A 288,358-nucleotide genomic window follows, 5' to 3' on the forward strand; every position below is an offset into this window, starting at 1 on the left:
GCATGCCCATGTTGTTATGGTATTGTCACATGTCCCAGCCAGAGACGTTTTTGTTGTTGGTGCCGTTCACAGTCACTTGGGTTTGCTTGCAAGGGTCTGCCTTCTATACTTATTGCAGTTCCCCCCAAAAAAGCCCTGCCCAGTAGACTCCCCCCAAGAATGTTAAGTCGGCTTTCTAATTCGGCTGCATTGCCTTAAATGTGTAAGCAACACTCGTCCAAACTATGAGTGCACACTAAAAAGTGCATGAAGTTTGATTTCACACGCATTGCACTCGGGAGATAACATAATGCACAAGCCTGCACGTGTAGTTGTCACTTCAACAATGCGCTTGCCAAGCTGTTCGATGGCGAGTTTTAACAGTTGGTATTGAGCAGCCTGCTGAATTAAAGCAAGCGCTGAATTTTCACAAAATCAAATCTGACAGTGGACAAGAAGCAGGTGCACTGTATACGTGGTTGACCGCAGCAACAAGTTACAGATGCGGCCTGTCCCGGAAACATTATTTTAATTTCTGACAAATAAGTGTACACAGCGTCGTTATGGCTGTCTGTTATGCTCAAAACGCTAATCGCGTCCCGTGTTGGCTGAAAATGCAAGAAAAAGAACACAATGTTGCCTGCCTATGTTTGTGTGACGTGCCAAGACCAGACAGAGGTCTCCTCTCGGCAGGCAGAACTCACCATGGGATTAATTATTGGAAAGCCTGCTGCAGATTGACCCGCAAAATTCAGTGACACATTTATGTCACGAGGGCCATGTGTGGCTGAAATGTGCCAAACACAATACTTATCTTAACAATGGTACGATGCATCATGGCTGGGTCTAAAAAGTGTGGCTGTATAGGTGCCTACAGTATACACAGGTTTAAAAGTACGGCCATGCACTAAGTGATATGCTGATCGACGATTTGGTGAAATTCATTGCGTGGGTTCTTTAATTCACCGTGACTCTAATTTAGGCAATGAGGCATTGTCGGAAAGTCGACTTAGCATATTCAAGAGGGTGTCATAGCACAAGCCTCCCCACTAGAGGATTACAGAAAACCATGGGATGTCGAGAACAACTTCCATAAGCACGCTTCTACAGGCTGTGCTCTGATGTGGCCGTTCGCTCAGTGGCCAAGAACATTTTAATGACATTTGCTTCAAGGCGTAGATGCAGTTAGAAAATAGATGACAACTGTGGCCTCCAGTGCAGAAAACAACGAGGTCGGGCATTTTCGTGTGCCGCTGCCGCAGCAGAGGTTTAGGATATTTATTTGGACATGCGTGTTCAACATCATTTCCCCTTGCTTTCTGTACATAGAATCGGTGTTGTGCGCTCTGTAAAAAGGCAGATCCCAGTGTCGTGTGTCAATAAAACTGCTCGCCAGATTGGCCCTGCCTTACGTGTTGTTTTCCTTGTCAGCATGCCTCCGACTGTCCACCTCAGATTACCCTCCACATGACTGAATGGAATGAGTGAGATAGAGGAAAAGGTAAGGAGCTGAACTCACACAGGAATGGTTGTTAACAGCCACACGTCTTCCTACAGGCCACTTGTCTTCAAGAAGTGCAATTTTACAGGCACAAGAAGCCAACACACCACAGGTAGCGCGTACGGTGCATTTGTAATGCTTTTGCACCCCTCGACCTTCTGCCCGTCGAAAGCAATCCTCGACTCCTCCACAGCACAGCAGACCAGTAGGAGGGATGAGTGCGTGTTAAGCAGGATTCACACAATGTGAAAGATTGCCGATTAAGCCTGTGGACGAACATGACGAAGCTCAGTGCCGCCAAATCGCACCACATGCAAAAACGACGCAGATCGGCTGCTAACGGCACGATTCGTTGCAGCTCAGCCACCTCATAGTTTTCTGCAGATTGAATCGACAATCTGTCCCATCGTGTGAATCCAGCTTTAATGTGTCCAAGCGGTACAGATGAATATTCTGCAATACGAAAGCTGGTAGTGCAGCTTCCAAATTATTTTACTGCCTTCCACAGCGGCCTTGCACCTTTATTGCACATTTGGAGCAAGTGAAGCTAACAGCTAAAAGAGTGATTTTACTTCAAGGCAGCAAAGTACTCAGACTTGCTACACGTGCTTAAGAGGAAGCCTTGCCTCAGGAGCTCCTATATAAATACATGGAAACCGAGAAATTGTTTTGCTTAGCATCCATTGAACGAAATTTCATGAGGTTTGTGGCACTTAAAACTAAAAGCTATTGAATGTTGCAAGCAGATTATTTACGTCACGATTTAAGTACCAAGTTACTCAGCAATAATACTTGGCAATAAGTATACCGCGATTCTGTTAAATTCACATAATACATACATCTGAAGTGCACAAAATTGATGTATATTGTACACCGCCATGAAATATACCAGTGATTTCCAAGTAGGCCTTCTGGAAAGCCCGTCGTGGGCATTTTAAATACCTGCCAACTTGTAAAGTTTGTCCACTTTAGATGCTTTAACTGATGCAGTTTACAGCACTGCAATATTAGTTTTTGCCGTGGAGTTGGGAATCTGTAAGTGTGCTACAAAGAATTTTTTAAGCTTGCCAGCTTTTGACAATTTTTTATAACATGTTTGAAGTCCTACATCAAGATTCTGCTTCCTACAGTTGCACCACTGCATTACTGTCAAGCAAATTTCACTGTGCCAACACAAAATTTCGAACACTAAATTTCAAAACATACTTCATTGCGATGTTAGGTTTTTAGGTTCACCCTTTTATTGAGATATGGGCGATCGAGGCAAATTTTTGCCTTCATCATAAATGTCGCTACGATGTTCTGTACATACGAACTCGAAGTGCAATGCGATTGCACACCGTACGCTGTGGGCACAAGAGAACCCTCGCAACGGTGAGGCAACGAGGCAGGTGGAAACGTTAGGCAAGCCGAGATGGCCGGTGGCTCTATGTGCGCTGTACTCCTGCACGCTTAGTGTTGGAGCTCACGTGATCTCAAGTTTTAGAGACGTGGAAGCGAGAGGCAACACGAAGCGTTGGTTCCCACTGCCGGCGTTTTTCATCACATCAGCCTTGCGAGAGCTGGTAACAATTGCCTCATGCATGCAACACCAAGCTTATTCATTTAGTTAGTAAGCAAACTTACTTTGTGTTCGCGCTGTTCCTTCCAAATTCATGTATGCACCATCTAGCCCAAATGAATGTTCCGAGCCACGTTGCTTTGTGTAGTTGTTCAATACTTTGCTATCGCTACCAATGCTTCCCTTTCAGGCAAATCGGCAACATTTTAGAACGGTGGCTTAATTCCGTGACCCCAGAGCACACGCCCGAGACTGTTCCATGCTTAGAAACTAACTAAAAGGTAATTACATGTCGGACTTTTGTGTAACTGAGCATAAAAGTTGTTCTGATCAGTTATTTCACCTTTGCGTTTCAATTTATGCGGACGGTACATATGGTTACCTCCACCTAAGCAGCAAAGACAGAGACTAGAACACATACCAATTTTTGCTGCTTAGTTAACATCCTTTGGAAGATGGTAACATGCAACTTTACAGGTCCAGCTTCGCAGTAAGTAACAAAGAAAAAAAGAGAGAGACAAAGCGTAGCACTAGTTCTCGGCAGTCTAATTTTAGAGATCCTGCATGTGGCCAATATCAAACTGTGCATGGCAGCATAAACATCAGAGCAGTGCGAAGGAATTTCACAACATATCCAAGAACTTGCTATTTAGCCTGGTTCGCCACAATTCAGCAGTGTCTGCAAAGCTGCATCCAGCCCAAAAATACCGTTCTATGTTAGTTATAAGCATACATTCATTACATGGTGATATCGGCAATAAAATGTTACATCCAATGATTTATTTCAGTTTAAGAACCCCCAAAACCCCCAACTGCTCTGTACACCTTTGGCATGCTTTTGTACAGTTGAACTTCCTCATAACGAAATTGTATCCGACAGGAAAATGCCTTCGTGATACCTCATATTCATTACACGCATGTTTGCTACACACCAATAATACGGAGGAATAATTTATATTTACTGCCTTATGTGTGATGATTAGTTGTATTCGTGTTCATTACATTGAGGTTTGACTGTACTCCTTTCTTTTGTACAGCTGGCCAATAGCGGGCCCTAACAATTCGTCCATTTCTAAAATTCCCTATTGTGGGTTTGCGCTGAATGTTTTATTGATGAGTGGTAATCTTGAGTGATCACTTTTGGAGATGCATTCACTTTTCACAACAATTCATGTGGCCATACGCACCAAGTTCATCGAAGCATATGGCCATAATCCTAGCATTGCACGAAAATATTAAGCTTCGCACAGTGCAAGAAACGATGTTGGCCACGTATAACACCTACGCAACCAGTGCGTGTCGTGCACTGTAGAAGTCCCGCAAAAGCGATCGCTCAAGTATAGCATATAATAATGCACCACTGACCCCCTATCTCTCAGCTTCGCGCCAAGCCCCCCCCTCTAAGTAGAGAACATGGCAGTTTCTGTTTGCACTGTTCGCAAATACCAAGCACTTCCGAGTGAAAACGACACTTTTCACCAAAAGTATGCTTTAATAATAATAATAATAGTTACAGGAGGCCTACCATACACATAACCGACAGAACAATGCACTAAGCTGTCTTGCTTCCCCGTATAAAAAATGCGCCGTCATCACAAATGCTCGGCACTGGTACAGAAACAGGAGGTGAAAACAGCGACGTCAAAAAAACAAAAGGAAACGCGGACATAGCTTTCTTTTTTTTAATATGTACAAGAGGAGAGAGAGAATGAGACATCTTCTCTTAGTTAAGATGGCATCATCGCACCTTGCCACGTTTCCGGTTAGAAATGCCTAGAAAAAAATAATAAAAGACACTCTGGAGGATGATTAACTCGCGAGCAATGGCGATGACCTCGTGAGGAGCAAAAAAAAACCACAGAAGCCATGTAGCAAAACAGTGGTAATTCACGGCAGCAACACTTCCTCACGAAAGCCGTAGAAATCCGCAACATTCCCGAAGCTCTTCATTGTGATGTCCGCTTTAGGCTTCTTCCACGGAGACAAGCCACAACAACACCGACACAAAAAAAAACAAAAATAAAGCTCTTTCTCTGCAATAGATTACAAATAATGTATATAGTACCGTACAGACAACAATCACTCAGCCTCACACAAGTGCAATTAAAAAATGTGCCCGCCGTTTGTTTGTGCCAGTGCACAGAACTAGTCGAAGGAAGTGTTTGGCGATGCTGCAAAAGACAATGCTGAAAGAACACTGAAGCAGTAGTTGTTCCGGCTTGAGACAGCTTGTTCCGGTTGCTTGAGACGGCCGTCGCATGACCACCGGCACAGGTGCATCCATGAAAACTTGCTCACTAACTGCTTGCACCAACTTTTGGATGATGGAATGAAATTTTGAGAGGTTGATTTTTACATCTCGCTTGGTCCTCAAATATTCCACATTTGCACTAAGCAAATCACGTGGACCAGGCGCTGTTTACAAGCAAGAGAAATCTTAAAGCCAGCTGTAATCGTTTTACGTAGCTGTCATTACGTAGCATTGCCTACTAACATCTTTCTATGACCAGAGCTTAGTATGAAATCTTTTACTGGTGGCACCCCCGGTACAAAATACATCACAATGAGGATATTGTATATACATAATCATGTGCGCAATTTAGACAATGACCAAGCGTCTTTGGTAGCAACAATGACAATGCTTAACACACAGAGGTGCACCAACGACCAATGCACTTAAGCAATTTTTTCGTATGGATTCCATTTCGGCAAAACTTTCAGCACCCGGCTACATCTCGGTTTACCTCCGAGTCATGGTACTAAAAAATTTGCTTTTTCTCTGTGAACAGACGTAGAAGGAACACTTAGCAAGTGCCAAAGGAAAAGCTACTGCAATCATGTCAAGACTTGCAAGCAAGCGCTCTTTTTTGCACTATGTTCAGAGGCTACAGTGCGTACAGTATCACGAACAGTGCTGTGTTCAGAATCAATCAATACAAGCATGAACAAAGTTTGCAAAGATGCACCGGTGGGTGCGGCACTGCGGGGCTGGATAGATGAAACATGACGCACGCTCGACATCGAGTGCTTGTCGATGTTATAAACTCGGCACGATTTAGCGCTTTTTCAAGGTTAATTAGGTTACGGCTACGTCCTCCATTCACACAAAACTCCTTCCTGAGTCGCTTCCAAGTGGCTTCTACATAAAAACCTTACAATTTTTCTCAGAACGCTCACCTGAGATGTGAAAAAAACGTCTGGTCCTGTTTACAATACTTGCTCCATAAGAAACTAGGCAGGCAAACGAAACAAGGAGCAGGGAATGGACTAAAGGTCAAACTAGCAGAAGAGCAAGCAAGTTCGTGTGCATTTTCCGGGGCCAGCCATGACTCACTTCAATGCTGCTTAGTTAACATGCTTTACAGGTAACTTTACAGGTCCAGCTTCGCAGTAAGTAACAAAGAAAAAAAGAGAGAGAGACAAAGCGTAGCGCTAGTTCTCGGCACAATCCGCACAATTGCTGGATTTAAGCTCTAAAACAAGCTATTTATGCTTCAACACCGATCGTACAACAAAGCTAGGGTAGCAGTCTTCCCAGCGCGCGATGGCGAGGCAAGACGGAAATAGAAACAGAATATAAAGAAAATGAACATCAAGCAGAAAAGCTATTCAAGGAAACACTGCTTACACTTTATAACAAAGACAGAGCTTGCAGAGAAACTCCAGTCTAGGTCGCAGGCACCAACTTTTTAAATAAAGAAAGCAACGACTACTGCTCAAGAGTTACTTCAACATTCCACAGTCCCCTCTGCTTTCCACCTCCGTTTTGCTCAGTGTTAGCAAAGACAGCCATTTGGAGGGGGGGGATGGTGGGAGGGAGGATGGGATTATTCACAAGGCATCTGACCAGAACTGACAAAAGAAAGGAGGGGGAGGAATGGTTCAGAAAAATTTTTCCAGGCACTTGGTCTAGGGGGCTGCCTACTTTTGACGAGCACTAACTTGCCGTTGTAATCCCTGGCGCTCGGCTAAAAGGGCTCTGACAAACAGTGCTGGTGAGTGCCGCACGAAACTAAGCCACACTCGGTAAACACTGAACATGGTTAGTGGTCTGTTCAAAGTGCAGCGGTAGACACAGTGTCAGAAACCTCGTGCAAACGTGAAGTACAAAGACCAATCACTCGCGCCAGTGCCACTGCAGTTGCAGGCAGCTGGCCACCACAAACTGCACTCCCCGATCCAAGCATGAGAAACAACTCGCACCAAAAATTCAGAACAAGCCGCTCTCCTCCAAACATGTGGCAAGCAAGACTTGGAACATAAGTTTGTCTGCTGCTTGCCTGAAATTGCTGGATTAAGCTCTAAAACAAGCTAAAAGCTAAAACAAGCACTCAAAACTGCTTCTCCATGCACTTAGGCCTTCCTGCCTAGGCATCATCCTCGCACAACAAATGTGGCATGCGGAAGGCTTACGGAAAAAAAAAAGAAAAAATAGAGGGAAGTTGTCAACGGCCCAAACACACTCGCACCACCCCCATGACCACAAAATGCCCTTCAATGCGACACAAACTGGCAAAGAGTTTCTTCTTATTTTGCACAAGGCGACGAAGCGTGACCGGCACTTTCTTTGAAGCCCTCGAAATGCCAGCAGCTCGAACAACATTCAAGGAAAACCACGGCCTCGCCGTGCAACTTTGCACGGCCAACGCAGAAGCAAGCTGGGCCCGGCCCTCGCAGCTCGGCTCGGAGGCCTGGCAGCGACGCACGGAGAGGAGAAGATGGGACTCGGGTTGTTGACGACAACGGACAAGAGAGGCAGAGACACCTGACGCACAGTGCAGAGTGCAGATGGAGCGGGGAAGAGGCGGCGGCGGCGGCACGCACAACAAAGCGGCGCAGACACTGCAGCGAGAGAAGCTCCTCCAGCCCCCATCTGGCTTCTCACCGGGAACGGGAAAAGGTTTTCACTCTAGAGCAGAATGCACTTTGTCTTCTTCGGCCTCTTGACCTGCAAAAGGTAGGGTGCGAGGCACAATGTGTAAACGAGAGGCGAAAAATTCGCAATGCACGAAACCAGCGCAACATCAAGTGGGACACAAATCAGTCACGGTAGGCGCATGGTATAATAGACTGCTGAAGCGCCGAGCCTACAGGGAGGCAAAGAGAAGACATGGACACTACGAGACACAGGTGTGGTGTCTACGTTTCCTCTCTTCGTAACTGTGCTGGTAGCGCGCTTCACGAATCCAGCAACCAATAAGCCCATCAACAGCCAGAGGTGCGAAAGGTTACAAAGATTACACAGAGGTTACGAACTGTCTGTAATTTATCGGCATAGTCTTGACCCAGATTAGCCAAACGTCCAGACTTCTCCTTATTCTACTGAGCTATTAATAAACCAGATTTTCTTTTTATGATGCACACCAACTAGCTCAATTACACATTCTTCTTTTTTTTGTCTTCTGTTAAACTGTCATAAACATAAAGACAGCTCCGTTCTTTCTTTTGTGTGTGTGTGTACCTGTGGTTTGAGTTGTGTTGTAAGCTAAACATTGTAAACCCAACCTCTATTTGTATCGTTAACCATGCTAGACAAGCAGCTACTGTACCTTCCTTGATGTAAACAGTGACATGGTAGGATACAAAAATTTGCGCCACTTTGTTGCACGTAAACTGGTGCGGCTCCTGACACCGACAGCATCGGTTATCACCGGCTGGACCCCTATCTCAACTTCTTTTTTGCACACTTTTTTTTTTTTTTTGCAATCCCGCACCGCACCATCTACCAAGAGCGCATTGCAGACCGAATTTTTTACTCGCAATGCTAGACGCCATCTTCATAAAACCATAGCAGCCCAAGTTCGTAAACCTCACGAAAAATCCCGGAGTGTAGACAAGTGCACCGTAACGAAGCCCAAATACAGCTAGCTACGTAGCTAACTATGAGTTCTTCTCGTAGCTTGCTACGAGAAGAACTACGTAGAGAGCAGCACCCACCTGCAGGGCGGCCCTCGTTGCAGTCTCGAACACCTCGCGCACACCGTCCTTGGTCTTGGCAGAGCACTCCAGGTAGCCGTAGGCGTTGATCTTCTCCGCCATGGTGCGCCCTTCCTCTGGCGCCACAGGCTTCTGCTTCATCTTGGCAAGCTCCCGCAGCGTGTGCGGGTCGTTGCGTAGGTCCTGCGCAGAACAACGTATAACCGATTGAAACAGCTGCACCGGCTCCCGACAAACGTCAACGAATCGACCGGTCAAATTCAAACGGACACTAAAAATAAGAATTTGAGCTGTGCCAGTAAATTACACATCTGCGCTACCAAAAAAGTCACTCTTACCATGAAAAGGATCTATAAACAAGAAAAGGTGCAAAAACAAAAGACAGGTGGCAATGCTGCCTTAAAGTTCCCTGGAAAGCACTAGCGCTCCGTGACATCATTAAGTTTGAATGTGCCTCCTCAAGCCACATTAATTTTTTATTGTTAAATATATGCATTGTTGCATTCTAAAATACCAAATGACTGAACTAAGCTTCACGAACCTTTTTCTTAGGCACGACAACCCAAATTACAAGAGCAACTTCAATACTCCCAACGTCACGCCACCATACTGACACTGGGGTTTGGGCGCAAGATTTGAAAAATGGAAGCATCTTTGATCTTCATTTTCTGTTCCCATGATGAACCTATTACAGTGAAACTAATGAAACCTGAATTTTGAATGAATACCTTAATGTTTTTCTTTAGTGTCCCTATAATTTAGAGACATGTTCCACATGTCATTTCTTTGCGCTAAGTGAAGGCGCAAATCCTGTACACCATAGAAAAAAATACCGCCATGCGGCAGGAGCACTCCAAATAACTTACTTCATTTCGAACTGGGAGGCCTTTGACATTCTTGAACCAGCGTGGCAGTTTGCTCTTGCCGATAACGACCGCGCGTGTATGAGCCATTCACATTTTGCAGCTAGCAAAACTGAGACACGCACCTTGCTCGTTTTCCCAGTGTGTTGGATGATTCAAGCGGTTTTGCTCAACCAGCCAATCAGTGTGCACAGGGATGCATCCCCTGGTGGGATTCATATTCGATGACCGACAACCGCACTTCTCACTATCGTTGTGGTTTCGAGCATTGCTTACGTTTCTGCGGACAGATTCACCCAATAAAGAGTCATTTGCTTGGCGCAAATGTATGCACCCAGGTGGTCAATGCACTGTAGTAATGACACTTGCGCACCTACCGTGTGAATCCAAAGCTACTCTTCTAACGGGTTGCTCAAAGCTACAGAAAGGAACCTAAACTCGCAGTTCTGGCAATGCTCTATTCTTCGCCGGCACTGCAGCGTGACGGTACGTACCTTTTTGTTCCCCACAAGAATGATGGGCACATTGGGGCAGAAGTGGCGCACCTCTGGCGTCCACTTTTCTGGGATGTTCTCCAGGGAGTCCGGGGAGTCGATGCTAAAGCACATGAGGATGACGTCTGTGTCCGGGTACGACAGGGGCCGCAACCGGTCATAGTCCTCCTGCCCCGCTGTGTCCCATAAGGCCAGCTCAACCTGAATGAAAAAGGAGAGGGCCAATGATGTGAGCAGTTTTCAAGGAGAACTCCTACATTTTTTTTAAAGACTTCTCAAGGCAATGACAAGGCATTTTCAGTGACACTGGACCAATTGAAAACTAAGAAAATATGTAGTGGGCGTCGTGAAAGCCGGACCACAGGTGATCAAAGTGCTGGGGACCTACTCCAACAAGGAAGTTGGAAACATACATTGGTGATAAACCTGTGGCTTTGTTTAACAAAAAGAAAAGCTTCATGCATGTGGAAATGTAAAGGAAAGTAAGCCAACCTGATTCATCTCTTTTGCTGCATTGTTCCTCGCTGTCTGTGGTATCTTGTGCCTATGTACATACTGATGCCAACCAAGTTACATTAAAACCATTTGATAGTAGCACTCTGTTGCTTTCTGTCTTCATGCTCTGTCTACACTCAACATGTCTAATTGCGAAATAGTGGCTACCTTGTGTACTTCGATGGGTATGTGTGTGACTAGTCTGAGAATACCATACTTCTCTATATACAAGCCGGCAGAACTGCTTGTTAAGTTATGTATCATTGTGTGTGTATATGACATGTATGAAACATTCGTAACAGCAAACTTTTTTGCAAGAGAAATGCAACCTTGTTTATTACCTCACAGAAATAAGCATGCCAATTGGAGTGCTTATTCAATGATGCATTGCATTTGTTGACACAAGACGACCCTGAAGGCAGTGAGATAGAATGCGACCGCAACAAGTCTGAGTAATCCTGCTTACTTGGTAATCCAAGTAATCCCTAATCAGAGTAAATAACTAGGCTGAGTAATCCTACTCATTGGCTAACACCAGTATATAGGCTCGCAAAAGCAAAGCTCCGATGAACTCTACTCACGAATAGCTCCGACACATTCCATGCACAAGTAAGTGCACTGTCCTCAGCTTGTCTCGGGAGTGCAGCTTTCTAAATGGCACAATACGCATTCTTCATTCATGCCCTTTGCCTTCATATTTATGTGCAAACAGCGTATGAACCTGCTACAGGTCCAGAGCCTTCCATTCCCGAATGCCTATAGTATTTCTAGGCACGACTCAGCGCATGCAAACTTGAATGAGAGGGCAGGTGCCAGTAATTGCCCAACAGCAACCCTCAAAGCAATGCAAGACCACCCGGTCACAAAAGGCACACAATACCAAGCTGGCTATCTGAAATGTCCCATCTGTGGCTTACACCTCCCACAGCGGAAACAGAAGGCAGCAAGGCCAAAATAACAGCCCAACCACAATCTACACACACACACAGGATTTGCTATTACTCGAGAAATACAGTGCAGACTTCGTTACTACACTGCAAAAGTTGGTAGTGTCATGCCGCTGTCAAGAAGCAAAAGAGCGGCATAGTTTGTAGCAGGGACCAAATATGCAAGCACCAAACAACAAGGTGGGCATTGTGAATAACATACATTTGTCTACGAAAGATAGTTTGAACTGGCAAATGTTTGTTAACAGAGCGCAAGAGGTATGCACAAAAGTGATGGAATAGGATGGATGAATGAAGGGCCACCATAGTCGGTTACAACATAAGGACATGCTCCACCCACAAAATCACAAATGCATCTGCTATCCCCGCCTCCAAACCTCAAAACACGGTTCTCAAGAGACATATATATTCAAAGAAATTTGCCTCCATTGCCGCATACTATAAATGAGCGAATGTTACTGGCTGGCGCATCCATACAAATATATTAGTCATTGCATTCCTAGGCTGTCATTGACTGTGGTATGATAACTCCCAATGTTGCCTATAGACTATCAATATGCACATCGTATGTCACTTTAAGCAGGAACTAAATGACTAATGTTCTCCATCTCACAGGAAGTTGAAAGAGCAGAAGCACTCTCTCCCTCATCAAAAGAGTGAGCCAATAAAATTACTGGCCTAGCTAGATAAGCTAATGTTATCCACTCAACCACAAAGCATTTATACAGAGCATTGTCCCTTATCAAGAAAGCCAAAGTCTATTTTTGTTTCACTGCATTAGATTCTTCCAGCGCTGGTCAAATTGATGCTGCCGTTGAACTAGTTTTCAACAATGGTGCCTTCTAATGAGCAGACCAACAGTGACCAACCTAAACTACTAACAAGCACTTTGCAGTCCTTCACCACACACGGAATGCCATACATCCGTTTTATAAAGACGAGTCTCCGCTTTTAGAATGCGGGCGCGGAATAAGGAATATCCACGCACTGCGCGCATACCAACAAGTAGCGACACACGTACAACATAGATCTGACCGCTCTAAATTCTAAGGCGACAAATTAAAACTGCTGCAGCAGAGGTTGAAATCTGTAAGACACGCTCATGTACGAGTGCGAACTGAAATCCAACCGACGCATCAATTCCGGCGTCACCGCCTTGCTACAATTACAATGCGACAGGCACTTCAGCGGTTTCATAATAATTACGCTGGTACATCAAATGAGCGGTTCTGTGCTTGCAACAGCCCGCTACAGACTAACGTAAAACAAAACAAAAACAAAAAAAACAGAGACCAAACTTATAGGACATGTCACGTACCTGTTTTCCGTCGACCTCGATGTCGGCGACGTAGTTTTCGAAGACCGTGGGCACATAGACCTCGGGAAACTGATCCTTGCTGAAGACGATCAGAAGACAAGTCTTTCCGCAGGCGCCGTCTCCGACTATCACTAGTTTTTTTCTGATCGCCGCCATCTGTGGTCTTTCTGCGAAATAAAAAAGAAAGCAGAGAACGGGCACGGCCACGTTTTCGACGGCCTGCAAGTGGCGTAGGACGAGACAAGAGCGTGCAGCAGCAGTCACTCAACTTCCGACAACCAGGCGGAATTCGCCATGACTAACGTGCAACGGCACTTCTCGGGCGCCTCCTCGCATTTTTTTCATACTTTTTTTTCCTGCTCGTCAAAACTGTCCGCTTTTGCCGGATGCGAATGGAAATCGCCGAGAGAGGCCACAATCGGGCTTCGAAATGTATACGCCGGCAAAACGTAGCTATTTCGGGACAAAAATGTTCCCGCGAGCCGTCGCCGGCGCTCGGAAAATCAAGACGTTCCTTCGGCATACCTCGCTCCCGTTGACAAGGTCAGCAAAACGTGCCGCGATGAAGGGGCCAAGCACGTTATCTTACGTGAAACAAGTGCAGGCCGATCGGCTCGATCGGTTACCGCAACGCCGTGCAACTCGGACACACTATGTGAAACACAGGCAACTGCGGCGGGCGAGAACGCGAAGCGATGCGAAAATCGAGCAGAAAACGGGAAAAGGCCGAGAGCAGTGCATTTTGTTTACTTTCAGCTACGTCCGCGATTGAAAAAGTAGGCAAGAGCTGCCGCCAGCAGCCCGCCAACTGCGCGGCCGAGCACAAACTGAAGCAGAACTCCGAAGATTCGCTTTAAGAAACGGGCAACGAACGCTCGATCAAGAGAACCAAATGAAAGCCGGTACTCGGAGCGCTAGGCCTAAGCTCACAATCGGCCATGCAATGCACTAGTGGGGGGCTCAAAAAGATTCCAGCGGCGTTAGCGGAGATAGCGGCGTTATGCCAAGCATTCCCGGTGGATTGAAAAGCCGATGTAATTCTGCGGCATTGGCTTCGCAAGCGTGTCAGAGACGCTACTTACGTTACTGTAAAAAAAAATATAAAGTTGGAGTTTGACGGCTGTCGTCGCACACCAAGGAAAACGACCACACCTCGCTAGGTAGAGCGAGCGGCGGGGTACCTCTCGCGGAGGCGAGGAGGTAAACAGCGCTGGTGGAAAGGGAAAAGTGAGGGCATTCGCTTGGAATGTGGCGGGCGTTTTGATGTAATGGGCCAATCAACAAGTCAGGAGCGCGAGCGTATCTCCGGGATTAAAAGCAACAAAAATTCGCGGGCGCGTTAAGTTCGGAAGAAACAAAAGGCACCGAGATAAACTCTGCCGAATTGGTGGACTGGCTCGAGTTTCGAGCGTCGCTTGAGTCGTACCGAAGCATTCGAACTTTAGAAATGAGAAAGAAGACACGAAATTGCAGGCCGGTTCAGAAATATTGCCTGCACTCGAGGCAAATGAGGCAACGCGCCGTTCCCGCGAAGTGTGCGCGCATCGGCGCATGGAATGAAACGACAGCACTCTCAATGATGTCACTGTAAGACCTAGTAAATTGTCCTGACACAGAACAGTCAGTCGTAACGCTGATGCTGTCCTACCAAAACAGTGCCTTCGCCTAATTTCCAGCGTTTCCGCCGACTAAACATCCACGCACCAGGAGCCCCTGTTATAAAAAAAAAAGTTCAAGAGAAAATTTAAAAAAGAAAGAAACGTAAGCGGACTGCTCTCCAGTACAGCGCTTCTGCATAGGAAAGGAAGAACGCCAGGCTATACGTATTGCAATCAACCAACTCGATTTCTTTTCTTTTTTTTTTCTTTTTTGCCATCGTGTGTATTGTTCACGGCCAACGGGCAACGAAGCATTGCTATATGCATCTTCCCTTCAAAGCTTTCGGGGTGCACTGCGACGAATGAGCGCATCGAGTGAACGTGATTTGCGTTCCGCTTGCATACGCAAACCGCTCGAGTCCCGTAGCAAAGCAAACGTTTGGTTTTTCAAAAAAATAAAAAATAACAAACGCTTCGCGCCTTAGTGAAGCAAGGAGAAAAGAAAGAATAAGAACATTCTAATAAAGAGTTCTATAAAGGTTAATCAAGAAATCGGTCCTGGTGTTATGCGTTTTCTGTGGGCGTTCTAGTAGAAAGTGGGATATTGCCCGTTTTCTCGCATCTTCGCCGCTTCGTCGTGACGTACGTCACACACACAGCGCAGGCGAACACACTACAAGTAAGCCGCACGTGTACTTCCTTCTCGAAAGAACTTCTCGAAAATACTGTGCGAATTACTGTTGTGCAGCTGTGTCGAACCTCACACTGCACATAAATAAATTCTGAAATTCGGCATATCAATCAACGTTAAGCGTCATGCTTTTTTTTTTAAGTGAAGGTAAAAGGAAATAGTCAAGCTTTAATTATATGCACTTTGGATTGCAGCTGGGCCAATCAAAGCGTAAGCGCGAGGTTCGGCAAGCCCGGAAGCAAGCAATTAGGAACCATAGCGACGCTGCAATTAGCAACGCTGCCTTAAAATTCCCGCGCCAGCTCTCTGTGACGTCACGGATATTGACAGGGTTTTCATATGATGTGATCAATATACATATAAATTCAGGACTTAAATTCTAGGGGTGCGCAGGGGGCCCTACCGAGATTTGCCAGGGGGCGCAATGAGCTGCTTCTGCAAGGTGAATTTATAAATAGAAAACAAAAATTGTTGTATGTACTATTGATTGCGAGTTAACTGACTGAATGGCTCATTTAATTGTTGTTCTCCTTCCCCACGCGTACGACGAGCAGCTCATGTATGCACGAGTCCTCCCCCCCCCCCCCCCCCCCGAGCACAAAGAGACATTAAGCAGGGAATATAATCACAATTTGCTGATAAGGAATAAGTATCTATTGTATTGATTTCGAGAACAAAGGTTTTGTAGACTTCTGCATTTCTCGCGTGCAAATTATATGAGCCGTGCGCAGACATTCGCAAAATACCACGAAATCTGTGACGTTGTACAATGGCACCGTCAGTGTCATGCATTTAGGAGAGAAATACAGAAATGGAAAGTTCGGCCTCCACTTTTACCACAATGTCATTTTTTGCGGAACACTCCAAAAATAGTTCGCACTCTCTGGGGCTTGTCTTGCGTGTTTTTCCTTCTTGTAATACTGCACGCGCTCGGTACTCTCGGGTCACGAGCGGCATGCGCATAGCATTCCTGACAGGAAAGTAGCGCCCGCGGAGCTCTCGAGAGAGGAAACTTCGGGGGCGAAGCAAATGCCTCTAACGCCTCTGAAGAAATTCTCTCAAAATCTTTCTAAAGTTGAAAAGTGGGTGAGTTGGTACGGAGGTGTATACTTGCCAGTGGAAAGCACATTGTATCAAGTGACAACAACAACAAAAAAAGTTCGATAGCATGTTACACTCCTGCAACACGTGAAGGCAAAAGCCTGCTGCACACATGGTAATGCGCCGTCTCGCATCGCCGCGTTGCTGCTTTCGCAGTTCGGCTTCTTCGACTCGTTTTCGACGCTTTAGCTGTGGCTTCGCGCGCTCGTATAGCGGGGTCAGGCTCGCGCCAACGATGTCTCTCTTCGACTTCACGTTGCGTCATCTCAGCAGGGGATGGAAACGTATGCTGTTCTGTGTGTTGTATGGGTGATTTCAATCATTGTATGCGCTGTTCGCTTCGCTTTGCTGAACCTTACAGGGGTATGAGCCATTCCATTTTTTGCTTGCTTAAGGGGGTATGAGCCATTGCTTACGGCAGTATGAGCCAACCACGTGTGTGTGTGTGTGTGCGTGTGCGTGTGTGTGTGTGTGTGTGTGTGTGTGTGTGTGTGTGTGTGTGTGTGTGTGTGTGTGTGTGTGTGTGTGTGTGTGTGTGTGTGTGTGTGTGTGTGTGTGTCTTCCACGAATACTATCAAATACTTTTCTACTTTCTTTTAATGCTAAATAGAAAATCAAACCTAACGAAATCGATTAAACGAAAAAAAAAATACCATCGCTATCGACGGCGCATGCGCCGCGCTCGCGCGAGGGCTAGAGTATACAGTTAATTGCAGGAAGCTGTACGGAGTTTAGAAGGCCTCCAGAGACGCGGAGCCCACTTGTCTGCAGAAACGACGAAGCAAAGTGGACGCGCTTCGGCTTGGTGGAGGAATCAGGCCAACGTTCTGCCTTCCGCTGCCATGGCACGACCGTTGTGCGCACGCCACTATATGGGCACCGTGCATCCGCCAGGGGCCTCGACCATCGCTTCGCAAACAGCGCCACTCGTGGTGATCTTGCCGTCCGCGTCGAAAATGATCCTCGCTAGGGCCACGCCATAGGGCGGTATACCAATCCAATGTGAGGAGACCACGAGCAGTGCTTCGCTGTCCGTAATGACAGGTTTTTGTCACTGATATCTCTTTTTGTTTTTGTTTCCGAGATGGTAATATATAACAAAAGGCCAACGCTTCTACGAAGCAAGTGATGTCCTCGACGTGGAAGAGGTTGTGTCGACGCCTGATGGTGTACAGGTTTCAGACCACTGCATTTCTCAAGCACGGGTAAGCGCGCTAAGTCAGTGACGCTATCATAAGGGCATCCATGCAACCGTTCTCGGCGAAATTGTCTTCCTTTTAAACAGCCGTGTTTAAAAGGAACGCCTAGCATTCTTCGTTCCATCGCTCTTTACGCGGTCCTTGTTCTCGAGCTTCTTCGTCAGTCTCCAAGTCGCTGCCCCATTGTTAGCACCGGTAGAGTGCACTGATAGTACACCTTTTTTAATGATTTTGGTTAGCTTCCAGTCAGGATCTGATGATGTCTGCCGTATGAGCTCCAACCCATCCTTATTCTTCTGTAAATTTCCTTCTCATGATCACGGTCCCCTGTGAGTAACTGAACTAGGCAAACGTACCCCTTCAGAGACTCCAGAGACTAATCGGCGATCCTGAAGTCTTGTTCCCTTGCCAGGTTATTGATCATTATATCTTTGTTTTCTGCATACTAATCTTCAACCTCACTCTTACACTCTCTCTGTTAAGGTCTTCAATCATTTGTTGTAATTCGTCCCCAGTGTTGCTGAACAGGACAATAACATATGCAAACCGAAGGTTGCTGAGATATTCGCCGTTGATCCTTACTCCTAAGCCTTCCTAGTTTAAGAGCTTGAATACTTCTTCCAAGCATGCAGTGAATAGCATTGGAGAGATTGTGTCTCCTTGACTGACTCCTTTATTTATATGTATCTTTCTACTTGTGTAGAATTAAGGTAGCTGTGGAATCTCTGTATATATTTTCCAAGATATTTACGCACGTCTCCTGTACTCCTTGATTACGTAATGCCTCTATGACTGCTGGGATCTCTACTAAATCAAATGCCTTTTCGTAATCTATGAAAGCTCTTAAGAGAGGCTGCTTGCATACCTCTGCGGATTTCTCGATTACCTGATTGATGACATGGATGTGATCGATAGTAGCTAGAGTATTCCTTCCTGAAGCCAGCCTGTTCTCTTGGTTCACTGAATTCCAGTGGTGTCCTTATTCTATTGAAAAGTATCTTGGTGAATATTTTATATAATACTGGAAGTAAGCTAATGGGTCTATAATCGTTTAATTCTTTAACGTATCTTTTTTTGTAGATGAATATAATGTTGGCATTGTTTCAGTTCTCTAGGAACCTTGAAGTCGTGAGACAGTTCGTATAAAACGCCGCCAGCTTCTCAAGCACGATGTCTCCTCCATCTTTGATTAAATTGACTGTTATTACATCTTCTCCTCCCGCTTTGCCTCGTTTCATGTCTTGCAAGGTTCTTCTAACTTCATCGCTAGTTATAGAAGGAGCCTCTGTAACCTGTTTGTTACTACTTCGAATGGAAGTATCATGGCTGCTCTGGGTACTGTTCAGGTAAGTATAGAATTCTTCCACTGCTTTTACTACACCTTCGAAACTGCTGACGATAATACCGTGCTTATCTTTCAATGCATATACCTTGGCTTGTCCTATGCCAAGTTTTCCTCTCACTGATTTCATGCTACGTCCATCTTGTGCTGCTTCCTCAGTCTTTCTTACGTTATAATTGCGAATACATCCCTTACTTTCTTCTTGTTGATCAGTTTTGACAGTTCCGCGAACTATGTGATCTCTTGACTTGGACGCTTTCATTCTTTGTCGTTTCTTTATTAGGTGATTCGTTACTTGGGAGAGCTTACTCCCAAGTAAGCTTGGGAGAGCTTACTGGTTGCCTTGGTGCCTTACCTCTCACTTCAAGTGCTGCTTCTGAAGCCAGCCTAGTTACGGTTTCTTTAATTACCTCTATGTCACCTTCATCTCTCTGTTCTAAGGCTACATATTTGTTTGTAAGTAGCTGACTGAATTGGTCTGCTTTTACTCTTTCTGCGTCTAGGTTGGCCTTTTTTCTTCTTGACCAATTTTAGTCTTTCTCTCTTCAAATTGAGGTCAATCATAGATCTCACTAACCTATGATCACTGCATTTTACCCTACCTAACACTTCTACACCCTACACTATGCTGGGATCTGCAGAAAGTGTGAAATCTATTTCATTTCTTGTCTCAGCATTAGGGCTTTTCCAGGTCCACTTTCTGTTGCTACGCTTCCTGAAGAAAGTGTCCATTATTCGCGGCTTATTCCTTTCCGCGGATTCTACAAGCATTTCTTCTCTAGTGTTCCTCGAATCTACGCCGTAGTTGCAATTGCTTGTTCACCAGCCTGCTTTTTCCTCACTTTTGCGTTGAAGTCGCCCATTACTACAGTATATTATGTTTGCACTTTTCTCATCGCTAATTCATCATCTTCATAAAACTGATCTACTTCATCATCATCACTGATGTTGGAGCGTAGGCTTGCACTACCTTTAATCTATACCTATTATTAAGTTTTACTACGACTACTGCTACCCTATCATCAATGCTGTAGGATTCGTCAAAGTTGCCCGCTATGTCCTTACAGATTAGGAATCCTACTCGATCCGTACTGATTCTTATCTGTGAGTCCTCTATAGCAGAGGGCGTGGCCGTTAGTCAGCACTGTATAAGCCTCACCAGATTTTCTAACCTTACTAAGGCCAATGATATCCCAAACAATGCCAGATAGTTCCTCAAACAGTTCTGCTAAACTAGCTATCAAGCGACAGATGCATAGCTCACATTGCCTTTAATACCGCTCATACGAGCAGCTTGCGGACTTCTTGAAGGCCTCCGGAAAAAATATACGAGTTGAAAGCAGGATACAGCTCTTCATTGAATTTCTCGTTGCCGACTAAGGGAATTACTGCATATTTTTTAATTCTTTCTGAAATGCCACATTTTCTCGTTCTTGGTTCAAAAAAGAACATATCGTAAAGGGTTGCACGAATCAATGCCCATTCAGATAATGAAGGTAACTGTTTGAACAGCTATGCCACTTTTATTCAAATGTACCGCAGTAATAAACACGGTGACATTTGACGATTACCTGCGGTGGCGGCGTATATAGTGCTTATGGCATTACGCTACTGAGTCCGAGGGCGCGGGATCGAATCCCGCGCAGAAACTCCCGTGTACCGTGCATGGGGTGCACGTTAAGGTACTCCCAAAAATTAACCCGGAGGCTCCCACTAACGCGCGCCTCATGATCAAATCGTGGTTTTGGCACGTAAAACCAAAGAATTTAACTTCATTTTTAACACTTGACGATTTCATCGAAGAACTGGATGCTAAGAAATATCCCACTTTCAAGATATAAAGAACAACCGGACTTATTTTTGCCCCGCGAACCAGTTGTGGCCAAACTTTTAGTCAGCGCTTCGCGACTCCCACTGCTTCTTTGGGAAATCATAAAAACTTTGTTTCCACCGCATTGCCGTGTGTATACAGATGCACCCCACAATACAGCAGTTGTGACTTCGACTCGAACCAATGCCGAAACCTAAAAAAATTCACCGACTATTACGATACTCCCTAATGCGACATTTGAACGCAACTGTATACGTGTTTTCATTTCGCGATATATCGGCTGGAGCGGACAATCTGTCTCGCGCGGGACGTTGCAAACGGAGCGAAGAGTGGCGCAGCTGCCTCGATCGCTGAACCGGAGATCGCGAGAGGCAGCGCGTGGGTGACGCGTGGACGCGATTTACAGCAGCCGCCGCAGACAGAACTCCGCTCATGCAGCGCTTTGTTTCCATATATGTATATATCGGTGTCGTCAACGGTGAACATATGACGCGCGCTACTATGGCGCCATCTCGTAGCCATTGTCGCTGCCGAGCAAGCCTTGCGCGGCACTACGCTTTTCTTCTCACGCTTTCGCCGTACCCTCTTCCTCCGCTTTGCTCCTCGCGCTCTCTTCGTCCATCTGCCTCATCTCGTGCACCAACGAGATACATACGACGCCTGCAACGCGTAGACGTCGTGGTGGCCCTCCTAATCACGCCAGCGTAAAGTCCCTAGATGAAAAAGTTTCCTTGTTTTATCTAGGGACCTCACGCCAGCGCACAGTGCGCCAGCGTTGTGAGACGCCTGGCGCTGTTCCTTCTGGCGCTGTTCCTTCTGCCAAACGATTGTTGCCTAGCGTGTTGCGTGGCGCCAGCACGTAGAAACCGCGTATATAGTACACCATTCGAGGGGTCCAAGCGTAGCGCTAAACTTTATGTCGGTGCCATATATATATATATATATATATATATATATATATATTGATGATGCATTTATGATCAGTACGTCATTGTACCATCCTATTTATAGTGAAATATTTTGTATTCACTCCCCTGATTCCATTAGTTTTCTGTACGATCCCCACGGAAATTACACAAAATTTATATAGAGCAGACATATTTCGTAAGAGTTATACGGAAACCATATGGAATTATTTTAATCGTGGTTTAACAGCGTGAATAAAACAATGACACGAAGGCACAAATGCCACAGCGCTTGTCTGTGGTATTTATGTCTTCGTGTCATTGTTTTATTCACGCTGTTCAAGCTCAGTTCTGAATATGAACCAAATATAGCCCTCGTCAAGATGTTACTATTTGAATCGCGCACGGAACGTTTCAGTAGGATGCCTTACTTCCGCACGACGTCAGGAAACGTCTTTCACGACAACAGGGTCACGTGGTACGTGCCGCTGGGTAGGTGCTGCCTCTTCGCAACGACAAAAAAAAATATTTTTTTAAACTTTCTGCGGTGCTGGGCGCAATTTAACCCGCGTCATATTCATATTGAGACAATCTTGTCCGAATATATATTCAAACGCGTGGAATTCGCGGCGGCGCCACTAGATGGCGCAACATCCAGAGGGAAGCAGAGTGCGGCTGCAGCACACGCTTCATACTGTAATGCCCCGTTCACACTGAGACATTCGGCGTCTGGAGCGGCGCCCAGTTCGGCGGAACCCAGTTCGGCGGCGGCGAGATCCGCCGGAATAGCTTCTTCCGCGCCGATCGCTCCCGTACCGATTTTTGCGGCAGCTGCCGCCGGATTGCCTCGCCGCCGCGCGGCGCTGACCAATCGGGGAGCGCGAAACAGAACTTCCAAAGATGGCGGCCGAGTCACGCTCTTGCAGAGCTGGGCGAACCCACCAACGCCACTGCCGCCGTCTCTTCGGCGAATGCTTCTGCGCGTCATGCATCGCCAGAAAGGTGTTTGCCAACAGGCCGAGCAGTACTGCCTCTTCTTGCTCGGGGTTCATCATTGTCTTGGCGCAACGTAAACACACGAACTCGACGCGAGCGGAGACAACTGCGCAATTTCGAGCCGCGCGAACATCCGGGATATCCGGAGCTTGATTGGAGGTTAGCACTTTATGGGGCAGATGGCGCTGTATGTCTTTCCGGCGGCGCGGTCCGCAAGCAGTGTGAACTACGCGATTTTCGGCGGCAGGAGAATTCCATTCGCTGTAGACGCCGGATTCCTCAGTGTGAACGTACCATAACATGACGTATTTCGGCGGTGACAGTACGGTGTGTCTCCACAGTGCTTCAATGCTAACCGCATTAACGTTGACACCTGATATGGTTTCTGCAGTAATTCCTCTTTTTTTAAGCACCATGTCTGGATGGTAAAACCAGTATTTCCAGGTTCACGGAGAAAGTATAAACCATCTCCTCACGTTTGTGTACCGTAAGAACAGCGTTAATTGTTAGGATGTATAAACAAGTCATAGTGGGAAATTTATTGAACTGTGGTGGGGTTGTGACACGTTTGTGTTATGCACACTGCATTTTCATGTCGCCTCGCAATATTCGAAACACAGTTCGCGGTTTGTTTTCGTCGTTATAGTGAAGACACAATGGTATGAACCAAATCAGTCTTTGACCAAAGCAGCGCGCAGTGGTATATAGCTCAATGGTAGAGCATCGCACGCGTAATGTGGGTGATGCAAGTTCGACTCTCACCTGAGCGGGAAGTTGTGTTTTAGTGCACTTTCATATCTATCTTCCTTATTATTTCCACGCGCCAGTTTTAAAGAAAGACCGCTTATTACCCCTATTCTATCCTTTACTTTATTGTCTGTTGTCTTCACAGGGCCGTAACTAACAAAATCGGGTCTCTCGGTTCTTATAATCGCTTAGCTGTGCAGCGAATTTCACGCACTTCCAGCCTCGTCAAACGCTCTTTCGAAACGGCATAAGTCCGAGTGTGCAATTTTCGAAGTGTTATATGTGCACTATGTAAGGACGGTCGACTTTTGCTAATTCGACTTTTCGCTTATTTCGAACGCACTAGATGGTCCAGAAAGCATGCATTGCTAACGAAGCAACATGCTCATTTAGTTCGAATACGAAGCCGTGTCACTTCGGTTAATTCGACCCGAAGGGACGAAAACTTGCGCTGTGCCCCGGACCACGTCGCTTTTGAGGATTTTGTCGAAGCTGACGGCAGCGTTGAAGCTTGTGGGCCAGTGAACAACGACGACATTGTGAGCAACATGAGAGACCGGGATATACTACATGCAGTGACGAGAACGGCGCTCATAGGACGTTCCCGACAGAGCCCTGCATGCTGTTATGATTGGGGGTTCAATCCCATCGCTCGTAATCCGTTGTCAAGATTGGAGTCGGGCATGAATTAGAAGGTAGTTGGCCCATGCCGTCGTCCAACTTATCCACGCTGAGGACGTTGATGAAGGGAAGGACTGCTTCTCATCGAGAACGAGGAATAAGGGCTTATTTACAGTATTTATATCAGTCTAACATGACTGTTTGAGAAAGTACATCAGTCTAACATGACTGCTTGAGAGAGAGTGACCTGAGCAGCCGCAAAACAGCGGTTTTTAAACACTCGGTCCTCTCCCGGTACAAGGTGACGCGATCGTTCGTTCAGCCATTTTAAACAGGCCGCCTCTCTCGGGGACGGGTTACACGCACACACGCATACACACAAGTGCGATGGTCCGGAGCCGACGTCAGAGGGGCTTCGTAGAACTCGGAGCCGTACCGGGTAGCGCGTTGTCTTGCGTCTTGGTCGGTGCGTGGGAAGGAGCCTTCGTCGGCGTTCCCGCGTCAACTCCCCCACCCGTAGCAGATCAGGTCGGCGTTTGTCGTGTTGCGCACAAAGCCTGCTTCGTCGAACTCCTTCAGTCACAACGGCGACGAGGCTAGAGCGTACCGGTGGCGGTTTCAGCACAAAGCCTGCTTCGTCGAACGTATCCTAGCTGAAGCGACGGAGAGTGGAGGATGCGCGTGTTGTTCATGACACAAAGTCGACTTAGCCATGCCGTGGCTAGAGGTTGGCGGCGGAATTCCAAGATGAGGTTGCCACCACTTGCGTAAATGGCTGGCAAACTTGTACTGCAGCTGGCGGTTCTTAACAGCGCACGGAACCACCGAGTGCAGCTGATAGGTTGAGGCTGCAGGCTAACGCTACGAAACTTTTCTTTTTCTTTTCTTTTTAGACGTACCCTGAGGCAGCGTTCTTCGCCGCAGGCTGGTTGAGTCACGTTTCAAGAGCAAGAAGGAAAGACACACTCGACTACTTAAAGATTATTTGGACTCATTTGCCTTGGCGACGTTTGTTAATTCGGTCTTTCGGATAATTCGACCAAACATTCCGGTCTCCAAAGGGTCGAGTTAGCAGCAGTCGGCCGGCTAGCAGCTCCTAATTGGAACAAAGCACTGACGACTCTTCCGGCAGCCGTCAGCCTGACACTTGGGGAAGCAACTGTGAGACCATCGATGGCGGTTCGCGCCGAGATGAAGAGAAGGTGACAAGTGCTCACAAGAAGCAATCATGGCAGGTGACATGTGGCAATACAGTGACCCGAAAGCGCAAACTCACGACGCTGGTGGAGACCATCGCACATGCCTGTGTCACCCAAGGTTACAGGGACTTGCCTCGAGCGTTTCTGCCGAGTTGTTTCGCTTCATTCCTATGGTCGTCGTTTCCCTTCGCGCGCTGAATCACAATCGAAATTCCCATTGTGCAGGTCTTTGACGAGCAATTGAAGCCTATGTGCCAGCCGCACCCACTTCTAACGAACAGCTCCAGTATGCAGGCAGGGAAAACGAGAAAATTAAACGCGGAAATAAGATATCACAGTTTCGCAATGAGGGCAAAGCAATGAATGCGATGGCAACATGTTAGAATATTACACGAAGTGTAAGACGCGTATCTGTAGTGGCAGTGTGAATTGAAGTAAACGTACGTAAGCTAAGTAAAAACGAGCTGTTGTGCTATGGGTTCCTCTGTTTGAGTCCTGCCATCGGACAATTTCGTATACGTATATTGAATAGGGCCAACTTCTTTCTTAGCCACTTTACCACCACTTTTCCGTATCGGCTATGTTTCAAAACATTCTTCGTGGGCCGATCCCAGAGGTATTGCACAGCCGCGCCAGTGAAACTGCGTCGTTTTAAAGTTTGAGTTAAGTTACTGTTGCGCGCTATTAATATTAAAGTCTGAGAAGATTTGAGATGAAAGGCATGCGCTGTCGGTGTTCTGTTTCATGACATATTCGTTTGTGGGCTGCCGTCCTCAAAAATTCTGAGGAATAATTTTGTCAAGAATGTAAGACCTGATATGAACTGCAGTGATAAAGGGGTATGGCAATATAGCCTGCATATACCGCATCTCATTTACCATATGGCATGGCATATAGCACACATATATACCTAAATATATACGGAACCTCACGGCGACGAGCGGACGTCAAAAATTCCCTTGGAGTGTCAATATAATTGCTATCCCAATAATATGGATGTCGGGAACTTTGAACACCCACCATAACTTTAGAGTGAAAAAAATAACGTGAAAGGAGACCCCCCACGGTCGTCGATGGGGTGACAACAAACCAACGCGGGCGCCGAGACGGCACCGTTGACGCAGAAAATCTCGGAGGCCACGGGTATACACCGTAGAGCTTCCTACAAAAATGACTAGAGGACATTCTCGCGCTGCAATCGCGTACTGCCCCCCCCCCCCCCCCTGCCCTACAGGAATGATGGATATATCGTGCGTGAAGTTGTCTACTCTTCGTGCTTGTGGAATCAAATGTCGTGAAGCCATTTATTGCGCTTTATTTTTCCAAATGTCCAAGCTCTCGCAGTTTTATATCAAGGAAAAATATATAGTCTCCACGCACGTGCGGGGAGACTATATAGTAAAGGCATAATGAACTCGCAACTGCGAGTTTACTATGCAATGTGTTGAAAATAAATCAAGTTGTAAGGCCACGAAACCGTTTGATGCTTGGAGGACGAGGTTTATGCTAATTTATATGATGCACACTGCCCCATCATTCACGTGCTGGATGAACAGCCATGCTTGAAGCTCCCGCAGACAATGCGCTAAAGCTTTTTTTCTCTCTCTTTCTTTTTCAATTTTCATTTTCTCTGTGCACAGAATAGGCCACACAGAAATTTAGACCCGTTTCTGATGGCTATGGCAGATGGCCTAATAAAATATGCGCCTACGTGGAACAGGCAAGTGTGCAAATAGTACACAGATTAAGCACGAAACATAGGTTTAAACTTGTAGCAATAATTCATAGTTGTAATGAGAAACTAACATCATGTAACTGTTTTTTTTTTCTTTTGTGAGGAAACTATTACTCTAGCAGGTTTCAGGAAGCGCTAAATTGTAGGTTTTCGGTGCCTCTCCGTTTGCGTGCTTCTACCGCTCGTTCCTGAGGACGTATTCTCGGACGATCACTTTCGGCGATACTGCCGCTTTTGCGTGGCATAGCGCCCAATCAGCCAATCAACTCACCCGTTCTTTTTTTTTTTTTTTTCTGAACCAGCCGATAAATAAGGGCACACTGAAAGTGGATGTCGCCAGAAGCGACCGTCCGAGAATACGTCCTCCGATCGCCCTCTGCGCGACGCCGACCGAATGGGAGCTTCACTGTAGTGAACTTTCTAGAACACCATAGCTTCACGGAAGAGTCAGTAACGCACAGCGGGCGGAGTGACATCATCTATCACAGCCGCTGTCGTTATACTGTCTGGCTGAATTCCCCTGCACTGAACGGAACTAGTGGGACGGAGTGGAGTGTGGACCCCTCCACAACTGCAGGAAATGTACGCGACGCGTACGACTCGATGACGCACTAGCATCGCTCCTATATATATATATATATATATATATATATATATATATATATATATATATATATATATATATATATATATATATTGTTACGTTTCGCCTACAACGCGCGGTAATGCCGGCGCGGATGCAACGGACGCCGGGGCTTTGTTCAAAGCGGCGGACATTTTGGCCCGTCCGACGCCGCCGCGACGCCTACCCGCCAAGCGTGTCCAGGCGTGTTTCAGTGCCACGTGTCTTCGTGTGTGCGTGTGTGTGTGTGTGCCCTCGCTTGTCAAAGCGCGGCAGCCGGGGAGCGGAGTTCCCCGAATGAGGGGCCTGGAGGTCTCTCGGCTCAACCGCTCGCGCCGTCGTGGGCCCCTGCTGCGCCGTCCCGTGACCTTCATCCGGTGACCTTCCCTCCTTCCCTTTTGGACCGCGACGCCGAGAGTATAATGCCCCAACCACTGGCACGCGCTGGAAAGCTTCGGCGCGCGCCGAAGGGTCAAATGCGTCAAAGCGTCGGTCGGGAACTCGCTGAAGCGGAACGTCGCGCAGCGATTATGTCTACTGCCGATGCTAGAAGTTTGCCGGCGCGCGGCGAAGCTGCGCCGGCGTGCACCAATGGGAGGCTGCGACGCCTCGCAGGCGTCAACCAATCGGAGGCTGCCGAGGCCTCCGGCTGCTAAGCCTGTAATGGCCGACCGTGCGGAGACGCCGGCACCAACGATCGTCCGAGTGTTTTGGACGCACGACGCGCGCGACAGCGTTCCTGAAAGACAGTGTTGTAATAGTAAGCCGACAACGACACGACCGACCGACCGACTACCGTGGGTTGTGGCAGTGCGACGTGGATCCGAAGCGACTTCGAACGACGCCGACTAATCCAACCTGCCCACTGGGTTCCGCCGGGCTCGGTACGATCGTCTGCTAAAACAGCCAACCGAATCACGATTGCCGCAACGTCTGTGCTTGTTGTATGTGCATTGTGTTGTGCTCAAAACGAATGGAAACACGTTTACGAGCTCCGAAGTCTGGATAATCAACACTCGCCTATCGCCGATGTTGTTTACGTTACGCGTAGGCCTAGCGCGTCCATCGAGTTCGTAACTGGCGAGTGAACGAACTCACCTGAGAAATCTGTCGAAGGAAATGAATTTTCAGGTCCGTTTGGTGCTGCAGTGATTTAAAATATGGCACTCTTGACTTCGTGTGACCTGTGATGTGGTGAATGAACCGTGTGGAAGTTGGGTTGGTCAACCGCGGCGTGTTTCGTGTGGTGTCGGTTGACTCAAGTTTAACGGGCAAGTTCTGCGCTGTTTCCAGTGGTAAAGATAACTACCGAAAGCGAACTACACTAGTAGCCGAACTATTGGAAGTACTTACATAATCAGCCGTGCCGCCTGTTTCAAATGACACTGCGCTCTTTTATTCGGCATGTGAATCCAGTTTAGTACAAGTTCACTGTACTCATTCACTCACTTCTTTCAAGTGCGACCGTCTTTTGGGCTAGTTGGGGATAAATCGCTCGTGTAGCAATCAAGAACACTGACGCACTGAAGCATACGTGGCAACGCAGTCATATTTGAGTCAGTGTGTCGTTATAGTTGAGCACTGCAAAAAGAAATTATCTGTTTGCAACGTGTGCCCTGTGTGCAGTGCATAGCAGGACCTGCATCATGCAAGACCTATGCATGTAGCAGCGTATACCACGATTGCTTCGATGCCCGCTTCAGAAGCAGCAAGTACTGAGTCAATGAAACTGTAATTGAATTTTTATCTCACTTTTTGCTTATGGAAAGTGTAGATGGTGTGAGTGCATTGTGGGGAAAGCGAAAAGGTGTCATCAGTGTTTTGTGCAGTTAGTATGCTTAAACTGCTGGAATCCCTTCAGCCTCTACTAAAATGTTTCTTGCTGCAATACTATAAATTGTAGTCAGGACAAAGATGTACTCAAAACCAAGTTACTAATGCATCCGCCCAGAATGTGTTTGATTAACAAGTTAACGCTTCCGCAACAACAATATGCCGATGAACAGCATATGTGCTTACAATAAATACATTCCGTAAAGGCAAACGACTGGGCTTACAATATAAAACTTTGTAGTAGCACCGTAAAAAGTGCTGCCATGCGTATCAGCCACAACGAAACTACTGCACGTCCAATCTTCTTCCTTGGAGGCACTTCTATAAAGACTGTTCGGGCCCTTCTCATTCTGAGTGTAGCATTTAGCTGTTCTCTCAACTTTTCCACATATGTCACCAGCACTGTATGTAAGCACCGGCCCTTTCTTGGGTTTGTGTCCCGTGTCTCCCTTCCCTGATGACCTAAGGTTTTCCGAGCACTCTACACTTCTATCATTCTGTCACGACTTGAGTACTGCTCATAAGTATAGTTCCCGTACCAAACTCGCGACGCTAACAAACTTAAGCTTGTTCTGCGCCGGACAATACGCACCCTTTACTCCCGTCTTTTCGGTTGTCACAAGCTCATGCCAGCCTTCGAGGATTGCCTCAAACCCCTCAAGTAGCACACCCTGCAATACCAACGCAACATTGCACTAGTCTATACTGCAGGGGGTTTGACGTCTCTCTAAACAGCACTAATCTTTTTTCACTTCGTCTGAACAAGTGGTCAGCACAGCCTGAGCCCTCACCATGCCTGTATGGCCCGACACCACAACTCCATGATTATATCTGGCATGCAGAGCTTTCTCTCCACCCCCCTGGCGATTTGGATTCTCCTTCCTTGGAACCAGACTTCATTGGCACTCCTGTGTGTTGTGCACCTGTCGAGTGTGTGCGTGTGTGCTGTGCTGTGTTATTGAGCAAGTGTGTGTGCACGTGGAGGGGAAGGAAGTGTCTTCTGCATCCTGCAAATTCCTGCTTTAGATGGCTGGTTATCAGATTCTCTAACATACAGGCATCAGCCTTCTTTTTAGTCTAGTGTGCCAAGTTACCACTAAGATTATTATTATTATTATTATTATTGTTAGAATCATTACTTTGACCACATTGATTGTGTCGAAGCCAGCGTGACACATAATTCAAAATATTTCTGGAGCTTTGTGGGCTCTCTCTTCTAAAAGGAGTACCAAAGATGTACGGCTTCTTCATGAAAATAGTGGTGTTGTCTCGAACACTGCTGATGCCTTTGCAGAACATTTCTGTTTGCTATGTGGTGTGAAATATGCTTCAAGTAACCTTCCTTCTCAGTCTGGCGCAGTGTATGCTAACAGTCAATGAAAACCTCGTTTCCAAGTATATGAAGTGCCTTAAACTTTCTTGTGTTGTTGATGGTATTTCCTCCACAGAGCTTAACCCTTTGAGACGCTGTCTACACAATTGGGCACAGCAGGAGCGTGCATCAATAGCAAAAGCACTGATGAAAGTAATGGTATTTAAAATGTGTTTCATACATCTTGAAACACTTATTATTGGAACTGTGCTGCAATTTTGAATAATGTGCAGAATGTTTTAACAAAATGAGTGGGAAGGTAGACGGCTGGGTGTTGTTACTGTGTCAGTATGTAGTGGGTTCACTTCTTTCATTGTTTTTTACAATGTTGTGCACCAGGCATAATTGTCAAGTGGCTGGATAAGTGCTTTTCATGCTTTTCAAAACACGAAATAGTACATGTTCTCATATCTTGTGTTCCTGTAGTGAGTTTTCGCGTGGAGTCAAAATTTTGTAAACTTGACAAGACTCGCTAAACAATTGAAAATTCTTAATATTTGCTACAGCTGTACATTTTCTACGATTCTGAGGATGCAAGAGATGTAGTGAAAGCAACTTTTCAATCAACGGGATAAAGTGGTGTCTGAAAGGGTTAAGATGTATGGAAGCATACTTGTTCCTCGTTCTCACAAGCATCTTCAATAGTTCCCTAAAGTCTAGTACCTTTTCTAGCACTCGGAAGGTAGCATGAACATTGCCCATGCACAAATCAGGTGCTAGATGTGCAGTTACTAACTGCCGACCTATATCTATCCTCTTCAGTGCGTCAGGTGTTTGAATCAATATGGGATTCCTCGCTTTCTGTTAGTGCTAAGAGCATTTTAATAAATGAACAGCATGACTTTGTGTGCCGACATTTCAGACTTTCAGACTATTTCAGACTGTCAACAGTGTTCACTACTGCATCGACTTCCAAAAAGACATTTTTTCACTCTCGAACTGGTGCAGAAACAATAAGTACTCTTAAATGCTTCCAACACTATGGCATTAAGTTATATGCACAAAACGCACCATGTGAAATTTTGATACACCCTACGTGATGCTCCACTCCTTAAGGTCGATGAAATGAAAGATTTTGGTGTGTACTTCGACAAAATGCTAAGCTTCTCTTCACATAGATAATTACACAAGATGCCCTTCACGCTCTTGGAATTGCATGACGTATATTGCATGATTTCCACTCACCTGTTGTGTTTCTGAGATTCTGCTGTGTGCCTCCAACTACTAGAGTATGCCTCTGTAGGAGGGGGGTGCAGTGAGCAAATCTAATTCTGACCTCATTGAACCCATCCAGAATAAATTGATGTCTATCTTCAAGCACCACTTTTGCCATTCTGGCGACCACAGTTGAGCCTTTGTTCCTGCACCTTTTGTTCCTGTATAAGGTGGTCCATGACATTATACATTCCTTAAAGCTTCTTGATCATATGCATTTGTTTGTGCCGCAACAGTATACCAGGTAGCATTCCACATTCGTTGCCTGGGCTTGTTACAAGATTGTGCTAATAAGACTCGACCCCAAAACATACTTCAGAGTTCATTTCCTGTGTTTTGTGTATCTGTAAATAATCATGTAGGATTAACTCCCTTTTACTTTTCCGCGTTTCCTTTTTTCCCTATTTGTTTCTCTATCTTCAATTTTTTTGTCTACTGCATTCATGTTTTCTCTACATTTTGTCTCACGTAGTGCTCTTTAAGTGCACCAGTACAAAGGCTCTCTAGCTGTTCCTGGGCACTACAATAAAAATTTGAATGATTGACTATTATCGTAGTATAAAATTTTGCTTTTTAAGTATGTACTAGTATACTATTTTAGTGCAGTAGCTTTCGTGCAATTAAAAAAAGGGCATGAATTAAGAAGAGAGAGAGAAAATGATAAATGAAAGGTAACAGCCGCAGTTGCATAGAGGGATCGAGGGAATGCAATCGATGTTGAGTGAATTCAGGTGTGTGCCAGTTTTCCAATGTCAAAAGAGTGTGCTAGCTTGCCTAAGTGTGGGGCTGTGTCGGTCCGCGATAAAGGTACAGAAATAAGGATTGCTCCTTTGTGGGCTTTCCTAGCAGCTTCGTCAGTGAGGTCGTTGCCGGAGATACCGCAATGACCAGGCAGCCACTGAAACACGACGTCGTGTCCTTTCATGATCATGTGATGGTGCATTTCTCGTATCTCCGACACGAGTTGTTCACATGACCCGCGACGGAGAGATGACAGAAGACATTGTAAGGCCGCCTTTGAATCGCAGAATATTGCCCACCGATTAGCCGGTTGGTTATTAATATAATCAACGGCACCTCGGAGGACAACAAGCTCCGAACCGGTCGATGTTGTCAAGTGAGAAATCTTGTATTGGATGCTTAGTGATCGTGATGGTATAACCACTGCGCTGGTGGAGCTGGTCTGAGTGGAAGAACCATCCGTATATATGTGGACTCGATCAAAGTAGAAAGTGTGCAAACAATCCAGAGCTGCTTGCTTCAAGGCCAAGGTAGGCAGGACGGTCTTCTTTGTTATCCCTGGAACCGTAAGACGCACTTGAGGTTGTTTTAAACACCACAAAGCTGAGGTTGAACGTGCTGAGGGTGTGAAGCCCGATGGTAAGGAGGCACGATTGATGCTGACCTTGTTGAAGAAGGACGCCTGTGGTCGTCGTTCTGGCATGAATTAAGAAAGTGCAATAATATGCTATGTGCCTGATCATATGCATTGTGCTATTCATTTCTTCTGAGTTTTAATAATGGCTGGCTACTGTATGCAGTGTTGTGCAATAAAATAATATGCCACAGCAATTATTGCGTGCCTCGCAGAACAAATTGAATATATCTTTCTCAATCAAAACATCATAGCAGGCTGAAAACAATAAACTGCAATTTTTCTTTTTGTGGTGACGAAGTGTATAAATTGTGAAAATAACCTGTTTATATATTTCTTATACTATGGAAATGAGCTGCTCCCATACATTCGAATAAGTGCTTCAATAGTACGACTTCACAAAGGGCAACGAAAGACTCCTATTAAAACCCTCTAATTCTCAAGCTTGTATTATCTGAAGGTATGTCATTTGATTAATGTAAAGAAAGGCAAACTTGATATGTGGAAACCAGTTACAATAGAACATAGCCCTTACACTGTGAAAATGTTTTGTAGCAATACACTCAATGTGAAGGCCTCCAGATGCGGTGTTGATGCATCAAAACAACCTAGAATAATAGAGGTGCTCCATGGGCTAGATTTGGCAGAATCAAGAATTGGGGGGGGAGACAAGATACGAATTGCATACATTTTAGCTATTCTAGTTTTTTTTTTTTTTTTTTTTTTGAGTGCTACAGGTGTTTCAATTCTGTTTTGCTGATTTTCTCAGAACCCACTTGTTCACGTTTCTCTCATGCACCAACAAGCATAATTATATTGACACGGATGCTTTATCTGTATCCGGTTACCGTATTTCACCGGCTAAAAAATGTTAAACGTTATCGCTCGGTGCAGGATGCGCCTGAACGTATTGGAAGTTTCGCGAATGTTATCGATGGTTCTGTCTGTTGTCGACGAACCTTGCTAATCTGATTGCATACGCGACACGAATTGTGTTGTAGTTTCTGGAAGGCGCGCGGGCACCAGCGAATAGGCTGTAACTGTCGACGACTGACGTATGCAAACCGACGCGCTTGACCGGCAGATGAGATTTTCTACGATTGCCGACATTGCACGCCGCTATCGTTGCGATTGAGCCGGCACTATTTATTTACCGTGACTACTACGTGGCAATATTTCCAACACAGATTTTTTTTCAGTTATACATTGCACGCCTAATTCTTACATAGTTGGCTGTGCAATATATGGCATCGTCGTGCAGGTGTTTGCAAATTGCAAAGCGATCTTGCAGACAGACGACGCGCGAGCGCTGATGTCGATATTTTGTACACTATTGTTACTTCAAAAATAAAAACAAACTGTTGCGACAGGTGTATATTCATTATTCAAACGTGTTTTGTATATCTAAAAGCACATATAGATCACTAACTTATTGTTTCAAGCTTAGTTTACAGCAGGCTGTTTTAGGCCGGACTTTGACGGATGAAGACGGAATAGCCCAGCAACAGTGCGCCGCAGCCGAGGAGCGAGCTTCGGCGCGCGTCGGATCTTGTCTCCAGTGGTTGCGCGCCCTTTCCCTCCAGCCGAAGCGAAGCGGCGCGTTCGCTTGCCAGCGCGCGCCGAAGCTTTCGGCGCGTGCCAGTGGTTGGGGCTTAAGAGCAGCTGCCCCCAGACGCCAGGGGAGAGGCTCCGATTTGTACTGTTGAGTTACGTGCTCTCCCGTCTCTCCACTCCGGTCGACCTGACCGGCCGCTCTTTTGCTATGTTAGAATAAACAAGTTGTTCTGTTACCAGTCTTCTCATGCTTTGCCGGGACCTTCGGATGCTTCCAGTGCCCCAGGCCGCCAGGCCAACGCTACCCTTGGGGCTTGCGACCCATTGGCAATAACGGGCGTCAGCACCGAGACCCCAACAACTCGGGCCAGCGGTGCGATTCCAACAATATATATATATATATATATATATATATAGACTGCAGACACGACGAAGAGAGTGAAGGTAGGACTACACAATGGGCCGTCTCTTCTGAACGCCGCGTAGCATCGCGATTGGAGAGAGAGAGATCGAGTTGTCGCGGTGTCAGGGAATGACGCACATGCTAGATTTGTAATGTAGGAAGCAACTCCGGCCACTGCGACCACGCGCTACCTCGCGCATAACTGCACGCAGTAATGTATATAGGTCGCCTCTGTCGCGCTGCGCACCTCTAAATGATCGCATAAAAAGGAACAGTAAATCGGCCAATACAGGTAAAGTATTCTGTCAAAGCCCTATTTCCATTCGTTCGGTGGGAACAAGTTGACTATTGAGAAAACTGAGGTTAAACTAACTTCCTTATCTTGAATTTCGCGCCCGGGCTGACGATTAGTCAGCGCGTTAGTGTGCGTGTCCTTGAGCAGTTTGGTCGTTCTGGAGCTTGTAAGGTATTCGAACATGCTACATGGAGTGTCTGGTTCGTTTAGGATACAGTGTTGTCGCCTTGTTGCGATAAAGGAGTTCACTATATACTCCGTTTCAGACACCAGGTGCACTGCTGTGGAACTTCTTGCATTGGCTGCGTTCGCATTTGGGTATAGTTCGATGTTCTTTTGACCGCAGTTGTGCGCAACTGTTTTTCATAGGGGCTCAGTATTAAATGAAACAAGTTTTAATCCTTAACAAACACACTGGGGTGTACGGCTCCTAATGCGTTGTTTTAGATCATTTTATATTTGTTGTTGTTCTTTCGTCGCAGTTTTCTTTTTTTTTTTTTTTCATTTGCAGCCCGTCGCGGAGAGCCTCACGAGCATGCTCGCGATAGCGAACACCGTAGGCGCGCAGCGAAGCATGGAGGGAACGCGCGGAGTGATACATTTTCGTAACCGAACTTCTTGCGTAGCTTCCACGGCGTTCATGACGCAACGGCGAACTAGTGCAGGAACTTCAGGGTGGCGGCGCCACTTACCTCCCGTTCTTGAGTCTTTTTCTTTTTCTGGCCTTCCAAACCTCGTCGCACGGCAAAATGCGGAAGAATTATCGTTTTTGTGGAAGCGTAATGAACTCGCGCATAGAGTTTGGCTTTATGTTCATACTATAGTCCCCGTTTCTCGACGCTCTCACCAGTTGCCCCCTTGCCATTGTCTCACGTAAACGCACTGTCCGGGACTCAGCTTTGAATTTACGCGATTGATTAAATTCCGGGGTTTTAAGTGACGTATAACTATAGGTCCTGATTGTGAGGCACTCCGTAGTGTAAGGGACTCCAGATAAATTTTGACCACCTGGGGCTTCTTCACCGCGCGCCTGAATCGAAGTACACGGGCGTATTTTCTTTTTTTTTTTTTTTGCAGCGAAGCTGTTAAGGGCCAGTTCCTTCAGGATCGTGTCCGCGTGTCGACGCAAGAACTCGGAGCCTTCTCCTCCGACGTCCGCGTAGACGCCACCTGCGTTCGTGCTGCCGAGTACGCACTCTGATTGACGCGGCCCTATATATACTATAGAATAAAACGTCATTACGTGGGCCGGTCCCGAAGATAGTGCAATGCCGGGCCGACCCGCGGCGGAGGTGCAGTTCGCCATTAAGGGGCCCGCATACACAGCTTCGGTGGCCATCCTTCTTCACAGAGTGGAAGGGCACTGAGATCGCTTTTCTTTCTTTTTTTTCAATTTCGGCTTCATCGAAATGCGGTCGCTTCGGCAGGGATCAAGTCCGCGACCTCAAGCTCAGAAGCGCAACGCCATAACTGAGCTAAGCGCGGCGGTGCACATACCTGAATATATATATATATATATATATGAATAAGAGTGCGGTGTATGAACCATTGACTTTATTCCGAGAGGCCCGCAATGTATCAACAGCGCATGCGCCTTCGACCATGCAGAGGCACACCGTCTCAAAACGCTATATAGCTGTCGCGAGGGGCGAACGCGAGAACACACTCCCCTTACCACCGGTATACCATCGCACGGTGGTACTGCACGGTGATACCACCACTATACCGCCACCACTGGTGCAACCGGGTGCTCCATTATCGCACGGTGGTACGTGCCACCGATACCGATACCACTATGTAGGATCACCTGTGCTGGCTAAAAGCCAGTAAGCCGTGACTTTTGCTCCTCACGTTTCGTTTCAGCTACTCCGTGCTGAAGGCCAGTTAGGAGTATGTACGGCTGCGTCGGTGGAAAGCAACCGCTGACCCGCCGTGGTTGTTCAGTGGCTATGGTGTTGGGCTGGCGAGCACGAGGTCGCGGGATCGAATCCCGACCACGGCGGACGCATTCCGATGGAGGCGAAAACACCCGTGTATTTAGATTGAAGTGCGCGTTAAAGAACCCCAGGCGGTCGAAATTTCCGGAGTCCTCCACTACGGCATGCCTCATAATCAGAAAGTGGTTTTGACACGCTAAACCCCATAATTTTTTAACCGATCGCGTACGTTGTCCAGCAAAGCCTGCGTGGTAGCCCCGATACAGTGTACTAGAATACTGTCTAGTACTATGATTGTACTAGAATTGCTTCTAGTTCACTAGTAGCCCCGACTAGGATGTCGGTGAGAACGTGCAAGCGGCACCAGCGGTGAGTCGTCGTAAGAACCACCGACAGTATTTCGGAAGAGTGTGAGAAGTCGCCAGTACCCGGAATGACCGTTATATAGGCACTTTCATTTGCGTTGTCGCAGCAGTGTGTTCATGAGCCCAGAAAACTTCCAGGTTATGTTTTTTTTTTTTTTTACAGCCACGTTATCCCAAGGAAAATAAGTATTTTGTCTCATTGTTAACTAGAAGTATACGCGTTCTTGATGTGTTCAGATATAAGGAATGTTCACCCTACATCGAGGCCACGTATGCAACTATCTTTTGAACCTGGAAGTAAAATTCATTTGTCAGGCATTCTAACTATACGCAGCAAAACTGGCGCTTCCTGCAGGGTTCTATATACTTATAGGCCGTTGTAACTTGCGCTGTTAGAGAGCTTAACGTTCTTTTGCTTAACCAAATGGTCCTCATTAGGGCGCCTACGTGCAAGTTAGTCCTCATGGAATACGTGTGAGTAAACATTCGAAGCCCCTCTGTGACGTTTTCAGCTGAAGAGCATCAATCCAAGGGGTTGATTAAGATGTATGAGTTGTTCAGATTGGTGTACACCTGTCAAGGATCTCTTTTATTATAGTTTTTTCATGCGTAAGCATTTCTACACCTATACAACGAGGAAATCCGTCCATTTGTCATGTAAGACGAATCGCTATAAAGAAATCAATGCATAAAACAAAAATTGGCAGTGGCTTAGCTCGGCTATGCCAGGATATACGTAGATAAAGCTAAGGCATAGCATGGTTAGCCTTGGTTAATCTTGATTGCAAGTCGAGGTTAGTCTGGTTGTCTAGCTATGTTGCGGCGTTCAGCCAGTCGTTCGGCGCGCTGTTCGTCTGTCTCCTGGGCGATTCGTTTCCTCTTTATCTCGTTCCGATGTCGATTCCAGGCCTCCTCCTGCTTATCAGAATTGTCGCCGTCCATACTGCAGCCTCAACTGTGGTTGCAGCGCACGCGAGCTCTCCTTTTCAATTTTCCGACATGTTATCAGGCATGCGACGCAGCTGGCGAAGCGAGCGGAGGCGAGCGCAACGACGAGGAACACGGTGTGACGAGGAACGTGGTGTGACGTCATGTGCCTCCTCGGAGCACCGCCCCGACGAGATCGCAAGTTTGCGGCCAGTAAAGCTTTCGCTTTAAAACAAATCCTAGAGGAATAACGTTGGCGGCGGTGAGTTTCGAACGTACTATAGTATACCCGCGCTCAGAAGCCGAGTGCCTTACCCGCTGGGTTAAACAACCACGCTTGCAGAATGCGAACATATTTGAACCATGTGAATGTGTTGTACCGGTGGTACAAAACGAATGTCAAAGGAGAATAGTTCCTATGAAAGGTTTCTGCAAAGATTTAGTGATGGTGGAATAAAAGCCATCTTAGAACAACACGTAGCTGACTCATTGTAGACATAGGGAAAATTCCGATTTTGCGGAAGTTTAATGCAAAACATGCCACATCCCCGAGGCGTTTCGGTGGTTTCTCGGTGGTTGCGGAATGCGCCTTACGTTGGGGCGTTCCTTCGCCGATCGAAATGATACTGGTCTCTAAGAGCCCGTGCGCTTTACGTCAAATAGATAAGCAATGAATGAGTTGATAATGATGATAAGGAGTGATGAGGGTTTATATGGGCCTCATCACTGTTGATAATCGTTCGACGCGGATGAATAAGCTGCTAAAGAGCGATAAGGGCTTATAAATCAATTCTGATAAGAGTTATAAGTGTAACGATAAGGTTTGTTAGGGCCCATATCACGTCCGGTAAGGTTAATAAGGACATACAAGAGTTGATAAGAATCAGGCCAATTGCGATAAGGTTGATACCGACGGATAAGGGTTGATAAGGCTCGGATCGAATCCGATAAGGATGATGACAACCGATAAGCGTTGATAAAGGGTCAGATCTAGTCCGATAAGGTTTATAACGACCGATAAGAGGTTGGTAAGGGTTTATGATAGTCGGATAAAGTTTCATGACAACGATAGTTACACCGAGCAGTGTGGAGATGAGCAAGTGGCACAATGCTTACGCATGCTTATACAACTCCCAGATAAGTTTCCGCGTGTCTTTTTTTTTATCCATAATATGTAGGCTAAAAACTTCAAGTACAGTTAGTTCTCTAGGTCATCTCGCATTGAATAGTCGCCACAAGCTTAAGCTACACGAATGTTCGACAGCCTTTGCGGCTTTTGTCGAAGTATTTTGTTAATACGAGCGAAAATCGCCAAGATCAATAGTATTCAAGTTGGATATCACCCGCAACGGGTCTTTTGTATTTTATTGTCGCTAAACCACTCCCTTAAATAAAAATAAAGAAAGATTCGGATTCCACGCGCAACGGGGAGGCGTGGCTCAAAGATCTATTTTCATTAATATTAAAGCTAATTGGAGGGAATGTGTGCACAATATATAGCTTATGTTCACCTGTTTTCAAAAAAACCTGGTTATTTCTAGGGACCGTCTGGGAGTCGGAAAAGTAGGGTCTTTTGTGCAAGGTTCGGACTTCTTTCTTTCTTTCTTTCTTTATTAGAAAATAAAACATACAATCAAATATTTGTCAGCCATGTATTTGTCAGCCCAATCAAAAGCATCATTGCTTTTGATTGGGACTGGTACTTCGTACTAGGCCAAGGAGATAGTTATAAAATAGCCTATATATTCCTGCTTATGAACAAACAATCGCAAGCAAGCTCAAAAATTATTTTCTTATATAGCTTCTTTACTTGCCTCTAATGAATATTTTAGTGTATGCAGACAAAATACATGTAGAAATACCACTGGAATTGACTAAGCACGCGTAAGCACACCCACAAATTTAAGTTGGCCCACCCTTAGTATAATATTCACCATGCATTTTCTCAGAAGCCCTATGTATCTCTATGCATGGGTATTCTCTCTTATTTTATTTTTTGTTTAATTTGTTCCTTATCGCTTATAAAGCTGCCAATCATCTACATTTACACTATTATAACGATTAGGTGTCTTAAATGGTTTTGTGAATTGCGCATTTTTGTGCTGATAGAAGGCATTGCACATTTCGCGTGACGGGGCTGGGGTAGTCGCCAAAGAGTTCTTGAGCATTAATATATGCAGATTACCTTTTCGTGAGCCCACGAAAGGGCAAAAAAAAATTAGGTATCACGCCCGATCTACACATCTTCAAAAAGCGTGCAAGGACGCATCTACTTTGCGTACAGGAAAAATCAAAAGTGACTAATGCTTCACTATTAAATGAAGGGTGGTATGTATACATACACCCTTCGGAGTTGGTAGCCCTATACCGAATTCCTCGCAAAACCGAAGAAACCCGTTTTCAACTTTAAAACTAAGATACGAGAGTAATCTAATCGAGGGTTTGACGAAAACTCGTCTGGCAAGGGAAAAACAAGGTTGAAGAAAAAGAAATGTAAAAGTTTTATAAGGTTTCGGTGCCCAATACGGGTTTCGCGTTCACAATGAACGAGCTGTGCAGCAATCATAGTTACGTATGCGGGTCGAATGACGCAATACCTTCGTGTATAGCAGCAATCTAGAAAGGGGCCCCCCGCGTGTCCGGTTTGTCGTGTGCGCTGTGCCGATTGCACGCGAAATGATTCAAGAAGCAGGCGGCGCATAATAACGCAATCTCTTTTTCGATGACCGATACCGATTGCCAATCAGTGTTGTGAGCCGTGTCTTTTGTTTTTCAAGATACAACAGTGATTGTCGTTCCCCCTCTAGCGTCATTCAATGCGATTAGCTTGCTTAGTCTACTTCTATCTATCTATCTATCTATCTATCTATCTATCTATCTATCTATCTATCTATCTATCTATCTATCTATCTATCTATCTATCTTACTAACGTAATTATTTCCTAAGGATGTGAGACGCGTGATATTTCAAAGAGATGGTCTCCGATGTCTTTTCGGAACCTTCAGCTGCCTGTCCTTTATTCTTCTCTCTCCATCCCGACCGACCTTCAAGCTGCCACAAAGCGCATATGCTTCGCAGCACCCTTACTGTTTCAGTCCGTCATTCCTTTGAAATAACAATGGTGTCCGACAACTGCATTCATTTCGAGCGAAGGAGCGCGAACGTAACGCGCTCACCCGAGAGGCACTTTGCAGGGAGCACGAACACAATATGTCGCGAGATAGAAATAACGTGTACGTCTCACCTTCTGAGGGAGCCGAGATGCACTGCTTCAGCGTCTTCATATTCCTTCGCGGTGCTGGTGCCCAGCTTGTCGTCCTCCCTCGACCTCGACCTTTGGGTGACGTTTTACTTCAACACGACGAAAGGTTCGACACAGAACTACAGCCGCGCACTGTTACCATCCACCTTTCCCACAATCAGCGCGATACTGTTCAATACCAAGCCGCGGAAAGCGAAAATGTCAGACTACTGTTGCCTGCCGAACACTTGCGCCTATGACATCGTGTCTAAGGAAAGACAAAGGGGTACAGTTTCTTGACCTTCGACGTTGGCCGTCGCCTATGACGCGAGTGACTCGTTAAAGTCGAATCTGTTGCGAATGTGAAGACGCGCTAAAATGCGCCGACAAACTTCACCACGCCCTTCGAACTGCGACGCGTACTAAGCGAGAGATTCTCTCAGGGCGGTTTGACGAGCGGATGCGTAACCAAAGTTTGTAAACACGTTAGTCATTCCATACAGCGTCGGTTTACATAAGGGAAAAACGATGGCCACGCCAGTGAACAGCGCGTCGCAGACAACGTACGCGCACTTGTCTCGGCGTGTAGAGGTCTATTTCGCAACGAAGGTAACGAACTACAGGCGGTGAAACCGCACTGAAGGTGGCTCGGTTTCGGAGCTCAGTTCCACTGGCAATCCGGGTTTGCTTGACAGTGAACCGGAAGCCGAAGAATTAATCACTTCAGACACGGCGGCAAGCGATCACTCCGCAATACGCATACGCAGGCATGCTTCGAGTCAAGAGTAGGACGCCATGTATCCTGAGAAGACAGCTTTCAAAACACCTCCGGCGACCAGGATGTACAGAGACCTATAGGAACCAGGTATACATTTCGCTACTAGCATTACGTGTTCGTCTTTCGTCATTCGTTCAGCGACCGTCGAAGTCCAGCACGCATACGCGTCACAAATGAACGATCCGCGTCACAGCTGTCTTAATCGTGACTCGACAACCAACCACTACACACGCGCACACGCACGGACGTTCCGAACTTCCACAAAGTCACACACGTCTTCTGACTCGACTTCCTAATATTTCCATATTTTTCGGACCATAAAGACCGACAGTTTCACTGTATCCAAGAGATGGCAACGAATTGCACGTCGCAGGAAAGAACGTCCAGATGACCGCTGCAAGCAGACGGAAATGCGTCGAACCACAACTACACGACCGCAAATCACAATACGATTCACCAAGGTCTTCAAGACGATCACGCGCGTCCTGCGCCGACGAGCTCCAGACGGCGACCAGACGATAGCACGGGCGACGTCGTTGCGGGTGCAGAAGTCGTACAACCGTCTGTCTACACAAGCGCGCGTACAAACACACACACAGGCGCGACCGCGCGCTCGAAACGAACGAACGACGACGCACTTGCCGCTGGCTGACCTCTTCTAAACTCTGCCGCTAGCGACGGGGCGTCGCCGTCGTAGCACAGGCAGCGATTGCAGCGGCGTCGGCAGCAGGCCAGACCCAGCTAGCCTCAAACACTCGCCGGAGCTGCTTGAAATCGTCGCACGTACTACAAGGCCCGACCACCAGCGCGTACGCTGACGCCGCCGCGATGCTCCCTCGCCGCTTCTGCACGCGTAGTGGTGGCCGTCTCGGGCTGTGCGCACACCTATAGCACTTCCTCCAAGCTCCTCCACGCGTCCTCGCTCGCACGTAGCAAACAGCGGTAACAAGTGTGTGCGTGTGCGTGCATGTATATACTTCGGCAGGGGGTGGAGAGTTCTGACGGCGTGGAATAAGACGCCGTGGCAAATACCCCGTTATTCTTCTTTTTGTTTTTCCTTATTCCAGTCGACCGCTTAGCTGTAGCTGCTTCTGTGTATATTACAGTTATTATACGCAGTCTACTTCGGGATCTCCCGTGAACCGTGAGAGAGGAAGACACGTAATGCCTTCCCCCTCCTAATGTGTGCGTGTCTGTCGCGCCGTCCTTCGGGCGAGGTGGAAAGACAATGAAATCTTCTGCGCCGTAAACTCGTCCTAATACGGAACGACGAACAAAAAGACGTTTTTTTTTCTCTCTCTCTCACTCTCATCACGTGCGTGTATACAAACACGCGCCTATGTATCACACACATGCTCCAGAAGGAGCTGTATATATAGGACGCCGGGCCGAGCAGATGGCAAAGGTTTAGAGCCTGCAGCATATGCGCGCTCTGAGCGGTCTATTTTGTTCCTATAGTGACATCGAACGCAACAGCCTTTTAAACGCTGTTGCGGTCGTTGCGAGGTTCTTGTTCCACTCAAAATGCATTTCATGGGCGGTTCGCGGTTGCTTGCCGGCCGCTTATGGTTTCAGCGTGAAACATCGAAGGTCGCTTAGCATCACGTGACACGGTAGGGCGTCCGCAGGAAGGGCCTCCGTGTAATATAAAGCGGTGGAACAGATGGATAAAAGTGAGAACACCTTGCTAAGTGCGCGCGTCCTGTAACCACGCCAATCACTTAGAATACGTACACTGTTAAACATTTCCTGCGAAAAAGAAATACAAACTGAAAAAGTGTCTCAATTTGCGCGACACATTTTCTGCTCTCTTCCGTTTTCTGCTAGCTTGCTTTTCTGGGATTTCATCAAATAATATGTTTACAGTTTCTTCGTTATTTAACGGGAAAAAGACTGTTAGTTTATTCCCTTAAGGGAGTAACCTATACTCCCCTCATGACATCACTCTAAATGGTTTACACCCTTTGAGGTGTATATCTGACACACAACAATAATCGTCATCTGCCTTGCTTGCGTTTACTTTCTTGAAAACACCGCGCTCGCTACTTTCTTCTCGATAATGCTTGTCATGCTGATAACGCGCATGCTGTTCGTGACTTGAGGTACCGGGTTCGCGGCGTTAAAGAAATGCGGACAAGACAGATGATGTTTATCGTTGTGTGGCAAGATACAACTCAAAGGGTGTAAACTTTCCTTACACTCTTAAGCAAAATTACACCCTTTTGCCACATAACGATAATCGTCGTCTATCTTGTCCGCATTTCCTTTCTTTAACACTGCGATCCCGGTACTTCCAAGTCACGAACAGCATGCGCGTTATCAGCATGACAGAGCATTCTCGACAGGAAAGTAGCGAGCGCAGCGTTTTCAAGGAAGGAAACGCAAGCAAGACAGATGACGATTATTGTTGTGTGGCCAATAGGCACCCCAAAGGGTGTGAAAGAAGGGCGCCCCAAAGGGTGTAATATTGTTTAAGAGTGTAGTGCGCGACAACGGCCCAAATACGTGAAAGTAGTTTTGATATCCGTGACGTCACACTGCCGTACCTGCGCGGAGGTTCCGGCGCGAAATTCAAAATAGGGAACTTCGACCGTCATTTTTTTTTTCGTCTGCTAACAAATTTATCGTGAAATTAACGAAAATGAAGCTTTGAAAGAACAATTTATCAGTATGAACTGAGTAAGTACTTCTATTTAGTTGTCCCTTTATAAATAGAGATTCTTCCAAACCTGCAAGACAGCGACGGGCAAAGTGCAGACGAGCAAATTTGAAAGGTTCTGACATATCACCGGACATATTTCTTAAACGATTACTGACACAGCATCTTTTTTTTTTTCATTTTGTTAAACATTTTTGTCTCATCTCTATTAATTTGTTGACCCAGGTGCTGAAAAAAAAAACGCATGCAACATATGCCCTATATCCATAATTTTACTGGGATCTTGTATGAACACGCATATGTTTCAGTATGAACCCATGTGACATTTGGTGTGACGATACGGGGCGGTGCATACGAGTATTTTTCAATATGAATTAACTGCGCTACGGAGCCTCATTTATTCAAGAGTGCAACAAGTAATTATACGTTCTTTTTTTTTTTAACTACGATCTTATACTGCCAACGGAAAATAGGATGATATCCTGTTCCATGCCTGCAGCTAACTGAAAGATAAAACCTGTGGGCGAAACAGAAACAAATGCACTTTAAACGTGTATTGCACGTGTTGCAAGCGTTGAAATTAAGCGTCATGCAAAAACACTCGCTTTCCGACCCCAGCACCCACTACAGGTCCCGGCCCGCTCGCACGGAAAAATAAAACAACCAGAGCACGTACAGCTAGGACAAAATCGTTGGTCGGTTAACACGAGTCATAGCCGACGCACCGACTCATTTTCTTACTACCTCTTTCTTCACTTTTTTTTTCTTTTTAATTCCAGAAACGTTCCGTCACCGCTTGGCGCCGATGCAACAAACCGCCGCTACACCTCCGCGCTACGTGCCCGCCAACACCAACGGCTTTGGCCAACAACAGCTCGAAGAACACTCTGGCGACCGAGTCTGAAACGTGGGCCGCGGCGAAGGGTCTCCGCCGGCGCTTAACAAGCAACGTCTGCGAAGCAAGTAAAAAAATATATATATGAAAGCTCAATAAACGAGAAAGACTTTCAAAAACGAGAGAGAGAGCTCGATCTGCACACAGCGCGCGGTGTTCCTACACACCGCGTCTTGGCGGTGGGGCCGAGAGACAACAAAAGAATGCTTCACCGACCGGCGGGTCACGGTGCCGCAGTTATTCCGTTTTGTTTCGCGCGGGAAAGCGGGTCAGCAGCGGCAGGTGCGCGAGAGTGCACGAGGCGTTTGTTGTCTCAACTATCATGCGGGTGGGAAGAAAAAGAAAATTTTGACTTCCAAAAGGGAACCTGGCCGACTGCTGGCCACGCGGGCCCTTTGTGGGTCGCGAGCGGAATACAGCCAGGTCGCGTGGTCGGAGAGAGGTGAAAAGTGTGTGTGTTGGGAGCGGGGGGGGGGGGGGGGGGGTTGAGGTGGCAGATGTTTACAGGGTGTCATCGTTGGTGGTGGTGGTGCAAACTTATTTATTTGCAGTAAGATTGCTGCGGAGAGACTCTGAATGGTCGCAGGTTCTTGGCTTGCGATTGGGGGGGGGGGGGCTCAGTCCAGGGCTCCGCCTGCAGCTGCAGCAGAGTCAATCAGACTCGGCTGATCTTCCAGGTTCTCACTGGCCAGCAGCTCCGCTGTACGGTATTGCATGGGGGGTACGGCAGTTATGGCCTGACATGCCCACGTGATATGGTATAGGGTGGCTTTAGATGAGCACCACGGACAGCGGGGAGGGTACGCCGTAGGATGTATTTTATTGAGGACGTGCAAACTGGGATGCGTGCCAGTTTGTCGAGCACTTCGTGTCGCGCGCGCAATTAAATTTGCGCGAATACAAGCTGTGCGTGCGGACACGTCGAGCAAAGACGGTAGTGACGGAACAAACTGTATCGAACGCGAAACAGCCTACAATCGCAATCCATTCGAACGTAATCGCCTTCGGCTAAAATGATGATGATGATGATGACGACGACGACGATGACGACGACGATTTCTACTGGTATCCCTTTCAAACGCAGATGGGACAAACAGTCACGGAACCTGTGTTAACTCGTCAAGTTTTAGTACTCTGCCTATCTCTTTATGTTGTAAGGTTACCTATACATATGCATGTAACGATCCTAGCCTCATCTCTTCCCTGTTTCTTGCTCATCTCGATCGGCGGCTGGGGAACGCGCCAGAGGTGTCAGCCTTGGACCCCAGCGCTTCTGTAAGATCAACGTTCCATATACACTTCTGGCTGAGTGAGCATCTTGGCCTTCCGTTACAATAATTATGCTGAACCACTTCCGGAGCTATAGTGTTGGACTGAAAAGAAAATGTGAAGTTTAACGTCACGAAACATGCACATGCAGTGGGTTATGAATCGTGAGGGTCGCCGTATACAGTGGAAGGCTACGCTCTTAAAGAAAAAAAAAATTGATTGCACCCTTTGGGGCAATGATCTTGTCCCACAACGATAACCGTCATCTGTCTTACGCGCACTTCCTTTCTTTAACGCCGTGTGCACTTCCAGGTCACAAACGGCGCGTGTGCGTCGTCAGCGTGTGACAGCATTCTCGACAGGAAAGTAGCCAGCGCAGAGTTTTCCAGAAGGGAAACGCAAGCGAGGCAGATGACGACCATCGCATGCGGGATTCAAGACGAGCCCCAAAGGGTGCAAACGCTCTTTGACAGTGTACTGATTAATTCTGACCACCTGTGGTCAGAATTAATGCTGTGTGTATTCTATAGGGCTGCTGTGTGTATGCTATAGCCTGAGCAGTAAACGTCAAGCTAACGTCATCTAATATTTCGCCTGCTCCTCATCAGGCCAGCGTTGCGAGGCGCCTGGTAGCTGCCGTGGCGCTGTTCCTTAATTCTGACAAGCAGAAGTTCCCTTGCGCGCTGCGTCGCACCAGCAATTCGCACCCGCGCACAGAATATACGAGAAGCGCAACGCTAAACCTCGCTATCGCTGCCAATGCTTACTTGGGACACAAAACAGCCAATTTTTCGGACATTGCACCACCGCAGCATTCGGCACCGCGGTAATCCTCCATCGCGCAACCGCTGCTATTGTTACGTCATCAGCTGGCGCAACCCGGCGTCTGTGATGCGCAATTCTGAAACCACTGAGTGTGCCCTTTACTACAACACAACTCAATCTTATTTACACACTGTGTATGCATGTTTTTGTCAACGCGACTCCAAAGAGAAACATAATATAAGGCTCGGGAGCGGGCTAGTTGGTAATGCACGAGTAGAATTGGGCTAGATTAGGTTCGGCTAGATTGCTAAATAACACAATAGCAAAAGCACCGCTCCTACCGCGACAGATCGCGTAAGCCCTAAAAGACGCAAAACCGTCTCTGAAGTTTACGCACCAGCTGGATTGGATTTGGTCATGGATTTTGGCAGAGCCTACTTGGGTCTGGCTAATCGTATATTGGTAAGGGTCTAATTGCATTGACCATGAACTTTTCCACCGCCTAAGCGACCCCAAGGACTGTAAAAAAATAGGAGACGCATGCATCACGCGCAGGAGCAGGGAAAGCAGCGTTCGTCTCGGCTCCCGTTTTCCTCGACCTGGCGCCTGGCCAATGACTCCCAGTGCCTCGAAATTTTGACCAGACGTTCGTGAGTGCTGTCACCGTCTTTTCCAGTCATTTTTCGGTAGCTGCGACGACCCTTGTGAAGGATATAGCCCATGTTCGGGCTCGTCCCCGGCACCCTCCACGCTAAGCCTAGCTCCCCGGCATGAACGGAGGAGTGAAGTGAGACGCAGCTGGCGCCACCAGCGTGCGCACCTGGCGCGAGCTGCACACCAACATCGCCCGACATCAACAGCACTCGCCACCTACCATATCGGCAGCATCACCGACGCAACCACACAAGAAAGCAACGAAACCGTTGCCTGCCAACGACTGCAATGTCGTTCCTATAGGATCTGGGGCGGTCTCGAGTGCACCAAAATCCACTTCTGCGTCCTACGCCAGATCAAGGCGGCCGGCCTACCCATCAACGACCACACCACTCGTGACCAACTACCCGTCAACAACACCAGCAATACCAACCTGGTGAGCACACGCCGCGGTGGCTTAGAGGCTATGGTGCTGCGCTGCCAAGCACGAGGTCGCGGGATCAAATCCAGGGCGCGGCGATCGCATTTCGATGGGGGCGAAATGCAAGAACGTCGCACTTTCACCTTCAACGGGACTACCTACAAGGTGGCCTCCCACGTAGCTTACCACTCGGACACCTCTCGCGGCGTCATCCTCCTGCCTACCGACACACCCGAGCAAGCCATCCTCCCCACCTTCATCAGCTACAATCCCAACCTCACAATCAGATCCGCCAGGCGACTGGGCAATACCGAACCCGCCCTCACCTTCCAAGGGAACCGCGTCCCCTGCTATATCAACTGCGAGGGCTGTGCCCTTCGATGTGCCCCTTTCCGGCAGAAGATCGAGGCGTGCACTCGCTGCCGCAAATTCGACCATCGCTAGGACGTGTGCCCGTTCTCCACGGGCACACGCTGCCAGAACTGCGGAACCGTCTACCCCTCCGTGGACCACGACTGCAAATCGGTGAGCATCGTCCGTAACGATGCGCGCCCTTGGGGCTCCCAGCTATGCAAGCAGCGGTATAAGCCTCCACCGACATCCTCCAAGGCCAGGAGCCCATCAGCACTCTCATACCTCGGCCCAGCCCTGCCCAAGTCCGCACCAGGAGCAGCAGCAAGACCCCAGGGCTGCACACCACCCGCCAGGGCGAAGCCTGGCCCGCGCTCCTGCCACCACTGCGCTCAATCTCCGCGACATCCCCACCCCAGGTAAGCTGGGCAAGCTTAGCCTCCACTGTTGCGACGCCAGTTACTCGAACCTCGACCCGCGTTACTATTGGGTATCGTGGCGTTGTCGGCAGGCCTCCGGCAGACCATGGCGACCAGTCAGGAGTGAAACGACTTCTAATGCGAAACTATAGCACTGTTTACTCCCTGGTCGGTGAAGGATAAAGAGAATGAATGAATGAATTGACAAAGTACATCGCGGGGTCGCTTAAATAGGCCCACTGAAATCGTAGGCGGGATTTTGCCCACAACGTCACGAGACATGTACAGAGTCCTGTCGGTGCTTAGCGGCTGCTCCTTCTCTCCTGGACGACGTTGCACGTGCTTGCCTCCGCGGACGGCACCCCGTGGGTCCTGTTTGGTTCGCGGAAAGGGTCTCCCCTAGAGTCGGACAGTTCGCGGAAAGGGTTCTCCCCTTGGTCGCACACACACAAAGGGGCCCGAAATCACTGCGTGGCGCCCGCCAGACCGGCAACCACTCGAGACCATAGCAAATAAGGTATCCATCCTCCGTTTCGACTAGGCGTGGTCTTTTGAGCATCCTTTTTGCCCGGGGTGTTACACGCCAATCGTAACACCGCGCACTCCTCGCAATCTCAGCCTTCCAACCTAGAAACCTCTCCTCCTAGAGAACGCCACTTCCAGGGAGGAGAAGCTAAAACTGGCGCTTCAATCCACCCCCATCAATGCAACCTCTCACACCATCAATTCCTCCAGCTACCCCTACCTCCACCCAACCGCCCATGGAGGTTGGTATTCGATCTCTGCCACCTACGCCTCTCTCCCGCCAATAAACGCAAAACCCCCGATACATTGCGCACAGATGATTGCCTAGACGATACCCTCCGTAGACTTACCTATAAGAGTACCATTCTCGAAACTGAAGTCCACGAACTACAAGGCTTTATCACCTTCAAACAAAGCTGCATCGCGCAATTCGTCGCCCTTAATCACAAACTCGACCGCTTTCTCGAGTCCTTTAAGGCACAACTAGCCAATCACGCAAGCCACCCACTCTCCCAAGCGATGGCCAGTAGGCCTGCCCGCTCCGAACTCGTAGTCTGGCAATGGAATTTTAGGGAGTTTGGTCGTAAAAAAGCCAGTCTTCAGCAGTGCATTGCCAGGAAACCCACAAAACCGCGCGATCCCCTAGTTACAATGTCATGCAAGCCAAACCAACACCCAAACCTAATACTTCCGTACCCATACACCTAACCGCCACCCACTCTCAATTCGAGGACACCGACATAAGGCACGACTTTATCGAAATCTTTCCTCGCGAAATTTGCACTCCGGCGATTCACAGCAGCCGCCGCCCACAGATCCCCCAGACAACGCGCGCTACTATGGCGCCATCTCGTAGCCGTTGTCGCTGCACTACGCTTTTATTCTCACCCTTCCGCGATACCCTCGTCCTCCGCTTTCCTTTTTGCGTCTTTCATCCCCCGCGCACTCCGCGTTCATATTTCGCTGTGCTCGTTCGCTTGGTTACGCCAACGCTCGCCGCAGGAACGGACGCCTACTGGGCTCTAAAATTAGCTTGGCGGAAGATCGGACCAACGCCCATGGCCATTTAAGAAATTGACGGCCCGATGGGACGGGCTTGGTTTTTTGCAAATGGCCAGCCCCTTTGCCACCACCGGCAGGCGGTCGGCAGACGACACCGGGCCGGCGTCACGACGGCCGGTTAAATCCTCGTAGCCGCGTTCGGCCCACACACGGGCCGACGAGTTCACCACGACGGCAAGAGCGTAGATTGTCCGCGGCCAGCGTTCTTTTGCTGGTATCCATACTAAGGCTTTTCTTTTTTCTTCTTTTTGAGTCACATTTACCGGGTGCTTTTCTTATGGCAATTTTTTTCAAGGCGCCCTGTCGAAGATACCACCATATTACCCTTCGACTAGGCGATACTGGCGGACAATACATTCTGGATAAGACGCGAGGGCAAGTGTTTAATGGAAAAAATCACGCTTTTTTAATTAGTCGCTTTAGGGCACATGCTGTAACAGTGAAATTAAAGCCCGTCAACATGCAGGACCTATTCACTTGGAACCAATTTTGAGACATACGTAGCGAGTCAGCAAGATGAGTTGATGTTGCAATTACTTCCCTCAAGCATTGGATGTGTTCGTAATGCAGCAATAGCTACGACACCAAGGCAATGTTGCCGTACACTTTGACGTACATCTTGAAACTGGCACTATAGTTACAAAACTAGTTCCAACTGAATAGGTCCTGCATGTTAGCAGGCTCATTTCCGCCACTGCAATGTGCGCATGAAAGTTATTAAAAAGATAATCAGTACGATCTTGTCAATTAGCGATTTCTGCACTACTACTCATTTAGAAAGTATCATCTGCCTGTTAAGTGCAACCCATATGAAGAAGCAGCATGCTGGTATCTGCAACAGAAATAAAAGATAGCTTGACATTAAGAAGATCCTGTATAATTCGCTATTTAAATCATGCACACGTTTGTGTCTTAATAGCCCGCTATAGAATGCGAGCGCTTTGTAGACCAGTTGTCACTACAGTTGATTTTTAGTAGAGTTTTATTGAAACATTTAGATATAAGCACAACAGAAATTGGAAAATTTTGTTGTGAATTGCTGCGATAGCAGATTAGGTGAAACATAACCAATGACTGTCTTGTATAGGCATTTGAATATGTCCTTTCTTGAATTGCATAAGCCCATTCACCAGATAACTGTGCAGCCAGGTCGACTGCTTCTGCCGTGGTCCCGCTCTGGCATCTGAAATAAAGACATGTATTGTACATAAAAATATATGTATATATGTTAAAGAAATGGGACATGTATAACTATTGTATGGGTGCTAAATATTGAACCAGATGCTTTGTTCTCTCAAAGCCCTTTAAGCATTGTACATAAGCACAGGTTCTGATAAATCCGTGATCTCTCATTACTAACACTAAATACGCATCGCACTTACACACGTAGTAAGACGTCATCGAGCTTCAATATAACCGTTGCAAAAATGCGACGCGAGCGAGGTGAAATTCGCCTTTCTTCAAATTATATTATGTGCATATTCACGACAGCAGCGCATGCACATTGTGCACATGACACACGGCACACTATGGGTAGAGCATGCACACATCAGTACTCGATGCATATCACAATGCAACTACACTCTTAATTCCCTTGCCTGACAAGCTATGGCATGTTAACTGTTGCACATTAAGTGCAGCTACAAAGACCACAAGGCATCGAATTGCGCTATTAACATGTTGATTTCAACAGATAAGAAAGTGCAGGCGAGCTCTCGAAACACAGCCTGAGCGATACTTGCCCACATTCTCTCTCAAAATCAACTCTACACGATATGGGCTCGAATAGCGCAAACAAGGCGTACAACTTACGTGTAAATATGGAGATCCGTAAGAGGTGAAAATCCGCTGGCCGGAAATGTCCAACGCACGTTTAGAGCGGATTTCTCGCTAGCAAGAAGCACAGCGCCAAAGAAACTGTGCGAATTCTGTGCCGATCAAGCAGCCACTGAACGCTTTTTCCTGCCAAAAGGTCCCTTGGGCCCCCTTGCCTCCTTACCGCTCTTTTCTGTCACGCCCGAAGCTGTGCATAGAAGTTGAAGAGAAGAGAGAAACAGAAATCGCCATCTACAACGCCTACCTTTTGCCAATTCCTTCCCCGTGAATTCTGCACGGGCGGTTGAGCTGCTGCTCTCGCTATTCGTTCGTTCCCCGATCCCCACCCCCAACAGGTGCTGCACAGAAAGTGCTCACTCGTAGAGCTAATTGTAGAAATAAGCGCTTTTCAACGCGACAGCGTTAAGGGCCCCGTTTCACAGAAATTCTGGTACCGGCGTCGACGGAGTTATCCGTGAGCGAGAATTTCCTTATGTATTTAGGCACATGTGTATGCCACGCCTTGCTATAAGACATGTGGTATATGCGGGTAATACTGCCACACCATTTTATCACTAAAGTAGCCAAGGAACATGAGCATCAAGACATTTCCTGCATTAAAGGAACATCAAAGAGCAATAACACATTACAGTACTGGCATTCTAAAGCATCACCCATTAAAAAAAACCATACGCCTCACAACTCCGATAGCCAATAATCCAATGTGAGACACATACAAACCCATAAAAACACCTATTTTTCCAATGCGTCATGTTACTGAATATCGGAAGTTATGGGGAATGCGGGGTTCTTTCAGTAGGGTTATATCAATCCATTTGGCAAAAAAAAAAAAAAAGGTTGGTTATTACGAGAGGAAAACAGAGCCAATTGAATGCTATGAGAAGCCCCAGTGCTGGTACACACAAATGTAATGTCATGGATTTTGAAGTATTTTCTTATATTTAAGCTGCTTTGGCAATGTAAGTATTCTTGAAGCTCACTAGGCTGGCCGTTCAGCTTTTTCGAAATGCAATCTAGGCAGGTGTTCTTTACCAATAAAGAATTAACTAGACCAGAGTAGACGTAGAAATTTGTTAGAGAAACTTGGTTCGGGTATTTAAAGTTGGTGTCGCCACCCATCTCTCGTTATGACATTATTCCTCGACAACCAAGTCACCCCTTGCAGTAAGAGTGGCAAAAGTGTAGTTAAAAAATCGTTAATATTCTAAGCGTCCCATTAAACAATCAGGGTTCAGCAGAAGACCCAACTCAATATTCAAAGAAAAGTCAGACGCAGAGAAATTCAAGGAGGGGAAGCAAACCTAATTGTACACATGCACTGAAATACAGCGAAATATCCTTCTTAGCGGCAAGAAATTGCAGCTAAGCAACTGCTGTGTTGGACACACACTTCCAAGCTCTTCAGGTGGCTTTTCAAAGCTGACTTTTCCATTCTAATGATGTCAATTGCCTTCTGGTATGATGGTTAGTAGCATCCAACTTCAGCCAAAGATACTCATCGCGTTAAAAGCCCAAATGGCTTAAACTTGCATTCTGCCAGCCCTTTCTAGTATCTAAGCTTTGAAAATGAAGCCACAATGGCTGCGACTTGAACCCACTAGCAAAACAACAAAAGGGTGGCATGACTTGGTTACATGATCTGGCTTTGTCTAACTTCGTCATGGCAATGGTTATTTAAGCAAGCCTGTCGTTAGTGGCTGTGAACACACCACATTGCAATTGCTTAGTGAAAATGTATAGAATTGTTTAGCAATAGACAGTGTCCATGACACAGCCCCTGTGCGGAGTTCGTTAGTTTGAATGTTTAAAAAGTAGGCCGCAAACCTCATTTTCAAGGAATTCAAGGAGCCCATCTATTATGAAGGAGCTCTAAGGACCCTCGAATCTCTCTTTCTACATTTAATGGTATTTCAAGGAGGTGTACAAACCACGCAAACAATAAATGAACACAGCAGACTCCGTGTCAATTTTTAAAAAGAAAAAAAATTTATTTTGAGACTTTGTACAAGACCTTTGAAAAGGAAAATTAATAATAATGGTTTCCTAAGTGCACATTTCATGTATAGCTTCATACACCCTCCCAGGCCCCCCCCTCCCCCCAGAGAAAAAAAAAGTGGCAAAAAACCCAACCGCGCACAAGCACACACTGTTGTTGTAATCCAGAGAAGAGTTGGGCGCCTGTCGTCATCCGTGTCTCAACTGAACCACAAACACAAGGCGGAAAAAATAAAATAATAAGCACGTGCCGGGAGGGACACTCGTGGAAGAGGAGACAAGCAAGGCATCATCATCATCAACATCACCTTCCAGGCAAGGCGGGGTGCAGGGGCAGTCGCAGTGGCGATCGTAAGACACCATTTCAATCACTAGTAGCACAATCAACATCCCCACCATTCACTTAAGAAAATAACGAGAAGTGGGGGAGACAATTATTTACAAGGCCACGATTGTACGATAGTATTCACAGTTTCACGAAAACACCGGCAATTCGAGGCAAAGAAACAGAAAGAAGAGATAAGAAAAGAGGAGACAGGAGAGAGAGCAAGCGGGGTTTCAATCAGGGTAGAGAGAGATAGGGAGAAGAAAAAAAAAAATAAAAGAAAAAAAATTAAAGGAACCGGGACAAAATTCTTTATAATAGGACGAGCTCGAAATGGAGACACACTGATGACGACGGCCCTTCCCCACCTCTTGCACCAGTTTCACCCACAGTCTGGCCAAGCCCCCTCTAGAAGAGCGATGGATGATGAAAAAGGTGGCGGAAAAACACAATCGTGGCCCCCTAGGCAGCACCGCGCCGGTGCCATGTTTGGGCCCCGTCAGCAACAGTGTCCTTTTCTTCTTAGGTTCTTGTTTGTGTACTTAGTTCCTCTCCAAGTTGCTGTTTTAAGAAAAAAACACTTCCTCAAAGCGTTGCCGCCATCAGCCATTGCCACCTCCTCTTGCTATGACTCAGACATCCATTGCGTATTGCCTTGTCCATTCTCTCGCTGAAACAAAATGGGAAGAGAAAGACAAGGAGCAGCTGTGAGTGAAAGTCGCGGCAGTGATGACAGAGTATCCAACCAAAATCACTAGAGGGAAAAAGACCTTCAGGTGCCTGTATGAAAATGGTATACAGTCAAACCTGTATACATATAACAAACTCAATAGTGCTGCGAGACGCGGTCGTTGTATCAGTAGTTCCGACATATGTGGACTCTCCTTCAATATGCGCAAAAATTAACGATACTAGTTGGCATCAGCATTTATGATTCGACACCACTTTCATACGAAAATAGGAATTTCAGTACCTTTACTTTTGTTCCCAATACTTTCCTGCATCTAACTGCAAGTTTCTGTTAAACACGTCATCTAACGAATAAAATGCGGCAACGTAGCTCCTTCGAAAAAGCACCTGGCCAGTTCCAATCACCTGCCATTTCGAAACTACAACTGCATCTGCCGACATTATTTCTTTGAAAAATTCTGATATATTTTACTATCAGCGGCACACGAGTGGATTCTGCATACGAGAGTGAATTGTTCTAGTTGGTTGGAAGTTATGGCGTTATCATAATGGCAACAAATAGGTAATGCCACTATAGTGCCGCTTTCAAGCGAGAAGTTGTGCATGCCACAGAGGCATCGTGAAACGTTCAAGCCGGGTGGGACTTTGGCATCGACGAGAAAAATGTTTGTCGTTGGAGGGGGCAACGGGAGACACTTTTTGAGTGCGCTGCAACTAGGATGACAGCGATAAAGAAGATAACGACAAGGCTAGCAGCTAAGATGACGTAGGATGAGCTCGGCATGTTCATATTCAATAAATGCTGCTTCCAATTTATGAACGCTAAGCTCAATTTTTTGTTCAGCCTACATTCGAGATAAGTTTTCTTTCTTTTTTTTTCCCTTCTGGCTTCGGACTTTCGAGGGTCAGCTTAGAATTGGGGTTGACAAAGATTCGAGTAAATACGGTAAGCATATCACCCCTCAAACGTAATACCGGTCTTCTAAATCTTTCTGTGTGTCGCCGCATCGCCAGCCCCTATTTGCTTCAGAAGTTTTTCGATAGCTTCCTCAATCATGCACTCTACACATCCCAATGACGCGCATATCCCACTGCACTACCCATCCGGATCAAAGTGCACGCTCACATGCTCGCACTACCACTTTCACTGCCTCATTTTCTCTTCGTACAGCAGTATACAGGAATGGCCTTCCGGAACTGTGACATTGCAGCCATCATGTGTCCATCAACGTTTGCAGAAAATGTCCCATCATACTGTTTCACATGACTGTTCTTCGTAACTTTCGTTTGTTAGGCCACCCCTTACGTAATACACCCTAAATGGTCAATAGCATGGAAGGAGGATTGTTTATGGAGTTATAGAAATGTGTCAGATGGATCAAGCGGCTTTTACAATTAAGGCATGCAACAAGCATAGTGAGATCGGCGCACTTCAAAAGACCAAGCACAAAAAAGTCTGCGGACCAAGAGCCCATCAACAAGACCACGCCCTAGGATGCGCAATGTCTACAGGTCTCTTCTGATGAGCACTATCTCTCCTGCATAATTCAACCATGGAACATATGAAGGCTGCTCAAATTACAACCATGAAATCTGATCTTCTGATTGTGCAGAGTTGCAAAGAAGGTCCTCACTCAAAAGCAAACTATATGTTAGAAGCTGAGTGTATGTATACAAGACATCTTTTTTTAAAGTAACAGTGCGAACAACTGCTCTAAAAGATGTGTGAGCAGACATTCGAGGCTTCTTTCATTCGAGGCTTCCTTTTGATCTGACATGCTCATTTGAGCAAGCTCTGCGCCATGCTTGTACGAGGAATGCGGAACTGCGGCACTAATGGCCCAAACACACTACAGCAGCAGCACATTGGAACATATGCCAGAGAAAAATGCAAAATAAAGCATGAAAACTATGAGTAGAGAACTGATGGCATCATCTATACAATGACTGTGGCCGCTCCATTGACTTCCATGACAATGATGAAAACGGTGGCGGGCTTTAGGTTTTGATTTCAGATTTATTACCGAGGCAGCTTCGATGGATGCTGACGTTAATTCTTATGCTTCATCTGGCGCAGGCTTGGTGCAGTTTCCCGACAAAGTGACGTTTCGGAGCAGCATGACACATAGGAACACTCCTGGCACCATCTCGCACAACTGTCACAGTTCTTCCAACACTGCTAGCGTATCACAGTGTATAAACAACAATGTGAAGTGCACACTATTGGCCAACATAAGCATGATACGTCTGTGAGGCGTTAGTTTCGATGATGGCCCAACTACAGCCGTATCGACACGGGTAGTAATGCAGCGTACAGTTCCCACAGCAAGCATCAATGAGGGCTGCAGCTTAGAGATGCCAAATAAGTTTGTCATAACTTGTGGTTCAGAAATTTGGCTTTTGTTTTTGGCAGTCAGAGTTGGAACAGGGCAACCCATACACACAGGTGACTTACTGTATTCGCCCCATTCTAACATACTTCTGAACACATCCAGTTTTTAAGCTCAAAGTGAGAAAATACTAAGTAAGAAAATATGCACCAAAATCTAACATCCAGTCAATTTCGAAAGAAAAATGTTTGGCAGCATGTTACATTTCCGTAATGCGTGAAGGCGAAAGCATGCTGCACACTTGGTAATGCATTAAGTTATACAATCGGAGGGGTCAGACTACTCGCAAGACATAACAAGTCGCAGTGTGAAGTATATGTGCGGCGAGCCATTGTCTGCGAGCTTCAGCCTCCTCTCTACGTTGCTGTCTCGCATCGCCGCACTGCTGCTTTCGCACTTTTGCAGTTCAGCTTCTTCAGCTCGTTTTCAACCCTTAACTGCGGCTTCGTGCGCTCATAAAGCAGGGTAAAACTCGCGCAAACGACGTTTCTCTTCGACATTACGTTGCATCCTCTCCGCAGGGGAAGGCAGCACTCACGGTCGAATGCCTTGCTCCCGCCACTTCGTATGTCACACCTCATTTCCCACTTGGCGAGTATCCTCGGCCGTAGCGTACTTCTGAGGGGGGTTATGCAATGCTTTATCGAAACATATGCTGTTCTGTGTGTTGTATGGTTGATTTCAATGAATGTGTGCACTGTTTGCTTCACCTTGCTCAGCGTTTGTAGCCTCAGCCTTAAGGAGGTAAGCCATTGCTGACTACATTTCTTGTACCACTCGACTAGACGCCATTATTTCTAAGGTATGAGCCATTGCAACAAGTCACTTAAGTCTGTCGCCTTTACGATTTGCATACCTCAATTTTTACGATCCAACAAAGCTGAAACCTGCAGAATTTATCTTCTGAGAATGCAGACTTATTCACTCTGTCCACTGCCACAGCTCTTTCTCACTGTCTTTGGTGTACAACATGTCATCCTCCATGTAGTCCATTGTGTTCGGTATCTCATATTTCCTGAAGAACTCCGTAACAATCTTCTATGAGATGGCAGCCCACGCCTTGCCTAAGCACTTCACTAGCTTGTACTACAACATAGAAGTCTCCCATATGACAAAAACACATGAGACGGATCTGCTGCTGGCAGCTAAGCATGTGAAACAGCTCATATTTTAAATTAGCGCACTGTGTCATTGCTGGCAAACTGCGCATGGAAATTTTTCTGTTGCCACCTTGTGGTGACGATTGTGCTAAAGCTTGCTTTGAAAGTAGGCTGTTGCAAATGCCATGAATGTTGTTTTGGTTTTGTATCCGATTGTAATGCACAGGCAGATTTCAGCCACATTTCCTTGGAAAAAAGGTGTGCGTTAAAATTAGACTGTATGGTATGCAGTAGAACTCTGTTGATATATATTCAGGGAGACCAGAGAAAAAAATATATGATCCGGGAAAACGTAACATCTTATAATGCTTGTGGCAGCAGTCCTGATGACGCACAAAGCTACTTTCACACGAAACCTTATTTGAAGTTGAACAGGCACTAACAAACTATCAAAAATCTGCTCAGTAAATACTATTATTGCTGCCTGGCAGTTCAGTTGATCCTTAAACACTTTTTTTCACAATTGGTTATTTTAATATGGAGCAGTTTCTGGACGTAACTGGGAAAAGAAACATAACAAACGGGAAGCTAATACGCATGACCATAGCTTCCTATATACTTCTTGTGCCCGCACACTCACTCCGGGAGCGCCGTTCAACCTCCTTGCCTGACCTCCTCGCACGTCGCCCGCTTAGGGCGCTGCTACCTGAGAATAGTTCGCTAGCCGCCGTGCATAGGCGCAAAAAATTTAGTGCCCACGTTTCCATTAGAGTCAAATCGAGACAACTCTCATTTGCCTCGTTTGCTGACAGTTCGCTGGTTTGCTGAGAGATCACCACTTTTCTGCAGCAGTCCACGGGTGGGAAAAAACTTGTCTTCGTCTTCTGCCTTTGATGGACGTGGTGAGCTGTGGCACGGTATTGAAGGACTGTGGCTGTGGCAACACTGTCGGTGCCTCATTGAGGACGTCTAGCAGCTACGCAAACGAGAGCCTTGTGGCCGAAGAGAAGACATAGTGGTCACAAGTGAGTTATGCTACTTTAGGTGATTTGATGGGGCGCTTTGCGAGTTGACACCCAGTGGTGTGGCGTACTGTTGTGTACCTGGATGCACCTCGTACAGTAAGAGAAAGGTCTCGGGCATCTCATTTCATGAAATTGCGAGCGATGACGAACTTAGAGAGAAGTGGCACAAAGTTATATCTAGGGACAATTGGACTCCGAATTTCACCTCCTGCTGCTACTCCACAGTCTGCAGTCGTCACTTCATTGCGTTTGATTTTAAAGAAGGGTGCAAGATAAGAAAACTGAAGAAAGGAGTGGTTCCCAGTGTTTTCGACGAGTACCCAGCGTACTTGCAACCATGTAGCAAACCCAGTAGGAGTTGTGCAGCAATGAAAGAATGCAAGGGTGGTGCTTTGTTTTGTGCTTCTGTACGAAAACGCACAAATTTTGAGCAGACGTCAGAAGAATTGTGTTCCGACAATGCACTTTCACATAATGATGAAGAGCCAAGTGCGAAAGCAGGTGAATCGGAATCTCCTTCCGAAAGCAGCTCATATATGACTGCCACAACATGCAAAATTAATGGCATCGAGTAGTGCAAGCACAAGTGCCCTACCGAACCTCAGTCTCGGTCACTGAGCATCAGAAGTGGAAACACAGGGAACGTGATCTCAAAGTGCAGATACCGAGACTAAAAAAAGTTTGTGGATAAGAACAAAGAAAAACTCCAGAAGCTGAAGGAAGAGTAACGTCAGCGCATTTCTAGAAGTACCGTATTTACTCGCATAATGATCGCACTCGCGTAATGATCGCACCCCTAAATTTTGTCGTCAAAATTCGATTTCTTTTTATTTCCCGCGTAATGATCACACCCCGAACTTGCCGCAGCGATATGTCGCGTGCCAAGTCTAGCTAATAATGATCGCGCTTACCATCTGTCGAATGCTACGCGAACGACTCTTCAAGACAAGCCAAGCGGCCTGCACGCACCAAACATTCTTAAGTAGATGCCTCATTTCATTACTTTCATCACTTTCCGCACTTCCATGACAAAATGAGGTACAACCAAAATCGCCTTTATTATGGGTTGGCTTTATAATGGTTGATGTCAACAAAAACAATAAAGGCGCATTTCGATTCTTTTCATCTGCTTTTGCACTCGTGAGCACGCAACAAATCGCGCGCGGCAATGATAGTAGCCACGTTTACTCTGATACGTTAAAAGTGTACCCTATTCATACGCCGACGCTTGTAACACAGCTAAGATATTCGCCCACCCTTAGCGGAAACGTGCCGTATTAGGATAGTAGTGAAGACAGATGCCGCAGTTTCCGCAGCACGTCGGCCATGCATTTCTATGTCACTGGCAGTTAAGCGCGCCCACCTGTTTCTGTCTCCTCCAAGTGGACATGGCTACGTTACTGCCGCAAACTTGCCGATATTAACGATATTATTCATCACTGATACGGAAGAAACTGTTTCAATACACGTAATGTACTCACGAGAAGAAAAAAAAAATCGCGTTCGGCGCGTTCGGCTTGCTCCGCCGGCCGCCATTTTTGTTTTGGTGTCCTGCACCCGCAATCTCGCATCCCGCAGCAAACGCGAGGCGAAAAAAAAAAATTTTTTTTTCCGCGGGAAATTTAACCCGCGCAATGATCGCACCCCTGAATTTGCGTCAATTTTTCTGACAAAAAAAGTGCGATCATTATGCGAGTAAATACGGTATTCGAAAAGGCTGACAAGAACGACTTTGGTGCTTCAGTACTCTTAGAACAAGTGAAAAATTACCGCAAAGTGAAACCAACTTGGTCAGAACTGACTATACATCATGCTGTTGTAATGCCCAACATATCAACACGAGCGTACGAACATATGAGGAGCAAAGGAATATTACGTCTGCCAAAGTAAACTGCAGCGTTACCACGGATCTTCAGGTGGAGAAGTCAGCATTACTAACCTGCTAAAGGAAGGACTGTCCGCAGAAATAGCCAATTACAGTTTGCCACAAGCTCGCATGTGCTCTCTGATGGTTGACAAATTAAGGATAAAGCAGCGGCTGCTGCACCTGAAGCAAAAAGATACCTTTATCGGTGAAGTTCATTATGGAGACGTCCCTCCACCGAAAAGCACAAATGAGCCTGTGCTAGCAAATGTGCTGCTGTGCTTCATACTGAACGGACTTTCAGTTCGATCTAGAATTCCAGTGGCGTACTTCTTCACAAGGAACTGTACTAGAGCAGAACTTCCCACAGTTATGCGCCGCGTGCTAAAGGAAATTGAATCCGTCAGCTTTCTTGTGGTGCGCATCGTCACTGATAATCATAAGATTAATGTGGCAGCATTTCAAATGCTGTGTGGTGCAAACATTGTCCACTGTATACCGTCATCCTGAAAGCTCAGATCGCAAGTTATTCTTGGCTTTCGATCCATGTCATTTGATTAAAATTGTGATATCACAATTCTTGGGACGTGACCTTGGCGAAGATGGCATCATGACATCCGAGTATGTGAAGGAGCTATACAAGATGCAACAAGTCAGCCTCATTAAGCCTGTTTGATTTTTTACGAGGAAGCACGTCTTCCTGAGCAATATTGAGAAAATGAATGACAAGCGGTTCAGCTGCTCTCGCCTCCTGTCACGGCAGCGCTGAAGTTATTGGAAGAACAGGCAGGCCACACCTGCGATGCAAGTTTTGGGGCTGTCGGAGAAACGGCGGTCTTTATGGAAACCATGCACAGATGGTTTGCCCTGAGGGACACAAGTAATTGTTCACAGCAAGTCCACAAAAATAACCCAGACTTCAAGCAATTAGACAACGAAAATGATGAGCGTCTGCACTGGCTGGAGACCAAGTTTGTACAACATCCGGAAGATTTGAAGCGCCAGTCCACGGCGAAACATTTCCTGACTAAAGAAACGTATGAAGCCTTGCTTATCACCACTCGCTCAAATGAGGAATGCATCAGATACTTGCCGACAGAGATGCACTTTCGATTTGTTCCGACTAGAAAGCTCTCGTCCGACGCCATTGAATCTTTTTTTTGGGGGTGATTGAGGAGGTCAGCTGGAAGCAACGACCAGCAGACGTGCAAGCAACTTTGTGCGGAACAAGAACGTTTTTAAAGACAGGCATTGCATCAAAATCAAAAAGCAGCAATGTGATGGACACGAAAGACACCACATGCTCATCGCTACGCTGGCAAATGCACGTAAGCACTATGCCAGAACCATCCGAAGAATTTTCCAAAGAGGTGATAGCAGCGCTGGTCAACCACACCCCCCGGCACAATGAAACGCTTCGTTTGCCAGAATGTGCAGCACCAGCTATCGCTGGCAGATACCTGTTAAGAGCTGTTAATGAGCGGGTGTCTTGCAAAGAATGCCTCAGGTCTCAGTTTGTTTACAAAGCCAAAGCCCTCGGCAATATCAGATTCTCAGATTACACTTTAAGACAGAGGCGGTCTGTTGTATCCGTCAGACGAACTCGTAGTTTCGTAATACAGTAAAAGCTCGTTAATTCGAACCGCAAGGGGAAGCCGCTTCAGTTCAAATTAACGAAAGTTCGAACTAACAAAAGTGAAGGAGAGCAACAGTACACTGTGATTTGGAGGCAGTAGGGCATGTCAGAAATTTGGCGTGTGAGAAAGTGATGGCATGTGCTGCGGGCACACGCCATCTTCAAGTTGCAGCTCTGGGTCCGACTGTGCCACACCACCGATGTCCACCGAAACGAACGTTAGCCAAGGCTTAACACCATCATAAAGATTTGCGATGGCAGGTACATCCTAAGCTGAAAACAGACGTGCACTACCGATGAAGACTGCTGAGACAAAGACGCTGAACATGTGAAGGTGGTGAAGGCCCCGATTCGTCATTTCTTGATTGCAAGCGCAGCTGCGACGCACTTGATTCGCTGTGTTTTGGTACTTGCCACGCCATCTGCCGCGCAACATTAGCAGCTACACAAGATTTGCAAAGCCTCCGAGATTCGCGGCGGGCAAGAAGTCCCGAAGGTCACGTAGAACTGAGAGGAGGCAGCTGCCATTGCCTTCTCGCCGATCATGCGCCGGTTAGATCTTTCCCGATTTTGCCTTCTCTCACCGTTCTCTCCGTTCCAGAGGCGATGCAGGCTTGTGTGTAGGCAGTAGGCGCATTTCTATGGCCGTGTGCCAGGCGCCAAGCCGCCGGCACGGTGGTGCATAGTTCGAATTATCCGTGACGGAACCTTCTCGCGTTCGAATTAACGGACTTTTTTATGCATAAGACTTCTGTGGAGCTTGGCCGGACCAAATCGTACAGTTCTTATTATCCATAAATTCGAATGATTGAAGTTCAAATTAACAAGCTTTCACTGTATTCGTCAGACGAACTCTTTGCACAAGTATGTTGAAGTATTGCTTGCTAACGAAGAAATTTTAAGCAGCCGCTGAGGGAGACTGTCGTGAATGCTCCTCAGGTGCTGCGAGAGCATGAACTATTCAAGTTTTCAGTGTCTGAGCATCACTTGAAGCTGTTTGAGATCATGCTGATGAAGTTCTTCCGCCCTCTATTCACTAATTTTGCCCTGAAGATAACGGACAAGAACAACATCGCAAAAGTTTTTTTAGAGAAGCCCCTGTCATGAAAGCTCCACAAACTTTAAATCCAAATGATGGCAATAAAAGTGTTTCTTGTGCAGTTATTGAGCCGATGTTTTTTCCACACTGACATACAATACATATGTTATAATAAGCAGAAGGAAAATTAAGTTTCATAGCAGTACAGATGAGAGCTGTGGTTTTCCTTTTATCGTTTTTTTTTTCTTTTTCCTGAGGCAGAGGCAATTCGCAGTGGCCTGTAGGCATCTGTGTCGGCGTTAAATGCCGCAGATGTCTTAAAACGATATAATTGGCACCGACAAAAAAAATAATGTGATATATAGTTATGCTACAGCACACGCTGCGGTAGAGCATCCTGTATTTCTATTCTGGGGTAGCACCGCCAACTGGTGGTGAGCGAAAGAACTAGGCACGACGACCAGTTCCCTGCGCTGTCGGTGCTGATGGGCAGGCATGAAAGTATACAGGAGGCTATGGCACGACCCTATGGAAGCACAAGACCCAGGCAAGCATAACAGGAACATAAAAACAAGGTTCTACTGCATCTGGCCACATATAAGCACCACACCACATGACTGGGACAGTCAAGACAGGCTGCGGCCCCCAGCACGCAGGACAAACCTGTTCTGATGGCTTCTGCCTCATTGACCTTCCACTGCTCTGCCACGTCATTTGCCAAGGGGTCATCAGGGTTCGGGGCACTGAGCAGAGCTTGGATGGACAGCAGCACCGTGCGAATTTGCAGCGCTGGGCTCCACTTGTCTGAAATACAACAATGTGCACTTGTTGAGGATCTCGCCACCATTGTGAACCACAGTCACCAACAATAATTTGGTTAAGCTTAATTATTCAGACAGCTCCGTGGCACCGTCACTTGCCATATAAGGGCAAGCAAAATTTCAGCCACCTTACAGTGCATTGGGCCATAATTCAGACTCCGACTGCACGACCGTGTGCTGATTTGAGAACAGAGGTGAGTAGAAATATTTATTTTAGTTAAGATACATTGCTGGCATGGTTGCCGGCCACGCCGCTGACGCCACCCTGAAACTCGAACAAGTGAAGCCTAGTCAAACCAGTAGTCGCTGATGAAGATTCATTGCTTTCGTGTGCTTTCGTTAATCTGCAGCAACAGCACGACAATGGTCGAACTATGGGCCGCGATTTCGTAGCAATGCCTTCCACTCGGTTCAATGAAACTCTAGTATACACCGTAAATGGACAACCAATCCCACTGATGACGAAGATGGCCACTGACGAAGCATAAAAAGGAGTAGCATAAAAGGCATTGCTAGGAAATGGTGGCCACGAACTGCGTAGGCCAAAGGCCTTATACATATGTGCATGCAAGCAACATATTGAAAAACTTACGCCGTATTTTTGGACAAACACCTTCGAATATACTTTCATTTTCACACGACTAGCACCAAAGGAGTCCACGGGCAGCAGCATTTCCACACTGTGATAAGATAGTGTGCTTGGTACTGTGCCAAGAATTCTATCGCTCATAGGTGCCAATGCTTATTGCACTAGCCACGCGAAATTGAAAGTGTCTCTGAATGCAATGCTCCCAATCATTCAGACTTTTTTGCCAGGCCGAATTATCGGCCAGCGACTGTACAACAGAACTACCTTCTAGATGAAGTAGTTCCAAGAATCCAAGACGTGCACCAAGCACGGTGCGCAAGTGATATTTTGTCAGACAAAGTGACAATACAAGATATGCACCCGACTTCTGCCTGTGGGAAATACAGAGCAGCGAGGTGATCATCCAGAAGTGCACCTTTAAGCAGAAAAGTATGTTTGCTCACCCATTACGTCAGTACGATGCAAGCTTGACATACAGTACATTCTCCTCAAGAAAGCGCCCCAATTATAGTAACATGGACAAAATGGCAACAGTCCCCTAACTTTACTAAAAAAAAAGGGGGGGGGGTGGTCCGGTGTAAAACGCAACTCAGGCCATCATATGTACAAACAGCTGGCTGGCCCTCGTGTCTTCACTGTGGTCGAGAGAATAGTACTAACCTATTGTTCCCTTTTAAAGCAGGCTGTCCTGCGCTCCTCTGAGCTTCCAGTACAGTGCGCTGGAAGATTTGCATGCAAGGCATTCTGTGGCCACATTTAGAAAACAGACATATCCACACATGGGTGCAGCTAATGCCCTCTGGGCCCTTTGCACTTTCACATGCAAGACTGGTAGGTGCACTACAAGAAAGGCACCTATAGCTCTGCCCTTTCTTCTTTTTTTGTTTGGTTGTTTGTTTTTATATGTGTGTGTGTTGTGAGACACTATTCATTTGTCCTGAAACTGAAAATTCACAAATTACAGCGAATTATGGTGAGACAACAAGAATCAGTGTTGTCATATCCTCTGGACTATCCGTTTTGTGCAAACATGTTTTTGATCCCTAAGCTTAGGTTTTGGTGGATGGACAGTCAAGTACACTAGTGTACATATTTTCCAAACACAAAGTAGTGAAGAAACAAAATGAACCTCCAGGACCATAAAAATGGTGATCAAGCTTCAGACTATCTAACAGCATCTTAACAGATGTACAATGGCTCCGCAGCTCTGGCCATAGAGCTAATTTGGTCATTCTGCCAGTGGCAACAAAGCTAAAGCCAACAACACAAAACCGACTATGTAACACCACAAGAACTCAATGTAGAAGCCTCCTCGCATGTGACTGTAGGATGCATAGTGTAGTCAGATTCAAAAGCCTTGCAATCCTGCATCATTCCAACGTGCAGTCACAATAGTAGCTATAGTACATATAGTTGGCTATAGTACATCAGTGAACTCATTCTAAAGCAAAGCTTTCTTTGCCGGCCTCCACCACCCTGCCTGCACCTTTTATAGGCTGGTGGGTCAGTATATCACCAGATAGTCCGGCTTATGTATACAGCATGGACTTCTGACCAACAAAGTAGCGCCGGTCAGTGCCCTCTATTCTGCATAATAAAACAATTAATTATGGGGGGTTTTCGTGCCAAAACCACTTTCTGATTACGAGGCACACCGTAGTGGGGGACTTTGGTAATTTGGGCCACCTCGGGTTCTTTAAAGGGACCCTGAAACGATCTTGTTGATCTTGTACAAACTTAGCGTCGTTAGAGTAGGTCCTTTTGATCGTTAATTGACGCATCTAAGTGCTCCGCGTAAAGCGTGTAATTTATTATAAGGTTATAAAAATGTACATCGCTGCCGATCGCAGCACATTGCTCGGCGGAATTTTCAGCCGCCCCTACCCATATGACATAAATCACCCAATTGACATCAGTAGGGCGAGCTGTCTGATTGGCTGCCCGTGAAGAGTCATCAATAATCTCTCTACCTTTATGGTGAACAAATGATGTTCGTAATAGTTCGAACGTTTGTTAATTTGTTTCTATAAAAAGAAAGGAACAGAAAGAGAATGCGCTAGAGAGAGGGAGAGAGAAAAACTTTATTGATTCTATCAAGGGTTTTAGCGGTGAGCCGTCTTGCGCTTGCTGCCTGGCTCTTCAGCACGGGTGTGCCCCTATTCCAGGGCTCCACTGAGCCTGGCCACTTCGCACGCGTGCTGCACCATTGCCCTTTGGGCGGTGAGCTCACTGCTGGTGAGCAGGCCCTCCCATTGCTCCGCACTCGGGTTTTTATGTTTATGGAATGTGTAGTTATGCTTACATTCCCATGTTATGTGGTAAAGAGTTTGTATTTCTCCGCACCATGGGCAGGAGTTTCTGTATTGTGTCGGGTACATTTTACTTAGTATGTGTAGATTATAGAAAGTTCCGGTTTGTAGCCTTCTCCAGTCGGCTGCTTCCTGTTGTGTAAGTACTGTGTGTGGCGGAGGATATTTGATTCTCTGCCCTCTATGGTAGTTTAATATTTCCGCACACGTCGGCTCCACCGTTGTAGGGTTCTCGAGAGGCCCTATCTGTCCAGCTCGGTATGTGATCTCGCGAACTAGACTGTCTGCTCTCACGTTCCCTTCTATCCCGGTATGGGCCGGTATCCAGAAAATTTCGTGTTTCACTTTATTCCCGAGGGTTCCTGCTCCGAGGAGGATTCGCAGGGCCTCTTTACAGACTCTCCCCTGCATGTAATGCCTGCATGCAGCTTTGGAGTCTTGTTAATATGGTTAGTGATCTGTTACTTCGGTAGCCTTCGGTCGCTGCAAGCGCTATGGCGACCTCTTCCCCCTCCGCTACCGTGCAATTCCTTATGGTTGCGCAGCTGACTGTCTCTCCCATGTAGTCTACTACAGCCGTAGCTACACTGTGTGTTCTAGTGTGCTTGTCCCACGGGTATAGCCCTGCATCCGTGTACACCGTGTTTTCCTGTGTTGCCAGGTGGCCTTCCACGTAATCTGCCCTTGCCTGCCTTCTGGCTGCGTGTAGGTTCGCATCCATGTTGCGTGGAACTGGACTTATTCTGAGGGTTTGTCTGACGTTGTCTGGGATGTCTGCCTCTCGATCTATTGCCCCTTTCGTATCGTATCCTAGTCTCTTTAGGAGCATTCTTCCTGTAGCCGACTGCCAAAGTCTCGCTATTTGTGTGTTTAGTTGCGCTTCTGCCAGCTCGCTGAACGTGTTGTGTATTCCTAGCTGCAGTAGCTTGTCGTTTGAAGTATTCCTCGGTAGGTGTAGCGCCGTTTTGTACGCCTTCCTTAGTATTGTTTCTGCTTGTTCTCTTTCTAGCTTGTTCATCAAGTGGTAAGGTATGTGACTCTGCTGACCACTAAACTTTCAACCAACTTGATTGTGTCTGCCTCTTTCATGCATTTGAAACTCTCGTAATCATCCTGCTTACTTGATCTGTCGATTTTTGGAGTAAGCTAATTGTGTGACTGCATTTTCCGCTGCTTTGCAGCCACATTCCTAGAATTCTTATCATGTTCTTTTCTGCTATAAGCTGGCCCTCTAAGTTTATTTCGATTTCGGCCTTGGTGGGGTTCTTTCCAATTCTGAGTATTTCCGATTTCTCTGTGGAGCAAGCCAGGCCTCTTGCCTTAACATAGTTTTCTACGCGTTTTGCTGCCTCTTGCAGTTTCTCTTGCTTTTGTCCTAGCGTTCCTTGGTTGGCCCATATTGTGATATTGTCCACATACATTGCATGTCGTATGCCCTCGATTTCGCCTAGTTCCCTGGCCAGGCCAAGCATTGCAATGTTAAACAGTATGGGTGAAATGACTGAGCCCTGTGGTGTGCCTTTGCTTGGGGTGACAAAGGTTTCGCTTCTTATATCCCCTAGTCCTACTGTGGCCGTTCTTTTTGCTAGGAAGGCTCTCACGTAGTCATAAGTCCTCTTTCCAGAATTTATGTTTTGAAGCCCTTCCATTATTGCTGCGTGGCTGACATTATCGAAGGCTCCCTTGATGTCTAGTGTCATTATGATGTTTTCTCCTGTCTTGGGTGCTTTGCTTAGGACCTCTTCCTTAATCTGTAGGAGGACATCCTGTGTTGATAGCTTTGCTCGGAAGCCAAACATACTGTGCGGATACAGTGCCTTGCCTTCACAAGAACAATTTCTCACTACACTTAAGCACTTCCGGCACACAGCAAGCGTCAGCTGCTTGTGTTACAACATGCTCCATTTTGACTAGAGCTCCATGGTCAGAGTCGGCCTCAGTCTTTTCACGACCACTATGATTCAACTTTGTTGCATTGTGGATTGCAAACATAGCGACTGGCAATATGTCAAGCTGCGACATCATGTCCCTCTGCAAGGCAGCAGACGAGTGGACTGGCTGCAGCGCATCGGACTGCCGCTATCCGATCGGCGCCAGGATTTGTGCATTTGCCCCCGTCACTTTACACCGGAAGATTACTAACGCAATAGCGTTTCGCGAGTCCGGTATTAGGGTAAACGCAAGTACAAGGGGACAGAGCCTGGCCATGTCGCCTTGCGTGTGGTATCAGGGGATGAACAGAAGCGCAAATGTGAATGGTCTGCACGGTGCAGCCACCTGGCGACATAGAGTTCAACCACACACAGTAGCAGTAACGAAATGTATTCTTCTTTGCTGCTGGTGTACATTTTTCGCAGGAGTGTAATCGTTCACACATTGTTTTTGCAAATGTTTAAAATGTTTTACACTTGGTTAGAGCTCTTTGGCCAGTTAAGCTCTGTGCCAACGGGTGGCTGGACAGTGGGGACCGATCAGGCAGCTCACGTACGTCTACACTAAAGTTCCTTTATCAGCTTGAGTCAGTTGAATCCGAAACACTAAAAAAAAGCAAAACAACGCAAGTCTAATAGCTGGCAGAACATAGAAACAAATTTATTTACACATGCACGGTGATAAGGTTTGAAGAGCGCCACATAAACGGGCAATAACTGTTGACGCGTTTATCATGTTACAGTCGAACCCCGCTACAACGAACGCCACTTCAACGAAATATTTCCAATTCCCCGTCAGCTAGCCATAGAAGTCAATGCAAAAAAGTTCTCGCCCCAACGAACAATTTTTCGAGCTTGTTTTCGCTTCAACGAAATTTTCACTCGGTTGAGCTGGGCTTTAAAACTTGTTTTGTGATAAAATAAACATAACCCCAATCGTGTGCAATTTTTCGTACATCCACGCGCTTAAATTCACCGAAAATGTGCGCCCACTGCACTGTCGCCGATAAACTCATGGAGGGGCGCCATTGTTTGGTGGTGATGACGATGGGACTAGCCCCCTTGCGACAAGGCGCAGGCCCACTTTGCCAAACGGGAGCCACAGCCAATCCGTATCCATCCTAGGTCACACGATCGCTGGCGCAACGCAGCGACGCAGCTTTTCGTTTATGCTTGTGCGCGCGGTCAGCATGGCGACAAAGCGGAAGTTTCTTTCCTTGGAGCTGAAGGCGCGAATCATCAGCGAGGCTTTGAGCGGCAGAAAGAAAGGAGACTTTGCAGCAGAGTTCGGCATCTCCAACAGCACGCCATCGACAATTTTGAAGTCGAAGGACACGATCACCAGTGCTCCTTCTGCGAGGGCGTCCGCCAAACGGAAGAAGTTGACTCAAGCTGCACACGAGGATCTTGAAAAGGCGTTGTTTACATGGTTCCTCGACATGCGTGCCAAGAAAATGCCAATCAGCGGAAGCGTGCTGCAGCAAAATGCACTTAGCTATGCTTGCATGCTCGGCATCAACGATTTTAAGGCAAGCACAAGTTGGCTGACCCGCTTCAAGGTCCGACACAACATCGTTGCGAAAGTGTTGTGCGGCGAACAAGATGCATCGGCCCCGCCTCACGCACTGGATGTAATAGACGCTTTTGACGTCATTCATAATTTCATTGGCGCCCACGATGACGACGTCGCAATGCAGCTGCTGACTGAGTGCGAACATCACACCACGGCGATGATGACCAAAGGACGGAGGCAAACAAAGATGACCGACTTTTTTCGGAAATTAATGACATTTTTGAACGTGTAGGCAAATCTGACAGTGTTTCGGGTCAGATTTCGTCACAATGAAACGTAACATACTTTTTCCAGAAATAAATGATGTTTGTGATTGTTTGTGAGTGTGTAGTTAAATTTGACAGTGTTTTGGGGCAAATTTCGCCACAACGAAATTTTCACTTTAACAAAATTTTTCACGTGTCCCGTGAGTTTCGTTGTAGCGAGGTTCGACTGTAGTGCGGTCAAATTTTTCTTTTTTATTCAAAGTGCCTTCTCCTTTGCACAAGCCTCCGACAGCTTCTGTCCCTCTTGATGCGAGAAAATCTTTTGGCTTCATTTACTTTGCCAGGAGTAGTTACGTGCTAATCAGCATCTGCTTGGATGAATTAAATGAATTAATTTTCTTTTGCAACCTCTCTTCTTCTGCTTAAGTCCTTAGCTTACAGGAATATCATGTGCTACTTTCCTTGCATGTGACTGTGTTGAAGCCTACTTTCCCAGTCATGCAAGATATGGTTTGTGCAAACTCCTCAGTACTTTGACAGGTACTCTCTGACAGGGAATCACTCTTGGATCTCGCCCAAACATTTCTGAATATGATATTGCGTGGCGTACATTTGAGGGGACATCCACTGGCTTATTCTCGCATCATGCATCCATTTCCATTAAAGCCCCTCTCTATACATTTTTTTCAGAGTGACCGGCTCGGAATAGCTTTTACAAACGCGCACAGCAAGGGGTACTTCCCCGTCCAACCAATCAACCTCATCTGGAAAATGTTTGACCAGAAGTCATCCAGGTGTGCTGCACGCACAACTTCCACATTATTCGTCATAACGAGGCTCAATTAGCTCATCGAAAAGGACATTTGATGAGCTGGGATATGACTACACACATTTTTTGGGGGCTCAAGTTCCTCAGAGTACCTAGGACAGAGACACCTAAGATCCTTGACTACACTGTTATACTACAGCGAAAGTCTAGAGAGCAGGTACTGAGCAGCAGATACATGAAAGTTTGTTGCTCCAAGCCAGAATTTTCCCCTCGCACAAACGAACAAAACGACAGCTCGCTTTGCTTGTTTTTCTGACCCAGGCTAGACAAGCATAACAGATGCCAATTCGTTTGTAGCAGTTTTGGTGCAATGTAGCAGCAGTTCCACCATTGCCTGCAAGTTCTCCTTCTCTGTGGTTACACCTCACCCCTCTTACAATTCCACCTTCCACAAGCATCAAACATTTACTGCAACCTTGTGTGATACTGGCACGCCAACGTCTCAGTGGGCATTTGCCTAAATTGGTTTTTGCATTTTGCATAGACTGTGAATGGTGTAGCACATAAACAAACACAGTTGAACCCCATATAACGCACACTGATATAAAAAGTTATCTGACAGAACAAGGTAAATCTAAAATGTTTTCCGCTGATATCAGCGTGTGACAAACATATGCTTATAAGAAAAGCGGCTCTAAAGAAGGCATTTTTGCATCCAATGCAGCTTCGTTTTAACGAGGGTTAAGTGTACAGTGCACATTACAGTTGTGACCTATGTGGTGCATAAACAAACGCTACGTGGGATAATGTTGCATAGGATGAAAAATAAAGGTTGTATAAGATTGTTTGCATTGCAATTAGTTGCCAAGTGTTTATTTACTGTTTAATTACAAAGCTTTGCTTTACATAGATTCCATTTGTGGGTTTGCGTAATTTCTGTTCTGATGTGCTTGACAATACACCTGTAATGACCTTATGGTGACCTCATGGTTAATCTGTGTGAAGCCTTGTACCCCCTTAAGTATTGCACTCACAGCCATGGTTTTTTAACACTACCAGCTGCCAATCAACAGAAGGCATGAAAACGCAGCAGGTATTGTCTGTACCTCAATAGAAAGCACGAAACCACTATGCTAAATGAAGAAAGTTTTGCATTAATGTATCCTCCTGATCTGCTAACGAGCAAGCTCGTGTTTAGTGAAAGACGTCTTGCAAGGTGCAAAAGAACACTCTTGCACCAAATGAAAGCACTGGAGAAGCCAATGCTTTCTCTCAATTTAATAAATGCGAGTTCTTGACACCGATGCAGTCCACACAGATAACTGTGTGGACACACACAGTTATGAGTCCACACAGATCACACAAATGAGTCCACACAGATCAACACCTTCAAATTGAAATTCAATTTAGTAAAGGGGCTTTGCAACATGTGTATAAAGCTTCTGCATTTCCACTGTTTTACCCATGCAGAAATAATACTTAGCACCCCACAAGTAAGATGGGAAAAGTCAGAAGAGCTATTACGTGTACTTCAACCTACCAATCAAAATTGCATTTTCGAGTCTTTTTAACTAGATCATGCATACAAGAGACAATTGGTACAGAATAAGTTTAAGCAAGAAGCACACACAAGGAACGCCAACTACTGTTCACCTTAATCAAACCTTTTTTTTCTCATAGCACGACCCACAAAAGCAGGCGTCCATTGCAACGGTACTGTGCAAAGAGCTGTTTCGTATGTGGGGCATCCAGAGATGTGCGACGGCTAAGAAAGCAATTATTTGCAGGGGCAAACTCTATACAAAAGTGAGGTGTGACACCATGCTGCTTTAAGCTTTCTTCAGTAATTCCTGTGCTTGCAGAACATTTTCATAGATTGCTTCATTATGTGAGGCTTGCATGCACCCTTCACTAGGAGACTACCATAAGTGGCTTTGGCTGTTTTCCCACTATAGAATCGCTTACTTTGATTGCCATTTCCATCTGCTATTTCATTATCAAGATGTCATGGATCTTGTCATTAGGTATTTCAGTGCAACTGTTCACAGTTGTAATCAGCCGTGGGTGACCAGAGCAGTCCTAAACGACCAGCAAAAACTGACCGACCTAGTCAACCAAACTGCAACAGCAAATACTGTCCTGGACCAAGGCCTCTACCATCTAGGGATAACTAATTGAAGACTAAATAAAATTTCCCACTATTACTACTGTGTCGAGAAGATTTGGACACCACTGTGAAACAACTTCCTCTGCATCCCCACAGGGTGCTGGGACTGACTGCATGGAGCGGACAAGGATGAGTCATCAAAATTCGAATCGAGCGGAGGTTTTCATCCACTTATATTTCAAAACTTCTCAGTTCAATATTGTTCATCCATGTGTTTGGATTTCTTGCATGTGTCTCGGGAAGTGCAGGGAACAATCTTGCACAAGCACAAGTGGCCCCTTCAGGTGCTCTTGAATCAACAGAGTACCAGTTTCACTCGGTAATCATTGGAATGACAAATGCTCAACTAGAGTAACAAGTCACCGAGGGCCGCAGAGTTATGTTCTATGTCATGAACTCCGTGCACTGTGACATCAGTTTACTGGTGCCGTGAGCCAATCAAAAATAAGAACCGCGGCACATCTTGGATAAGGAAGGGCTCATCCATTGTATGTTGGTAATCCCCTTACAAACTTTTCCAAACTACTTTTGGAGAGAGGGGGATTGGCAGTGACGATCAGAGCTGAGCAAAGATACTTTGCAATTGTATCATGATACGATACAAGATACTTGGGCAACAAGTATTTGAGATACAGATACAAGACAATGAATGTATCCGATCCAATACTTTCCATTTGTATATTAAGATACTTCGATACATTTGCAACTTTCTTATCATAGATCTATATAATGTAGCAGCAAATGCATATGCACAAGAATGTCTGCTTGGAGATTTCTTAACTCCGACCAACCTTGTTTCATTAGAATTAAATGTTTGTTAAAATCAAAAGCTTTGTCTTTCTTGCTCAAAGTATAATATTTTCATTCCGAAACAATTTATTGGGGTTGCTCTAGCTGCTTAACATGAAAGCTCTCTATATGCTGCACTGTCAGCGGTTTTTGCTGGTCACTTTTGTAATTGATAGGAGTCGCTGCTCGGCTTGCCAACCAGGTAGCGGGTTGCCATCCAATTACAATAACACCAATAGAGTGTTTTAGTTGAGCGTCTTTACGGTACGCTCCGCTCCGAGTGGCCCCGCTAAGCCACAGCGGAGCGGCGGGCGATTTTCACGTTTTAGTTGCACGTTTAGCGTAGCGGAGCGGACCTTTCGTAGTTGCAGCGCCCCCTGGCTAAATTCAGGGTAATGAAAGAAAATAAAAACACTTTATGATCACTCTTATACCGTAAAACGTATATATGTACATATATAACTTGTTTCTCCATGTCTATCTAGACGTGCGCTTGTAATGCGTTACCGGTCCATTTTATCCAATGGAAAATAAAGCGCCGTCTTGGGGAACGCCACGTGTTAGCCAGCGCACTTGCTTTCGGCATCCAATCCAATCCGTTCTGACGCCAACGCTAGCCAAAGTGCTGCGCGGCACGCTCCGCTCAGGCAGCTTCTAAGCGGACCTTGTTCCTCGCTCCGCTATCCCGCTTACGGCTAAGCGGACGGCGCATGCGCATTCGCGCTTCCGCTCCGCTTAACTGCTTAGCGGAGCGTAAACACGCTCAACTAAAACACTCTAATAAGAAGCTTCTGCACGATGGCAGAAATACCGCTGTGGAGTTTTACCTTGTCTGTAAATGTATTACTGTTTATGTATGTAACGTAGTCCAAAAAATTGCTTTTCGTGCTTGCAAGCAACAATCACATACTCAAAATAGCCGTCTTATGCGGGAGTCTCCTGGAAGCAGCACCATCCACACTTTGGTTCGCAACAGTCAAACTTACATCCACAAGATCCTTCAGATCACTGATGTGTGAAAGTCGCTAGACGCAAGGCAATCCCATTCTTGCATTTTTCAGACTTTGTAACAAAACACTACGCAAGAGAAACTTTGGTAACGACACTATAGTGGCATCAGAATTCGCGCGGATGATGTCACACGTATTGGCGTGCACAGCACAGTACGGTGGCTACATGCAAGTGCCATGGCACCGATGCAACTAAAGACTAAAAGTCAGCTGCGCGCAGACGTTCGCGTGCTCAGTTTTGTCGAGATGGTGCAAGCGCCACTATGTGACTCTGCTCCACCAATAGGGACGCGCAGACCTCATCGCCTGCCCTTGCTGCGAGGTTCTGGAGGAAAGATGAAAGAATGTCGCTGCCTTAAGTTTTATTCAGGTGGCTAGTGGCAGCAGTATGAGCTTGAGAAGCAGAGTTAAGGTAACGTTTACAGTTTCACAAGGTGATGTTGCGATAGCCAGCATCTTGTATCTTAAGATACACAATACATTCTTTCATGTATTGGAAATACAGATACTGATGCACGTCTTCCCAGACGTATCATGAAGAGATATAATATACCCAAAGAATATTTAAGATACATGTATCTTTGATGCTGCCCAGCACTGCAATCGATTCTTCTCCGCGTGTCTAAGTCCCGATATGCTGATGCAACTGGTACCTTTCGCTGGACTGCACGGGGTTGATGAGAGAGAGAGAGTTTGTGCCCACAGTCGTGTGTATTGTTTGATGTTTGGCACAGAACACCCAGAGAAGCAATGCTATAGTAACCTAAATGCAGCATGTCTGCTGGCATTGCATAGCACAGCTTGCCAAGACACACAATCAGAAGTTCTCAGCACTTTCCAGACACAAACTTAAACGCCTAAGGAAGCAGTTCCCACCTTTGAGGATGTCCAGGCATATGCGACCTAGCTTGTCTATGTTGGGGTGGTAGATCTTTGTCATGAAGCGTACTTTGGGGGCAAGCATTGGGTACTCTTCAGGAAGAAACAGCTCCAATTTAAACACTCCTCCTTCAAACGGTGACTGCAAGCAAACAGGAAATTCAAGTTAGCAGGGAACCAAAGTGGCAAGCACTGAAAGCAATAGACAAAACAGCCAGGGCCATAGAAAGCAAGAAAGCGCCATAAACTGAAACCATGCAACCTTTATAAATTTTTACATTATTCTTTCGATTCCTGTGGCTTGTGACTTGAAAGTCGCTACCTTGTACCCTTCACATACCCGCACAGAGGTCGTCTACACATTTCAGACCATAGATATAGACAATTCCAGTGAAAGTTCGTTTCATTTAAGCTAATGTCGTCAGTACCACAAATCACAGTTCTACAGTGAATGCTGCATGCAGCAATATTGTAGCAAATGTGATCCCATAGGTGAACTGATCAAAGCTCAGGCAATGGGACCTTTAAGTAATCTTTGTATTTCCTTTACCGCTCTAAGTGCAGTCGTCACTTGGAAATATCTAGAAAATTTGGTACACTTTTTGTAATTTCCAGTCGTAAAACAAAAGTGGTTAATGGAAGCCTACCTTCTAAGCAATGTGACTGTATTACAGGTGAACTGGAAAAGTGCACAAGCTTTGCCACATCAACAGTGAATGCTGCATGCAGCAATATTGTAGCAAATGTGATCCCATAGGTGAACTGATCAAAGCTCAGGCAATGGGACCTTTAAGTAATCTTTGTATTTCCTTTACCGCTCTAAGTGCAGTCGTCACTTGGAAATATCTAGAAAATTTGGTACACTTTTTGTAATTTCCAGTCGTAAAACAAAAGTGGTTAATGGAAGCCTACCTTCTAAGCAATGTGACTGTATTACAGGTGAACTGGAAAAGTGCACAAGCTTTGCCACATCAACATACATCGCACACAGCCAGTTCGTTTAAAACAGCACTAAGGCTCTACAAATTGTACATTGGCACCACTGCTAACAGCAGAAGCAGCTACCCAAGCCCACTTCTAGTCCTGCTACGTTACCACAGAAACACGGTAACCACTACGGTAACGTACCCACTCCCATAAAAAACATTGCCTTACCACACAACCAACCCTTTTTGCACAATGCATCACAGCACTGACGGGCTTTACTTGTAACCCTATGTTACATTTTTGGATACAGCAGTATGTAAAGTTGCCCACTCGGCGGCCTTTACAGGTCTAGAAACGGCAACAGTACAGTCGAAACCGAACATATAGAATCTGAAGGGGATCAGAAAATAGTTTAATATATAGGCAATTCGATATATGAAATTAATATGTAACGCAAGAATTTTCAAGGGATTTTATTGCTGCTCATTATACACAATAATTCATTATATGTGGGATTCGATATAGTCGATATAGTCAGGTTTGACTGTAGTAGTCAAGGGTCTGATGGAAAACCGTCCTTCCAGGTAAAGTCATAGTGCAGCAACTATATATCTTGTCACTGGAGGCCACAATGATGAATTTGACATTTTGGTGCCCATACAGGAACCTTGTTCACAAAGTGGGAAAGGAAAATGGTCACAGCTGAGACAGCTTGTGTCAAAATTTTGGCAAAATTTTCGGGAAGGCACAGGCAGGTCAATAGGTTGCATACTGCTTCAAACCAGGATCTCTCTGAGCACAGCATTCTGCCAATTCTTTAATATCCAGATTATGCAACGGCACATGGCTGTTGAAGCTAGCTGCCCACAGCAGACGAACGCACCGAACGCTCTAGAAAAAAAACAAAAAAATTAAGGAAAGTTCGTCCCATTACGAAACGCAACCAGCAGAAGGCCCAGAATAAGTTCGGTACAGTTTACGGGCTTCTGTTTACAACCCGACTATGGTCTGCTGTAAACAGTGGCATCGCCCACCTTTTTTCTTTATTTTGTTATTATTTTCGGTGAAGCCCAAGGGGGAACGCCCGACGCTCGGAGGTCAAGGTTTCGTAAAGATGACCGGCGCACTTACCCCTTCAGGACCGGCTACGACGACGTGAAAGTACCTCGCGTTCTGTTCATCTGGAATTGCACTAATACCCGGTACAGGTTCGGCCATGAGACGCTGCGTTTCCTGAAAACGAGGCAGCGAACGGAGGTTGGTAAGAGAGAGCAAACCACCACGGGATCGCGATCTCGACCACGAGCACCCAAAAACAAAACTGTCGCACCAGAAGTGCACACAAGACGCAATACGCCACGTTTAGGCAGGTTGACTTTGTCCATTCGAGGGGCCATGGAGACTGGCGCGATCACAATCGTGCTTTCGTGCATACCTGCCGGGGAACTTGCTCGAATCGCAAGTAATTGCACTCCGCCCATGACGGCTTAAACCCGACTTGCTTTCGGCTTTCCCAGCAACGGTCGTTGCGCATCTACCGGACGCCAAAACGGCGCTCGAAATCGTTTGGTACGGCTCTCGCTCGCACGGTTTTCCGGCACCGCTGTTCGCGAGCGGACGTTTAGCGGCCCGAGATCGCAAAAGCCGGCTATCCAAAGTAAGGCCTAATGTCAACGTCACTGGCAAGACTCCATGGCCCACAGGACCGGCATTGGCGAGGCAACGTTCAGTCCGCGTGCGGAGTGTCCTCGCTCGCCGATGGACCTGAGCCCATTTACCTTGATGATTCTCCTCGGTAATCCAGACATTGTGCAGAAATTACTACAATTATTTTATCCAAGGAGGGAACAAAGAAAGCACAGCGCCTAGCACTCTCATACGGCGAACATCACCGCTGCGCTGACGCCCATGAGCCGCAGCTCCGTACGTCGTCTTTTCTTTCCTTTTTTTATTTCTTCCTTATAAGTGCTGCTTTCTTGGTTTTCGTGGCATGAGCTATAAACTTCACGAAACGTAATAATAATAATTTATTATTGTACGTCATATCTAAACATCCCAAATCGAAACCGGAGGTAGGTTAAGTGGGCGGTTCCGCTCGTGTGTTTTGTCGCGCCGTGGCCACGGTGGAATGAATGCTCGCGTTCCAGCACTGGCGTTTTCGTTGTAGAGAAACTCAACGGTTGTAGCACCAATAGTGGTACGGCGGTTTCTGGATATGTCTATTGTGCGGAGACGAATGCATCGATGTGACGCTCAGAAGAAGAACGGAACAAAGCGCACTAAAGTTGCGAGAGTGACAGAATAATGTTATTTACTAAGCAACACAATAAGCAATAAAAATAAAAAGGAAACGGAACGTACTACTAGCTGCACACACAATCATCTTTTGTCTGCCTTGCATTTCTCTCGTGTTTTGTTAACAGTAAAACGCTTTCTTTCAGACTCATGAAATATGTTTAAAACACGTCTTCTGTACGTTAGATTAGTTGTTCAATTGTAATTTCGGAGCAGCATCTACTAGGTAAAACATCAATCAAATTTACCGTCAAATGATGTAAGCAAATCGAAACTTCTGCGTCACGGTAGAAGAAGCAAATTAAATCATGAGATTTCGGCAACGTTTTCACCTTTTATCGAATAGATGGCGCCACCAAACCAAACAGGGCGTTTGGCTTTGGCATGGCGCGGGAAAAAGTCGCGCGCGCGGTTTTCGTCACATTCCTCCATGCATTTGTCCGTTTTTCACTTCAGTCAAGCATTCTTTGGATCGACCCAGTAGAGCAACTTCAGTTATGCTTCCGAGCATTATTCACACTGCAAAGAGATCGGCGCAAGCCGACGAGAGCGCAATTGACGCGAATGCTCTGAACCGTAGACAAGCCTACGGAGAACGACGCGTTGCATGGGATTTCAATTCTTTTGAAGCTCTGAACGGCACTGACCCCGGAAACATGGATATACCTCATGTATCTGTCTTTATTCTGCATGCTTCTGCATACAGAATGTCGGACAACTGACTCGTGCACTATATGCCTCCTCTCACGTTGTCAACGGTTCACCAAGGACTTCGAGTTCCTGCGAATGGCGAAGAAGATCCACGGAATGTTCCCTTGGTGTAAACGTACTAACCTCGCAAAAATGTCGTAGCCAGATGAGGGGGTGTCATTAATGGTCACGTGCCCACACACCTCGTACCGTCCTCACCGCCCTCTCACCGTCCCCGGTCATGTGCTTAAAATTTTCTGGCTACGGCACTGGTCCTTGAGGCCAGTACTTAGTATTTACCGTATCAAGGGTCTTCAGGTACTTCCAAGCCGTCTGCAACACATTTTAGCTTGAAGTACCCCCAACAGTTACCGATGGAACTAAAGTTGTCAGTACGTTGGATCGGAAGATCTAAGGATTGGTATGGCTGAGGTAGTTCTTCATGCTGCTGAAGTCTCTCCAGTCATCCACGCCTCAGCATTTGTAACCGCATCCGGCAACCAGCATTTTGTCAGTGAGGTGTTCGTTTTCTACATTTTTCTTTCTTTCCGCCAAGAATTCGGTGGCGGCCTTCATCTCCCTCACTGTGAACGCCGTGTAAACTTCAATTGATTGAATAGCGGGCCGACTCGGATCGCTTTGTGCCTATAGTATTTTGAGAGATCTCCAACAAGCGTTGCGAGCAGACAGGGCTTTGTAAAACTGAAGTGTAGCCAGTGAGAGGATGTCTTAACTACCTGAACACTTTCGAAACAATTTTAAACCTTACAAGCGGGCTTTGCAAACCCCCTTCAAAATTGCGCACTCCCCACCCCCAGCCCGTCCTGACGCCGAAATAAAATCAGACCAACTGACGGAGCGCCGAGCGCGGAATGCTTCGTGGGAAAAAAATCCTTCTTTCGACATTTCCGCGGCTGCTGCTGTCGTGCTGGATACGTGGGTCAAACTGAAAGCAATGTCGTCATCGTGCCGTCGTCGCCGTACCTATTGTAGCCATGCGTCATTGTCATTCCAGCTCCGCGATTCCGTTCGTCACACCATTGTCGTCATACCATTGTCGTGATTGCGCCGCCGTCGTGCAGTCGTCTCGATCATTGGTGTCATGCCGTCGTCGTTACACAATTGGGTTGTCGTCATACACGTCGCGTCGACATTCCAACACGCTCATACCGTTGTCGCGATGCCGTTGTCATTTCATTGTAATAATTTCAGCGCCGTCATCCCATTGAAGCGTGAGACGGGGCTAGTTGATGATGCATGCGCGCAGCGCGACAGCAAGCAGAAGACGGAAAGGCACGACGCAGACGTCGGGCCTTTCCGTCTCCGTTGCGTCTTTCCGTCCTTTGTCTGCTGTCGCGCTGTGCAGATCATTGTCATCGTATCGTCGTGCTATCGTAGTCGTCTGTCAAGCTCCGCAATTGGCTTCGTCACACCGCCGTCGACCATCGGCTTCATTCTAGCAACTGCATCACGCTTGTCATGTCATCACATCGTCGTTGTCATGCTATTGTCATCTCCGCATGGCCGTCGTGCCGACCGGATCGTTCCGTTGCCTCCATTTTGCAGTAGTGATTGTAATGTCGCCATTCCACCGTCGTCGCTGCGTCGTAGAGTCACCTTCGAGCCGTCGTTGTCCTTCCTTCGTCGTCAAGGCTGGCACGTGCATGATCGAAAGCAACGAGTTTTTGTTGAGCGAGGCGTTTCCCTGAGAAATGTGTCCGTGGTCCCTACTTGCCCAAATGATCGCTCAGTATACGAACAGCTTTCTTCACAAACACAAATGAAAGGCTTGCTTAAGCCGATTCCCACAGGGCGTGGCATCCGCATTTTTTCTCTTCTCACGATGTTGTTAATTCAAGACTTTTTTCAACCAATGCTCTGTGGGCGTCGACAGAAATGATCTCGGTGCACCCGTGGCCCCGCCTTGAAAGCCCTGCAGAAGATGCAGCGTGTGGCGTGTACCTTTGTAGGTACGCGCACACGACAGTCGAAACAGGTGGCCCTCAGCGAGAGCCCGCATGAACACAACTCGGCAACAACCACAGTAACCTGTTTCAAATGTGACAGCGGCACATCATACTTCAAACGTCTATTTTGACTTTACACAGCTCCAAAACCAGTCGGAAACAAATACAAGAGACAGCACAGAACACTCACGGAAGACCGCATTGTGTGGTCACGGACAGAGAGACGCATATAATTCCCCCACCCTTTTACCCCCTGCCCTTTAGAACAGCAACAACAACGAAGCAGACCGCGAGCTACCCTTCTCTTCAATAAATACTTATTCAATTTCATCACTGCCCTCTGATCGCCCCTCGCTCCTTCCTCGTCGGGTCGGTATCGTACGCGAGAACTTGCGGTACAAACGGAAAGACATGCCGCGGCCGGTCCAGAAAGACTTCGCTCTTGCGGGACGAAATAATTACCGCCTGTCTGCTTGAAAGCCCGCGCTTCTAGGAATTATCGGCTGCCGGAAACGAGGCGACGCCCCATCTCCTTGCTTCTATGCCCTCCCCCCATCCACGGACTTCCCACACTACACTGTACCACCCGGCCCAGGCCAAGAAGTCAGCCTCTAGATAGCCTATACAGGGATGGTGTTTTTGTGAAGTGTAGGAGATACGGTCGGCACTCGGGATAGCATGTGCGTGTCCCGTGCGTTTCTCGGCACGCAGATGTGTAGAGAATTTGCCGTCACGGCTCGGCTGACGTATGAACGTCGACGTCGTTTTGTGATGCGGTCACTAGCGCTCACTCCCAGCTTGACTGTTAGAGGTGCGGACAGCTGTGTGTGTGTTGCATCGGCTGCTTTCTCTTTCGGTCATTACGGTTCTGCTCGATAAAAAACATTGAGACTTTCGCACTGTCGTCTCGATTGAAATGCTATATACTTGCGAGGAGTATAAGCCACTGAGTTAGCTAGGTTAGAAAGCAGAGTTAAATGTCGCTAACATCCAGATTACGCTTAATTTGTTACCGATATTGCATGGTTCAGGGGTTCGGTCAGTTACGAAGACGACAGCCAATTACCTAACTCCGTAACATGTACGTATCTTGCATGCATACTCGGTGTTTTGTGCGGCCGGATTCCAGGATCGGATCCTGGGATTCGTAAGATAAGTGAACGCTTGCTTAGTAGTTTTCTTGGTCGTATATAAGTGAACGCTTAGTCTTCGATTCGGGATTAGTTGCAGCCGCAATCAAGGAACAATGCGTGGTATCGCTCTTTCCTGGGAAACGTTTAGCACCGCTAAAACGTAAAACGTGTTCGCTTTCTCTCTCGAGCGGCATAACAGGACCCAATGGTTGCGAATACATTCTCCAGGCGTCGTGATGTGAAAATGATTGTGTCACTATTCTTATTCACTGCTTAATTGTCTTCTGCTTGGAACATACCTGTACACGTGCGCATTCATTGATCCCCCCCCCCCCCCCCCCCTGCTCAATTTCTCCTCGATGGTATTTTTGCTTCAAAGCGAAAGCGATGATGTTCGCGATTAACCGCTCTGTGTCATTTTTTTTTCTTTCATTATGGCGGCGGAAATTACTCTATTTACCACTGCATTTCAGGCTGCGGTCTCAAAGTACAATACACATCTCTTTTACTCCCAAAGTGTAATAAATTTTTCAGAAGAGCGGCGATGCGTTCATGCGCGTCACCCTCATGAAGCCATTCGGAGGGCAGAGCCCTCGTAGCTTCTCCGAGCGCTTTGAACCCCTGTGCGAGAATACGTATCTCCCGGTGCGCCCAGAAAACTGATAGCCAAACAAAGAACAAGCATGATTCAACGCGTCTGACCGTCAAGCTAGGACTTCGCTTTACTTTGCTAAGCCCAAAGTATGGAACAAGAAAGAAAGAAAAGAGATGCTTCTTCGTGGTTCGGAAGATTGAAAGCTAAAAACGAAGCGTGAATCAACGCGCCTGATCAAGGCGAGGGAACAGAGGGCCACGCCAGAGCAGAGCCAGCCGAATTCAAAAATGGGAAAGACCGTCCGCTCGCCCTCCTCCTCGAAAAAAGCCGCCTGCGCGCGGAGCGCTTCCATTGGCTGGTCGAGGGGCGCCGGCTCGCGCTGATTGGTCCCGTTGGCTCCCGGGCGCAGGGCCATCTTTTCGGAAACGGGCGAACTCGCAGTCGTGAACGTCGAGCGCACGTTGCTGCCTTGTAAGCGGTCCCCTGCTCGTTGCACGAGAACGTCGACGAAGGTTACAGGAGCGCAACTGCATCACCCATTGCAACCGGTGAGTAACGACTACGACTTCATTCCTGTGAATGTGTTTCAGTGATGAGAAAAGTTTTGCACCGTTAGCGACATTTGGAGTTGACGCTGGAGCCGGAGGAGAGGCGTCGTCTGCTTTCGCGCGCGCTCTCCGTCTGTTCCGGCGGCGCGGAGCAGACGAACAAGCCGAGCAGGGCGGGAAATGCGACGGAGGTAAACGCGACAACTGCGCTCGAAAGGCAAGACTCGCTTGTACGGACCATTTACAAGCATAAATGTCGAAAGTTTTGGCGAAAAATTCTTAGCGCCTATGTCTGTATTTGTAGATTAGTTGGTGAGCGGGCGCTTTGAACCTCTGACGAGGGCCACGTATTTCGCTACGCCCGTACCCCAAAGGCCAGAAGTGTTTCGCAAAATTTTTCGGCGTTAGCAGCAAACGGAAATGAATTATCTTCTTCGTTGTATTTAGTGGGTGACAAATCCACATAAACCGTACGCCGAGCTGTCGTTTAATGGGGAATGTTTCAGTGTCATTTCATCAACACGGTCCTCCAGGGGACAGAAGAGACGGAAGTTCTCTCTGCTGATTATTCACATGTTGGCGCGCTATCGGAAAACATCGTCCTAAACACGCCCTTCCCGGAAAAGCGAATTTGGTAAGGGCGGCTTGCAGAAGTAGAATTTCAGTGCCAAAGAAATCATAAACTGAACTACCTCCGTCAAAGTCTGCTTCTCTTGCAAACAGCTTCCGCTTAGTCTATTTTGAATTGGTTTCTTGGGATAATCTTTTGAGAAATAATTTCTAAAAATGTGCTAGAAAAAGGTTTGCCTGAATCGCACCAATAAGGCAATCTCGCTTCGAAGGATAGAAAAGTGTTTGGATGATTGTCAGTGCTCGTAGCTCTCACATTTTTATGCTGTGACGTGTAAAAAAGGCTCGGTGAAGATTATCTTGCGCTTAGCTTCCGTTCAGAACGACCTATGTGCATTTAGAGGTTGTAAGCACCTGCCACGCCCATCCATATAATTCGCTTTTTGTGACATCAAGTTATTGTGAACATCTTCCCACATCACTGTGGCAACTATGACACAAGGCGGGTGGTACCCGGCTAGTTGGGTGGACAGACAATTTCGTTTGTCTTATTTTTTGCGACATTGTTGCAACTTCGTTCGGCAATTAGCTTCGGCACAAATGTGAAAGCACGTCGTTCATTCGTCCCACAAGTTTGTCGAATTGAATGGCCGTTTTCGCACCGATTCCTGCTACCAGCATTTCCTTCTGACAAATTTAAACGAAATCTGGATGTGGCGATATTTTCCTACGAACCATCGATCACGTGATCTTAGTTGAACGCAGCATTGACTAGAGCAATGTGAAAGCGTCACGCTACTTGGAGTTCCAGAAGCGTAGGTGGAGTGCTAAACGCGTCGAAGGAGAGGTCACGGTCTGTGACCGGACAATAGAAGGCCTTCACGGTACCTAATTTTTTCCTGGTACCCGAATCGGCGACATTCTGGCACGTGTCGTTTTCGAGCTGCAGTGAGTTAGCTTGCAACTTTCACTGTCGCCACGTCAGGACAGCGTTCCAAAAGTTCATTGTAGCATTGCCGTGGATCCGAAAGAGGCAGTTCTCTTTCGCCGAACCGAGTCTTCGAAAAGGGGGAGTGGAGCCACTGGTCATTCTCGACGCGCGCGAAATTCGCTACGCCCACGAAAAGCGCAAACGCAGGGAGGAGACACAGGGCGCCATAGCCGGCGGGGTCCGCGGTTCTCTCCCCTACTGGGAACGTTCCGTTTTTTTTCTTTTTTTTTTTTATGTATACGTTATCGCGAACTCGCGTCGCGCACATCCACCTCGCTCCCTTTTGTCCTTCCTCCCGCTCGCCGGTCAGCATTGACCTTCACAAAGCGCGTGCCGATGTGAGCAACCGGCGAGGTAAAAACGCGAGGGGGACCGACCTTCACCGGCCCGATCTGTTGTGTCCGCCCGTCTGCTACGCTCGGAAATCGTCTGCTAAAGAACAGGTTGGCCGCGCGCTTGTCGGCTTGGTCCGAAGCGCTGAACGTGTATTCACGGAGCTGGGCCACAGACCCTTTTGGGAGGAAGGGTGGAAAGACCAGATGGGCCTGTCGTCGAGACCTCTGCAATGACACGCGGTTCTCAAGTGTTGTCAGTTTCCAGAACTCGGCTCCGGGACCGATACGAGGATGGGGGCATTCCCTATCGAAATGGATTGTGGGTGGTGCCGTATAGCTGGTTCTTTTTTACTATCATATTGCTACGTGAACGAAGGATTAAGAACGGGAGAGTATTTACAAAGTATATTTGCAAAGGATAACTACAGCGCTGGCCAGTACAGCCGACAGCTCAAGAGCCAGAGAGCGTTCGTCGTCTTCGTCGGGGCGCCCGCGTGCATCGTCCACAATAAACGCACAATATGCATGTATCAATATAAAGAGAATTAAATTATGTGGTTTTACGGGTTAGAATCACGATCTGATTATGAGGCACGCCGTAGTGGGGGAGGATTCCGGAAATTTGGGCCACCTGAGGTTCTTTAACGTGCATGTACCTAAAGCACACGCGTGTTTTCGCATTTCGTCCCCATCGAAAAGGCGGTCACTGTAGGCGGGTTTCGATCCCGCGACCTCGCGCCGTTTTTACTATCATATGCAAGGTCTGTTGTAGGCCCCTCTGTCGTTCGTAAATTCCTCCCGCAACTTTGCACCTCGAATATTTCAGCATTCGTTTACTAGCCTTTGCCACCCCAACTCTGCGTTTTACGCACCCTGGTCTGACTTCGTAATGTAGGGTATGACTGGGGTCACTTTATTGCCCTCTGAACTGCCGCAAAACTATTTCTCATTTCATTCTTGTCTGTTTTTACGTATGTCCGCAACTCCCTCCAACGTGCCTATCCGTGAAGGAACTAAACTAAATATTGGCATTTGCTGCTACATTTACTCGCCTAAGTAAGTTATTAGAACACCTTTAGGTGTCTCTCCCTCGACTAGCCAAGTACCGCGAAACTCTAAATTTGGCGCAGAGCCAACGGAATTGGCTGGGACGCCGCAGGCCAGATCAGACAACTGTGGTATATATTATATTGGGCGGCGGGAAGCAAAACATGTCGGCCATTTTGGCACATTCCACGAACTGTCGAATCTGCATAACTTGCAACACTTGTGCTCTCTCGTGGTAGCTGCGGCTCGCGGCTGTCCTCCGCATCGGCATTCGTTCGTCAACTTCTGGTTCTTGTCTCCCCTGATTGTTGAGGAGTAGTGCCAGGCGCCCTCGTCTTGATATACCGTTATCTCCGCCCTTGTGCATTTCTTTAATCTGTGGCCCTGACTGCTGGTGAGAGCATCGCATGTTTTTTGCTAGCGTGTCAACACGTAAGCAACAGAAGTTCTCAGCTTTAACAGACTGACAAGCGGATTGCTCTTTATTATTATTATTATTATTATTATTTAATTTATTTATTTAATAAGGCTACTGTCGTCACCTTGTACGCGACGTATTGCACAGAATGACTAATTAGCCCAGCAGCTGCTCTTATAAACTTTTGGTAAGTTTGCCAAGGAGCTGATGCAAATAATTTGATTGTCTTCCAATTGATTTGAAGTTTTCCAATGAGGAATAGGCTTGTATGTCCATCCTCTCCTACCTTCGGTAGCAACGTTTCCGGAAACATCGCGTAGGTCAACTCTGCCCAAATGTCTTTTCTTTCTTTCTTCCCATTTCTTTGTTTTGATTTTTCGAAACGTCGAAACGTTTTGGTTTTTTGAAACGTCGCTCGCCAAGAATAAAACAATACGTACTCCGCACTACTACTACCGCTGCTGCGTGAGCAGATGAAGGGGCTTTTCATACTCCTAACGTGAAACTCGGCCCTGCTGGTGAAAACGTGAATGTTAAGAAGCCATCTATACAGTGACGCTCATAGAGAGAGGGAAAGCGAAGAGAGGGCAGGGAGGTCAACCAGACGAGCGTCCGGTTTGCTACCCTACACTGGGGGTGAGGGAAAGGGGGAACAGAAAGAGGCAGAGAGTGAACTGCGTGTGTACAGCGAATAGTCGTGACACAGAACTCCCACAGCTGGTGAGGCGCGTTGAAGACGCCTGGGTGGCTGTGCGAATACAGAAGGCGGGTACGTGAGCCGTCGGGCTTAAACTCGAGACTAGTGAGCACTGGATTAAGAGCATCCAGCATTTGTGTTGGTCTTTGCGCCGACGGAGTATGCAGTCACGCTCAGAAAACTTATACGCGGTGATGGGGAGGACGTACAATATATAGCAGCAAGTCGTGCAAAAAAAAACGAAAGCAATGAAGAGAAAGGAAGTTGTTGTGCGGTACAAGGAATGGGACCCCCCCTAACGGTAGCCCGCGGTAAGCACGTAATGGGGCGGAAGGTATGCGGCGCCCATTTTTCGGCTACCGCCCGGCACTCGCGTATTAGCGGCAATTACCCACGACGCGGCCTCGAAATCGACGAGTCACGCAACGCCAGTGTGAACACGCTCCCCTGTCCGCGGTTACAAGCGGCCTTCGGGGAGCTCGGAAAAAAAGAAAAGCAACATGTCCGGATAGCGTCGTCTTTGGCTGCAATAATTACACCCGTCCCTCGTCTTTTGTTATGTAACACGGACAAACATGGTACCTTTATTGTGACATCATTTATATATCGCGCGAGTCGACTAGCTGCAGTATTTCGGCTGTTGTAATCTGCGCTATATCCGTCCTCTTCTCAATAAAGTTGTGTTCGCTTACATAATACACTTATTTGAGAGGGACGCTAACGACTTGTTTTGCTAAGCGAAGCTGTACTAGTAAGTTAAGCGTTTACAATAGCAACGCGGCTGCTCTTGCAGGTAAAGGTAGGCTTGGTAAACTATGTACCACATAACGCATGATATTTTGTGGAGTTGAAACAAAACCATTGCAGGCGTAAGGAAACGTTATTATAGTAGGGGGAGGCGCACTGTTACTGTAGATGATTCGCCGAGTATTGTCAGCGCTACGTAGACGCGTGCTTTTTGCACCTATCACGTCGTTCCTGGTGACCCGAAAAGTGAGGGAGCGCACCCGACTCCCCCCAAAGCCTTTTTTTTTCTCTCTTCTTTCTCGCCTCGGAGTGCATTCGTGCCCCCCTCCTCTCTCCACTGACAGCGCTGTTGTTTTTTTTGCGTTATAGGGTGTTATTTATTGAGCGATTTACAGCGTAAGTAACTGGAAGAGCATTAGCAAAACTGTCATAGAAGAGCAGAGAGAGAGTGTGTGTGTTCGCTCTATTTGAACCATTGCTTTATTTTATTTTAAAGCCATGCTGAACTTTTTGGTAAGATCTTTTTTGACGTTTCACCTGATGCGCAACCTGGAGGGGACCGTCTGTAAAATGTGCGGCCTGTCTCTTGCAACGCGCTGCTAAAAAAAAAAGAAAAGAAAAACATGCTCGAACGCGGTTGGCGATTGTGTGGGAGAAAATAAATGGACATGCGGCGGCATTCTTTGTGGGAGGGCCGACACGTTGAGCCTGGTATTTGGGAGGGCTTGTGTGTAAGGGAGACACGGCAGTTAGATGCAGAGGGAATGTGTCAGTTCTATAAAAAAAAAAGTAAGCGCCGCAGTAGTAGGACCCGCGTTAGCAGTAGTTGCACCTTTTCGATACAAACTGAAATAAGGGGAAGCCAGGACAGAAACTAACGGTCGTTTCTATGTAAACGTGGCCTTATCTATCTATCTATCTATCTATCTATCTATCTATCTATCTATCTATCTATCTATCTATCTATCTATCTATCTATCTATCTATCTACCATGTGCTTGCCACTGTCCTTTAATAAAACGAATACCTTTCTAGAATGGTTCGGCTTTTCGCTTATATTGACAACCATCCTGCACAATAATTTTTCGCTCTGCTACGCACACACAGACACTTTCGCAGCATTGAGAGTAGCAGAAGTTGATGGACATCTCAGTGCAAGACTTGAGACCGGTACTGTCGTCTGCGCCAACCGCCAAGGCGTGCGACCTTGTTGGTTTTTCGTCTGTTAGTTCGACGCGCACTTCTTGTGTCGTTTCCGGTTTTTTATCACTCGACGACATCAATGTATCCTGTCTTTCGCGTGAGAACGCCGGTTGCAGCCACTCGGCGGGCGGCTTTCTGGTTGCCTCTCGCGTATGTCTTTTTCGACAGACTCGACGTCGTTTCGAGAGAATGGCAATAGTGCGCTTCACCCTATAGTGCAAGAAACAGCCAGCGCCGCGCCTTCCGAGTAAACTGGCGGCTGCGGTTATTTGTCACGGCCATATCGACATCCATTTAGGTCTGTGCAGGATGTGACGTCCAGATGGAAGCGATAAACCGATGAAAAACGGCGCGCACAAAGTTTCAACATTCTCAGCACATTTATTTCCCTTCTCGGTCGAATAACATTTTCGCCCTAGCTTTCGTATACTAAAGAACGACACACCTGTTTTGACTGGTAATGATAAGGCCTTCTTTCTTTTTAGGACCTCATATTGCTTCATTTGGCGGATAAAAGGATAATTAATGAAAGAGAAAATGAAGACCGATAACCTCGCCCCCCCCCTTTCTTCTCCCCCCCCCTTTCTTCTCCCTTCAACTTTCGCGCAGGGGCTTTAGCGCTAGTACGTCAGTGTGACGTCATGGATTCCAAGACATTTGCATCGTTTCGGCGCTAATTAACATCTATAAACACGCTAGGAGGTGCCATCGGTTCCTATGAAGTGCATCGTAGCCGTTGTTCACGGATAAAAATTCCAGTGAACACCCGAGTAGACGCTGTCAAAATCCCTAACGTAACGGTGAGCCCTAGTGCGTGAACTTCACGGTGGCGTCGCCATCAGTCTATCGTTTTATTTTTGTTTTTAAGTGTTTTTTTCATACCTGCCAAGCCTCCTGCTACGATTAGAGTGGCAGTTTTGTAATAACGCGCGCATAATTTACTAATACAGCTTGATCTACACTCAAATTCAGTGCCCGCTTGATATTCATAATCGGTGTTCATTTAATGTGCGAAAAACCAGACGTGTCGCGGGTTCGACTCCCAGTGGTTCCATTTTTTAATCATACTTATTATTTCATGCCGGTATAAATACTGTACATGCGAACGATTATAACGAAACTAAAATAATGAAGGAAGACACGCCACTTGAGATTGCAACACCGTGATTCCGCAACAAAAGTTAGCCTGTAGGGCACTTAATTAAAGTGAATGAACGTAGCGTAATACGCACGGTGCCTTTCGACAACGAAGGCGTTTCGTGAACGTTAACTTCTGAATATCGCTTGCAATGTAATGTAGGGCGTTTATTTTGCCCTCTCTCACGCTTATCAGCAGTACGTCGGAGGTCAACGCCATCTGTCCTTCTTGCTGAACTTGGTAAGCTTGGCGCCTCAATGTTACTTCTTTAAGTGTGCAGTCTTCACATATTTCAAATTTGTCGGGCTCCGAAATTTAAATGCACATACGAAGTTAGTTAACCAGCACTAATTGAGTTTTCAGAAGTTTGGGTTTAGCAGCCTAGTGACTTTTTTTTCCTTCACAGACAACGAATTAACGAAGGGAGTGCATGGCGAGACCACACCGGTGTTTTACATGCGGAAAATGAGATCAAGATGTTTGCTAATGGCTAATTTTTTTTGCTTGCAACTTCACGCTTTTTAGATGTTACCATATAAAGTTGTACGTTATTAGTGGTAACAGTTCAAGAATTCTTTACTGTGTTGCACATTATTCAAGCGCTGAACAAACATTGAGCCAATTCTCCCATTGCGAACCAGGGCAATGACGGTGGTTGCGTATGATGGCATTGGTGGAGCGATGCGAGCTTTTTACCGATGCCTTAATAAATACAACATGTTGAGGTTGTATTGAACCCACATATGACGCATAATTGCGTAGAACGAATGGCTGTAGAATCCTCTTGAAATTTTTTTGTATATTTTTAGAATTTTACACATGTACGTTCTTGCTGCGCCATATTAATGACAGCAAAAAGGTTGTATACTGACCCTTTTCGCGAAGCAGTTCGCTCTAGAGAAACGAGATGGCGCTTCCGGCGGCGCGCCCCACGCTGCCTCAGCGAAGGCGCACGAATACGAAACCATGACCACTTCTACCCTGCTTATGTGCGATCTGGTGTCGATAAATGCAACTGGGTCTTGGCTAACGCACTGTGCTCCATTTACGCTGCGAAATACCAAGTGGTGAAGCAAGGACGTGTGCAGTAGTTGGCTACAAAAATTGTGACTGGCAAATTAAGGAATGGAATGAATCTGTGCGTTCAGGTTCACGGATGGCTGCCACATAAGGACTGCCTATGTTGCCTGCTCTTCGCGATGCTTCCCTCGTGGACAAAATAAATTCACTCATCCGCCAGCGTTGTAGCGCTGACCTCCGAGGAAGGGACTTCAACCCCGAACGCCTGCATGAGTGAGTATACCGCTCGTTTATACGGTGACAAAGCGAGTAGCGACACTTCTTCGCATATAGTAACTCTCTCGCACGTTATGTGCACTCATACGTGCGAACTTACGCCCATTCTATCGCCATCGTATCGGGAATAAGTGAACGGGCGCACACTTCAATAAACGCGCCGTAGCATGGGTGACGGCGACTACGCCGACAGCACACGAATCTTCGAAGCCGAATGTTTCGCAGCGGTCCACGCAGTAAGCGAGTCCCTAACGATAATACGTATTTGCTACAAACTATTGCAACGTACAGAACATCAACGTTACAATTATTGCGCCCGGCAAGAACAAATCTATCGCAACTCAGCACATGGGGGCACCCGCGAATGATCAGGTAGAAAAAAAAGACCATATAGTGACCGCCCGGGGAACCTTCCCGAGTCATAAACGTGACAAACCTCTGCTTTAGACGTATTTGCTAAATAAAGAACCAAGAGCTAAACACACTGATACTGGTTCAGTTTATATGCGGAAAGTTAGGATAGCTTGGAATACATTTTTAGCCCCGCTTTTATTGCAAGTACCGTATAGGCTACTCGTGCCGTTTGGACGAAGCGTAATGAGCTCAGGAAACGCTGACATGTCATTTGAAGCTGTAGCCAAAGCTTCGCGTGTCGTCCACCGAGTCACCGTCTACGATATCCACCGAAACACTGCAGGAGGTCTGTAGGGCCGGACCGGCGTCATGTACGGTACATCCATTGTAAACACGAAGGCAGCTGAGGCACGCAATGGACGCGTCACCACGTGATCAAACATGGTAGCGCCCACAGGATCGCCGTTAAAAGCGTTATAAAATTTTTATAGGTGCGCCAGCCAACTAGGTTCGCTTATTTACCTGACGTCAAATGTATTTGCGTGTTTAAAGCTATCTTCTCCGTGCAGATCTGTTTTTGTGTCGCTGGCTTTAGGTTCAAACTGGAACGTCCTGGCAAATTTCATGGATGATCCTGATGTCGGTGCCCAGCCAAAATTAATGTTGTAGTTTGAAACAACGAGCTTTTATTTTAAAAGTTAGCTTTGCAGTTAAATTAGCAGAGCAAAGCTGTGAGCGGACTCCAACTGACTCTGCTCTCTCTCATATCGGTGCAGGCCAGTTGTACTGCGCTATTGGGGGCGGAGCTTATCCAACTTGTGAACGGATCGATTCGTGATTCGCGGAAATCCTTCGCAGGTTTATGCCAATCTGAGTGACACATCGAAGAGAGCGAAAAAGTATAAGCGACTTCTCACACTCTTCGTATGTACGCGCGGTGTGTTTAATAGCTGTTTCTATACAGTAATGATTCATCGCCGATGCACGTTCTCAGAAACGCCCTGGACGTACGGAATGGCCTCCGAAATCAGGAGACGCGCGCTATCTTGAAGACAGCGCGCGCCGCCCGATCTCGGAGGCCATGTATGCGGCATTGAGTTTGAGGGCTTCCACGCAGGCTGCCTTGCTGGACAACGCTCTCAGCTTTCACCGTCGCGGCCGTGCAAACACGTATAGCTGGCCACCGACGTGGAGACGGTAAAATGCCAAGCGACAATCACAGATTACTGGCGAAATAATAATAATAAAACATAAATAACTAAAGAAACTTGCAAAGAGAGAGAAACAGAAAAAAGGGGAGGGGAATGCATGGAGGCTAAGCATAGAGGAAGATCTAATTTGTTACGATACACTGGGGAGAGAGGGGAGGTGGAGGTAAAATGATATAACGTAGAGAGAGAGAGAGAGAAAGGAAGCACAGATACAACACAATCACTGTCACTTACTGTCACCGCACAGCACAGTAAAAGAAACATGCGAGGAAGTTCTATATACCAATGAGGTATGCGCAAGGGAACCTTTATATTATGATAACGTTTTGTTGCTTTTTCAAAGCAAATTAGATTCTCCGACACACGTTGGTCTGCATTTACATTTATATGATATCGACCACATCCTCGCTTGCCGGTCTTACATAGCCAAAAGAACAGTTGCGCAACTCCCCTGGCATTCATTGCATACTTATCTTGGCCTGAGCAACAGCTAGCTTAGTAATGAATGGTTAGTTAAGGAGAAAAGTGTCAGTCACCCGTAGGTTATATGGCGTGGCTTTTCTAACCAATCCACCCAAGCACTGTTTGTCCGCTAACGCTATAGCTATAGTAAACTTTTTGAGAACCGAATTCCACGTGTAGATATCACAAGCGTCTTTTCAATTGCATTAGCGCAATTGCATTAGCGCTGTCTGTGGCTCGGTCTCAGTCTCGGTCTCTTCAATACCGTGCTACCCAGCTACTCAATACCAGCCAGCCCTGTTGTGCGCTCTTCTGTAGTTTACATGAACTCGGTGCGAGGAGAGAGAGAGAATAAACTTTATGCAAATAGCACACAAGCGTAGGATGCTCCTCCGCTCTGCAACATCGCAGCGATAGGAAAGTAGAGGAAGAGGAAGAAAGTGAGCACAGACACGCAATAACAGTCGATCACTATCACAGCTAGGCAAACGAAACGTGCGAAGAAGTTGTATATTCCAGCGAGGTATGCACAAGACAACTTTTACATTGTCATAACGCATTGCTCTTTTTTCAAAGCAAATTAGGTTCTCCGACACACGTTGTGCTGCATTTGCATACGATCGACTCGGCGCGAAAGGGTCGAGTCAGAAGTCGAGCTAACCCGAAATCGATCGCGTTTGCGTGTATCTCGCCGAGAGCGTTGTCCCGAGTCAAACCGCTCCTTGCAAAAACGGCTCGACCGAGCTCGCTTCGACGCTCGCTCGACCCGGCTTGCTAGCTTTCCACGAACACGAAGACCGGTTCTCATCCCGACAAGCCGACCCGTCGATCCGGCTTTTTTGGGTTGTTATAGCTTGCTATACTTATAAGGCGACTAGCTAGCGGTGAGACGGCACGGAGACGCCACGTTCGCGAGCGAAGAAGGCGCGCGCACTCCACTACTGTTACAAAGACGATTCATAATGCAGGAAACATTCCTTCTTTTTTGGCAGCGTTATGCATGCACGCAGTTCGGGAGCTGGGGGGGGGGGGGGGGGGGGGTGCAGGAGCGCCGTGTATGGCACGAGTAAACAGTCGCCGCAAATGTGGGGCAGTATACTTTACTCGAGCGCGCAACGGTCCATGCGGGTACCGCCCGACTCTACCTCTCCCCCCCCCCCCCCCTCACACTGCCGAGCTATGTATCCACAGGTGGTTGTATCATTCGTCGAGTCGGAACTCAACGGCAACACAAAAGACGCGCGCAGCCGCTCGCGAGGAGCCGGACACGCGGGATTATAGTCTTCCCGCATCCGCGTGCTCTCAGTAAAACGCACACACACAAGCTCTCTCTCCCTTTGTGTCTTTCTCCCTCTCTCACACACACCAACGCGTACGCTGCGTGCACCCGGTTCTTGGGCAAAGTTTCTGCACAAGTATACGCCACAGCGACCAAGAGCTCAGTGACTACGCGGCGCGAGCGAATGGCTCGTGTATTTGCGTGTGCGTGCGTGCGTGTGTGTGAGTGTGTAAACGCAAGAGGAGGGGTAAAGATGAGACGCGTTGTTTATCGCGTTCGGCATCGTGTGGGAACCGGGCGTTTCGACCGCACTGCCGCCGGCGCTCCTCTCGTACGACTTCCGTCCACCGCCATCTCTCTAGTCGTTCTGCAGTAGGGAAGGAAGGCGTAGGGAGAAAGATAAGAAGAGTGTGCTGACGCGGGCTACTTTTTCATTGGAAAACGGGCAGAAGGAATTAGCAATTAGCCCGCGCGTAACCGGGTACACACGGCGCCGGCGAGAGCCGACTTTTAGTCGCACGACTACGTTAAAAAAAAAGTAAAGAACGAGAACGGATAGGAAGGGGGAAGGGCGGAAGGATGCGGAAGGCAACAAACAGAGAGGACAGCATGTCTGCAGCAGGAAAGCTAGCAGATGTTCTACTCACCCTGGTAGGCGGCAGATGAAAAGAACGCGGGAGAAAAGTGTGTGGAGGACTTCGTATTTGTTCGAGGTGCAGGAAAAAAAAAAAAAAGATCGAATGAAAAGTTTCACGAGGGCCCAGTAGTAGGGAGCCTGACAGAACAAACATTGCGTAAACTTTCAGAGTGGATACTAGTCGTTCGTTCTGGCAAAAAGGACGTGCACATTCGACGTGGGCGAGACGCGCTGGCGGAAAATAAAGTAGTATTACACTGCGGAACGGCCGCTCTTTACGCCCTTTAGAACAATGTCCAACGAGTAATTTTGATGGAACAACTCATTGTCCATTATTTGAGTGTATTTTCTAATGCTCACACTCCTTGGGCCCAATCAAAGTATGTGCACTCACAGACAGTGTCCAGCACTCACACTTTGCACGCTTATCTACTTGGTATATTTTGCCTTGGAGCTTCTTGCAGAGCGTCCTGATGAATACAGCAGCAGCAGCAATAATAATAAATAATAATAATACTTAGGCTAACCGTTCACTAACCTACACCTACCTGGGCCGTCAGAGTCTGCGTGTAGTTGGGAAGTGTCGTGAATCGGTGTCTCAGTAACCAGGCAAATGTGAATACGAAGCTCAGAGTATAATGAGCTAACAAAGACAGGTTTACTTTACGACACGATCGAATGGTCGGCAGCAGGATGGCGAGAGAGGCAGAAAGGTTGACTCATAGGTCGTGCACGTATAGGGAGCTTCCCGTAATCGTTCTGTGAGGGGAGTGTCGTTTTGGCACAGGCGTAATATCACTGGCATAATACGTCCCTTCGGCGAACCCCCCCCCCCCCCCCCCCCCTCCGTTGACCCTGATGTCTGCTTACCCATCTCTCTCGCACTTAGACGAGGGTTCCTTGTCTAAAACCTAACCTTTGTGCACTCGGGTGTTGCGTCATCTGCGAGTACGACGCGGGCGGCGTCTTTCTCGCCCTGAATGGGTCACAAACAAATCGTCGAAATGTCAGCACAAGCGAACTATACTTTTTTTTTGTACCGATTACATATGCACTGTATCTTCTTTGACTTCATTGTATATAATTTGTAAATGGCGTCCTTCCTCCTACGCTACCCTCTCTCCCTGCCCTGAACCGGAAGACGCGAGCGTGTGATTGGCCCCGGGTCCAATCTTGAGCGTGCAAAGTCGTACGTCGTCGTGCGCGAAGTCATCGCACATGCCAGACCGCTTCTCTCGTTCGCATCGGTGGAAACCCACTCTGGGAGCCAGTTCGCATCGCCAGAACGCGTTACCTCTGGTTAGTTACACTTACAAACAGTCAGCACAAACCGGACTAACCGGCTTCTGCTCACCGGTCACGCTTCTTATACGTTACGTACGCCGTCGGTCCCGACGTTGACAAAAAGGCTCCGCGATCGCCGCCAGCAGAGGGCGTAGCGGCGTTTGCAATTAGCGTTAAACGGCCTCGATGCGCGGAGGTAACGCGCTCAATGTTTGTTTTCTTTAATCGCCGCGCTGACTACGCGCGTGGGAGCTCCTCGGACGCATCCTTTACGTTCGGGTATCTTCTGCCGGATACACACAACCCGCTCGCAGACCTGTGCGCTCCCGCTCCCGTATAAATTACGGCGTAATCCCGCAAGGCGGCGCTGAGAACGCTCCTGCGGCGAGGTGAGTAAAGGATGGACGCGATTCGCACACCTTGGCGTGGCTGCAATTAAGCGTGCAGAGAAGCGCCGGAGGGGGTTGGGGGGGGGGGGGGGCGTAAAGAAGAGACACGTCACCTGCTTCAGTGGGTTTCCTTCTGCGACTCTTGTTATGTAGTTTTCCCCCGGACGGAACTGGTAGCGTCCCCACCGCATCGAAGGCTATAGCTACTGAGTCCTCCGTCTGGATGGGGAAATGAACTGCACCGCTCGAATCCACCGCAATTCGTTGCCGTGCGTGTATCATTTCTTTCTTGTCTTTTCCACTCCGGGAATACTGTTGCTTCTTTATACTGAAGAATAGTGTTCTTTTGTGCTGTGAAACTGGTTTACCCCTGCACGACAGCCCTGAGGGCGCAGTCTTTCATTACGTCGTTGCGGAAGCTTCGCGGACCGGTGAGCCGGATGGCGAGATAACCGAGTGTGGATGGCCGCTCGAGCATGTGGCGGTGGTGCTAAGGGATAAAACGTAAATAAAGAAAAGTGTTGAAAAGGTAACAAGCAAATACGCAGCTCTGTATATGCTTTGAGAGCTTCCCGAACTCACGCTTCTCTCCGTTGTTACTACCAAGTGTCTTTTGTTATCGCTTTCGAATAGCAGGTATACGTATCCCCGCTTAACTGATTGTCAGGGCGATGAGGTAAGCAAAACGGGCGTGTCACAAGTAGTGCCGATGACGTGTTCATACCACTTGTGAGTTGTAGTAGTCTCGGGCACAATGTCTCACTTCTGATTAGGTTGTCAGCGCTGTCACTCGCTTCACCCCCACATCTTTCGTTTCTTCGCGTTCTTGGCGACGCTGGCTGTTGTGCTTCGTGCGAGCGAAGCGAAACTACAGCGGACGACGTCCGTTCCGCGAATACACAGTGGTTGATCGAACGCTGTGCTTCGGTGCATTGATCAGAGCATGACCGCACATCCTGGGCGCCAGCCGTATACCCACTACACTCCCACTTAGATCCACGCCTGTATAGAGCGCATAACCCAGGGATTGCCGACTAAACGGCAGTCATCAGACAGACGAGCCCGCAAACAGTGTCCCGACCTACGTTACGCAGCATCGGTTAAAAAAGACGCGACCCTTGTCCCCCTCCAATTTACGTTACAGCTACTCGCCACAACCACGAGCTGGGACTAGAAACACGGCGAGAAATGGCAGTGACGGGTGATCCGTCTCCATTATAGCGATAAAAAGAAGAAGAAGAAAAAAATGTTCCGAGAGAAGAAGCGATTTGAGATAAGCGTGTACCGCCTTTACTCGTATAGGATCCGTACATGTGTCTCGTTTTTTGGAGTCTTAGCGGGGTGTGGCTCTTACACAAACGGAAATACGCGCAATGTAACCGCGGGCGACGTCGCGAGTAATGTGCCGAATAATGCGAACGCTGGCTCGCGCACTACAAGAGCCTAAGGTTGTACGTTCGGCTTGTTGGTGCATCATATAACTGAAAGATAGCGCTGCGTCTGTGTGCGTTTCTGTGTCCCTTCGTCCTGTCTTAGACGTGCTACGCCAATGGAGTTTACTATACACGCGTTTATTCGAGATTCAGTGCGATTCATTAGGTTTCGCTTAATAATTCACGGTTACCGCTCTCGGTGTCGCTTACGTCGTCACAGGAGTTTTCTGCGTCGTCATTGCTGCTCTCCCTTAAGATATATATATGGTCGTCCTCCGTGTCGTCCATGCTGTTAGATAGTCCAGTAAATTAAGAAAAAAACATTCGTATGTCCAGTCCGGCCGTGGCTGTGATACGTACTGTATATGTTAGTTAGTTAGTTATTAATGGTTTTATGATGCACTAGCAAGCGAGGCTAGTATGCGCCAACCACAAGGTGATGTAGTACAGTTAAGATAGAAGCGCCTGTACCAACACAGATCACTACTTCACAGCTCATTAAAATACCCGTTGCCTTTAAAAGCTTTAAAAAAGAAAGACATTGTCAGGAGATGCAAGCGCGTTTTCCGACATCAGAGAGGAATGAAGTGGCGTTAGTGTTTTGTATAGTTCGTGAAAACGCTTCCGTCTTTTCTTCTACAAACGCCGGACGCGTTACTGAGGTGTGGTTCACGGCAAGAGGTTGCTGGCGTCGATTACAGGCTGGTTTTTCTTGCGGCACGTTTCAATACACTGTGGAATAAATAGGTATACATCCGGTGCCGGTCCTGTACTACGCGAGTAAATGCGGTAACTCGCAACCTGCCTGCGCACGATTGCCCGCATCGCGCTTTCGGCTCGACGGCTGCGCGCGGCCTGTCCTCGCGTGCTCGATGACCGAACGATGTCTGGCCTGCGGGTCTTTGGTCACGGCCCACCCCACCCTCTCCACCCCTCCTCCCGTCGGCGCCGCGGCGGCGGAGACGGGGTCTGTCGTTTCGCGCTCCATTGGCTGGAAGTCGCCCGACTACGCTTGTCCCTGCCTCGAACCGCGCAGCTTTCTCACATTAATATTTCCACGGCGGCTATTCGAGCAAACGTCATGTCCACTTGGCAGACCCACGGGAGTCCAGTAGAGGAGAGAGTCGAGCGGGCCATTAATGGCGAGATGGATGCGAGCAGGTCGTTTCGTCCCGTCTTTCTTTGTTCGCCGTGTTTTGTACAGCAGTCCCGAACGGTGTATGTACAAGATATATGTAGTAGATATGTACATAATATGTATATATCTACTACGGTGTTTGATCATGTGCCAAGATGATGTTGCCATGTAAGGTTTTCTGCGCCCCGTCAAGCTACTATCGTAGCTTTTAGCCCGAAATAACAATCCAGGTCTGTTTTTTTTTTTTTTTTACTAGAAAATAAAGATTGATTTGATTTGAATATTACTGTTGTTTCTATAAACCGTGAGGTCGATACACCACGACACACGGGCTGAAAATTGGCCACTGGGAGAAGAAAAGCGAACAGCGCTTGATATATAGAAACTTGCTAATGAAGCAAGAGGAATGCGTAATCGAACTGCAAGATGCGCAAATTCGTGCGTAATTTATTAGTCATTGCAGCATCACGGCAAAAACGGGTCCACTCAAAACACGGCGAGCGGGCTTGACAGCACTGAAGAGTAACGTAGGTATAGGATGGCGTCTTGCATATACGTTACAACGACGCCATTTTGTCCCTATCTGCTGCTTGGGACAGTTTTGCTTTTGTGAGGGGAGATGTGTGCCCGCACTAACGCGTTCTTGAAGCGACGCCCATTGCATACACTGTCACTTTCCTTCTTCCTTCGCGGTTATCTTTTCCCACCCGCTCATTCTGCCGACGTAAACTGAGATATATTTTAGGAATTAAGATTTTACCACTGGGTCGAATTGGATAATCTGAATCCTTCCACTACGATTCTCCCTACTGCAAAACTGCAAAGCCAGTTCAAATAGTGTTCAGGTAGTACGCCACTGAATGAATGGTTCGTCACTCGAATCAGTGGAACTTAGACAAAGCTGTTGTATTCCGGTACCGCGCCCCCGAAGCGGCACTCGGACTAAAGAAATTGGGTCCCACGGTAGCCGAATGAGTGCTATTTATTGGTCAGTGCCGGAAATATATGCAGATGAGGGTCCACGTTCAGCGCCATCTAATAACAAATGAGACATAATTACAACATAATCTATGCGTAATTTAAGGCATATAAACGAACCAAAGAGTAAATTTAAGGAAAGAACGATCATCATCATCATCTCCCAGCGATCTCCAATTACCCCTGTCCTGCGCCAACCGATTTCAACTAGCACTCGATAATTTCCATAGCGTCATGTTTTGCCATCCGTCCGGTGTATTCCGGTCCATTGACGTTCAAATCGAGTAACGCCGCCGTTGACCCACGCAGTGAAACGCACACAAAACAGCGACCTCCCTTCAAATCGGCATTCAGATTCGTGAAGTTCAGTAGGTCTGTCGTGAGCTTGGGGGGCGCGAGGGGGGGGGGAGGTTCTCCTGGCTTTTCAGCAGATAGTGAACAGTACAATGGCTCGGCTTCCAAGCGACCGCATGCCTCGTTCGTCGCCGGTCAGCCACATCACGGAATGCCCTTTCGGGGAAGGTGGACCAACTTCGCAAGGCTAGAGTCGCTGCATCATTGCCGAAAGAAGAAAAAAAAAAGTTGCAAACGCCCGCCCCGGCTTCGTAGGGGAGAGAGAGAGGCCGGATCCGTTCGAGCACCACGACGTTGAACCCAAGGCTGGCGACGCTGTGTCTCTCCGCCCGAATAAGAATACGACTAACGAAAGGAACAAGACGATATTCTTCTTCACGAGGAGGAAACGCCACCTCAAACCCCTCAAGCGGCTTTACAGGCTCTCCCTCGCCACCTCTCTCTCTTTTTCCATTGCTCTCGAAAACGAGGCGGCGAGTTCCCGAGAACGTGGAGCACATTAGCCGCCCATCGAGCGAGTCCCATTTTTTTTTCTCTCTTCTTTCTAGAGGCGGATCTGCTGCTCTGGCGTGCGCTTGATGACACGCCGGCAGCGCAGGAGTCTGCGAGGCGAAACGGGCATCCCCCGATGACTTCTCTCTCTCACTCTCTTTCTGTCTTTCCTCGCTTTAACTGCTGCGCCGTCAAGAGACTCTACGCTTCACCCCCAAGCTGTGCAGTGAAGAGTCGAGTCAAAAGTGTACGCGGGCCTGATACGCGGGGTTCTAGATGCGCGCACCCCCCCCTCACCCCCCCCCCCCCCCCCCACTCTTTCTCCGCCCACCATCTTATGGCCTCGTCTTTTAGAGAAAGTTACATAAGGTAGCTCGGGAGACAGCAGGACCACGTGACGTGGACGTCACCCGTCCTCTGTACTCGCTCTTGCGTCGGCGCTCTATGTTCTGGCTCGCAGTAGCTTGCAGCGCTATTATTCTGTATACGTAAAGCTGGCGTCGACCAACTTGAGGACTGCAAGATCTTGAGATCATGCGGCCCTCGAGTTGGCTAACGTCGGCCATCACTTCACTGCACGCTTTTAGTGACTCGAGAGGAAGGAGACGAGGAGAAAAGGGACGAGGGGCTCGTTGGGCGAGAGGAAAAGTCGAGAGAGCGAGAGTTTCGGAAGAGGTGGAGGGCGGTCTAATTAGGTGGCTCCGTCCAGCCAGCCAGGCAGCGACCGGAAGTTGACTTTTTGTAGCTTTTCCTGTAGTTTCCCTGCCGTCCTCTCCCGGTGCCTCTCCGTATCCGGCGAACGTTCTCTCTCTCTCGAAACGTCGACGACCGTCACTGCATGTATTTGCGTGCAAAGCTCGCCTGCGTCTTCGGGAGTACGCGTTCTCGCCCCGCCTCCCCCTCCTTCTATACAGAAGCTGCTCTTTAACCGAGGGTGCTCGTTGGTAGTTTCCCAGGGAATCTCGGTGTGCTACGTCGGGCGTCACAGCTGGCGTTTACGCGCCGTGTCGTCTTATAGGTTAAGCGCCGTCAGTTCATGAAGCCAGGACAGCTGCGGACGGCCCTTTAAACGGCGGGTTATAAATGCGAACGGTGAATGCGTGCGGAGTTATTCAGCGTCCGGGTCTAAATTAAGAGGTTCCGTGCAGTCGGGGGTGTCTGCGTGGAGTCAGCACGGCTTACGAGGAGTTGCGCAACTCTCTCCCAACTCGAATATACGGTTGGTGAAGTCGACTGTCTGCTTAAGCGGTATTCCGGAGATGTGCATTAGCTCCGGCACTCATTCTGAGTTGCGCTGATTCATGAAAACGTCGTGGAACGCCCGACTCGCTCCAACTGCCAGCATTACGATTCAGATACTTTGTTATCGTCTTTACGACCGAGCGAATGACGAAATTATAACGGGCGAAGACTTGGAACAAGTAGTGTGTCATGTTGCCACTGTTCGCGCTACAGCCATGTTACAGTTGATTGCAGTGGTTATTTTTACGGAGTCAGAGTGTCTGCGAGAAAATATGCAAGAAATTCGAAAGTGTGCGCATCTCCTACATAAGAAAAGAAAAAGAAATAAAGGAAGAGAAATAAACGTATGAAAGCCGTTGGATTTCTTGATTTGAACACAACAAATGACGAGAATAATTTTTTTTCTTATTATACGTCGCTATACGGCTTCGGATACGAGGTAGCTAGCCATGTTCAAGTGGGCTGGGGTAATCGAAGACATAACTGCTACTGCGCGTAAGTGCTATTTCCCTATACAAAATACTGATTAACGTAGTGAACTAATTTGACAAAGTGCCCGCTACGTAGCTTACGTACGTGGACATGAATGATCAGCTAACTAGCTGATTCAGTTTTCTGTTTTCCGTTTTATTCAGAAAATTTTGTCCTTTTAAAACTTTGCATACGTTCCTTTTAGAATTTCTTTTCTTTGTGTATACCTTGTCTTCTGTATTTATTTCATCTATGAAAACTTTCCCCCTCCCACGCAATGCCCTCGTGCCCTTAGGGTGCATGAATAAATACAGTCTCGAAGCCGGATAGCCTGATGCGCGAACGTAATTGGGGGTACGCAAAAGAATGTTATCGCACGCCGCTCCGTTCCTCGTGTTCCCGACTGCCCACGAGCCTTACGTCTACAATGTCAGCAACAGGTCGCCGTAACGTCCTCTGATCACATGACTCGTTTCCGCCGCTACACCCTGTACTTTCGTTCTCACGGTATATTTCAAACATCTGCAGTTTCTATTAATGAAGTCTCTTTATTTTACTGCGTAATCATCTGTCGGCGATGATCGGTGCAAGGCGCTTCCTACGCCCAGGCGTAGACAAGTTTCACACGTCGCGCGGCGTTGTGAGCCTGTTCACATCTCCTTAACACCGTCGCGCACTTACGTCATTTTCGAAGCACGGCGGCACACGCACCTTTGTGCGGTGCGAGAACATCAGATCCCGAAAGTCCCAGACGTTGACGACACCGCCCGCGACGTATCGAAAACCATGTCGTCGAGTCGCTGTCACGCTCGACAATGGGGGGCGATATAAAACACACAGAGACGCGTCGTTCGGAGCTGTGCGCCCGCGTGAGATGCCGCATGCGGGACGCGAACGGATTAAACGCGACACCTCGGGCGACGTCACAGTCATCCCGTCAGTCCCCTTATAGCGACAGTTCTAGAACCCCCCCTCCCCCCCCCCTCTCTCCGCTGTTTGCGTCTCGTACGCGTGTGGCCCCCCTTTTTCCTCCTCTCGGTTTTCCCACGGGCGGTTTGCGAGGAATCGAGACACCTGCTAGAACCATCAGTCGGCGGCTTTGCTTCGGGATGGAGACAAAAGGAGGCGCGGGACGAACGTCACGGCTGATTTTACAGCGTTTTTCTTTGTTTTCCCATGCATTGTCTATGGGAACGCCATCGTTTGGCGTCGCAGTGGTATTTCGTATCCGTCGCTCCGTGTCGAGCAGGTGACAGGTTTATTATCTCTCACTATACCCCTCCCCCCCTTATTTTTTGATGGGGCCAGGCAAACGGGAAGGGGGGGGGGGGGGCGTCGTCTTCACCGAGCATAGACTAGGTGTTGAGGCTATGTAAAATCGAATGTCGGGCTGCTTAGAGCTAATCGTCGCGCGTTCGTCAATCGCTGTTTGCAAACAGATGCTTTGAGAGACTACCGGTTGCAGTTTCTGCAAACTCTGGGAACAGTAAAGATTGGTGTTTGCGATCGCAGTTCCCAGCGTATGAAGCGACTACAGCTAGGGGCACAGCGCTTTTCCTTCCGTCTGTTTGTTTGTTCTTTCTGCATTATTATTGTTAGTAGTGGTAGCAGTAGTAGTAATTGTGGTTGTTGTTGTACCGTTCAGTTTCGACTAGTACCGCAACCAGCAACCCCGCATCTCGAGGTACGTCTCTCGCATGCTTTTGTAAGCACGGTTTATGCTAGCGCTGTTTATTAAAATGTCCGGGGCTCTTCTGGCACCGAGAGGCACCTCCGGCATTTCGTGAACCGTTGCTGCGGCGTCAGCACACATCACACTCGGACAAAAAACTTTGTTACACAATCAGTCAATTCTCTCACTCTGGATCCCGTAGTACGCTATGGGGCGCGCACGCATTTTCAGATGCAAGCATCGCGTTTTTCTTGAGTTTATCTGACATCTTCCGATTCTGACCTCAACCGCCGGCCTCCTCGGATTCGGCAAAAGCGTTGCGGAGAAGCGAATCCGTAGCGACTCTGACCCGCCGGCGCTTCTTCGGCGGGTTCAAGCCGGGCGCGAAAAGTGAAACGAGAGTCGCATAGGGGGGTCGTCCACCCCGCGAAAAAAGCCGAGTCAGCATCGGGAGTCTCGCTTGAGGAGTGGGAGGAGGAGGGGGGGGGAGACACCGCGCCTGGCCCGGCCTTATTTTGAGGGGCTTTTGAGGCTTTCTCCCTTCGCTTTCTGCCTGCAACACGGGCACGAGGGACCGACCGTGCACCACAAGTGGCAACCAGGACTATCTTTCTCCTCTCTCCGAGAGAGCGACGGGGGGGAGGGGAGGAGGGGGGGAGGCTGCAGTGGGACAGGCAACGGTCGTGAAATGGGGGAAGTGGGCGTACGGCTCGGAGGGTGGCGAAGATGCACGGCGGGGTCGCGGGACGTTGACGTGACAAGGTCAGGCGCGCATCCCCTCCCCCTCCGTGGGGTCACGGGGTGCGAGCGGCCCGGCGACACCACTCTACTCGTGCCCGCGCGGGAGACCGTTACTCCTCGAAATAGACGGCTCGGTTTGCAATGTTTCTCAAGTGGCTGTTTTCACGTGCGCGAAATCTGGCTCGGGACGCTTGAAGTGGCGGCTATCACGTGCAAGAAAGTTTGAAAAGGGCTGGAAGCGGGGGGAGGCGGGGGGGTGCCAAAGTATATGACAAAGAAACACAACGAAAGAAGCTTCGTCGCTTCTAACAACTCAACGTTGCTGCTGTCGACCTCTAAATAATCGTCCATTAACCAGGTATTGGGGCCTCAGATAATTAATTACCGCATTATTCACTGCCAAAGAATTTGTTTCGAACGCCACGAGCTGACAGCGATGCGGCGATCGTCGACGTAAGGACCGCTGGTGACCATTTGGCATTGCAAGCCGCTTTTATAGCTATCGATGCGTTTCTGAACAAAATAAGTGTGTTTCTTTTTTGTTTTTGTTTAAGAGCGGTTGCTTGCTTCGCATCTGGTCGCAATTATTCGATGAAATTCTTCCACTGCTATGTTGTTTAACCATTCCTTTCTTTTCTATTCTGTTTAGGATGGGCAAAATAAGCTGGGGGTTAAATTGGACCCATAGGGGCATATAGAGAAAATAGCAAGCTGCGCATTATCGTGTCTACTTTATTTTCATTTGTGAACGAATAGCGAAAACGTGCAAAAGATAGAGCGGTGAGTTATGTCACGAGATCACGCACGCGTCGAAAGAAGAACACGACTAAACAAATGATCAGACAACAGAGAATAAATTGCAGCATTAAGAAAAAATATACGATCGTATAGGCCGAAGCCAGGCCGAACCGCAGTCTCCTCTTCCCTCCACCTTCTCTCGTCTCTGCCTGTTCGTGAATATTTCTTCTTCCTTCCTCACAAAAAAATAGAAGAAAAAAAGGAAAGAAAAGGAAATTTTGTTATTGTTAGAAGAAAAAAAGAAGAGACAAATTCTGCTGGTTGCACCGTAACTGCCCAGCCGACCTCTGACACCTGAACATTGGCCAGCAGGCATGAACGGATGGGGAGGTGTAAGGGAGTAAATAGCGAACAGAATAGGGGAAACTCGGTCATTACGGGTTGAAACAACCAAAGCAATTACGTGTCTTGGTGTTGCTTGCATTGCTTGCGATACTGTACGCTGATGTAGGGAGCTTTGACTGACTGCCCCGAGTCACCCGCACTATAGGTGGCCTTTTTTTACTCGCAGTAAAACACGCATGAAACGACGTCAACTGCTCGGCAGGAGTCGGAGACCCCGCTATCGCTCTCTTGATTAGGACTTCAGGTAAAATACGCGAGAAACGTCGACACACAGATAAACAGCCCCAAAATAAACGTGCCCAAATTTCCGTCCTAACATCGGTTAGTTCGGCATCATCAACGGATACGCTCGCTCATACGTGTTATATAGCACTGCAGCAAGGGTGGTAGTTAGTGGAACGTGCCCGCCGCTTCGCGCTGCTCACGCGTCGTCTCGTCTTGTGTCACCTTGTTACCGACCTGTCCTCGGTCACAATGCCAAGCAGCGCCTCCGCAGCCACGACCTTCTACGTGTAGGCCCGTAACCGATTTCCTTCGCTCGCTTTCTCTCCGTCAGTGCTATAGAGAGCATCTTGCGTGTCGTTGGTCTGGATCAAGGCGCACACAACAACAACGCGCCGAGGTCTGTCCCCACAACAAACGCTACGCATCCTAAACGTCGGCGCTGCAGTACAATCGGGTTCGCTCCGGGCCCGCTCCGTCGCGGTCAGTGCGCCTGCATGACTGCGCCTCAGTAGAACGGACGCCCAGCGCGCGCTCATCGCCGCCGTCGCCGGCGCTTTCTAGGACGTGCTAATGCGCCGCGATCCGCTCCTCATTCACGCCGGCTTAAATCCGTTGAGCCGTCGTTGTTCTCTTCTCGGCTCCAGCGCCTCGCCGCCGTCGCTGCGGGCGCGCACAACACGCGGTCGTTCGCCAGACGCGCGCTAGCGGAGATCGGCGCGCCTGTGTGGGTCCGCTCGCTCCCGCGGGCGCGAACGGCCGTCTCGCTCTGTCGCCCACCGCCAGGCCTCGCTGCGTCGACGTTGCCCGTTTTTTTCTCGGCGACGAGCGCCTTTCTCTCGATGCCGAGGTCTCTGCTGTGTAGCGTGCCTTCGTTGTCTCGTCGAAGCGGAGCACACCGCGAATAGTCCCCGTCGAGGAGGCGGGCGTCTTGTCTCGGCGAATCCGTGTAGCAGCCCTTTACAAAGCACGGAGCTCGCCTCGTGTACCTTTGTGCAAGCGAGAGTGGTGTGAACGAACCTGGCACGAGAGCATGTACGGAGCACGACCGACACGAGCTCTTTGTATTTGCCTGCTTCTTGTAACGGCTCAAAAAACGCGTGTTGTGACGCCCCGGTGTTAAACGCGAGAAAACTACACGTGCAACCAGCATGCGCGTGTAGCACCTACTATGAATGTCCGGCAGCTCGTCGCCAAGATGCTGATTAACGCGTGGGTTTGTGAGAGTGCACCGAGAATTTGAGTTATACGCGCTATAGGTGCAGTGAAGGTGGGCGCGAGGTGGCCTGTATGTAGTTACCGCTGGTGCTAATCTTAGTGGTATAGTATATAAGAAGCGCTGAAGTGTGGACTGTAGTGGAGGTGTTTTCCTTGTCAAAAGCAGTTGAGTGAAGGTCAGTCGGTCTTCAGGCACATAAGAAATGTTTCATAATCGTAAAAAAAAAAACACACATCGCATGTCTCTCCAACGAGAACTATGGAAGGCTGTGTACTTGTACATTGAAAACAGGGCTGCCGCATATGTGGTGCAGCGCGTTTCTCCGATACATATACACCGACTACGACGCTACGCATGTTCATAGCTGCGGGTCCTCGTAGAGCTCCCGCTGGCTTGTCTCTGGAGGCTTTAGCGCGTGTTTAGCGTCATCGACGTCTTTCGCGGCGGCTGACCGCAGCGCAGCCAATAGGCTTCGAGCGTGCCGCATTTGCGCGAAACTCGTCGCCGCGCTATTATCCAAATACTGTACGCAGAGACACACGTCCCTGCAACAATCGCAGCGTGGCATCAGGGGGTTCCCTCGAGCACGTATAGTGTACATTGAGTAGTAAACGAGACTGATTGACAAAGAAGACAGTTGGAAGGATAACGATGTCACGTGACGGCGAAGAGGCATTTGTCCCACATTCTCGCCGACAGGGTGTCTCCGTGAACCGAACTGATGGGGCCTGTACGACGTGAGCCTTATCACAATCACAGGCGCTGTTGAGCTTCTTCTAAGCGTGGTGGACCCGGTTTCCGTGGCCAGCGAGTCTTCATCACTGCGCACGGTGTTACAGTGCGACACAGCATATACAGGTGATCCGATCATTCGGTGGTCTTTCCAGCCGCGGCGCAGTCTTGGCCGCACTACGCTCGCTTCTGCGCGATACGGGGCAACGGACCGCGCGTGCTTTGCGATATTTTTTGTATAATTAGTTGGGGAGACGACGAAGCGTCTGCAGCGTCTCCTTGACTGGAGATCAATCAAACACGGGGCAGCTACATACGATGGAAGGTGGGTTTCGGGAACGCGCCAGGATTTCGTACTGAGGAAAGCAGAGAGAGAGAGAGAGAGAGAAAGAGGGGTGTGTGTGTTCACTCCACGCCTCGCTAGGCTTTCGTTTCGGCAGCGCTGCGAACGATGCTGCTGTGTTGTGCTTCGACGGAGGCGAGGCAGGTTTTCTTTTTTTATATACATACAATCAAAGACTAGGAAGGAATGATAGCAATATATATGACAGAGGGAATTATATCGAGAAGCAGCGCGTACGGTTTTTTTTTTTTTTGTTTATTTTCGTATACGTGGCTACGATTGACGAGTGATCGTCGACCCGGTAACCCTGAAAGCCGGCGATGCAAGCAGCGATGCGCGCGGGCCTTTGCACGAGCAGATGACGAGAGAAGGCGGGGGGGAAAAGATTGGCCCGGTGCGTGAAAAAGCCAAGCAGATGATACCGTGGGAACGCACGTGAATAAGGAATGCAGTGGTGAGAGAGAGGGAGAGAGATGCGTGACACGTGCAGCCTAGTAACCCACTGTTGTTCGGCTCGTTTGAGTTTTCGCACGCATTACGCGGTGAACCAGACTCGGGGAGTCGGGAGAACGTTGACGTGAAGGGGAACGCGACGCCTTACGTAATGGTTATGGCATAGCGTTTGGTACTGATGGAAGCTGCTGCGAAATACCTGTCCCTTTCGCTCTTTTGCCTGAAATACCTCACACTGGGAGTGTATACGTAAGGTGTGATTGGGATAGGGTGAGGAGGAAATTGCAAAGACCCCAATTTCGCGTGGAAAGTTGTTCCGGCTTACAACTGCCCAAGAAAAAGAAAAAAAAGGAAAGAAAAGAGTTAATCTGATAGAACGAGTACTTTAATGGTGGCGCTACGAAAATGCGAGTTATGAGCTAGCTTTTTTTCATCTCCCTTGTTCTTTTCTTTATTTTTTATTTTCCATGCGTGTTTGCTACATTTCAAAAGGACACCCCTACTGTCTTCCTACGAGGCTTGCTAACTACGGAAAGGTGTGCGTGTTGTGATACGTCACGGGTTACGTGCTTAAGTCAGTGCGCCAATAAGTTATTGTTTGTCAAAAATCAGTCAGTTTTGTCGTTAAAATTTATAGGTGAGGAATGCGACACATGCAGCTTAGTGCCCGTATGTTTTCCTCCAGACCACTTTCTGAGTATTAATATACTCGGACCGCGACCACATGCATTCGTCACTGGCGCAGAAAGTTATTCGCGCACTGGTGCTGTTCTCGAAGCGCACTGGTCTGAGTGACTGCTTGTAGTTCTCCTGTGCTACCTCTCGCGTGCACACAGCTCTCTCTCTCTCTCTCTCTCTCTCTCTCTCTCTGTTTTTTTTCTTTTCCCCTTACTTGCAGTACAGTGTAGCAAACGGGACGATCGTCTGCTAAGCATCCTTGCCTTTCCTCTCCTAGCTTTCTCTCTCTCTTTCACTGCCCGCTCGTTCCATGTCTTGTCGCCTTTTCCCGAGAACACGGGACTTTGCATATCCACTCCGTCTTATTCTCACCTTCGCCGAATCCCTGCTTTACCTTTCACGCACAACCAGAGATTCCGCTGTTGATAAAGCTTCACGCTTGCTCTGAACGAAACCTGCATGATCTACCGATTCCGTGAGCAATGCATACATGCCTACTTCTTCAGCAACATACAAAAAAAATGCAAAAAAAAGGAGGAAAGAAAGCACCGAGAAGCAGCCAAGCATTCGCGGATCTGCCAGCCACGGTTACCCTTCCCCTCATCCGCCCCCTCCTCGTTTCAGTGTAACCACGGAGCAAGCACTTGGGGGAGCCATATTTGCTGGGCTAATCTCTGATGGGCCCCCTGTCCCTTTGCACCCCCAGAAAGGAGGAAATGTCTTCTCGCGCTTTCTTCTTCGTCGTGGTGTATCGCGCAAGTGGACTCCACATGGCGTTTGCAGTCCCGGATTGCTGCAAAGCATCGGCGAAAGGGCGAGCTTATGTGCACCGAGAGAAAGCGCTCCGCGGTCGGGTACCTCCTCTCTTCGTGTCGGAGGGGAGAGGGGAGTGTCGTCGTCCAAGCTCCCGACGCCGCGGCGCGTCCTTTGAGCGCCACTTCGGCGTGTCTGATAAGGCAACAATGTATCTTTTGATCGACCCACTTCCTCGGGCAAACGGCCCCAGCAGCCCGTCGTCTCCCGCCTTGCTCCGCCCTATCTTCTTCCGTCGCCTTCATCCCTCTACTATATGTATATATACATATATACGTTTTAAAGCCGTCAGAAAAGACGCTCTCCCCTCACTTGAGGGTGCATAAGTGACCTTGAAAACTGGATGAAAAGAAAGAATGTGGCTCCCCCTCTGCGATCTTTCTTTTTGTTTTGTTTGATTCTTCGTCGCACTGTCTTTATTTCTTTCGCTCTCTTCTCAGGAGGTCAACGTTGCAAGCTTGCGTCGTGTGCAGCCGTTTCCTCGCTCCTCTTGTTAATGCCCTCTCTTTTGTATTGTAGGCCAAATTCTTTTCTCCTTTTTTTGAGAGCATCTTCGCTTGTTGTGCGGAGGGATATGTTCCGCATTCCGCGGAGATTACGTCACGTGAGTGCGCGTCACGGTTTAACGGCAGATGGCGCTCTTCGAATAGGAAAAAAAAGGTTATAAAGAAAAAGAAAAGGGAAGAAAAAGACAGAAGGAACTACTGAAAGCAAGAGGTGATCGTCGTTGGCATGGTGTCCTAAAATAAGAAAGGTGACAAATTATCATGCAACGTGTAGAGTCACGTAACTTTAGTCAGGCCAGTTATCAAAGCACTCTGAAACGGCCTTGGAGAAGTTGATCCTTGCATAGAATAAAACAAACAAATATTTCGACGGAGGCAGTTTCTTAAAATGTTAGCCGAACACGTTGACGGGTATGTATCGAAAATAAAGAGTATTGTTGAGTTTTACCGGATAAAACTGAAAAAGAGAACAAAACCAGCCTATTAGTAGATCCTCAGTCTTTAGTATTGATAACTAGCTGCCTCAAACGCTAGGCTAATCTTGAGATTGCGTCTATCTCGAGTAATACACTTTAATGGACGTGTTTTACGCCTTGATGGCATTCTCTGCACGCCTGACTATAAGCCAGGTGTGTAGTTCGGCTTCCAAAGAAATTATGCGTATTGGGAGAGAAAGCTATTGTCAATGAGGCGGTTGGAATTTTCGGTTGCAAAAGTAAAGTTTTTTTTTTTTTAATCGTACATAAGGACATCTTGTAAGTTTAAAAAAAAAAGTTGACGGAAGTGCTTTTATGCGGTCACTTGTATAGCACGAAAGGCGGCTCCATGTGTTTAGAACTCATTTAGTCGCCCCGATCACGTGGTGCTACGGCGCTTATGGGGTTTCAAGAGTGCACAACCCTTCGGCACCAGTTCTGTCTTTAAGGTTTAATGCCCTTTAACTTTCCTCGTACGAGCACGCGAATGACATTTAACGCCGAGGGATTTAAGGCAGCACGCGGCCATTAACATTGGGCGCGTTCGCATAGTGCCCGAAGAGTAACGGGCGTCCCACCTCGATAAGAACGCGTGCGTCAACAAACTCCCCCCTGCCCGCGAGAGATTCACTTCACGGAAAAGACAACACGCCCGAAGCCGCCGTAGTAATTTGTAGTGCCATTCAACCCGCCTCTTCGGCTCGGCCATCTCCCCGACATTGAAGAAGGATCTGGCTCTGTGATGCGGGATGTGTCGAGACAATTCCAGTTTTGTTTGTTCCTTTCTTTTTCTTCTTCTGCCAGCCGACATGCTGGGCCGCCTGGCTGTCTGCTCGGGCCTCTGTTTCTGGCTTTGGCTCCGCCGCGCCGGCTTTCCGCTACCCCCCTCGTGTTTACATTCCGCGCGAGCTTCGCTTTTACGAGAAGCCGCGGGTTGCGACCCCCCCCCCCCCCCCTTCGAGCTTCGCGGTGCCTCTCTAGGGGGGCGCTCGAATAGGGGTGTGCCACATGTACTCGCCAGCGGAGTGTGACACCGATCCGAGCGGAGAGGAGCAATTAGGGACAGGACCTTGTTATGATTAGCCACCCTTACGGCTCTCGCTGTGTAACTCATCCCGGTCGGCTGTCCGGGGCTCTCTCTCTCTCTCTCTCTCTCTCTCTCTCTCTCTCTCTCTCTCTCTCTGCATACAGTGACTCTCGAATGCGCCCCGTTCGAGACACAACGCGCGGCCCGGACCGGGTTTGCCCTGGGCCCGGACGAACGTTTATCATCACCGTAGCGTTCTTTTCGTTGCGGAGGTCAACGCACATTAGCCTAGTTAGACAGCGGTGCGTTGTTACGTTAGCTCATGTGCGTTTGGTCCTAAGCAATTCGAGAGGTTCCCGCCAACTGCGCTGGGGGCTCTCGAGTCACGCTGGTACGCGTTCCGGTTTGCGCCGCGCACTACCTGGTTCGCCTCGGGAACTTGAAGGTGCGTGAAGTTTAAAGTTGTTTTTGTCTCGTGGAAACGACAGTCAATAGCCGCTAGCATCCTTCAGCGCTTTATAAGGCGCAGATGTGAAGAAAGAAAGACAGAAAGAACGATCAATGCCAGGTGGCTTCTCTCCATTGAATGGTTTCTTTCGCCGGGAAGAGGTTGATAGTTATTAGCCTAATCAGACTTCCTGAAACGTTTTATTTTCCCTTTTTTTTTTCGAGATTGAGGGTTTGCTTTTAGTTAAGTGACAACCTATTGCTCCGACTACATTTTTCTTTAGTTATTTTCCTTTCCTTCCCCATTTTTTCGTTTGTTTTGATTATTGCATACATTCCTTAGTCGCTGAAGTTTATTTCTGGTGATTGGGATAGCCAGCCCTTCGGTGGCCTATTTTCCCATTCGCTAATCGTTTAGTAACTAAATAACAACCTGCTCCTCTTTCTAGGCTTTCCTGCGCACTTCGGTTACGCAACCCACGGCTGTAACCGGGTTTGCCGTTAGCTTAGTCGTTCGTGCGTGCTTTCTTTCTTTATTTATTTTTAATCTCCTCGAGGAGTAAACATACACATTAGCCTAGTTACGTGGACTACCACATTGTTTGGATTATGCGCGTTGCTCGAGCACGTAGTATCCTCCAGTCAGCCGTGAAATTCCCGCCGCGGGCTCCGGCCTTGGCAACATTCCGTCTTGCGTACGCGTCTGATTTTTTTTTTTTTTTTTGGGGGGGGGGGGCGAACACCGTGGACGCGTTAGTATACGGGACCGCTCGCTCGAACGGGCCTCTGCGTTTGCGTTATTATCGACCGAGGCGTCTAACTGGGCGTAACATGTGTAGTTAAGATGGCTAACGTGTTGCTACGATTAGTCGGTTCCTTGCAGCGGTGGTGGAACGGGCTCGATGAGGGGATCGCATGATGCGTCGGTAAGCTTTTCGCTTGAACGTTGCCTATATTATCAGGACGGTGCTGTAGGAGCCGTCGTCTCGGCTAGTCGCTCTTCTTGGCGCCGGGATCGCCCACTGCGATTTCAGTGCTAGAAGTCACAAACGTGCGAGCTGCATCGAGGGCCCTCTCGCCTTACGTGAGAGCGCGTTAGCGTAGCTGTAGTCAAGTTACGCGCTAACCGCTGCTCTGGAAAGACTGAACACCTCTGCCACGTCTGTTATTTGCGATGCCGAAATGACGACGCTCCTCGAGAACGAGGTGCTCCGTATATGAAGCGAGGTTCGTCGTCTCTGGTATAGTTATATTTGCGTCCTCATTTCTGTTCCGAACGGTATCACGTTGTTTAAGGTAAGTCGATCATTTCGCTTGAGCGCAGTCGTGGCTCGAGGACGTGCCAGCTCGTTAATTATTTAAATTCGCGCGCGCGCACACATAAGTGTGTTCTCGCATATCCTCATACCTTGCGCGTTCTCCAGTGCGGCTGCATTGGCGGTTTTGCTTGTTTAAGAACTTGTTGCTATTTTAAACTTTGAAAAGTTTAAAGCAGACGATAGCTTTAAGAGGAGAGCCAAGGAGGTCCAAAGTCGCCCTAAGAGTAAGCACACTCTAACGTACGGAGCGCCAAATTATAAAGAAATCAAACTGTTCTCGAAAGCAAGATTCATACTGCTTGAAAAAGAAAAAGAAAACACAAGAAAAGAAAAGGGGGGGAAAAAAAGAAAATTGCGACAACGGATGTTCGAGTACTGTAAAGGTAGCTTCACCGTGGTAGTCGCGTGCGTGTGGGGAAGGCTAACGGTGAGCACAGCCTTCGGTGGACATGACGGAAAACTCGAGCCTGTCGACACACACGGCAAGGAGACGTGACGTAGAAATGAACCGGGATAATGTAGCGATTATATATTTCAATTTCATTCCTTCGCTCGCTTCGTCAGCGGTCAGAACGGCGCTGCGCCTGCGTTATCGCCAGGATCGACCGGTTGTGAGAGGTAGATGCTACGAAAGGAATAGAATCGGGCGAGAGGAATCGCTACATTATGCCGATCCGAGTCACGCAACCCGATGTCCTTCGCACAATCTATTCAAAACTATATGTACGAATCGCTGTTTGCAAGCCTGCAGCATCTTAGGTACGAGCCAATGGCTACTTGGAAAGGGGGAGTGTTCAGCGTCGTGATGTTTCTATAATAGAGGCTGCCGAATGCCGAAGAAAGCTAATGCGATAAGAACGTTATCGCGCTCAGAATGAGCTATACAACGCGAAAGCGTGGGAAAGCACTCGCGCGCTGTAGCTAATGTCGAGCACGATAGTACCTGAGCAGTCCGTTCAGCCTCTCTATGTGGAGACGAAACTATTCCGAGTGTAACTGACAGCTTTGATAACAGGCTGCTGCTGCTGCTGCTGTCAATAAAACAGGGTACCAATGCGACAACAGAATGGCATTCGTGCGACCGTTTCATGTCTCTCAGCTCTCTCGCGAACGCGGCAGAGGCGAGCGCGTTCGATAACGCGATGGGATAAGCTGCGCGCGGATAAGACAAGCGTGTGTTTGTTGCGCTGGCTTGCCAAACACGGCTCGCTTGCAACACGATTCCTTCGCCTCGCAGGAAACGGGTCTCTCAACAGAGAGAGAGATAAACACGAGGAATCCGCTGCAGGCGGTCGCGCTTGACGTGATACGGATGCCCCTCCCCCTTCGTGAATCATTTCCTCGAGACATTCCGGCCGAACATGCGGAGAACACCCTCCCACGTGTGCCCACAACGCCGAGTTCGCACACTCTTGTTTCGTTAGAACCGTGCAGTACATAGGCTGTGCAAGCTTGAACGCACGCAGTAGGCGTCGCGTTTCAATACGAGCGGCAACAACGGTCCCCGTGGTCGAAGGGCACCCAAGACTGCATGGCGGAGCGAATGTAGGGAAAAAAATTCGTTTAAAAAATACCAGTAACTAGGAACAGGGTTTAACTTTCCCGTCTTTAGTATATGCCGGCGTCGCCGGCCATGTGCGGTCTTGGTGGGGCCTCGTTTCCTCAGAAATTCGGAGGAACGGAGAAACGCCTACAGTATTGACAACGATTGGTTTATTGTAGTTTGTTGTCGGCGCATTACCTCTTGACGTACGAATCCCGATGGCAAAGTACAAGTAACTTCCAGAGGGAAGCTCCCGAACCCGCAGTCGTCAGTACCAAAGGCAATGCATCGCTAAGAATCGTGCAACCCAAGAGACGGGTGGAAAGAGAGGCTTCGCAATATTCAAAAGGCAGCATATGATGCCCGACGCGACATAGTCACATGTCAGAGAGACGGTCTTTGAAGATGACACTACGCACTTGCAAAGGGACTCGCGTGTTCAAAGGCACCCCATTTTCGGCCCGTAGCAAAGTACCGCCAGTGCGTTACGCGCCACGAATGCGTTGCTGTAAGTTCTGTATGGCCACGAGCCTAAACGAAACCTTGTAAATGATTGTTTGATTGTGTGTGTGTGTGTGTGTGTGTGTGTGTGTGTGTGTGTGTGTGTGTGTGTGTGTGTGTGTGTGTGTGTGTGTGTGTGTGTGTGTGTGTGTGTGTGTGTGTGTGTGTGTGTGACCGTATACATCCCGTTTGTGGGTTTACGTAATCACTGTGTATAGCATGATTATTACCCAGCACCTGGAGTAGCACGTCATTCAATCACCCAGGCTAACGTCTCCGTCATATCAACATAGGCATGTATCTCTCTCCACATTCACTCTTATCCTTGTCCGCTTGAAAACCAACCTAGCCGCTTATTCGTTGGTATGGTCTGCAAAAGCCTGTCGATTCGTGGGGTCATCGGAACATTATGACGCCAATCCCAGCTGTGCACTTTTTGATTGCACCGCACAGTTTCAGCTGAGCGGTCCTAAAGTGGGCGTCGCCGGAAAAAGCAAAAAGAAAACATCCGGGACTCCATTACTCCGAACTTTGGAGTTCTCGAGCGATGGCGCGACTGGGGCAGCGTGTGGTTCGCACGCGCGACAGCGACGTGAGGTCGAGCACACAGATGCCTCCTCGGAAAACGAGTGACAGATACGCGCGCCCGTCATGCTTTTTTTATTATCCGTCTCTTTAATGACCGCGCGCGGAATCCCCGGAATGCTCCGAGCGAAAACATTTTCGCGCGCCCCAGGCGCGCCGCCGTTCGGTGCCCGCTTTGCGTTCCCACGTGCTCCGTGTGCTCTCGGTGGGGGTGTGATTGCGCGCGAGCCTTGTCGCGCGCGGCTGGCATTTGTCACCGCCGGCGCCGTCTGTAGTTGTCGGTCATTCCGGGTTCGTCACGTGGCGGCGTGTGTGTGTTACAAGCGGCGGGAAAACTGCGCAGTTGCGATTCTTATTTGAGGCGTGCGAAGCAAAACCGAGGGGGAAAAACACTATCGCCGTGTTTAATTAAAGGGACAATAAAGAGAATAATAATATGAGCTACATTAGTAAGTTACCCTTAATCATCATCATCATCAGCCTATTTTTTGTCCACTGCAGGACGAAGGCCTCTCCCCGCGATCTCCAATTACCCCTGTCCTGCGCCAGCCGATTACAACTAGCACCCGCAAATTTCCCAATTTCGTCGCACCACCTAGTATTCTGTCGTCCTCTACTGCGCTTCCCTTCTCTCGGTACCCATTCTGTCACCCTAATGGTCCAACGGTTATCTAACCGGCGCATTACATGGCCTGCCCAGCGCCATGTCTTTCTCTTCGTGTTACTTCTACGCTTACCCTTCTACAATACCCCCCCCCCCCCCAAAAAAAAAAAACGGACGTTCTTGTGTGACTTGGCTGCATGGTTTTGTCCGAGCACGTGCCCACATTCGCAGTTATCCTCTCCCCTATTCTTTCTACTCCCCCTTCCTTTTCTCCCGGTGCAGGGTAGCGAACCAGATGCCTTCATGTTAACATCCCTGCATTCTTTCGTTATGTTCTCTCACTTGTTTAGCCGTACAGTGTCACGAGCATACCGACGGCTGTCTCTTATTAAAACATTGTCCCATGTAAAAAGTGGACGCACAGATAAACCAAATCAGCTGCCACCATCCGTCTGCGGACAGCGGCGCCAGCCCAGGTTTCGTGTGAACGCTTTAAGCTTGCGCGAGGTCATCCACACAAAGGTCGTCAAAGCAACAAACCCTTTCACAAAACAGCATTCTTGTTTGTTAAATTTCTATCCCGTTTGAAACTGTTTTTAAACAAACGCGTTTGTTATTTCATCGCATATCTGTTGTAAGCACTTCACTGAGGCCGCAGAGCCATCTGCTCCAACAAAGGGAGTCAATCAACCAAATAAATAACCGCATTTTTTTTTTTTTTTTCGCGAGCGGCAAGTTTTGTTTCGCCAAAGGTCGGCGACACCACTGGGTTTCGCGCGCGTTCCTCAGTTCACGACATTCTCCTCCGTACCGCGGTCGCATCCTATAATACCGTGAGAGAGAGAGAGAGAGAGAGAGAGAGAGAGAGCGCACGCGCTATTTTTTTCTCGCGCTCGGAAATCTAATCCGGCACGCGGACGTTTCTCCACCCTTTCGATTCGTGCTTGGGAGTCGTGCCCCAACTCGGGGTGTGGCCCCGCACAGCCGGGTCGCGTGGTGCTGATAGCAGGCTGCGGGGGCGGCGAACAGAATGTCCGCGCAACTCCCCCTACCCCCCCCCCCCCCCCTTCTACCTTTTCAAATTTTTTTTCCATGCCTCGAATCATGGCTCGTCCTCCCACCTTGCTTAAACGTTCAGAGAGCGAAGGGGGGGGGGGGGGGGTGTATACGGCGACGTCACTGGAATCGCGACTCGCCGTGTGATTTACGGTAACGCGCATGCGCTGTACGGTATGCTATCGCAAGCTTAGATCTCCCCGCGATTATAGGCAGGACGAACTCGAAAAGTGCTCGAGCCGGGTCTGATTGCACCCTTCTGAGAGATCGGAGTGAACAAAGAGTTCGCTTCAGCTCGGGGCGAGTGGTATAAGGAAGCGAAGTGCAAGATGTGGCGTTCTGTTTCTTTTCTTTGCGCGTGATCCTTCGAGCGCCTTTTTTACGTGGTGGTTTCAGTAATTTGCGGCACGTATTGTTTGCGCGAAGTGACTTGTAATGATTATTATTACGTACGTTCTCGTTCTGTAAGGGAAAAAAATCAATGAACGCTTACGGCGTCATTCTCTTAAGTTTTTCGCACCGACTTCAAACAGTGCTTCCTTCAGCCTAACACGATTTTCTCTGCTGCCAGATGCGGTGCGATTACTTCCGATCACTTATTTGGGCTTCCAGTAAGTCCGATTTTTCCGATTGGTTTCTTGTCGACTTGCACCGAATTCTCATTGTGGTACATCGTGGATAGCGTATCGATCCGGCCCCCATCCGTTTAGCAAACCTACATTTTTTTTTTTTTTTTTTGCCAGAGTTTTGGCGTAGCAAAAGGCAACTAGCACAGCAACGTGTTTCATCGAGATCTCTGAATTAACACGGGCTTTGAACCGCATTGACAGTGTTGCAACGAGGGAGGGGGGGGGGGGGGTGCGACTGACGGCCTCGGAGGCAGCGAAACTGCACTTTGCAAGAAATACTGGTATAACGGGGCCCTTCAAACTTCAACATGCTTATTTCTCTCTCTTTTCTTTACTTTTGCTTTCTTTTTTCGCGCTTCTCTCCTTTCGGGCAATTAGCACGCCTCCTCGCCGGCCCAGTATCTTCCCAAAGAGGAGCCGCCCCGGCTGGGGCCGAGGTCGTATCATTTTGTCAACAGGCAACACGCCGTTTCGCAGCTGGGGTGCGTGCGTACGTGCAAAAGAACAGTAAACGCTAACAAAAATGTAAAAAAGAAAGAAAAGAAAAGAAACGAGCTATAGAAAGCGGAAGCGAAGGGATAAGGCACCACTGGCGCTACAGCATCGGGGCCAGCTGCGCCCGACTCTCATCAGGCGTGTCCCTCCTCCTTCGTGCGCGAAGTCGCGGCGTCGTCCTTTTGCCCGTCCAGCAATTTCGTGGGCGGCGGCTTCCGCTGCTTGGGATTCCATTCCGGAGACCCCCCACCCACCCACTCCCGCGCGCGCGTGTTTTGCGACGCAGCTTTGCACCGCCAAACACAGCTGGAACCGACCGCAAGGGGGGGGTGTCCCCTCGCGGCAACAGCACAACAGCTGGCCTCGGTCGGGCACGTCGAGGCCCAGTGGTGGTGCTGCGGTTGTCCGCTCCCTCTGGCGACGTGTCACGTGCAATGCGGTCGCGGTTTGTTTGGGACACGGAGTCGCTGTATGCGGCGGCACTGGCAAAATAAAAAAAAAAAGAGAGAGAGAGAGAAAGCGTTAGTGTATTGGGAGAGGGTGTGTCACCTGCTAGCTCTGGGAAAGAGCATGCCGACCGCCCTGGTGGCTCACTGTGGTGTCGGCGTTCTGTTGCTCAGCGAGAGGTCGTGGGCACGATCCCCGGTCGTTAGAGGCCGCACTTGGATGAAGACGGAACGCGCAAATGCTTGTGTGCTTAGATATGGGCGCACGTTAAAGAAACGCCGGGTGTGGTCAAAAGGTGATCCACAGCCTTCCACTATGTCGGCTTTCACAGCCACGGTATTGCTGTGGGACGTTAAACCAATGAATGAATGAGTGGATGAATGAATGAATTCAACGATAATGCTGTACGTGCCGCGGTAAAGTTTCACTCACTTGCTGACTTGCAAGATATGTTTATTAATGAAATGGTGCGATCACTCCTTGAGCGACCGAAGTATGTGATACACTAGTGTGAAAGGGGCTGGTTTGTAGGCCAGCAGTCGATCATACTTGCTTTCACATACTACGAACACAAGTACGCATGCCTAGTATCGCGTGCATTCTCGCAGTGCGAAATCCAGAAAGAAAAAATAGGGTTTTCAAAATAATATATGGTGTTTTACGTGCCAAAACCACCTTCTGATTATGAGGCACGCCGTGGTGGAGGACTCCGGAAATTTAGACCACCCGGGGAACTTTACCGTGCACCTAAATCTAAGTACACGGGTGTTTTCGCCCCCATCGAAATGCGGCCGCCGTGGTCGGGATTCGATCCCGCGACCTCGTGCTCAGCAGCCCAACACCATAGCCACTGAGCAACCACGGCGGGAGGTTTTCAAAATAGTTGTAGATGATATACGACCATCCATTTCACATAGCCTGCCTGGTAATCAGATGGTGCTTTTTGCACGTATAACCCCAGACTTTGATCTATTTCATGCCGTTCCTCCAGATCACAAGAATTAGATTTTTTTTCTCTCTCTTTTACTTTCTTAAATGTTACGAATGTTTCGTGGGCAAGCCTCCGCGATAGTTCTAACGCAGGATATTGGAAACCTGGCTCAGCTTTATTGTTCGGACCATCTGCAGACACTGGTCAACGCAGTAGGAGGCCGGCAAAAGGGAAAATTAAAAAAAAAAAAGAGACAGGGCCTGCACAGACACACGTGTGCTTTCCGACTTCCGGGCAGGCGGGGCGGCTCCATTCTCGAGTAAACAAACACCGTGAAAAGAAATAAACAGTTTCATCCCTTCGGCGCAAAGGAATTCGTCATACGGTCGAGAAAAACATGGGCGGATGTAGAGCGGAGAGAGTCTGGCGGAACAGGAATAGGGAGGCCTGCTAACCACATCGGCCAGCTGTAATGAAAAGGGGAGGAGAAGGAGAGGAAAGGAGGACAACGTTCGGGAACGAACTTTAATTGTATGAAGTATCCCCAAGTTAAAAGTTGTCGAAGTTTGTTGTTTTCATGAATGAGCGTTATAGCTTTCTGATATCATTAAAATTTACTGGCTCATTTTATTGTTTCTTCGTTTCATCCTTTTGTTTCGTTCTTTCCAATTCGTTTCAATTTATCTTTATTTCATCGTTCGCCCTAACCATCCGGAGTAGCATGTAAGGCACTTAGCTAGGCCAAACATGCTATGGCCCTCATTAAAGCCTTTCTCTTTCTCTTTAAAGTTTGAGTTTCGTGATAGGAGACCGAACGCAGAAAGTCGTGGAAGTACTGACCGTCGAGCACTTAATTGGAAAAAGTTGCACAAAGTCGAGCCAACGACGTGTTATAGGGACGTTACATTGAATATTTCGGCTGTGAGACCACAACTGCGTTAATACCAATCCGACTAATGCAAGTAGCTGTGGTCGCCGACCGAGTGAAAAGTTCCATCTCGGAAGTGCCTCAACATGTCGTAGCAGTCCTGTGCTGAAGCCCCGTATTTGTGTACTTATCGAGTGTACAGGCAGACGGACGAACCGCTCGTAGCCAATAGACCGCGGTTCCGGAAGTTCGTAAGGCCTAATTTTAGGGCACGTGCAGCGAATTAAACGCCAGGCAAATGAACAGCTTTTTAACCTAGCCTGCAGACGTGCCGGCTGTTGTCCTACGCACATTGAGGTCTCGCAGATGTTGAACAAAACGGCAACACGGCTTCCGGGTGCGCGATCTAGCCATTTGACTGTCACTAGCAAGGGTGTTTAAAAACAAATACTTCTGAAGTGGAGACGGTCTGAAAGTGAAGCCGGACCACCGCCATCTTACCAGGGAAACTGAAAAAACGCTACCATATACAGCAAAGAATAAATAGGAAGTTCCGTGCCCTGACTTTCGGCGGCGGGTTTTGAGATGGCTCATTTTACCTTCTAGGTACTGCTCGACGTGTGTGTACTGGTTTTACGGTGAAACTTGATCGTATTGACAAATGGCGTGAGAGGTCATGATGATATCGCTGCTCGTCAAAAGTAGCATGTTAAACATCCTTGGTTACAATGAAGCGCGCTTTAGGACAGAACCGGAGCATGTCTCGCAACGTAACGGTAAACTCCTCCACCTTGAAACGTTTGCTTTTACATATATACAGGGTGTCGTAACAATCGTGCGCCAAGATCTAAAAATATGCATATGCCACGTAGCTGGACAGAACCAAGGTGACGTTGTTTGCCGTCGCTTGGAGATACTGATATTGTTCTTTTTTTAATTTCACCTAATTACATAATTAATCTTCACTAATTAATTAACTTCTCAAATATTACAATTAGGTGAAAAGTGTCAATGGGAAACTGAAACATGAAAAACTCCCGATACAGCTTTCTGTTGCTCAATACGTGCTACGTAAAAGTGTTTTTTTCCGACCGTGAAAGGAGCCCGCGAATACACGGTGAAAGGAGCCCGCGAATACACGCAATGTGCCTCGAGCGGCCAGTCGCGCGACGCCCTCTATATGTTGAAATAGAATGTGGCTGCCCGCAGAGTGAGACGAATGAACCCATGTTCCGAATACATTTTCAGGCGAAGAAGTTAAATCTTTTAACCACCCGAATATTTAAAAAATTAGATTATGGGGTTTTACGTGCCAAAACCACTTTCTGATTATGAGGCACGCCGTAGTGGAGGACTCCGGAAATTTCGACCACCTGGGGTTCTTTAACGTGCACCTAAATCTAAGTACACGGGTGTTTTCGCATTTCGCCCCCATCGAAATGCGGCCGTCGTGGCCGGGATTCGATCCCGCGACCTCGTGCTCAGCAGCCCAACACCATAGCCACTGAGCAAACACGGCGGGTCACCCGAATATTGGCCAATATACGCCTCAGGGGGTAGGTTTACGTGCCACAGCATTTAAGACCGCCATCATAGTCATGTAATTCTTAATGTTACCTAGAAGTCCACGACGTGAAAATAACGCCGACTGGAGGCATCGGTCCTTTTGTCACGTCAACTTGGTCTGGCACAGCCAATGAACGTGCTCTGACAGTGGTCGATAGGGAACCGGGACGAAGCATTATTCACGATCGTAAAGCGAACAACCGCACGAAGCCAATTAACGAAGTGAGAGTTTGCGCTGGCTAACACTTCCACGACTATGTTATACATATGCGCGCATATAAGCACCATATATACACAGTGGAGTGAGAGCAACCGCCCTAGCTCAGTCACAGGGGAGTACCGCACGCGTCATGCTCAGGTTGCGGGTTCGGTTCATACCGACGGCAAAGTCGCCTTTTTTCTCAGCTTTCATCTCATTTTTTCATTTTTTTTCCATATCAATATATGAAGCCTATGGAAAATTTTGTCCCCATGTACATTTCAATCACACAGTTGCATAAAGCGAGTGGTTAACTCCCCCTATGCGGTTTGCTAGGTTTGGCATAAGCAAATTTCGAGCCCCGACGGCCCTTCCCCTGTTCTTACACTCTCTCGTATAAAGCAGTCCTGGGCCGTTCTGTTTTTTTTCTTAATTGCTGCGGGACGGCTTTTGCGTCGGCGTATACCGTAGTGGTGTGTGTCTGTGTCGACACCCTCCCTCATTGTGTTTGTCGGCGTGATATCCACCCCTCCTCCCCCTTCGCCGGGGCTCTGGAGGCGAGCGGCCACCGCTGAGACTCGGGCGACCTTGGCGCCGCTTTGGCAGAGCACGCCGGAATGCGTATGCATAAACAGACACCGCACTGCTGCCCCGCGTACGCGCGTGTGCGGGGGCCAAACTTTATGACTTCCTTCTTTCAAGGACCCGATGTCCCGTCACGCAGTGCGTCACCCTCCCGCACTACTCTGATCCGTCGTTGTGCACGATTAGGTCTTGTTTAATAACGAAGCCGGCACGCGCCGTCTTTCGGGGTTGTATACACACGGAATGGGAAAAGTAAAACTGCGTTAATTTGCGGTGCTCGCATGTAGATTTGTCTTGTGGAATGGCGTATAATTTCAAGTTGGGCTACTGTGTGTTGGGATAGCCGGCTTCTGATGTTCGCCTATGTACCTTCTTAGTTTTCTCAGTTATCGCAAAACGACAAGAAAACAACGACAACAGCCAAGCTGGTGCATCAATTATACGTTGAGTTGAGCGCGAACCACATGATTACCTTGCAGACTAGGAATAAGAATTACACACTCCGATGAAGTTACGTGCAATGCAGGGAACATGCACGTTCTGTTACTAACGGGTTGTTGCGCTGACCGTGACTGTCGTGCCGGTAATATCAACAACACACAAAAAAAAAAAGAAGAGAAAGAAACGCGTCAACGATTTCACAACAGTCTCATTGCATGAATGTATACATTCTGTCGGATCGCGACCTCGGGATCCACTACGCCACGGTTTTGCAGATGATAAGAGGAGAGCCTTAATTAAACGCCTCATGTACGTTGAATGGAATACAAGAGAAGCACTATATTACTCTCGACTCGTAGATCGCTCTTTCAGAATCATCTCTGGAGTTCCTCCGGCGAAAAGAAAAAAAAAAAAACGTTTTATTAGCGTAAATGACGGAAGGAACAACTCGCTTGGAATTTCGCGCGCAATGCGCGGCGCCGATGACGTCATGACAGCGTCGCGGATTTAAGTGCAACTCCTCCTTTACTTTTTCACGGCGCCCCTTTCTTACGAAGCGGAAACCACAAGTACGAGTCAGCGTCAGCTCGCGTCTGACAACGCGGTACAGCCCGGTAATTTAGCAGGCGCCTTAAAACGCGCAGTGACATCGAGCTTTCTGTTGCAGTCGCTTGTGTCCTGTGGAAGAGGCCACGATAGCGCCTTCCTGGGGGAAAAAAAAAAAAAAAAAAAAAAAAAAAAAACGTCGCTAGTCGGACACCCCGGTACCATAGAGCTTCATTCATTTTGGTCTCGGGGACTGCTATCAGATAGGGTTGACAACTTCGCGGGCGAACGGCTACAGCAACAAGTTAAGATAGAGACACGCCATTGGCCCGCCATTGCATTCTTGAGGAAGTCGTATACGCGGAGCGAGAGGAGAGAGCAGCGACGGACAATGATGTTTGCGGGCGAACTGCTCCATCTGTTTGTGGTAGACGTGGAGATACGTAGGGTGTTCCAGCTAACGTTATAGCCAAGCTCAAAAAAACACGTGCAAGATACGATTACGGTATTCAGTCGTCAGACCTCTGGTGACTAAACACGTGCCGTAGGTCTTACTTTGTTATCTCTCACCGTGTTTTGTTTTTCTTTTTAGTTGGAACAGCTTGGCTAACGTTAGCTAGGCCACACGGTGTACTCTATCCTGCGCGACACGCGTATGGTGTTCCGCGCACCCTGCCGTATTTGCACCACATGTGTCCAACTTTGGACTGCGACGCTATGAATCACGGCGGTTATCACCCGCGGCCCCGTGATTGCAGTACACGGCCACACCTGAATTACACAAAACGACGGACAGTATAGAGCAGCAAGCCTTTCGCTGTCACATTTCCAATCTTACTAATGTCCAGGAAGCAATGCGCGCAACTTGCGCTTCTCGAGCATTTTTTTTTTTTTTTGTAGCTCTGGAAGCATCAACCTCGTTTTCACTTGTTTGTTGACTCACGTAGCAATCATTATGGGTCATTCCCATACAAATAGCAAAAAAGAAAGTCGTTATGCGCGAACATATATGCCTTGCTTGCTTGCTTTACTTCGTTTTCCATCGCTGAGTGCATGTTGGCTCTCGGCGGTGATCTCAGCCTCTGCGCTCGCACACAGCCGCCCATGTGGTGTATACGCACCATCCATTCGTAATCGCATATGGCTCGCGCTCGAATCCGGCCTCACCCCCCCTCCCCCCCTCCCCTGGGGGACGTATGCGTTGACCGCCGCCGCCGCCGCTGTCCTCACAGCACGCGACCAGCGCCAGACGTCGGAGGACGCGGACGGGTGCCGCATAGCACGCGGCGTGTCGCATGAAAGCGTGCCCATTAATCCTAATTGCCCTCGCCTCGAGTAATGGCGGGCCAATCAGCGGCGGCGCGCGCGCCTACGTGTTCGAAAGCGCGCGCTCTTCGCCGCTAATGAGAGGGCCCCGCGCGCCCGCGCTATAAAAGGTGGGGGGAGGAGGGGAGGGGTCGCAAGTGGGTGCACATGCGGAGTCCGTTGACTGTCGTCGCTTCGTGTTGACGAGACGAGCGATGTGCCGCGCTTACCGCATCGGCTCGTCTGATAGCGGCACCGCCAACCTTTCTGGCGAAGAAATGCTGCGATGATGATGATTATGATGATGCAGTTTATATATGCGCGGCGAAGGCCTCACAATATCAACTCCAGCTTTTATGGTTCTGATTCAGCCGGTCTATGAATCTTCTAATCTCTGCACGACGCCGAATTCTCTGCCGCGCTCGAATGCGATTGATTCCCTTCTCGTGGCACCCACCCTTTTGCTCTAGACACCATGATTTCCTTGTTCTGCCTATTGTATAGGAATCTGCACCTATTTTTCTCATATAAACACATCTTGCGTGGGAGTGGGAGATGAATTACTCCTCTGTCGATATGTTTTACCTCATAAATCCAAGACTGTCGCGATAATATTCCTTTACGAAGTTCTTCGGAACGAAGTTCGGAAGGAAGACCCCGAACGTTCGCCAGGGAGGTCAAGACAGCATGTGATGATGAGTCAGTACACGCCAACTGCCTTTCGTGATAACAGTAACCTTCCGGCGAAAAGATAAAATGGAAAGTAAGAGACTAAAGAGCTTACACACACTCCAGGGACTGTGCTCGTGCAAACGCGGTATATCTGGCGGCACGCCGGGCACTCGGCATGATCGCCCTCGGAGGCGCCGGATGTACGCCCGATGAGCACGAGTCGCAAGGCCGCTCCGTTGCCTCCCCCTCTCCCTCCCTCCCTCCCCCAACGCTCCCTCCAGTTCCTCGTCCTTAGCGAGCGCCACAAGACAGCGCGTCGTTCGGAGACGCCGAAATTGCGTCGACGCGTGTGCCGCTGCACTCCCCAGAATGTTACATACGACACGGACCATGAAACCAAAGGAAGTACGCCCAGCGAACCCTGCAATATGCTTTGAGCAACGAAGAGGCGCAGATTGGAGAGTTGTTTTTCGGAGAGCAAGTGTTCCGAGGATCCTGGTCAAATGAGTTAAGCCTGCTAACGATGGAGCCGCATGTGCTATAGTTAAGAGTAAATAGGCCGGAAAACCTTTCGTAAGAGTAGCTTTGACATTTTCCCGGTCACCTTCGCTGATAATATGCCTGACGTCACGGTTGACTGGGATCCGCTCTTACGAACGGTGCTAGCGTAAAACCTCTTTCAATGAACCGCGCTGTTAAATCGTGCAAACAAACGAACGAACAAAAAGAAAACAAGTAAACAGCAAGAAATTAATCACACAAACAGAAACGGGCTCTACGAAAAGCGACAAAGATTATGTGCAACAGCTTATCTGTGAGACGGATTGCCTACTCTGCCATGTCCTCCGACAGGTTCTTACTTCGCTACCTCTGATTATGTACTCATGTACTGCACGTGTGTATCATTTATCGTATCAAGGAAAATGAAACGAAATGATTGGACAAGGGCGAAGGGTAGTGTTTTGCGCGAGCAGAACCAGCTACTGTGTCGCTTCTCATGTACTGCCCCTGTTTGTTTGCAGTACCCTTTAATAGCGTGATACCAGTACAATTAGAGCAACAACTACTACTGCTGCTACTGCTACTATACCTTTACCGTCGCGGATGCTATTGCTACTAGATGAAAGCGTTCCGTGCAGTTTATGCGGACCGTATGCTTACCTCTGCCGCCTTTTATGCGCAGGTGATACTGTCACCAGGAACACGGTACAACCCGGAAATCGCCGAGGAAGTTCGCTGACCTCTAGATCCAGTGTCTTCGACAGTAGCCCCAACCTAACACGTCAATGGAGTCCAAAGACAAGAGCTCCCGGTCGGGCTCGCGGGCCAACCTGAACGAGTCGACGCTTCCGCTGCTCGAAGACGTGGGCGGCGGCGACGTCAAGGCGGCCGAGGAGGCCAAGGAGAAGATCGAGCTCGAGCTCAAGGGAGGAGACTCGGGCTCCAAGGGCGAGGACTCGAACGCGGCCACGGCCGAGCCCGGCTCGGACGCCGGCGGCAAGGAGACCGCCGAGTCGGACGCCGAGGGAGCGTCCTCCAAGAAGGACAAGAAGGGCAAGGACAAGAAGGCCAAGGAAAAGAAGGAGAAGAAGGAGAAGAAGGCGTCGCACAAGCGTTCGCCTTCGTGCGTCGAGACGCTCACCATCGGTCTCAACCTGCTGGACCGGGACGAGAAGCACGTCAACGACAGCGTGAACGTGAGTGTTTCGTCTGCTCTTTGTCACGGGACTGCTAGCTACGTCATGCCGCGTGACTTATGAAGTTATCCTTTTGTCTCGTTTCTTTTTCTAGTCTAATTCTAATCATCGTTGCGGAAGGCGAGCTTTCTTTTCTTTTTCTTCCTCAACCGTTGCAGGAAGTGGAAGGACAATCGATGTCATTCTAACGTTTGCTTTTTCTTCTTCTTCTTCTTTTCTGGCCGTGCGCAACTTGTCATGTAATGGTTTTGCGCACGGTTCCATATAACTCCCAGCCGGTTAGTATATGACTGAAAGTATCGCGAAGCATGCCGGTTACGAGCAACGTCGTTACGAAGCAGTGAGTTCAATTCGAAAGCCAATGGAGGGGGGGGGGGGGGGGGGGTTCACGGCCACAAAGAAAGCGGGGCATTTCTCTAATTGTCTCTCCAAGAGTTGTCCCCTTTGTTCATTTGCTCTACTTTGGTAATTAGTATGCTTCTGCTCGTCTAGTTGCAACTTCGCTTCCTATCCGCAGATTCGAGGCGTAATCCCTTATGCTGGTATTATTTCTGGACAATGCAGTCACGTTTTCTGAAATTTCGTATTTATCGAAAATTCTGAAGTTAGTGCTCGACAGAGCGCTATTCCCAGGAGAGTATATAGGTGGTTCAGAACTTGAGATAGAGCTCAGTGAGTTGGATTCTGGCGACGACGTTAGATGACTGTGACGGAATTTAACAAGCTGCGTATTCATCTGAGCCCATATGTTCACAAAAACGCTTTATTACGTCAGAATTTATAAGGCCAGGCGATGGTTAATCGTGGTGTTTGACATACCAGCGAAGGCGACCGGCGAATTACAAGCAGCTCCTCCCAGTGACAAACCTTGTAAACTTAGCCCCTGTTCCTTCTGGAGGAAACGCCTTCCTTTTTTCTTTCAGTTTTTTTCTTTCTTTCTTTCTGTCTTTTTTTTTTTTTTTTTTTTTTTTTACAGCGGACCTGTATGGGAGGGGGGGGGGGGTTGGCTAGGGTGCCACAGAATTTTCGTGTCCGCATAGCCATACAAATACTTTCATCATCAGTGGCTTGCACTCTTGTAAGCAAGCAAAAAATGCAATGGCTGATAGCCGTAAAGCAGAAGCCACAAGGCATTCAGCAAAGTCAAGCAAAGTCGAGTTTTTCTAATCACGCATACAACTTAAAGAACAGAGTGTCGAAAACTGTCTATCATCATCATTGGCTCATACCCCCGTAAATGCTCATAGCCCCGGAAAGTTCATGGCTACTCACTTTGCGTGGGTTGGTTGCGATGACAGTACCCCTGTGGCCGTTGTCGGTGATCTCAATGTGGATGTGCCGGCACCGAGAAGGGAGTGGTCTACTCGTTTCGTGTTGCAGAAGCATCGCTTGTGATGCCGCACCGATCCGGCCCAACCGACCTCGGCCCAGCGGCGTTACGTGCATCGATTTGACATTTATCAAAGAGTGTGTTTGCATTTGCGAGCATGCCGCTCTGTGTATGTCATAGCGAACACAAAGCCATTGCGGCCGTCGTTACTAAGTGACAATAGGTGAGCAATAGTGTTGAGAAATAGTGAGTGATGCAATAAAGTCTTTACAAGTTTTCTTACGACGATGTTTACAGCTCCGCTGGTCATCGACCTTCGCGGGGCGGAATGACCTTGAATTTTTTATTTGTGTTTTTTTCTTGCGTTCTTTTTTCTTCCTTTCCTTGCCCCGTGCATAAATATTTACAAGACCTTTGTGGCAAACATGACGTTAAACGCAAACAGCGATCACAGTGGACACGTCTCTCACGGCTATAGCCATATATATATATATGTTCAGTAGCCAGTGTTTATGTACGTCTGCTCCTCAGATGGTGCCTTTATATCGTTGCCCATCAACAAACCGGCTGCCTGTACACGTCTCAATTATTTCAGTGTTCGTGCACGAACGCGCACATTTCACGGGCTTGGCGACCTGCCCATAAACCAAGACGTATACACCTTTCTTTTTTTTTTTCATTCACTCGTTGGCAGGGTAAGCGGTTGCGCCGTGCTCTTGCGTGCTATGCACGCATGTTTATCACGTAATTTCGCTCCACTTCGTTCGCCGCCGCCCCGAGAGGCTTTTCGGCGATCCCGCGCGAACAAGGATTTGACCTGGATGCCTCGATCCTCTTCTCTTCTTTACGGCTTTGTTTACGTTCCAAAAAACTCACGGAGGGCCGGCGAGCAGCGCCTGTCCACTACATATTGGATTGCAAGCAAGGCCAAAAAGAAAAAAAAAAATGTCTCAAGAGACGGGCTTGTTTCTGCGGTGGGCCGCGCCTCCCAGTTCCCCTATATATAACACACACATGCAAGTGACTCGAAGATCACGCGAGAGCGCGTGTATATGTTGTTATATATGACGCCTGAGGCGACAGGCCTGCTGCTGCCTATGTCCAGATCAGACCAGGATGGCAGGGAGGGGGTGCGGGGTTGGGGGGGGGGAGGTGCTGGTGTGGCCACACCGCGTGCATAGTGCGTAGTGTCAGCGGAGGCAGGAGGAAAATAGCAGCCCTTTTCGCTCAAACCGGTCACGATTGGGTCGAGCGCCGTGGGCGGATGGAAATACGCAGGGACGACGCCAGCGCTCTGGAGAACGACGACGTGGGCCCGGTCGAGCGCGCTCAGGTTCATCCGCGGCCACTGACGTCGCTCGCCTCTGCGGCTACGGCTATGGGCGCGAACAGCCTCCGGAGTGAGGCAGCGCGTGGTCGTCAAAACCGCGCGGTGGATCGGCCATGCGTTGCGTTGAACGGACGGCCGCCGGGAGAGGGCGCGACGGACGTGAGACGCGTTGGGTTTTGTGGGGAAGCTCGAAGGCCCGACGTCCACGTCGGTGTTCCTCAATGGGAGGCTGGGGTTTGCAGGCGGCATAGATGTCCGCGTTACGGAGTTTCTGCGTCGTGGTTGCGCATGCGTTGTCAGTTCTCCCCTTATTTGCTTACTTACCTCCCCGCGATTCGGCGTGTCATGGTCGTTGTCGGCCGTCTCGCTGAGTTGTTGCTGTTTTGAGGACAGGATCGCTTCGGCGAGGTCTCGCGTGACTCTGCACCGGACGCGTCGGCGTACGTATGACCAACAGCGTTTCTGGCGATATATGCCAAGCACGCGACATTCGCACATACCAGGTACGCTTTCGGCCGTCTACTTCGACGAGTCCGCTGCCAATTCCCGCGGAATCTCGTGAAAGCGATAGAATCGCCGAAGCTCGTCGCTCGAGAATACCGCGCTCGAATAAAACTTACCCTTTTCTCGCCGAGGTAGGCAACCGGGACTGGTGACCGTTAGAGGGGGCCGCGTTCGTCGCCGAAACCCGCGGCGCGATCTGCATGCTTATCATTTTGTTTGTGTGTCATCTCGCGCTACAGTATCTACGAATACTACTCCCAACTCACCCACTTATCTGTCACTGTTACTACAGGTTGCGTTAAGACACCCACTGCACGCAACTGAAGTCCGGTCGAATTAACCAGCGTGACCGGCGGTTCTCGGTGGGGCAGCGCCGTTCCGCGGCCCCTTGTTCACCGCACACCGGGAATCCCTTTATTCTCGGCCGGTCGAGAGCGGTACGGTAATACGTTAAACAGCCCCAACCATGTCAGCCAACAAACATCACGGCCGGCAAACTCTCCGAGTAAAGCAGGCCTCTTTCTCCGAAGCTGGCGCCCGCAGTCCATCACCGCGCCGGCACGACTTCGTTACGCCTGCCTTCACAGGACATGGCCGAGCCCGTTGCGTGTGCGTCTCTCTCTCTCTCTCTCTCTCTCTCTCTCTCTCTCTCTCTCTCTCGCTCCTCAGCATCTCGTACCTCCTTGTTGCTCTATCGAAGCTCCTTGAGAGTCGCTCCTGCGTAAGATATTCGCCTCGTATCAGAAAAAAAAAAAAACGAAAACGAAATAAATAAAGAAGAAGAACGAGAAGCACATTGACACCCTCGCGCAATGCGGTTTGCATCGGCTCGGGTCTCTCCTCAGCTTGTACGCGTCGTATAAGGAGCAAGGCAGCACGCGACGCGCATATTGAATTCGCCGGCATCGTTGCGTTGGCGCGACCGCGAGGCGGCCGCTAGATAAGGAAAGGAATGGAGAAGAAATAAAAGGAGAGGAGTTATGGCGGGCGTAGATCTCGTATGCACGAAAACGTGTTCGGACGCAGGGACGTGTGAAACGGACTGCGGGAAGTACAAAAGGAAACGCCGGTAGGAGAGGGGACGCTCGTTGACCCCCCCCCCCCCCCCCCCCCGCCTCTATAGACTATATGCGCAGAGGCGTAGGCGGTCGTAGGAGGGACGGGGAAGAAGGGGGTCCTCGTGTGCTCTATCAATCTTTTCGGTGTCGGCGCGTGTGTTCCGCGGGAGCTTAGCGGCGCATGTAGCAGCCGCGACGTGTCGTGAAAGGTCGGGCTGTGTTGGGTTTGTCGCGATACACTGCTTGAAGGCACACGAGTCGGTGCATGGGACGTCCCAGTCGGGGAGGAAAAAAACGGCTTGAAGTTGACACCGGAAGGAAGGGGGATGCGAGATAACTCCGAGTTCGGACCGTGACGCGTCGAAGACGTGCTTCGGGTGCGACGGTCGGTGTGGCGGTGCCTTGGAAAGATGGGGGTTGGTTTGCTAGTCGGTGACATCACGGTGTTACCGCCAGCGGCACTGAACTTGTCATCGCAAGGAAGCAAGCGCCCCGGAGAACAACTGGCGTCCGATAGTTACGTTTGAATTATTATTATTAATATTATTGTTACAATTTTTTTTGACGAACTCCTCTGCTTCTCCTTGTCTTCTATCGCTTCATCGGCACTTTGGGTTTGACGCCTGGTAACGTACACGGTGTCCTAAAGCCGCCCGATGAAAGGATACTTTTCCACTGAATATGTTATTTTCTTATCACTTATCGCAACTGGCGTCCTGCCAGTCGATGATGAAGTTAAAGAGGAATGGAAAATGAAAAGCACCACTACGTAATGCGGCACCTGCTGAACATTCTCCGGGTGCTGAAGGACATCGTTCAGGCTTATAAAAACGAAAGCCGATTTCTAACTGTGTCGCACACGAGGCCGTCCAACACGTTCTGGACACAGTGGTATGCAGCAGTGCAAGAGGCCAAATCAGCTAAATGCAAGACGCAAACGGACAGTGCCCGTGCTTTTCCTATATAAAAACCCCTTCGGGTGCGCGCAACAGTTCATCGCCATCGTTCGGACTAACGGTACATATAGTCGTCTGTCCCCGATCGTCGATGTGGCTTGTCGCTGGTGTTCTGATCTTACATGTTTTCGTTGGCCACCAGGACGGCAGCAAACCTCCCTTGGCGTCTGCAGACGCCAACTGTGAACCCCTCCTCTTCTGCTCCTTCCATTGACGCCTTTGAACCGCGCACAACGGGGGTCTCTTTGTCGGGGAGCGCGGGGATGGTCTCCCGGCAGCTTCAAAGCATATTGTCGCTTTTCATTTTTTTTTTTTTTCACAGCATATGCACCACATATTCGTCTTTCTGGCTTTCTTTTGTTTGGTGGCGTACTTCTCTATATTTATTTTTGTTCCTTTTACTTATCGCGCTACACGGGTAACTTGTTGAGTCGGTCGGGCGCATTATTCGTCGCTGCTGTCCCGTCGGCGCCACCTTCGAGCCTGAACGGGGGCCACTTGGCTGTGCTTCGGTGGCTGTCACGCTCGGTCAACGGCGTCTCTCCACACTTCCGATTCGTCTTCGTGAAACGTTCCTTTGTCGTTACAGTTATTTAACTGTTCGCAGCTGTCACTTATAGTTCAACCCCGCCCCTCCTTTTCTTTCGTTGGGCCGAGTTGGACAGCTGTTTCGGTGCATGTGCTCCGGTGAGCGCCTTACAGTCACGGACAATTACGCGAACAAGTTAGGGCTAACTTGAACGCGTTCTTACTTCTTTCGCCAATCACTTCAGTTGGATTTCAGCGTGTACGTTTAGTGTGAGGCCTACACCGTCTCTGGTGACGAGGCGAGTTCTTACCTGACAAAGGCGTTCTACTTCGTCATTCCCTTGTTCGAATTTAATTTTTTCCATGAATGTACATATTCTCTGTTGCTATCGAGAGTAATATATATATATATATATATATATATATATATATATATATATATATCCACGTTTTTTTTTTTCTTTGGCGTCAGTTTATGGGAGGACGCTGAAGGAGAATGACAAGTACGACAGCAGTAATAGTATATTGCGCTTCCGCAGGAGCAAACCACCAATCAATGGAATAATCTCCGCACACTCGAAGCATCGTGAGCTTCATCATCATTTATGTCCAGTGCGGGACGGAGGCCTCACCCAGCGATCTTCAATTACGTCCAAGAGTGCGTCCTATGTGCCTGCAATGATCACAGCCTATCGAAAATGTTCGTCAAATACGTTAGCCTAAACAACGCTCTTATTATTTCTCGTGACTGAATGAACAATTTATATCTAATGACAAAACTGCTCAGATGGTCTGGGATGATACGCAAAGTTTACCTTATGCCATGCGAGCAAGATGAAAGTAACAGAGATCGCGATGGAAGTAACCACGACTTCGAAGTATACACTGACAGTCACGCAAACCGGACCGCTGTTTTATAGCCTTAAAGCTGCAGTTATAGCGTGAGAACCGGGATCTCCATGCTCTTCGAAACACCGCTTCTCACGTCTAAGCTAACAGGCTTGCCCGACCGACGACGTAATAAATCACCCGCGGTCCAAAAACGAATACATTTAGAAAAACTGGGCCAACAAAACGAGTCCGCTCCCTCCGGGCCTTGTTTCGTCTCCGAAAAATGTGCGCAAACTTTTTGCGCGTCAGAAGCAGACGACGGATGCACCGTCTGCAGCTCGCCAGGTCGTCATACAGTATAAAGCCGCGCACAGTTCTGTTTTCTTTCCTTTTCTTTTTTTCCCCCATCTGTTTGCGTACGCAAGATCGCCTGCTTCTTCTGCCTGTCAGCGACGCGTTTTATTTCTTGCTGGTCTCTGTCGTCTGGGAAAGTCGAGAACTCCGCCGTCTGGTTGTCGGTTGGTAACTTTGTGTACGTCTGCTCATGCTGATGCGCAGGACGTTTTATATTTCACGTCGACACGTCGGCACCGGGAGTTGTATGTATACGGATAGACAGTGACGTTTTGGCTATTGTTGCTTTCTTATTATTTTTTCTTCTGATGGCGCCTTGTGACACCGTGGTTCAGAAGCGTAGTGCGAAAGCCGTCGCCAGGCAGCAGGTCACATGACACCCGGCGCTTTCGCCGGTTCGCATTAGAACTGGGGCGCGTCGTGCACTCTGTGAAAGCGAAGAGTACTGCACCTTTCTGGTTAGCCTATGAGCTTTAGAGGCTTTCGTTGTCTAACCGAGAGTAGTCACGTGACGGCTGATCTCACCTACCGCTAGAAGACCGAAGGTAAAGTACAAATGCAACACATACATGATTGATCATGAAATGAGACAGTGAGATAAGGATCGCGCCCGCGTTTTCTCATTTAGCGGAGAGGAGTATCTCAGCAAAGACAGATAGAAACAATAAAACGAAACCATGAAAAAAAAAATGGAGTGAAAGTTGTCATGAAACCGGCGCATATGCAAATAATAATAATGAAAGCATCGGATACTGCCATCATTCCCACTTCCCTTTTCTCTCGCACACCGACTTGCAAGCACGCGTGCACACTCAAGCGCACTCAAGCACTCCGAAAATAAAATAAATAAATAAACGAAAGTAGACTGAGGAAACCGCGACGCGCTCTGTGGTTAAATCCGCGTATTTGCATCGCGTCATGTTGTATCCATGGCTTGACTTTCCCACGGTTTCACCGGGTGCTAGCTACACACACTCAAAAACCTACATTCAAACACCACAGTCGGCTTTGCCGCAGGTCTCGCGTGCAGTGCAGGGCATACACGCAATTTGTTGAATGTGAACCACCTGCACGTCAGATGCGAGAGTGAGGAGGAAACGGTCGCAGAAAAGGTGGGAGAAAAAGGGGGATTTGCGATTCGGCTTCTTTTGGACAAGTTGAATGAACCCTATATCAAGGACACGTACGTTAACACTTTTGCTAGGCAGGAACATGTTTGTTGGACTTTCTGCGGTCATATATTATTAGCATTTCTCGGCCTTACGATAAAAAAAAAAAAGAAGATATATTCGTTATGTGCACAGGCCTTTGCAAGCAGGATATGCGACGGTGTAGAACAGTACGATGACAGAATGGCGTGCAGGAACTGCCATCTCATCCGGATAGCGCGGGACGTGACCCCGTGATTGCTGGCATTCGCAAGAAACTGACGAAGCGTCACCTGTGTAACCATTGCAAACGCGTTGTTCGAGTAGACGAGTGCGTTGCTATGGTAACAGAAGGGTTGAGACTACTACCAAGAATGGAATGGTTCTATTCAAACACAGACGCGGGGGCGTCTGACTGGAGGTCCGCAAAAAAAAAAAAAGAAAGAAAGAAAAAGTGCGCCGCGACGCCGCCATGGCGCCGAACACCTGCACGCTCGGCTTGATCCTGGGTCGAGCCCAGCCTAAGCCGAAGCCCAAAGCCGGCAGCGCCGCTGCGGCTGTTCTGTGGAAATGCCGCCGTTGCGGCTGCGCAAACAGACGGGACGTCGACAGATGGACAAAGCGAATTCGCGGTTCAACGCCTCTCTACACGGGGACGTCCCCGCGGGCGCGCAGGCGAACGCAACGGACCGTTGTCGCGGACACGCCAGGTTTGTCTGGGACGCGCTGTGGTCCCCGCCGGCTGTCGTTCGTTGATTGCGCGCAGGGCGCGCCATAACCACCAAAACGTGACGCGCGCGTCACGCATCTTGAGAGTGAGCGCGTGCTAACGTGCACGTGCAGCGTCGAAGCGTCGGTAAGCGACGTCGCCCGAGCTGGGGACTGCTTATAGAGGACGGAGACCATCTCGGCTATTACGTTTCCGGATCTTGCGCACATGGGGTGCTGTCGACACTGTGGAAGGCGCAGAAAGCAACGATAGCGCGCATCCCAGTGATGGTTACTTGTCTCTGGATAACACGAACAGATCACAAAGGCTATGCTTTTGCGGGCCGCATTGCGCCAGAAAGTGATTGCGGAGCCGGAAGCACGTCGCAGCCGCCATGTTTTTAACACACCGGCTATTGTCAGTTCTTGGAGTTCTTGCGGAACGTGGTGGAATTTGACACTCTGACACACTCGAGAAAAGCACGCCTGGGTGTCTTAGACGTTTTAAGAGGCAACGATGCGGGATCGTCACAGCAGGCAGTGTGTTTTGCTGTATAGGAAGCAATTAGAAAGACGAAATCGAGATAATTATTGATAAGCTTTGCGCAGATCCGCCAAGCTTGCTCGCTTAATATGTTTGTTTCAGACTTAGCGATCGTCTATTGGCTTTGGTCATGCGGATGAAATGGGAAGGTTTCGGGGCTGCATTGATTATACGCATAGTGCGCGATCAAGATTGTTCATGTGTCCCTGCACACTGACCCTTACTACAGCACAGTCTTGGCTGGATTAACGGAAGAAAAAAAAAAATCGCACCTCATCGCACCAGAAAACTACAAAGGTAGTCCGCGCACGCTGCGTTCCCTCGAAAAAACGAACTTCGTTGTTGAGGAGGAATTTGTACTTATTCGGGGAGTCAAACCCGCGGGTCTAGGGCCTCGCGAGGATCAGCCAAGTAAGTTTGCCGAGAGGCTGTAAAAAACGCCACAGCGCAGTGTCCTACGCGGAGCGTATGCCTCCGCACTGGAGCTGTAAGTTTCAGTGTGGCTCAACACCAAAGTGCTGCACGTGACAATTAATCTTTGATTCATTCTTCATTCGCTGGGGAAAAAAAAGTTATGCGGTCTTTCGTCGTTCTGGTAGGACAGCTCGAAAGGATCGAGACAGTGATGGCAGCGGCGTAAACATCAGCGTAAACATCAGCGCACACAAGACGGAAGGACACGACCGCGAGAGCACATAACTCGTCGCGGGCGTTCCTTGAGGCTTACTGCGCATACACATAACTTTAGTGGGCGCAAATCTAAAGCTTCCACGTGGGTGTTCTAGGCAGCAGACGGGAATTGCTTAACCACCAGCCATGTTTCTGCGAGCGTTAATTTTATTATTTTTTTCGTTCCCTGGACGTCGCTTCAGAATTCACGAAGCACAATGTCTTTTTTGCCGAAGAGCACTGTGTGTCATTGCAGTACGACAGCGAACGTACATCGACTGCTCGGTTCTTTCCGAGCGAGGAAGGCCGGCCGTTATTACGATGCTGTCGCGGAAAAGAAGCACGCAAGGCAAGGCACTCGGCCGGGAACGTTGACCACCGCAGTTGAGGTCAGCGGCCGTCATGGTTGCGCAAGCCGTCCGAATTACCTTTTGTGCGAATCGACCGGTCCTCTAACTCTGGCCCTCGTCTCTGAGCCCATTCGAGCGAAATATGAGCTGTGGCTGCGACACACGTGATCCCCCTGCACTCGAGGTCCTTAAATAAGGTTCCGCCAATAACGTGCCTGACCCCGCTGCAAACATAAATAGCAAAATAGATGACGAGGAGGGTGTGTGTGGGGGGGGGGGGGGGGGGAGGCGCACGTGAACAACACGTGATTTCTCAAAACGCTATGAAAAGGTCGTAACTCAGCAGGAGTCCAGGAGCGGGCGGATCCTCCGCTCCGCAAAGTGGTCACGTGTCATTGTTCTTTTTTTTTTCTTTAATCGTACACACCGTCTTTCGGCATGCCTATGCTCCTGGGTTCATGCATGTGTACACTCTCACGATCCGACGCTGTAGCGTGGAGGTCAGCTGTCTTTCACGGCACGCAGCATTCCACGCGCCTCGTAGAACGCACGATTTGTCCTGGAAAGAGAGGGTACACACGTAAACACGGAAACTTCCCCGGGAACAGTGTTGTCATACGCATCTCATTCCGTCACGAGAGTAACTTAGCGAAACGTGACGTCAGAATTGGAAGAGAAAGAAAGAAAGAGAAAGAGACCGTAGAATGCAGAGAATGAGGCCGTTAGTTTTTCTCAGTTTTGTTCTTTTGTCTCTTTAAATACCCGACAGCGTTTAATGAATGGCCGACCAACACTTCTGCCAAAGCACGTACAGCGAAACTTGCTCAACTTCCCGATTAGCTCGGAGCAGACCTGGTCGAATGCTGATTGATCTGGTAGCTCCGGCGTTTTACCTGCAGCAGCTGTATAAAATCAGTCACTCGAACGAGCAAACTCCCAAAAAAGTAACTAAATCAAAGTTGACGACAGACTGAAGATCTCCTTTGGAAGTGCTTACGAAGGGCCGAATTGACGTGTAGTGCCGCGTTCGTAAAAACAAGTCGCACTCGCATCTACCAAGAACCTGTGAAGCAGTAAAAACTAGTTAAGAACGAAACGCTCTGGCATATACGAACTGCTTTGCAAATGCCTTTGCCTTCTCTTCATAGGTGGCAGCTAACACTTCAAGTGGGCGCGCACATTTAATTCGTTAATTAAGCTTTACGTTCCCGTGGTTTCGCGTGTACGTGCAAACCGCGCGGCCCGGTTTATTGGAATGGGCAACTTCGAGAGGGAGAGAGAGAGAGAGAAATTAGAAAGGAAGGAGGCGAGCAGGCGATCTTTCAGGGTCAGTGACTCGCCGTGCTCCTTCTCGGTCGCGGCCAGGAGAGACGGCACTTCCGACACGCGCTCCGCGGGGTGGCCGGCCACGGCGATGCGCCTTGATGCCGAGCGCCGCCGCCTCTTTATGCTTCCAGCGGCGTGGGCTCGGCGTGAGCTCGAATTTGGGCGCACGTGCGTGAGCGTGCGTTCTGATAAAGAGGTAAGAGAAAGAAGAGTGGTGGCATAAGGAGGAGGGAGGGCTTGGCCCGCGCGACAGCGTGTTGCGGCGTCTTCGCGGACGACGGAAGGGGGGAGGATTTCCGGCCCCGCGGAGAAGTGGCATAGAATATGAGCTTGGTATGTACTGCGGTGGTGTCCGTTGACGCAATTCCTGCGCGCGGGCGTGGGGAGGATAGCGATAAGCAAATAGACGAGGAAAGAAAGATAAAAAAGAAATAGAAGGCTATCTAGATTTCTACATTGGTGGTCGTGGTGAAAGAGTTTTGCTGGCTGCTTTCTTTCTCTCTCATTTTTCCCCCCTTCCCTGATCGTACGTAGTCTGAGTGCTTTAGCGCGCGCGTTTCCTCAAGCCTAATCGCTGTGTGGAAAAAAAGTAAAGAAGAAGAAGGAAAATATGGACGCTGCTTTGGTGTAATTAGCGCACCGCTTACGATACAAACGCGATGCACTGTGTTCCACTTCACAGCACCGCTTACAGCTTGTTCCTGACTGTGGGATGCGTGCTTTTTGATAGTAAGAACATGTACCACGCGGTACTTTCCACCGGTGGGTGCGAGAATTTACCTTCTCTCCGCACTGTCGCTCGAGGATATACGCAGCCGCGCAGTGCAAGATGTACCTATTGACCACGGGCGACGCGACGCGACGCGGCAAATACACCGGAAATGCGCTTCATGTAGTTCACGAGTGATGCGCGCATTGCGCTAAATCCAACGTCGCGTGCGCGACCGTCTGCTCCTAGACTTTAAAATGTAACAGCGACCGTTCAAGGTGCTTAGCGGTTAGTGCCAAGTGCCATGACTCATAAACGTACGCTTGTCGCTGGCGACGGGACAAAGAAAACTGACTGAAAGAAATGATAACGCGGAAAACGGGAATTAGCTGCCAGAGTGCGGAGCAACCGACGTCGGCAGCGGACTAACATATGCGGCAATTGTTTTGTTTTCGAGAACGATATGTACCGCCTCTTGTCAGTACTATACCGAAGGCCATTACGTCGTTGTTACCCGGGGTCACTTCAGACAAGGAGAGGGCCAGTCTCGTTTCTGCTCGTCATATGGAGCGCACGTGACCCTGCAGCACCCGCTCGTATATAGCAAGGAAGCGACGCTGCATGGCTAATTTTGGCAATCGCGCGCCCACCCGAGCAAAACGGCGGTGAAAGAATGACCGCGTGCCTTTCCGTATGTGCGCGTTGTAATGCTCGTGTACCGCATTTACGCTCATACAACTCGCAAAGGAAGGGAAAGCGCAGTCGAGGACGGGAATGAACTAGGCGGTGTGATAAAACTAGGAAATTCTGCAGGCGTACGATGGCGTCAGCTGATGCAAGACATGGGTGCTTGGAGATCGATGGGAGAGGCAATGAACATGAAGCATGATGATGATCATGATTATAGTTATGAATTGGACGCCTCTGGAAAGCTTAATTGCTGAACACGGAGATGAACGCATGGTAAAAATGAGTGACAAGCGCACGTGTTGTTACTCTCTCTCTCTCTTCTCATGTCATTTGTGTATTCCGTTTGTACCTTTGAGTTCCTGGGAGTTCAACACCTCCCAGGGAAAGCCGGAGTCGTTGAATGTTTTGAAAATCCATCCAGAGACTCTCCGATCCCAGCACCAGCTGCGGATTCGCTTTTTTTGGCTTACAGTTTCAAACGTTCAAAGAGCGCTAAAGCGGATAATGGGGTGAGGGAGAGGGAGGCTTAAGTGCTAGTTAACTTACAACTGCTTTTTTTTTTTCAAATCCGCGAATGGGCCAGGTCACGTTATGCACTCTTGCAAACACGGAAGTTGCATTTGGCCCGCAGAGTGCTTAAAATATGATGATCACGATGGCGATGGCTGTTAAATACTGTGCACGTAGCGGTGAGCTGTCACTTTGTTTTTTGTGTATATGTGCGTGTGAAGAGTCAGACAGCATGCTTATGTCATTCCTTTCACGAATCGCTGCGGCCAAAGGTTGACCCGCACTCCAGCGCAAATTACTGCCGCGAAAATGCGGCCCATGTACGCGTGAGCTCTCTTTCATTGTTCCAGCAGGCGCGCGCCAGCGCCACTCAGCGACGAGGCGCGATGCGCGCCTAGAGGCGCCTCGCGCGGCCCGCGACGTGACCTGCAGGGAAGAGAGCACAGCGCCGGCGGCGAGCTAGATCTCCATTCCTTCATCGCCGCGTACACCCCTCCTACGAGTGCCCCCTCTCGTAGTGCGCTTTCTAATGCCAAATTATGACAGGCCTTGATGGAGCGCCCCGTGGCCTTTTTCTGCTGATTCGCACGCGCTGCTGTGGGGAGGCCGAAATGGGAGCATGTGCCGGACGACGCCGCCAGGGCGCGCCCAGTTCGCACGCACGCAATGGGCGCGCGCTCTCTGTAAGACGCGGACGCTTGCTTCGCCGTGCTGCACGAAATGAACGCTACGAACTCTTTTGTCTGCGAGGCTGTATGGAGTCGTTTTGTCCTGTACCACCTAACTCTGCGCGTCTTTCGACACGCATAATGTAATTCCGATGAAGAACTGAGGCTGACATGGCGTGTTGTTTTCCTTCTTTTTCGCGGGTGATTACTTAGGCGCTTCCAGCTTTGTCCTTATCTGTGGTTGGTTATACAGGCTGGACAGTTGGAGGCCGCATGTGACGGGTCAAACGTACTGACACGCCAATCGTTTTGGGGTTCGGATGTCAGATCCGGCTACCGTGCGTCGAAAACAGCGACTGCTCTGTTTCTGTTGCTCTATGGGGTGTGCATCTGAACGTGGCATGCTCTTCTATAAAACACACTCTTCTATATCACGTGAGCTTAAAAATTTTGTCTGGCAACAGGCTTTACGTGCCCGTAAGAAAAACACACTACACCGTTGGATGAGACGGTGGTTTATAGCTTGCGAGGCGAACACTGGCTGCTCTTCCAGAGCGCATCCTGATTATACTCGGTCTCGCTAATACCACCCGGCGCAACTATAAGTTATAGGGTCACGCCAGCCAAGCACAAGAGTGAGGTACCAGGACTGCCTTGTCCGTTGTCCCCTGCTAATCTATTCCTGCGCGGCGCCCCAGCGGAAGTGAAAGTATCAACGGGAGGATTAGCGGAGCAGGATGAACAACCCCTCCTTCCATGTTTGAGACCATAGACTCCTATATAAAAGTATATATAGAAGGCTATCTTGAAAAACAGCCGGCTGTTCTCCCTGGCTCGCTGATACCCAGTAGCGTTCGCCGCAATGCACGAAGTTAGCGGCACTATATATATGCGCGTCGCGCCCTAAACAGCGTCACGAACAGTTCGCTAAGTGCTTTCTCCAATAACCCGCGTCGTTTGACAGCAGCGTATACACATCCGGATACGTGAGCCGGCCAAGAAAATTCCGATTGTCCAGACAACGCCGGGAGGCGCGTGCCGTGCCAGCCTGAGGTCGAAGAACCCGCGCGTTAACAAGGACCAGCTGACGGAACCCCGAGCTCGTGTGCAAAAAAAAAAAAAGAAAAAAAAAATCAAACTCCCCGCCGCCCGAACGGAGTATCTGCCGAGTCTCTTCTCCCCCTTTCTATACGGTGAGCGCAGGCTCGCATTGTTCGCTCGCTGACGTAACGCAGAGGAGTGCAAGAAACGTTCCTCGGGTTGCGCGTACGACTTCAGTGTGTATACACAAACTGGTTCGGCTCGTTGCACCCTCGCCAAATTGCGGGCCCGAGTGCAAGCCCTTCGCTATGCTCCCGGGGCCCGTAGTCCGGGCCGTGCGCATTCTCCAGACCGTTTGTATACGCGCGGGCTAAATATAGCCTCCTCTGGGCTGCCGGGATTAAACCGGCGGTCGGTCACGACCATCGGCGGCGCTCGTGTCGAGTGTTCCAGACGTCAGTGTGCTGCCTGTGCGCGCATGTCGGGGAGTCCCGTTTACGTGAGCGGAAGCACGATCACGTGTGGCAGGCACAACGAGTGACGATAGAGAGAAAGAGAGAGAGAGAGAGTACGAACTATAGCTGTTTTGAGGCTGTTCTCTTAAGCATGAGAAACTGCACGAACCGTGTGTCATTGCTTCTTTTTTTTTCTTTTCTTTTCGTTGTTAGTGCGGCACGCTGGCTTACATGTTCATACGCATAACGCTAGACGGACAACACGACTGGCAGGACCTGTCTTTCTTCCCCGATTGACGTTGTTAAGATGCCTGTCATCGTTCGTTTTTCGTCACCGCGCCTGCCGTCGATGGCGGAGAAAGCTGCGCGTGCCTTGTCTCCGGGTCCAATCATCTCGCCAACGTCGATGTGTGGAACACGTGCGCGTCACGTGACGTTTGGCAGCGGCGTGCGTGTATGGTATCTTGACGAGCGGGAGCTATTTCGGCTGCCACGTTCGCGTATAGTAAACGACGAGTCATTCAGAAATGCCGGCTGTAGTAGCCGCGGGTACCGAAGATAGGTTGCGTCCGCCGTACGATCGTGTTCGCAGATGTCGATACATAACACGTGCGCGTCACGTGACCTTTGCCCGCCAAAGTGCGCATATTTCGACGAGTGGGCTATTTCGGGTGCCAGCTATTCCCGAGCAAGTTCACGTAGCAAACGGCAGCCATTCAGCAATCGAAAATGGCGTTTGTAGCGGCGGGCGCCGAAGAGTAGCTTACGATGACGCCAGGTTAGCCACAGGTCGTCTGCTTGATGCATGAAAAGCCTCCCTTATGCGTTGCCTTACTAAGTCAGGTGGAAGAGAGACCCCTCCCCCTCACCCCTATGTAGAACTAATAAACAAACAAACTATGGAGTTACTTTTCATTCCATGTCGACTCCGAAGGGATATCGCTCTCACTGATGGAAGCGCGATCGACGCTACTCTGAAAATTGTAGATCGACATATTTGACTGCAGCTCACCGACCAGCGAAGCCAACATGGGGCGGCTGAAAAGTGTAAGCGCGTAAAAAGGGGGCGTTACTGGAAGGTCATAATAAATAAAGAAGGCCATAATAAATAAATAAAGAGATCTTACCAGTACGCCGTATATGCAGCATACGCGGAGCTTTTTTGCTTTAATCACAAATAAGCTCTGATTTTCACTTCTTCCTGCTTATGCTGGCCTGCTATTCTCCTTTGTACAACAGCGTTCCCTTCTGCTCGTTTTCGGAACTTATGCATGTTTAGAACCCTCGCTGTAGATTTCGTTCCCCATCCATGCTGCGCCACAACAGTCTAGCCCCGCCTTGTCCACCTTCTTTCGTTACTTGCGATTGCCCGAATTCGTTTATGCATATGCGGTAAAGTCAGTCTTTTGAGAATTCTTAATAAGACTAGGCTATATGCAAAACAAGACGGAAAACGACTGAAAAAACAGAAGAAATTTAAATATATGCGCAATCATAGATCGCACACCCGAGTTTAGTTCAGGTAGCTTAGCCTTACTGGCTTACACTGGGCGATGCTTTTCTAGGGCACGCTTCTGCGCATTAAGAAATGACAGCGCGGGCACTTTTGATAGTAAGTGACCTCCTGCGGCGGGGCGTCCGAGCGTGTCACTGAACGCAGGCATCGATAATGCCGGGATAGCTCTCCAAGTTCGCGGCCTGCTGAAGAAGTAGGCTAATCTCTCGCTGGCGGCTGCTCCCTTTTTTTCTTTTTTCCTCAAAACTCCACACACGGCCGGCAACATATCGAGGATGCAGAGACCTTCTGTGTCACCTTCGACTCAGTGTGTGTGTGCGTGTGCGCGCGTGTGTGTGCGTGTGTGTGTGTGTGTGTGTGTGTGTGTGTGTGTGTGTATAGCTCCCCGCCCTCCTCGCTTTATTGCCAGAATTTATTACTTTCTTCCGCATTGAAACACACGGCGCAGGATCAGGGTGTAGGGGGGTGGGGCGGATTCTCGAGTGTAAACATAGCTCATCGTTTCACCCTTCTGTTCGGCATGGCTGCGCCTTTGTTGTACCTTAGAGCGTGCGTAGTACTCTCAAACCACAGTGATCAAAGCGTCACGCGCTGTTAGTTCCTCGCTCCAGTGACCGAAAAATGCACATCGAAACCTCGCTAGCGCCCGCACGAAGGTGCACCGAGGGAAACACGGGTGTTCGCAGCTCGCTGCCGCGTAATGATCGCGTCCACCGCAGATACCGAAGGGCATCGCAGAATGGGGCGAAGCGCGTCGCACCAGATGGCGTGACGAGCGTCGATCTTCTCGCGCTTCCTTTTAGGCAGGCTTGGTGTCCGGAGAGTGTTTTGGCAGTGATGCAGACAGAGAGAAAGAGATGATGAGCAAAGACAAATAGCTCAAGTAAGGAGCGCAAGAACCTGCACTTGCGTCATGCACCAAAGGAAGAAAGAAAAAAAAGGAGGCGTTGGGAAGGGGGAGGAAGACGGTATCTGTGCTGCACATTAAGAGGCAATAGGGAACGTTCTGCGGCGTCATTCAGGACGTCGGCATCTGTAGTCACCGCGCCCCTGTCCGGAGTCCAGACTCGTCGTTAACTAAGCAGGGCTGCCTGCTTCTCTCACGCTTCCACTTAATGGAGGAAGGGGAAGCTGCGAAGCGACCTTGCCCCCTGGGCGAGCAAGCAACGCGCCATGCTGGCCCACCTTCCTTCGCCGCTGCCTCCAACCGGGGGTAGCCGACCCCTCCTCCGGACTCCCATTTTTCGCCGTCCTAGCGGCGACACCACCCCCCTGTGCCACCCTCCCCGCGAGATGGCAGCGGAGTGATGGACTGTTCTTCGATTCGCGGAAAGCGGCTGGCACGGTCCACCCTTGATGCCCCATACAGCGTTCCCGCTCTCTTTCGTTCGTTTCATGCCCGTTTCTGGTTTTATTTTCATGCCTCAACGCTCTGTTACGCTACTCCTTCACCTCGAACCCCCCCCTTCTCACTTCGAGTTCTGTTTGAAGCTGCTTCGAAGGACGGCGCGCACCTGGAATAGAGCCTTTAACATTCCGCAGCGCCCCGCTGATATCTCCTATGCCTTTGGCTTCTTTTGTCGCCACTCTCGCGAGCCCAACCATATACTCCCAGAGAAGGGAGGGGGGGGGGGGGGGGCGTGTCTGTATTTGCCTTTCCTTATTTTTTCTCCCCTTCCAACCTCAGCTGTGCTGCGCTTTTTTGTTCGTTTGTTTGTGGTCCCCACGGAGGAAGCTGGACGCGGTGATTCGCACTTGCTGAGGTACGAGAAGCCCAGCTCAGTTGCCGGGCGTCATCATGATCGCGAGATCTGGTGCGTTCCCGCTGGCAGAGTCGCTTTATCGGGGCGCTGCTCGGGCGCCTCTCCGTGACGGTTCGGTGCACGCGAGCCGATAATTTGTAAAATGACCGGCGAAAGGGCGGGCGTCAGCTCGTAAGGTTGCTGGCACTCTTTAGGTATGTGCTGGCGTCGCCATCGACGCCCCGGCCACCATCGCGCTTGATGGCCAAGCTGAAGGATGTGCGCTGCTCGCGTTGGCAGTCAATTATTTGCAGCGAGCACCCTATATATAAGACAGTGGACAATACACATGAGTCACTGAAAAAAAAAATATTTGTTTGAGTGACCATGTACACCTTAATGCAGAAAGGATTGACAATAGTTCAGACCTATCACGTGTGCCGAGGGAGGAACAGAGAGTCAGAAGTCGGGCACTCAACAACACCGAAAACAAATGAACTTTCCGGTTTCTATCTGCTTTTAAATATTTGTTAAGACTTTTACAGAAACCCCCCTCCCCCCGCCCCCTTTTTTTTTACAGTTCACCTAATTCGCAACCCATGAATCTGTTCACGTCTTCATTTGATGGTGCACCATTACAGGCTGCAGCGTTTCCGTGCTGACAGAGAGAAAGACAGATTTCTAGAAAGGGACCCGAAGGGCGATTGGGGAGTGGAGCGCGCAAAGAGAGTACAAAAAGAAGGAGAAAGAAAGAACGCTGCAAAATCGCGTTGCTAAGCAGACGTATCCATCAGCGAAAGGAAGACAGGGAAAGAAAAAGAACAGTGAACGACGAAACTGGTCCGTTACAAGCACTCCGCGTAAAAAAAAAAGAAAGTGGTGGAATAAAATAATAACAATGCCACCATAAACACACCCGCAAGAAACAGCTTTCCGATAGCAAATGAAAAGCGAGAGTGCAGTCCGTTGTGGAGTGAAGCGTCTCTCGTAAGGCAAGCCGAATTGGTCGGGCGGGGGGAGTGGGGCTATGGAGGGAGGGGGGAGATATTTTCGGGGGGGGGGGGGGGCTGGGGAGAGACATGCGTTATATATTTGAAGTTTCGAGGTGCTACAGTTCGCTGCCGAGGCCGCTTCTATATTTTTTCCCACGGTCTCGGCAGTTGCCCGACGGAGCTGGGGAACACGTGTGACCCACACAAAAATGTTGGCGGTGGAGGAATGCGGTGACCCCCACAGTTCCTCCCAACCGCTGTTACGCGACCCGTCTTGCGCCTTTTTTTTTTTTTTTCAATGCGTTTTATTCGTTCTCGGCGACTTTCTTTAGCGGCGCTTTTCCTTTCTTCGTCAATGCAGGGAACACACGCACAGCCATCGTCGCTCGCTCAATTCCCCATTACAGCCGGTCAGAAATAATTACGTTCCACTTACATCAACGCGCCGCCTTGATTCGCGGACCATTTCTTCCTTCTTTCTCTGGCTCGGCCAGGCTCGGCTATAGAGTGGCTCGGCCGCCGCTTGTGGCTCGTCTCGTCTCGGCTCATTTGCCGGGCCACGAGACGATGCCGCGCTTGCGTCGTTCGTTACGCCGAAACAATTACGTCGCCGTCGAATGGGAAGACTCGCCTCCGGAACATGCATCCACTCGCACGAGGAATGCGCGCGAGCTCGATCGAGCGTCCCCCCGGTGTTTGTCTTTAGTAGTTGGGACGTGTTGACCCAAGCCCCGTCGCCTCACTCGATGCAGACACTCGTTTAATGGCACGAGACGAATGGGGTTTCGACTGGAAAGACAAGACTCGCATGATTTACGAGGTCCTAATCGAACGGCGAAATCGGGCAGCGTTTGTCTGCAAGTTGCGCAAGAATGATCGATGAGGGGGAGGGGGGGAACTGCCGACTTTCATCGGTGTACGCTTCCATCGTTACCGTACTTTTTGTTTGCAGAGCAATTTGCCGGCAGAAAAGAGGCCAGTGGGGAGATTAGGATTATGTGTCGTGTATTCTCTTGTGTATGTGTCGGTGAGCGTTACGACGGACGCGCTTCACGATCTCGCGATTCACGATTGGCGATCTCGCGATCGACGGCCTCGTCGAACCGCGAAATCCTCGAGCTCAGTGCAACGCGCGTGCTTGGTCTTAACGCACTCGCAACTGTTGCCGGAAATGCCCGACCGCGTCGCATGAAGCGCTGTTGGTTATCCGTTCATATAAGTGCTTGAAAACCACGTGTCTTGCTGTGGCGCCAAATATAAATTGCTCGCCACTGACGCGGGACTCGAATAGTCCTGCTAGGAGGCTTTTTTTTTTTAAAGTTCTTTTGCTTAATGCTTACAAAATTTAATTTCACGAACTTATAGAAAGTCGCTAGGCGCCTTTACGGTCCGACATCTGTCTGTTGAATATTCTCTAGGCTGCCTCCAATATAGAGAAATTGCGGCTTGAGCTTAATATTGAAACACTTGATTTTAGACCTTAAACTGCTGGCGGATCTTGGTTTATGTATAAAAAATAGGGAATATACCGTGCATATGTAAAATGAAGAATGCGTGTGGCGCAGTTGTACCAGAAGGGTGAGGATAATTAACGCAGTGAAATGGCAATCTATACTGTGTCTAGAGACATTACACAATACGTCTAATAAAGGGTCACACAAAAAGGCACATTTAACACCAAAGCGTTTCACTTAAATGTGCGTCTTCGCGATGGTTACTGAACCCATGTCAGGGTATGCGAGGTCGCACAGTGAACGAGGAAAAAAAGAAAGTAAGCAAGCAGTGACGAATCGCTATAATCGGCATGCTTCTATAGAAACCCTCCGGGCTTCATGTGATCCGTGTAATCGGGAGAGAAAAAATAATCGTCATCAGCTATGCTGCATTAAGCACAAGCTCCGTCTCTAACGCACTGCGGTTCTCTTAATTGATCGCCCTCATCGTGATAACGAACTCTCCCGCAGCAGAAAGCAGCAGCAGCAGCCTTCCGTAATTAGCGCACGGCCCCTATAATAAGACGACGGTCTCAAGGGTTGCTTCTCAGCTTCGCTACGTTGCCTTCTTACATAGGATCCCACCCGAAAACAAACAAAAACAAAACAAAAAGAATTCCGCCTGCCACGCTTAATTTTGTTACGCCGCCGCTTTTATTGCTTGCGAGCGCGATAAGAAGAAAGCTGGCGTCTTTGGTGGCTGCATGGGAGGCGAGCGCAACACGCGATGGTAGCGCCACGTAGCGGCGTGTCTACAGGCGTGAAGAAAATCGAGCGCGCGCGCGCGCGTTAGTGTGTGCATTGCGAAGAGGCTGCACGTCGACGTGATGCACGCCCGGTGGTTCGAAGTTCATTAAGGCCGGCATTAATCAGGAAACTTGAATGGAGGAACGTCATACCGCGGTCGGCAGAGGCGTTGCGAATGGCCCGTGACCGAGACTAAAGTGCGGACGGTAGCTGCAGTGCGGTTGAATATGCAAGAGGGTTCATGTTGAGCTGTTCAGCGTAAAACCGCGGAGCGTCTTTTTTTTTTTTTTTGCGCGTCTTGTCGTTGTGGGCGCCTTCGCGGAGATGGACGATGTTGACATGGATTTGAAGGAAGTGCCACTTCTCCACGTGGAGTCACTGTGGTTCGGGGGCATTGACCGTTAGCGGAGCGTTTACGTGAGTTTAAGCACCTCTCGTCTCGCGTTCTATACTTGGCGACGGCCGCGCTTGGAAGGAATTTTAATGATTTTAGAGGCGCCCATGTGCTAACATTCCTGTGCTCCTAGATGGATTGCTCTGGTTATCGGAATTATGTCTGGGTTCCATATATTCCCCCTCATTACGAAGGCAGCCTGTAATGTCTCTGCAAGTGGCATTTTAAACACACGTGTTGCTTGAATTATCCCTGCGAGCAAAGAGGGCCATTATGTATGTATGTATGTATGTATGTATGTATGTATGTATGTATGTATGTATGTATGTATGTATGTATGTGCAATGCACTTAGGCATTTCAGAAGTTTAGCCAGCTAACCACTAACTAAGGTGTACAGGCTATCGTTCTCGCATAGCCCATCGTTCTCGGCATGTGTTCATTTCGCTCTCTAGAAACGACAGATTTGTCCCAACGAAAGCCTCGTTGTCTCGTGGTATCGACTCGGACCTTTATTTTCCTCCTATTTTGGCATTGGGTGCACGCGCTTGGAAACCTTCGACTATCCTGTCGGGGGTGTCGGTGCCACGCCTCGCAGGCTGAAAAATGCTGCAGACGCGAGTATATAGTTTCACACCGGTTGAGAGAGCTACTCGGTTAAGTTTACCCTCGCGCACTTTGCGCGCATGCATGATGGATATCGCCGAATCCCCTTTGCCGCAGAGAGACGTTCCTTTTTTCTATCTCTTTTTACTGTTCCATTTTCCAAAACTCGTTATCGGCACTTAGTTACGTCCTAATCTAACACCTGGAGGGAAGTTAATGGCCCTGCTGTGCGCTTGGTTCGCTGGACTCTCCACATATACGGGGGAGGGTGTAAGACATAGCGATACACTTCAAAGGCCAATCTCTCCTTGCTTGGGCTCAGGTGTAGGCGAAGTACACAAGTGGGCGTTTCTTGATTCTCGGGGGGAAAAGAAAGAAAGAGAGGAGCAAGAAACTAGAGAGAGAGAGAGAGATAGAGAGAGAGAGGGCCCGTCTCCACGCTTCTCAAGGCAAGAAGACGCCCGTGGCTTGCGGTGGCTCGTTGCTCGATCGGGTCAGCCGTAAATTGCTTGGGACGCGCGTCCGCGCCGGACTGCGAACGCGGCAACGCGCCTTTTCGCTGTAATCGATTTCGCTCACTCGACGGTTCGCTATACACGCTCGCTCTGCTTTTCCTTTGTCTTTTTCGGCCGTTTTTCTTTATTTTAGTGTTTGTCTGAGGAGAATGTATAGGATAGCTGGCTCTGTTTGTTTGTTTGCTTGATTGCTGCCGTTACCATCCCGAGTTCACGTTCCGCATTCCCGGCTGGGCGGTGCCAGCCGTTATTGTTAAACAAGCTGGAAAGCGCGCGAGAACAGACTCCCGTGGCGTGAAACGCGTCCAGTTTCTCCGAGGAAAGGACCTAGGGCCGCGTCCGTGCGAGTGAACCCTCCAAAAATTAAATAAAAAGGAAACGAAACAATAAAAAAAGCGTGTTTGCCAAAGAAGAAGCGCGTGGCCGTGGTGCGAAGACTGACGGTCTAACTTGAAGGTGTTTGACAAAGGTGCTACCAGGTGGCGCTCCTCCCAAACTTACGTTGTGGAAAAGCGGAGTGAGGCAACTCGGGTCTTACACGTTTCTCGGTATCGCTGAATGCCGCAAACGATTCCTCGAAGATGTGTGACTTACCTACGCTGGATATCTATCTATCTATCTATCTATCTATCTATCTATCTATCTATCTATCTATCTATCTATCTATCTATCTATCTATCTATCTATCTATTTCAGGCGTTAAATTGAGAAATCTTATCGTGTTGTCTTCGTAGTGACGTATGCTAACATAGGCTTTCTTCGCACTCTCCTGAGCAAAAGTACACGTACCGGGGTTTCCGCGATAAAGCCAGTTTTTATTTACCCCCATGAAAGTAACTTGAAATTGAGGACCGCAGTGCCAACTTGCCGCTAGAACTTCCAGTACACTGGTCAATTTTAGTTTGTGCTTATGATTTACAAGTAAATTAAAATTTTTTTTTTCGGCGAGCCTGTGCTCCGTGTACCTTTGCTGAAGTACACACATTTGCTTAGCAAGCCCGTGTGCAGACTCCGTTCAATACTTAGCCGGCGTCGTTTGTCTAAGCGTTCCGCAAGTGATTTGCAAGTTATGCGAACATGCAGGTCGAAGGTTGCGCAAGTGCCACTGGCACTCTGTTCTCTCTCTCTCTCTCTCTCTCTCTCACCCTCTCTCTTGTTTTCTGGGCGCGTAAGTGTTACCTTCCTTTACTGCAAACATTTTGAAGAGAACTTGCGAATAACGGGCACACATGGTTAAAAAAAAGTACAAAGGAAAACTAGGTACTACTTGACGTGCCGCTACGAGAGGGAGGACACAGACATTTCGCCGTCCCGTCAGGTATAGCGCTGGTTTTTTTTTCCCCTCTGTAATAGTGAGCCAACAAGCCCGATCCTTGCACGTGAGGGGGCGCGTGGCGTAACACCCATTTTGGCGGAAAGTTTTTAAGCGCCTACACACACACGTACTACACACACATACACAAACATGCGCAAGCCCCACGCTCGTAGAAACGCGCGAAATCTCGGCAATAACAGGCATCGAGGTCATCCCGCTGCGCTGTCACCCGAGGCCGGTATACCCTGTTTCATTACACGAGAATTACGAGCTTCGCGTTCGTCTCCGTTTCACACAGCTCGCCCAGGCAACGCATGAGGCGATGCGATGGCGCAAGACTGATCTACACGCACGTCCATTTTTTCCCTAATGGATTATAGGAACCGTCTGATCGGGCGAGGAGAGACGGCGCAGAAGACAAAGCCATCCAAGTAACCAAGTAAAAACGCAATACCTCGAAACTAGACCCTCACAGCTCTACCTGCAGGGTGTGTGGGCGTTGGCCTGGCCCCTGGGAGTATTACCAATCCCGCTAGCGACGAGATACAGCCGTCTTTCTTTCCTCTTCCGTGCTGTGAGCGCCATTGCCGGCACCTTCGCACTCGGCGACCGCGCGTTGGCGCGGCGGTCGCATTCCCGACCGCGCATCTATGTATACGTATACGTTCGCAGAAGGCAGGCCGCGCCCAAGACGGGTGCGTTCGGTCGCGCGGTGGCTCCAATTTGTCATGGGTCAGTAATCTCTTTTCGGTGCCGACTTCTACTTCGTCTTCTGGCTCTTGAGACTCTTTTCCTCGTTTCTTTTTTTTTTTTCTCCTTTGCCGTTAGCTTCCCAGAAGTCGTCTCTGCACCCCGCCACCTCGTTATCTCTTGCTCGAGCGCTGCTGAGCCCCCCTCCTTGAGCTCGAAACCGTTGCGCGAGTCGTTTCGTGAGATTAGCGTTTTTAACTAATGGTGCACGTATACGAATGGGTCGTTGTGGAGCACTTCTGGCGCCTTACTATTCAAAGGTGCCGCGAGGCGGCAATTGATCGTTGGTTTACTGCGAGCGTAAGCGAACTCCAACGACGATGACGAAGCTGCAGGTAGTCGCTACTAGACTCGCTTTATTCCCCTCAATACAGCTTTCGAAAGCTGATCATTGCAACCTTTTTTTTTTTATAACCCTGCCAGAGCTCTCCAAGACGACCAACCAAATACAATCGATCGCCTCTGCAACGAACGTCTCTACAACGAAATGACCTGTATAACGAAGGAATAATTATGTGCCCGTTCTATTGTGAGTTTGGCGCTGCGTGACCTTTACAACGAAGTGACCAGTACAGCGAATGATTTCGGAGGTCCCAAGCACTCCGTCAACTCGAGAAGCGCAAGCGTTTCCACATTCACTACTGAACCGCAACATGCTGCGCTGTCAGACTACTTCACCCTCAGTATGACGCTTCAAACGACTCTCCTAGAACAACTCAAACGCCATTTTCGTCCGTCCATGTGGCGATCTAAGGCTTTGTTACACTTCGTGGCTCGTCGTGTCAGTGACCGCCCCTGAGCGTTGGGCTCTTCGAGCGCGACGTGGTGCTTTGCAGAAAAGCCACAGTTCCCGCTGACGGTGGAACGCTATAGAAGACGAGAACGAACACGATAAAGGAGGCCGGCAACAACGAGAGTAACAAAACAGCGGTTGGTTTCGGGGCAGCGCTTTCAGTGGGACCACCGCTATAGAAACCGATCACGCGGTCTCGTGACTAGCCGCGGCTAGGGGGACCACGCGAGAAGAACGCCGAGGGATGCTCGTAAGTTGTGTTTCAGTGTGTGCTAGATCTTTACTCTCTTTTCTTTATTGTTTTGAAAATGTTGATTCATATTTTTTACGCGAATTCTCATCTCGAACTCTTACTAAGACATTGATCGGGTTCATCCACGCATTATGAGCGGCCGCAGTGGACGCGATGCAGATCGGACACGCTTCTTTTTTCTCTGTCTCTCTCTCGTTTGCTTCTCCTTACTCTTCGACGCGACATCATTAGGGACGCGCACGAATTAGACTTCGAAGCGAACGGGAACTCGCGTCTCGTTGAGAACCGATTCGCCGCGCAGCGCGCTCTCGTGCGGCGAGAAAAAGACTCCCGGTCGTCTCCAGCCGATAAATTACGACCGATGCTCGGTGAACCCGCACGGCGGCGGGACCAGACAGCTTAACGGAGCTAATCGAACGTGCGCACATCGATGCGCGTGCGTCTGGTACCGTATATATATGTATATATATACACGGAAGGAGTCTCGGGACAGGAGGGGGGGAGGGGGGCATCGCTAACTGGTTGGCTTCTGGTTTGCTTCGTGCCCCGCAGGCTCGCTTTCTGCCTGCCCTCCCTACCTCTTTATCTCTCTAGCAGCGTTGTATATATATATATATATATATAGGACCGGGCAAGCTTTGTGCGGAGCCGCCAGGTTAGGCATCTGCGATACGCTGTGTCGAGACGGGTTGGGAGCTCTACGTGTGTTGGGTTTAAAAAAAAAAGAAAGTAAGATTGCGCGATGAGCCGTGCAAAAGGCGTGCAGGAATGAAGTGAAACGGGCCCTCTAGAAGCTGCCTAGCAAAACGAACTGTGAGGCGTAGCTTACACCCAATGGCTCGACGCTTTCTCGTGGTTTTGCGAGCTTTCTTTCTTTCTGTCTTTCTTTCTTTCTTTCTATTTGAACGTAGGCAACATCGTTACCGTATAGGCGACACGCCACGTCTATCGTGGCGTGTCTTTTTTCTTTTTTTGACACCTGCAGCGTCATGAGCCCATAATGTATGCCGAAAGAAGCGTGGCCTCGGGCTAACCAATCGAGCCCATCTCTCTTTCGATGGTCTTGGCTTTGAATTGGCTTTAAACTAGCTTTCATTCTTTCCTTTTTTTTTTCTTGCGCCGTCTTCTACGCTCTTCGGCGTCGGTGCTAAATATGGAAGCGCGAATCGAAAGACACCGTTCTGCACTCCTGCTGTCACTCCGGGCCCTGCTGATTTATCATCTCTTGTTTGGGTGAAGCCTACAGTGCTCCATATATGTCCTGACGCGGCCTACAAACGGGTCGCGCAAATTCGTTATTTTTTATTTTTTTAAAGGCACGTGCCGCGGCGGTTGTGTGGCTATGGCGTTGTGCCGATGACAAGTCGCAGGTTCGAGTCCCGAACGCGGCGGCCACATTTTGATGGAGGCAACATGTAAAAACGCTCTCACGCAGAGAACCTCAGGGGGGTCAAAATTAACGGGGAGGTGCTCTACTGCATGCGGCGTCTTTAACTCACAGTGCAGCTTCGGAACGTTAAAGCCGACAATTCGATTTTAATATTAGACTAAGCTGGATTGATAAATGTGATTTATACCACGCCGAAAATGTCAGTTTTACCTCGCGCGAAAACTTGGTAAGCTACAAAAAACACAAGAGCGTAAGAGAAAGAAAGAAAGAAAAAGAGGTGGGGGGGGGGAGGTAGAGGGGCTAAATAGACGACGACGCGTTCACGTTATCGTACTGTCTCCCTGTGAAGTCGTGAATTTCGATAGGAGATAGTCGGAACCAGACAACTGTTTCTTGGCAAACTCTTTTGTTGAATGACGAGAACGGAGTAGAATCGGGAGGGAGACAAAAATGATCGCACAACACTGGCCGACATGTTCTTTTTTCTTCGACTCTCGTTGCCCCTTTGAGGGTTAGGCGTCGTGTACACACACACTTCGCGGGCTAACATTCGACGCGTTGCTGTTTCCCGGTGTCCGATCTCTCCGATGCGACACACTGCGCACGTGTGCAGCTGTGTGACGCACTTAACCGCACATTTGCGCTACGAAGCGTGCGCAGCCGGCAGCGTCTCTCACAGTCGCTGCAGGCGCCATTATACATACGTGAGCACTGCACGCAAGTGCGGGAGACGCGCGCACCGCCAGGACACGCGTAGTGCAGCAGTCGCGCGCGCACAGCAGAGGCAGAGATAGGACGCAAACGCGTGGCCAGCCGGCACTGCTGTTGGGGGACACACAGTGTCTGTCGGTGCTCGGCGTCAACGACCTCGGCGCGAATTACGCGCACAATGGCGGCGCGTCGCAGGAAAGCCCACCCTCGCAGCGGGGGGAGTGAGAGCTGGCAGTGTTGCCGAGTTACCGTAAAAGGCCACGTATAACATGCGAACTCGGGACGGAAGAGCGGAGTTTTTGGAAATAACGGACCCGTAGGTTAGCCTGTGATATTGGTCCTGCACAAGGATACACAAGGGCACAAAGCAGAGACCCGCGCATGCGCTATGCCACGGGGGATCGACGTTGGGCTAGTTGGGGTGTTGCGTATTTTTGGACGGCGTAGACAGCGCGTTAGACGAGGACAAGGGAAGGAACGACAACGCAGGTTGTTAGTCGGTGCCTGTGTTGTCGTTGTTTCACGTGTCCTCGTCTAACGCGCTGTTTACCCCGTCCAAATACGCTATGACGTCGTTGCGCAGTTTTTCTCTCTACGGTACCTTGTCTAGGCGGCTATTTCGAAAACTTGTTACGATATGGAATGGCAGGACGTGGAATGGGAAGACGTGGAATGGGAAGCAACTTATCTTCGTATAATGTGAAAAAAGGAAAAACGAAATAAATAGCTCGGGAATATGCCTTAAATCATCAGCGCTCGAATACATGAGAGACAAACTCCATAAGCCAGAACTTAAAGCTATAGCCATATTTCTTATTTTTGCGGCTTACGGTTGCTGCGACCACTCAGTTTACGTTCAAGTGAAAGTTACAATAAAAAGCCTCTTCCTTGTAGAATAGCATGTAGGCGAATACTTCTACGTCTGCCTGATTTTAAGTTCTCTCTCACACACACACACACACACACACACACACACACACACACACACACACACACACACACACACACACACACACAACGAAAACGCATACCGCGCACGTGTGAACGTGTCATACGGGGAATATTACGGTATAGCACTCGGCCGGGACCCGGAGCGTCCAGCCGTTTGTGGTCCGTCGGTCGGTCGGTCCGCTCTGCAGCGGCAGTGCGTGCGCAAGCGCATTCCCATGCGACGGAAGGGGGCGACTCGGGCGCCACTGAAAGGGGGTGGGGGGCGCTGGCCGTCCCCTCCCACCGACGCCGAAGTGGAGGGTGCACGGGACGCAATTTAGAACCCGCGTGTGCGCAGGTGCAGGAAAAAGGGGTCCATTAGTCGAGACGCCGCCCGCCAGACGAGCGGAGATGACTCGCGTCCTTTCTGCGGGCGCGGATCCTGATGCTGCAGGTGCGCCTCCTAGCGTGCGCGCGTGTGTGTGCAGGAGAACGTCCAGTGGCGCCGCCATATAAGCTAATGTCCTTGTGCGTACAAAACGACCACCGCATGCCTCTCGCAGGCCGCTACCGTGCTTCGGTGTGTTTGTTGTGTGTACACTGACCCTGGCCGCGCATGCGTCGAGCGGCGTTCTGTTTCTTTCGGGTGTTTTCGAGTGCGCAGACTCGCAATGCGCGAGAAATCGCTTTATGGCGCGTAGCTGCGCGCGATTCGTCTCGGTTTCGGGAATTCGACAGAATTCGTGCGCTCCATTGCAACGCGAAAGGAAGAAAGAAAGAAAGAAAGAAAGCCTCTGACTACTTTGCGGGGAATATGCCTCTTTCGTGACGTGTGGACCAGCACATCCGTGCAGCTATAGATCTTCCCCAGCCTTAGAGGAAGAAAAGCCGAAAGGCTCTTCCACTTTTCCTGTTTAATCTGTTTCATTAACTGCGCGCTGATAATCTACCCGTTATCCTTCCGCACAACTGGCGTCACCGCACGAAGGGATTGGCGCGCGGAAATAGGAACGAGTCCCTTCTTCTGGTTCTCGTTCCCGGATTGGCTGAAGCGACCCGTACAGCTGTGCCGTCACTGCACGACATGGCGGGACGGAGCATTTAACGCCGTTGCAGTTACTGAAGTTACGATGAGCATTCACTTTGCAGGGTGTTTCGAATTAACCGGATCGGAAACGTTGCTTCATTTGCGCACGAGCGCGAGTGCCAGAAATATTAAGCATATCTTTCCGCTTTTATTTGCCGATATCTTTACTGACAGAGCACGTGACAACTGCACGCCAGTAAGCGTGTATTAAATTTACCGATTTTACTGGCAAATGCGTCGCTGTGTGCGATTCTGGAGCTTCAAGCGGGAGGGAAAGTGGCCCCTTTTCGTGCTACTTATCATTTGCCTGATTCGGTAGTGCGTACAGCTTTCACGCACTTCCAACAGGTGGCGACAGTGAAAAGGTTTCTAAGCAGCGAGCGTCGCCCCACTTATATGCAGGAGGTCCGCGGGTCGAACCTTCGTTCTTTCTTTTCCTTTTTTCTTTTTCCGTCCGGGTTTTTCACAGCGCTACAACTGGCTCGAAGACAAAAGGACAGGTGCCCTGCACCGCGTTTCCCTCCTCTGTGTTCGGTTTGATTGAATACCGAACGGTGGGAGAGATCCGGTACAAAAGGCATATGAATGCTAACGCCCCTCTTCGTGAGGAACACAAAGAATAGAAGATGGGCGGAGAAAGAGGCGTATATCATAAGAACGGGCACTTTCATTAGGTTGGCTCAGGTGGGTCTGTTGCGTCACTAGCTGGCGCTTCCACGTGGCTCCATTGACGGATATAATGCCCACGGCCTGTATATTTGTGTGATGACGCACGCCGTGCGTTAGTAATAATAAGCCGGTGCCCTTAGTAAGTGCTTCTTGACACCGACGTAGTCTCTTCTCGTAGCCATTAGGTAATGTCGAAAGTTTCGAGTCACGATTGGCGAAGTCTTTCCGCTGTCTGTCCGGTTGTTCCGAATACAGCGACGCTAGACCAGCGGTCAGTGCGCGAGCCTCAGCTGAAGAAGTGGGGGACGACGGTCGTCAACTGCTTCCGCTGCGGGTAGCGGACGCTTCGCCAAAAGAGAAATAAAGTAGAAAAACAAAAGCATACAAGAACAAAGGAATAACGAAAATATTGAAACGACGATGACGACATCCTCTCGTCCGGACTAGCGCACTAGCCCTTCCCTCCTCCACATCCACTTTCAGCAGCTCAACAGCCTTTTTTCCCTTTCTCTCAAAGAGACGCGCAGTCGCCATGTTGTGTGACGGGGACGCAGTAGCGTCAGGGGAAAGGGAGGGGGGCGAACCAGGGGGTGGTGGGGGGCGGTGTGTTAAGCCAGGCAGCGGTCATCGAACTTCGCGGTTCGCAGACCATCATCCTCACTCCCCCCCCCCCCCCCTTCCTACCGCCCCCTGGACTCTCCGCCCTTCAACAACAATCTCCCCCTCCTCTTCTGGTTCGGTTCGCGTGACCACCGACTCGGACGCGCTCCTTCTTTTCGCATGCATCTGTTTGCTTGCTCGTTGTGTCAGGCTTTGTTGCCATTGCCTCCGGGAGACCAATCAACCCTCCGCCTCCTCCTCCGCTTTCCTCCTCTCCATTCTACGTTTCCCTCTCTGGCTTGTTTCTTGTTTTCTCATCCTACCTGCCCCCTTTTCTCTCCATTTTCCCTTTATTTTTTTTTTTGTTCACGCGTAGCCGCAACTTTGTTTCCATGGGGCCAAGTGAGGAGCATATATATACACACGTATACACAAACACGCAGAGACACACAGCAGCGTCGAAAAGCGGCGCCGCTTCACTCACTCGAAGCTCGGCGGAGGAAGAGGAGGCAGCAGTCAGCCATGCGTGCACGGGCGAGCTGCGATCCCCGACGCGAAAATGTCCATCCCTCGAAACCGCCCGGCCCCGCTTTGCTGTCCACCTCTCATTGCGTCTGTCTTTTGTTTCCTCAGGCCCGGGCCGCAGGCCCAACATTGGCTTCTTTTACGGCTTCTCAAGCCGCGTATAGACAGCCGGTCTTTTCCCTCTCTCCTCTCGTGTTGGCCCCCCGATTCTCGAACTTCCCTTCCACCTCCCTCAATTTCGCATGCAGATGCACTGATGGCCCGTCGCGAGCACCCACTATGAAGAAGAAGAAGTAGGAAAGGTTTGGACGCAACGAGTTGTCCGAAGTAGAGAGAGAAAGAGGGGGTGGGGGAGGGGGATGCTCACGGTCACTGGCGCGCTGAATTATAGGCATGCACGCACGCCCGGATTGGTAGCAGTAGCGAGCGCCGGTCGCTTCTATTTCTCGTGATCGGCTTCGTCTCGGCTTGTGGCTACGAAGCAGGAGAAGCAAAAGACGGGGAACGGTCTCTGTGCGAGGCGACGTCACGGGGGTGCAAGGGCAGGTCGTCGCGTGCGCGCTTTTGCGTCGAGAAAAAGAGACCCCGACGCCACGCTTCTTCCGGTTTGTCTGCCTACTTCTGGGCCAAACGTGAAGACGTAAAACAGGCAAAGTGGAACGAGGAAGGGCAGGACCGGAAGGGTGGGTCGGGTCGTCGCGTCTGGACCGCGCCGTGTGTCCTCCTCCCTCCCCCCCCCCCACCCCTCCCAGCCTCCCCACCGCTTGCACGAGGGGTGCTCACTGTCGCAGACGTTGCAGCGCGAGCATCTATTACGCGTTTATGCAAAAATGCGTCGACGCTCGTGACCGTTGACGGAATGCGAAAAATAAGCGGCGTTAAACAGATTACGTAGACTCGGCGGGAAGAAAATGAATGGCCTCTGTTCCTCCTGCTTTACGCAATTCGGCGAGAAGTGCTAGATTTCTTTACGGAGTTCGTAACCAACTTCCGAGCAAAGTTCCGTTACGAAGTTGGTAACGAACTTATGAAGTTATTTCGCCTCGCCCCCCCGTCCCCCCCCAATCACCTCCTCGCGCCTTCTTTTTTTTTGCCTTCTTTCATCTCGCCGACTCTTCCGCGCCAAGCACTACCAAGAACAAGTAAAGGAGACTGACGGCACGAAGCGATGCCATAACTTGGCAAGTTCGGTGTTGTACAACCCATGCTGATGATCGATCGGGAAACGTCAACTATATACGGCATCATTCATAGCTACGGCACGGTAGGCGTTGCCTTGAGATGTGAAGCGCCATCCATGTATCCACGTCGCGGTTGTCGCAACAATCTGTGTTTCATTTGTGCATTTCACTCACTCGTGACCGAATTCAAAAAAAGCTTTCCTTTGAGAACGAGAGAACAAAAGAGCTTCTTTTGTTTTAAGTTTGCAAGGTCGCCAAGTCTATGTGATGGCTATAGACACCGAGAAAAACGTCTACAGACCTTCGACAGACCGCGTATTGGTGCAGAGAGGGTGAGAGAGAGAGAGAGAGTGAAGCTTGCTATCAAGTTCGTCGTTATTTTGTTTCTTTTACTTTTCGCCGTTGTTTGTTGCGAGGCAGTTCAGTTCCGACGGCCCGCGCTGTAAGACTATAGGCACGATGCCTCAATTTGGCGGTGGAAGCGTTTCCTCATTGGTACGCTTGCTGTATACGCAGGCCAGCTCCTACGCAAGTGTAAGCAACCGGTCGTTGCTCATCGCGAGGCCGGGGCCCTCGTGATAGCGTTTCCAACCACTGTGTTTCACGCGGTGACGCATGTATCCGGCGTTTGGGTTTTAGGGCGTTATATAGTCCGAAGCCCTCTAGAACAGGCATGAAGGAGCCGCCACTGCACCGACGTCCGTCTAATAAGGGTAATCAGTCACGATTACGAAACTATACGTTCGGCGGCCGTTAACGTACGTGCGCATAGGTTGCGAGGCGCGCTCGGGTAATCCTGTCCTCTCTTGTCTGCACGCAAATGAGATAAGGCACGGAGCAAAGAACGCCGAGCACGTATAGCGAAGCATATAAACAGCCCCAGAACTGCGCTTAGGAGGCGCCCAACTCGGGCAAACTTCAGCAGCCCGCTCCGCGTGAGCTGGTGAACATAGGTCGCGGAGTCTACGCGAAAAGAAATAAATACAAAGAAACTCTTTTTTTTTTGTAGCCATCGGCGAATAGTTCGTATATTCATTTTTAGATAAGCTATAAACCAACTTGATTAGTACTGTTTGGTAACTCCATTTTGGATTGCAATACCCCAGTGGAAAAGTTCCGCATGCGGTCGAGTAACCGAGTAATTGCGTATCTCTTCCGTATTGGTCTTTTGGAAAACACGTGTAATTCAAACAAAGTTCATGTCAATTGCTGAAAAACTGGTATTGCTAACGATAGGAAAACATGTTGAAACTGTCCTGCACAAAGAAAGCGTGTACTGTGAACAGAACTCTTACAAAAAGCCATCATGGAAATATTGTATCTCTGAGTGACTTTTCGTTGAGTTGAAATTGATTATCATTGGTCAGTTCTCTTTAAAATGAACCTTCCTAACTGTGTGTGCTGCGCTCAACGTCACGAACAATTTGCAAACAACCAAATAGTCATGCAGGCCACTAGCATAGCCAAGCAACTCTGGAGTGTTGGAAATGGGGGGGTGATGCTCTGGGGTGCCACTCTTTACGCCTCTGATGCAGTACAGACCGGTTTCGAATGGTATATCACGTGACGTCCGCGCAGTTCGCGTGAGCTCCTACATGGAACAATTACATTCTTCTCGGTCGTCCGCTTTATGCATTGCGGAGTCGTACACACCACGTAGTTAAACGCGCGAGCATTAACTACACGCTGAGAGGTATACCAGAGCCGCGTTTCCGGTGGATCCAAGGTCGATGGTTCGGCTGCCAACAATAGGCGACCGCGTCGCGGCAGGGACAGAAGCGGGTTCGAGTAACGCGATTGTCTGCCGAACCGACGGTGCAACCTTACCTAACACGCACGTGACCACGTGACGCTGGGGGAAAACGCGTCTCGTGACGACGCGAGCCAGACGCGAGGTCCTGCGACACGCATGTGACTAAAAGAAAGACGTGTGCCAGGTTTGGCTGTAGGTGTTCCGTGGCCTCCGTGATCCACGGCCTCCGATATCGGTCGGCGCGCGCGCACTTTGCCTCCGACTCCATCTCGGAGGTCACGTATGGTTTGTAGCGTATTTCTTTTCAACCTACTGTTAGCGTAAGGTTCCTTCTAACGTTATCACGCATCAGCAGTTCATTTCCGATAAATACTTTTGCGAATTCGCTAAGGTATCTCGTAGAAAAAAGGGGAAAAGCTCCACCGAAACAAAGATCGAATACAGTAAGTGGAACATTCCCGTTTTTTCCAAGTATCAGTTGTATGACTGTGACGTTGCATATTGGAGAGACGCATCTGGGACTTGCGTAGTTAAATATGGGCTGGAATTTGCCTATGTTGACGGTTAAAAGCTTATTGACCACACATTTCTAAACAAAAAAAAAAGTGCTTTGCCTTTTACGAAATATATTACGCTTCCAGAGTTGAGAAATTTTATCGATAATGTCTACATAGCAAGCGCTCTCTAAGACGCTCGCGAAGAAGCCCCGGTGGTCAAAATTAACCTGGAGTCTCCAACTACCTCATCTCATAATCAGTCGTGGTTTTGGCACGTGATAACCCAGAATTTGATTTTTTTAGCGTTTGACCACATTTATACCACTGCGGAGAAAATAGCTAAACAAATGTATGCCAGCGCCGTTGCAGAAAGTATGATGCCTTTATACTGCGTGCTTTTGCGAAAATCTTGCTGCGTCATGCCGTTATTTTTTCGCTCGAGTGAATCCCGTGTTGAAAACCCACTCAGTGGCTTCTCCGTGTTGTTCCCATACATCGTTCGCCTTACACGCCGGGACCCTCGCTGGACCAGGCGGACGTGGTGTTTGCCTTTGCAGAGCCACCCTTGCCGCGGTGAAAAAAGATATTTTTAAATCCACCGGTCCTTCATTCGTTCTTCTTTCTTTTCTAAACGCCCTCGCAAAAGTCTACGCAGTTTTCGAGAGGGGGCCCACGCGCGCATTTGTTTACGCCAGCCGCCACCGCCCGCTGCCGAGCCAAAATTTAAGAGCTTACCCCAACCGCGGGAGCACCAACCGACCACGTATAAACATGCACTCTCTTTTACGATATTTTATTTATTGTACTTTAAAGGTGCGAGCCACGCATTCTGAGGCTCGCACTGTGTTCGCTCCATATTCTGCGGTCGCCTGCTTACTTTTTTTTTTTCCTCATGCGTAGACATATCAGCTTTCAGTATAGGAGCCGCACGAGCGTGCTGCCTGTATTTTACTCGATGGTTATACGACGTTGTTCGCTGTCGGGAAAGGTGTAACATAAGATTAAAAAAAAAGAAAGAACGCTTGCACTTTGGGTACACGTTAAAGATCCCTACGTTGTCAAAATTATTACTCCCCCCTCCTCCCCTCCCTCACTCCCTCCGAGCGTCTTATCGGTGGACACATCGATAATAAAGACTTGGTCTCGTCTACGAGACAGAACACGCAAGAGGCACGTGTGGAGCGTTCTGGCTTTCCTTTTTCTCACTCCGTTCAGATTAATTAATTAGTTTGCCCGTATAGGTTCAATGCAGCTGCAAACGCCTCGAGTCGGTCTGCTAGGCATTTCGGTGCGAGCAATTCTACGTCAAGCTGTTTCTGGAACGGGCCGAAGCCTGGTATGTGCGGCTCGTAAGGGGAACGGCAGAACGAGCGCCGCGCGCACTATACCACGTTCGGTTCTTTTACGATTTCCTTCCTCCGCCAAAGTGTACAAGACCCAAAGTGATACACGGAGTGAGAGGTTCGAACGCTCTAGTGAAACAATTCTTAGCCGAAGAGAGAGAGCCGAGCCTGCTTCTTACAGTTGGATGCACCAGCTAGCTACGGCCGCTGCAACATGACTATGTATATTGTATAGGAGGAATAGACAGAGTGAAAAGCCACTGCGAACTGTTATAGGATAGAAATAGTGGGGCTCGACACCCATACATGCGAAATAAAACGGTCCCTCGTATACACCGAAGCCACGACAAGATGGCAAGTAAAGATGGCAGATGCCCCGCCCAGAGCACTCTTGTTTTTCATAGTCTGGGCCTGGCGTATTGCCTCCCCAGAGCGCTCTGTTCGCGATCCACCATAGCGTGGCATGTTTACACGATTGCCTTCCAGCGTGCTCGGCCGGAAACGCCCAATCCTGGCAGTTATCACGCTTTTGCAGAGAGCAGACCAGTCGCCGACGGTACTATACACGCCCGTAACGCGCCGTACACAAACGGACAAGGTCGCTCCGCTGCAGGGTCGCTAAGAAGGACTCCGTCGTGGGACGCGCACAATCTCCCGCAAGCGCGCGGTGCCAGAAAGGACAATGGCACGTAAAGATAACATATTCGTGCTCGGGGAGCCCGCAGAGAGTGCAAGGCCCCGTGTATTTACTTACTCGGGGCCCTTGGTCCCCCGTGTATGTATGTGTACGCCTGACGGCGGGCGCTGACGTGCGGCCAGTGGCGCTGGTGTGTCTGGCATTCGTTCGCGGCCAAGGTCTGTCTGCCGCGCCTCCGTGGGGCCGCGGCCTGCTGACTTCTCCGCGGTATACTGACCGCGCGAAATCGTGCTCCTGCGCTGTTTCCCGTCACCGAGGCATTCCGATCGGTTTCCCTTCCTTCCTTCTTTAGCTGTCTGCAGGAGCCGGGGAGCATGAACCGCGGAATGCTTTTCCTGCGCGCCAAAAATGTGTTCGATCAGCGTTCCAATACGAACGTTTCTCCCTGTTGAGCTAAAGACTACACAGGAAGCGATTCGCAGTTAAAGACAATGTTCACGCGTCACGGATGGCGTATATGTTCACGTGTTCACGCGTCACGGATGACGTATCGCCCTTCTCACAACTTCTGTACGGTGCTGCTGGAGGAGGGTTGGACACCACCAGATGGAGACAAAGCATCGTTTTTTAAACGACGGGCCTTCTCGTGCGACATTAAGGAGTTTGCGCGCCCAGAGTTTAGGGACGCGAACAGCCGGGTTTACGAAGGGTTGCAAAAAGGGGTACATGTCTTGGGTGCGCAAAATCTATAAAGCTCCCTGTCATGGTGGTCACTGTGACTCAGTACACACACCATATGAAGAACTATGCAGACCGGCAACGTACCAACGTGGACGGGTTCCGTGACAGCGGAAGACGCAGTGGTCTCGTACGGCTGTACTGAAGAGCTGTCGTTGCAGTTATTATAGACTGTATTGCATTTAGCTGGTGGCGTAATAGTCGGTAGTTGCGTAATTGACCACGGCTTAATTTCTGTTTTTCATTTTATTTTCTCAAGGAAAGGAGTCGTGAAAAGCGAGAATGCTTCTGTTGCCGTTATGGTTGTTGACCGCTCCATAAAACTTCGCCAGCAGAGCTGCCGTTCCCGAATGCACTTTCACTACTCCAGTGTTTGACGTACATACATTGGATGGACGTTAAAGAACCACGGGCAGTCAAAATTATCCCGAAGCCCCCTACTACGACGCGCCTCATATTCAGATCGCAGTTTTGACACGCAAAACGCTTGAATCACTTTTTTTTTTCTTTTACTTCGCGAAATCTGTGACATCGCGAATGACATCGTCATTGCCGCTTTCCTGCTGCGACAAGAGTGGAAACTGTAAGGAAAGGGAGTTTGATGTTACGTTTGGCGGTTTTATAATTATGCAATTTGTCATTCTCGTCTGTTCGCGTTTGTTCTCCGCTTGACGGATTACAAGCATCTCTACACGGAGCACCGCTGAAGTCCTCGCGAAACCTTCCGGATGTGCACTCGTGGCGGTATACCGTTCCGACAAAGCGGTGAAAGCATCCTCGCGTTCGTTTCCAGCTCGAGCGCTCTCTCGATGCGATCTTTCCGTGCGAAGCGGAGAAGAAAATGCGGCGCGTAGCTACGGGTACGCACGCGCGCAAGTTCCGCGGAGGGGCCAAGCACCAAACAACGCCGGCCACTACACCCCTTACGCGGGCGGGAGGGCCTCCCCGTCACGCGCATGCCTGACTCTCTTCTCTCCCGTCATCGTCGTCTTCGTCACTTGACGTTCAGCAGACGCCGTCCTCTCCCCCCTTCCTTCCACAACCACGCGGGGTCGCCCAAAAAGGGGGGCGGGCGGTAACGGCGTATACGGACGGCCACGGCGGAAGGAGACAACGCGTAGCGCGCGCGCTACGGCGGCGACGCCGCTGCTGTGTGGGCCGCGTTGAGAGAGATGCCCTCGGCTATAAGCTTCCGCCCGCGAGTTTTTTAGGGGCCCGACGCCGCATTCCCGAGGGCCTCCGCCTCTTCCTTCGACCCCAAACTCGGCTGGCCGCAGCATCGCTAGCTGCCACAGCGCGCGGCGGGTGCTTTTGAGCGTGCTTGTAGTGGTGGGGGTGGGAGTTTGAAGCTCGAGAGAAGTAAGCGGGGGGGGGGGGGGGAGAGGGGGAGGAGAGGGGGGAGCCCTGGATTCCGTTCGTTCTTGTTAAGCGATACACGAGAGTCGTGCAAGAAAAGGCTCGCCTTTGTCCGCGCTCTTCAACCCCCCCCCCCCTCCCCTTCTGCGCGACTGTATAGCCCATCACTTGTGACGCTCGCGTGCGAAGAAAAGGACCGCCGCTTCCCACTGCTCGGGTTGATTCGAGCGAGCCGCTGACGGCGCGCAAAGGAGCCTGTCTATCCGCTTTATTTGGGATCGCGCGCCGACGCTGCAGTTTATACGGCGGTAGGTCGGGTGGCTGGGTCTAGTTGGTCGGGCCCTTTTCTGTTCGGAACGGGGGGACCGTTTCCGCGTCGCCGTCGTAGTCCGCCACCGCCTTTCGACGCCTTCCCGACAGAGAGAAAGAGAGAGAGGCGCTCTTCGCGCTGCGGGGCTATATAATTCTCTGGAGAACTCGCCCGAGGGTGTCATGACGTGCCCCGTGCGACCGAGATGATTGTACGGGGGGCGTCTCTTCTTCGCCGCGTTTTAAACCGAGGAAGGCTGATGACCGGGCCCACGCGGTTACGCCAATGCAAGGTATACATTCTGCCCGGTGCGTACGCCGTCGCAATCTTTCGAAAAGTGTTACATCCGAGACGCGCGCGATGTGATGGGGCAACCACGGGCAACGCCGGGCCCCCGTGTCGGTGACGAGCGCTTCACTCGTCGAAGGAGAGAGAGAGAGAGAGAGAGAGAGAGAGAGAGAGAGAGAGAGTGCGTTCGTTCGTCATCGTGCTAGGTGTCGTAGAGATAGCGGTTCCTTTCACTGTGCTACGATAAAGAACCTTATTGGACCGTGCGACAAGTATCCGATCAAAGTAGCTGGCGGCCTGTTGCACAAATAAAACAAAAACAAAAAGAATTCAATCGTCGCACAGTCGCACTGGCGCAGCGATATAACTCCACTGGCTTCCGTGTGCTCCCGTTGTGCGGCGTCGGGGGCCTTTGTCGGTCGTCCCTTCCACGCTATCAGTTGATATCGCGTTGGGATCTTCTGGCTCTATAGCGCGATTGTGCCCTCAGGAGCTGATTGCTGAGAAACTTGAAGCCCACCGAGAAGTCTTGTGGACAGATCCGGCGACGAGCGTTCAATCTGCCCTATAGTGTCTCTCAGGCGACCATTTATTGTGTCACCGTGCCTTACGACGCCGCTTGTTTCGCTTCTCGATCCTAGCATGGCTCGGTTTCCCGTCCACTTCGTGTAAGAAAAATAATAAACTGAAAGCAGTGACGGGGGAGATCGCGGTTGAATATGCCGTGCGCTTCCGCTTGGGCGCCCAAACGCTCATAAGGAGCGTGGCTCCCTCCATTATGTAATATCCTGTATATACGGCGTTACACGTCTAAATGTTCCGAACTAATGATTGTGAGGGTGCCATCAATGAGTGCATCCCCTACTCAGCCATTCTTGATCACACCTGGCTCTTATAGTGTAGCGCCGCACCACTGCATCGTTGTTATTGACTGAAATTGCGTGCGTCGCTGTTGGGCGTGCTCTCCATACACAGAAACATTGCGCTAACGTTCGCGGATGCAACGGTGGTACCGACCCTTATTCACAATTTCCGGTCGTGACCTACGATGCTGTGAAATAGCCGCTCTTTTGTTCGTACGTATTTTGTTTAGACGGATTAAAATGAATGCATACATATGTCGATTCATCATTTCGCTTGAAGCTAGCACCAAATGGGCACCTGCCCTGCCCGTTCTTTGCATGTTTTTCGGCCACCCTGGTTTGTCCTTCCATGACTTTCGAAGGCGATGCATTTAGACTCCCAATTAAAGCCTAAGCGTTCTGATCACTAATATGGTTTAATTTTATGGACAGCCTGCCTGACGTTAAGTGTCGTCTGACGAGTGTTTGCTACATCTTTCGTTTTCGTGTTGCTTTCGAGTACGTGCATTTACTCAGTGACTATTTCTTTGTTTATGCCCACCATTGTTCTTTTATTCTATCTCTCCTTCACTCATATTACTCCCTTCGCTCTTTATTTCCCTGTCGTTCTCCAGTCACTACCTTTTCTTTCTCTACTTCTAGAAGAGTATAGGCTTGGGCTGGTTGGTAATACATAGTTACACTAGAAGCATAGCGCGGGATGGACGATCGACAAAGACTAGACAGGACAAGCGCCAATTGCGCTTGTCCTGTCTAGTCTTTGCCTATCGTCCTTCCCGCGCTATGCTTCTAGTGTAACAACTTATAGAGCCAGCAGTCGTTGTGCCCCCCCCCCCCCCCCCCCCCCCCCCTATTGGCATTTGCCGGCTAGCTCTATCTCCTCTCTGCATTACTGTCGTTTCTCTGTGCACCAACACAAATATCTTAATTCGTCCACGCAGTGTACATTTAAAAAAAAAAGAATGCGCACCGGTCTGTATACCGACCCCCCGTAGCGCCTCACCCGAGCCCTTTCTGTTTCGCGCGTTTTCCGCAGTTGGTGTTCGAGGACGTGCTGGCCGAGCCCGACGCGAGCCACGGCTTCGACGGCGCCTGGAAGCTCACCTACCTGGTGTTCTCCAGCACGCGCCTGTGGTGCTACCGGCTGCTGGCCGCCCTGCTGGCGCTGCCCTGCGGCCTCACCTGGGGCCTGCTCTTCTCGCTGCTCTCGCTGCTGCAAGTGTGGCTGGTGTCGCCCTCGCTGCGCGTGTTCGACGTGCTGCTGCACATCGTGCACAGGGTACGCGCGCTCCTCCTCGCGCGTTTCTTTTAGTGTACGCACCACGTACGACTCCTGCGGTTGCTTGGGAAACAATTCGAACAACTGCTGTGCGGGTGTCCTCGGGTATACGACCTCCTATGTCGCCTCTCTCTCCAGACAACTTGAAACCGGCTGTTATAAGTTCTAAGAGTGACCGGCAGTTTTAGACTTTATGAACCTCACGACGCTCGGTCCCTGAGTCTGTGTGGACGTGACGCGTGAGAAGCGCGCTTCCGCAAGTCCGTCTTGTCGGAGATGACACACGTGCATTGGTCGGGACCCTATGGTTTTTCGCCGGGAAGTTTGACGTCGTCGCTGAGAGATGTGGAATAGACGGGGAGAAGGTTAAAGGTCGTGCCCGATCGGCTGCCCGTCACTTTGGGAAAGGGAAACGAAAAATAGTAGTCAATAGAGAGAGAATCAATGTTCAGGCCCGCAGAGCAATGCTCACTTTTAAGTAGTAACAGATGGTCGCGTAGTCCACTCATGTTCAAGAAGCGCAACAGCGCATTATTGGCCTTGTGCGTGCATACAAGAGCAATGCTTCGGCCAACGTGCCAGTATCTTCCGACAAAGATCCGTCGTCGTAATCAGCTGAGGCCTAGTACCGCAGAGGATCTCGTTGACCGTCGAAGGAATGGCAGGAGGGCACCGGCACGTGTTCATTTATAACCTGATCACCTCGTTTTCGTCCTCCGATGTGTGCAGGTGTGGGGCGGCCTCGTGCGAACCCTGCTGGACCCGGTGTTCCAGTCGATCGGCAAGGTGGCCGGAGACGTGCGCGTCACCCGAACGCAGGTCTACCCCAAGAACGACTTCGCCCACGACCCGTGAGGCGGCGCTGCGGGCGCTCCGTGGCTCCCGTCTTCGCGGTTGAGCCAGCGGCAGCGGACGAGGCGGTGCCGGAACAAATTTGCGGAGGCCAGCGGAAGAACAGCCGGGGGGAAGAGCCCCGATGGCGGTGGACCCACACACCCCCCCTCGTCGACTCTCTGGCAACGGGGCGAGGCCCACCCACCGAGCTTCGATGACCTCTGACCCGTCGCGCACTTAGCCCAACAACCCCTTACCCCACGCCAGTCTCGTTTTTTTTTTTTTTTATCTCCTTTGGCAGTCCGACCTCCGCATCCCCCTCCCCACCTGCCCACCTCCTTGATGATAGCGAAAACAATATCGTGAGAAACAGAAAAAAAAAAAAAATGAACGAACGAGCATTCGAGCTAAGGCTTTAGGCAGATCCTTAGTTTTGCAGTGAAAGGCCACCCGTGTTGATGAGTGGGCTTGTTGGATCTTGCTCAATAAAAAACTACGCGCGGTTGTTCTTTGTGAAGTGGCGTTGCAGCACAAAACACGGGGCAAGCAGGGCTTGTCAAGTCTTGTACGCTGCTTGGCCAAAGTGTGTTGCACAGACGGCCTTAAAAGAACTTAAAAAGCCTTTTCACGGATTCTTGCTGTGCTTTAACGTACGCGTGTTCTGGAAGTCGGAGCGCGTCGTCGACGCTAACGTGTCGCCACAGCTCCGAGAGTAATGGTAGAGGAACTTTAACAGAGTTTTCGTTCGGTCAAGCGTCATTTTAAGGGTGAAAAGGTAGCCCCATATACTGCAGAGTGGTTCGTATCGGACCACCGTTAACAACTTATTTTTAAGCAACGCTGTGCGCGTGTGGACGAGTGTACTACTATACGTAGCGGCCCTGCAACAGCACTTTGTATATCATTGTATACTTGCTCACGGGAACACAAAGCTGCCATCAAAAACCATCAAGAAAAGACCCTTCTTTTGTGCCTTATAACATTGCGCATCAACCAAAACACCACGGGTATGGTCGTGTAGTTTCAGAAACGTCGTCCATGAATGCCGGAGGTTGGTTGTATAGAGTTAAAAGCTCGAAGCAGCCAGATAACATTAAACAACACTGACGGATAGTACAAACTTGTTGCAAGGAATAGCCTAGAAGAAACAAGACAAAAAAAAAAAGTAATGAACATTTTAACGCGGTTTTAAGTGTTTAGGCCTACCGAGGGCACTAAGCCTAAGAAGGCCTCGTGAGCCTTCGCCTGCCCCACTCCACGATGACGACTTGCTCAGCGTTTTTCGCAACGCAGACTTTTCAGAAAGTAGTTTTGTGGGGCGCACACGGGCCAAAACGACTTAAATTTAGCAACAAGTTGTTGTACAGCGCACTCCAGATGTGTAGCTCCGGTCGTTCGACGCTTGCACATTCTGGAACTTCGCGAAAATCCCGTGGTGCTCGAGACGAGAAATAATAATTAAAAGAAGTTATATATATATTATGTGTATGTGTGCGTGTGTGTGCAATCTCACGCCGAGACAGTATTTTTCACTTAGCCTATATCTGTGTGTGCGTGTGAGTGTGTGTATGTGTGAAATTTACTGTGTCTTTACTCGTAACGCGCGATGGCGTCGTGGTTTGCATTTTTTTATAAAGCAGAGTTTCTATATGCAGCTTTTCTCACTGAACTCATTGTCACACCACAATCAAGGCAGCGAATTGGCGGCATGCGACGTCGCTTGTCTTGCATGTCAACTGCGTTTTCATCGTAAGCTTCAGTCCGTGCTGTGCATGTTTTTTTTAAATCGTTATTATTGTTTTTTGTTCGCACGAGGCGTTATCGTAAAACCGAAAGAAACCTTGGCGAGTGGTTGAAAACTCCACACGAACAAACTGTTTTTTTTTTTTTTTTGTCTCATCGTATTTCTCATCATGCGACGCGCGCGCCCTTTTCATAGCAATGTGGGTCCACCAATACGAGGCTTGAGTTGCGTAGCCAGCGAGTTTTAAAAGCATCACAAGTATTTTTTACGAGGAAGAAAACAGAGCAGGTAGCTCTGTGGTGCGAATGTGCCGAAGTTTTGTAACCACGCTTCCCTCCCTTTTTCGTGCAAGAAATAAAAAAAAAGTAATAAAGTATCTTTTATCCATTTTAAGCTCCTGCCTCTTTCTTTCGCGCTTTGGGGTGTCTCCTGTGTTTGAGTGTGGCTTAGTACTTGTCCCACGTGTGGGCAGTGACGACAGCAAAGAACCTGCGGCAGTCTTCACGTTGCTACTGAACTTCCTGAACGACGCCTATGCAACTATGTACAGCGCTACAACTTCACTGCTTTGCAAATAACGAGACGCAACCAAGGAGGTATCCAAAAAAAAAAAAAAAAAAACTGGATTGGAATTGATGTCCTAAAGGTGAAGCCTGTCACCTCCATTTTGCCAGGGGAATCGATTAACGCTAGTATTTAGCGGAGAACAGGAAGTGTTTTCTCCTCACTTCCAATGACTTTCAGAAGGCCACTTTTTCCGTACAGATGCTTCTCGATGATGAAGCTTGAAAGTGTTGGCAACTTGTATGGGAGATCAGGGTGTCACTACTCAGCCTATGGTAATATTTTAGCTCGTAACACCATTCTATTATTTTCCAATTAGTCTAAAATTTATATTAACAGATAAATAGCAGTTGAACTGTTCTCCGTGCAGTTCAGCACGCAATCAAGGGTGAAGTAGGGGCAATCGCTGGCTTCACCTCTGCTGGTAAGAACCTGCGAGGGCTGCCACTCCGGAATTTCTTTTTATAACCTCCTTGGACGGAACGACACAGTTCACCATGCGAATTGTTAAAAGCGTCCTGCCTTTATTCTCTCCCGATGCCTCTCCCACGCTCTCTACGTTGTGCTGGAGTCGCGGTACAGGTTCCCCCCTTTTTTTAGGGACCCTGTACATTAACTAATTGTAACAAAGTAACCCTTCGCGGAAGGGAGCCAATCGCGGTCGAGAAATTCGATCTCGGTCAGACGTGGGCGTGTGACGCTCGTAAAAAGAAAGCCAGCAATGAAGCCCTACTAGACCGTCGGAACGCGCAGCCACACACCGGCGTCGGTAGAGCCGGTGCAGTGCGCAGTAACCAATGTTCCTCAACTTCAAGGTGTTTGGAGGGGTTTTAGCAGGAACATGTGTCGGATATAACGAAAAGTATAGCACTATTGAGATCGGACACAGCGAATCGGCCCTTGCTTCCCTTGGGGTCTGGATCATGAGTTTTGCAGCGCTTTCTTTGCATTTCAGGTAGGTATTACGTACTTTTCGTCTTTCGACTGCTCCCGACCCCAAAAAGCTTTCGGAGTACGGTATACGAAAAAAGAAGAAAAAGAAAGAAAGGGGGGGGGGGGGGGGGGTTGCGGAGTCTCGTCGCAGCAGCCAATGAAGGTACTTTGAAATCGAAACGGAGCAGCGCATACTTCGGCGCAAGACACCCACGTTGTTCCGCCGAAATTCGAGGTGCGGTGGCCATGTCGCAACGAAATTGTTCGCGAGGAGTACGAGTGAGGAGGAGGAGGAAAAGCTTTATTCGGGTCCTGTACAAGGTGTTGCCACCTGCCTGGCTAGTCCCATGTTAGGACCGGGAGGTCAAGCCTGCTAGCGCTATCACGGGCGTACTGGACAGCCAGGACTTGAGGGTTGTTATCTTGGGATTTATAATCATTCCTGAAAACCGATTGCGGGAAATGCCAGGGCCAAGCGAGCCACACTCCCAGAGGATATGTTCAAGCGTGCAGTAATGTAACCCCTTATGCAATACCCCCAATCCTGGGGGCCTTTAAGGTAATAAAGTGAAGTGAAAGTGAAGCGTGCATATATCTCCTGGGCACTTCCGTGGTCCGAAAACATTTGCCGTTGGCTGTAAGCTCGGGAGCTCCTATTTAAATTCGTAGGAGAAGTCTTTATTAGAGTGTTTTAGTTGAGCGTCTTTACGGTACGCTCCGCTCCGAGCTGCCCCGCTAAGCCACAGCGGAGCGGCTGGCGATTTTCACGTTTTAGTTATACGTTTAGCGGAGCGGAGCGGACCTATCGTAGTTGCAGCGCCCCCTGACTAAATTCAGGGTAATGAAAGAAAATAAAAACACTTTATGATCACTCTTATACAGTAAAACGTATATATGTATATATATAACTTATTTCTCCGTGAAGTATCTAGACGTGCGCTTGTAATGCGTTACCGGTCCATTTTATCCAATGGAAAATAAAGCGCCGTCTTGGGGAACGCCACGTGTTAGCCAGCGCGCTTGCTTTCTGCATCCAGTCCAATCCGTTCTGACGCCAACGCTAGCCAAAGTGCTGCGCGGCACGCTCCGCTCAGGCAGCTTCTAAGCGGACCGTGTTCCTCGCTCCGCTATCCCGCTTACGGCTAAGCGGACGGCGCATGCGCATTCGCGCTTCCGCTCCGCTTAACTGCTTAGCGGAGCGTAAACACGCTCAACTAAAACACTCTATTGATTTGTTGCATTTGAAAGGGAAGCGTAAAATCCAGCAACTGTGTCAAGTAGACTTTAAAGTTAGGATACAATTTTTTTATAAAAATTGTTGAAAATTTAACAGAAAAAGAGAAGAACACAGTTTTTAACTTTGTGACTCGGTAATAAAATAAGGCTGTCGTAATTCTCTTAACTGCACCTGCTAAAGCATCTACAGCGGACAAAATTGATGTATGACGAATTTAGGGCGCCGATGCATTAATTTACAGCATGAATAATTAATTCGGTATATATGGCTACCATGCTTGTACGGAATTATGAAAAAACGGCAGCTAATTATCAGCAACAAAGGTAACTATTAAACAGTCACTAATTGTCATTAAAAGAGTTGTGCGCTTAGCCTGTCAACAAATTCAGAGGCTGGTTGCAAACAATTAAGCTTTGCAAGAATGAATTACTGCTGTAAAACTAGCTTTACAAAAAATGCTACATAATATAATAGCCTGAAAAACTGAGAATCTGTGCAAAAAAAAAAAAAAAAACAACTTTAACGACTTGCGTGACGTAGACGCATGTGAAAGGGCTCCTTGCAAATCAAACATCACCGGTTCTCTCGTAGAAGATAAAACAGTTGCATGAACAGACTGCCAGAAACACTAGAATGACCGACTAAAAGCAGAGATCACATGTTGCCACGTGGGCTTCCGCCGTGAAACCGAAAACAAAGCTCGCCTTAACCATTTTGCTCCTGCATTGCTTGGAAAACTCTTGTCCCTATCTTCCTTGTGATGATTTGCGATACTTTGTTTGCAGACGAAAAGCAGTAATACCCACTCTAGCATGCGGTTGTTGCGAAAATATTCGGTTACTTTCAAACATTCGAAAGAATACCGTATAGTTCCATTACGAATACGAATAGAAAACGCGTAGTGTTTCGATTTGTAACAGAAACTTCGTACATTCTCCAAACTCCTACTATACACCGCTAATTTGTGAGTAGGACTTGCGCAAAACCATCGTAAGCATTTGTAGCAGTTTCGCGCAAGCTGTAAATCCGCATGCAGTCAAATTTGTCCGCTTTAGATGCTCTAATCAGAAGCACTCGGCAGCACTAAAGCCCCTCCATCCATCCATGGAGGGGCTTTAGGCAGCACTACGCGTAATGTTAGGGATTCCTAAGCTTTGTGCCCCCATGTATTTCTTTTTATTAACTTGGCAAATTTTGTAAAAATTACGCATGAAGGCTTATATAAAGATTTCGTTTCCTAGAATTGACATGTGTACCCAAATGCAACACATTTCATTCAGATCTGTCCAGCGGTTGTCTGAGCGCATCTCCTGCGGTTTACGCGTATTCGACTGGGCGCAATCGGAGCTGGTTCCGAGCTAAAGCGTACTCTTACAGGGACACTAAAGTCAAATACGAAGTCGACGTGGACTGTTTAAGCACCATTCCAGAAACCCCGCAACGTATGTTTCGTGCCAAGAAAAGACTTAGTTTACGAGAAAATTGCGCCTGAAGGGGCCCGCATACCTTTATCGCAATTCGTATCTCCCGCCACCCAACCGGGGGAGTGGTGACGTTGTATACGCCATCACTGCAATCATGGTTGTCGTCGGTGAGTTAAACGGCGCCAGACAGACTGCAGCTTGTTTTGTTGTTTTCGTTTTCTTTTTGCGCGTAAGACGAGAAACGAACGTTGAAGCGTAATACAGGGCGCACTGACTTCCATGTGGTCATTTGTCAAACGGCGTACGTTTATAGATGACACAGAAAAGAAGCATAAAAACGGTTTACGACCACCGCAGGAACACCTTGGAATATAGAAGGGGTGCTCACTTACTGCTCGCCAAGTCTGTCAATCAAATCTGCTTCGACAATTTCTCTAACTGTCGTGGATTCCGTTGCTTTCTTTTTCACACAAACGCAGCATTTCTCTAACACCGGCGAGAAAAACACCGCACCGCGCCCAATATAGTGAGTCGTGCCGTCATCCCGTGGCAAAGTGTATATGCTAGTCAAACCGGGCGATGTTTGAATTGAAGATTATCTTGAACACACGTGCAATGTAGAGAAGTATACAAGCAAGGCGCAAGCTGGCTCGTCATTGGGCGCGGTGACAGTGCGACTCCGGTGTTTGAGAAGTGCCGTGCTTGCTTGAAAAAAAAAATGCAAAAGAACGAATGACAATTAGAGAAATTATCGAAGCACATTTGATTGACGGACTTGGCGAGCAACGTGTGAGCGCGCCGCTGCTGTATTTATTCTTGATAAGAAAAAAAAAAGGCGTTTTTGCGTATGGACGTAAACTGTTTTCTGTTTTTCTTTCGCTGCGTCGGTTATAGATGTGCGCCCTCTGAGAAATATAGACCACTTGGAAGTCAACGCGCCGTGTGAGCCTCTTCGATGCTCGTCCTCTCGTTTTGCGCGCTAATATTCGATGGCCGTGGACAATCAAACAATGGCCAGAATCTCTGCTCTAGTGAAGTTCATCTTCAGTCTCCCTTTAAGCATGTCGTGTTTCGCCTGGCTATCCTATGGCATTGGTCTGTTTTAGCAGTTACGATCGTAAACATGCTGGTATACCTGAGGTGCACTCGAGCAGTTTTTCCGGAGCGGCTCAGTTCCGAGAAAATGAAAGCCAAAGCTTTCAATATACATATTTTCTTTGCGTCCATCCACACTCGATTGCATGGACACTAAAAGGATGTTAAAAGATTGTAAAACTGTAAGGTATAGAGTAAACGCAAAAAAATAGAAAAGAGAACGAAAGTGACTTTTTTGCCAGAAAATTTGAAACTTCTGTACACAACACCAGTGAGGTATGGAAGACGTTTTGCGAGTTAACAAACAGTAACACGACTGAAGTGCCCAGCTTGTTTTTAGACAGTATGTGATAATCAGGACTTCCACAGGCGGACATGTTTAATAATCATTTTGCAATTGCCCGTGCCGGCCCACCTACCTCACCTCTACAGTCATAATACGAGTGTGAAAGTTAAAGATATAGCCTCTGTCAGTCTAATATGCTTCATCTGACGATTCTATTGATGCTGTAATTAACTCATAGAAAAGCAGGTCGGTTAAAGCTGTTGCTAAAGGCATGGGTGTGCATTTTATGTGCATATGTTACCTCATGCTTCAGTCCGGCATTTTTCTAAAGAACATGAAGATTGCCCGCGGGCAGCAGTAATTCAACAAGGAGGAACTTACAGCAACCTTAATAATTACAGGCCAGTTTCAGTGCTCCCAATTATCGAAAAAAATATTAAATTATGGGGCTTTGCCTGCCAAAACCACGATCTGATCATGAGGCACGACGTAGTGAGGGACTCCGGAATAGTTTGGACGACCTGGGGTTCCTTAACGCGCACCTAAATCTAAGTACGCGGGTGTTTTCGCACTTCGTCCCCATCGAAATGCGGCCGCCGTGGCCGGGATTTGTTTCCGCGACCTCGTGCTTAGCAGCCCAAAGCAACCACGGCGGGTAATTTTATCAATAAGTTGCAGGGCAAGTCATGTATACCCGTTTAAATAGCTTTGATTATTGCGTCAAAACCCATCGTTAGTAGCAGCCAGTAAGGGCTTGAGAAAGGAAAGCCGACAGAGGAGGCGCTATTGTGTGTATTAAATAAAGCAAACTTTCTAATATCAAGAAAATCTTTACACACTAGGTATTTCTTTAGATTTCCAGAAAGCATGATTCCGTAAAGAACGATATTTTGTTGCACAAACGGGAACACTATGGAATCAGATGGATTGCCCTCACACTCATAGTTACCTTTCATCGTGCCTGCAATTCACGTCATCGCAATGTTATAAATCTAGAAATCACGTCTTTAAGTACGCAATTCAGCGGGAGTTCATTCTGTGACCCTTATTGTTTATAATATATGTAAATGATGTAGAATAAGACAACCGTTCACCAGCAAAACCCCATTGTATACGCCGACGGCACCAATAATTTATTTTCCGCAACAGATCTTAAGCAACTTGAACAAACTGCAAGTATTTGGCTGCATGAACTTACTAACTGGCTATTAGCTAACAGACTTGACCTCAACGCTAAAAAACTAAACAAAACGTATGACCTTTTATAAAAAAAAAAGTAAGCCTGCGTTCCATGAAATTAAACTACACTACATAAACTTAGAACTTGACCATGTCGATAGTCATTCCATTCTCGGGGGTTACTTTCCAGAGAAACTTGAGCAGGACTCAACACGTATGCAACGTTGGCATAAAAAGATCAAACTGAATCGGTACCTGCGTATGGAAGAGTTAACAAAAGAACAAGCATGAGTTCGCTAATAATTAATTAAATAGAAGTGTCGGATATGTATTACGTCAGACCTCTGTAGTAGTGGAAATATCGTGGACTACCTATGGGGCAATCAGCAAATGTAACATCAGATTATGCCACTGCACAACATTTGTCCTGATATTATTAACCTTGCTGAACATTATAAATATACAGAATGGTTTCAATTTCAGAGGACAGAGCGTGCTTTATATGTTCGTTAATTGAACACACAGCGTCTTAGAGTGGAAGCGATCTGTTCAGTTTGTGCCTAAATGTATTTAAGTAATGTGTCCCGTTTCCTTTCTCAGCTGTGTACAGAACTTAAATAGGAGAAGCCCTCCTAATTGCTACGCTTATCACCTGTTTAACCTGTTCTGCTGTTGCTCTTTCCTTGTTTTTCGTTGTTTTTTTTTTCGCATTAGCTTATTTAAAAAAAAGCGTTATGTATTTTTTGGTACATCGTTTACTGTGGTTAACAGTCCATATATATGTACTTGCCGTAATGTGTTCATTTGACTGGTATACAGTTGACCGATATGTATGCGGAATTGTGGTTATTTTCGAGCGCCTTGATAGTCACTGTTGCTGATTCGCTAGGAGATACCAAGACCCAGTCGGGAGACTACCTTCTCCTTTAGTCTTGGCTTGTGGGCAATATACAATGTATTGTCTGAAAAAGTGAATAAAGTGAGGTGAATAAAGCGTAGCTCCAACCAAGGTAAGGCTTCTCTTCAGCCGTACCTAAACCATCGCTCAATTGGCTGGAAAAAAAAAAAAAAAAAAAAAAAAACCTCTATGTGCCGCAGTATCTCGCGCGAATGACAGACAGTAACAATTCGCACGTAACTGGAGTGCAAAAGATTCCCTTTAATTGAAACAGCGAACAAAAAAAAAATCTAAATCCTGTGGTCACCTCTCCAGTTCTCCGCTAAACCTAAATATCCTCCAGCAAGAAATGTACGTGGTGAAGGGCACGATTCACCCGCACATGCAGCTAGCGTAGAGTTCCCTACCAACGTTTGTAGTAAACTCGGTGTTATCGCGGTGTTAATGCCCACTTTCGCGAACTGACCTGTGAAACAGTTGCGTCCCCATTCAGCCATGCTACTACTGCCGATTTAAACTGACATATTTTGGAAGTTGGAGAATCTCCGCCGTACGGTTTTCGCTCGCGAAAGGGCGAAACCCGGCAGATACGAAGGCTGGGAAATACTTTTGCAAGATGCTTTAATGTGATAAAAATGTTGCTCCGGAAATGACCTGCCTGGTGTCATCGACGTCATCGTATAACGTCACGACTAAGCCACTATAGTCGTGACAGAGGAGGTTCAAGTAAATCTTTGTTCATGGCAATCTAAAAACGTTGGTCATGACACGTTGCGTAGTAGCAATAAGGCTAACTATGACGACGTTGCCCATAGAAGAAGGCTAGCATGTGTGCTCTGTTTCCTCTCACTGCGTTCGCTTGTGGCAGAGAGAGAGAGAGAGAGAGAGAGAGAGAGAGAGAGAGAGAGAGAGAGAGAGAGAGAAATAAATTAGTGGATTTTACGTGCCAGAACCACGATCTCATATTGATGCAAGCTGCATATTGGGGAGAACCCGGATTAATTTGATTACGTGGGGGTTCTTAAACGTGCGACCGACGCACGGTACCAGCTTTTTCGCATTGCAACCCGCCGGCATGCTGCCACTGAGGCGGGGATCGAACCAGCAACCTAGAGCCACCACGGCGGGCCGCATGCACGTGGCAGCTGCAGCAATCGCGGAAACAGAGCGAGTCGGTGTATTGATCGTGACGTCACGACTAGGCCAAGGGCTTTCGCCAGCTGCTTGTCCAGCTAAAAAAAAAAAAAAAAGAAGAAAGGAAGGCCCCAAATACAGTACGGAAAACAATGTGAAATCTGTGACGTAACCCAGACTTCATTGGTGCCTCGGTTTGAGCATAATTTGCAAATATTATCTTTATGTTTTAATTGCTTATCAGTAGAAAGTTGATGTCAAGGCGATAAAAAGAAATTCTGTTTTAGGCGCCTATAACCTGGTGCCACTGAACCTGGTGAAACCGGTGGCACTTCGAAAATTCGTTCCAAGTGGACTCATTAGCTGCACTTCGTAAATTGCGTTACGTGCGGTTAAGTAATTCATGAAGCAATCAATTAGTAAAATTCTGTTAATTAGTCAATTGCGCATTTATATTTCTCGTGCAAGTAATGTGCGCCTGTAATGTAATCCAGTTCGATGATTACAATCATGCTGTCGCATGCGATTTTTGACAGATCTGTACAGTCAGATGAAATAAATATATATGCGGTATAGTATTTCTGCAAATTGCCGATCTCATGGGACATCATAGTAATGTTGACAAACTCGGCATTGAAAAGTTATTACAATCATTTGCTATATTGATTACGCAATTCTGGATTAAGGCGTGGTATATATGATAGAGGTCCTGGCCTTGTCTTGGATATAAGGGGAAAGGGGCCTCAGGGTGCCCAAAGTTATTTACGGCACCCTGAAGCATGCCGCTATTCTAGAGTTTTGCGGACCGCGAACTTCGTTTGTAACGCGAAAAATGAAAAGTCGAAAATCTAATATCAGTATACATCTATACGTCTCTTAGAGGGATGGGCCAAGAGTCGGGTAGCTTGCATAAATGTATTACGGATACTAAATAAAAAATAATGTTCTTCAATCTCTTTTGCTGCTGCTTCATCGCGCGTCTTAACACTATTATCAGGATTAACTAAATTAAGAAGATTAGACAATAAGCAAAACATACCTAAAAAGGATAAAACGGCGTTAAAAAACAAACGAGCAATACCACGAAAAATTAAATCACTAAGGTTCGCGGAGAAAATAGGGAGTTTTAGATTAGGGGACGCAAGCCGCTTGCGTCCCCTAATCTACAGCTCCCTAATTTTCCTTGGCAATGCGTATGTGCCCCGCGGCAGTGACCCGGCACAGAAGCCCCCCAAAGATGAGCAGAACACCGGCGGAGTTCGAGGACGGGCCAAGCTGCCTCGGGATTTACAGTCCTCGTGGAATAAAACTAGCTGGCGGCAATCTAATGATCGAGGGATTATAATTCATGGCGAAAGTGACAAAATGGAGTCCAAGATAGCCGGACCAGATTTGTGCATGTCTAAATTTAGGGGTAGAACTCGACAGCCTAGTCTCGTCAATTCAATTTCCAACGGACGTATTATACAGAAGTTGCTGCTGTAAGCGAACGGTAAGTGCTCTAATCCAGTAGATATATCCTCCGATTTTGCGGTTAAAAGAGTGCACGTGCGAAACCTGACCTATGTTATATATATATATATATATATATATATATATATATATATATACAACCATTACCAGTAGGAGAGAAAATACAAGCAAAGGGAAGTCAAACTATGTAGTCAAGCTATATAGACAAACCCGCCATTTCGTCCAAAAATAGGCCTTTGTGTGTAGGAGCGGCTTGCGCGAACATTTAATAGCGAAAATAACAAGGAATTTAAGAACGCGTTCTTAAATGTTCCATGGACAACGCCTAGTCCGCACAGGAACGCGTTCTTAAATTCGTTATTATTTTCGTCATTAAATGTTCGAGCAAGTCGCCCCAGAACTCATACTCAACGTAAAATATGGAAGTGACGTACGTGGAGCCACTGTAAGTACAAGGTTTCTAATATACGTATATCACAATGATCGGACGCTGCAATAGCAACGATAGCGCAAAGATAACGAATCCCATAATTACAACCGCGGCTGTCATGGATATGGTGCAGTTAGCGCAAGGCTGTGCTGCTAAGGGTTACGCCAGGAACATCGGAGTAAAGTCTGGGATCCGGTTTATAATCCTAGCTGTCTTCACAAACTACAAGGGAAAGAAAAGCAGAAAAAGAAGACGGATTTTCAAACCACGCTTCGTCCTTGTCTTTTGTTGAGCCATTACCCAACATCAATCTTTCGTGTCCAAATCGAACTGTACCAGACGTTCAGCGTGGAAAAATAAGTGACGCGTTCTTTTCGTTGTAAGCTCTGGCGTGCAGAAATGACGACCAAATTTCGATCTCTGGACGCACAAATATAGCCACATCCTCACTCTAGCTGACAACCTAACACCCATTTAACGTTTATTTTTATTTTGTTTATAACCTAGGGTATGGGCTTGGTTACCCAGCAGGCACGATCTCGCGCGCCGGCTCGAGACGAATGGCCCCTTACGGCGAGATCGCACGCATATGATCCAGGAGCTGTCACTTATCAGTCAGACATAGGGCATAGCGCCACGCCGCGCGTAGCGTCGCGCACCGATAAGCGTTCAGTCGAGCGGATATGTGTCAACGAGCGTCAGTGTGCTGCCTTACATCGTCGGACATTACGGTCAATCACGGTAACCATCACGATGCGATGCGGCAGCGTGTACTACTGGCATTGGACGGTCACCTGGTCCACGTTCGAAGCCAATGAATATTGCCGCTACTCTTGATAGTCTCGCTTCCGCTTTTCCCTTCTGTGTAGCTGCACTTATGGCGAGGAAAAGAGGCCCCAAACGAGTGAGAGCAATCGAAACCTCTTCCAAGCAGTTCGTTTCACCTTGCGCAGGCTATGAAAAGCCGCCGCCAGGGGGCGACAGACCGCGCCTCAAGATGGCGGCGTCCGCGAGAGTGGTCGACCCAGCGTCATGGTCAAGAATGCTAAGTATATTCCCTGGAAAGTTCTCGTTTGCCTTTTGCTATGGCTCCGCTGCGTTTCCCCAAAAGGGCGTCACGCAGACGAAGGTGAATTATGCTTTTAATTTGATCCTTTTAAAAGTTTTTGTAACAGCGCACTGCGCACATGCCGTCGAGCTTCGCTGGTCGCACAGTGCGACTTTTCCGTCTTTAAACAGTAACCGTACGCTGTTTCCTCATCGCGGATAGCAGTGTCACGCTTCCGTGTGGAACCGGAAACAGCTGTGAATACCGAACGTTAACGCGCACGATTGCCAGCATGCTGTTGATTCTTGCAATATAACGGGTGTGGTTAGCAGACGACATTTACTCACATATGAGTTCGATTTGAGGTGTTATTTCACCTTGAAGTCAATTTTCCCGTTTAATTTGTTTGGTAAAGCACCGTTATTTCCTTCGTGCCATGTCGTCGGGATGCAACAAGATTGAAAAAAAAAAAAGAGATAGATACAGCCAGTTGTGCGATCAGCTTCGTTCGTTGAACTTTGATGACCCTTAGCGACGCCTGTCCTGACCTTTCCATTGAGCCATGCGTACCTTTTATCTTGCGTCGTCATTTATTTAAATGCGCTCGCGTTCGACGCGGAACCCTCTAATAGCGACTCGAGTACGGTTGCGATATTCAGAAAGCCTACAACATGCTGTGACGCCTCTGGACCTCGCAGAGCAACATGCTGGACGTAATCTTCGCCGTGGACGACCCGCTGTCGTGGCACAGGGAAAACTTGAAGCAGAATTGGAGGCACTACTCCTTCCTGAGGTACGGCGGGCCGTACCTCGTGAACAAAGTGCAGATGGACTTCGGCGCCTATGTTTACTACAACACGTTCGTGCCGTACGATGATGGGGTAAGTCATGGCGGCTCTCGCCCGAAGCACGAGCTGTACTGTCACCGCATATTGCCAACACTGTTTTAGCAAATATAATCACAACGAGCGTAGCTGATGAATGCATAGATTCGTTGTGTGACCGTCTCCCTGCATGCGGCTACCTCTCTTAATTGTTGTACTTTCAGTCTGTGAAAGGAGAGCTTCGTCGGATGAGCATATTTATAGTAACACTGCTTTCAAGTGCAACTCTGATAGTGGCAACTTCGAACCTTGCATACACGTGAAGTAAAAACATGCTTGCCTGCGCTGCAGATAGAGTTAGAACACGCAAAAAACAAAACTAAACCTGGAGGTTCTCTTTGTGCCTTGTGAATGAGTTTTGCAGTGCTCTGTGTACTTGACAAACATATTTGACAGTGCGTACTTGGAATTGCGTTGATGCAACCTGCCTCGACACAATCTGCTTTGTGCTGTGTTGATACTGCGATTGCCAACCCTCTTTTGTGAAATGTCGGGGCCATCTAGGAGAACGCTATTTACTATTTCCGCCATGCAATGCAGCAGTCGGTAATCCTTCTCGGCTTTCACCTGTTAAAGCAATCGTGGCAAGCTTGTAGGGCTGGCAGTTGTCCAATTTTCTTATTATCAGCGTCCAAATAAAACCTTAGTGGGCGGCACATGCACCTGTGGTCAGCAGACATAACGCACATTGCTTCCTAAATGTTCAGTGTGCCACGGGCGCTGCCTAATCTCAGATGTCATGCTGACTATATAGTGTATGCCGATGAGCCACACTGGTTCTCAGCCCTCTAAATTCAACATAATTTCCAGAGACTGCTTATGAGACCCTTTTTTTTTCTTCGGTATCAGGAACATCTCTTCCTGCAAGCTTTTCATGATGCACGCACTTTTATTTAAGACCTAAAATTTTGCTTGGAGGCGGCTATATATCTACGTTATCTGAAACTGTGCTTTTCTTGCACTTCAAAATTTTATTGCACGTGACCTTTAACACTCTGGCCAAACCGCTTGCCGTCCTCTAAGGGCAGTTGCAGCCGGCTGAATGAGACTGTCACACAATCATTGCCCATCTCCTTTAGTTTTCCTCATGTTGTGTTATAAAGGGTAGCACAAGAGATGGTGCACTCCATTGATGACCTTAAATAATGTGTACAGCCCTCTAAGTCAAAAGTTGCTGAAAGCACTCTGAGCGTGGTTATTTATATTCGGTAATGATTCGTAGTGACCTTTGCACTGATGTTGCATAGCCATGCACTTGTCGCCACATTTGAAATCTGTGTCCATTAAACGGGGCCTTGCAATGATAATGATGAATATGGTAAAGAAATTTGCGTAGTCACATGTGAGCAAAATATTATTCCAGTGTGTGAATCTGGGAGCCTCCATCTTTGCTCAAGAAACTGCCTGACCTTCCCTCTAATTACTTTATGCAAGAGTAAGCTGGTACCTACTGGGCAGGTTTCTTTAAAGCTAAGCAGTGCCTGTGGCAAAAGCAGAGAGATTCGACACTAAGAGGCCAGTGGCACTATCTGGTGGCAGATAATGGTACCATAGTGCAGATACATTGCCTCCATGATTGGAAGTGCCTCACTTGATCTTGAGGTAGTGCTGGTACTAATTCTGTGGAGCATAAGCAGCATTGTTTCGCGCAGGCAAGCACGCAGATTTCAGTGCCCTAGGTACTATGACAAGGAGTAAAAAACTGCGTGTTATTGGCAGCACAACGTAATACCATTGCCAACATCTCAATTAAAACTTTGAGCACTCAAAAAGGTTTTGTTGGAAAATATCAATAAGGAGACCCCCCTTTAATACCAAGCACATTTTGCAGTTTTTGTGAAAGGTGTGGCAGGTTTACTTTAAAGGAAAAGCCACTTGTATGTTCGTTCTGGTCACTACACATACTGTTTAAACATCAGCATTTAGCTGGAAACAATGCTAATAGGTATCTTTCCTTCTCTGACTGAAGTCAGTTTAACAGGCTGTTACCTAGAAAATTGACATCGGAAATAGTAGCCTGAAGTAAACCAATGTTTTGTATGCTTCACGCTCGTCTCCGTTTTTGTATTTTTAAGAGAGAAACAAAGAGGGAAAGGCAGGTAGGTGTCTTATTTTCAAAGATTGTGAATGGTCTGTCATGTGTTCCCCCGCTATACATGTCCTATAATTTGAGCATGCAGCATATACCTTGACGCTAGCACTTGTCATTAGGTTGTTGTGTTATGTGCAGTTGTGACGCTCTACACCAATGTTGTACACATTGTACATGAGTTGCTTGGTTCATATTGAGGCCTACGCTGATAAGTGTATGCTGATTGTTGCTTACTTGCAGTTGATGAAGTACGGAGTCATCAGCACAGACCGTCTTATCACGGATCTCCTGGACTGGGAGACACTATACTTAAGCGGACGGTTACATAAACCGGTGAGTGGTGTCGTTTTAAACGAGGTGCCATGGTGGGGCTTCTGTGAAGAGGAGGTCTTCATTCCTGGCTTAGGTGTCAAGGATGATATAATCTCACAGACACTTGTTTGCAAAGTCATTGCCATGGCTAGCTAATCATATTCTCTGCATATTGTATTGCTATGGTCGCCAATGGTCACCTATATCCGCATCTCTTGGGACCTGTCTTGGAACAGTTGTCATAGGTTTATACTTGAGCTTCTGTGTGAGTTCATACTGCCAGCTACATATATAACAAACATGACTGTGTTCTTGGATAGTTCCTTACATAAGCTACAAAAAAAAAAAACATGTGCTAGAATCTGCTTGCAACATGGTGTATCAGTCAGCATGAATAATTATGGGCGGTGCATAAATTTGTGTACCTTTCATTCTTGTGACCACATATGCCCTTCTGGCTTCTCAAATTAACATTTTCAAACCTAAATTGTCACTACAAGTTAGTCATATTTGTTTCTCTTGGTATATGACTGCTACAATGTAGAACTTTTTCAAACATTCCAATACAAAAAACATTTCATACAGTGTCACCGCCAAGTGATCATCATGATTTAATTATGCACATCCCCTGAAGTGTCATTGTTTGTTTATTCACTGAAATGTATGTGGTAAAATTGATTAATACTCATGTATGCAATGTACCCAGCTGCAATAAACACTCACTGTGATACAGGCATATAACAGACTTGAACCTGAAGAAAAATATAAAGACGGCCAGAGTGTGCTTCCCCAACAAATTCATCCCATATCATAGAAAGCCATTGTAGAAATATCAACAGGCGATGAATGATTCCCACAATAGTTGGGGGATTGCACTGTGGCATTTCTTTCTACAAACCTTAGCAGTACTAGCTCTTGTGGCGGTCTAATTAAGACGATTGCATTGCCAATTAAAGTTTCAACTGTACCAGGCTTCAAGCTGGATTATGTATCGGTCTGAAGAGACCATTCGCTCAAAGTTAAAGAATACAGATGCCGGACTGACCTCTTTAAAATGTCCTTTTTTTTTTTCCCCAAAAATAATTTCAGACTGGAACAAATTGCCTGAAGAGCTAGTGTCCATAACATCAAATGATTCATTTTTTTGGCTTGCTGTGACGTGTTTATGTGTAACGATTTTGTGTTATTCCATTCCTATCACAATGTTATTTTGTTTTCCTGCCACCAGCGCGTGGTGGTGTTTTGCATACCTTTTCATTTTCACCCCCCACCCCACCGCCCACACCCACTGTGATGCCAGACAATGGTGCTGTGGGTATTATGATAAGTATAGAGGTCATGAATCATAGTGAACCACAGCTCTTGTCAAGAAAGATGCTTAAGTAATTTACCCGTTTACTCCCATTACTTCCTGAAGAGATTTATTGGTGGGATAGTTGGTTGGCAGTGCGGTGGGACCATTGTTGTAATGACAGTGCACTTGTAGACATTTGTAATTATAAGTTCACTTATGCAGCTTCTTCATGAAAAAGAACTGCAAGCATTTATTTGATAATAGTATTGCCTATGGCAAACCATGCAATAAAATATTAAAAAAAAAAAAACAAGACAGTATGTAATTGTGTTTGTCTTTCTTTTTTGGTGTGTCTGTGCATGAGACTGCAAGTGTGCTGCCTTTACAACAACATGCTACTACACTTGCTGAATATGGCACAGCAACAAGAAAAACGAGCATAATGTCAATATAAACAACATGGCGTTGTAACTGTCGTTCATCTTTTACTTTCTATAGCTGTGTTGAATAATAGGCAATGTTTATGCAAACATTCTTTATCAGTGTGCATTTGTTGCAGTAAGTGTTTTGCATGTAAACATTCCTTGTAATCCTGTGTGTGCTGCCTCCTGTTTGCAAAAATCCAAAGAGCTGCGGTTCCCCGACCACATCACACGACTGAGACTAGTGAATATTTTCTAAAAGCCACAAGATATCTTTCTTTTTTTTTTGCAAATACAGTCGAACCCACTTATAACGGTCTATTGGTTGTAACAACCACACTTCACTGCATTCACAATTTTCCGACTCCGCCTAATGAAACTGCGCCCAGATATAACGAATGTTTTCAACAGTGCCATACTATTACAACAAACAATTCAAAATCATGCGAAGTTCTGAAGCATGGAATTGTGACCGAACTGGATGCTCGGCAGCGTGCATTTTGGAAGCCATGAAGAAAGTCACTCGCTTTCAACTATATGCTAGGGAAACCATGCTTTCAAGGCATGTCTTGAGCATGCTTTAAGGCATGCTGAAGACATTTTGTCCATACTGGAAAAATAAGGTGTGATGTTTAGGTGATGTTGACTTCTAGTATCAGATGGTTTAGCAGAAGTTAGATAATTATTTAAAGAGATTCGGCAAGAGGAGCAAATAATGCAATGCAGAAACTTGAGTGATTGCATGCATCGGCAATCTGAGAGCGGTTGCAAGCCTACCAATCCAGGATTAATCACTTAAGACCAATTATGTGATTAGGCAGAATGGAATAAATAATCTGACATCTCCAAGCGACGGCAAACAACATTGCCTCGGTTCTGTCCAACTGCGTGGCATTTGCATATTTTTTAATCTTGGTGCATGACTGTTGGGACATCCTGTGTCCACAGCACAAATTTTATTATATTCTTTAAAGAGAAGGAGCTAGCAAACTAACAATTATTTTTAATGGTATGGATAGCCTATGACTAGAGAATGACTATGTTGCCGTATGTTCACCTTGCTTCAAACTGCTTTGCGTGCTTTTTGACCCCGAAAAAAACCTGCAGACTTCCGTGACCCCTCTGGCAGAGTCTTTCATCAACGGCATGTGAAATGCACATTATTTATATGTGTCTTAGTATTGCTTCTCTTTCCAGTAGGCCATACTAGCAACTCACAAAAAGAACTGTTCTAATAATTTACAACATTTATTAGGTATGGAAACATGACTACTTGCATGTAGAAGTCATAAATATGTATAGTTCACTCGGTAATCGAAATGAAAATAAGCCGAATTCACTCGAAACCAGAATGAATAGCAGTCATGGTCAGCAGTGCTTATACTCGGAGTCACAGTAAAAGAGACCCGCCATCTCGGTTCAGGCCTGTGAAAGTGGATGTCCAGCGAACCTGTTGAAAACCATCACTACAACTGCTGAGGGGGGGTATGCAATGCTTTATTGCATTAGAGTAATGGTAATTTAGAGTAATGGGAGAAATGGTAATTTTGACAGCACACCATCGCTGGTCGAATTGCCGTTTCGTTTTTACTTTGCCACTCCTTGTATTACCACTGCTCCTCAGGAGTCTCAACTATGCATTGCCTGCCCATAGCGGTGCTGCAACAACATTAGAATCAGTTGGTAGTCTGGTTCTCTTATATACGAAAGGCCAGTGACGACACCCCCCCACGTCGCAATCATTGTCGCATGCCATCATCGCGGATGATTGCGCAACAGCAATCTTTACTGGAAAACGTATGCAGGGAGCACTGCATGCTTTGTGTTGTTATCAGGAGGAGCACTTTATCATCAATTGTGTGGTTTGGATGCTTGTTTTGAGTTTGTTCCTTATTGAAACGAATGTTGTTCTGCATGTTGTGTATGTTATTCGAAAGGTTATATGCATATTTCGCTCCGCTTTTCTGAGTGCTTGAAGCCTGCCTCACCTTCGCCGCGGGTAGGCCCGGTATTGCACAACCTCTGGGATCACCTCACATTTTTTAACGCTGACGTAGACACGAAAAATGCCGATGAATGAACAGCTAACAGCTTTGCTGTAAAAAAAAGAGGCTGCAGTTTCACTGGAAAGGCAAAGCAGTATTAGTAACAGTTGCACCTTAAGAAACTTTGCATGACCTTGAAGAATTCTTCACTGAAGTGACGGCCTTATATGAGTATTTATAAGGCCTCATAGGAGGAGACAGTTCATTTTCACAGCCTGAGTCCCCTCGCACCACCAGGAGACTGGCGTCTCTTGGTGGTGTAATCTTCCTTCGTGTGATTGCCTTACACTTTGCTATCATTAAAGGTAATATGTATATATATATATATATATGTATATATATATTGTAGAGAAGGAATAGAAGGATATAGTGGGTTGTCTTCTCCAGCACTTTCTAGTGGGTCATCCTCTCGACCATTGCCCCACTCACTGAGTGGTCAACGTCACGCGATAAAGAGCAACGGCTGAGTGACTGCTGCTGCCGTAACTCTTCATAGCTTTGGCACAATGTAATGATTTCGGCTGCAGAATGAAGATTCTTAGTGAGCAACATGTTGAAGGCGTCATCTTCGATACCTTTCAGTACATGACTGATCCGATCAGACTCCACCATGGTCGAGTTCGCTTTCTTGCACACAGTCAGGATATCTTCAATGTAACTGGTGAATGATTCACCCGGCTGCTGAGAGTGCGCCCGCAAACTCTGCTCGGTGTGCAGCTTGCGAACAGCGGGGTGACCAAATATATCGACAAGGGCGGTCTATATATCGGCAAGACCAGGTCGGAAAGTCTGCTTTGTGGTTGTTATACCACAGTCTGGCGACACCTGCGAGGTAGAACAGCACATTGTTCAGTTTGGCTGGTTCGTCCCACTTGTTATGCGTGCTTACCCTCTTGTATGTGGTGAGCCAGTTCTCCACATCGGTGTCGGCCACGCCAGTGAAGATGGCAGGATCGCGGTGACGAGGTGCACCAGGACACGCGGTAGGTGCAGGGGGAGGCGTTTGCTGGGAGACGTCCTAAGGCATGGTAGAAGGCATGGTACGGGGTCGAAGTTCCAGGGTGGGAGGTTTGCGGGCACAGCACTCTCCACCAAATGTTAAGGTGTTTATTTGATCGAACTAGGAGCAGCGCAACAGTGACAGTGTAGGCAGAGCATGGACTCCGAGCGCGAGCGGCATTCACGAGCAAAATTGCTGAGGAGGACAACCCACTATATCGTTCCAGTCTTTCTCTACAATATATATATATATATATATATAGACACACACACACATATATATGACCGAGAAGAAAGGAAACCAAGGGCCCGATGTTTGTTAGTCATATCATAAGAAGCCAACAAAGACACCAAGGACAGCATCGCACACACAAGTGAAGACGTGAGTTCGTGCCCCAACTGCGGCTAGTTGTTTTTTCACCCACTTTCATTTCCATTAATTTATCATTTTCTTTAATTCAATTAATAAGTCAATGCAATTTCCCCTATGCTATCCTTGTATCTTTGTTTGTTGGCTTCATATGATATGACTAATAAAAGTCGGAATCCATAAGGTCGTACTGCACTTAGCACAAGTTTCGTACTGGTCACAAAATTAGCTGTCCCATGCTGAAACAGCTGAAGTTTAATATTTCGTCATTAAATGTAAAACAGAGTTCGTGAACAGGAGAAGGAAGGCAGACACAGTGCTGACTTTGATGATATGTATCAACTGGCTCAATGTCAAACTCTCCTTCATACTGTGGTTGCCTTGGTCAACATCAACCCTCTACCCCCAGCATCTACCCTCCAACATCTACCCTGACAGAGGGTGCGCCCCTCTGTCAAGCCAGTCATAGGCTTTTTGGGTGCACCCCTAACATCTCTGATGTTTAAATAAAGGTATTTGTATTTGTATTAAAGCAACAAAGTCAGTCCCCAAATTTTTTGTTTTGGTGCTCTTTAAATTGATGCACTTTTAATTTTTATACAGTTATGTACTGTTAGTATTCTGTATGTGCCAACTGCTGCTAATATTTGACACAGGTGGTCATGGCCACGCATTCTACCAACCATATTGTCACATGGCTGTGACCGTGTGTAGGCAGGCAGAGATGGAGTAAACTGTAAACAGTTTCTTGGGTGAACCCATGCACTGCAAACTAAGATAGAGCTCAGCGATGGCAATAGCAGGAAGTGCCAGGAGCAGTCATGGAATTGAATGACGGCCACGTGACTCTTGCTGCTTTTATACATGCATCATTGAATCTTCCAGGTGCGCTCACGACGACAAGGTAAATTCGAGTGCCACAATCACCTATTTGCAGTCTTCCTACAAACTGATACATGATGGGCCTGTCTCTTGGGAAGGTACTACTGCTCTCAAAAGTTGGGACTTATATCATACTGCAAGTGCAATCATCCTTGCACAACAGCCACGTAGCAAAAGCGAATGGAACAGTCAGTGTACACTTGTAGTTGTGAAAACGAAGTGCTTGTTTTGGTGTCTGTGTGCTTATCCAGTACGGTCCTTTTAACGTCTTAAAGATCTTATCTAGTGAACCAATCTGACTGTCGTCTCGGAATGGGTCGCTTCGCAGGTTCGAATCCTGCAAGAGCCAACAGCCGAGATTAAGCGCGCCATGAGCCTCAACTACATGACGGCCATACACACAGCGCTGCTCATGCTGCCGGACATCTTCACCGAGGAAGAGCTCTACCTCAAGATTGCGGGGCTCTCCTACGTAGGTATGCTTGCCTTTTGCTAGATATGTGTGGTAGTGTACCCTCAGAAATGAGACTTTGTAGCATGTGCAAGTGATTGGTAAACCTTTGATTGTCGGGTTTTCTAAAGCGAAGCTTTCTCAGCAAACCCTCCTAAAGTTTGGTGACCATGGCTGTTGCTGCTGCTGCTGCTTTCTTGCTATTTGAATAGCTCAAAACAGGACAGCACATATTTAATGAGTCACCTTATGCGTATAGCTATCTGCACTAGCCCCACAGAGGTGCTGGTGGCTGGCTCTGTTCTCTATGGAATTGCACAGTGAAGCAATAAACACAACCTAAATATCTTCACTGCAACAGATAAAGTGTGCAGTACACCTTCCGATGCATAATTCTTGTATTAAGGGTAGATGTGCGTCTTTGACTGAAAATTTTTTAAATCTTTATTCTTCGAAGTATATATGGTGCTGGGAACTTGTACATATTATGTAATGTTATGTGCCTATTTCAAATATGAGGTCCATTTTTGTTTATCTCATTTGATTCTAACTTTATGCAAATATCCTTTAATTATTTTCTCCAAAGATTTTCAAAATATCTCATGCTTAGATTTCACTAAATAGGGTATTAATGGCTTCTGTATGACTCAAGAAATGCTGCAAGACCAACCTTATTGCTCTGCATTACCTAGAACACGAGTTGCAAGGTTTTGAAGCAGATACTTGGGAGAGTGTTTTTCAGGTGCTTTGAAGTCTCGCAGCTTGTGTTTTAGGTAGGGCAGAACAATAAGGTTGATCTTACGGCATTCCTTGAATGATACAGAAGCTATTGATACCCTGTTTAGCAAAATCTAGGGAACAAATATTTTGCATTTCCTAGGTATACTTGATTGTGGTGCAACATACATTTTGTGAAAAGAGGACAGAAAAAAGAAGACAGTGAAGCACTTCACTGACACTTCACTGTCTTCTTTTTTCTTTCCCCATTTCACAACATGTATTTTGAGCTACTATCAAGTATACCCAGGAAATCTAAGCACCAACTTGCCCAAGAAGAAGTCCTTTCGAAATATTTTGCAAATCTTTGCAGAAAATTATTTAAAGGAAGCTCAGATAAAGTTAGAACCAGAGGAGACAAACAAAAATGGACTGCATATTCAAAATAATAAGCACATATCATCACATATATGTCCAACTTTTCAGCACCATATCTCGAAGAATAAACTTTTTCTTTTTCTGAAACCCACTTCCCCCCTTAAAGTGGATAGCTTTCTGTGGCCTCAATCACATTTATACGTTTGCCAGCTAGCTCTTTGAAGCGGATGTACATTCACATGAGAGCTTTGTAACCTCCGCGAACGTTTAGATGCTGTGGTTGGCGTTGGCACAGTGGGATCTTTCTCCACTGCTTAGCTGACGGTTTGTGAGGCGAGCTTGTTGCTGAAGTTTGAAGCATGTCTGTTGTCAAGATGTGCTGTTTCGTCTTACCGGCTCACCACAGCTTTGCTTAGACTTGCACTTAGATTCCGCAGTGGGGTGGGCTTTCGTGATCTCTTGTTTTTTTTCCTCGGCTGCTTCTCACCCCCTGCCAGGTTTTTTTTAGTGCATTGATTCAGCGTGCATTTCATTCTTCATAGATGCTGTTGCCTTGTTATTACTCAGCAACTATGAACAGTTTATAAATTTCTTCATATGTCAAATTGTGGATGTACTACCTGCCTCCTTGGCTTGCCGTGGCTGCCCCCTTGAGACAACGAAAGAGCACCAGACCCTACCTAATGTCCAAAACTTAATCTACAAGTTCTATATGTTTAACTGACCTCTCTATGGGCGGCACAATGGGTCCAAAATATTCTCCTTTGTGCAAGTTGCTTCAAGATGGGTTTAAAAAAAAAAAAAAATGAGTACCTTTACTCTGGAGTAGCAGGGAGTGTGTAGGGGTGGGTCTTCAAGTTATCTCGGGTGTGGAAGTGTAAGGGTTAAACTGTACGCAGTGCCACCAAAGCTTGCAGCTGCTTTTGAAACTGACACTTCACTTGAGTGCTCTCTGTTTTTTTTTTTTTTTTAATTCTTTCGGGACACGTTCTTATTGCCAGAGAGAAAGCCAGGCAATGCTTTCTGAGCCACCACCAAACTCACACTTCTAGAAAACTTTGTCAGTTGCTACCATATGAAGCCAACAACAGTGAAGGCAGGGAAAGCAAAGGGAAAATGAAATGTTTTGATTGAAATGTAGAATCGAGGCAAATGGAAATGAAAGTGGAAGGTTCAGATACCACGTTACACCTGCAGTCGAAAGGATGTTCCACACCTGCCGCCTCGGCAGTAGGTGGTGCTGGCTAACGCTCTCAGGGCGAGGTTTAGCACACATACGCAAATACCCGAGAAAGTACACAGAGGGGGGAGGGGACAGCTTCACAGCAGCCCACTTGGTAGAGTGTCACACGTCCTGTGGAGGTTGTGGGTTCAGCTCCTCCCATCGGCAAGTTGTCTTTTCTTTCACTTTCACTTCCCTTCTTCCTAATATTTCTGCTTTTCGATCAAAAATACACTTAATTTTTCCTGTGCTTTGCTTAGTTTCATTGTCTGTTGGCTTTGTGTGAGAACCACGGGTGGTCGAAATTAATACAGGGCCCCCCGCTATGTGGCGTCCCTCATAACCCGTAGTAGAAGAAAGTGTACATTTGCCAGTTTAAACTAAGGCATTTTCGGCGATACCTTGGATGGCTGTTGCTGTGCATTTCGTTTAGTGGTATGAAGGCACCCGTACGGGCCTCGAAACGTAAAATATATGTTTCATTTTGATCTGGCAAGTGTAAGCTTTCTTCTACTATGACCTCCCCTCACTAGATGATTTTTCCTAAGACTGTAGACTGCCTTCGTTAACCCACTATGCAGTTTTAGGCTTTTAGCGGCAGAATTTTATTTTCTTACTAAAAAAGAAAGAAAGAGAACGAGCCTTTTCAGTTTTGCTGATTCTTTGTCAGTTGCTGCCCACACCATGTAGGACCCCCTTTTCACTGCCTTTTTACGCCAGCGAGGGAAAAGTCTAGTGCGCACAACCGCGTGGCAGACAGAGTCATGCCCAACATGATGTCTAAGATCACACATGTGCTTTAAGTCTTGGAGATTGAGGTACACACAGCCACATTTTATTGTCTGTGGTGTGAAGGCTTGTGGTGGAATTTGACCAGCGGGCACTGCAGGCATCAAGAATTGGTCATGTTTCCACAAAACTCCAAGGTAGAGTTTGAGAACAGAACAAGTAATCTGCTAGTAATGTCACATTTAAGTGTGTATTGTGAGAATTCTCAGCTTTCGTGGAAGCATTCAAGCATTCTCCTTGTTTACTGAGCGTTAACCATCAGGGCAAGAGATTAAATGAGCATGAAATATAACATGTATCTTACAAGCCAGGGCATCCCACATGTTTCGGCAAACAGAACAAACAGTTTTCATGCCACACTTGCCTGAAACAAACCTGAAACATTCGACCCATTGAAGTGATATTGCTAGAGGAACAGACGTGCAAGTTAATAGCCCTGATACATGCAGTAAACCTAAGAACATGGTTTTGAGAGACAGTATGACTAAAACTCAGTAGCTAGAAATGACATGCTTCTCGGCGTGAGATTGCAGGATCAAATTCTAGGCCACACAAATGGTACCGTACTGAAAGGCCAACTACAAGGTTTAGATCCACTGAAAAAGCAAAGTTTCATATAGTATATAAATATAGAGCAGCCTCCATGCAAAACTTCTATGGTTGAGATACAATTTGATGTATCGCAATAACCTCACAAAAATATTTTCTTGAACTAAAGAAAAAATAGAAAGAAGAAACCAGACTGCCTTACCACTCACCAGAAATGACACAGAACTTGGAATTCTGGGAACCAGTCCAGGCATTTGCACATTACCTCCAAGACTGGACAGTGCCCAGAACATGTTGAAAATCTCTGAGGCCATGGTTTGTTTGGGATCTGCATCATATCTGCTAACCACCAGCTGCTTGCATCATCTGAGGGGCTACTTGAAGACTGTGCGGAAAATTTGACAGTTAGCAGCCCATATGTGGCTTACGAATTACCATTCCCTCTCATAGACAAATATAGTTGCTTTGTGATATCGAGACCCACAACTGACTCAATAGGCTTAACCTTTCAATATGAACAGTACTGTCGAACTGGCCTGGCTTCCATTCTCTTGCAGGATGTTTCTAACACAATAAGGGCATGATTTGTGCAGATGATGCCTGTCCACTCTTTATGTTGTTATTTGGAGTTAGTCCTTGCATGCGACCTGTAGGCACGAGTTCCTGAGAGCATAGAGCTTCCTACAAAAGTTATTAGGGGGAATTCCGACGCTAGTGTCTATGGCAGCTGCAAGCATGGTGGGTTAGCCGACATGGAAATGGTGGTTATTATGTGAATTTGTCTAAACTTCAACCTTATGGCTTCAAACAGCTTGTGACTTTGCAGGCTGATTATTGTCAACGAAATATTGCTTTACGAACACATAAGTTACGATAATTCTGTATGTGTACACTGTGTTGTTGCATTCCGCGTTTAGAAAGAATTCCTTTGTCATTTAGACCATTAAATACAGATAGAGCACAGTAAATAAAGCCGGAAGAATGTCTGAAGCCACCAGCATAGGAGTTCAGACAAATCCATATGCGAACCATCGTTTCCGTGGTGACTGAATGATTGCAGCGCCCCCCCCCCCCCCCCCCTGATAATTTTAGTAGGAAACTCTATGCCTGACTGTGCTTCCTGCTGTGCAGGTGACTTTCGGATGATTGTCGGCGAGGACAAGAACAAGGTGCCCAACATTGTGGGTGCTCAGTTGAACGAATTCCGCAAGCTCTACAACCCATACTTGAAGCTCATCAAGATGGTCTCCTGGAATGAAGCCACACAGACCTTCGAGGTAGACCGCCCTGGTTCTCCCGCTGTTTTTCTTCCTGCTAGTGCCACTCATGCTTTTGACCCCCTTTGAGATGAGGAACGGAACCGTCAAGCAGACAAAGAAAGTATCAACAGATTTTCGCAATTCCTCCAGTTTTTAACTCCTTTACTGCGACACCAGCAGATTCTCACTGTAAACACTGCCATCGTCTCAAGAACTTCAGTTTCTTTTTTCAATGGTGTTATCCCCATTTGCTGAAGTATTGCCTGTTGTGGCCTTTGAAATATGTGCACAGATGCCACCACTCAAAGGGTGTGTAGTGGGTACACACCCCTGCAAAAGTTGCCCAGCGCTAAAGCTATGTGATAGCGCAGTACTTTATTGCATACAGATATGTCCCAACTGCAAATTGCCATAGGGTCATCAATTCTCATCCCTGTGGTGGCAGAAAATTTAAACATATTTTTTCCCACCTTGTGGCAAGGGCAAAGCTGAGGTCGAGGAAGTGGCCTGATGATATCAGCTCTAACAGCTGTTGGTCATAACGGAAAACGGATGGACAGACGCAGCAATATGAGTTTCAAGCTTCTAACTGCCGTGGCAGTAAAATCTTTCTACCGGTGCTTTAAACCCACCATGTTTCAAGAATGGAACCACATTTCTTCTGCTGTCATGGACATTACTGATCACAAGCTTTCTTGTGAAATGTTAGCTAACATCCTTTAGTCAAATCCTATCAACACATCTCACTCTGTTAGTCTAACTCACGCACTTGTAACTTACTCCCCTCTCTAGTGTAATATGACCCCGAGAGTAACATAAATAATAACGGATTTGCTGATAAGTTGAACAGTCTGGGCAACCTTTGATAAGTTCCTACAGATTCAGGCAACTCTTTCTTATTTCCTAAGTCCATCTCTTAGTTTTATCGATGTCTGCTGCATTTTAGCAGTGTCAGCCCTATTTAAATAATATGAGTTGACCTTAGTGTGCCATTACGCTTGTTCATTTCGCAGCAAGAGCCAGGCCCAGATGCCAAGCTGCACCACCTGAACCTGCTGCCCAAATCCCTGCAGTCCCACCTGCTCAAAGTCTGGAACAAGGACGGCAGGCACCGTGACCTGGAGGACGTTCTCCAGGCCATCGGACATGACCCGCATTGCAGCGTGTTCATTGAGGAGGGTATGTGTAGCGGCATACCAGGATGACGTTAAGTGAAGCTCAGCGAAGTCATCAAGCACACTGTGTGCTTTCAAATACATTCCACAACTTGTCAAATGGGGATGCTGCTCCTAGAACTATGCAAGCATTCAAAGATTTGCCTAGTGATCCTAACTATATATAGCTAAATATGCATTTTACAAAAATGATCCTGAGGCACTCGAAATGGTGTGCAGTTGACCTTATCTGTCTGTAATGCCAACATTGTTTTTTGAATGCTTGGTTCAGTTGCATCAAACACCCAGGTATAGTAGATGCTTAATAGTATATGTAGGTGTGTGATGCAATTTATTGCAGTTGAGGACTTTTGTTGCTATGTTGCTTAGAGTATTATGTATGAATGCCCAGCTTAAGTTTGTTAATGAAGCTTGAGGTGTTAGTACAATTGGGATGACTATAATCCCTATGCAGTGAAAGCCCTCAATAATCCCATTCAGCCATTGTATGGACATCTGTGTTCTCCCAATGAAAATCAGTGCTGAATCTTACGCTGCAAACAAGCTCTAAAATTATTTTTGTACTTTTTTGGATGACATAAACTCCATTCATTTACGAAACAAAGCAACAAAGGCTGCTCAAAACAGGTTTGTGTTAAAGCAGGAATGCCGACAGGTTAATGCCAATGATGAGGCTAATGTTAATGGGTGGTCATGACTCATTGCAACAACCTTTCATTGCTGGTCGCCACATTATATTGCCTCATTATAGTGAAGTTGTCTGGGCTGGAGAAACTCCGCTATATCATTACTTTCACTATAACTGCAGTTTATCATGACTGTAGTAGGAGATGTAGCAACTGCAGTTGCTGTTCACTGTATCAAGATCACTGCTATGTGTGGATTCGTTATAAGAAGGTTAATGCTATAGTACGAATTCTGTCCTTTAGAATCTACACCAGTGTGGAAAATAATAAGAGTGTCATCTAAAGACAGCTTAAATATTGTGAATCTTGTTCACTGCATAACAAGGAGATATGCACGGCTGGTAAACGTGACATACTGAAATGTGTGTGCAACAAATGGCAGGCAAACATGATTGCATCTCTCCCTGTTTTTCCCTGGCAGCCGTGGCAAGCATCGTGTGGCGGTCAAGTTGGGGCCAAACTGCCAAAGGCATTATCACAGCTGGTAAGCGTTTGCTGATTCTCCTTTCATTGCGCTGCTAGCAAACCAATTGGCCAGCTTACCGATCAGTTCACGTGGTGCAAGAAATTGACTCGACCAGCTGAAACGCTGTGCCTCATTTGTCTCTGATTCTAAGTGGAAACATTCAGTGCTAGATTGACGCACGTGCATCATCATTCACACAACACCTGCTTCAGGCAACTAGAGCCAGCTTTCTTGAAGACCTTGCAGTTCAGATAACGGTGCCTCTTTTAACCCTTTCCGTGCCAAGGACGGCTTTCACTCGTTTAGGTGTTTTCATTAAAATATGCCACTGACGAGTCTCACTCTTCAAGGCATTTCCTTTTGTCTACTGAGTGCCACAGACAAGTAGCAGTCATTCCATCATTTGGGTGTGAATACTGCACCATTAAATGGCACCAGTTTCTCAGAAAACTATTTTTTAGGGCACAATTGGTGAGAATGAAGCTGAGGTGTGGCTCCCCTGGATTGACGGTGCGGTATAAGGGGGCTGCATCGACAACGGCTGCCTTTTCATAGCTGTAATCGAGGTCTTCTTGGATGTTTCTTCACTTGAAGTAATCAATTAGGCCTGGAAATCTCTAGCGAGTTGTGTTCGTGGTTTCAGCTCAGTATTAACGATTGTGAGGAAGATTTAGGATTTCTGGTGACCGCTCTCATAATGGATGCAGCTACACAAAAATGCTTTGCTGCCAGCACTTTTGCGATTTCCTTAGCACGCTGTGTCGGCAATAACATGTCGCATGGAGCATAACAAAAGTGGGCTTGACTTCTGTTCCCAAGTATTGTGCTTCGTATCGACTGTTCCTTGCCTAAACATGAAAGAAAGATCATTGGCAGTAGAAGATGACAGAACATAATGAGTAAACTGCTGATATTGCAACAATGAAAGCTGTTCACAATGAATCAGTCATAAAAACAATTCAAGAAGCTTTGGTGGTTTTCTGAGGAAAAGAACAGTTGGCACGGAAAGAGTTCATGTGCAAGCTTTGCCTCTTAGCAGGCACTAGGCGACAGGTAGGGATTTGTCTCACTTCATTTGGGGCCGCTTACTACGTGTCCGATGGTGGGCTTTGAACCGGGTTCCACAGGGCAACAGCCCAATGCTGTACTCATTAGTAACAGATTGGTAACAGATGCATGCATGGCATGTGTATCACATTGCATAGTGACGATTTGCCCCACTTTGTGCAAGGGCAAGCTAGCTGTGCCATTCTCCTCTGTGGCAGCTAGGGCCTTGAGAGGCCGTGTTACATTATACACTATACTTCCGCTAATTCGACTCCGGTTAATTAGATTTTTTTGGGTATTCGATCCTGACTGATGGCCCCATCTGGTGACCATGCATATGGGCCCAAATTTTAGTCATTTCAATCTTAAAATTGGCCTTTACTGGATAATTTGAACTTGACCAGTCAGCACCCACCCGCCTGACCCCTATGGTGCCTTTTCTTTTTCCTTGAAAATTGGGCCGAAAATCGCCTGCGCTCTGCAATCGAATGCAATACCAAAATGGTGTCTGTGATGTTCGTATGCTTTGCCGCAAAAACATGCCGTATTCCAACGAAACTGACCCTAAAAGGCAGTGCAGCAAGGATTATTTTTAGGAAACCGGCGGCCAATGTGCAACACATATTAGACCCTTGCCCATTCTTCATGCTAAATAATTGAGTGTGCATTAGATTTCTACTTCGTTAGGAGCTTTAAATAATTTCTACGATAATTTTCTACTGTGGGCACATAGAAAGTGGCCGTGAGTTTTATTTGGGGGCATCTGAGAAACGTGCAAATACTGGCAAATGAATCAGCGGTGTGTTCTGGCCTTTCTTTTTCTTCATCTTGTTTAATTCGACCCGCAGGATAATTTGATCAGTTTTGTCAGTCCTGTCAGGGTCAAACTAACAGAAGTCGACTGTACGGTCTTTGGGACCGGCTCATGTCGTAACGGAACAGGTTGTAACATTTCATCATTGGATCACAATAAAGCAGTTGTCGTGCTGCCATCATCATCATCATCATCATCATCATCATCATCATGCCATCCCCTTCCATTGTTGTTGTGACGCAAAATTTCTCATCTTACACAAACGTGCTGGTCCCTCTGGTAACACCTTTGGAGAAGCCCAAACAATGCTAGGCAGACAGCTAACTGTGAAATGCCTAGCAAAACATTGATTCCGAGTTTGTAAAAGCTGCATAATACTGATGTCTACATAGCATCAGTATACGTTCAATAAGTTTAGTAAGAAAAACTGTTTCCTTTGTGACAAATTTTGGTGAGGGATATCGGAAACGGGTGTCAGTCACACCATTCCAAGGTCACGCTTTGAGTGCCGAGCAGGTTTATTTCTGCATGTTGCTTGTCCTACATTTGTAGAAGTGAAGCAAAGGTCTACGCCTTGAAGTAATTAATTAGAACAATAATTAGTGATGCTTAGACCATTAGTTATTTAATAAGGTTCATAATGCGATGGGATGGTCGACCAACGCAACACAGTCAGTGTCATGTCACGGAGCGTAGCAACAAAAGTAGCGATGATGGATGCGCAGAGCATACATCCTCTTGTCCGAGCATGGTGTGCTGGGCCGAGAAGAGCTGATAATCAGCAAGGTCTGTGACAGGTTTACTGGAATAGCCTAGCAGATGACGCTTGGAACTGGGATGCACTGTGTGCATGTGCCCTCGCTGCTGTCACAGCTGCACTCGATGACACGGCGCTGACCAACACGCCGTCGAGGCTCTCGCGAGGTTATTTAAGATATTGGATCGCTGCACTGACGCCTGCTGCCGGTAGTAATGTGTTGTCTGCCTCTAACAATGTGTTGCTAATAAAAAAGATGCTATCTGAACTGGGCTGTCTTAAACAAACTTCTCCTGAAGCACATGGTTTGACAGGGTATCTAGCAACCTGGAAAACAGGCAAGGCCTGGAATTGTCAGGGAAAGTTCAAGCACCTCAAAAACCATGGAATCATTGGGGAGAGAGTGAAAACTGAGCTATGTTGGGAAAAATGACCGAGCGAAGTGCACAGTTTAGAATATCCGGGACGTTGGTTTCCTCTAAATGCTCTATTTTAGTTAGAAAGCTCTCCTAAGTGACTTCGTGGATGTAGATTTGTCTCTGATGACAATTTCAAAAGAGCAGCTGAGCACTGTGTCAAAGGAACGCAACAAAAGTAAAGCCCTTATTGCCTGTAATGAGAAATCTTGTACAACAATGTGAAGTGAGCATTGATGCGGCTCGAAGAAAGGTTCTGTATTTCGAGCCAGAGCTCTCACTCCTTTGTGAATGTTAGAACTTGCTGAACGAACACCGGTTGTAGTTGAGGTGCCACTGGAAGAAATGTCTTATCAATCTAGGTTGGTACGTTACACTTCTAGGTTACCAAGCGGATGAGCCTTACGGTTGATGGAGGCTTGGTATGCCAGAAGGGGCGCAAGATGAATGAGAGGTGATGACATTGCCCTTAAATTTCCTGATCAGTCAGTCACCAAGTCACGGTTTTGACATAGTTGACTTGAAGATATTTAATAGTTTGTTAACCCTTTCATTGTGGATGGCAAGGTACGAGAATTTTCATGCTGGAAATATCCCCTTCAGTCGCAAGGTGTACACATTTGTGTATGTCATTTGTTTTTACCAATTCTGCGCAGTAGTGGCAAGAACAGAAACCCACAGTCATTAAGGTATGGGTCAGCTGAACTGTCTGCTTACCCAAGATGACTTCAGTTCACTTCAGACTGCAGAGTAGTGCTACACGTGACCGCTGTACTAAAGGCACTACGTACCATCTTTGATGGGATGCTTGACACTTTGTGCTTTATCTACAATAGTGATGGAATAGCTTATGCTTCTGTGTAATGCCTGCTGCCAATAATAAACTTGTGCATGTAGTTCTGAGGCAGTGATTGAAATTTCTTTTTATTAGAAAGCAACATGACTGAATGTGCATTAAATTGAAGTTCTCTCTCAAAATCATTTACTTGGTAAATATACAAGGACTTACATGTAAATACACAAATGGTTGCCATACACCCTTGGCTTTCTTTCAATGGAATCTTCGACACCTCTAAATAAAATTGCACAATTTTACCACATTTTTGACAGTGCATCATAATTTATGACTGAAGGGGATGTGGAAGGTGAGTTCAGTTCGACCAGCGAAGCTTCAACTGTCGATTCTGTCGTGAAAGTAGTTTGGGCTCATGCTTTTGCATCATGCTCATGCATCTGTGCTTTTCCGTAGAACCACCAGATGGCATTAGAAGCTTGTGAAAGTTAACGTCGCTGGAACCTGGGAAGTACCACAACTGTCAAGAGTGCGTGCAAGCAACACTGTGCTGCTGTTGCCAGATTTGTTGCTCAGCTCTGTAGCTTTGCTTAGCGCACTTTTATATTTATTGCAAATTGTCCCTTTTCTATATCCTTTAATTAAAAGATGGGATTCTGCATCTATGATTAAGTTGTGATCATTATTCTATGATTAACCCTCCCTGGACTCCCCAATAAGTTCTGTGTTCGTTGCAAACTATAATAGTGGTGCACTAAATTGCCCTGCAACGTGCTTAGTTATGCACCATTGTTTATGCCTTAGGCATTTATAAAGCATTGGTTGACATGCATCTCGCGCTCCACAAAAGAATTGACCGGGTTACTCTGAGCATTGCGGAAAGCGTTAGCACCCATCCTTACATTCCCAGACTTGACGAAGTGAAAAATGACATAATAATTGTTGAAATTGGCTCTCTGAAATTCACGCCTGAAACCGTACTACGCTTAGCCAGGTGAAACATTGCATGCACTCGGAATTCTGAAGCATTCAATTCTAAGTCACTCAAACCGATACGCCAAGCCCATGTCACATACCCACGTCGCACAAGCACCTAAGCTGACTAGAAATCAAGCACTGCTACTCATCGTTTACTGCGGCTCTGCTTTCTTTTTACTGATGCTTGAAATATTCCATACAGGTCAGTTTCAACAAGGACTGAAATAGCCGGCGTGGCTGTAGCACAGGGAAGGTGTGCCTAATCTGATTCATGGGGGCAACCATTTCCTTGTTTTAAGTAACAGTGAACAGAACTCCAATGTGAGACTTGCATTGTGAAAAATGCGTCAAAGCCGCGAGTTTGCATTGAGTGACGCAAGCTTTTCAGTTCAGCCGAAGACAACGTGTCAGGCAATGCTTCTTTCAAACACTTTCCTCTCAAAATCTGATGTCACTGGTGTGAGTGAATTTGTCCCACTTTATCCTTTGTAACCTTATGGCATGGCACTTTCTGTCGTTCTTTATGTAGGGTTTTCCGTTTAGTACTGCAAAAAACATTTTCCCAAAATGCCAGCGGTTGCCACACCCAAAAGCCCAGGCCTAGGCACTTCTGTTCACTGTTTTAAATTGTAAGAAAGTTTGAATGACCTAAACAATAATAACGAAAATAAACAAATAACATACAAAGCAATTGCTGACATACGTGGTGATTGGTTCATGTGAACATCCGCTTTGTCGTGGCATGGACCATTTATGGCGGGAATCAATCACGTTTATGGTGACAGGCCAACCGGCAGTGTGACAGTGAAGAGAAAAGGGTCGTGGTACTTTCCAAGTTCCAGTGATGGTAGTTAAAAGGAAACAATATCAGATTTTTGTAGATGGCAGAGTAGCTTCAATAGCGCTGCTTTTTAATGCGTTAGCATTCTTTGGATACTTCACGCACTTTCTGAGGAATATCTGTGTTTGTCTCTAATTGTTTTCATGCCTACCTGGCTCACTGGGTAGTCCATTGTCAAATGGGTAGAGCATCGGGCTGCTGTGCTGAGGGAACAGGGTTCGAAACCAACCATCACTGAGCATGTGGCAATGGTTACATGTGCTGCTCTTCAATGAACATCTTTCACGGTGACATAGCTCACTGTAAGATGCGGGACTGAGTAGGTGCTGCTGTTCAATGAAACTCTTTGACGCCGACTTGGAGCGCTGGGTAATGTACCGCTCAGTCTGTGCTGGTCTTCCATAAACCTCTTGGGTAAACCTCGTGCCAGTAAGTGTGTGCCACTCTTCAACGAATGTCTTCGACGCCAACTTTGCTAACTAGCTACGTGCCACTGTTGGAATGCGCCGCTCTACAATGCCGAAAAAGATCCTTTAAATTTCTCCGACGCTTGTGGAATCGAACCGACGTCGCAAGCGTTCTTCAAGGACAGCAACCCGACACTTCAGCTGGCTGCACCACAAGTGCACCGGGTTTGTGCCGCTTTTCAGTGAACGTCCTTTGCGCCAATTCTTGAGCGAGCTGCACCGTGAATGCGCTGTTGATGTGCCGCTCTTCAACGGGCCTCTCGCTAACATGCGTCGCTGAGTGCGTGCCGCTGGGTGCGCGGCAAGCGAGGGAACAATTCTCAGCTTTCGTAGGCACTGGTGCGGCCATGCTTCTCGTCTTGGAGGCCGCACACAAACTTCTTGGCAGCGCCACTAGATGGCGCAGTGTCCAGAAAGAAGCGCGAGAGAGAAGCCCGGTTGCCGCATTACGCGTTTCTCGGCGTTCTTACACGCACCGGCGCGCCATGCATTTCAAAGGCCGCGCGCAGGCTCCGTGGTGGCCCTGCTCGATCGCACCGAGTGTTCTTTGGGAATTGTGAGAGGGGAGGCTCGATGTAGTACACTCCTCATACATCACTCGTTTCGACTGGAATACGTTTTGTCACTATATTGATTCAGTGCTAAACGCATTATCACCAACAGTCATCGTCAGATATGTTCTGCCGATTAAAAAAAAAAAAAAAAATTCACGCAGGCTTTTTTTGTCTGTGTAATACATAATTGTCTACTCATTTCCTTGTTGTAACAGATAATTAAGGCTATTGGCTCATGCAGATAAGTCCACCTTATGTTATGCTGATGTATGATTTTTTTAGCATGTGCCATTTTTGTGAAAATTTAATGTCTGGCTTTACTTTGCAGACTCATCAAAGTTATATGCACAAATAAAAAACATGGCGTCTTTCTTGCATGTCCTTGCAGTTTTTTACACATCCTTAAAGAATGTTACACTGTATTTGAACGTAGGCACTGACTCAACCCAATAACTTTTAAAAAGTTATTTTTTGGCCTAGAAATATCTAAAATAGGTATGTAGAAATGCTGTAATATTCATGATGTTCTACTGGTGTCATTTGTGTGGCTGCGAGTGTAGGCATGAAATTTTCAAGCAGTGCAACTTTTATTTTATTAACTAATTGCCCTTTTTCCAGCAGAGCTTTGAGCAGAGCTTTGACAAGATCAGTCTATGTAAATTAATATAGCATTTATCATTTGGTGCCCTTTTAGATGTTTTCCAGCCTTCATGCTTGGAGGTTGTGCTGTGTTTATGTCGGGTTCAACCTGAGCATTAAAAGCTTGTTTTGTACATTTTTGCTTCCGACTAGGACTGTGGAGTGCAATCCATTACGGGAGCAAGAAAGTCATCAAAATGCTGAAAAGTTTGACCACAACGCAGCCAAGTAAGTTGTATGCCTGTACAGTGTTTGCACGTACCTCCATGGGTCATATGAAAGGGAACACCCTTGTTTCCGTTGAAAGGATGTTTTGAGCCAACTCCAGTTTCTCTATTCAAGTACATACGTGTTTAACACTCTTGTGAGAGAAAAAAATTCACCGACGATTACGACATTCCCGAATGCGAAATTCGAGCGCAGCTCTATACGTGTTTTCGCAATACATTGGCTCGTGCGGACAATTTCTCATAAGGCACATTGCGAACAAAGTAAAGTGTTGTGCGGCTGCCTCGCTAATCTGGAGATAGCGAGAGGCAGCGCGTACATGATGCGTGGGTGTGGTTCAAAGCAGTCACCGCAGACGGACCTCCCAGACAATGGGCGCTACTCTGGTGCCATCTTGTAGCCATCGTCGCCGCGCTACACTTCTCACGCTTTTGCCACCATACCCTCCTCCGCTTTCTGCCTCATGGCTCCGTTGCATCTCCTCCTCCACTTTCCTCCTCGCATGTTTCATTCCCCCCCCCCCCCCTGCTCTCTCCGTTCGCTTTTTCATCCTTTACTGTGCTCGTTCACTCGGTTACTCCAAAGCTCACCACAGGAACGTGTGCCTAAGTGCTATACTCTAAGAACTATTTAAATGAAATTCATTGGGTTTGAGTGAGCTAGCTAAATTCTCTCATTGATGTGAGCTTATACTGATTTACGCCAAAAATTGCTAAAAGTTGTCAGTTTAATGGATTATTAAAGTTCCATGCAGTGTGAAAATCGATGTTAATGTGAAGCATTTGTTGCGCAGCTCGCGCGACGAAATGTTCCCATGTTTCGGTTCGTTTGTGCCTCCCTTCCGCTGTTGGGTCTAAATAAAATCGATGGCCTAGATAAAAGAAGGAAAGCATCTGCTCTTGACATTCAATAGATTTTGACTTTTTCTTTGAAATGCATTCAACTTCATCAAAGTTTCTTTACAAAGCTTCACGCACCAGTTGCAGTAGCTTAGTGGCTATAGCATCGTGCAAAGCACAGATTCGATGGCTGGCCAAAGCAGCTGCGTTTTGATGATGGCAGGGTACACAAAATTCCTGTGTACTAATGTGAATCTAATGCATCAAGCTTATAGCTATAATTAAAGAAAGAGTTACAACTATGTGAACTTCACCTCTTGAGACATCTAAGGCGGACAACATTGATGTATTGTACATCACTCTAAAGCATACCACAAGTTCGTGAGTAGGCTATAGCTTTAAAAAATAGTGCGGAAGACAATTAAGAAGAATATAAACAGTTAAAGCAAGTAATTATCATCATCACTTAGTGACTTGCATTGCCATGAATGAAGTGTTCTTAGGCCGTGACCTGGCGACTTTGTCTAAGCAAAAGTTACTAGCACTAGCCTGTGAGCTTCGAGGTGGTAGTCTTGCAGTAACTGTTACTGTCGCACAGATTAGCTGTTACCTTTAATGTCACTGCACCCTGTCTACTTAGCTGCAGAAGTTGATGGATTTCCCTACTTTCCATACTCTTCGCTTACACACACTTTGTGTTTGTTGTTAATGAATTTGTCTTGCACAAAAGAATGTCTGACCTGGAATTTTTCAAGTTCACTCTTTTTGCTTGAACCCTGATCTGTTTACTTCTCAGTCACATAATTTGCGCTTTAGGAATAAACCTTGGAGTCTTGCTTGCCTTCATTGACTTATCGGTTTAAGACAACATTAGAAGCATTTCAAGTTTAATGTTCAAAGTCACATGCCAGCAGCGTGAACTCAAAATCATGGATTCACTTGCTTGTGTTCTATATAGTTACTTCCTTTTCCAGTCGTACAGTGTTGTTCACAGTTACAGGGTGTAAGAGTTGGAGCACCTTTTTCCAGGAATTTTCTTGCTCCCATTGGTCCTTGAAGGGGGCCGTGAACCAACGAATTATACTCGGTCCACCGAACGTGTCTTGCATTGGGGGCGCTGCAAGTCTGTCCGAGGGGAGCACATTGTTGGCTTCACGAAGTGATTCACCGCAACGGGCTGGCAGAGGTCAGAAGGTCACTACTCCCACTGGCCAATTGTAACAAGGGAAAATCTAACCAGTAGTGAAACCAATATAACTAGAGCGTTCCTTCACCTTTCTTCAATATAGATGGCTGATGTATTCAGCTAAATTTCCATTTATACTAAAAGGATTAGTCAAGGGCATTTATGCTGTGGGAGGTGGTGCGAAGAGGTAGCCGCCGTAACCGCAGTTTATTTAGGCCAGCCAGCCATGGTGCAGCAAGATCTCGACAGCGGTCGACATTGCGGCTGCTCAGGTCAAGCGTGCTAGCATGTTCTATCCTCGCGCTACCTGCAAGTGAGCCCATCTTCTTCTTCGCCTGCTTTGGAGGCAATAGTCGCACCGCTACAGGGCTCCGTTCCAAGTGTGGGGTGCGATTGAAATAAACTCCAGTGGTAAAGTCCAGGTAAAGCGTGCAGGTGGTATCGTCGGTGGTAGTGTCGGGTTCACGCAATCCAAGGGCAGCACCGACAGCCTACGTTGTGAGCGCGGCGCAGCCAGAGTGATACTGTAGTGCGAAGTCGTGACCTGCCACAGGTTCTCGTAGATGCCCAGGCCTGTAGAAGTCAGAACTCCGAAAGTAGACCCTCTGGCAGCTCGGGACTTGCGTGGAGATAGTGCAAGTCTTGGTCACTCACAATGTAGATATAAAAGTGATGCTGGAGCTGAAGAAACCAGATGGCAGAGCTGCGCCTGTAAAACTTCGGTAGGCCATGGATCTGCAGAAGGTGTGAGCAAAGAACATTGGAAGGCCCGCCTGTTGCTGCTTCCGGCGAGATCTTGAATGCTGATACCATCAGCGTTGCGGTGGTCACTGAAGGCATCGCGAAGGTTGTGCTTGTGGCATCACCGTGTTTGCGAGAGTGAAATTTGTGCCTAGTGGAGCCGGTGGGAGAGCCTCTGTATCAGTGAGGAGTGAGGTGCCCCTGAATGGAAAGCGGACAGCTTTCGAGAACATCCAAGGAAGGAGAGCGGCGGGCCGTAGAATAGCCGAAAGCGCTTACGTTTGGCCCAGCGAATTCCTTGGAAAGAGTCGTCGCTCAGCTGCCTTTGAGCTGGGGAGGAGGCTCATGAACCGAGTCGAGGTCTGATGCTGGCGTCAGCTTGTGCTGACGGTTGGCACGGGTGGACGCAGGCGATGTGGAACGACAAGAAGCAGAATGACATGATGGTTCAAATGGCGAGAGTAGTTGTGACATAGTGAGCAAGGACAGCTGCCCGCAAGTCGTCGTAGAAGTCGGGGCCAGGGGGGTGGCGACCGAAGCCTGGAAAGCAGCCAGAGCCTGGAACCTTGTTGAGAAGGAAGTGGCTGTCCAGCTGGATGAACCAGATGTCCGGCGCGTCAGTGCAGAATTCCTGGACACCCTCAACCGCGGGACGTCTGCTGGACCGCGTGAGGCCACATCACTCGTGCCTTGGTAAGGTCGGTGCGCTGACGCTGGCATGGCTGGGCTCGGTTGTCTGGGTCACCAGTTTGTGGGAAGGCTGGGTTCAGTCGTCCGGCTCAGCAATTTGTGGGAGGTAGTATGAAAAAGTAGCCGCCGTAGCCACGGTTTATTTAGGCCGGCCAGCCATGGTGCTGTAGGATTTCGGAAGTGGCCCACGGCCGCTCAGGTCGAGCGCACTAGCATGTTCTACCCTTGCGCTATTGGCACATGAGCCCATCTTCTTGTTCTCCTGCTTTGGAGGCGATAGTCACGCTGCTACACGGCAATAACCAGCTACAGTTGATGGCAGAATGCAGTTGAATCTCATTGTGACGAAGTCATATTAAACACAGTGATACCTTCGTTATATTCAATATCGTTATAAACATACATTTATTACAGTTCACATCAGCAAGAAACAGTTTAGATTTGCTTAGTTATTCCGAATAGTTCATCATGTCAGAGTTCGTTATGTCTAGGTTAGACTGTGCTAACTGCACGTTCCCTTTAACAGTTGCCTACAGTATACACTGTCTAGTGCTTACAGTTTAAGTGCTAATTTATCAGATTTTGCCACAGGGGTTCTTACATCACAATGTGACAACTGATTTCGAGTTCCTGTAGTTCCAGCTGCCTAGTGTTGACATATCTTACCTGAAAACAGAACTTATAACCAGCCAGCTAGTTGGTAATGGTTTCTTATAATAGCAGCAGCAAAACAAGGACAAGACTAACTAGTGCCTGTTCCATTCCCTTTCTTGTGCTTGTTCGTGTTGTGCTCCCATCATTATAATGTATCTTATTCTGTTTGCTTTGCCTTGTGAAAAGGTGTTATTGCCAATCTCAAGCCTCATGTTATTCTATGCTTTCAGGTCTCAAGACGTAACGGTCCCTCATAGATGGGAGTGCACCACCATTGTTTCCAGTCTTCATTCGGAGCACCAACAGCACATACCAGAGCACTTCAGCATGTTGGCCATTCATCGCCTCGTTAGTTGTTGTTTTGTTGCCACACAGCTGTGATAGTCCACATACTTGCAACGTAGTCAAGCCACCAGCCCATCACAGAGACACTGCCGTATAATGGGACATCTCTCCACGTTTCATTGCTTTGCATGTACAGCGAATGGTTCGGTCATATAAAGATTAGCGTTCTAAACAAGAGGGCACAATTTTGCACGCACCATATTAAAAGGGTCCTGCTACGTAGGCGAGCGAATTGTGCTCGGATTATAGTTTTAGCCCCGGAAACGTGCATACCGTGCTTTTCTTATTTGGGTGGTGTGCAGTTTTCAGACGCTTTGGGTGAGAAGATTGAAGTGATTAGCAACTTATTTCTTGCACGCTGTGCTGTGCATGAAGAATAAAGTTGCCCCAATTTCAGAGTCACTTGTGCATTGCCTTCTTTCAGAAGTGTGTTAGTCACCCTGCAGACATTTCATGTTTGGTTTATACACGGTTGGTGATTCCGGCTTGTTGATACGTCGTCACGGAAGTGTTCAGGGTAGCGATATTAGTGCATTGACACGCAGATGCACAGAGCAGTGTGTGTGTTTCCTGTTTTTCTTCTGTGTCCGTGTGCTAGTTTTGCTGCATTGAACACTTTGTTCATTTCATACGTTGAGGTCGCCACAAAAACACGAAACAAATTAAATAGTGTGTATGTTAAGCTTATACCCGTGTCAAGCGGGCAAGTGAACTTACGGGGAGTGCTGCCACGATTCGTCAACTGCACTTGTTGCTATTGTTGCCGCCGAGCTTTCTCCTAGCTTAAAGAGCAAAGATTGCCCAGATTACAGACAGTTTTAGTTTTGATCCACGGGCGAATGGGGGAAATAAACAAAATAGGAGAGACCCCGACGTCATGTTTTTGAAGCCGGAAGTGCAGCCATGCTCGTGTGCCATCTCTCCTTGCATCTGCAATCCAGATGGGCTCGAGCTTTGACATTGCATTGCTACAAGCCGCCGGAAGTGTGTGCTGCTGATGTGCGTCGGAACAAAACGTACGAAATTTCTGGAACGGTTTTAGTGAAGCAGACGTGCCGCGGTGTCTTTCTGTCGCATGTTGAAGATGCCAAAGATCCGTGGTGTGGTTACACGAGTGCTTCTGTTGCTGGCTGACACTCAGACTCACAGACGGTGACCCGAAACACAACTTCCAACCTTACACACCGCACTCCAAACTCAGCTTGTCTCACGAACGGAATGTGCTTTGAGAAAGACCCAGGCTAAGAAAGCATACCTCGCTTTTCGCAGGCCGAGAGCAGCAGCGAGCGCAGTTGCTATGGCAATGAGAATGTTTGGAACACCAGTCTCAGTTCTTTGCAAAAAACAGCATGTGACTTGCACCGCATTGTTTTCAACATATCCGGACTAGCCAGCCTCTCCCAAGCTTTCCTTCCTCCATGGCGACAATCACTCACTCCTCTGCGCAGTGATTGTCACATTATTGTGCTTGCATGATGCCAAACAGGTCCTTACATCCACAGCCACAACCCTTTTAAGTTTTTCAGAGCGCCACAGAAGGAAAAAAAAAAAGAAGAGAGAGATAAAAGACTTGTTAGGACTATATAGATAAATATGCATAGAAAGGCACCCTTTCTTGTAGGTAATTTACTCTTGGCTCAACTGTGTTATGTTTTATTGCGCTTGGGCTTCAAGACTTAGGAAATCTTGGATTTATGTTGCGAGAGATGTTATCTTGCATGTGCTTTTCGCTTTACTGTGACAGACAGTCACATGCGTTTGGATTTTTAGCAGAGTCAGAGACATGGCCTCTAGCTACGAATTATGATAATGATAACATTGTGCCGTCGGCGGCCAGTTGCCAGCGTCGGTCATGATACACCATGCTGCTGGAAAAGCAGCAGGAATGTGCTGCCATGAGCTTTGTGAAAGGGAACATGTGAATCAGTGCATGTCAGGGGTTCTGTAAAAATTACGTAGTGTTGGAGCCATAATTGAAAGAAAGGAGAAAAAGCCGCACTGGTTCTGCCGGCTGACGCCACCCGCCACAGCGGAAATTTTCTCGGTTAGCTCTCGCGAACAAAAACGTACGCATCTGTACTTGCAATTCACAGCGTGTTGAAACCCAAAACCAAAAACCACTTGCCCACCTCAACCTCCCGATGTTTCAGGTATGACGTGAGCAAAAGATGGCATCAGCTGTCATCATTAGGCTGGGGCATGGCATACCGAAGCAATACAGGCATCAGTACGCCAACACAGTATGAAAGAAATCTTGCTTGCGGAACGAAAAAGAAAGTAATTGAAAAAACTATGTTTAGTCACAGGGGCACCAGCAGACTAGAGAACTGCACTGGGCTGTCCCTATGTAGTTTTAAGTTGAACCCCAGTATGTTGTTATGAGTACCATACCAGGCTATACGCAGCACACTCATGCATTCTGTTTCGCAAAGTTCATGACTGGAAGCGAAGCGCGCACACTAGTGTACAGCGGTCAGTGTTCTCGAAAAGGCCACCAGATTGTTCAAAGCAAAACGATGCGTCTTCTGCTTGTGTTTCTTCGCAACACTACCTGTTGTGTTGGCTCAGCGCCTGTGACGTTGTGCTACTGAACATGAAGTCACAGGATCAACTCCCGTTCATGATAGCAACATTCCAAGGGGGGGTGGGGGTGGGGAGACTGCAACAAAACGCTTCTGTAATTAGATTTAGGTGCATCTTAAAGAAATCCAGCTGGTAGAAATTAACCCAGAGCCTTCCACTCTGGCCTGCCTCATAACCTGCTGTGCAGTTCAGGGATGTTAAAACACCACAATATTTTTAAAAAATTTTAAGCCACGCTTCCTGTGTTTTGACCCTGTACGAGTGGTTCTTCAGATCACGTGACTCTAGCATTCGTCTGCAGGCATTAGCCGAGCATTCTTCAAGTTTTGCACAACCAATAAGGAAGAGCTAGTTTGACATCAGTTTTGCATCGAGCTGTATGGTTATATGTATAATAACACAGCATCTCGTTAAAGGAACTGCAAGCACATTCAATATAAAGTGAATACATGCAATTGAGAGTGGTATTGATTATACCTCAACACTGCACCTGGACAAGATCATCTTATCTGAGAAGCAAAACCTCAATATTCAAAAGAAGGATATAATAGATTATTGAATATCACAAAGTAAATCTATAATGTTTCCTGCTGATATTAGCATGTAACGAATATATGCTTATAATGTATATCAGATATGGCGAAGCTATTTTTTGTCTTGGATGCGTCATTGTTAAAACGAGATCTGACTGTTGCCTATCCGTGCAGCTGGTGGCTTGCAAACAGAACCTTGTGCTATTCTGTATCCAGCAGCAGTGCAGATTCTCGCAGCCACAGTCTGTTATGCCAGCTTTGGTGCCACAATCGCGGTGCTTGCGTATGGCTGCGGGAAAGCCTCGACAAGGTGGGCGACGGTGATAAAGTTATTGGCGCAATGTAGGCAATCAGATCAGGGGCCGAATTTACAAAAATATTCCTTCGCAAGTGATTTATGCCATTGGCTGGCCGCTTTCACTTACATGTCCAGCATCATGATTGGCTGGAATTTTCTCTTGTGAACAATTCTGGCGCAACAGCTTTTTTGCGAATGCGGGCCCAGGTGAAAACATTGGAGGAGTGGGTGGGAATACAATGCCGCTAGTAAGTAGTAAAATCAAGACGAAAAAGGAAAACCAGCTCTGTTGTATAGAGAGCCGAGAGTGGAATTTTATTGCTCTGTACACCCGTCACTCAGATGTCACAGCAACATTTAAATAAGATTACTTCGTCAAATTATTCATTGGGCGGCACCTGGACAGGCCAGTTGAGGGCTAATATTATCATGAAAGTGCTCTTCAGGGACCCTTTAAAGCGACGCTATAGAAAAACACTAAGCTGAACTAGGTTGGAAGATCGCGCATGAGGAATACCAAGTAGGCGAGTTTCACTGTGGTCTGAGACTGCAAGCCAGAAAGGATGATGAAACAGAACACGGATGGTGACACCACCTCGAATTTCCTGAGCCAACTTCTTGCAATGCCAAAGATTCTTGTCGCATCTGCTTAAGGCAGCATTTTTGTTTGTCAACCAATGACGATACAACAGTACTTTCAAAAGAAATCAAGGGCTAAATCTGACAGCATTTGGAAACATTTCCAGCGTAAAAGCGAGTAAAATTGTAATAAAGCTGGAGCAACATTTGTCACGTCACCAGCAATTCACCATGTAATTCAAAGAGAAACTCAAGCTTCATATTTTTCCTCTCAATTATCAACTCTTTCTCACCAAAGTAATGCAAACAGAGCCTTAAAACAACAACCTTCCAGTCTAAACTGAATTAGAGCGTTTCCTTATTGTCGCTTTAATGTAACGCAAACTCGTCGTGAAGGCCCTATAGTTTTTATTTTGTGCCTCAGACATCTTGGTGTTTAATGTCAGATTCCCTTCCTGCTGGAGGCTCCAGTGTAGCATATTCGTGCGACGCTTCCAGCAAGTGGTTGACGAATGCGAGGTCAGATATGATGTCAGGATTTGAACCACGATGTCGGCCGGCATCCTGCCCGTTCCTCTGCGACTGAGTCCATTCGGGTTGGCCGGAAATGCGGCTGTGGAAGAGCGCTGCCGTGTCGCTGGTGTCAAATGCGAGCATGTCGTCCTCCTCTTCATCTGGCGTTAATGGCAGGGGTCGTCTACCTTGCCGTTTCGCTGGACGTAGCTCGGACACGTAGCTGGCATGGAGGCAGGGGACTTTTCTCCTGGTTTGCAGGATCGTACAAGAGCTTTAGCCATGGGCAAGGGTCACACAAGAGCTTCAGCGAGAGGCGAGCATGTCCACTGTAACACTTCTGTGTTTCTCTCCGACATGCTCTTAGATGAATCTTGCTAAAAAAATCTATTGCTCAAGTTTTTGCTTACTGGATGCAATCTCACAACCGTACAATTAACAAAGCCTCTGAGTGACTCGTTATGCTGCAATTTGCACAGCTTGCACATCTGGGAAATGTGACTTCCCCTTGTCGTAGGTTACATTTCTTGCACAAGCGTTTTTGTAGCTGCAGCTGTTTACAGACGCGAAGGCAGCAGACAATGCAATACACTGGCATAAGCGCAGTTGAAACCCTGCTTACATGCGTCTGGCTGTGCCTACCCAATGTGTGTTTACACCTCGGAAGCCAACCATGCCTACAATTAGGGGCCTCTCAAACTGACGCAGGCTGCGTGGATTAGCTGCACAAAATAAGATCCCTGCTACGGCCGCACCCCTGCATTCACTTCGAATTGTGCTTGCACCGTTCAAGTTTAGCTGCCCAATTTCTGAACTTCTCATGCCCTTCCATGAACTGGTTCACAGTGGTGCAGGCGCATCAAACGGACCTGAATTCTCAAGGGCCATCAGTATTGAAAGAGGTTTGCCTTCAACATGACATTAGTGAAATGATGAAGAAATTGCGGTCACGGACCAAGTCAAGGTGAAAATAACACAGAGGCGTTTCGGGACCCGTACGGGTTCCTTGATCACACTAAAAGCGGGCAAGAGCCGCAAGTCGCTTTTATGCCGAAACATATCTGCGTTATTTTCACCTTGACTTGGTCAGTGACCGCAATTTCTTGATCATCATGTTACCTGACCAGACGAACTTTCGTCGAACTCTTGACTATATTACTGAAATGAGTGTAGCGATCGGTTGGCACATCTATTTGTATTCTCACTGCTCTGGACAGCGGTGCATTCTTGGTTATCACTGACTATAGTATGGATAAGTTACTTTTTCTTGCAATTAAAACATGTAGCTCACATCTTATGCCAAGTATTTGCTTACAGGAAGCAAGACACTCAAGGCTTTTGCACTGGAGGACAAATCAATGCATTCACCTTTTCCAGAAAAGTACCGTTGCCAGTATTGCTGCAATGGCCATTACTGGCAGTGTGGAATCTGTATAAAGCAACACAGTAGGGTTAATAACTGGCAAGTACAACAGCATAGTTATATGAGTGTGTAACTCAGAATGTAGTACTTGCATAAAATTAGCCGCCATGAAACTTTCCCAGTGGTCATTGGCTGTCGAGAAGTTGCTGAGCGCCCCGAAGCCTGTGGCAAAAAATCTAAAAAACAGTGTTCTGTGGTCCACTTTGGTCTTGGACAGTTTTAAGCAATCTTATTGTCGTGAGAAATTAAAGTACACTTTGGATGTTTACAACGGCAACTGCTCCACATAAGATATTTTTTTACTGTTTGCTTCTTGCGCGAGACCTCAGTGTTTCCACTCTTCAAGAGCAACACTTATGTTATTGAATATCAGCACAAAAACAAGAAATTGCTGACAGAATTTCCCTTACCGATCTTGTCTATGTTGTCGCTGATGTTGAATATGGTCACTTCGCACAGTTCTGTTACACTGTGTATGTCGACACCACGGACCTTGGCTGAAAGCTCACCGCCGTAGATCCACACATTGCCTGCGGATGCGATTAATAGTCACCTCCATCTATTGCAACCAGCATAGTTGCACTCCATTCTGCCCTTGGTACAAACAGGCGTAATTCAATTTCGCACCTTCCAAGTCGTCTTTCTCAGCTGTTGGGAACCCATTGCTGTTGTCCTCAAGGAGGTAGTAAACAACATTTGGCTCTGGAAAATGCATATAATTATAGTTTACCGTTGTTTACATCAGACTAGTGGCAAAATATTCAGGAAAGATGTGCTGGAAGGATCAAAGGGCACATCCATGTGCAGTGTCTGTCTGGGTTTATGTGTGGTGAAGTGCCAAAAGCAGTTGACGATCGCGCCGATGGGTGTGACGTCACGCATGTATTTAGTGACGTTGATCGGCTTAAGGTTGAGGCAAATTCCAAAGTACAGTGACACTACTAAGGGTAGGGCAAAGGAAGCAGGGAAGGGCAATGTGCAAGGGAAAGCGCGAGGCTATGTAGATTACCTTTCTTGCTCCAACTTGAGAGCTGTGTGGGTAATCTGCAGTGGGTAAAAGCTCTCTGGCGGCGTCACGCGCCGATTTTGTTTAGAGTAAAGGAAGCTTATACACTCTAATTTCGTTACGTGAAACGGCTAGAAATGGCGGCAAATTTGAAAGATTACAGTAATTTTTTTTTTTTTTTGTCAGGACTCGCGATTACAAGGTGTTGCAGCGGTGGGCGATAGGAAAATATGTAGGGGCCTTATTATGGAGGGATTCTTCCGATTCTATTAATTTCTTATCACCAGTAGCAGCGAGTGGCATATAATGGCGATAGCGGTACCTCGCGCAATTAAAGAATGGGAAATGAATCCTTACATAACACGACCCTGCAAGTAGACACGTAGCGAACCCGCGATTTCGCTACAAGATTAGCGGAGCGCGAACATTGCAAGAGGCCCTCAAGTTTTTCTCACGTGGTTCTGACACGACCCGTACGAGGCCGAGGTCTACCGGTGGGTCCAGGAAGAGCCGCACGGACGCCATCGTTTCGTTCAGCTCCGCAGGCATTGAAAAGCAGGTGCTGTCATCGGAGTCCCATATGCGAACAGTCTTGTCGGTGAAGAGGTCGTCGTGCCCGAGGACCACCAGGCTGTAAGGGACTGCGTAACCGCACGGACCCAGCGGGGCGCCAAGTCAGAATAGGCCGCACAAGTGCACCGACGTTTGATCAGCTTTCTGCCAGTAAGCGGCGGGTTAAAACAAAATTAGCGCCCCGATTCGTGCAAAAGTCATGCGAAGCTGTCAGGCGCGAAATTTTGAGCAGAATGCACTTTTCGCGCCTAAGGCGCACACACGTTGGTTGGGACACGCCGCGCTAAGACGCACTTGTTCGTGTAAAGTACCGTACGCGCAATTATAAAATCACGCACGAGATTGTCGTTCAGGCACAAGGTCTAATAAAGGAGTAAGCAGTTCCCCCGAGAAGCCAGCACAGTACGTTACGGCTGAAAGTTAAGCACCATTCAAATTTCATGGCAAGTATCCATAAACCGCTAAAGACGCGTCGGAGCAGCGTTCATAATTTCGTAGCACAGGAGATGCGTGGCTCCATGACCCCATCCATGCCCATAAGCAGCAAAATTTGGCTAGTAAGCAAATGCGACGGGAGTGTTAATTTAGCCCAGACCAGAGAGATTTGCTTACCGCCCATGCCGTGCACTACCGTCGGCAAAGTGCATCGTGCGAACGCCAGCAATGCCACAACCAGCATCTCGGCAAGGAATGAACTGCCTACACAAATTGGCCTGCGGCGCGAACTCGGCGCGATATCGGGCGGTTCATTTCCTTGGTGGGCAAAGCGCCTTCCTGTCACTTCGGAAGGTCAGATAAGGCGGCCAAACACAACACAACACAAAGGAGACAGAGCACGTCAATGTGTTATGTGGAAAGAACGATATTTATTCAGGATCTGCCAGTAGCTGGGTCCCGGCCCTGGGGCGCTCGAGCACTGGTCGCTGAAAATGAAACTCATGACGAATTAATAGCACTGCACTTGGATGAAACATGTTTTTCCCAATAAGTACACACGGCTATAATACTACTAATGCCCCTAATCAGGTCCTTTGGTAGCAGTTAACTGCTACTAAACGATGCTGAGGACTACATGTACCACTAGGATGACTGCGCACAACCTGCAGCAAGCACTAATGTACAAGCAAATTAAATCTGGCTTGGCCAACCAATGTTTATTAAGACAAAAACACACAAACAAGTGATGGCACAGCTGTGACACAGTACAGCAAAGGCATTTTGATAGAATACAAAATGATGTTTGGAATTTTAGTGTATGGAAGAGAGTGCACAAATGCACCCAGGGGTTAAGTGCGGAGTGATGCAAAATGTCTTTGCTGTTTTTTGCACACTAATGATATAAATGAGGCAATGGCAATGCAAACAAGGGAAACAACGCAACCATTACCACTGTGGATGCTGAAAGAAAATGGAGATCTAAAAGAAAAATAAACATGGGGAGGTCTACAATGCAGACCCTCCGACAATCCTTTTTTTGCCAAACGCGAGACGATGTTGGTGCGACATGTAGGAAAACGCATGAGCATTCCACAACGGCAAACGCTGAGAGTGATGGCGAAATGTGTAGACTTCGAGGTGTCACGTTTCTCACACAATGCTTTTTTTAAACATCTCACAGAATTGAATTTGCACTTGCACATTTCTCGAGGCAGGAGCTTATACAATATTGAAGACTCATGAATTCTTGAGAAACAATTTGTCTCCTGCACACAAAAACGTTGAAAATCTTTGGCCATTTTTTTTTCGTGACGATTCCACTGCTGTTCTGAGCATCGAAAAGCTCTGCCTTGGTAATTTGATACATTTGAAAAGAAAATGGCTGATTTAAACGCTGTTTGACCTTTCCAGCCACAATTGCCAGAATGACACGAGGCATGCGATCCATCTCTGCCTAGAACATCTTCCATTTGCGACAGCACATTGCCTCATTCAGGGAACAAACATTTCAGACGCGGTACAAAGTGAAAAATTTTTTGCTCGAACATCTTGAATTTCAACTCGAGTGCAAGCGAGCACACGCATACATTCCAAGAGGTTTCAAAATGAATAGGCGCGAGTAGCTTTTCAATGTTACACCATTTTTTTTTTCCATCCAGCTTCTCAATGGTGCTCAAGACAAGGAGGTTGGCAGTGCCTCAACAAATGACAACAAAAAATTAACAATAGATGGCGGGTTTCACATTTCAATGACATGCTTGCTGCTAAGGTAAACCACTGCAGTGACAGAAAGGGGGAGCAAAACTGCGAGGGGCCTCTCATCATGCCGGGTGGTTTCTTCAGTACCGCCTGACCCCTCCACCTCCTCCCATGTAACGATTGCCAGTGCCTCCAAAGCTTCCACCGCTGCCCATACCAGAGTGGGCCATCATACCAGAGCCGCCTGCTCCTGAGTTGTAACCTTGTGATCCCTGACCCATGGAACTGCCTCCTACGCGTGCTCCCATGCTGCCGCCTCCTGCTGACCAGCGGTCCGGCTGCGAGGACCAAGACTGGTGGCCCGAGTCGGGCTTGCGGCCGTCGGCGTTCCACGAACCTCCGCCTACGCCGGAGGAAGAGTAGCTGCCACCACCCCGCCCCCCGGAGCTCCAATGATCACCCCCACCGCCAGCTGCCTGGGGGCCTCCGAAGCGGGCCCCGCCACTACCGTACGCTCCGCCGGCTCCCGAGAAGCCTTCTTTAGACTGAAAACGAGGCTCCATCCTTCGAACTGGCGGGGACTCGCGGGGCACCCTGTCTCTGGGGGCCCGGCCACGGAACTCTCGGTCACCGCCAAAGTCACCGCCGGGCCGATCAAAGCGCCGGTCGTCTCTGTCCGTGCCACGGTCATAGTCGCGTCCGGGGCCCAAGTGGGGCCTCTTGCGGTCTCTCCAGAAGGCGTCACCGCCGGCCTCGATGCCGCCGCGGGACGGCCCGGCGCCCAACACGCCGGCTTCCTCGTCGTACGGCCGCTTCACCGGGCGCCGCATCAGGCTCGGCGCGTCGGCGCCGAACTCGGCGGCCCGGCCCATCTTTCGCTGCCGAAGTTCTTCGCGCTCACGCTGGATCCGCTCTCGCTCGAGACGCTGCTTCTCGCGCTCCAGGCGCAATAGTTCCAGTCGCTCACGCTCCAGCTTCTCGCGCTCCACGCGCAGGCGCTCTCTCTCGCGCTCAATGCGGAACGCCTCCTCGCGCTGCCGGCGCTCGAGCTCACGCTGGCGGAAGGAGCCGGCATCTTCGTTCCTGCGGAAGGGCTCTCGCGAATCGCGGTAGTCGGATCCCATGCGGCCACGGAACGGTCCTCGGAAGAAAGGCCGCCTGATAAACGGCCGCCTGAAGCCGCGCACTGCCCTGAAGCCTCGGATAAACGGTCGGAAGAATCGGCGGCGCACGAAGCGGTCTCGCGAGTGGCTCCGGCTTCGCCTCCGCTCTTTGTCGTCCCGGTGCTTCCTGTCTTTTCCCTTGTCTTCGTCGTCTCCATCGCCCTCCTCTTCGTCGGCGTCTTCCTTTTCCTCGGCTGCTTCCTCCGCAGCCTCGTCTTCCTCGGCCTTTTCGCCCTTGTCGTCTTTGTCTTTGGCTTCTGCAGCAGCCTTCTTTTCGGCCGCAGCCTTCGTCTTGGCGGCCTTGGCAGCTGCCGGCTTTGCCTTGGCAGCAGGTTCTTTGCCCTCCTTCGTAGCCGCGGCCGCAGTCTTCGCCGCCGCAGCGGCAGCTCCGGTCTTGGCCTCGGATTTGCGCAAGGCGCCGCCCGGCTCGTGCTTGGTGCACTCGACAGAGATCATCTTGCCGTGCAATTCGGTGCGGTGCAAGTGCTGGATGCACTTCTGCGCTTCCTCAGCAGTGCTCATGGTCATGAAGCCGTAACAACGCGCGCCGGGAGTCTTGGCATTGGTAACTATCTTGGCGGACACTACCTTGCCGTGCTTGCCAAAGAGCGCCTTCAGGTCAGCCGCCCGCGTGGTGTTGGCCAGCCCGCTCACCCACAGGTTGCGCACGGGCTCCTTGTCTGCGGCCGCCTTCGGCGTCGTCTTCACCGCCTTGCCGGCAGCCTTCGCGCCCTTCGGAGTGACTGCTTTCTTGGGCTCGGTTTTGGCGCCCTCGGCGGCGTCTTTCTTGGCCTCCGCCGCAGCTGCTGCTGCAGCCTTTTTCGCGGCCGCAGTCTTGGGGCCCGTGGCGGGTTTCGGGGTGTCGGCACTTGGGCCCTCTTTCACTGCGGCAGCTTGGTTCTCTTCCTCGATGTCCGCGTCTAAGTCATGGTTGTCGTCAGCGTGCACGATCAGGGCCTGCTCGGCCTCGTGACTTGCGTCTTCGTCGTCTTTAGCCGCCGAATCTTTAGCGGCGCTCTTTTTCTCGGCCTTAGCATCGCCGGCGGCGGCGGCTTCTTCGCCGTCCTCTTTAGGGTCGGCTTCGCCATTGTTCAATTTCTCCTCGCCGCCTTCTGCTTCGTCCTCCTCCTCTTCGTCGAGAGTCTCGATCTCTGCCTCGTCCTCTTCGTCGGACTCGCCGCCTTCATGAGCATCGTCATTGCTCTGCGTCTCAGACTCAGCATCGTGCGCCAACTTCTTGTTGACGCGCTTGGTAACGGTCTTCTTCACCGACCCGCCAGCAGCTGCCGGCGCGGCCGGCTTCACTGGCGTCGGTTCGGCGGGCACCTCAAACTCGTACGTCTCGGCGTCCTCACCTTCGTCGCGCAGCGCGTGCGTCAGCCGTTCGATGAGCGCGGCCTTCACGCCTGTCTTGTCTAGTCCACGCTTTTCGAGCTCACTGCGTAAGTCAATCACACGAAGCTCTGACATGGTTTTCTTCGTCGTTAGGCCTACGTTATCTGCCGTGGGAGCCATCTTGGCTCGCTGTTGTCTCCGAAGCTTCTACGGCGCACACACAACGGACACGAAAAAAAGTCGCCCCCGAGGACAGTAACACGTCGGGACGCACCTGTTCCGAGACCCCGAGCCCGGGAGGTGGACTTGGCTCGTGAGAAGAGTCACCGGCGCCGGGCACAAGCACGCAATCAACCTTACGCGTACGATCGACCACACCGCAAGAAAATCTCCACGCACGCCTCGGCAAATGGCGCGCGGCGTGTCTACTCGTCGCAGAATGTGATTGGTCAGTTCGAGCCGAGCGCAAAAGGGTACTTAGCTAACAAAGGACAATAACTAAAATACAAGCTGAGGCAAATTTGTTTATAATGGATAACTTCAGTAAATTTTTAAGGTAATAAAACTGGCCTTTATGTTACGAACAAAATTTATTACGCGAGCATTAAAAACATTAGAAGCTAGACATATGCGAGCATATACGTATATACGAGTAGGAGATAGTTGGGTAGGTAGCGCCATTACGCACTCCTCTTCAAAGAAAGGTTGTTTATATATATAGGAGGCAATGGGTTTACTTGAAACACGTGACTTAAACATGGGCCCGCACAGGAAAGGTCTGTTGAGTTTCGAAGGTGTCCGAATCAAACCAGGCAGCACGCTAATCGCATTTTTAGAAAGCGTGTGTAATCGTCACGATTGCGAAGAAAACGTGCGAAAGAAAGCGGAGGACTTTCTAAAATGCGATGCTACTGGCATACCTTTCGGGCCACTGCGTTCTTTGCGCGAAGCCGTGAACGCCGCGGGCGTCGGTGCTCCCGTTTATTTACACAAACTGCTGGAGGGATCGGAGCTCTGTTTACCGAGTCCCGTGACGCCTCCTCGCAACCCCGAACTGGAAGCTCGCGTGCAGAAGCTTAAGGCGCAGCAGCTGAATCGGGACTACGACCGCATGACATCTGATGTGGACGTTTGCCGCGCCAGGTTAGTCAGTGGGCATACGGGTGACTCACTTTCACTTGATATCCTTGCAACATCGTTGCAGCATTCGCTGCTCAGAAATGCGACGTATGAGAATATTGTTTCTAGAAGCAAATTTAATATTTCTAATAGATGTTCGTACGTGGGTTAATGAGCCGGCAAGTGTGAAACCCAACCGTGCGTTCACTGCGCACAATTAAAAAAAAAAAAAAAAAAAAAAAACGTGACTTCTGCAACTGCTTTCGAAATCTTGCCGCCGCTTCTTCAGACGTTGTGAAGTGCAGAAACGCCAGAGATGCAGCAGCGGAAATTGTGTGACGTACGGGTTGTAAAGAATAAAAGGAAGAACGACATTGCTCTGAATTAGTTTGGTCTGTCTGGTTACCAAGAGCCGAGTGCGTTTACATTACTGTAGAAATAAAATAGCTTCGACAGAAATGACTCGGAAAGGCAGGACTGACGCTTGGAGATTGCAATTACAGTGTCCCTACAGCGCCTGCTTGGACACTATCAAAATAGCGGGTCACCCCTCCTTTGGAGATGATTGGCGACGTTAATGCGATTAGCAATCTTTCTCATGATGAATGTGTAACTGGCGTTATGTTTTATATGTTTTGATGATTATTGTATCTTAATGCCACATCATATGCCATCTGCGAATCGGCAGACACATGAAGTGGCAATCTCGATGCCAACCACAATGCCGAGTGGTACCATGACACAGTAAACCTTGTAATCACTGCACGCACCCCATTTGAAGCTCCGTAGCAACCCCGACTATTCCTGGTATTCTGGCTGTAACTTCTTGGCAATGGGTATCAAGCCGAGTGGCCGTACTCGACGTGGAGGTGTCGAGCACGGCATCGAGGCTTTATACCCTATGTGTTACCTTGACACATCCATTTTGAGGGACTGACCAAGAACAGGCACATACCGATATCAGATGTGAAATGCCGAAGTTGTCTGTTCAAGCACGTGCCCAACAACCCATGTTGTCCGCTCGGCAGGACAGCAATCGGCACATGTCTGTTGGCCCAAGCTAGCAGAGAACTTGAGTTGCCAGTATGGTGAAAGAGATTAGGTACACACTTCAAGCTTGGTGAAGTTCCCAAGGAATGCTAACTGCGTTAAATGTAGCCGACTCGTTTGTGAGACTGCACTGCGATCTTATAAGTTGCCGAACAAATATACATTTGATGAACATGCTTGATCCAGGTATCTTTGTCCTGATGCGATGTACATAGTGCACTAGGTGGGGGGTTGTCAGCCATGAAGAAGGAGCAGAACTGTTCATACAAACGTCAATGACAGGCAGCAGCATCACCCGTCGTTGGGGTGCAGCGGCTAGCTATGGTGTTCTGTTGCCTAGCACGAGGTCACAGGTTCGATTCTCAGCCGTGGCGGCTGCATTTTGACGAGGCCAAATGTGAAAACTGTCGTTTACTTAGATTCAAGTGCATGTTAAAGAACCCCAACTGGTCCAAATTAATCCGGACGCTTCCACTACGGCGGCTCTTGTATAGCCTCAATGTTGCTTTGGAATGTTGAACCCTATAAATCAATCAATCAGACAGCAATATTGAATGTGTAGCTGAGTTCATTTAGTCAGATTCTGCTTGTTCACGCATTGACAGAGAGTTTGTAAAAGCTGGGTGAATAGCTTGAAAACAAACTGGTTTGATTCGGTGTTCTTTTTGCTTAGTCGAACAAAATGGGTTAGACAGCGAGGTTTCAGGTGACATTTCAATTGCCCTTTCGCCGCTGGTTATATTGCAGGTCATCGCCGTTCACCAAGGTCGGAGCAGAGGTGCGGCAAGTCAAGCAGCAGTCGTGGGCGCTGGTCAATCTGCTGGTCACTGTTGCCGGGACGTTCGCTTTCTTCTACAAGGCGGTCGAGTATTCGCTGCCCGATCCCCACATTCCCCTACAGGTCCTTGTTGGACTCATCGCCTCCATAGTGGTAGCCGTCGCTGAGTTGTACTTTTTGATACGTGTCATCTAGTCCAAGTGCACAGATTGTCTTTAAAGTCATATCTGATGTGTTTCTTGTGCTCATTTTGAAGGCTCGATCCTTTGTGCGGGGATGTGCCAGAGCAGTGCAATGTTTGTAGAATCTGCCGCAACATTTATTCACTGGGTGGAAATTGAGAGCAGTTCCTTTGCATAACTTGTCAAACAATGCTGTCGAATTTTTGATAGGAGGGACTGGTAATGTGAGCTGCTATCTCATGGAAATATATCTCTCTTTGTATCAGGGACTGTATTCGGTTTGCTTAAATGGATGCACCTTCTATACTGGTTTTCCAAGCAAAGTTTTGTGGAAAGCAGCGCTGAAACAAGGGACTAGGAGACTCACGGAAACAGGCACTTGCTGACATCTGGCCGTACTTAATGTACCACCAAAGCAAATGTTATGAAACGAAACAGTGCTGCACACTTGTGAAGATACAAGAAGATGTGTGCACAAACACATGGAAGACTTGATTAAGATTAGCAGTTGAGTTAGTCGACCAATTTGTCAAAGAGCAATGACGATGGTAAACTGACACCTGTTGCACTTTTCTTGTGGATTACAAACATTCCGTGAATCTCTTGAACATGCATGTCGCATCTTTTTCAGTTCACTGATCAATCAGTTGCAGGCACACGTGCAAAAATTATACAAATGTAAGGCCAAGTGGCTGGCAGTAAATATCTTGAGTGAAAATATTCACTTCCTCAGGCATTTACTTCATGAAGTATTATTAGTTCCTAGTTGGTGCCCATATCTGTATTTCTCTTGAGACCACTCTTTGCCTTTGTGTAGGCTCTAGGAAGGTTTGAGCTGACAGAGAACTTTTTACATATGTGCCCATTGAAAAAGTGCATACAGTCTTGTTCTTCCTGCTATGTTTAGTGTCACCAAAGAATGTGAGTGTCTATTTTTGTTGTCATGTAGTTCCTGCCATTATTATTATTTTCTTTCCACTGGTGTATTTTTTCATTAATTGCGTAAATGACGAATACATGGCAGCTACAAGAAAATGAAGTTGTGTTGATTGTGTCTGCTTAGCTTGCAGAAATTTGCAAGCTGTGGCCAGTTGCATTTCTGTAATAAATGGCCGCAGCATCAGTGGCATTGCAGTATGTGCTGCCTCTTGTGCCGCTATCCATCACTAAACTTTCTTTGAAGCTAGCTGAGAGCAGGCCTGTAGAAGTGTGTAAGGGTTTCTAAGAAGCTGTCCAGAATGGGAAACTAATGAGACCTAGTACAGGCACGATCCTACAGTAGTCTACACGGCTGTCCGGGAAAGGGCATGCCTGCATGGGATTTCCTAGTGCAGTGCTCACTGTAAAAAAAATGTGTGTATGTAATGTGTGTTTATGTACAGAGAAGGCCAGTGTGATAGGGAACATATTATCGATGCTTGGGCAAAGGTTAGCACCAGTGTGACTTCAGATATTATTCGCTAATGCCGTAGTACTCACCATGTCACTCTCCTCTCAAAGACCCTATGCTTCTGTGCTTCTATTCACCACTAAAGCAAGTAAAATTCTTAGTCCTGAGTACAAAACGAGTTTCCTTTCCATTGGATCCGATTGTACATACAAATTCACACACACACACACCTGAATAAAAGAAAAAATTTTTCTATTTCTGACCTCACTGCTCTCATCATCGTTAAAGCCCCTCCAGCCTTTGACGCACGCCGCCGTTTACTAATTCGTAAAACCTCGCCAGTTTCACTTATGGGGTTTCCGCTCCCAGTGGTTCCTGAATTTCCCATTCACTGCTGTTGTAGAATCGTACCTCTGTGGCAACAAATGACGTTGCTTCCACTCGGAACAAGAAGCTGAGATGACGTGAATTCCACTTGCCAACGGAAGCCGAGAGGCTGAGTTACAGGGCACTGGGGAGGGGGAGGGTAGGCTGGCAGTACTTCATGCTTTATGGACGAGTGTTGCCTGTAGATAGCATGCCAGAAAGTTTGCGAAATTTTCATATTGAGTACGAAGTTTCTGACTACACTTCTTTTCCAACACTGACTGACAGGCAGCAAGCGTCATTTGTTGGTTTAGAGCAGGAGTACAGGATGAGAAAGAAGCTTGGCATGCGACTTGTATTCTTTAGAAAGCACGGTCAGAGGAGACTGACCTGTGCAAGATGTCTGGCTGCTGCTGTTTCACATACGTGACGTAAAGCAAGTGAAGTGTACATCTGTGGTTCACATATGACGAGAGCTGTCTGTACAAATTCCAAACGAAGCCTTAGGTGGCTTGGGGTGAAGCTCACTTCCAGTTTTCTGCCTGGGGCTTCTACACTATTGCTATAGCGGAGACATATTCTTTTGAATATTCATATGAAAAAATATTTTCTTCGATGTGCTTACTCCCGATTCGTTTAGCACATTTAGTTAGAAAATAAACCTCTTTTGCAGGTATTTATATGTCTCCTCAAGAGGTTCACCTGGTTGGCAGAAATGTGTACGGAGGAGCTCTAATTGCCATGGGAATTGCGCGGTCTTTATCTCTTGTCTGTCACAGCATTGTACAAATAATTTTTACTCCATTCTACGTGCTTCACAAAATTCACCTTCACTACAGTAGACACTATTGGAAAAATCTCCACTTGGCTCAATTCTCCACCTGCTGCAGTGGCTATGGCATTCTGCTGCTTAGCGTGGGCATGGAGGTTCGTTTCCTGTTTGCGATTGTCACATTGGAGGGGGGGTGGGGGGCATAATGTAAACGTGTGTGTGCTTAGGTACCTGATAAAAAAAACCAGGTGTTCATAAATAATCCGTAGCCCTCCACTGTGGCAGAGTAGTAGAGCTCTCGGTCCCTCATGACCCACGGTGCGGTTTTAGAAAGTTAGAGCTTGCAATTAAGGCTCAGTTTTTTATGTAATTGCGTTGTCTGGCAACCTCTGTTTAGTTCGCCTCTATTTTGGCGCACCTCCTGTTAAGTTGCTGTGCTATAAGGCAACACACATACAAAAACTGCACAACTTCTTGGTTTTTCCTTTAATCTGTACTGTTGTGACTTGCTGTTGCTACGGTGTTGTGCCGCTGAGAATAAAGTAGAAGGTTCAGCTACCCAAGTAATATTGCGCAACAAAAAAAAGCGACGCGGACGTAAGAGAAGAAGACACACCAAGCGCAAACTTTCGACTAAGTTTATTGTACCACTGAATCGGTTTTTTACATGTGAAACAGTGTTTTCAATTGGAAGCTTTTTGATGGTAAATGAATGCCAGAGGTGTGCTTGCTTCAAGCAAGTTATTATAGCAGGCAAAATTTGCAGTAGCATATTTCTAGCAAGATCACTATGATCTGAAAACAATGTGTTGCTTGTCCGTCTCTGCTGTTCCAAGTTTGCTGCTGTGTGTTGCGTCTAATGGTAAAAGATTGTTCAAGAAGCGTTAAAGAAGATTGTTACAGAGCACACACCTCGCAAGGTGTGCTCAGAGCTAGCTTAAAGAGTAAAAGACGTGCAGCTACACCCTTCTGCCTCCCTCCACGATCCAGGGATTTTACAAATTTTAATGTTCACAGGCTGGCGGCTATACGTGTTAAAGAACCCCAAGCTATCAAAAGCAAGTCAAAGACCCCTACTTGTGTCTGTCACAGTGTCACAGTCCCTGCATTGCTATCAGTCATCTGTCGATAGGCAAATTTGCTGTGGCATCAATCAATCTGTAAAATGAACTTGAGAGTGTGACGGAATCCTGTCGGCTCCCAATGGCACATCATGAAATAAAACAAAACACCGACCACAAAAGATTTAGTAAGGTTAATGTTTAGTGTTTAAGACAAGGTTAATGTTTTGGCTCCCGCACGGGAACCTTGTTCACAGTTGAGACTAAAAGTGACAAAACAGTCGCTTAAGTATATCGTATTATGTGTCCGAGACATCTAGCATACACAGGTCGCAAATTTCCATTGTTTCGATTAAGAGTGTCCGTCATACTTTGAATATAACGTCACCCTAGATAATTTTCTTTCGCAATCACACATGCCTGATCCCGGCTAATAGCTGATTTCATAATAAATTTTTAAAATGGCGTGGTTTCCTTGCATATCATCGCATTGCACAAAAACGATGTGAATTCGCTATACACTGTCTCTTATGTGGCGTCAGTTCTTTAGAAACCCGCAAGGTGGAGAAAGTTTCATAAAAGGGAAAGAGTGATACAAACCTTAATTATAGTCTGTAGATGTTAGCCTGGCTTAGGGTTGGTAATATCGATGAATGATTAGTCGATTAAATGTGTCCCACAACACCATTAATCTTCATTGATGTACACCTTTCATTAAATCGAATTAGTCTATTAGACCTGTTCGATGAATCGTTTTGTGAGAGTTTGACGGGAGTGGCGGGAGAGTTTTGAAATTGTACTGGAATGGCGGTGTACAATCAGTGACTGTGCGGCTGTGGTGGTAGAGCCAATGTTGACTGTTTTTCTGAGTTGCAAGTGATGCCGAGCTGAACGCTTTCCCTCCCTTTCCCCACAGCGCACACGCCACCACGTCTGAGGCTTGAAACGCCCTCGCAATGCAAGGCATACTATAACCACCCAGTTGATGATCGTCCGTTGATGCCAGTCCCAGTCCACTAAAGACGCGGCACGGCATTCGCGCCGGTTCGGAGCATGTGTTTGACATAGCGATGGAGTTAATGTCTGTATTCCAGCAAGTCCATAGCGTCTGAGAATTTATTCTCGCGTGCTGGTTGTGTGGCCAATCAAAGAAGGTGTTGGTTTCACCCAAACGTCCCAGCCAATTGAGATCCATTTGCTCAGTGGAGAAGAGCATGTGGTTAAACATCCTAAACCAGTAATTCTCTTTTACCCTGCGCATATTGCAATTTCTTGCATATTTTAGTTGGACTTCACATTTTACATTTTCCTTATTGCTTTTTAATACTGCTGTACAGGGATTTACTAGTGCCATGTATTTTATGTAATTTGGTACTAAGTGTCATTTTATAACATGTTTTGATTATCTTTTCAAAAGCCACTTGTGACAACTATATTTAGTCTTTAACAAGTTAAAGTTTATTGCCATTTGTTGGGTGTGTTGGTAAACTGACTTGGAAACCATATTTAGCGCACAAGGACAGAAGGGAGACGACACCACAGTGTGACACGAATTGTGGGGTCGTCGCCTTTCTGTCCTTGTTCACTGTCACTAAATACGCTTTTAAATATTATACTTCATCAAACGTTTAGGCGCTGGTGTTTCAGCTTTGGTTCCACCTCTCAAACATTAAAATAAGGTCAGACAAAAGTGGATTACTGTGTTTCAACCTTTTTAAGGTGCCCAGCAAAAATTTCATTTAATCTAGTAATTGATGAAACATCCTGCGTCGAAAGTGATTAATCAATTGAGGGCTAAAATGATGAATGATGAATCATTAATCGAATAAAAAAATTAATCGACCATCCCTAGTCTGGCTGATTGCCTGGCTTGCTACTCCAAGGGCTGGGTGATAATTTTGGTATACGCAGTGATCATATATTATATATATATATATACACATATATATATATATACGCACACTGTCATGCACATACATGATAGAGCTATTTACAAAGTCTTGTTAAGGCCTGTGGACCTTAATAATTTGATCTACATAACAGTAGCAGGAAGGTACAAAGGAACTGAGTGGTCCTCCACTTTGCGGATTTCTGCAGTGCTGATTGGCAACTTTTATAGAAACCTGCAAAGGACCACACAGGAAGAGCGGTCGATGAGCAAGCATGCCGATTTAATGGGACAACAGTGACGATGATGGTAGCAGGTGAGCAAAGAAGAAGTTTCTACACGCTCCCCGCCCCGACATCAAGGGTTATTTTCGCCTCCCTAGCAAAGAGACAGTCCGGTTACACCACACAAAAACGGTGGTGAAGTTCCAGTAAGCCAGGGAACGTGAAGTAAACCTCGCACGGGTGGCGTTGTTCACCGGTTTGTTTAAATGCGCCTTGTGATCGGTATTCACCAGGATCTGATCCCTGTCCTTGTTGTCTTACCGAATACACAGTTGAACTTCGTTTCGTTGTATCAATTGGTGCACACATGCCGAGGTGTTAGACGATGTTGCTCAATGTTGAACATCAGAAGCTGGCGCTAAGTATTCTGTGGTCATTGCTTGATCTTCCTTGTGAATGTCGTCAAGAGAAGTGCAGCATCGGCAAAGCACTCGACAAAATGGACACCTTGTTTTGTCTTTGCACTGCTTTGATATCCGGTCTCTGATGCATTGTCCTTGCTTTGTGGGATATCTGCACCAGTACTAGTAGTCTTAATGGTCGGACATTGGTTGGTTGTGCCATGTAGGATTCTTTCAGAGTTAAGCAGTTAGTTCCGACAGCGGGAGACAGGGGAGTGGGCAGACGCTCTTCTACGTTGATTGCTCAGTGACAATGGGCCTCCTGTTGTCGGCACCTGCACTGTCTGGAATTCATTTTGCTTCGGTTACTGCATGTTCCTTAGTGGTCATCAATACAATGAGTATGGGTTCCCTTGCCTGGACAGCACCGTGACTCTGCGGTGAAAATGAGGTCCTCAGGGGCTTCTGGCCTCTTCGTCAGAGTCGTCGTCAGACTGTGTGTTGCTATTTTCAGCGGTTGCAGTTCCTTCCCACTGTACAAAAGCTCTTTCAATATCACTTTGGTTGCAAGAGCCGCTACTAATTTATCTTTCTTGTGCCTTCGACGTAGCCCTAATGTTCAAGGCGATGACAGTTGATAGCCGTCTTCAATTCCGTTGTTCACGTCAGTAACCATGTTACTGCAGGCTTTAGACACGGAAATTTCCTTTTGGGTGCTACAATCTCATGGAAAATTTCTATGTTTATGCCGTTCGTTCTTGTACGTTCCTCAATGTCGTCACGACTTGAAGCTTCTGTCTTAAAATCTATTACCTGTTCTGTTTTCTGCATCGCTTCAAAGTAGAAAAATAATAGGATGGCGATTTCACTTTCAGAGATCTGTGACACATCTTCACTGCTTTCACTCTGCCTCATCTCAATCGCAAGTCTGAGTTTAGACTTCGGCATAACCAATTTATCCCTGTAGTCTACCCAAGTAATATATTCTTCATATATGTCATCATCAGAAGTGAGTATTTCAATCTTTTCATCTAAGAAGTAAAGCCTCTCATGAAGCATTTCAAGCCAGCTGCTCATGAGGTGCATGAAGCATTGTGGCTTCACAGAAGTTCATGGCGTCTGGCTTCACAGAGGTTCAGAAGCTCTTCACAAAGCTTCATGAGGCGTACCGTCGTTCTTATAAGTGCCCTATCCATGATTAGCTCGGCCTCCTTGGCTGTTGGTGGATGGGTGAGGGTAGTCTTCTCAAACTGGTCTGCTCTTCCTGGCAAATCCATGCGTGGACTTGTTGCGAGTCGGTCCTGGGGCCTGTTCTGTCGTTGATTAATACAGCTCCCAGGTTTCAGGGCACCATTTTGTAGAAAACCGCGAAGGATCAAATAGTAAGAGCGGTTGATGAGCGAAGGTGGCGTTTTAATGGAAGAGCAGTGTTGATGATGGTAGCAGGTGAGCGACGAAGAACTTTCTACAGCAACGTTCAGTGCTCCTGTGGTTTGAGTTATTGAGTAATTCACCGTCTCTATGCTCGATCTGCTCATCTCCTGGTTAGCTCAGAAAGCAGAGCAACCATTCTGGAAAAGTGTTGGTTTTGGGTTTCATTCCCACACCAGGACACATCTTTCTTCAACTGCAAAACTTTCTTTCCGAGACACCCAGAGGGGCTTCTTTTGTACTTTCGTGCTACTGTTGGGTGGATGATGATATTCCCTTTCACTCCCTTTTCATAGCATTGCTGAACCTCTGGTTAAACTGAGATGGTGGTTTGGTGAGTAGGTTTCATATTTGACTTTAGTTTGCTGTAACTCCCACCAGTGCTGTGGAGCCTATGGCCAGGGCCCATTTTCTTGGGAGAAATAGAATGGCCTACTGATGCGATGAAGAAACTGCTTCTTACAGAACTTGAATCTCTGATATATTCCTTGCGTTCTCAAACAAGACTCAACTCCAAGCTTTTCCTTGACTCGATAACGTGGAGAACAGCACTACCCCTCAACTGAAGGTGACGCTGCTTTTCAGCAACAGTCCTCGCTGATTCCTTTGAGAGGCGCTGCTTGAGAAAAACGCCTTCTTTCCAGTGCATTTGCATAGCCACCGATAGTGCGTGGCCACAGAATTATCACTCGTCAGTAGCTGTGGACTGTCATTGAAGCACAATGAACTTAGTGTTTCGTTTTAACATTACTGGAGGGAACTGTGGTGATGTGATCGTTCAACTACCAGAGGAATGACAGGTAGTTCAAATCACTGTTCTTATGTTTTATTTTTCTGAAGAAACAGCACGAAGGTGACGCAGAGGACAAAAAGCAAGTGCAATAATGCACTGAACTTGTGCTTCATTGTGTCTGCTACCTGCTGTCTGTGTCCCATCTTTGTGCTGTTTCTTCAGAATAAACCATGTACCAATCAGCCCAAGTGAACACGATTCTGAACATTTCTTGTGGCCCCGGACGTTTTTGTGGCGTTATATATTACGCTTTATCTTTCAAGCTTTCCATGCTGTCGTAGTTTTCTAAATGCATGAAGGCAACAAGTTGTTGCACAAAGGCATAACTTCAAACTGTTCCATTTATAACACAACATGTTGAAAATGATTTGCAAGTTTACACAGCCGTTTGAAGCTTAAGGGATGGAGTTTGGGCAAATCCGTGTATTAACTGTCGCTCCCAACCTGGCTCAACTGCCATACCTGTAGCTGTTGTGGACACTACAGCTCCCGAGTTCCCTCTGGTAATTTTTGTAGAAAACTCTACAGGAGTGACCACTACAGATGAAAATCGATGCTGACGTCCACTTTCTTCAGTCAAGTTGGAGCGTGGAACATAAAAATGTGCTCGAATATGTAGGTACGTCTTTCTCTCTTGCAAGGCACTGAAAAGCCTTATCACTAGCCTTATCGCAGTCGCACTTGATGCAAGTATGCAGCCCGTTCTAACAAGGTCTTCTCTCCTCTCATCAACAAGAGATGGGGCGGTGCTGAAGGCCAGGCTAACCCAGCTGGTGTCCAGCACCGAACAGCATGACTTTGTGAAACAGAAAACACATTTTATTTGTATAACCTTGGGTAACAAACGGTCTGCACAAGGCATAAGACAAGCACAATTGTGATTTCTTTTGGACGTAAGCGTGACATCTTAAATTTTTTCTACCACATACAAAGCTTGCTGCTTTGTATGTGGTAGAAAGCCTGAAGAACATTAGGGTATTTACACTGCAACCTCTGTCATTGTCCCCCTAATGTTCGCAAATTATCCTTGCTAACTTTCGTCCGCCCACAAAATACCTCATCTGTTTGGTCCCCTTCCACTCATTATCAAATTAGCATGCTTGAAACTGTTCAAAACAGAGCTGCCCGTTACATTTCCAGGAACTATGACAGTCATTCAAGTGTGGCTCAGCTTAAACTCGCTCATTCCTTTCAACTGATGTCTATTCGCCATTCAATTTCTTCCCTCTGCTTGTTTCACAAGTATGTGTACAGCAATAAAATATCCTCGTGATGTCTTGAACGCCCCTTCTACACATCATGCAGGCTACATAATCACCTCAGCTTCATGCGCATCTTTGATAACACGAACGCTTCTAATACATCCACACTTCCACAAGCCATTCACATGCGGAAATGATCTTCCCAATAATATCGCCTCTGATAATAACCTGAATACGTTTTGCCACGAGCTTCAGGTACATTTTTTGCGATAACGCTGCAAAGTGGTTTTGTTGTTACAATTTTTGCTTTGTTTATTTTGCGATGTGTTTGTGTTTTCTTCATTAGCAGTGATACATCATTCTAGTGCTTATTGCACATACATATTTTGTTGTTTTGTGTTTTGCAATTCATTTTGTTGTGTTGCGTTTTCTTGTTTACTTGCTTTGTAACCCTGTTCCTTACTAGTTTGCTTGTGCTTTCGTCGTAATAACTAAATCCCCCTTACTCAATTCCCTTTGAGCCTGTATGGTATTATTAAATAAACAAATAAGTATATAACTGAATGAGTAAATAAATAAATAAATGTTGAGGCAGTAGTAACAAATATCCAAAATTTATTTAGCCAACTTATTTCACCGGAGTGGTTCTCTGAGAAAGTTCGTTTAGTACAAGGACTGTCCGATAAATATCTGGACTGGTGTAATGTCTGAGGCATCATGAATGGTAATTTGATTATTACTTGTATATTAGCAATGGGTAAAGATAAGTGCAAGTCACGAGTGATATTGGAGTGCTGAAATTGTAATAGACGACACTGTAGCTGACAATAAGCTCATAGCAAGCGCACCAGGTCATTCTTGCTCCTCGCACTTAAGGGTTGTTCGGCAGAGAGTTATGGCTTGAGTTTGTATTTGACAAACGTGAGATAAGAAGATTGCGATGTAAATTTTTGATGGTTCAAATGCTGTTGTTGATAACTGCAGGCTAAGCATGGATGGAGCCGAGCTCTCTGACTATCTTCCTATTCTTGCACATCAGTTTCGCATATCGTGATTTCAGCGCTTTGTTTGCATGTCACCCTTTTTTCGTTGCCAATACACTGTTGTTTTTGCACTATCCTGTACCGCTATGACATTTTCGGCCAGTCTGTCTGTTAGTGTGTGTTGCAGCAGCGTAGAATTATATGGAGGATGATCCACGAACCGTTATAGTGCCACCCAAATAATTTCTTCGTCCTTGTGACAGTTCTGGTGAATCACAATACATATAACGAACATGGATATGATATTGGTTAGAGCGAAGTGAATACGAAATGTTTCCTGCCGATATCATCATGTAGATTATATACTTATAGGGAATATTAGATATAATGAGGATATTTTCATGTCGGATGCAACTTCTATATAACGAGGTTCAGAGCTGACAGAATCAAGCTGAGCAATGTTGGGAGTGTACTGTAGCAATGCAACTTCACAGCTCAAGAGTTGCAGTATTGATGGTTGCGTTGGTCGCTGGGCTCGTGTGCTGCAAAATGGCACCTTTGGGGGACACTTCTGCTTGTTTCTTGCAAGTGGCCTTCCACGCCTCTTGAAAAAGGAACGTGTGAGTGCACTTTGCATTTGAACTGTCATGCGCAATACTCTTTTGGCCCCAGAACAAATTAAGCATAATTTATGCTACTCTCTTTCTCACATTTGTTTTCGCAAACTTTCGTCGTGGCTATCCTTGATAAATTTTCAATGAGGTTACACCCATAAAGCATTGGTGAATATACTGCACGGTGCCGCCCGAACACCCTTGACAGTTGACAGTTCATTCCACTGGGTTTTGAATATTTACTTCATCAGACATATTACCTCCTGTGTTGTCTTTCCCAGTGCATTCTTGAGTAATGCAACATGTCAAAAAAGGCTGGGCCCAGGAAATGCTATGCTAATTAGTAATTACTGCATCCGACACACACTTTGAAATACTGGCTTGACTCCATACCTTTTGGGCAGACGTTATTGGCACAAAATCCAGAGGTTCACTGAACGACCCACGAAATAATTCTTGAGGTTAGCATCGTGAAATAAAGACTTGATACAAGGGTAAGGAAGATGAACGCAGTGCTGGAACTAGTAATATACTTCAGAAGGGTAAGGAAGGTAAGGTAAGGTGATATTCCATTCCTGAGGCGAGCAGCTCGAAAATGTAAGACTTGATACCCCACTAAGCTGCGAACTCATCAAGCCGTCGTGCATGTGGTTTCAAAACACGCAGTGCATATGTGAGGAATAACTCCAAGCAACAAGCAAGAAATGCAAAGGAATGGTTGACGAGAAGAATTGGAGGAACTGAGAGGCTTAACTTTTTTTTATTAACAGCCTTATGAAACCACCAGACAATGTAGTCAAAGAGATCATAAGGGAAATTAAGTGCTTAGTTTATTGAATAGTTTAAATAATAAAGAAAAGTGAAAAGAAAGTGAAAGAATAGACAACTTGCCGCTGGTAGGAGCTAAACTCGCAACGTCCACATGACACTTGCGATGCTCTACCAATTGATTGATGGCAGCTGCTTTCATAGCTCAAATATAAAAGAAAGTGGACGGGAGGACAGATGGTTGTCCTCTTGTCAATTTTCTCTAATATTTGTTCAGGGTATGTGAATATCTGAAACTTTCAAATAATGATTAGAATATTCACTATTCGTAAATATGAATATTTTTCTGCTAGTTTTCAAATGTTTCGTACCATGAGATGTGCTCAGATAAACACAAAATTGGAGTGAAATTATGGTAATTAGACAGAAAGCATGAGAACTTGCTTATTGAAGCGTGTTTGCTTAGGAAAGCCACACTTTAATGCCTATAGCGCAATTTTTCACTCTCTCTGACGAGTTCGCTGCATGCAACAAAAAAAAAATGGCTCGTTTGTTTCTAGTGCTCCATTTGCGTTTTTAATAAACAAAGCTTCATAATGTGCTATGTAATGACAGAAACTATCTAACGTTAAGAATGCTAGGACCCAAAGGTTGTCTTATATTGTGAAAACGGCTATTCATTATTTGAAAAAGTATTTAAAAAATATTCAATTTGGTTTGCTTCTGGCACCATTCAATTTGTGTTCGATTCAGTCTCAAAACTCGTTATTTGCACACTCCTGATAACACTTGTGCTAAACCTAGCCCTGGGAGCGTTAGTCAGTACCACTCGTGGTCATGGCGGTGCCTGTGAGACATGCACCACCATGTAATGGTTAAATCATACACAGGACGGTTAATCTTACAGTGAAGTCGTAAGTGTAGTGAGCAAGACATGAAGATGATGAAAGAGCAAGTGGTGCCACTTGGCATAGAAATAGAAGGCAGGAACTTAAGGCAAACATATTTATTCCAGACTCTGTATATGGTACAACATGCCCTACAGGCATACGAACAACAGCTGTACAAATAAATACAGACTTTGCAAAGATTCTCCTCACAGCTATGTACAGGTCAAAGTATAATAACATATGCTGCTGTCTTTAGATAATAATGCTGTCTGTCAGTCTATAGACATTTATTTGGTTATTGTGGCAAACGCCACACACTCACTCTCTCCTGGCGTTGGTGAACATTTCACATTTCAGGACTAGGTTCACCGGTATCACTTTTTTGAATAGCTCTTTACAACAATGCAAATCACATTACCCACAGCGCTCGCAATAAACTGTGCCAATTTCAAAATGCATAAATGGAAAACAGTAATTAAAATGTTACATGCTTTCAAACAAAAACCTTCTGGAAACTCACTGCAACAGTGCTGTAGAAAAACTATGGGAGAACAGACAAGATGGTGTCACTGTTCAAAATCATGATCTACAGGTTTGTGCATGGCTTGGTCCGAGTCTCCTAAATATATTCTAGAAAGAAATATTTATTTTTCGTTAATTAACCGTGTGTATCTGGATGTGCTTCAACCAAGAATGTACATAAATGCAGCACGTTTTGGTTTGCAAGAGCCAAGGATATTATGACTCATCTCCAACAGGTTCACAAATGATATAGAAGCCATATACCATGGGGAACACTGGAGATAATACTTCAAGCCACAGTTGAGCCATTGCATCTGCCTTGCGTTGCAGACCAAGACTTCATGCTTATGGGCTTGTTTCACTTGCATCGTTGTTTTGCTCGCATCGCACTGTTTCTTGTCATACCCTGGTATGAATTACTCATTGTTTTCTCACTGCTGCAAGATAGCATCACAGCCTGTCTTTGAACATTGTTCTTCATGATTTTAGATGGCCATGTTACAGACAAGGCAGTCTCAAGGTGGCACTATCAGTCGTCAGGAAATTTCCAAGCATGCTTTTTACTCCTTTATGGTTAATGCCATTACGCTTGTGACAGCAGTGAATTCTTCATTTCTATAAATGTGTTGGTTGACTTTGTTTCGAAATCCCGTGTTTGAGCATTTCCAGCACTTGCTTTCTAAAAAAAAACAAAAGCACTGTAACTAACTGGCACAAGTCACATGTTCTTAAGACATTTCAGATTTTGAGATAACAGCGTGTGCTTTCGTTGTATAGTAGCAATCCAGATGCACAGCTGGCATTCAAGACTAACTGCGTCACACTTCAAGTTTTAGCAAACCTTTGACTGGTCTGCAACACTGTGTGTGCGTGTGCCACTTGGTACACTTCCAGTGAAAACAATGCCAATATGTGACGCATAAAGAGTGACACATACAGTTTCATATGCTAAGACGGGACACAGAAAAACAAGAAAGAGAGACGTACATGTCAACAGATTTTTTGTCTGTCCTATCCTGCTTCTATCTTCACTTTAAGCTTTGATTGATCAACTGAAGAGTCGCTTGCAATTGAGCATGGCCTCAGCTCAGCCTCAAAGGTAGGACCACCTGGTGCAGATGTCCATGCCCTTGCCTAGAACACTCAAGCACCCTGCTGCAAACAAAATGAAAGGGTAATACCAAAGCAGCTACAGTACTATGTTTGGGACACCACGCTGAAGACGATGTGACTTATGGGGTCCAGGTGAACACTGCTGGCAAAGAGCATTGACCTTCAAACCAAGCAGCAACACAACAACGTAGTAGCTTTCTTCACCTCTCAGTACACTGCTCAAGTGCCCTGGGCAAGCGCGGGGACGTATGTACCACTCCCACGTGCTGGCTGACCTTACAACGCCCACTGTTTCCATGGGAGTCATGCCCTGAGATAAAGAAGTGTTTGTTCCTCACAACCGCGCACGGCACAGGTGTTCCACACTTGGTGCACAGTTTTGAGGAGGGCGTGGGGGAGTCGACGGCGGGCACTAGCTGTGTCCCGACGTGGCGTAGAGTTCATTGTCCACCATTCCAGTGTGCATCGTCCCCCTGACGATCTCCGCCCCCAGCGGATGGTCCACATAAACATTGTCCCCTTCCACGACATGAGGTGCGAGCGACACCAGCGGGGCCACGGCACCGACTAAAGACATGGCCACCGAGGGGTGGTAGTCTTCATCCTCGTCCGGAGGTGGTATAGGAGGAAGGTCGCGTAGCTTGACGCCGCTTGGCGGTGCAGGTTTGTTCGACAGCTCCTCACTGTTGTTGGGAGAGAGAAAAGTTCACAAGTCTGAGACACGCAATTAATGTTGCTACACTCTACGATATTCAGATGAACCAGTGCATTCTATGCTAATTCATTACCTATGAAGTCCTGTTGATGTGGTTGCAAGAGAAAGCCAAGGAAAAAAAAGAGTCATTGTCAGTGTTATTTATTTACAAGGTTGCGCTGCTCATGGCATAATATTCCCAATATAACTTCGCTTTCATAGTGCATATACAGATATGTAGCACTCCACCATTTCTCATGGTCTTATTGTTTCTAAAGAGATGTGCTGCACCATCTTGTTTATGCTGGAAAGGGCTATAAGATAGAAAGAGAGGGAGAATAAGATGCAACACTTCTTTGCACATGTTCTTTTAATTCTTGGATCTGCAGCACTAACACTTTGTTTTTAAGGAATAACAATGCATCATGCATCTTTCAGTACTCATGCATGCATGACTCGTGCATCTTTCAGTACCTTCACACATGACTGTTTCTATGCTGCCTAGCTTGAACGTTTCCAAATTCTTAATGCGAGTAGCATTCTTGGCAATGTCAGACCAGCTTACTTTCTGGCTGTCTAGCTATTCCAACCGAAATTCAACTTGGGTCACTGGTCATTTGCCATTTGTATGTGCCGCTCTTGAATGAACCTCTTTGATGCCAACTTGGGTGGCTGGATAAGTGCCATTCTGTATGTTCTGCTCTTCATAATACCCACCATAACATATAAAACATAACACCAAGTGCACATCCGTGATGAAATAGATTTCTAATGAAGGGTAGAAGGCGTACATCGAGCAATAAACCCTCATTTAGGTGTACATTAAGTTCATTTCCACCTCTAAAGAATGCTATTCTCATACTTGGATAGTCGTCACAGACGAGGTCTGCTCAGATTTTTTGACAAGTCAGAAGCTGCCGCACAGACACTCTCCTCAGTATTTACATAATTTGTGTATTGTCGGGAATGCATAGCATGCATTATTGACACCCTCTAGTGTTTGACTGCATGTCAAGATTTACAGGTAGTTTCTGCGAGTGGAGTTGTCATATTCCCTGCCCTCTCTCTTAGCATGCATGGCGTTGTATTTTACATGATGTTTTCATTCATTCATACATATAAGCCCACCTTCATCTATCCATACCTCTGCATTCTCTCTTACACCTATTCTCCCTTCCCCTATTCCACCTTATCTCCCTGATTAATTTTCAGATGTCAACCACGCATTAAACAGTTCTGGTATGGTTATTGAGGCTGTCTATTCACTCACTCACGCACTCACTCGCTCAATCAATCAATCAATCAATCAATCAATCAATCAATCAATCAATCAATCAATCAATCAATCAATCAATCAATCAATCAATCAATCAATCAATCAATCAATCACTCTCAAGCTCCTAGTTTTGTGCTATGTTGGCACGTCTGGGCTCTTTGCGTCTGTTGGGTTTTTTTTCCAAGATCATCCAGCAGGTTTCCATAATTTTTTTAGAATTCTTAACACTTTCTACATCTTTATGCATCTTTGCACATGGTATCGCTTTCTTGGCTGGGGCTCTGAATGGTGCGCTCATTCAAACGCTTGTCTCTCACTTGAAGCTTCAAGAACAATGTCTGCACCATAATTTATTAAATTAATGCAAGATGTTCTCGTCAATGATGAGGGTCGGGTTCTCACGAAATTTAAATTTAACATCTTCGACAAGCTGACAGTGCCACCTTCTAAAACATCCATGGATATTTTAGGTACAGAGTGTATTCTCAACTGGAAAGTATTGAATTTTAAATATAAGTTATCTGGGCGTGAAACCTACCACTTATTTTGGTCTATTGTATAATATGCCGTGTAACTTATCTGGACTTCTCTTGAGACTACCGCCTACTTGTTGGTCCCACTGCACCTGGCCAAACTGATATATATAACACCATTGTTTTGCATATCAACAACACGGTGCTCAGTAGCATGTGGTGCTGCTTTAGAAACAGTGCATGGTTATCACTGCACCATAAAACAGAGGTTGGTATATGGTTTCAGAAACCTGAATTTGCTTACACTTGAACAACATGAGCTTTATAACAGCCTGGTTTGTTGCTAGTGAGATTCTGTATAAAGACAATAAAACAGAAGTTTGGGTGAGTTTGTTTTGCATGTAAAGAGGACAACACAGGACATGGTGCATTTGGAGCTCTTAAAGTAATGAAGTAGTTGGAAGTAGAGGATTGTGTGTGTTGTGTTTCCTACGTTTTCATCCAAACAATTTGTAATCGTTAAAAAGAAGCAACTGTGTAGGAGGTTTAGCGCTTGTGCAGCTGAACATATTACACAAGGTGTACAGCACGGTCCACTTGCGAAGGAACACCTTCCTAGTTCTCCAGTGTTTATTGGAAATAACATTTCAGATAAAAGCCTGCAAAATAATCATTTATCAGTATATGCTTGTCTAATGTGCTTCACATCAGCCATTTTTTTTCCTGAAAAGCTAGAAGTGCAAAGTTATATGCAATTAACTTCTAGTTTGCTGTTTCCTTTAACAGCAGACCATAGAGTGCCTTAAGGTTGCTGAATACCAAAATCAAGCTAAGCAAGATCAAGCAAAATCAAGCTAGCTGAAAGGCTTTGTCGCATGCCACCAATGCACGTCACAGAGTACTGTACAAGCAAATACTTTTCTCTTGCAGTCTCGCAAGAACAGCAGGCTGACTCACCTTTGCTCCTTGATAAGCCGCGATTTCCTCTTCTGATCAAAATCAACTTTGGCATACAGTGCTGGTGATGACTCTTGGTCGTCCTGATTTTCGTCTCCCGTGGACGGCAGCTCCGTGTGGACGACAGTGACACCCGCACTGGGCGTCGGGCCCGTCGTGATGGACGTGACTCCTCCGAAAGAGAGCCTGCGATGCTTGGAAGCCAAGGCGATCTCTTCGTAGATGTTCTCTTTCGACGAGAGGGAACTCTTGCGGCTTGGCGTCAGGCTCTTGCGGCGATCTGCGCTTCCTTCAGCCTTGAGGCTCGCCCTATGGCCGCCACTGGTGAGGTGGTTGTTGTTGTGCGCAGCTGTGGTCGAGCCATTCTGCTGCGCAGTCTTTAGCGGTATCTCCATGTAGAAGTCCTCGTTTTGGTAGATGGTGCCGCTACTGTCCGTGTACGAGATGTTGGCACTTCCATTGTTGGCTGTGAGGCCCGCGCTGGGCACTTTTGCTGGTTGACCCTTGGCCCTTGAAAAGTACTTCTTCCTGCGAGTTGAAAATGGGCAAGTCAGTGCAGTGTTTCGAGTAGGCTTCCTGATGGCGCACTACAATGCTGAACTTGCATATCTGACCTTATAACTTTTGTCCGGCTTTATTTGACGGGGCTTTCATCTTTAGCTTCCTTGTTTTAACCAAGCATTATGCGAGTTGTGTGTGAGAGATCTGTATCCTTTAAGTGCTGTACGAATGATTATGGCTGTATTATAGATTTAGTCTTCACTTGTGTAGTAACCTGATAGGGCTGACAGTATCAGTTAAAGAAATGAAGATGCAATGCACATGTGCAAATGAAACTTGAACATAATTCATACACAAAACAATCAACACATAACATGTTTTCATATAAAGGTGTAATTAATTTTCTGTAAGGACATTAGACACTGTAAAGGACACTGAAGTTCTAACCAAGCACACTAGTATGTTGCTCTGTCTCCACAATATTCCGACTTTGCATTTCTGATTTATATTTTCCTGTTTGCACTTGTTTCACTTATGCACTACAAAAAACCATGAATCATTTAATTGTATTGCATCACCATTCCATGCTTCGTGATCATGAACAAAAAAGAAAACTAGTGTTTTCTTACCCGGAATCTTGTACATTATGCTATTTTTTCATCAAAACTGCCAGATATAGAGGGTGTGCGAGCGACATGGCATGCTAGTTGGTGCGTGTTCGTGCATGCTGCAACACACACAAGGACATTCAAATTAGACAGGGGCTCACAGGGAGACGGAGACTCGAAGTGATGTACAGTGGTAGAACAAGGTATGTCGATCTTGAGAAGGTGCTGACTTGAAAGCACTAAAAGAATAACTGACACAAACATACCAGTTTGCAGGACAAATGAATGTTGCTGGACCCAACGTTTTGGCTGGGGGACTTGCCTTCATCAGGGCGCCCAGACAAAGACCAAGTGCCCTTGTCAAAACGTTATTTCCAGAGACATATCTGTTGTGCAACCACTGTTGATTTCATAAGGGCATTGAAAGACGACAGAACTGTACAGAAGAAAGCGGTAACTAGCTGCTGGCTGAACTCTTAGAAGACTGACACAGTATGCATTGCCTTCCAGCAATTTGCCTTCTTCACCTTTGCAAAGGCATGGTTTGCTGCATTCAAATATGACTTGACTTTTCATGACACTTACTTTTTGAGTATGAGAAGGATGCACATGGAAAGCAGGAAAAGGAACACAATGGCGATGATAGCTGCCACCATGCCTGAAAAAGAAAAATAGTGTGAACATTACTGTTGGTTCATCTAGCTGAAATAGTGCACATCTGCAAATTGTGCACTATTTGCTAGTGCAAATTGCACATATTGCATAGTGCAAATTATGTGCACATCTAGCTGCGCACATAATCCGTGTAATCCATCGGCTTAGCTGTATGAGGTTTTCATTTGTGGCTGCACAAGGTTGTTGTGAGCTTTGGTATTCTGTAACTGCCCCCTTTGGTAACACATAAGTGTACCAAGCACCACATATAGCCAACAGACACTGGGTCCAAAAAGAGAGATCATTGTCATCAGCCTATTTTTATGTCCACTGCAGGCCAAAGTCCTCTCCCTGCGATCTCCAATTAGTTCTGTCCTGCGCCAACTGATTCCATCTTGTGCCTGCAAATTTTCTAATTTCATCACCCCCCTAGTTTTCTGCTATCCTCGACTGCGCTCTCCTTCTCTTGGCGCCCATTCTGTAACTCCACTGGTCCACCAGTTATCCATCCTGCGCATCACATGGCCTGCCCAGCTCCATTCTTTTTCTCTTAATGTCAATTGGAATATCGGCTATCCCCGTTTGCTCTCTGATCCACACCACTCTCCTCCTGTCTCTTAACGCTACGCTTAACATTTTTCGTTCCATCGCTCTTTGCGTGGTCCTTAACTTGTTCTCGAGCTTCTCTGTCAACCTCCAAGTTTATGCCCCATATGTTAGCTCTGGTAGAATGCAGTGATTGTGCACCTTTATTTTCAGTGATACTGGTAAGCTCCCATTCAGGATCTGGCAATTCCTGTCGTATGCACTTTGACCCATTTTTGTTCTTCTGTAAATTTCCTTCTTGTGATAAAGGTCCCCTGTGAGTAACTGACCTAGATAAATGTACTCCCTTACAGATACCAGAGACTGACTGGCGATCCTGAACTCTTGTTCCCTTGCCAGGCTATCGAACATTACTCTTAACTTTAACTTAACTGAACTCTTACACTTTCTCTGTGAAAGGGACCCGAACCACTTTTTATTAAAGTGGAGAAAGGCGTTTGAAGTGAAAATAGGCTATTTCAGAAATACTTTGCAGAAAAAAGTACTTCAGTGTGTTCAGTAGAAGTGGAGTTATTGGCAATCAAACACGGCCTCCACTGTGCTCCCGTTCCTTCTTCAATGCCTTGCACTGCGAAGGCTACGGTGCAGTGGGATGTGCCCGCAATGCTCTGCCTTCTAAATTTCACCGCACAGTTTCATTTAGGATGTTAACATAGACACCATGACTTCCACCGTTGGTGCCTACAACACGCTAAAAATAAGCCAAACGTGGTTGTTCTCAGCAAGCCACAGTGCACTAAGCCAGTGGACTCATGGCGGCACCCTACGGCGGCCACGGTGTCTACGCCATGTAGCCGACCACACCTTGATGTCAGCTATCGGCCAATAGCAGCCCTGTTCTAACTCTTTTCGAGACGCACTATTTCATCATCATACGCACTATTTCGTCATTCCCTTAGACGGCTGCTATTGGCCGAAAGGCCCTGTTCTAACTCTTTTCGAGATGCACTATTTCATCATCATACGCACTATTTCGTCATTCCCTTAGACAGCTGCTATTGGCCGATAGCTGACATCAAGGTGTGATTGGCTACATGTTTAAGGCCCTGTTCTAACTCTTTTCGAGACGCACTATTTCATCATCATACGCACTATTTCGTCATTCCCTTAGACGGCTGCTATTGGCCGATGGCTGACATCAAGGTGCGATTGGCTACATGGCGTACACACCATGGCCGCTGTAGGGTGCCGCCATGAGTGAGAGCGTTTAAGAGAAAGGTGACTTCATGATCTTCTTGTGAGCTCCATGCACGCCATATGACACGAAAACTTTGCTAAAATGTTCGCAGCAGCATATGCTATTTGCAGACTATGTTATTTCACCAAGCCCGAGGGGTGGTTCAGGGCCCTTTTAAGGTCCTTAATCATTTGTTGTAATTTGTCCCCAGTATTGCTGAACAGGACAATGTCATGTGCAAAGGTTGCTGAGATATTTACTGTTGATCCTCACTCCTAAGCCTTCCCAGTTTAATAGCTTTAATACTTCTTCCAAGCATGCAGTGAATGGCATTGGAGAGATTGTGTCTCCTTGCTTGACCCCTTTCTTGATAGGTAACTTTCTACTTTTCTTCTGGAGAACCAAGGTAGCTGTGGAATCTTTGAAGATATTTCCCAAGATATTCACGTATGCCTCCTGTACTCATTGATTACATAATGCCTCTATGACTGCTGGTATTTCTACTAAATCAAAGAAATCTGCAGATTTCTCTATTACCCGATTGATGACATGAATGTGATCCATTGAAGAATATCCCTTCCTGAAGCCGGCCTCTTCTTTTGGTTGACCTAAGTCAAGTGCTGCCCTTATTCTATAGGAAATTACAGGGTCTGTTCTCAAAGTAGTAGGACTGGTTTTTTCCTGGGTGAACGGGCGGACGAGAGGTGGTCTGCGCGTGTCGGATCGGTGAAGGGGGATATGGGGAATGCTGGGAAAAATCGGCAGTCGGCTCTCGGCCATTGAAGAGAGCAGGTCGCTTTTACTGTGAACCCCTGTCGAAACGCCTCGTCACGGAGAATCATGGAGCGCTTACTGGATCAGCGATATGTGATCAAATTTTGTGTAAGGCTTGGTAAAATGGGCAAAGAGACTCACAACATGATTTAAGGAGGCCTACGGTGATGCTGCCATGGGTAGATCAGGTGTTATCGAGCGGCACAAGCTGTTTCGAGAAGGTAGGGAAGGAGTGGAAGACGACGATGTGCTTCGACTAGGAAAACCAAAGAAAATGTGTCGCAAGCGAAAAATTTACTAAACAGTGATCATAGGATGAGTATCAGAATGATTGCTGATGACTTGAGCATTCCTCAAGCCCAAGTTCTTGAGATCGTGACAGAAAACTTAGCCATGAGGAAAGCGTGCGCGAAGTTTGTGCCATGAGTGGTTGTCAGAGGAGCAAAAGGCCAACCGGAAAGTGATCTGCCAGGATTTTCTTCATCATGTGAATGAGGACCCCGACTTTTTGGACAATGTAATGACCGGTGACGAGGCGTGGGTGTTTGGTTACGACCCGGAGAGCAAGCGGCAGAGCTCAGAATGGCCCACCCCTTCTTCCCCAAGCCCCAAGAAAGCACGAATGAGCAAATGCAAGCAAAAGTTCATGCTCATTTGCTTTTTTGATCGACATGAAGTCATCCACAAAGAGTTCGTACCACCCTGACAAACAGTTATTGCAGTTTTTTACGCAGAAGTCCTCAAAAGGCTGCGAAAATGCGTTGTTCGTGTCCGCGCAGCCATTGCCAACAATTGGCGGCTGCACCATGACAACGCGCCGAGCCACGCAGTGTTCCGCGTAGTGGGGTATGTTGCCCAGCGCAAGGTGGCAACGCTGCCTCAGCCCCCCTACAGCCCCAACTTGGCCCCACCAGACTTTTTCTATTCCCAGAAATAAAATCTACGTTCAAGGGGAAGCACCGCGAATTGGTAGAGGCAGTTCAACAGGCCATGACGAGGGAGCTAAACAGCATTCCGGTCCAGGCGTTCCTGGAGGCGTACGGAAACTGGAAAACTCATTGGCAGCAGTGTGTAGATGTGGAAGGGTGATACCTTGAAAGATTCTAATCGTTTGTACTATTATCATGAATGAAATTTAAAAAAAGTTAGTCCTACTACTTTCAGAACAGACCCTGTATCTTGGTGAATATTTTATGCAATACTGAAAGCAAGCTAATGGGCCTATAATTTTTCAATTCTTTAATGTCTCCATTCTTTTGGATTAGTTTAATGTTGGCCTTCTTCCGAAAAGAGAGATAGATTAAGATAGAACAAATAGATCTTTGTTCCAAGAAGAGCTTAGGAGAAATGAACTTCTCTTGCTTCAAATAAATTACCGTATTGAAGGCTTGTGTTAGTGTTAACCATCATATTCTTTTTAATGGGAAAGTAATGAACGTAGAACAATGGGACAGTTTGCCACCAGTGCAAGTTGAGCTCACAGCCTCCACATATGACTTGTGGTGCCCTACCAATCAAGCTGCAGTAGCAGCTGTTTGTTTTTGTAACTACTGCAACACCTTAAAGCTGCATTTATGCCTATAAGGGCATATTTGGAAATTGTACCCGAATATAGCCAAATAGCTGTGTAACTATGTGTAACTAAGCGTTCAGCTTCTTCGGAATATGATTTGCAGAGACTTTATTTTGGTCTTGGGTGAAGTCTGAAACTTTGTCAGTTCAGCATAGCTGCTGTATTGCCCAAGTTAACCATCCACGTCCACAGCTGTCGGCAAACAGGCTTTCTGAAATAATACTAGAATGTCTTAGCAGTTGTAGCAATACCCCAAGGTAAGTTTGGTCCCTCTCCACTCATTCACAATAGTAGTAGTATCAGTGTATATTTCACCGTTCAGCTGCTGTTTTAGATCAGCCATTCATGACCCGAATGTGATATTGTATGCACCTCTGAGCAATACCAGGCATGATATGGCTTCGTACTCACCGGTGAGTGTTGAGCTTGTGTCGCTGGATGCTCCCGGTAGCTCCTTCTTGAGTTTTTGCCTCATTTGTCCTGAATCAAAAGAAGGAAGGTATCTTAAACTGAGCTAATTATTATGATACATGTACTTCCACCTCTCCAAGTTGTTACCCACCCTTCTTGATCTATTTATTGTATTTGTGGTTGATGAACCTTGTATAGAATATGCAAAGCCTGTGTGTTCTGCAAGAGTACTGTATTTTCTTGACTACAAGTCATGGTTTCTTTCTGTGATTTTCATTGCTGCATCTAACATAACAGTGAAAATTATGTGCGGAATTTTATGCGTCATTTGGAGAAACAGTCAAATAGCTCAGCGATGTTAGGGATTCTGTTTCTGTGCAAATGGTAGTGGCTGGCTTGAAGAATGCTGAGTTCTGGGCAAATGCGCCTGAAACTGACGCCAGTGGAAGTGAACTGTGTCATGATGAGCCAGAGGACAAGGGAGGTATGCTAGTGCTGCCTAAAGTAAATCATGAGTAGGTGAGCGATTCTGAAGAGGAGGAATTGGATTGGTTTGGTGGACTAGACCAGCAACAAGAGTCATAATAAAGTCAGCTGCTATATTGATTCCATTGCAATGGAATGTCAGTCAGCTGCATTCTTCACAACGACGAGAAGCTCTCGGATAGCATCGATCCACGCTTTTTCTTACATTGTACTCAGTGTATGGGTAAAAATCGATGTCCGCAAGCAACCACTGCTGCTATGTTGCACACAGGCAGTTACATTGCAGTAAAAATGCATTACTTCTAGTAGTCTGTGGCAGGTAGTGCCGACCATTGAAAAGGGTGCAACTTATACGAAGGTGGGGTGGGACTTACACTCAGACTGTTTCATGCGAAGGACTGTTTATAGGAGGGTGTGACTTGTCGAAGGGTGTGATTCATAGTCTGGGAAATAGGGTGATTTCTCTAATAGCACTACAGGCTGAGTTACGGGTTATTTGTCCACTCATTTGCATGGTATGTACCTCAAATATTTGAGACTCGCCGAACTTTCTGAAAAACAGCTTCTAATGCTTCAAGCTAAGGTCTGTTCCGTGTGATGTCTTTCAGCTGTTTTATGCTGTCAAGCTATGTCAGTCTTTATCTTAGTGTTTAGTTTCTAGCGTTGAATTAGGTGTCTTGAGTTGAGTTCTGAGGCCTCATGTAGAAGTGCTCGACTGTTCAGTGCGTGTTCTGCATCTAGGTATATAGTGAGCAAAGCACGCCTGTATGTTATGCACTCTGCGAACAATTAATGGTGCACTGTTTCTCAAACATTTTTTTTTACAAATGAAGTTTCTGGTACTTACATATAAGGTGCCACAGAGATGTGAGTCATTATGTTTCCACTTTGAGCTTTATCTTCTCTCTATCTTAACAGTTTTATTGCAATCATTCCATATATACATCTGCATCTGCTTTTGCTTATCTTGGTTAAACTCTTCATCTTTTTTTTTTCATTTATTGCAGAGATATGTCATCTTTTGAGTTTAGTACAAATATAACACCAGCTGACAGACAAAAGTACAAGTGTCTCTTTTTTTCTCTCTCTAACATATAATAGTATTTTGTTTGATTGATCGCTTGATTAATCGCTCAGTCAATAAGTAAATGAATAAATAATAAATAAATAAATATCTGCTTTTCCTGATCTTAATTATACTCTGTCATTAAACCTGTGAAAGTGTGCTCCAGATAGCACACAAGGAAAGAAACAAGTACCATAAACATTGTGCCAGGTTTGTTGTACTTAATTGTTTCTTTTATACTTCTGTGCTGCTCATAGCACATTTTTGTAAGTTTAATATGAATTACCAACTCATTCAAGTTTGTACTCTATTAAACTCACTCTATTAAACTCGGTTGTCGTTTCTTTATTAATTTCATTGGTGGGTCTTCAGTTGAGTTTTATAAACATACAATGCTTTAGATGAGAGACAAAATGTATGTCTTTGTCTAGAGCTCAACTCGTATGTGCAAGCTCACAGGTGAAATGATCTTCTGCGGTAAACAAAGCTCGTGGTGTGACTCACTGAGGATGCACGAGGCCTGTGGCGTGCTCCACATCCCGTCCTCTTGGCAGATGATGGTAGTAGGGCCACCTTGCCTTTCGTATCCCAGGTGGCAGTTGAGCTCAGCTAGGTCCCCGTAATTCGTGGACACATTGAGCAGCGTGTACGTTCCACCGTCTACTTCGAATGCTGGCACATCACAGGTGACGGCTGCGAGAGAAAATTGCAGACTGCGTTTGTTATCATTATCACCGAAACAAGTACTGGGAAACTGGACCTTGACGGCACCAGCTCTTGCTGTTGATTTATTTATTTCACATACTTTCAAGGCTCAATGTCGCTGCAGAATGGAGTAGGGCAAAAACACCAAAAAGCTTAGTCCAGTAGGGACATTAGCAAGTGTCATGGTGTACAGTGGTTTTGAAGTTGTCAGTGATGAGAGCATTTGAGGAGCGTTGGGAAAGTAGTGAGCCTAGCGGTGATTCACGCATGAATTTTGTGGATTTGTTACATGCTAACACTGATGAAAGTTTACTAATTGTGCCATTCGACTGGTTCCTGACATGCTCTCACTCAGTTTTCAGTGATGCAAAGTCCTCTCAAGACTGGAGCCAGAAAGCCTGCCCCAGCAGAATGTGCTAGCTGTACTCAGAGCAATTGGAGTAGCCACGTGATTGAATTTCTGTCGGATCTCGGTTGCACTTTCAGGTTGAAGGCGGGAGCACCTTTGAGCACTCTAAGCTGGAGCGTGGTGCTCTGAATGAAACAGGCAAACGTGCTCTGAGCCCTTAATTTCAACCAGCTAAATGCAGGCTGCACTGCGAGATCGTTCTAAAGCACTCAATGTCGATTGGTTGATCGAATGTACCATAAACGTGAGTAAGGAGTTTACTGAGATTGGTACAGTGCATGATTTTGACGTGGTAGTTCTGTTGCTTCTATCAGCTGCAAGCCTCAAAAGCATATAAAACGGGAAGATGGGTGGAAACACTAATAAAACATGTCTTGCAGCAGCCGGGTGGTCTGTAGATGTCACTTGTTATGGTTACTGCGACTCCATTCCACTCAGCACTGCTACCTTCAGAGTAGCCCACAAAATCTACCTTGTTACTTGCCATGTGCGCATTCAATATGTGCTGACATTTTCTAAGGCAAAATAGTTTTTGCAAAGTGCAGCCTAACCTCGATGAACACTGATAACGAAGTAAACCTAAAATTATGTTTGCTAGTGTCAATGTGTGACGAATACATGCTTGAATATCATGCATAACAAAGATATTTTCATTCTATATGTGTCTGTTGTGATGAGGTTCCACTGTATTTTGTTAATAGTAGCAGCAGTAAATTCCTTGCACAAGGATATCTATATTTCACTGTCAATAAATTGTGAAAAACAAAACTGCTTGTAAAAGTGTCCTTGTGAATGCAAGAATATGCAAATATGCTTATATGCTACTGCTCTCAAGCGCAGCATGAATCACTTCATGTTGAATTCAAGATATATGAAACACACTAATTTACTGTGCATGCATGATTGCAGAAATGTGCTCTTTAGCTGAATCTGGTATGATCAATACTTGATTATTGGGGAAACAACAAAATCAGCAAGTGACTGTACCCTGATGAGCCACTTACTTATCATCACTGCTGATGGTCGCCAAATAATGCATCGCATGTGCCTTTTGGGCAGACAAGTACCAAATTTGCAATACAGTCAAACTTCATTATTACGAGATAACAAATTATCAGATTTAACAAAGTTCATTAAAATTGCTTCTTGCCGATGTCTGCATATAAAGAATGTATGTTGTAATGCTTGTGAAAGAGAAGGAAGAAGCACACAGGATAGACCAAGAGAAGAGAAGAGGGGACCAGATCAATGATGAAGGATATCCTATCCTATCCTATCCTATCCTATCCTATCAGTGATGTCTGATTAAATGGAATGTTACACTTTGGCACAGTCACAGTTTTCAACCATGTGGGTGTCATTCACCATCGCCCGACATGAAGATTGTCGTTTGCTTGTGAGGAACTACCAGGAAGGTGGAGACTATGCCGTCGAGTTACCTGAAAAGGTCAGCACCCTGGACTTCTTGGCCTTCTTAGTTGATAGAGCCAATTCAGCACTCGAATCTATTGGTTCAGTCAGAGTGAATATGTGTGACTGACTTCCAATGCTGGATTGACAGTTTGAGTAGCCACACCGTAGTTAAAAGTGAAACTCAAGCTGCCAGCCATCTGATACAAGACCTTTTAAAAAATCGGCAACAGCAAGTGCAGCGACAGCAAGAGCTTCTGACTATATTCTCGTCAACAATCCGATCAACAAAGCAGACGGTGAAAGAACTTGTTAAGCCAGAACCTTTCCATGGTACATTGTCAAGCCCGTCAACATGGCTTCGCTTTTATGAATATGCATGCTCGCAGAGCAATTGGACCACGGACTGTGATCGCATCTATAATATGTGCTTATTCCTTTTAGGAAACGCAAAGAAGTGGTTCGAGTTGTGCGTACCAATCAACACAGATGTAACATAGGTTGAATGGCAAGCTAGCTTTGTCTGAGTCCTCGCTTTGAATCCCATTGAATGTTGGGAAAGCGATTGCATTCAAGTACCAAGAAGAATCTGTCATCAACTACTTCTACGAGAAACATTTGCTTTTGCAACACACCGACCCCGACCTGCTGGAATCATCTATCGTGGCACTGGTTATTCTTGGAATGACAAAGAATTATCAGCATCTAATTAATAAATTAAATTATGGGGTTTTACGTGCCAAAACCACTCTCTGATTATGAGGCACGCCGTAGTGGAGGACTCCGGAAATTTCGACCACCTGGGGTTCTTTAATGTGCACCTAAAACTAAGTACACGGGTGTTTCCGCATTTCATCAGCATCTAATTATGATAAGACAATCTGCAACATTGAATGAACTCCTACAGTCACTGAAAGACGTTCCTGATGATGTTTTACTTGCCAATGACCAAGAGAGTAACACCAGTAGCTGAATCTATTCAATCAGATCCCCTGAAGACCAGGCGTCCTATGGCGGCAGCACTACAGTGAGTTATATTGAAATTCACTCAACCAAAGAGACGACTCGATGGCCGGGGCAAGCAAAAGAGCTGGTAAGCTCACACTTTTCGTTCTCTTTGGAGACACCAAAAGAAAGCATTTACTTGGCGAAGCACACTGTACGCACAGATTAGGGTCAACGGAAACGTCATTGAAGTATTAATTGACACTGGAGCATCAGTTAGCATAGTTATTTCTCTACTTATTCTGCAAGATCAAATATTCAGTGTCAAAGTTGTCAAAGTACACAGTTATGATTGAAGTTCTTGAGTACTAGACAAGTGGGCATGCGTGTACGTGGAATTTCAAATAAACAAAGCAACTGTAGAAGCACTACTTGTTCATGATGCTGCCTTTAATTTTATACTAGTAAACCCTGACATGAAGAAATTAAATATCTCACAGCTCGATGAAGTCATTGCAGACATGCCAATCGAGACATCCCAGTTGAATGGGTGTTCTCACTTTCAAACACGTGTGAAATTGGCCACAAGGAGTTCAGGTGTACCGACACAGTTCCTAGAGCTGATATGCGTCGAAGTTTACCCTCCTGCAGCGAAAGTAATTGAGCTCCCATTCAAGCTCAGTGACACGTCACCTGTTAAAAGAAGACACTATGGGATGTCCTATGGAAAAAAGAAATGGCTAAAAGAAGAGTTACAAGGCTTGCTAGATGCTGAAATTATTTGACCATCAACATTTACCTTTGCATCTCCGATTACAATTGTGCCCAAAGATGATGGAACTTTCAGGATGTGCACTGATTATAGACTTGTAAACCATCAGACTGATTTATTCCAGTACCTGATGCCAAGAATCGACGGTATCATTGAGGAGACAGGCGGATGTGCATGGTTTTCCCACATCGACCTTTGCAAAGGGTACTGGCAGATTCCATTGCAAGAAGACTACGAGCAATTCACGGTGTTTGTTACTCCTTTCGACATTTTCAAATACAACCAACTCCCTTTCGGTTGGAAAATTTTCAGTGCATGGTTTCAGAAGATCATGAACAGCGTGCTTAGCGAATTTTCTCCAATGGGATTAGCGGAATTTTCTCCAATGTGCATGTGGATGACATCATCATTTATTCAAAGATTCGTGATGACCACTGACCTGGGCACTAGAGGCACTTAGCAAAGCTGGGCTAAAGATTAACTTAAAAAAGAGTGAATTCTTTATGAACACTGTTGTCTTCCTAGGAAGAATATTTGATGGACAAACAAACAGCACAGAAGAAGAGTCTGTCAAGCGTACCTCCCAGCTGTCCAAACCTTATGATGTGCATTCTCTTAGAGTGTTCTTGGGTATCGCTGGACATTTTAGGGCTTTTATAAAAGACTAAGCTCTAAAGACCAAATGCCTAACATTGATGATGCAACAAGATTCTCCATTTGTCTGGACTAATGAATATGAAGAGATGTATCACCAGCTCGTAAAAGTGATGTCATCTGACCTGGTGCTGACAATACCGGATTTCTCGAAGCCCGTCGAGTTGAACACCGATGCTTCCCATTATGGTACTGGCATTGTATTATGCCAGTGGGACGAGAGTGAGCATCCGAAGAGACCGCTCAAAGCGATCGGCTATTACTCGTACATATTCACCAAGCAGAAGTTAACTACCCAGCGATGGAAAACGAAGCCTTCGCAGTACTAATGGCCTGGACGTACCTGGAAGGACGTACCTGGAAGGCAAGCACTTCAGCCTATTCAGTGACAACCAAACACTGACATGCATTCTTAATGTCTCGCAAACTAAAGGAAGACTGGCCAGGTGGGTGAGTGAAATACAGCAGTTTGCCTTCGACGTCACTCACAGGCTAGGAGAAAAATTTCCAGATGCAGATGCCTTGTCGAGACTGCTAATTTGGAACCAAGATGACAAGTATGTCACCCATATGTTGTGGGATAACACGGAAGAGATGATTCTAAAAAATAGTAGGCTGCACGTACCTACAACGAGTGTGGAAAAAATGTTAAGACTGTATCATGATTCTCCGGAATTCAGTGGTCATTATGGTTTTTGGAGGATGTACTGGAAGGTTAAACAGAGATTTCACTGGAGTATGATGAAACAGACCTTGTGGGAGCACCATGGTTATACCAAGACACTGAGAAAAGCCATTTGAGACTATACACATTGACTTCGCTGAGCTCAGAAAAAAGGGGGAGGAATTACGAACTATGCAAGCTTTTCTACTGGCCATTGATAAGTGCAAACACGAGGTGGCATACAAGCCTGGAAAACAATATTCCAACAGCGTTATCTCACTGCTTAACCGAGATATGTTCGAACACACAAAAGTAATCATCGCTGACAATGGTCCAGCTTTTAGAAGAGATCGCTTGAAACGAAAGGTTAGCGAGAGGAACATAGAGCTTAATTTTGCTCACGAGGGTCACAATGTGGGCTTGTTGGTAATGCATCTTCAAGGGGTGTACGGTAGTGCTGTTGGAAGTTATTGCTGTGTGTGTCCCTGTGTGTCTTCTTTTGTCTCATCTTTTAATCGCGCTACCGTACACCCCTTGAAGATTAATTTTGCTGCACCGTACCATCCAGAAGCAAATTGATTCACCGAGAGAGCGACATGAGATGTCAAACAGTTCATCGTGCTTTACCCGGGATTTACAGTCAGTTTGAAATGTGCCCTGGAAGCAAATGTAAACAACCACAATCACTCACACATGGCTGGCTTAGGATGCACGCCATACTTTGTGTACCATGGCAAATCAGAATGACTTCCCACAGACCACCTGTTGGGAACCACGAATCTGTTGGTGCTGCAAGAACGAAGGAAATCTGACAACCAATGTGCAAGGCACAAGACCGCGATGAAAAGAAATTACGACCGCTAACATTCAGTGAGATCCCTGGACATACAAGTGGGAGATTACGTGCTTGTTCAGAGGGGTCTGCAAGGATTAAAGGCTCCTTTTACAGGACCCTACAAGGTTGTGAAGATGGCTCGCCAGCAAGGCATATTAAAGACTCTGCTACAGTGGACCGCAAGATGTTATTGAGATGACATTGGTGAACAATGTGGTCGCATATTAACCCAGGAGGTTTGATGACAGAGGGGAAGCCCATGTAACGCTTGTGAAAGAGGAGGAAGAAGTGCACAGGAGAGACGAAGAGAAGAGGAAGAAGAGGAGGCAGCCAGATCAATGATGTCTAATTAAATGGAATGTTACATATGTTTATAATGAATATCGGCTATAGCAAAATCATTTTCATGTCAGATATGACGCAAAGGGGAGTTGAGAACCTCATTTCAGGGCCTATGCACTACAGGAGTTCTTGATGCGATATTATAAGCAACAAATTTAGAAGACTATATGACATACTTCCTCTTGCTTTTGGCATGGAGAGAGTTTGAAATTTTAGCGAGCCTACAACTGACTCAGTGTGAAGGCTACCTTGTGTGGTTGTTCAGAGGTCAGGCAAGAGCAAAAATTGAGCTTGAACACAAACAAATGCCAGCGAGATATTCTTTGCTTTTCACTTGCAGCATATTTCAATAGGCCACGCTTTGACCTGTACTGTCTGCAGTGTAACATTCCCTATGTTTTGTTTCTCAACATGAGGCCAAGGAACCAAAGCAAGGTTGCATTAGCGGGTGTAATGCAAAAAAGAAGCATGTGTGCTTACATTTAGGTGCATGTTAAAGAAACCCATAATGTCAGAATTCACCTGGCGCCCTCCTCAGATGCATAACTGCTTTAGCCCCTCTCCCTATATAAAAATTAAAATGTGAGGTTTAACATTTGAAAGCAACCCACACAGAGATGTCTTAGTGGCTAGGATTGGGATTAATTTTGAACACCTTGGCTTCTTTAGCGTGCACCTAAATCTAAGCACATGAGCATTCTTGCATTCTGCCCTCATCGAAATGCAGCCGTAGAAAAGCATATCTACTGACTACCACAGTGTATATCCCCAACCGCTGCCAGTTGCTTTGGCGAAAACATCACGGAAGGGCTTTGTAGAGGTCACTAGATAGGTGCACGAATGATAACACAACGAACAAAAGAGAGCAGTCACGTGGTGACCAATCTACTGTGGTTCCGTTATCTGTTGAGATCGAATCACTACGTCTGAAATAGAGAGGTGTATACTGACGCTGACAGTGTGGCTGCTGTCCTCCCCATCGGGCGTCCTCGAGGCAGGTGCGGGTGTCGTTGCCCTCCAGGATGTAGCCGGGGTCGCAGGTGTAGATGAGCTGGCTGCCTTGCACGGTGCGGCCGTTGCTGGTGCCCCGCACTGCCACTTTCCCATTGTCTAGGGGACCCAGGGAGGGGCATGCGGCCTCTGCATAGGGCACAAGGAAAATGTAATGGGGCTTTAATCAGACAGCATCACTTGGCTCTGCGACAACTGAAAAAAATGCCGCAGACTGCACACATTGCATTTCAGCGTATACAGAGTTGCACACATTTAATAGCTAGCCAGGAATTCGGGCCAAAAAAAAATGTATATAAAGTTTATTAATTTAATCAGCCAAAAAGTGAGTACAAAATCCTGAAACACTTGAATGATTCAAGGGCACGTAATTAAGCAGGTTGTGCAAGCAACACAGGCAGAAATTCATGTAGGCTGATGTCCCGCTTTTGTCAACGCTTCACGATTATTCTGTGTATGCGTCATAAGTAACTTGCATTGATGGAAAGACTTACAGCACAAAGGAATTGAGCGTAGTTCAGTAACTTTAGTGTTCTTAATGGTGAATGATGCTCAAGGTGCAAGTAAAGGGAAGCTACTCACCAACAATAGATAGTGGTTCTATATATATATATATATATATATATATATATATATATAATTGTTATATATAGATATTGCTATCTGATCTATTCTTTACTTCCATAAAGGCAAAAATTAGATTTTTTGGTGTTTACAACAATGTGACTAACATCACATAAGAACCATCCTCACTGTGACAATTATGCTTATAATGGTTTATTAAGGCCTCATAGCAGAGTTAGTTGTACCACGGTGTATGTAAATAATTTCTACAAACATTCTGTCATAGATGAATTTTGTATAACAGATTGTAACACTGAATGCATCTCTTTTATAGATGTAGTTGTTGCCATGTACAGACCTACCATTGGTAACAAGCAGCACTTCTTCGACTTCCTCGAAAATTTACTGGTGTATCTGACTTCTACGGGACACATATTTATTGTTATAGTCAACATAAATATTAACTTATTGTCAAACAACTTATGTGCAGCACAATTCAAGATTATTGTTGCATCCTTTACCTGCTGGAATCGCATAGAATTTTCTTACTAGGGTAACTGTTGAAACAAGCAGTCTACTAGACGTTTTTATTGCAAATGTTATGTCTAATAACATTCTCTTTGGTGTCCTCTCCAATGACATCAGCGATTATTTGCGTATTTTTTGCTTCCTGCCGTTTATGCGCAATATGGGTATCAAAGTCCCACGGTTCTTCAGAGTAATTAACGCTAACAGAATGAGTACATTTAGAACATTAGTGTAAAGTACACATTAGGATAATGTGTACTATACAAATGATGTAGACGAAGCATATTCTGCTTTCATTAAACAGTTTCCTTGGTGCTATAACAATGTCTTTCCGCTGAAGGAAATTAAAACTTGCAAGAAATTTAAAAAGACTTAGATGAATCAAGAATCGTAAAATGGATTTAGGAAGAAGGATTACTTGTATTACAAGTTTATCAAGAGCTGTAATGCTAATCATTTCACTGAATTAAAAAAACTACAGAAATAAACTTAACCACGATATAAAAGTAGCTAAGTCTACTGACTACATTGATTGGTTCACAAAAATACAGTCTGATTGTAGAAAAGTGTGGCGTGTAATTCATGCCTTAGCGAATAAATGTAATCCAGATTAGCCTTTTACTGTTATAACAGGCAATGGTGAATTTACAGTCTCTGATCTCACAACCAAATTCAATGAATTTTTCATTAGTGTGGCAGACTGTATATGTATTTCAGTGACAACATCAGGGCCAGACACACTTTTTAACCTAAACACTCCTTTACGAAATGCTGTTCTGTTTATGCCAACTACTATTCATAACATATCTTCATTCACTCATAAAGTAAAAAAACAAACATGCTTCACCTGGACATGGCGGCATACAACAGTACCTTTCGAGCATGTGTCGTCCTTAATTGTGACATTTTATGTTAAATTTTAGAAAGTGGGAGAAAGAATGACATATATAATTATAGACCCATTTCTGTTTTACCTGTTTTGTCATAAGTATTTGAAGGAGTCATCAGTACTTGTCTCAAAACTTTTTTACGCAAGAGCAATGTTATTACTTCCTTTCAATATGCATTCCTCAAGAACAAGTCAACTGAGCAGGCACTGTTAACAGTAAAAGACAAAATTGTCAACAACATCAAAATGAAAAAGTACACTCTTGGCCTTTTCTTAGATTTCCAAAACGCATTTGATGAAGTTCATCACAACACCCTGCTACGTAAGCTTAAAGGGGTCACCCAACAGTTTGCGGTTTTCCGTGAGAAATTTAGTAGAGGGTCTATTATGGCTATATACGTGTAAAAACTGGCAGTAAAAGCACATTTCTGTCCAAAATATGAGCTAGAACTCACCGGTTCTAAACCCTGTACTCCAGTGCTCAGTGCCATATTGCCAAGGCGTGCACGACGTCATGTACTGCATAGGTGTATATAGCAGGGGGGGGGAAGGGGGAGGCAGGGGGGAGGCACTTTCCCTCCACTGTGAGAAGTGGAGGGGGGGCAGAGTATGCCATTTGCCTCCCTCCCTCCTGCCCACTTTTGAAAGCTGGCACTTTCGGCTGCACGCTGGAGAGTCTAACAAAGCTACAGCTGGAGCTAAATTTTTGTAATGTGGTGGCCACGTAAGTAGTGCTTTTCTTTACTATGTATCCCTTGCTTGGGCAGTGAGGATTGCCTTTGTGCCTGCTCGAGATGCACTGTAGCGGACGATGCTCGGGATTCGCCATACACGCTTGCATTGCCGAGAATGCCTGGCACTGGGCAGTTACTACCCTAACAAATTTCCTCTTGCACTCCTTGCATCATGCCCAGCTTTCTTGGGACTGCCTAACTGTATCTGAAAACACATCAGCTTGCTATCCTAAACTTCGGGCGAGGGGAGAGGTCCGGATAAAGTATAACAATCAGCTTCGTCCACAGATTGGTGTGCCTTACAGCATGAAATCATTCGATTATCAAATGCTGGAACTGTTGAATCTCTGTCCAGAGATAGTCTACGTAGCGTTGCAGTCCACAGTATCTTATCACCATCAAGAATCTAATCAAACCTCTTACAGGTCTAACTGTCGAATTTCATTCTGTATTTACAACTTATCGTAGATATTTTCATGAAAATGACCTTGGTTGAATGTGCAGAGCCATTTTAATACCAGTAGAAAACTGACCTCATTTTTTTCTAAAGGCACGTGTCACTTCTATTTTTGTCGATTTCATTTTCAGGCTGTTTCTAAATAAGGGCTGTACTATGACTTGTTTCCCTGCAGCAGCAAGTACACCAGTTATTTCATATTTTGAAGAAATGAAGGCTACCTTTTGGTGACTTGTTCCGAAAATTTGAACTGCAGGTTGCTTATGTGCTCTGTTACTGAATACTAGTTACCGTTACTGTTACTGAAACAGTTGCTGAGTACTAGCTTTCTCCCAATTACACACGGCATTTAGTTGTTTCCCCCCAGTATCCTGGGTGAACTATGTGGGGCATGGTGTTTATATTTAATCGAAGTACGAAGCAATGTTCTGAGTGACGACGGATAAACGTTCTTATTTTTGTCTTTTTTTCAATGTTTATTCTGTGTAGGTTTACTATAGTCTTCGTAAAAAGTTACTCATCGAAGCATTCCAAGGTGTCATCTGCTGCTAGTCAAAACGTTTTCCAGACTCCTAAAACAACTGTACGAGATACAGACTTGAATTTCCGTAAAAATATGGAGAGCTTTAAGCGCAATGCATTGCAAGACGTTCCTGCTTTAAATGCAAGTGTTGCAGATAATTACTAAATTCTCGTTTTTCCATGTGTTTTTGTGCATCATACGAGATGCGTAATTTGTTTCTCCGGTGTCCTCGGTGAGTTAAACGAGGCATCTTGTTTCTATCTGGGGAATATTATGGCATGGTATGTACCAACGTTACTAGACTAGCTAGTCTAGTAACGTTGGTATGTACAATATATGTAGGCAACGTTCCAAATGAATGGGTGAAATGTGCTTTTTCCAATAGAACACGTATGCAAGTGGTCCATAGCATTATTAGTCTGTTTTACGAGTGGTGTAACACTTGGACGGCTGCACTGGCCTAATTACAACTACAACTGAGGTCAAATTTTGTGAACATAGGGGGAACAGTACGCCAAGTTTACGTGCGATGGTAGATGTGTGTTGATCAAATACAGCTTAAAGAAAGAAACATAAGCAAGTATTCGAAACTATCATGCTGCAGTTATTAGCTAGGTTTCCCAATGTCAAAGGAGAACTCTGTGTTTCAGTTATTTGATACTTTGAAGGAACGGGCAGCATTTTAAGTGCAATGTGTCACAAAATTTTAGTGTTTCTGGCTTCTTTAGAAGCATTACAAATAATTATTGAACCTTCATTTTGTTTTCCTTTTACTTTTTCACACAATATATATATTAGGTTTGCCTGCCATCCTCACTGAACCAAACGAGGTAGCTTCTTTATGTCTGTGGACTCTAAGGACCAAGTAATGGGTGATGTATATATAGGTAAAGTGCAAGGTATAGATGAGCAATTGGGGCTTTAGCATTAAATTACGCATGCAAGCAGTTTAGAGTGTTATGAGCCTGTCTAACGAACAGGGCAGGATTGAACCCACTGCCCTGGTAGAATTATAAATCCCACCACAACCAAATGTAGTGAAGATTGGTGGGAGAATATGGAAACCCTTCGTCCGAAGTTAAATGCGATTGGATTGAACACAGCCTTTTTAAAAAGTTCTTATTGAAGCGTTGCAGCGTGAGATATGGCCACTTTCAGCTATGCTTCCGAGTGTCCCGGCATAGCTGTTGGTTACAACAGGTTTATATTTCCTGAAAAAGGGGGGGGGGGGGGTCATGGTAAGTGCAATGTGCAACAAAATTTTAAAGCTCTGGGTCCAGTTAGAAGTGCGGTGAATAATTATTGAGCCATCGTCTTTTTCCCATTTTCATTCGTCATCAGACATTCCTAGTTGGTTTCAGCAATGTGCTCGACGAACAGAATATTTTGTTTATATTTGGCAAAAATAGAGGGGCGGTATGGGCAATATGCCTCGAATGTCACCACCCCTTTGCAAAGGGCATGCCATTAAATCATCATCATCATCATGATGTAAACATCATAGACAAGGGGACTAATTATGACATTTGCAATAAATTACGCATTCAAGTAATTTGGAGCTTTATGACTGGGTTTTGCAAAAAAAAGAGCAAAATTTATCCTGCTGCCCTAGAAGAAATGTGAACTCAACAAATACCAAATCTAGTTGTGGAAATTCAGGGGGGGTGGGGGTGTAAGGACACCATGGTAAATGTTATGGCGAAGTAAAATGTGTGTTGATGAATTACTGTTTTTTTTTCAAAATTCCAACAAGAACTGCTCCAAAGCATTACATGAGGGCCAGGTTTCAAGTGAAACAGTCATATGTAAAACAACTTTTTAAGGTATGCAATATAACTACAGGAAAACAACTGTTCGAAAGAAACAGCTTCACTGGAAATTGGGTTGTAATTCTTCAAGGTTGCACACATCTGCTGTTTTTCTTTCTTGGCAATATTGCAAGTTATTTATGTTGACTGTACTTCATTGTGTATAATCTCAGCAATAATATTACCTTATCTAGTGATGCATCTGTGCTGTAGACATAAACAGCAGTACAATTCTTTGTTTAATTAGTAAAAACTGTTCGTAGCACACATTAGTTCTTTATGTGCGCTGTACTGCTGCTACTGGACTGGATCAGGAGCCTCTGTCAGACACTGACTGCATTTTGTCCCTGTATCATATAGAGATTTTATGTAGTTTCAAGAATTCAATGATAATTTTTCGGGCCACCATGTTATATATATATATATATATATATATATATATATATATATATATATATATATATATATATAGAGAGAGAGAGAGAGAGAGAGAGAGAGAGAGAGTCAGATCGTGTGCCGTTTGCCCCGCACCACCGTACCATGTGATCAGCCACCGCGCCACGCCTTCCTTCCTCCATGGCGCCACATGAGGTCGGAGCATGGCTGCCGTTTGTTGCCGTACTTGCTCCAGATATCGGGTGCGCTGTCTTCTACGCCGCCAGCTTCGCGTGATGAAGCAAGCGGCGAATATTTGAGCAGCGGAAGCAGCAATGGCGTAGTATATGCTGCGTATCTTGACTTCGACCTTATCGCCACCAGCTCAGGTGACGAAACATGGCCTCCGAGATTTGCGTGCGCCAGCCTGTTGAGCGCGCGCAAACCTTGGAGGACATGGACGAAGGCACGCGTAGTAAACGTAGTCGACATAGATGGCGACATTGGTGTGGCGCGAAATGCTGCCGATGCCTTTCCGCGCTACTTCGCACAATGCAAATTGTTATGCGCGTAGATTGTTAGCTGGCGTGCATTCCATGTCACTCGGTTCCATACTCAACAAAACTATGGTTTTGTTATGCTGCCGCGCGTTCCCCACAGTTCATTTTTCTTGTTCCCTCTGTAGTTGCGTGCGGCGTATGCAAACAAATGCCCGCGCGCATGTGTCCGCGGCGCAAGGATATTGCGCGGCGTACGCTTTCGCTAAACCTTTACTTGGACTTACCTTATTGCACCCCCAAGCAAACACTAAGCTACCGAGTTCCCACAGTAATAAATTGATTTCCCTTCGAAACTGAATATTACCTTTAAAATAATTGGAATACGCTTAAGCTTCGCCTTTAAGCATGGATCCAAATGCCATTAAAAGATCCCTGACTGCTTCTCACGCTTCCCGTCAACTGCAGCTTACGTAACCGTAATGCTTACAGGGAAACGCTGGCGGCGAACGCTATGCATGAAGGCGGAGGTAGTGCACAGCCACGCCAAAAAAATTACATCATCTTCATGTTTCTGTTATTGCTTCGCACTTTTTATATCGAAGTCTGAGAAGATTTAATATAAACGGCGTGCGCTGTCGGTGTTTTGTTTCGTGACATTTGTTTGTAGGCTATTATTCTCAAAATTCTGAGGAATAACTTTGTCAAGAATGTAAGACAAGGTATGCGCAACTTTAGTGATAGAATGGTGTGGCAATATAACCCGCGTATTCATGTCAAATAATAGCAAGGCGAAATGTATACGGAAGTTTTCACTCACGGACAACTCCGCCGGCGCCGACACCGACATTGAATTTTCTCTCCCTTATCGTTATCGCGTTAAAATGTTTCAAGACTACCATTAAAAAACCTAATTGGCAAATATAATGAGATATTCATTTAGTCGATATAATAGATCTATATTTATTTCGCTACTTTTGAAATCGTTTTCTCTTACATGCATGTGCCAGCTTTGAAATTTTGTTCTGTGTTTGATGGCTGACATTATATTTTATACTAGGCGGTGGGCCGGTGGATCGGTGGATGCGTTATGACGTCATGATACATTGGCTCGTTTCGTCCCTGCGATGCTGCGACTGCCACACGTGAGCGTGGCAAGAAGCGCGCAGCACTCTTGTCCCTGTTTGAAGATAATGTCTTCATAGCTGACTTCACACGGTTGGTATATCTGGGTTCTTAGTATCTTGTGACCACTTTAAAGAAATCTGCCTTTTCGCGCCTCCAGAGCGTTGTAGTGAGTCTCAAATGGTACGAAAATGTAGGTCTCCACGAGACCAGGGGCGAGAATTAGTCGCAGAGTGGTTAAAATTAACGGTATGCGCACAATTAGCACCAATATAGTCAAAATTAACTCCGTTGTATTATACCACTGTAAAGGGTGCACCGCCGTAGATAGAGACATGTTGAGGCAGAGCCGCCGTGCGGCACACTTTTGTGAAATGAGTGAATTCACTTGGACTAAGCAGGGTTTGCGCGTCGTCTGGAAGGCGACTTCACCGGCCACAAGAAGCTAGAATTATTCGCAGAGTAGGACGGTTAGCGGTAAGCGCGCAGTTAGCGCCATTTGTATAGTCTAAAATTAGCCACATTGCACCATAGACTGCGCTTTCTACGGTACCGGCCAATCCCTCTTGATCAAAAAAAAAAAAAAAAAAAAAAACCCGAGCAAACGAAAGAAACGGTTAACGAAGTGTTAACCCTAAAGAAGACAAGGTCGATGTAACTGCGTGTGAAATACGATATGAATACGATACGAAATGAGAATAATGAACAAGAAAAAGAGAGAAACAGTACAGATCATGGTCAGCATTTAGTCTTGGAATCATTGGAGCCACCATCCATGTGCGTCAATCTTGTCTTTTTTTTTTAGCGTCAAAACTTGGTTGACCCGTTCTTTTTTTCGTGATCGATGTAGTGAAAGCGAGCCTAATTGCAACGCAACGTCAGCACATACATTTCTCTGTGCCATGTGGTCACGATACTGTCGATGATGCTAGGGCGGTATTTCGAGGCCAACTTCAGTATCAAATTAGAATGTATGTATTTCCCGACTTGCACACTAGTTAAGTCTAATCTATTTGCACGTTTTATTGGCAGTAATATATTCAAGTTTAAATGTCGCAGTGCCGGCCGCGTTTGTAAACCTGAACCTCAATGTAAGCGCAGGGAGCAGTCTTAATCAGCAAGAGGCTTTCACTCACCTGTACTTACGAGGTAGTAATATTCTAATTTATTTCTTACTTATTTTTGTTTTGTAATAAAACAAGCTCCTTGGCTACTGTCTTACAAATTATATGCTTGGTCTGTGTCGTAGGTGTTTCGTGCGACGTCATGTTGGAACTTCGTTTTTCCTATTAAAACGACATGACAAACATCATTATGATTTCTGCCAAATAACACCAAATGTAGTTAGTTGCCCTGTTGTGCGCTACGCGAATTCATAGGCATGCCGACGGTTATTATAGGCATTCGTTGAAGTAAAAAGAGAGAGAGAAACTACAGAAAGAGGGGAGAGGCTTTGGAAGGCGACCACTTGGCAGCCAAACGGACGCAAGCTGCCATCTTGCAAGATTAAGGCTCAACACTATCGCCAGGTTTGACAGGCATCTAAACAGCTCGCAATCATCAAATTGAAGACAGCATAACTAAAGAAGAAGGTTGGGAAAGTTGGTGCTGCTGATTTTGCTGCGACATAATTTTTAGCGAGCAAAAAAAAAAACAAAAAAAAAAAACAAGGTTCGCGCTAGAAACTATGTCACAGCTAAATCACCAAACTGATGTATCATGCCGTGCCCGTTCTGCTGCCGGATCCATGCGTGGGCGCTGTGAGAAGTTTTTCCTCTCGAAGTTATTTACACAATCGAACCCGATATGACGAATCCGGTTAAAGCGAATTGTTCGGTAAATCGAACATGACCGATACTCACGTAGAATGACTTCTTCAAAGCCAACTCAGTGGGATATATTAAACTCGGGGCGTCCGCCTCGAGGGCGGTGGAACGAAATCAGAAGACCCGTCACCGAGAACGCCATCGAGAACGTTCTTAGTGACGCTGAAAAGCAGTTCAAGGCGCAATCAGAAATTGCTGTCTACTACGCATAGTTTCGTTTTCCATAAAGGGAGTCCTTGCTTTCTTCTTTTTCTTTCTTTTTCCACAGAGTATAACAAATCCGTGTACAGCGAACGCATAGGCGAGTTTGTGTGTGTCGAATTACCTTATAGTATATCGAACCGTCGTCTACGCAAAATCATTGTAACCGCGGGTTCGACTGTACTGATTCGCTTTGTACCTTTCGCAGTGAACTCGTACTCAGTGAGCTAAGGCGTGGTGGGCCAGACTTGTGAGCCAAACTTGGGAACTGTTTCCACGCGCAGAGAAGGTATCCCGGGAGCTCGTTCTTACCCAGGCACCTAGGGGCCGCCGCTGACCACTGTCCAGACTCGAGGCAGGTACGGACGCTCGGGCCGGACAGCTTGTATCCGGACACGCAACGGTACTCCATCTGCTGCGGGGACAGCGGCACCGTGTACGACTTCGGTGGCTTGTCCGGGTCCCCGCACTGGTACTTTTCTGCACAGAATTCGAAGGTTTACGCACACATGTCCGGTTCCTTTTCACGTAACCGAGCCATGCAATGATTTAGGTGAGTGAACTGTGACACGTTCACTCACGCATGGCGTCGCTGACAGGCATCTGTTAATTCCAATAGCACGGTACTTTTTTAAGCCGAGTTTATGCACAGAAATGACCAGGTTGGTTGATATTTAGCTCGCGCACGTAAGTGCAGAAATCCGACGAATCTATTGATGGATCTTAGATCTATATTAAACGTTTTCGTTTAGTTGAGTTAAAATCTTGAGTCTATGCCTATAGCCCTATTTCGGGTTATAACGCGCGCAAATCTTGGGAAGGTGTGCGCACACATTCTACTCGTAACGCCAAGAAGTCGTCTTTGCTAAGAATTATCGAGACGTTCCAAATTTAAGATCGCTCACCTCTGAGCACGTAAATCTCGACTTCGCACAGGCTGAAGTGGTCGGGGTCCTTGCGCTTGTCGGCGACGTCGACGTACTGGCCGATGATGCCTTTGCCTTCGTCGCACATCAGGACCACCGTCTGGGTCGCTGTGGTGAACAATAGGCGACTCCGTTAAGGCGCTCAGCCAATCGTCGCCGTTCTCATTCAACATGAATTGTTGTGATATATATATATATATATATATATATATATATATATATATATATATATATACTGCCTGTGATCTTTTGAGATGGACGCATGTACTTTTTACTCGCACCATGTTAAAGGGACGCTAAAGACCGAGACTAACAGACAAGGGTGGTTGATTAGGTATTCTTTCAAGACGTCATTTTCATAAAATTCGATGAGAAAGGGTGGCTTTAATGAAGAAAATGAAAGCCGAAATTTTCTTGCTTGAATTTTACGCGAAACCTCAGCGCAGTCATATCAGTGCGACGTCACGAATTTTAAAGTATATTCTTGCACTTGGGTCGTTTTGGTGCTGCGAAAGTTTATATATATAAAAAAAACTTGATAGGTTGAGTCTGTCGTTCCTTTATAATGAAATACAGTACTCCTTGGCAGGTAAAGGACAAACCGTGCAGACACGGGCAGGCGCTGTCCAAAGTCACGACGTCACGTGAAGGAACTTTAGGGCATTGTTGCCGCCTGTCTGTGTTGCTTCTGGGCTTTCTCCAGCTTACTATAAGCCTTCGTTTAGTGCAAGAGTGGCCGCTTGTTCAGGATATAAGAGTAATTCACCGGTAGAGTTCTACAGAACAGTCCTTTTTAGTGTCCCTTTAATGCAGTAACTGGCCCGGACACCGAACACTTACAGAACTTTCCGCTGAATGCGGCGCATCTGTTGAACACAGCCTTGTTGCCCTCGTAGCTCACGACACGCACCTCGAGATCCTGCCGGGAACCTGCGTGAAGCGCAAAGAGTACCGTAACTGCAAGCATTATATACACACAAAGCACACACTCATGTCAAACATGCACAAAATATACGACATGGCCTCCGAGATTTGTATGCGCCGTCTGGTTTTTCTGCCGGCGCGCGCCACGCCAGCCTGCACAAAATATATGAGACCGTTTCATGAAAGCGAACACAAACCGTTCAAACTTAACATTCTGAACAAATTTAACGACAACCAAATGTGGTTAAGGATTTATCTTATTTCGTGGGACGATCTACCCTTTCGCAACATATGTGGCGAAGTGCAAAGACGCGTACATCTCGGAGTTCACAAAATGTTACGGCTGCTCCGAATTGTAAATTTTCAGCTGAAGAACACGCCTGGGTAGACCCGGGTGTCTGATCGACTTAAAAACATACGTTGTGAATAAAGAACAGCTACGCTGCTCCAGTGTAAATAGCCTCCGTAACGTTTACTGGCCGACAGTTTGAGAAAGGGGCTGTCCCCCATACTCTCAAACGTGCCTCTGCTTGAAGTTCTACTCCATGATGATCGATGATGATGATTAGTTCTAAAGAGTGGACTGAGAGGACGGAGGAACCGTAGCTGGCGGCTATGAGGGCGTGGGCGGGGCGTCACTGCAGAATTGAGTTGTATCCGACTATAGACGCTATCGCCGGGACCAGCGCCACACAGCGGGACGTATGATACTCAGCAAAAAGAATCTCTGGAAAAAGAATCTTCACGAAAAATTGACAGTCACTTTAGCATCTTTACGTGATTTGATTGCGAAAGCATTATGATTTCTCTAATTAGTTGGTTACGTCCATGATACGTGACGTCATACATTGTCACGTGTCCTTCACAAGTCTACCTTAATCCACCTTGCTCTAATTTGTATCAATCTTAATGCACCTTAATCAACTTTAATCCACCTTAAGCCACTTTAATTCACCTCAATCCACTTTATTCCACCTTAACCTACTTTAATCCACTTGAATTCGCCTTCATTCACGTCACTTCACCTTAAGTCATCTTACACTAACGTGTTCTATATTAACTCTTTATTACTACTGACGTCATACAAGACGCTGATGAGGTCACTGATGATGATGGCTTTTGTTACCACTCGTTGTGGACAGCGCCGGCTTTTCTGCCTCATGGGACATATAATGCTGTTGCGTTAATAAGGACCCTACATTGTCAACTGATGATATCGTCAGGTTTGCTGCACTTTACGCCAAAGTCCGTGAACGACATTGTCGTGATAGAATTTGTCGCGATGGATTATGGAGATAAGCCGCTCAGCATTTAGGCGTTTAGACGCCAGGGTAGCGATAAATACAGCCCCACCCGCGAAGCAGTCGACACCGAATTGAATTATGGGGTTTTACGCGCCAAAACCACGATTTGATTAGGATTCACGCCGTAGTGGAGCGGGTGGGGGGGTGGGGGGTACTACGGATTAATTTTGACCACCAGGGGATCTTTAACTTGCTGCCAATATACGGGAAGTGGGCGTTTTTTGCATTTTGTACCCCACCGAAATGCGGCCTCCGCGGCCGGGATTTGATCCCGCGACCTCGTGCTTAGCAGCGCAACACCCCAGCAGTCGACACCTAGTGTGCTGTGGCCCGAAATGTGTCGCCCTAAAAGTTCTGCGAAATTTCTGCGCGCTCGCGGTAACATATGTCTTGTCCGTAATACGCTCTGCTGCCGGTGGTGGTCCCAGCGGCAGAAAGCAAGCACCGGAAGGAAGCGCTGTTTTTCACGGTGAGCAAATTTCGCCTTTCACGTTCTTTGGCCTCGATGCTGAGCCCTCGAGCGCGCACGTGCGCTGTCACCATTGTCCGTAAGAATTTGCTCGCTCAAGCGTTTCCCGTCTTTTGAGTACCGATAAATCACGAGCACTATAAGCATGACAGCGTGCAAGGATGGTCCACGAGATCTGGCTGTCGCAGCACACGTATATACGTGAATCAGCAGCGTTAGCTTTCGTTGTACGTATATACTATCGTCGTCTCTATATGACAGCGAACACGAGCGCTCGTAACAGGCAGTCTCGTCAAGTAACGCCTAGATAAACAACTTATAGGCAACAACTGCGTCGGCGATCACGTATTGCGCGGCGACGCGGTGAGATGTCATGGGAAAGCAAAATGAGGGAAGGGCACCGTCCGTTTTTGTCTTCGTTTTTTGCTTGCAACCCCGGCACAAGCGTTTTATTTTATCTTAACCTTCCACGTGGCTGCTTGTGGAACCCCAGCAAACAACGACGTTTCAATTCGCATTTCGTATGAAACATGGAAGCCTATCACAGTTATGGAAAGAATCGGAGTGATCGGTGTGTATGACGTATGGCGGCTAGGCAGAGCGATCGCTCTAAAAGATTCTTGCGTTCTTCTCCGATCCCGGGCGGTATCGACACGGAAAGAATGAAACATGCAAGAAGGTGCGTAATTAGTAGAATGAACGGCACCACTCTCTCCTCTGCTTTTGTTCTGGCGCATATGTCGCCGCGGTGCCGCGCGACATGTGACCGGCGAGGCTATTTCGCCGGGCGCTTGCGTGGTTCCTTTAATTAGTGACGAATTAATGACGATGAACACAATCGTAAGCATTATATGTGAGAGGAAACAGAGAGCTCGTTTTTGATCAACGATACCTCGTAACGCGTAGATTCGAATGTGTCAAGTGAATACCCAACTAACAGCGTTCCCCTGTTGACCATTTATTTATATTGCGAGCGCACGTTCAGGTCAACGCGTGATTTATCACAATGATAAGGCGACAAGAAAGCGGTGCGATCAAGGACGAAGCATGCAGAGTGAGCGCGAACACCGCTGCGATATAAGACCGACGTAATGCGATCATCACGGTACACAATAATAGGTAAAAGCATTTCGCGCGAGAGAAATATGTATTCTGAAATAATTCAGTTCAAACCGTGCGTTACAACCTCCACAGCCCAGGTGTACACGTAATTCCGCATAATTATTTTAAATGGTCGTTAGGAACTTCAATTCGTCATCCCGCACCAGCTGGGAACGGCGGCGGTTCAAGAAATATGGAATGCGTATTACTGGCTAAACTTGGACTGCAACAGATAGATATGTGCAAAGCTCGAACAGCAGTTCCAAGTTACGGTCGCCTTTTGTTCAATGAGAGATTCATTCCTGCGTTTACTCGCTACTCCGCTGCGTTTTTAAGGTATATTATAACGTTTTATTATAAAGCTCTACAAATGTACAATAAGTCAGTGGCATAGCCAAGGGCACGTGCCTCCTCCCCCACTCTTCCCCGAAATTTCTATGTCAGTATGGAATTCCCCAACCTTCCCTTCTCCCCTTTCCAAAAAAAAAAAAAAATCTGGTTATGCCACTGCAATACGTTATCCGCGATACATATGCGAGGGAAAGCTAAATGTATGAGATGGTGTGTTTGCCCACATTAGAACCAAATGCCTAAATAACGAGATGTGTAAGTTTATCCGAAACCCCTCTTTTCATTTCGGATAAACTATACAGAAAAGATCAGAGCCACCCAAGATTCATGTATACGGTCGTGCAAGGCGCAACGATGGCTAAGTTGGCAGCAGTAGTTGACACGGCGCAGGCACCCTGGCTAGCCATCGCATAGAGTCTGACCTTCGGTTAAAGTAAGGCCGACGTCAGTCCTCAAGCTAATTCTAGACGCTGTGCCATTTCTAGACGCTGTCGAATTCCACAATGTTGCCAGATTCGCCATCTTGTCAACTCTGATTAGCTCACAAGGCGGCCACAGCCTTTCTGATTGAAAAAAGAAATGCCAGCATGGCGGAGTTCGATAATACGGTTCAATTTGACAGCGTTCAAACAGCAACCTTGGCCCAACCATGGTCGGTCGTGATAAACCTGGCGAAGTTGGGCTAGAAGAGCTTCAGTTCATTTTCCGCGCTTTCCCATGCGGTAATATGCCGTAAAGGACTCATGAAACCTTTCCTCTAGTCAGTAAGCTCGTCATTAAAAAAAATGGTGCGGTCAGTAACGTTGATCTCGTCGTTCTTGCGCGCAGCGAAAGGCGACCGCAGTACCGCCGCATATTCGTGACGTCACGCTTCTAGTGAGTACCTGCCGTAGGGCAAGAGAGAGAAAGACAGAGGAAAGGGGAAAGGCAGGGAGGTTAACCAGAGGGGAAGATCCGGTTTGCTACCCTACGCTGGGGGAAGAAGGGAGGGGGAGGTAAAGTGATAACGAGGTAGAGATAAAGAAAGAAAGGAGCACTGACATACAATCACAGTCGGTCACTGTCACCGCATAATGTCACCGCACAGCACAGAGCACTTGCAGGGCAATATGTATGCAGAAACACTGGATGACATAGCCTGGGTGAAGGACAGGCAGCGGAAGAGTCAAAAAGCGTGCTGGTGCGCGCGCGGTGTACTCACTGACGTGCGGCACCGTGAGTGCCACGGACAGCACGTGGTAGGCGGCGCCCAGGTCTACGCGCCACCACCGCGGCGGTTGGTAGGTGGTGTAGAAGCAGCTGCTCTTGGAGCCGTCCAGCGCGTTCCCCGGGGGATAGGCGTAGAGGTAGCCAGACGCCTCCGGGATGCGCTGCACCGTCAGGCTTGTGTCTGCACGGTGAAGCACCAGAATGAGCACCGTTTTAGGCACGGTGGAGGAACTGTACATCGATCCGCCTGCACCTCTGCTCTTGAGGATCGCTGGCGTTAGTAAGTGCGACTGTTTCGAAATAGACGCAGTTGTTTTCTTCAAGCGAAGGCACTTTCGCAGTGCGAAGAAAGCACCTTGACGGCATTTAGGTATTTCGACGTTACGTTAGATATCTACGGTCTAGTTCGTTATGGGGAGTGGGGGGTATTTCTATTTAAAAGTAAAACATATTCGAAAAAGATCTTCGACGAAGTAATTTCACATGAATGTCAGTCAGAAAGTTTCGCTTGTTCGATATAGAGATTAATTACTTCTATCGAAGTTTGTTATTTGTCCGGTATATAGTCCGTTGAGAATTACAGACCGGTGTCTTTAACAAGAATCGCATGCAAGGTAATGGAACGCGTAATTATATAGTTCGATCATTTCACATTTAGTTAAATACGATATTCTAAGCTCTAGTCAGCATGGTTTTCGACAAGGTTTTCCATTTTCTACACAGTTAGTTTAATTCTTTCATGATCTGACCTTAGTAATAGAAAAAAAAAAAACAAATTAATAGACTGCATATTTTTAGGTTTAAAAAGAAAGCCTTCGATGTGGTTGTACATGGTCTTCTAATCTCAAAACTTAGGGCCTACAAAGTGGACAACAGTGTCATAGCTTGGATTGCCGAATATCTGCGCTCAAGACAGCAGTCTAGGATGCTCAATTGTTTTTCTTCTGTATATGTTCCAGTAACCTCAGGTGTTCCTCATAGGATCAGTTTTGAGTCCCCTTTTATTTTTCTCTTCATTAATAATATTGCAACTGACATCATGTCTTCATTTAGAATGTTTGCGACTAATTGAGTCGTTTATAGAGTCAGAGATAATGCAATGACATTGCATCGTTACAGATTCATTTAGACATAATATGAACATGGTACAATACGTGGGAAATAATGAACGTTCAACAATGTGTTTACGTCGCTTTTTCAAGGAAGTGTGCAATTCAGTCACGTATTTATACCTTGAGTAATATGGCACTAAAAAAGGTTGACGAATACAAATATTTAGGAATTTTAATGACGTCTGACTTTAGATGGAACAGGCACATTACGCACATCAAGAATAAGCTAGGCGATAGGTTCATTGGGATTCCTGCGCCGTAAATTCAGTCAGTTACCGCACAAATTAAAAGAGCAATTGCATTTCACTCATGTCCATAGTTTACTTGATTACGGTTGTATCTGTTGGGATCCGTACACGGCTTATCTCGCGGAACAGTTTGAAAGAGTGCAGAATAGGGCAGCTAGGTTTGTACCGAATACGTATAGTAGAAAATTAAGTATGACAGAAAGTAAAATTAAATTATTGTGGCAAGCATTAAAATGCCGACGTAAAAAAATCTCAGGTTCTATTTTTTTCACGCTGCTTTACTATTCTAAAACAGGCATTGAGAGAGAAAGATAAATTAAGTCACCTGCTTATACGTCGATGAGACGCGACCATGCACTGAAAGTGCGCAAGTTCTCTTCAGGGGTGACATCTGTCGGTATTCTATGTTTGTTCGGTCTATAAAAGAATTGAATGCTCTTTTCCCTGACATTATTAAAATTGAAAACAATGATGCGTTTTATCGCGCTTCATGTATGTTATCACTTGTTTCTTCCTTTGCAATGTGCCCCCCCCCCCCCCCTTGTAATGACAGCACGGGCGATGCAGCTGTGTAATAAATAAATAAATAAATAAATAAATAAATAAATAAATAAATAAATAAATAAATAAATAAATAAATAAATAAATTAGAATTCGACTGTATTACTATTTACACACTACCGGAGACATAGACCTCAACAGCAGTGCTGTTGGCGTCATCTTGCGACGTTGAGCTCAACCAGAATGCGTAATCGCATTGCTGTATGAGCAACTTAGGTGCCGGCGTTAGAGTGCCAGAAGTAACGTAACCATTAATTAGCTTTTCCTTTCTTTCGACGACAACATGCGTGAAACAACGACGTTTCTGCCGCATTGCGGTTAAGTAGATTACCACATTTTGTCGCTACCGTCCTTGCGGCTACCATACACGTCTCTGGAGTTTTATGCTCATCTGGTGATAAGTCCATATTCTAGGGCGCTCCGTTCTGGCTCTTGCGAAGACTTGCCTGCAAGTTGGAACGTTGCTGCCAAGCCTGAGCGTTACTATTAACGTGAAAGCATCGGCTAGTAGGTCAAGCGTTACGCTCTTATTTCATTTATGCGTGACCCAAACGTGTTACACAAAACCACACTGTCTTGCACATTTTTCTTTCTTGTTTTGGCCTAAAACCTCGACAGCACTCCTTGGTTGACTGCCGATAGGGTGTTTACCCATCATATGTGACGAAGCGCCATGGACCAAGCATCAACCAACAGGGTTCATCAAGGCTTTCAATTCTCTGCAGGGCAGGTGTCTTGATCGATCGATGGCTTTCAGAGTACCAGTGCGCTCTAATTGCATCATCTAAGGAAAGCGCTCGCGAAAAAAAAAAAAATTGGCATGCATCCCTTCAGCGTTATTTTCATGTCGCATATACTTCTCGGACGCGCATTAATAAGATGACCGCCATTGTAGCGAGGCCCCGCGCTGGACTTTACGTCGCGGAGAACTGAAAGTGTTTCCGGATGTGATTGACTGATCAAGTATATACGGCTGCAGCTTTGTGCATACGTAATGCGCATGTGTATGTGTATGCGTACCGCACACTGGCAGCGCTCCAGACCAGGTTCCGTTGTCGAGGCACTGGCGTGTGCTCTGGCCGAGCAGGTTGAAGCTGGAGTCGCACGTGTAGGAGACGGTCTGGCCCTTTTCGTACGAGTCCCGGATCAGGCTGATGCGGCCGTACGCCGGCCTGCCCGGGAAACCGCAATGCTGCTGCTGCTGCTGCGTTCCTGCGAAAACAAACAAACAAACACATAAAATCAACTGCGCATGAGCGACAAGAGTGTGGAACAGACGAGCAGACGGCACTACAAATACACTGCGCGATGGACGTCCTGGCCATGCACCTCCTGGAGCCTTCGACCGCCTCTGCAATGACCTGTCGGTTTGTGGTAGACAGCTTGACCTCCATGCCGCGGTGAAAGCGGAAGAAAGTTGTTACCTCGTTTTTTCTTGTCTCTTTGCTTCCTTAATCACGCTTATTTAATTGACACAGTCACTTGCTTGCGTGCCACATCTGAGAACATATTAGGAGCCATTAGATTGAGCCGTTACGCTATATTAAATTCGAATAGATTGCATCGCCTCTCGTAAGGTGTACGTGGACCCCACAGTCTTACACCAAATGTAGCACCGCCGCACCAGCCGGTGTTAAGCGATGGTGATTGCGACGAGGTGAAAATCAACATACAAAGAGGTTGGCTCGGAAAGAGCGTGATCAGGCACGCCCGTGTTGTTATACCTCTAATGTAAGTAGTAACGTGACGACCGTGTCTCACGGTCCCAGTGGATAAGCGTTTGAGGCGCACAAGTAGGGACCGAAGTGGTCGTAAGAATCATGCGGCATCACGATCTCGCCCTGCTGTACACTGACGCACAAACTTGGAGGTAAATTGGGGGTGCGGGGTGGGCGAGGTTCTCGCTCTTGCGCGACCGCGTAACATTGACACGGCGCCTGATATGGGTGCAAGCCACGCCTCGTAATTTT

The 288,358-nt window shown here is 47.2% G+C and overlaps 8 protein-coding genes and 1 long non-coding RNA gene across 14 annotated transcripts in view; 4 read left to right on the top strand and 5 right to left on the bottom strand.

The window, feature by feature from the left end:
- Positions 1 to 4,513: 4,513 nt before the first annotated feature.
- On the bottom strand, positions 4,514 to 44,108 carry LOC126528081 (ras-like GTP-binding protein Rho1). 2 transcript variants are annotated; one of them, XM_050175944.3, is made up of 5 exons: positions 42,204 to 44,108; positions 13,096 to 13,262; positions 10,336 to 10,536; positions 8,979 to 9,161; positions 4,514 to 7,989 (listed from the first exon to the last, which is right to left on the bottom strand). In XM_050175944.3, exons 1-5 carry the CDS (start codon positions 42,241 to 42,243, stop codon positions 7,951 to 7,953), a joined length of 630 nt encoding a protein of 209 aa, XP_050031901.1. In that variant the 5' UTR covers positions 42,244 to 44,108; the 3' UTR covers positions 4,514 to 7,950. The 2 variants fall into 2 exon arrangements, with proteins under 2 accessions (XP_050031901.1, XP_050031902.1); XM_050175945.2 differs by lacking the exon at positions 42,204 to 44,108 and adding an exon at positions 14,178 to 14,286.
- Positions 44,109 to 44,497: 389 nt separating this feature from the next.
- LOC129383964 (uncharacterized) lies at positions 44,498 to 46,651 on the top strand. Its single transcript, XR_008611737.2, has 2 exons — positions 44,498 to 44,651; positions 46,417 to 46,651. It is a non-coding gene; the product is annotated as an uncharacterized lncRNA (long non-coding RNA).
- A 6,311-nt stretch (positions 46,652 to 52,962) lies between these two features.
- LOC126528083 (ubiquitin-conjugating enzyme E2 N) lies at positions 52,963 to 81,795 on the bottom strand. 2 transcript variants are annotated; one of them, XM_050175947.3, is made up of 5 exons: positions 81,647 to 81,795; positions 81,000 to 81,101; positions 78,939 to 79,083; positions 66,562 to 66,702; positions 52,963 to 53,181 (listed from the first exon to the last, which is right to left on the bottom strand). In XM_050175947.3, exons 1-5 carry the CDS (start codon positions 81,674 to 81,676, stop codon positions 53,051 to 53,053), a joined length of 549 nt encoding a protein of 182 aa, XP_050031904.1. In that variant the 5' UTR covers positions 81,677 to 81,795; the 3' UTR covers positions 52,963 to 53,050. The 2 variants fall into 2 exon arrangements, with proteins under 2 accessions (XP_050031904.1, XP_050031905.1); XM_050175948.2 differs by lacking the exon at positions 52,963 to 53,181 and adding an exon at positions 55,798 to 56,824 and having other exon boundaries at positions 81,647 to 81,790.
- A 5,180-nt stretch (positions 81,796 to 86,975) lies between these two features.
- On the top strand, positions 86,976 to 179,675 carry LOC126528077 (uncharacterized). Its single transcript, XM_050175941.3, has 4 exons — positions 86,976 to 87,096; positions 133,210 to 133,723; positions 176,462 to 176,704; positions 177,434 to 179,675. Exons 2-4 carry the CDS (start codon positions 133,313 to 133,315, stop codon positions 177,557 to 177,559), a joined length of 780 nt encoding a protein of 259 aa, XP_050031898.1. The 5' UTR covers positions 86,976 to 87,096; positions 133,210 to 133,312; the 3' UTR covers positions 177,560 to 179,675.
- A 10,883-nt stretch (positions 179,676 to 190,558) lies between these two features.
- LOC126528075 (phosphatidate cytidylyltransferase, mitochondrial) lies at positions 190,559 to 220,366 on the top strand. Of its 2 annotated transcripts, XM_050175939.3 has the most exons (10): positions 190,559 to 190,676; positions 190,889 to 191,064; positions 191,682 to 191,864; positions 194,200 to 194,292; positions 200,612 to 200,759; positions 205,521 to 205,666; positions 206,662 to 206,827; positions 207,931 to 207,993; positions 215,435 to 215,509; positions 219,850 to 220,366. In XM_050175939.3, the coding sequence occupies exons 1-10, from the start codon at positions 190,619 to 190,621 to the stop codon at positions 219,861 to 219,863; spliced, it is 1,122 nt and encodes a 373-aa protein (XP_050031896.1). In that variant the 5' UTR covers positions 190,559 to 190,618; the 3' UTR covers positions 219,864 to 220,366. The 2 variants fall into 2 exon arrangements, with proteins under 2 accessions (XP_050031896.1, XP_054925085.1); XM_055069110.2 differs by lacking the exons at positions 215,435 to 215,509; positions 219,850 to 220,366 and adding an exon at positions 212,259 to 212,463 and having other exon boundaries at positions 190,610 to 191,064.
- Positions 220,367 to 224,348: 3,982 nt separating this feature from the next.
- LOC126528082 (uncharacterized) lies at positions 224,349 to 232,565 on the bottom strand. 3 transcript variants are annotated; one of them, XM_055069112.2, is made up of 8 exons: positions 232,381 to 232,565; positions 228,085 to 228,395; positions 227,355 to 227,540; positions 226,521 to 226,595; positions 226,304 to 226,423; positions 225,986 to 226,069; positions 225,839 to 225,899; positions 224,349 to 224,720 (listed from the first exon to the last, which is right to left on the bottom strand). In XM_055069112.2, the coding sequence occupies exons 2-8, from the start codon at positions 228,149 to 228,151 to the stop codon at positions 224,378 to 224,380; spliced, it is 936 nt and encodes a 311-aa protein (XP_054925087.1). In that variant the 5' UTR covers positions 228,152 to 228,395; positions 232,381 to 232,565; the 3' UTR covers positions 224,349 to 224,377. The 3 variants fall into 3 exon arrangements, with proteins under 3 accessions (XP_054925087.1, XP_054925089.1, XP_054925088.1); XM_055069114.2 differs by lacking the exon at positions 228,085 to 228,395 and having other exon boundaries at positions 232,381 to 232,562; XM_055069113.2 differs by lacking the exons at positions 225,986 to 226,069; positions 232,381 to 232,565 and having other exon boundaries at positions 228,085 to 228,228.
- Positions 228,317 to 232,387, bottom strand: LOC126528071 (uncharacterized). The gene has a single exon (XM_050175933.2). The coding sequence runs from the start codon at positions 232,284 to 232,286 to the stop codon at positions 229,749 to 229,751; it is 2,538 nt and encodes an 845-aa protein (XP_050031890.1). The 5' UTR covers positions 232,287 to 232,387; the 3' UTR covers positions 228,317 to 229,748.
- Positions 232,566 to 232,829: 264 nt separating the features above from the next.
- LOC126528080 (transmembrane protein 199) lies at positions 232,830 to 236,800 on the top strand. Its single transcript, XM_050175943.3, has 2 exons — positions 232,830 to 233,249; positions 235,023 to 236,800. Exons 1-2 carry the CDS (start codon positions 232,834 to 232,836, stop codon positions 235,246 to 235,248), a joined length of 642 nt encoding a protein of 213 aa, XP_050031900.2. The 5' UTR covers positions 232,830 to 232,833; the 3' UTR covers positions 235,249 to 236,800.
- Positions 236,801 to 248,119: 11,319 nt separating this feature from the next.
- The window catches only part of LOC126528072 (complement receptor type 2-like), a 138,132-nt gene continuing 97,893 nt past the window's right edge, over positions 248,120 to 288,358 (bottom strand). Inside the window, exons 2-12 of the mRNA XM_050175935.3 lie at positions 287,409 to 287,600; positions 284,460 to 284,648; positions 279,950 to 280,039; positions 279,089 to 279,217; positions 278,496 to 278,663; positions 268,597 to 268,785; positions 261,414 to 261,602; positions 259,358 to 259,426; positions 254,748 to 254,820; positions 253,054 to 253,581; positions 248,120 to 250,336 (exon numbers count right to left, since the gene is read on the bottom strand). Of these exons, the coding sequence (XP_050031892.1) occupies positions 250,066 to 250,336; positions 253,054 to 253,581; positions 254,748 to 254,820; positions 259,358 to 259,426; positions 261,414 to 261,602; positions 268,597 to 268,785; positions 278,496 to 278,663; positions 279,089 to 279,217; positions 279,950 to 280,039; positions 284,460 to 284,648; positions 287,409 to 287,600 (2,087 nt within the window). The 3' untranslated portion in view covers positions 248,120 to 250,065. The remainder of the gene's footprint in view (positions 250,337 to 253,053; positions 253,582 to 254,747; positions 254,821 to 259,357; positions 259,427 to 261,413; positions 261,603 to 268,596; positions 268,786 to 278,495; positions 278,664 to 279,088; positions 279,218 to 279,949; positions 280,040 to 284,459; positions 284,649 to 287,408; positions 287,601 to 288,358) is intronic.

The sequence above is a fragment of the Dermacentor andersoni genome, chromosome 9, assembly GCF_023375885.2.
Source record: "Dermacentor andersoni chromosome 9, qqDerAnde1_hic_scaffold, whole genome shotgun sequence".
NCBI lineage: Eukaryota > Metazoa > Arthropoda > Arachnida > Ixodida > Ixodidae > Dermacentor > Dermacentor andersoni.

What these genes read in the sequence shown, in the direction of transcription:
- LOC126528075 (XM_055069110.2), top strand. Translation starts at nt 190,750, where the DNA reads ATGAATATTGCCGCTACTCTTGATAGTCTCGCTTCCGCTTTTCCCTTC. An exon ending in AGGGCGTCACGCAGACGAAG is followed by an intron (nt 191,065 to 191,681) that starts GTGAATTATGCT and finishes TGGACCTCGCAG; the next exon opens with AGCAACATGCTGGACGTAAT. An exon ending in CAGCGTGTTCATTGAGGAGG is followed by an intron (nt 206,828 to 207,930) that starts GTATGTGTAGCG and finishes TTTCCCTGGCAG; the next exon opens with CCGTGGCAAGCATCGTGTGG.
- LOC126528082 (XM_055069112.2), bottom strand. Translation starts at nt 228,151, where the DNA reads ATGCTGGTTGTGGCATTGCTGGCGTTCGCACGATGCACTTTGCCGACG. An exon ending in TTCATGGCGGCTAATTTTAT is followed by an intron (nt 225,900 to 225,985) that starts GCAAGTACTACA and finishes TGCTTTATACAG; the next exon opens with ATTCCACACTGCCAGTAATG. An exon ending in ACGGTACTTTTCTGGAAAAG is followed by an intron (nt 224,721 to 225,838) that starts GTGAATGCATTG and finishes CCTGCAAACCAG; the next exon opens with GAGAAAAGTCCCCTGCCTCC.
- LOC126528077 (XM_050175941.3), top strand. Translation starts at nt 133,313, where the DNA reads ATGGAGTCCAAAGACAAGAGCTCCCGGTCGGGCTCGCGGGCCAACCTG. An exon ending in ACGTCAACGACAGCGTGAAC is followed by an intron (nt 133,724 to 176,461) that starts GTGAGTGTTTCG and finishes CGTTTTCCGCAG; the next exon opens with TTGGTGTTCGAGGACGTGCT. An exon ending in TGCTGCACATCGTGCACAGG is followed by an intron (nt 176,705 to 177,433) that starts GTACGCGCGCTC and finishes CGATGTGTGCAG; the next exon opens with GTGTGGGGCGGCCTCGTGCG.
- LOC126528083 (XM_050175947.3), bottom strand. Translation starts at nt 81,676, where the DNA reads ATGTCTGGATTACCGAGGAGAATCATCAAG. An exon ending in TACCGAGGAGAATCATCAAG is followed by an intron (nt 81,102 to 81,646) that starts GTAAATGGGCTC and finishes CCTCGTTTTCAG; the next exon opens with GAAACGCAGCGTCTCATGGC. An exon ending in TCGTAGCCGGTCCTGAAGGG is followed by an intron (nt 79,084 to 80,999) that starts GTAAGTGCGCCG and finishes GTTTGCTTGCAG; the next exon opens with TCACCGTTTGAAGGAGGAGT.
- LOC126528081 (XM_050175944.3), bottom strand. Translation starts at nt 42,243, where the DNA reads ATGAAGACGCTGAAGCAGTGCATCTCGGCTCCCTCAGAAG. An exon ending in CATCTCGGCTCCCTCAGAAG is followed by an intron (nt 13,263 to 42,203) that starts GTGAGACGTACA and finishes TTTATTTCGCAG; the next exon opens with AAAGACCACAGATGGCGGCG. An exon ending in TTCTTGTGGGGAACAAAAAG is followed by an intron (nt 9,162 to 10,335) that starts GTACGTACCGTC and finishes TGTTCTGCGCAG; the next exon opens with GACCTACGCAACGACCCGCA.
- LOC126528071 (XM_050175933.2), bottom strand. Translation starts at nt 232,286, where the DNA reads ATGGCTCCCACGGCAGATAACGTAGGCCTAACGACGAAGAAAACCATG.
- LOC126528080 (XM_050175943.3), top strand. Translation starts at nt 232,834, where the DNA reads ATGGGTTTACTTGAAACACGTGACTTAAACATGGGCCCGCACAGGAAA. An exon ending in GTGGACGTTTGCCGCGCCAG is followed by an intron (nt 233,250 to 235,022) that starts GTTAGTCAGTGG and finishes GTTATATTGCAG; the next exon opens with GTCATCGCCGTTCACCAAGG.